The sequence below is a fragment of the Narcine bancroftii genome, chromosome 3 (genome assembly GCF_036971445.1).
Source record: "Narcine bancroftii isolate sNarBan1 chromosome 3, sNarBan1.hap1, whole genome shotgun sequence".
NCBI classification, from domain to species: Eukaryota; Metazoa; Chordata; class Chondrichthyes; order Torpediniformes; family Narcinidae; genus Narcine; species Narcine bancroftii.
The window spans coordinates 366,494,554-366,782,911 of NC_091471.1; the positions used below are offsets into that span (position 1 = coordinate 366,494,554).

At 41.7% G+C, this 288,358-nt stretch overlaps 5 protein-coding genes and 2 long non-coding RNA genes across 24 annotated transcripts; 3 read left to right on the forward strand and 4 right to left on the reverse strand.

Moving 5' to 3' along the window:
- The first annotated feature begins 3,402 nt into the window (after positions 1–3,402).
- LOC138759573 (monocarboxylate transporter 4-like) lies at positions 3,403–47,243 on the forward strand. 7 transcript variants are annotated; one of them, XM_069930215.1, is made up of 8 exons: positions 3,403–3,493; positions 17,648–17,873; positions 21,370–21,450; positions 24,723–24,786; positions 34,154–34,391; positions 39,119–39,262; positions 40,070–40,843; positions 42,359–47,243. In XM_069930215.1, exons 5-8 carry the CDS (start codon positions 34,169–34,171, stop codon positions 42,625–42,627), a joined length of 1,410 nt encoding a protein of 469 aa, XP_069786316.1. In that variant the 5' UTR covers positions 3,403–3,493; positions 17,648–17,873; positions 21,370–21,450; positions 24,723–24,786; positions 34,154–34,168; the 3' UTR covers positions 42,628–47,243. The 7 variants fall into 7 exon arrangements, with proteins under 7 accessions (XP_069786316.1, XP_069786315.1, XP_069786313.1 ...); XM_069930214.1 differs by lacking the exon at positions 17,648–17,873; XM_069930212.1 differs by lacking the exons at positions 3,403–3,493; positions 17,648–17,873 and adding an exon at positions 6,884–6,975.
- Positions 47,244–54,378: 7,135 nt separating this feature from the next.
- On the reverse strand, positions 54,379–99,313 carry LOC138759578 (casein kinase I). 4 transcript variants are annotated; one of them, XM_069930232.1, is made up of 10 exons: positions 98,986–99,313; positions 81,964–82,074; positions 77,170–77,318; positions 75,738–75,966; positions 74,693–74,863; positions 73,170–73,318; positions 71,658–71,826; positions 70,602–70,741; positions 59,902–59,964; positions 54,379–56,143 (listed from the first exon to the last, which is right to left on the reverse strand). In XM_069930232.1, exons 1-9 carry the CDS (start codon positions 99,059–99,061, stop codon positions 59,932–59,934), a joined length of 1,227 nt encoding a protein of 408 aa, XP_069786333.1. In that variant the 5' UTR covers positions 99,062–99,313; the 3' UTR covers positions 54,379–56,143; positions 59,902–59,931. The 4 variants fall into 4 exon arrangements, with proteins under 4 accessions (XP_069786333.1, XP_069786332.1, XP_069786334.1 ...); XM_069930231.1 differs by lacking the exon at positions 59,902–59,964 and adding an exon at positions 62,514–62,559; XM_069930233.1 differs by lacking the exon at positions 59,902–59,964 and adding an exon at positions 96,473–96,531 and having other exon boundaries at positions 98,986–99,058.
- Positions 99,314–99,937: 624 nt separating this feature from the next.
- Positions 99,938–154,926, forward strand: c1qtnf1 (C1q and TNF related 1). 3 transcript variants are annotated; one of them, XM_069930234.1, is made up of 3 exons: positions 99,938–100,256; positions 145,886–146,252; positions 149,737–154,926. In XM_069930234.1, exons 1-3 carry the CDS (start codon positions 100,182–100,184, stop codon positions 150,285–150,287), a joined length of 993 nt encoding a protein of 330 aa, XP_069786335.1. In that variant the 5' UTR covers positions 99,938–100,181; the 3' UTR covers positions 150,288–154,926. The 3 variants fall into 3 exon arrangements, with proteins under 3 accessions (XP_069786335.1, XP_069786337.1, XP_069786336.1); XM_069930236.1 differs by lacking the exon at positions 99,938–100,256 and adding an exon at positions 138,525–138,610; XM_069930235.1 differs by lacking the exon at positions 99,938–100,256 and adding an exon at positions 141,319–141,394.
- LOC138756643 (uncharacterized) lies at positions 104,314–120,247 on the reverse strand. Its single transcript, XR_011353220.1, has 4 exons — positions 120,174–120,247; positions 119,759–119,831; positions 118,654–118,774; positions 104,314–104,883 (listed from the first exon to the last, which is right to left on the reverse strand). It is a non-coding gene; the product is annotated as an uncharacterized lncRNA (long non-coding RNA).
- Positions 154,927–162,124: 7,198 nt separating the features above from the next.
- LOC138756644 (fatty acid-binding protein 1, liver-like) lies at positions 162,125–169,915 on the reverse strand. The gene is made up of 4 exons (XM_069923035.1): positions 169,787–169,915; positions 166,931–167,103; positions 162,752–162,844; positions 162,125–162,249 (listed from the first exon to the last, which is right to left on the reverse strand). Exons 1-4 carry the CDS (start codon positions 169,851–169,853, stop codon positions 162,199–162,201), a joined length of 384 nt encoding a protein of 127 aa, XP_069779136.1. The 5' UTR covers positions 169,854–169,915; the 3' UTR covers positions 162,125–162,198.
- A 20,430-nt stretch (positions 169,916–190,345) lies between these two features.
- engase (endo-beta-N-acetylglucosaminidase) lies at positions 190,346–283,025 on the forward strand. Of its 6 annotated transcripts, none has more exons than XM_069930240.1 (15): positions 190,346–190,454; positions 194,459–194,535; positions 196,795–196,999; positions 199,797–199,945; positions 200,455–200,609; positions 211,210–211,358; positions 214,034–214,199; positions 218,617–218,720; positions 223,376–223,484; positions 224,832–225,019; positions 227,448–227,596; positions 234,209–234,296; positions 242,035–242,149; positions 280,494–280,648; positions 282,419–283,025. In XM_069930240.1, the coding sequence occupies exons 1-15, from the start codon at positions 190,381–190,383 to the stop codon at positions 282,441–282,443; spliced, it is 1,908 nt and encodes a 635-aa protein (XP_069786341.1). In that variant the 5' UTR covers positions 190,346–190,380; the 3' UTR covers positions 282,444–283,025. The 6 variants fall into 6 exon arrangements, with proteins under 6 accessions (XP_069786341.1, XP_069786342.1, XP_069786343.1 ...); XM_069930241.1 differs by having other exon boundaries at positions 282,423–283,025; XM_069930239.1 differs by lacking the exons at positions 280,494–280,648; positions 282,419–283,025 and adding exons at positions 193,417–193,634; positions 247,727–248,313 and having other exon boundaries at positions 190,374–190,454.
- Positions 233,902–278,974, reverse strand: LOC138759582 (uncharacterized). Of its 2 annotated transcripts, XR_011354962.1 has the most exons (4): positions 278,623–278,974; positions 275,661–275,714; positions 241,759–242,541; positions 233,902–234,537 (listed from the first exon to the last, which is right to left on the reverse strand). It is a non-coding gene; the product is annotated as an uncharacterized lncRNA (long non-coding RNA). The 2 variants fall into 2 exon arrangements; XR_011354961.1 differs by lacking the exons at positions 233,902–234,537; positions 241,759–242,541 and adding an exon at positions 268,934–269,195 and having other exon boundaries at positions 278,623–278,972.
- Positions 283,026–288,358: the final 5,333 nt, after the last annotated feature.

The following is a 288,358-nucleotide window of genomic DNA, read 5'->3' on the forward strand; positions in this document are numbered from 1 at the left end:
AATAAACTCCTTGATCTTGTTGATATCGAGAGCAAGATTGTTCTGGCACTACCCAACCAGATTCTCGATCTCCAAACTGTATTCTGACTTGTTATGTTCTTATGATAGATTTTTACAAAGTAGGGGAATTAACAGATGTGGGGTAAAGGAAAGTAGGTGGAGATGAGGCTATCATCAGATCACCCATGATCACATTGAATTACAGAGCAGGATCAACAGGTCGGATGGCCTACTCTTGGTCCTATTATGTTCTCATCATTTCCAGTATTTGGCCAACAATGGTGATGTCGTCAGTGAATGTATGCATTGAATTAGAGCCATACTTGGCTATGCACTCATGAATGTACAGAGTCTAAAGCAGGGGATTAAGCATGTAGCCTTGAGATGCCATTGTGTTGATGGTCAGCATGGAGAAGATGATGTTGCCGATCTGCACTGATTGGAGTCTACCAATGTTGAAGAGAAGGATCCAGTTGCAAATAGATGAACAGAGTCCCAGATAGTTAGTTTGGTCATAGGTTTTGCTCCTATGATGGTGTTCAATGCGGAGCTATAGTCAATGAACAGCACCTTGTTGATGGTGTTCTTATATGAACAGCACCTTGTTGATGGTGTTCTTATGGTCCTGGTGATCTAAATCAGAGCAGAGAGCCAGCGAGATGACATCCACAGTTAATCAGTTGTGACGATAGGTAAATTGAAGGGGAACCAGGTCCTTCCTGAGACAGAAGTTTATCTGTTCCATAAACAACTGCGCAAAGCACTTCCTTCATCTTGGCATGAGGCCGGTCACCTTGTTCTTCTTGGGCACTAATAGAATGGATCAGAGTTGGAGAGGTCACGGCCCTCAAACCTGCCCCATTATGTCCTCAAATTCCCATCTACACGTAGTAACAATTACAAAATATTATTGACATTATCACGAGGAAGGACCTGAAATAGTTTATTGAAATAATAGAATTTATAGAGGCAGCATATTAAAAATGAATTAAATTATATAAAAACCATATAAATTTCAGGTCCATGCTCTGTGACTTCACTGAGGATGTTGAGGGAATAGTTAGTGTAGTAATGATGAGAAGAGTATAGGTTGATTTGGTGGATTAATTTAAACATACTAATGCCTGGTTCCATTATTACCTTTGAATATAATGGACAACAAATTTTTTCAAAAGGTTTCCTTCCTGAAAAAAAATTGGGGATTATGATAGACAACTTCAAGATGAACTCAGATAATTTCAGATTTGCTGTATCACGTAGGAAGTTTGAGAAACATTAAATGAACTTTTATTGAATTTAGCCTGTTTAATCGCATAATGATGCTGACACGTTGCGTTAGTTCAACTGACCTAAAAATGTTTTGTTGCTGATTTTTGTTTGTACTCGGTCTCTCTTATCAGTGTCCAACATTGATGGATTCTATTTGCCCTGATACTGCTTTTCCATGGTTGCAATGTCCTGGTGAAAATTTTCACCACCATTGTCACTTACTCACCCAGTGTGGTGGTCCACCACCAGCCTACTGCAGGGGGCAACCTCTGTACCTGCAGGAGTGTAAGGGGACAGGACAACACCTGGCCGGCTGCCAATCAGTCGGCCTGAGTGGATCAAGCCCCACCCGGTCGGGTGTCAATCACCCTCCGGGATATAAGCTTGTGCCGGCTTCCCGAGGTCTCACTTAGAGTTGCTGCAGCCACAGCCAGCCTGGCTCTGTGGAAGTCTTTGTGGGTTAAAGCCTGTTGTACAGTCTTTACCTTGTGTGTGTCTGATTTTGGCTAACAGCGTGACATGTTGCACTTCATTGTTTTGACTGCTTGAAATAGATCTAAACTATGACTGAAAATCACAAAAACAGGTTATATACAAAAAACAGTATGTGATAGGAGATTTTTTTTAAGGTGATTTTCATGATCAGCTGCCCTAAATCCATAAAATACTCCCAAAAGTGTTCTGGAAGCAAAATCTTTGTTGTCCAGTGCTATCTATACAGTTATTGCACAGGAAAACAGCTTACTCCTATAAACAATGAGTGAAAAAAAGACAATTGTGCTTTTGATGGCATATTTGAGGAAGGAATGGTAGCCAAGCATAGGAAAAGCACCCCAATTAACAGTATTGTAATTCTATAACCATAATCGTGCAACTAAAGCTCAAGACCTTTAGTCTGAAGTTGCACATGAAGATTAATTCAAAGTGTTACTGTGCACCATTAGGCCTATTTCTGTCCCAGGCAGCACACAAAATGGGGTTTATTCTTAGGTTAGAAATAGTCTCTTGTTTGCTATGGGGTATAAATTAAAAACAGAGAACTAACATTAAGGTCTGGATTAAGGTTGTTACTATGCTTTAGACCCCCTTAGTTTAAAGACTGGGTTCCAGTTTTGAGGATTAGCTGTTAACATTTTCTGTGATCACTGTGGCTGGTTTACTCCTTCCTGATTTTTGCTGTTTTTAATTTGTATAATAGCAGAGAATGATTATTGTTCAGAACATCATATAGCCTTATCATTAACCTCCTTGTGATGCTCAGAAATTAATGGTTAGTTATTAAATATTGTGGTCAGAATTGTTGCTGCCTTTTCCTGATGTTCTAGATAGTTTCAAATCTCTGAGGTAATTCTCCCACCCAGTTGGTTCATCAATAAAAATGGAGAAACACTAATCCTCTACAAACTAAATGAACTGCAAAGAGGAATCGTGTAAGCCTTCGAAATAACATTAAACTGACAAAGCCAAGTGTTTACTTAGTAATGTGCCATGGAAATTACAGCAAGAGATTATAGGCAAAGGGGGCATTCAGTGCAAGGTTAGGGATGCAATGTTACAAGTGTACGAGACAGCAATGAGACCACACCTGGAATATTGTGTATAGTTCTGGTCACCACACTATAGGAAGGATGTGAGTAAGCTAGAGAGGTTGCAGAATAGTCCCAAAGTTATTGGCAGGACTGAGCGGCTCGAGTTACAAGGAGAGATGGAATAAAGTTTTTTTCCTGAAATGAGGGTGATCTAACTAAAAGGTGTATGAGGGGGCCTGAATTAGGTGGGTGGTCACAGCCTTGCTCCTGTGGGAGGCGAGTCTAAAATTTGAGGGCATAGATTTGATGCAAGAGAGGAAAGATTTAAAGAAAACCTGAGGAGTAGATTTTTTCCACAGAAGTTGGAGGGCATATGAAATGAGCTGCCAGAGGAAATGGAAGAGACAATAACAATTTTACAAGACATTTGGACAGGTTCATTGATAGGAAAGGTTTACAGGGAGATGGCCAAATGTTGGCAAATAGGACTTGCTCACAAAAGCACTTTGGTTGGCTTGGACAATTTGGGCCAAAAGCTCCATTTCCATGCTGTGTGACTCTATGACGACCTTACTGTGAATATTTTCTGCACCCTCTCTAGTTTAATGTCATCATTGCACCTAATTCCCCAAGAATGGCCGAACCAACGATTTGTACAAGTGTAACATGATGTCTCCACTCTTGTGTCGATGATGGTAAGCCCACCTTATGCCTTCTTCACCACTCCGTTGAATTGTGTTGCAATTTTCAGGGAACTTGTACCTCAAGGTCTCTGTATTCAACCACGTTCCTTTGGACCCTGACATTCATTATGTATGTCCTGCCCTGGCCCAACGACCTAAAAATGCCTCGCTTTTCACTTGTTCAAGTTAAATTCCATTTGCCATTCCCTTGTTCTAACCTGAGACAACCTTCTTCAGTATCAACTCTACCACTGGCTCTGTGTCTTCAACAAGTTTACTAATCATGCTCCAACATTATCTTATAGATCATTAATATAAACAGTATTTATAACAAAGAATAGGATAAGCATAGAAGTTGCTGAATTAATTTTTTAAATTTTAATTGCTTGATTTGCATTATTTTGGCTATGTATTTGTGATTATAGAGCACCCTAGAATCATAGAAGCAAACAGGTCAGAAACACTCATCCATATGATGCCTTTTTAAAATTGAGGACGTGCTGAGTTCAGAATCTAAACTAAGATAAGGGCATCATATATGCACAGTGGATCAGTCTTCCAAGCTGCATTGTGAGCAGTAAAGTGCAAATAAATCAAGAGAGTTTTTGGATTACTGGATTGGAAGAAGTAAGGTGTTTTTGCTTGAAAAGCAGAGAGGGTCTTGATGGAAATGGAAGCATGAACCAGAGAGTGGCAAATGGGATGATACCTTTGGACTTCTGAAAGGCAAGGAAAAGATGTGGCTTGTGGTGCTACAGCCTGGAAAAAGTTTTTAAAAAATTAAGATTGCATGCCTCGGTGACCTTGATGACCATTTGATGTATTATCCAGTGGGTCTATGTATAAAATCAAAAAGTTATTTTTGAAAAGTTATAACTGAGCAATAAATCTATAAATCTAAGTGTGGTCTAACCCACACTTTGCATAGCTGAATCATGAGGTCCCACATTTTGTACTCTATTGATTTTTAATAAAATATCGGGAGTAAAGATGCTGGGTATGAGGGGAAGGGTTAGTATTCCCAAAGTTAACCATAAAAACAGCTATTGAGAGTTTACTTTGGAGTCACTGTTTATATTTCTGCCATTCCTGTTGCTATGGTTGAGGCAAGTTAAGTTTTAAGTATTTCTCTTACCTCTTCAGTCCTTTTACTGTGTTAATGCATTATGTAAACATCTGTTATCGAGTTGTGGAAACATAAGTCATACAGCATAGAACAGGACCTTCGGTCCAGCTCATCCTTTCCAACCAAGTTGACATTCTGGGCTAGTTCTATTTGTCTGCATTTGGTTCATATCCTTCTCAACCCTTCCTATCCATGAATCTGTCCGAATGCCTTTTGAACATTGTAATTATGCTTTTGACAGCTCATTCCAGATGTGGATTGCCCACTGAGTAAAAAGGTGGCCTCGGATCCCTCTGAAGTATATTCCCATTCACCTTAAACCTATGCCTTTTCCTTCTAGAACAGTAGTTTTCAATTTTTTTTCTTTCCACTCGCATACCATGTTAGGTAACCCCTTACTAATCACAGAGCACCTATGATATAGGGATTACTTCTACTTTGGAAAAATAAAGACTCTATTTACTTTATCCACATCCTCATACTTTTGTCAACCTCCTTAAAATCACCCTTGGATCTAAAGTCTCAGCCGAGCTAACCTCCCCTGAAACTCAAGCCCTCTGATCCTGGAAACTCTATGGTGAATCACCTCTACATCACTTCCAATTTATTGATGTCCTTCTGCTAGATGGACGGCTTTGACACTTTGCATAGCTGAATCACGAGGTTCCAACTTCTGAACTCTATACCCTGCCCATGAAAGGCAAGTGGGCTAAATGTCTTCTTCACCATCTGGTCGTCTTAATTTCACACTTTCAAGGAACTCTGCACCCCCACCCCAAGGTCTCTGCTCTCCATTCACTGTGCAAGTTCTGCCCTGGTTTCCAAACGGCTACACCTGACACTTGTCAGCTATATTCCATTTGCCACTCCCTGATCTCGATCCTGGAATAAATGTCGATATTTTTCATTACTATTCGCGATGTCACCAAATTTTGTGTCACTTGCTATTGTGTTACATTGGCCATGAAAGACCCCAACAATGAAGACGCTGTTTACATCCGGTACCGCACGGATGGCAGTCTCTTCAATCTGAGGCGCCTGCAAGCTCACACCAAGACACAAGAGAAACTTGTCCGTGAACTACTCTTTGCAGATGATGCCGCTTTAGTTGCCCATTCAGAGCCAGCTCTTCAGCGCTTGACGTCCTGCTTTGCGGAAACTGCCAAAATGTTTGGCCTGGAAGTCAGCCTGAAGAAAACTGAGGTCCTCCATCAGCCAGCTCCCCACCATGACTACCAGCCCCCCCACATCTCCATCGGGCACACAAAACTCAAAACGGTCAACCAGTTTACCTATCTCGGCTGCACCATTTCATCAGATGCAAGGATCGACAATGAGATAGACAACAGACTCGCCAAGGCAAATAGCGCCTTTGGAAGACTACACAAAAGAGTCTGGAAAAACAACCAACTGAAAAACCTCACAAAGATAAGCGTATACAGAGCCGTTGTCATACCCACACTCCTGTTCATGGGTCCTCTACCGGCACCACCTACGGCTCCTAGAACGCTTCCACCAGCGTTGTCTCCGCTCCATCCTCAACATCCATTGGAGCGCTCACACCCCTAACGTCGAGGTACTCGAGATGGCAGAGGTCGACAGCATCGAGTCCACGCTGCTGAAGATCCAGCTGCGCTGGATGGGTCACGTCTCCAGAATGGAGGACCATCGCCTTCCCAAGATCGTATTATATGGCGAGCTCTCCACTGGCCACCGTGACAGAGGTGCACCAAAGAAAAGGTACAAGGACTGCCTAAAGAAATCTCTTGGTGCCTGCCACATTGACCACCGCCAGTGGGCTGATAACGCCTCAAACCGTGCATCTTGGCGCCTCACAGTTTGGCGGGCAGCAGCCTCCTTTGAAGAAGACCGCAGAGCCCACCTCACTGACAAAAGGCAAAGGAGGAAAAACCCAACACCCAACCCCAACCCACCAATTTTCCCTTGCAACCGCTGCAATCGTGTCTGCCTGTCCCGCATCGGACTGGTCAGCCACAAACGAGCCTGCAGCTGACGTGGACTTTTTACCCCCTCCATAAATCTTCGCCCGCGAAGCCAAGCCAAAGAAGACATTGGCTCCGATTGCTCAGTGGTTGGAGCCCTGGTCTTGTAAACCAGAGGTTGAGAGTTCATTCCTGTTGGGACCTCATTTCTGTGAGGGGCGCTTGACCGAGGGGCGACTCTCCGTCTTCCTGAAGGAAGACCGTATTCACAAGCATTGTAAATGTGGAACGACGTAAAGGACGGTGATTAGGACCCAGTGGAGCCGACTCCGACGACTGACGTACAATCATTAGTCTGAATAAGAGCAGCAGAGCATCGCAGGATCCTACCGAATGACGTTGTGATCCCAAGGCATCCCGACAAGGTAAAGACTTGCGAACATGAATAGGGGGATTGGATTATAGATGCTTTAAGAGGCATTATGTGGAGAATGTATTGCACGTCATCATTCTCTTTCAGAAGATGATTGTTTTTATGTGCACACGACCCTCAAGTTGGAGACCAAATTGGGTCATCTATTGAATGTGCATCCATTCCCAATTTAAGAGCATTCCTTCTTTTGTTTCGAACAGTATTAATCATTCCCAGAACATGAGGATACGTTGGCCCGATGTAGGGGTTCAGGCATCAATTTAAAGCTGGGGATGGATTCAGGAAATAAAAACTTGGCGACGGAGACTATTAGTGAACATATTGAGTAGAAAGTGTAGGGTTATGGTGACAAAGCGCGCAACGTGCGTATCTAGAACAAATGGCGATGTGCTGTCGAAGGCGAGTTGTTCATGAAAACCCTGCACTTCTGGTTCAACTCTGCATGTTTTGGGGGCCCAATGTCTACAGGTGATTGAGGAAGGAAACACGCATTTAATGAAGCGCCCAGCTCTTTAAATTTCATCGTATTCCACCTTGTGGCGTTCTCCTCCTTGAACCACAATCTTTTTCTCGACAAACTTTGTTACGTACTTTTTCTTCTCTCTCTCCCCTCCAGCGCATTGAAAATCTACTGGGCGAACTCTTCGAACGGCCTGATCTTCTCTTAAATGCAGTCTATTTCATAGTTCACTGCCTTGCAGTTCTTTCGAGGCATCTATTCGCCTACTGATAGTAAATGCGAATTGCATGCTAAATTGTATAGGCCACGGGCTACCCATATCCGATCAAGCATTTATTTTGCTCCATGAACACCGGTGCTAAATTAAAATCCCCGCCCTGTCTGGAAACTCCATCATCAACTCGTGCTTTTAATCGGCCTGGACGGATTAAGATTCCAGGCATGTGTGGCGGAGATGGAGCAGCACTTTTCCGATGAAGAATTCGGGTTCACTGCCTGCTTCATTCCGGAAAGGTGTGGGTGGGGAAGGTGGGTGTCTTGAATCTGAGCGCTGGAGTGAACCAGGGCCCGGGGCTAATCTACCGATCGCCGGTCAACAGTCACATCCTTATTTTGCGGCGACCCTGGCGTTCGTGGATCACGTCTCTCACGTCCCTCATGCAGTGGCTTTGTGACACCCACTTCCTCTTTCAGCGGCTCACTCTCTCCATCCCCCCCTCTCTCCATCCCCCCTCTCTCCATCCCCCCCCTCTCTCCATCCCCCCCTCTCTCCATCCCCCCCTCTCCCATCCCCCCCTCTCTCCATCCCCCCCTCTCTCCATCCCCCCCTCTCTCCATCCCCCCCTCTCTCCATCCCCCCTCTCTCCATCCCCCCCTCTCTCCATCCCCCCCTCTCTCCATCCCCCCCTCTCTCCATCCCCCCCTCTCTCCATCCCCCCCTCTCTCCATCCCCCCCCCTCTCTCCATCCCCCCTCTCTCCATCCCCCCTCTCTCCATCCCCCTCTCTCCATCCCCCCTCTCTCCATCCCCCCTCTCTCCATCCCCCCTCTCTCCATCCCCCCTCTCTCCATCCCCCCTCTCTCCATCCCCCCTCTCTCCATCCCCCCTCTCTCCATCCCCCCTCTCTCCATCCCCCCCTCTCTCCATCCCCCCCTCTCTCCATCCCCCCCTCTCTCCATCCCCCCCTCTCTCCATCCCCCCCTCTCTCCATCCCCCCCTCTCTCCATCCCCCCCCTCTCCATCCCCCCCCTCTCCATCCCCCCTCTCTCCATCCCCCCCTCTCTCCATCCCCCCCTCTCTCCATCCCCCCCTCTCTCCATCCCCCCCTCTCTCCATCCCCCCCTCTCTCCATCCCCCCCTCTCTCCATCCCCCCCTCTCTCCATCCCCCCCTCTCTCCATCCCCCCCTCTCTCCATCCCCCCCTCTCTCCATCCCCCCCTCTCTCCATCCCCCCCTCTCTCCATCCCCCCCTCTCTCCATCCCCCCCTCTCTCCATCCCCCCCTCTCTCCATCCCCCCCTCTCTCCATCCCCCCTCTCTCCATCCCCCCCTCTCTCCATCCCCCCCTCTCTCCATCCCCCCCTCTCTCCATCCCCCCCTCTCTCCATCCCCCCCTCTCTCCATCCCCCCCTCTCTCCATCCCCCCCTCTCTCCATCCCCCCCTCTCTCCATCCCCCCTCTCTCCATCCCCCCCTCTCTCCATCCCCCCCTCTCTCCATCCCCCCCTCTCTCCATCCCCCCCTCTCTCCATCCCCCCCTCTCTCCATCCCCCCTCTCTCCATCCCCCCCTCTCTCCATCCCCCCCTCTCTCCATCCCCCCCTCTCTCCATCCCCCCCTCTCCATCCCCCCCTCTCTCCATCCCCCCCCTCTCTCCATCCCCCCCTCTCTCCATCCCCCCCTCTCTCCATCCCCCCCTCTCTCCATCCCCCCCTCTCTCCATCCCCCCCTCTCTCCATCCCCCCCTCTCTCCATCCCCCCCTCTCTCCATCCCCCCCTCTCTCCATCCCCCCTCTCTCCATCCCCCCCTCTCTCCATCCCCCCCTCTCTCCATCCCCCCCTCTCTCCATCCCCCCCTCTCTCCATCCCCCCCTCTCTCCATCCCCCCCTCTCTCCATCCCCCCCTCTCTCCATCCCCCCCTCTCTCCATCCCCCCCTCTCTCCATCCCCCCCTCTCTCCATCCCCCCCTCTCTCCATCCCCCCCTCTCTCCATCCCCCCCTCTCTCCATCCCCCCCTCTCTCCATCCCCCCCTCTCTCCATCCCCCCCTCTCTCCATCCCCCCCTCTCTCCATCCCCCCCTCTCTCCATCCCCCCCTCTCTCCATCCCCCCCTCTCTCCATCCCCCCCTCTCTCCATCCCCCCCTCTCTCCATCCCCCCCTCTCTCCATCCCCCCCTCTCTCCATCCCCCCCTCTCTCCATCCCCCCCTCTCTCCATCCCCCCCTCTCTCCATCCCCCCCTCTCTCCATCCCCCCCTCTCTCCATCCCCCCCTCTCTCCATCCCCCCCTCTCTCCATCCCCCCCTCTCTCCATCCCCCCCTCTCTCCATCCCCCCCTCTCTCCATCCCCCCCTCTCTCCATCCCCCCCTCTCTCCATCCCCCCCTCTCTCCATCCCCCCCTCTCTCCATCCCCCCCTCTCTCCATCCCCCCCTCTCTCCATCCCCCCCTCTCTCCATCCCCCCCTCTCTCCATCCCCCCCTCTCTCCATCCCCCCCTCTCTCCATCCCCCCCTCTCTCCATCCCCCCCTCTCTCCATCCCCCCCTCTCTCCATCCCCCCCTCTCTCCATCCCCCCCTCTCTCCATCCCCCCCTCTCTCCATCCCCCCCTCTCTCCATCCCCCCCTCTCTCCATCCCCCCTCTCTCCATCCCCCCCTCTCTCCATCCCCCCCTCTCTCCATCCCCCCCTCTCTCCATCCCCCCCTCTCTCCATCCCCCCCTCTCTCCATCCCCCCCTCTCTCCATCCCCCCCTCTCTCCATCCCCCCCTCTCTCCATCCCCCCCTCTCTCCATCCCCCCCTCTCTCCATCCCCCCCCTCTCTCCATCCCCCCCTCTCTCCATCCCCCCCTCTCTCCATCCCCCCCTCTCTCCATCCCCCCCTCTCTCCATCCCCCCCTCTCTCCATCCCCCCCTCTCTCCATCCCCCCCTCTCTCCATCCCCCCCTCTCTCCATCCCCCCCTCTCTCCATCCCCCCCTCTCTCCATCCCCCCCTCTCTCCATCCCCCCCTCTCTCCATCCCCCCCTCTCTCCATCCCCCCCTCTCTCCATCCCCCCCTCTCTCCATCCCCCCCTCTCTCCATCCCCCCCTCTCTCCATCCCCCCCTCTCTCCATCCCCCCCTCTCTCCATCCCCCCCTCTCTCCATCCCCCCCTCTCTCCATCCCCCCCTCTCTCCATCCCCCCCTCTCTCCATCCCCCCCTCTCTCCATCCCCCCCTCTCTCCATCCCCCCCTCTCTCCATCCCCCCCTCTCTCCATCCCCCCCTCTCTCCATCCCCCCCTCTCTCCATCCCCCCCTCTCTCCATCCCCCCCTCTCTCCATCCCCCCCTCTCTCCATCCCCCCCTCTCTCCATCCCCCCTCTCTCTCTCCACCCCCCCTCTCTCTCTCCACCCCCCCTCTCTCTCTCCACCCCCCCTCTCTCTCTCCACCCCCCCCTCTCTCTCTCCACCCCCCCCTCTCTCTCTCCACCCCCCCCTCTCTCTCTCCACCCCCCTCTCTCTCTCTCCACCCCCCTCTCTCTCTCTCCACCCCCCTCTCTCTCTCTCCACCCCCCCTCTCTCTCTCTCCACCCCCCCTCTCTCTCTCTCCACCCCCCCTCTCTCTCTCTCCACCCCCCCTCTCTCTCCACCCCCCCTCTCTCTCTCTCCACCCCCCCTCTCTCTCTCTCCACCCCCCTCTCTCTCTCTCCACCCCCTCTCTCTCTCTCCACCCCCTCTCTCTCTCTCCACCCCCCCTCTCTCTCTCTCTCCACCCCCCCCTCTCTCTCTCTCTCCACCCCCCCTCTCTCTCTCCACCCCCCCTCTCTCTCTCCACCCCCCCCTCTCTCTCTCCACCCCCCCTCTCTCTCCACCCCCCCTCTCTCTCTCCACCCCCCCTCTCTCTCTCCACCCCCCCTCTCTCTCTCCACCCCCCCTCTCTCTCTCCACCCCCCCTCTCTCTCTCCACCCCCCCTCTCTCTCTCCACCCCCCCTCTCTCTCTCTCCACCCCCCCTCTCTCTCTCCACCCCCCCCTCTCTCTCTCTCCACCCCCCTCTCTCTCTCTCCACCCCCCTCTCTCTCTCTCCACCCCCCTCTCTCTCTCCACCCCCCTCTCTCTCTCTCCACCCCCCTCTCTCTCTCTCCACCCCCCCTCTCTCTCTCTCCACCCCCCCTCTCTCTCTCTCCACCCCCCCTCTCTCTCTCTCCACCCCCCCTCTCTCTCTCTCCACCCCCTCTCTCTCTCCACCCCCTCTCTCTCTCTCCACCCCCTCTCTCTCTCTCCACCCCCTCTCTCTCTCTCCACCCCCCTCTCTCTCTCTCCACCCCCCCTCTCTCTCTCTCCACCCCCCCTCTCTCTCTCTCCACCCCCCCTCTCTCTCTCTCCACCCCCCCCTCTCTCTCTCTCCACCCCCCTCTCTCTCTCTCCACCCCCCTCTCTCTCTCTCCACCCCCCCTCTCTCTCTCCACCCCCCCTCTCTCTCTCTCCACCCCCCCTCTCTCTCTCCACCCCCCCTCTCTCTCTCTCCACCCCCCCCTCTCTCTCTCTCCACCCCCCCTCTCTCTCTCTCCACCCCCCTCTCTCTCTCTCCACCCCCCCTCTCTCTCTCTCCACCCCCCCCCTCTCTCTCTCTCCACCCCCCCTCTCTCTCTCTCCACCCCCCCTCTCTCTCTCTCCACCCCCCCTCTCTCTCTCTCCACCCCCCCTCTCTCTCTCTCTCCACCCCCCCTCTCTCTCTCTCTCCACCCCCCCTCTCTCTCTCTCTCCACCCCCCCTCTCTCTCTCTCTCCACCCCCCCTCTCTCTCTCTCTCCACCCCCCCTCTCTCTCTCTCTCTCCACCCCCCCTCTCTCTCTCTCTCCACCCCCTCTGGCACCTGATCCCCAGGCTCCAGCACCAAGCTTCGGAAGGGATGCCGAAATAAATCCCGATGACTGTCCTGAACACACACACACCTCCACCTGGAGGAGCTCGACGGACCAGTCGGCATATGTGGAGGGGGGTGGGGAAGAGGCACATCAGGACGGAGGGGACCCTACCCGGCTCACGGGAGTTCGAGCAGCAACTTTTGGGCTTTTTTTTTGTTTGCTGCGGTTTCAGCACCGAAAAGGTTGCAATTGGGCTGTTGATCAGGCCTGAGAAACCAGGTTGGGGAGACTCAAGCAGTCGAGTAAAATGTATTTTCCAAAGATCTTCCAGTTTGTACCGATGTCGGGGTCAAATCGTGCCCCTCGCAACCTATTTCGGACATTATTTGTCTGGATTGGCTATTCGTGCTGAAGCGCTGAGCTAATATGCCAACAAAAACAGTTCGAGATTTAAAGTTCCACCAACACAACTTGATCAAATCTAAAGAAAGTAGATTTTTTTAACAATTCAGGCGAGATTCGCATCGTGAAATTTAATTGGTTGAAAGATTTTTTTTCGCAAGGTGAAACAGATAATCCGTGTGGTTTCGTTGTAAAAATTGTTTTCGTTGGGGATTGGCTTTATTGAATAGCATTCGTGAAGTATGTGAGTATATTTTGTCAGTTATAGGAGGGTTGTTTAGGTAACTTGCGTTCTTGACCTTTTGTCTTGTCCTTCTGTCTCTAAATCTATCTATGCAGTTAGACTTGACCTACTGGGAATTTTCTGGCGTGGCTCCAGTTCTTTCCATTTGGCAAAACAATACAGGCTGCAGGTTGCATTTGAAATAGCATTTCACGGATTACAGTTCCGTGCTAAGTAGCAATGTTGTTTATTAATTTAAAAAGAAATATAAACTATTCTGTAATTGGCCAGTGGTATTTTTAGAGATCATTGAGGTAGTTAAGGAATAAACTGTAGAGTTTTATTAATTCCCACCCCCAAATAAGACTGGGGTGTGGGTGTGGGGGGGGGGGGGGGGTGGGGAACCATTGATGGCTCTACTGTTGAGATAATCAAATGTATCAAGTTTCTTGGAGGGCAGGTGGCAGAGACTCTCACCTGGTCCCTTAATACCAGCTCCATAGCCAAGAAAGCCATGGCTGAGGAGGAAAGTCCATCTCCCAACCTCCACCCTCACGACATTCTACAGAGGATGGATTGAGAGCATCCCGTGCAACCCCATCACCGCCTGGTTTGCACCACCTCGGACCGCAAGACCTTGCAGAGGGTAGTGAAGTTGGCACAAAAGATCATTGGGGGCTCTCTTCCTACCATGAAGGACGTCTACAACACACGATGAAGATGAAAGGCAATAAACATTGTGAAGGGCTTCACACACCCCTCATGTAAACTTTTTTCCCTTCTGATATCTGGTAGGGAGGTACTGCAGCCCTCAGGCCCTTACATCCAGATTGGGCAATAGTTTTTTTTTCCCCAAGCCATCAGGCTCCTGAATTCCCAGAACCTAAGTGGATAGGTTTACTATATATGCCTTAATATTTTAATATTATAATGTGTTTAACCTCTAGTCTAACTTGTGTTTATGTAAATATGTTCTATGGTCCTGGAGAAATGCTATCTCATCTTTAACATAACAACAATTACAGCACGGAAACAGGCCATTAGGCCCTTCTAGTCCGCACCGAACCAAACACCCACCTCCCTGCACAATGCCCATCACCCTCCATCTTCTTCTCATCCATAGATCCGTCCAACCTTTTCTTAAATAATACAATTGACTCCGCCGCCACTATTTCTCCCCGAAGCTCATTCCACACGGCTACCACTCTCTGAGTCAAGAAGTTCCCCCTCATGTTACCTCTAAACCTCTGCCCCTTAATTCTTAACTCATGTCCTCTTGTTTTAATCTTTCCTCCTCTTTGCTGTGTAAGCATGGTATGAATGATCAATAAAGGTGACTTGATTTGATTGCTAGACATGAGTAATCTGATTTCAAGATTTTAATTGACTTAGTGTTAAATTAAAAAAAAACTTGCATAAACATTTCAATGTGACTAAATGTTGCTTAAATTCAGTGATTTTCAGATGGAAAATTATCCTTGAACGGGAAGATTTGTCATAAATGCATCACACTTATTTCATTCTTATCTTGGCAGCATTACAGATTGGGGCTGCATTAGGCAGGTGGATTTTGAAAACTTTGTTTGCATGTTGTGCAAATTATAGTTCAGTTTCTGTAGTTCCTCTTGATGCAATGATGTCACATGGGCACCAACGGTGATACAAGCTCATGAAGGCACTTTTAGTATTACACAATGTACTGATGTTAAAGAACAAGAAAATTATGTGCTAGCTTGAGTCAGATCTTTGAGCTTGGACGCTCAAAATGTGCTGTGCCTTGGTGCAAATTGAAACATGACGATCTTGGGATTTTTCTTTACTGTGAATCAAAATTGCATCAAAATAAATCTTTTTCTCCCACCCATGGGGTGAAAATAGTATTTTAAAAATGAAAATCTGTGAGTACTCATTAGGCCATGTTTCATCTAATAGGGAAAGGGAAGAGAAAAGAGAGGGGGGGGGGATAATAAAGGGAGAGGTGAGATTGCAGTAGGATTTTGATGGATGGAACAGGGTTGCACATCATATAGGCAATCCCCTGCTCGAGGTCATGGGTAAACAGTACTACTGTTGGAATGATATGCAAGTCCTAATATTAGGTAGTCAGTGGTGGTAGAAGAGTAAAATGAAGCGAGTTTTGTGGTCCAGTGCTTGTGGGTTGGTAGACACTGAAAATCACCTTTAGTGTGCAGGAGAATGATATAATCTGGTGGGGGGGATGACAAAATAGGGAAAATAAAAAGAATGGGATAAATTTAGGTTTGGCGTAACTGGGTGGTTGGTGCAAATGGTATGTTTCTTTGACCATGTCACAATGGCATAAACAAACAACTGATAATAGATCAAGGACGAAACATGAAATGTTTTAAATTTACAAATCACTGGACCATCAAAGCTATAACATGTGAGTTATTCTAAGGCAATAGCATGTTCATCTCATTAACCAAGGAAAATGAAAAGTTTTGCAAGTTGCTGCAATGACTAGAACAATACATAACATTCTAAGTATTATCATTTTACATTGCTCTCAAGTTTGTTAACTGAATCCATAAATCCTTCATTTGTAACCATGTCATTCCCAAATTTTATCTCCTCAACCTTCCTTTTGGGTTCCATCTAATTCCTCCATGCCAGCTATCAATTTGTGAATTGTTTCAAAATGAAGTAGGTAATAATAAATGTGAAGGTGTATTATGGATTACTACAGTGACAAGATTAACTTGTTTTCTCACTTTCCCAGTTCTGAAACATAAATTATTTTTTCTTTTGAGAGTTGCCATCTGCCCCTCCCTGAGTCACTTTATTATTCACTTGATTTTTCACAAATCAAAACCTGTGTGCAATTAGTGCTCGCTCTGTCATTCTTCCTTCCAATTCGAGAATTGTTATTTAATCTTTCCAAATTGATTTGACTGCCAAAGTTACGACAGTTCGATAGCAATACAGATTCGGTAGAATCTGTACTTCAAATTTTGATTTATTTCCGCACTTGTGATGTGCAGTACGCTACTCTTACCCGATGCTGGTGTTGAAAGTTTTTTTTAATTTTGTGTTTTTTGCATCCCATCATGAATGATGAGTACCCATGCAACTTAACAGTTGATGATTCTTGCCCAACTGTAGGCTACGATAACTGTTCTGAGGTAGGCTAGGCTATGATGTTCAGTGCAGTATTCTTTTTTGACTTACAATTTTTCAACTTACGATGGGTTTAACAGAATGCAAACCTATCATAAGTTGAGGAGCTACTGTATGTTCCTAAACTGAGAAGTGGAGAGTTAAATCTATGTACTATGGTACACAAAAGATGAGTTCTTTGAGTATTTCTTCCTCTCCATCTTTTCATTCAATCAATGCTACCTAGTCTGTTGAAAGTTACCAGCATTTTTGTTGACCTTCGTTTCATCAAAGTCGTACAACAGAGACCAGGTCTTTGACCCTGTGTGTGTTTGTGTGTGTATATTTAATAATCTACAATCCTATCAATTTCTTCCAAATTATATAGACAATTAATCTACCAAGCCAAATTTTTTGGGATGTGGGAGTTAACCCACATGGTCGTAAGGAGAATGTGTACTCCCTATAGATAGGACTAGAAGTCAGAATTGGATCCCTGTCTCTAGAACTGGGAGACAGTTACTCCACTAACTACTTATTCAGATTTCTGGAGAGGTTGGTTATAGCCTCATACCCAAGAGAGTCCGGTTGATATAAACTGTCGTGCTTGTATAAGAACATAATGATGCAATAACTAGCAGTGTGTTAGTTTGGGACCAAGCAGTGATAATGTCATAACAACTGGAACTTTTGCTTAAGCTGAAATTACGTAGAATTGCCACATTTAAAGTGTATTTGTTATAAGCTGTTTGTGCTTGTACTTTAAACTGAGTAGCAAACTTGAACATTTTCGCATTGGCCAATGGGATCAGAAATTCTGATGTAATTTTACAGTGGATCTTGCATAGTTTTTGTGAATGGAACAGTATCAATATTTGCAGTAATTATCATTAAAATGCATGACCCTTACAAGTTGAATATGTAGGTCAAAATTTAGTTGGGAGAAGAGTTTCAATTCCTTGGGGCACAATACCAGAGATGGAGGGAACCATTCCATTAGAACAAGTTTCAATTCTCCAGTTGAGATTAGAGCTTTAAGATAAATTGTAGTGAGAGACAGAGGGAACATTTGAGAAGCGTAGGGGAAAGTAAAAGCCAAGATGGTAGTGGAGAGCATTTTAAAGAGATATTTCACAATTCTCAAGGTATTTCTTAATAGAAGATGCAAGATTCTGGAAAAAGTTTACACATAGCTAACCAAGGAAATGTTGTGGTGGTTTCAAGTTGAAAGAAAAGGCACATAAATTGTGAAGATTTGTGGCAGGCCAGGAGATTGAGGACATTTCAGATACCAGAAAAAGATGACTAAATGATAAGAATAAAAGCTTTGGCAAGAACATTTTCCCCCTTACCTGAAGTTGCGTTAACTGAAATGATCCATTAACCAAACTTTTTTGTAGCACCGACATGACGTCACAAATTGAAAAAAAAAAGAGCTCTGGCACTCTTGGCGCCAGTTTGGAAACAACAGAGCTCAGAATCAGACAGGAAGACAGACGCTGAACAGCTTGATGTTAGTTTAGAGAAGCAGGCTGGAATCTCGTGCCATCATTGAGCGACTGGAGGAAGTCAGTGGGTCAGGCAGCGCACGGGGAGAAATTAAAATGCCGATTGTCCTAATTTCAGGTAACGCCCTCCCCTCTCTCTTTCCATTTCTTCTTTACCCTCCGCTCTACTTGGTTTACGAACTGTGTGCCGCTGCTTCCGGCCGCAAGCAGTCAAAAGATTCCTTTGTCCCAGCGGCATCAAGGAGAACAGCCTCCCAGACAGGACCGAGGACCCCTGGCTCCTGGGCAGGAGTGGGGACTGTAGTCAGGACCGGCCATGGTGGTGGAGAGATGTTGAAGACCAGCAATGGCTGATGCTACTGTTGTGTTTCTGGGTTTTTTCCAATTTTTGTTCCATTAACCAGGAGAAAAAAAACAATAACTGAAAACTGTCCAGACCCAAGCTTTTCAGATATGGGTAAATGTACTATATTTGAAAAGGGAGGTAATAGCTCAGTTAAGCTTGGGTTATTATTTCCTATTCTTCTTATATTTTGTACCCAGAGTAGTTGAAACTTAAGGACTTGTGGGAGGGAAGGACCTAAAGCAATAAATGCTACCAAAGAAAATATACCACGCAAACTAACATGACTAAAGATAAACCAGTCCCCTGAAATCTGCTTGCTAGGATCTCAAAAGAATGAATGCATTGGTTTTAATCTTGCATGTTTCTGTACATGAGGTGATACAACCACTACACTGGCTGCACTCCTAGGAGCCTACTGCTGGGGGCAACCACTTGGGAGGCTGGCCCCACCTGCTGGCTGTCAATCACTGGCCCTTATAAAGACTCAAGCTGGCCCCTTCAGGGACAGTCAGACACGATAAGCCAGCAAGATACTGAGAGTGGTGTGCACAAGTTTAAGCTAATTAAAGCCTGTTGAACAGTCTGTGGACTTTGCATCAGAATTACTTGCATAGCAGCACTCCCAACTTCCTCTATTCAAATAGGGGAAAAGTCAGCAAGCAGGAAACTATAACCTTGTTCACCTAACATTTTTCATTGGGAGGGAAAATTGCTGCAGTTCATTATTATGGAAATGATAGCAGCACATTGAGAAAATGGGAAATGCAGTGACAACAGAATTATTCCCCTCATTATAGAGAAGATTCAAGAATGTGAAATCGCACACCAACAGGTTCAAAGTCAGTTTCTTCCCTGCAACTATCAGGGAACATACATCACATCAGAATAGTGATCTCGTGCTGCCCTTGACATGTACTAACTGACCTTCACCTAAAACTACACATTGTAATGTGTTCTTGCTCTCCACATGTTGGAGTGGAATTGCTGGACTTCTGGCTTAAATGTATCCTTCTCATTGGACTTGGTATAATGTGACAATGAACCCTGAGGAGTTCTAATAAGACTATGGTGACAGACACTGAATTGGAGCTTATGAGGTAATTTGTTTCAAAGGTTGCCAGAAAGTTGAAAAGGATGAGTCAAGCAGAGCATCATGCAAGATCTTGAGAGAGAAAAGTTTTCATCCCAGCTAATGCAAGAGCCATGTGAAATACGAAAGTCTGCAGTTGCAGATATATTACTACTATTGCGAGAGCCATGAACAAAACTCTTGTGAAAGCTCAAAGGAAGGGACTGCTGGATTGAGAATTTGCAGATTGATCGCATTTGGCCGGGTATTTGAGGATGTGAAAATCGTGCGAGTACTTGGCATTGTCTTGCGCTTGAGATTTGCTGTGTCAGGGAAGTCGGCTGTTGCTTTAGGATTTGTTTAGTATCAGAGACTGGATGTTACGGGGGTGAAATCGTAGCAAAGATTAAATTGGAAGAATGAGAAGAAAAATAATTGGTATGAAAGTGACCTGTGCTCTTTCCCCCACTGAAAAAGATCAGATTTGTTGGTGATGATCAATTAATAATACTACAGTCTAAAACCTCACCCTCTTAATGCAGCTCATTATTAAACAAGTATTGAAAACTAGCTAGATGTTTGTTCAAGTAATTAGCGAAAAGAAGCTGATGCTCTCTGGTATGTTTGCTAACCTGGCAATCAGAAGAATACTTTGATGCACTAAATATGTGTTTTTAAGGGCATCAAATACCTGCCACAGTTATTGAAATTGCACCATGATTTGTTTCATCATATAAAATCTGTAATAACTTGGTGCATAATAAAATCATAAGGCCTTGCACCACAATTCTTGAGGGTTAAACTCAATGACCCCTGAAAATGGGACTGTGATGAGTAATTCACCAAGCCTACTGATATTTTTGTTTGCAGACAGTATGCCATCTTTACTAATCTGCTTTTACAATATAGTGGCATCCATTGGCTGAACACATCAGGAATGTGGTAAGCTTCTGTTAAAGCTATCCTACACTGAATGTTGGCTCCTTAAAGGATAGGCATGTTGTGGGCAGTCGTGCAGGAATTGAATTTGATCTGGCAAGCATTGAAGAATGTTAGGAAGTGGGGCGGGAGAAGCATTGCCAAAAAGTTTGGATGTTGTGGATGAAGAGATGGCAGGTAGGAGAGTGATTCTGTATTCTCCAATGAGTATGAGCATGCTCAGAAGATAGTATGAATAGGGAATAGGTTTATTTTGTGCTTTTCTTTTGTAACTTTGTTTTCCACTCCACAAGATAGATTGCTAAAATTCCTGCTCCGTCATGCTGATTTCCCACCAGTTTTCACTACATATCTCTTGCATATGGAGAAAGCACGTCGGCGCCTCTACTTCCTCAGGAGTTTGCGGAGGTTTGGTATGACTTTGGAAAACTTCTACAGATGTGTGGTGGAAAGTGTGCAGCTGCATCACTGCCAGTATGGGAAGACCAGTACCCCTGAGCATAAAGTCCAGCAAAAGGTAGTGGACACAGGCCAGGATATCACAGGCAAAACCCTGCCCTCTATTGAGAGCATCTACAGGGAAAGCTGCTGTTGAAGAGAATAAGCAATCATCAAAGATCCACACCACCCGGCACATACTGTTCTCTCTGCTACAAGACTCGCACCATCGGGTCAGGAACAGCTGCTACCCTTCCACCATCAGACTCCTCAACAACCAACTCAGTCGGACTCATTTAAAGACACTTACTTTTGTACTTTATTAAATTAGTTTTTTCTCCTCTCTGTTTTGCTCAGTTGTTTTTATTTCTTTATTTACATGTGTATGTTGAGTACAGTTTTTGCACTAGCAATAGGTGGTAATTTTGTCTCACCTGCAGTAAAAAAGAATCTCAGGGTTGTATGTGATGTCATGTATGTATTCTGACAATAAATCTGAAATCTACAAGAAGAGTCTTCTTTTTCTTTGGCATGGAAATAAATGCAGAGAGATAGGAAAAGCCTAGATGTTGCTGTCTAGGCCTGCTGAGTTCTTCCCAGAATGTTTAAGTACTGGGAAACAAGAAAGTATTGCACAGAATCAGTAGAGGAGGGAATGCAAATTGTATATGAATCTTGGCAAGAAATGGTTTTTAAAAAGCTGAAAGTTTGAACTGTGATTATACTTTCAGTTCAGTAGCTTCTCTGGCCAAAATTGTTCAGTGCAACTTTTTTTTTATTTTCAGGAAATACTTTGCACTGATGTTTTTTGTCTTTCTTTAGATCTGAACAAAGAAGCAGCTTCTTTCGGTTGCCTGATTATAAGTTTCCACTTGAGTTGCTGAATACCTGAACCACTTGGAGGTATGTAGTAGAGGCTTGGAAACACTCTACTTAACAGTATGGTGCCCTGAAATGGGGGAACTATGTATAAAAAGTGCTGTAATTTCTACATGGTCAAAGCAAAATATATAAAAATAACCTTGAATAAAATCAGGAATGTGGATTTTAATTACATGTTTGTTCGATTATAAATTTATAACTGGAGCCCAGGGGCAAATAAAGGAAAAAACAGTGTCTATTTGTCCCACATATTATGGAGTGCACTGTATCTGTGCTGGTTGCTTCCTTCACTTCCTGTGGGTGCAAGTTTCAAAGAGTGGTGAAAATGTGAATAAATAAAAAAATTTTTGAATTTCCTATTGGACTTTTTGCTGATCTAAATTTTAATAATGACCTGTAGTTCCACAGTTCCAAGAAAAACTGGCGTGATTTTAAATGTCACTATTACATTTCCTGGCAGCTGTTTCATGTTTCCATCTTTTGCAAAAGATAAAGAGACCCAGTTGCTCTTAATTTTCTGATATATTTTCAAATTCTGGTTATCACTGTCAATATCTTTATTCTGTTCAATATTCTCTTTGTGCAATGCTGACCAGGGATAAGTGTTGGCTAATCAAGGTTTAATATGGGTTTAGATAAACTTGCAGGTTTTCATTTTTATCCCTTGAGAAATTAACCCTAATACTAGATACCATTTGGTCTGATCTTCTAGATCAGCCTACCATATTAGACCTTATCAAAAACCTTTCTAAAGTCCATGTAGATTATGTTCACCACCCTGCTATTGTCAATCTTTCTGGTTTTTTTTTTAAATTTAAAAAAAAAACTAATTCATGAGGCACAATGCAATATCTATTATCCTGAATCAGTCCTCGCCTTTCCAAATGCAGGTGGATCATGTCTCTCAGAATCCCCTCCAGTAATGTATCTGCCACTGATGCAAGGCTCACTAGCCTGTAGATTTCTGGGCTTGGTCCTTCTGAAATAAAGGCACAACATTAGCCACCCTTCACTTTTCTGGTACCTTGTATGTGGCCAAGGAAGATGCAAAAACTCTCTGCCAAGGTCCCATCAATTGCTTCCCAGAATGTCCTAGGACGCACTTGATCTTGCCCTGGGAATTTATCCACCTTTGAGTCTCATCACCACCATCACAGACTTGCACCCACAGGAAGTGAAGGAAGCAACCAGCACAGATACAGTGCACTCCATAATATGTGGGACAAATAGACACTGTTTTTTCCTTTATTTGCCCCTGGGCTCCAGTTATAAATTTATAATCGAACAAACATGTAATTAAAATGCACATTCCTGATTTAAGACCTTGCCCTTCTCTTGTGACTTCACACATAAATAACAACATTGAGAAGACTTGTTCTCTCGTTAACCTTTTGCTTGGTTCCAAGATCTTATCTGCCAAGGATAGTTTGTGACCCTTTGGATTTTCTTCTTGGGTGTCCTCCAACATTCCTTGCTCTGCTTAAGGGATTCAATTGATCCTAGTTGCCTTTGCCTGACATGTACCTTGTTTTTCCTGATGAGATCCTCCATTTCCATTATCAGCCAGGATCTTGCCAATCTTGACCGTCACTCTAACAGGAGTATATTGGCCCTGACAGTTTCCTATTTCACTTTTAAAAGCCTCCCAACTTGCTAGTTGTCCCTTTTACTTGCTAACATCCTATCCCAATCAACCTTTCCAAGTTCCTGCGTCATGCCTTCAAAATTAGCCTTGCCCAATGTAGGATTTTCAACTTGTGGACCATTCCTATCTTTTTATGCAACTATTTAAAAACTAATAGAATTATGGTCCAAGAGTGCTTCCCTGTTGAGACAGCTATTTGCCCACCCTTATTTCCCAAGAACAGGTTGTGTTTTTCCATCTAGTATTGCTTGACAAGTTTTTCTTGGGTGCATTGTGTGCAGTTCTGGTCACTGCATTGCAGGAAGGATGTGGAGCAGTTGGAGAAGGTGCAGAGGAGCTTCACAAGGATGCATTTTAGAGTATTGGCTATAAGGAAAGATTGGACAAACTTGGATTGTTTTCTTTCAACTATTGGAGGTTGAAGGGTGACCTGAAAACTTTTGAGGTGTAGGGTAGATGGTCTGCCTTTTTGCCAGGGTGGAAATGTCAAATACAAAATGACATTTTTTTTTGTGTTAATTGCTTTAATTTACTATGTTGCAAATATCATGAACTATAGAATTATTCAAAGTCCTTTATTTATACTGGATCTTAATGACCTGGGATGGCTTGGTGTTAAGTTAACAATAGTTCATTTTTTAAAAAAAGTTTTGGCATCGCTAAAATAATGTTCTCCAGAACACAACTGCACGAATGAAGCATTTGCACAAGTTATTCTATTTGAACTCTCTTTTCCACGCAAACCCCACTCCAACTCCCGTCACTTATTAAAACCTTTTCCAGTGGAACTCCTGGTAATGAATGCTCCCATTTCACTCCCAGAGTTGGTGTTCAAGTTGTACTCTCACATTCTTTAGCATGATGACATATTTTAAGGCAGTGCAGAATTTGAAACTACACGGTTGAAGTGGTTAACACTTAATCTTCAACTGGTTATGCAGCTATTGCTCTGACAATGAGGGTGTCCTTAAAAGTCCTGACAAACCTCAATGGTTGGAATGCATTTGGCAAGTTTAAACACTTCAAACAAGTTAGTCACTGTTTTGTTAAGTGCTTGTAATTTCTTTTGAGTTGTTGTGCCTGTACTGACAATAACCACACCAGCCGTGTGAGTATAAGACAGCTTTCATGAACTAATATGTACAGTATGAGGTCTTGTCTCTCTGCAAGCCCAACCTGGACTGTAGCTCTGGACTGCTTTATAGACAAGGTCACCGGGATGACCCCTGGTGCCCTAGTGGTGTAATTACATCTCACCACAGTGCCTTAATCATCTTGCATTCCTTGAAGAAATCTCCCATTTGCTACTTTTTTACTTGTTAAGGCAGAGATCTTGTAAACCATGTGATAAGATTTTTGAGGATTACTACTGAATCTATTTTGCGTTAATCTGAAATGTCTTCATTTATCAAATTTAAAAAAAAGACAGGAAAGCTTTGACAATTCAAATATAACATTTACAGAATAAAACAAACTTGGAACTCTGCAATAAAACTAAAAGCCAATGAAGATCACTTTGTGACTGAAATGGGTTAACTTTCAATATGCTATTCTTATCAAAAGCTTATTCCTCCTTTTGGAGGGGTAAGATCTAATGTTCAGCAAGAAATCATTTACAAGTGTTGAGTAACCTTTTCTGAATTCTCAGTGTTCTCAGTTGAAAAAACATCTATCTAAGAAACTTGAAGTTTCAGCTGCTAAAACTACTAAAGGTATTTGTGTTTCATATTTGTTTCTCCTCCAATTACAAATAACTTGTGACAGCATTTCAAATCTTATTACACACATGGATTAGGGAAGCAATGTTTTCATATGTGGCTATAAGGATTAGTCAAAATGGCCAGAGCTTTAGTTACACTGATATAATTTAGCATCTTCTAAAATGTCTTTGCTCATGTGATTAAACAGCTTAATTTTTGTAGTGCGGTTGAAGACTTCCAAGATCTGTTGTTGAGATTAAACTATTGCTGCAAGCAGATTTGGTTGTTATTCTGAAGGTCACTTGTTCACTTTTTTTAAATGGTATGTAAATATTTTTTTAAGTGTTAGTGAAATATCAGTTGTCAACGATTTCTATTCAGTAAAACAAGGAAACTTAAATCGATGAAATCTATTCACTAATGTACCTGTTGATTTTAAAAATTTCTAGTGTACTTTGAGCAACACACTGCATTGAACATAGAGTAGATTAGCTGTTGATCCTGAAACCATAGTGGCTCATGAAGGCTCCTAGTATTAGAATAGTAGATGTGATTTTAAATTTAGACATGCAGCATGGTAACAGGCCATTTCAGCCCACAAATCCATGCCGGCCAATTGATTTATGTTTTCTTTTAATGTTGGAAACAAAGGGTCCCCCCAGGGCTGCGTTCTTAGTCCACTGCTGTTCACTCTACTGACCCACGACTGTGCAGCTAAACACGGCTCAAACCACATCATCAAGTTCGCTGATGACATGATCGTGGTGGGTTTTATTAGTAAGGATGAGGGGACAAGTGCAGTCACTAACGAACTGGTGCAGGGCCAACAACCTCTATCTGAACGTTAATAACACAAAAGAGATGGACTTCAGGAGGGCTTGGGGAGGGGGGGGGGGGGGAACCATGCTCCGCTGACCATTGACAGCTCAACCGTTGATGTCGTCAAGAGTATCAAATTCCTTGGAGTGCACTTGGTGGAGAATCTCACCTGGTCCCTTAACATCAGCTCCATAGCCAAGAAAGCCCAGCAGTGCCTCTACTTCCTGAAAAGTTAATCTCCCACCCTCCATCCTCACTACATTCGACAGAGGATGTATTGAGAGTATCTTGTGCAACTGAATCACTGCCTGGTTTGGAAGATGTACCACCTCAGACTGCAAGACCCTGCAGAGGATATTGAAGTCAGTGGAAAATATCATTCCTCCCATGAAAAACGTCTACAACACATGATGAAGGTGAAAGGCAATAAACATTGTGAAGGACTCCACACACCCCTCAAGTAAACTGTTCTCCCTTCTGATATCTGGTAGGAGGTACTGTAGCACTCGGGCCCTTGGGTCCAGATTGGGCAATAGTTTTTTATTCCCCAAGCCATCAGGCTCCTGAATTCCCAGAACCTAAGTGGATAGGGTACTGTGGTCTTTTACTGTATATGTCTTAATATCTTAATGTGTTTAACTTCTATTCTAACTTGAATTTATATAAATATGCTCTGTGGTCCTGAAGAAACGCTATCTTGTCTTTACCATGCGAGCATGGTATGAATGATAAATAAGGGTGACTTGACTTGAAACTGGAGCACCCGCAGGAAACCCATGCAGACACAGAGATTGTCTGATCTCGGAAGTTAAGCAGGCACAGGACTGGTCAGTACTTGGAGGGGAAACTGCTTGGGATCACCAGGTCCTGTAGGTTTCTGAGAGGGATGCAGGACAAAGTGGTGACTCTCTGTTGCCTTACACTGGACAAAAGTTAAAGAATTTCATATATGTTACATTCTAAATGTAGTATTACATGACAATAATGGAACTGTTACCTTTAATTATTGCCACCAACTTTTTCTCAATGTAATGCAGATTTGATTTAGAAAATGTCTATTTTTCTCTGTAGTCCTATCCCACAATAGTTCATTCTAATTCTTGCCTTTTTGTTGTAATATTTTTTGCTGGCAATGTCAAAATGATGGATTAATTGGCTTCTATAATTTATTAGGGTGAGTGTCTAGAAAAAAGTCAATAACCTAAATCTGTTTTGGGAGAATTGCCATTGAAGCGATGATATGAGTGTGATTGATTGTCCACTTTGTGCTTTCAGTCTTTTCCAATGCTCAAAGGAATGCATGCAAAAATGGGAATATATGTTTCTGGTCTTGGCCAGGTTGCCATTGATAGTCTCAAATCCTATATAGCAAGAGGGAGAAATACAGCCTTTCATGGCCCTTCCTTTGCCACCATTTCCCCCCAAATTTTCAGTTTTTGTTTTTTTCCCAGGCTTTTCCTTTACCATTTCTCATTGTACCTTTTCTGAATTTTGGGGAACTTTGGAGTTAAGGTATTAGTGGATGTGGGAACTGCCGGGGTACTTTATGTCTTAAATGTGTTGTCGTATATTAAGTGCGATAAGAGAAAACTAAGAGATGAAAATGTGGAAAAGAGATGTATGCAAGAAAGTTTTGGGAAGAATTAAATCAGATACTTTAAAAAAAAGTTACAAAAAATAACATAGCAAAAAAACAAGAGATATTTCTTTTAAGTAACATAAGAAGTAGAGAATTAGGCCTCAAATTGGATAAAGTGCAAAAAAAATTAATTATGATAGCAAAAAAAATGTATAATGTTTACTTGGAAAATGGAAGAGAGCAAGACTATACAGCAATGGTACATGGAAATGAATAAATGTATTCCATTGGAAAAAATAACATATAATTTAAAAAATAAAGTCACAATGTTTGAACAAATTTGGGAACCATACATGGAATATATGAGAGAGAGCTTGCCTACGACCTCCATCCCCTAGAATGAGAATGAAAATGACAAGAAGACAAAACGACTGGTTTCAGTGTGTAGTAAATAGATGACGTATTTTTCTTGTTTGTTTTCCTTTGTGTGAGATATTGTTTTATGGTATATGTTGAATATGGGTATTGGAAGGGAGTGGGTAGAAGGGAGGGAGGGAAGGGGGGGGGGAAAGGGGAGAAAAGACCACTGTGTAAATTTTATGAAATACATTTGTACATATTATGGATGATATGGTTCACAGTGTGAAAAATAAAAAAATATTTAAAAGAAACCATCTGAATTTCCCACTAATCAGAGTAGGAACATAACTGGAAGCGTTTCAGAAATGCAGATCAAAAGGGTGCACATTAGGGTGTGGAGAAGGAAACAATGAATGTTTCAGGTCAATTAATAGCTATCATCTTTAAACATTTCACTCTGCTTGTACTGGGACAAATTTCCATTTAGGATCTAAAGTTTCCTTTGCTACATCTGATAATGTATTAAATTATTAAATTCGACCTACTCTGCCTTCATTTTGTAAAAATGAAGCCACAATTAATTATTAAAAATGAACATGTGTGCAGTACATCAGTGTTTTTCTATGTATTATATTTTGGAAGTTTCAATTCACTTATTTGTAAGGTATACGTGAGGAAAAACACTTAACAACAAAGTGCAAGTTTCAGCCAGGATACTTTAGAAACTAACAATAGTGAATTACTCCACAAAACAAGAATTACAATGCTCAGATGTTGGGAAGTGCCTGATTTTGTAGGCAAGGATTTACTTTTGTGTTAATGATGATGGACAGGCCCAAAATATTGATCAATCTGGTGAATTGTAGTTTCACAGGCAAGATTTCTTGAGTTGTCACACTTGTTTTGAGTTTTGTATAGTGAGGCAGATTATTCTATTTGAATACCCCTGGAGAGCCTCGTTGAGCTCAATGGCAGTTACAATCATTAAACTAAATGCTGGGTAAATTTAAAACCTTTTAAAGCATGTCCAACAGCACTTCTTAAGTCGGGTCCGAGCTATTTGGAATTGAACAACAGTGCAGCAATTAGGTTGTGACTTAAATGAACCCTGATGTTGATCTTGTAATGCAATCCTATAGAACCATTTAATGAGCACGGTGGCAGAGAAAACTTTCAGTCTACTTGCAGAAGAACCCATCTCATTTTATATTTTGTGTCAAATAAACTTGAACATCATTGCAACCTTGTTCTTCCAAGGGTGTGCTTAAACTATAGAATTTGTATTCATTTGGCCTCTTGTGGGGGAAATGATGAAAACTTTGTTGGGATTATTCCCAAAACTTTGAGAAGTTCTGTTTTGACGATCAGAGCAATTTTGTCACGAGAATGATAGAAAATCCTGAGAATATCTTGAGCAACTTTATTTTCAGTTAACATTACTTCAAAATCGGTGGGTTTTTTTGTCAATCAACATGTTCACTTTAACATGTATACAGTGCTATCCTGAGTAAAACTAATAACTCCACATCCCACTCCCCAGCATTGGGATATCTTTGTTCAGTATGTCTCCATGTTCATGAATTATTTAGAACAAGTTTTATTAAGTCTATATTGATTCTGGTGATCAAGTGAATAACCTGCTTGAGTGCAGTGTCTCACACAATTGTGATCTTTCTTTTTTTTTTTTTAAATTTTTTATTTTTCACACCATAAATCACGTTAGCCATGATATACACTTTTTCTTTTTCACACATTTACAGTGACCTTTACTATTGTGATATTTCTTGAATTGAAGATAGCCAAACATGAATTTTAATATTATTTAGAATGTTGTTTGGAATAACTGTAAGACTTGACACACAAGAGTTTGCACATAATAACAAGTTTTCAGTAACTGAATAGAGGCTGGATGCCTCCCAATATAGATTTGACCTCTTTTGGGCATAGAATTCCATCTCTGACATTTCAAAGCAGTACATTACAGTACCAAGGTAATTGGATTGCAGTACAAATTCACTTTTTTTTGCCTGTGAGACATCGGTGGTTAGCTTCATAGAACAATATAGCCAACCTTTCCATATCGACAAGCTTGGGAGAGAGGCGGTCTTCTCCACAAAAATCAAAGATCTCATATCACAAAATTAATTTTGATGTTATTACATCTTATACCAACAGAATTGTGAGAGCATAGACAACACAGGGTTTCGATCAGAGGTTCTCCAGTTCTTTCCCTCCCCACCCCCCCACAGCTGCTCTGTGGTTACCGTATTAAGGGATTACTTAAGGTGGTATGGTAGTGGGGGCGGAGGATAAAAGGCTTGGATGAAGGGAGACAAATAAATCCTGCTGCTCAATCCAAATTCTTAGCTGTTGTCAATTTTCTTATCCAAAAGAATAAATAATCTATTTTTGATCAAGTTTTTTGACATTTTGGACAAATCAATAAACTACTGATTCATTTCAACATGTTTTTTTTTAGATTTTATTAAAAAAATGATCACTCTCATCTTTTTTTCCAAGAATTGTCACTCAACAATTACTTAATCTACCCACATCAATCTTTAGTTTTATCCTTTGAAAATTTAATTATCTGTTCATCTTTTTTTAAAAAAAAGCCTGAAAAATGGGATGTAGAAATTATGCAAGTTCATTTGACATTTGCTTTTCTTTTATCTGAAAGCAAATTAATGAGCTGTGACCCCTCTTGGTAAATAAAACAAGCTCTTTTAAAGTAGAATTTTCTTTAATTTGGGATGACATTATTTTTATTTGCTCAGAAGTGGGAGGTTGATTTCCAGAACCAAAATTGGGAAAATTGTCCTCAATTATTGATCCCAAACTTGGTTTTGTACGTGAAGGCAGACCCAGTAAGTGAGACTTTTCAAAGTCCTGTTGAACGAGATACAGGCACAAAAATAAGTGAAAAGGAGTTTCCTGCTTTATATTCTCAGCAAGTAATCTGGAGCTACCGACTGTATGCATTTCAATTTGAGAGGCATGTTTTCTCACTGGGGACAGATAGCTTTATGCTTTTCCACCACAAAGCAAGTGCAAGATTGTGAATTTGTTTTCAAGAATACTTGTTTGGTAAACTGGAAAGAAAGGATGTTGATGTGCATGGGTAACGATTAGTCCTGAAACATTGAATTAGAGTAGTTGCACACAGTTGGTAAAGCATTGAATGAGTTAGCAAAAATATACTCAACTTTGAAAAAGGGGAGTAGACTTGGACTAGGATATGCAATGTATTTCTAAGTAAGCATTTGCTATTTTAAAATGTTCGTTATAAATTGTTGTATGCCTATTTCAATGCAAGTATTATAATTGCCCATTCAGAGCCAGCTCTTCAGCGCTTGACGTCCTGCTTTGCGGAAACTGCCAAAATGTTTGGCCTGGAAGTCAGCCTGAAGAAAACTGAGGTCCTCCATCAGCCAGCACCCCACCATGACTACCAGCCCCCCCACATCTCCATCGGGCACACAAAACTCAAAACGGTCAACCAGTTTACCTATCTCGGCTGCACCATTTCATCGGATGCAAGGATCGACAATGAGATAGACAACAGACTCGCCAAGGCAAATAGCGCCTTTGGAAGACTACACAAAAGAGTCTGGAAAAACAACCAACTGAAAAACCTCACAAAGATAAGCGTATACAGAGCCGTTGTCATACCCACACTCCTGTTCGGCTCCGAATCATGGGTCCTCTACCGGCACCACCTACGGCTCCTAGAACGCTTCCACCAGCGTTGTCTCCGCTCCATCCTCAACATCCATTGGAGCGCTCACACCCCTAACGTCGAGGTACTCGAGATGGCAGAGGTCGACAGCATCGAGTCCACGCTGCTGAAGATCCAGCTGCGCTGGATGGGTCACGTCTCCAGAATGGAGGACCATCGCCTTCCCAAGATCGTATTATATGGCGAGCTCTCCACTGGCCACCGTGACAGAGGTGCACCAAAGAAAAGGTACAAGGACTGCCTAAAGAAATCTCTTGGTGCCTGCCACATTGACCACCGCCAGTGGGCTGATAACGCCTCAAACCGTGCATCTTGGCGCCTCACAGTTTGGCGGGCAGCAGCCTCCTTTGAAGAAGACCGCAGAGCCCACCTCACTGACAAAAGGCAAAGGAGGAAAAACCCAACACCCAACCCCAACCAACCAATTTTCCCTTGCAACCGCTGCAATCGTGTCTGCCTGTCCCGCATCGGACTGGTCAGCCACAAACGAGCCTGCAGCTGACGTGGACTTTTTACCCCCTCCATAAATCTTCGTCCGCGAAGCCAAGCCAAAGAAGATTATAATTGACCCTTGGAACAAGAATTACAGCTTACTTTTTAAATGGACAACTTAAGAGTATAAATGTGAACACATTTATAAGGCAAATTTCTGTTCTTTTTAAATATGTAGAGCATTGAAGTGATTTTTCTCTCATAACTGGTGGGATGTTAATTTGTAGAGCATAGAAACAGGCGCTTTGGCTCAACATGCCTGCTCTGGCCAAAAAGTCCCACTTGTACAAGTCCCACTTGACTGTGTTGGCTCACCCTTCTACCCCAATCTGATTCCTTTATTGTCATGTACTAATACACAAAATTTAATAATGCACAAAGTTTGTCAGCTTTTGACTTCCTTGAAGGTGTAGTCACACTAGGTACACAGTGAGCAAAAGAACCACACAGTCGAAAGTGAGTTGAACCAACTCTCGCACACATTTAAATCCCTCGGAACCCGATGATGCTTGCGACTCCAGGACCTTTATGACATCAGCCGCCAAACTGTGGGCTTGTCTTGTAACCTGGAGCTCTCAGATCTACCATGGACTTGCCCATGACTCCATGAGCCAGTTTGCCTGTTGCATGCGATTCATCACAAAGGGGCACATAGAGATGACACTAGCATTGCCCAGTCCCCCCAACAATGAGAAAGAGAAGCCAAAGAGAGTCCTTTCAGAGACACCAAGTATCCGTGGATTCGCTTCCAGTCTATCTTATCCATGTATTTGTCCAAATGTTTCTACAACATTGCAATAGTACCTGCCTCAATTACTTCTTCTGGCAGGTGTGTGTGTCTGTCCGTGTTTCACCCCCCCCCCCCCACCTCATCTCTCCTTCATGCCTTAAACTGATCTCCTCTGGTTCTTCATTTTCCCCCACTCAGTTCACCCAATCTATTCCTCATGATTTTTGGACACCTCTAAGTTTTCCCCTCAATCTCCTGCGTTCCATGGAATAAGACACTAGCTGCTAAGCCTCTCTCTACTCGCTTAGGCCAACATGTCCTGGCAACATTCTTGTAAATAGTTAGTGTACTGGTTAGCACAACGATATGAGAGCACTAGCGACCTGGATTTGAATCCGCTGTTGTCCATAAGTTTGTATGTTCTCCCCATGTCTGTGTGTGTTTTTTCCAGATGATCTGATTTTCTCAAACCTTTTGAAACGTACTGAAGTTGTAGATAAGTTGGGGTATTTGGGTGGCACAGGCTTGTGAACTGGAAGGACCTGTTACCTTGGTGTTTGTCTAAATTAAAAATTCTTCTCTATACCTTCTCCAGCTTGACAACGTCTTTCCTATAGCATGATGACTTAAAGTAAACCGAGTACTCCAAACTGGGCCTCACCAACATCTTGTACAGCATGTCCTCCCAAATTCTAAACTCTGAATGATGAAGCCAATATGCCAAAATCTTTTTTGTCCCCCCTATTTACCTGTCATGTCACTTTCAATGTACTAAATACATGTATTCCTAGACCCTTCTGCTCTACAACACAGCCCAGCCCTTGTCCATCAGATTTCTCTCTATAACTTGCTATCCACATGTTGGGGTCATTGGGCTGTAGTTTCCAGGCTTGTCCCTGCAGCTCTTCTTGAATTTGCCACCCTCCAGTCTGCTCGCACCTCACCTCCACTAATGACAGCACAGTGACTTTCAATATATCAGATCAGGCCCAGGAGATTTGTACAACTTTATGCACATCAGGACCTTTAGCACCTCCTCGATCATAATAATGACTATTCGCAAGATACTACCATTGATTTCCCCAAGTTCCCCTGTCCTCATGCCTTTCTCCACAGAAAAACCGATGAAAAGTGCTTGTTATGGATCTGCTGTGGCTCCATGCAAAATTGACGGTATTGATTCCTAAGAGGTCCCATTTGTTTCTCATGTTACTCTTTTTCCCTTTTCAAACTTCTAAAATCTCTTGGGATTATCCTTAATGTTATCTGCCAGAACTATCTCCCGTTCCCCTATCTTTTTGCCATTTCTCCAGGAGGTCCTCCAAATGTTACTTCTGAGCAAGAGACTTCAAGAATCAGAATGGAAATTCCATGCAATAATTGAAGAAGTCCTAGTTTGAGTTTGAATTGAGCAAATATATTTTTGTTTAAAAAAAAAGCCATTAATGCTGCATTTTCAATTTGGTTAACATTGCAGTAAATGTCATTATCTGCAACATTCATAACAGGAATTATGTTATTTCTGGCTGTAACTGTACACCTTGAATAAAGCCCTTTCATGATGTTGACATCTATTTTGGCATTGTGGACTTGTAATCCATTAACCAATAATCTCTGTATGAATTATAAATTTTATACAGCAACTTCTTTTACTTTACAGGTTTCAACCTAAACCATGGGCGTGGTAGTAGAAGATGATAAAAATGCAGAAGTGAAAGCCCCTGATGGAGGCTGGGGTTGGGCAATTCTCATTGGATGTTTCATCATCACTGGATTCTCTTATGCTTTTCCGAAAGCTGTTAGTGTTTTCTTCAAGGAATTAATCAAGGAATTCCATGTTGGGTACAGTGACACTGCTTGGATCTCTTCCATTGTGCTTGCTATGTTGTATGGAACAGGTAAGCATTGATGGGTGGAAAACAGATTTAATTTAATTTAATTATTGCTAACAATCTTGGTCTTTGTTTACAGCATTTGGAACTATTACTTTGTCCAGTTTTTTAGTGATGTGTGATACAAGTAAACTTTTTAGAAATCTATTTTACAATGCACAGGCGCTCCTCAACTTACGATGAGGCTGCATTTTGACAAACCATGGGAGCACCTGTAGTTAACCTTTTTTCCTTTCTTTTTTTTTAAATTTTTTATTTTTCACACCATAAATCACAATAGCCATGATATACACTTTTTCTTTTACCTTTTTTCCTTTCTGATGATACTGATGTCCTATATTGTGGGTTGGTCATTGACTAAGGGACCATCCTTCATGGTGAAGCTCCTGGTGTTTGTTGAAGGGCCTATACTGCAGATTAGGAGCAATTATTACCCAGCAGCTTTAACTGCTGACAGTTGTAACGATCCTTCTCCTCCTCCGGTGCCTTTTTATCTTTGCACAGGTCACTAATCTAAGCCAGAATTCTTCAAGCTTGTTACCTCAAATTATTAGAGAGGCCCCAAAAAGATTTAATTCCTCTATCACCTCCCTGCTTTTAGTAGTCTCTCAGTTGGTTTTGGATGCCATATCATCTTTATAAATCCAGTGTCTGTTTCATTGGTGAATCTAAGTGGTAAGTAGCCCAGGTTCTCTTTTTTTAAAAAAAAACACACTAAAATAATCCTTTTCAGGGATACTGAGCACTCTCTGGTCACAGTACATTCTAAGTTTCCTGAACAATTCCACTGGGGGCAGGAAGAGCATAAATGTGCACTCCTTGCAGGTTGCTCTGTGATTACTAACGTCGAAGTACTCGAGATGGCAGAGGTCGACAGCATCGAGTCCATGCTGCTGAAGATCCAGCTGCGCTGGGTAGGTCACGTCTCCAGAATGGAGGACCATCGCCTTCCCAAGATCGTGTTCTATGGCGAGCTCTCCACTGGCCACCTTGACAGAGGTGCACCAAAGAAGAGGTACAAGGACTGCCTAAAGAAATCTCTTGGTGCCTGCCCCATTGACCACCGCCTCAAACCGTGCATCTTGGCGCCTCACAGTTTGGCGGGCAGCAACCTCCTTTGAAGAAGACCGCAGAGTCCACCTCACTGACAAAAGGCAAAGGAGGAAAAACCCAACCCCAACCCACCAATTTTCCCCTGCAGCCGCTGCAACCGTGTCTGCCTGTCCCGCATCGGACTTGTCAGCCACAAACGAGCCTGCAGCTAACGTGGACTTTTACCCCCTCCATAAATCTTCGTCCGCGAAGCCAAGCCAAAGAAACCTACCCTTCCCATGCCCACACCCTGCCTCCAGAAAATCCATGGAGGGATTAGTGAATTCCATGGTCAGTGCTTGATGCATATTGACTTCTCTCTTGTATGGTGGTGCTAGCCAACTGAGAATCTTGCTTGGGTCTCCCTATAATGGGCCTATTGTATGTGCAAGTCCAACAGCAGGGTGACAAGAGTTCAGCTCTTTTTCATAGTTCTTGCCTTTGAATGGAAAATGCTGCAGTTTTAGCCCGAAACAGCCACTGTCTTTGCAACTAATGACAAATGAATGTATTACAAGAACATCAGAAATCGGAGCAGGAGTCAGCCACCCGGCTTGACGAGCCTGCTCCACCATTCAATGGAATCATTGCTGATTTGATGATGGACTCATTTCCATTGACCTGCCTTTTTCCTCTACTATGTAAAAATTAGTCCAACCTTGTCTTAAATATATTTACTGAAGTTGCCTCCACTGCATCAATGGGCAGCAAATTCTATAGCTTCACCACCCTCTGGGAAAAGTGATGCCTCCTCACTTCTGTCCTAAATCTTCTACCCTGAGGCCATGTCCCCTAGTCCTAGTTCCCCCCACCTATGAAAATAGCTTGCCTACCTCTATCTTACCTATACCTTTCATAATTTTGTTTCCATAAGATCCCCTCTCATTTTTCTAAATTCCAGCGAATACAATCCCACACGACTCAATCTGTCCTCTCATCTCTGAAATTAACCTGGTGAATCTCCTCTGCACTGCTTCCAAAGCCAGTACATCCTTCCTCAAGTAAGGAGACCAGATCTGCATGCAGTACTCCAGATGCGGCCTCCCCAGTACTTTCTACAGCTGCAGCCTCCCTGCTTCTATATTGAATCCCTCTAGCAATAAAGGGCAACATTCCATTTGCCATATTCATAGCCTGGCTGTAACTGCAAACCAATCTTTTGCTATTCATGCACAAGCACTCCCAAGTCCTTCTGCATGGCAGCATGGAGCAATTGCTTTCCACTTAAATAATAAGCTGATCTTCCATTTTTATAAACCAGTAATGTAAAGGTACAACCCTCACCTAAAGTAAATTAGTATCTAATTATTACACAACAAAGTTTTTTTTGTGTCCCTTTTTGGAAGACTATAATCACTAAGCCAGAGAATGCTTGATGTGGGTTTACATTGCAATTTGTATACAGCAGGTGAGAGATTGGGGATGTATTTAGAATACTAACAATTCTAAACATAGTCTATGTTTACAAGTTACTGTTTTTCAGTTGGAAGGGACACAAGTTATCAGATCAATTTTAGGATTTGGATTTGTAGCTCAATTCAGAAAGCCTTGCAGCTTGTGTAAAATATCAGACTTTCCTCTGTGTCTGTCACCTCAGTCTTCCTGTTTACTCACTGGTGACTTGCTGTTGATGTCCGATTTGACAATTTGATGGTATCAGTGAGGAAATGTATGTTCTAAGCTTATTCCTTCCTCTTCGCGTTACCTCTGCTTGCTTGCTTACACACACACACACACACACACACAAAATGAGGTAGTAACTTCTTATTTTCATCACTCTATGTTTCTTAAAAAAAACGGGTAGTAGGTTAGCACATTAACCATGAACTCCCAGGGTTGGTTACTGGTCACTTGAGTTTCTTTGGCTTGGCTTCGCGGACGAAGATTTATGGAGGGGTAATGTCCACGTCAGCTGCAGGCTCGTTTGCGGCTGACAAGTCCGATGCGGGACAGGCAGACACGATTGCAGCGGTTGCAAGGGAAAATTGGTGGGTTGGGGTTGGGTGTTGGGTTTTTCCTCCTTTGCCTTTTGTCAGTGAGGTGGGCTCTGCGGTCTTCTTCAAAGGAGGTTGCTGCCCGCCAAACTGTGAGGCGCCAAGATGCACGGTTTGAGGCGAGATCAGCCCACTGGCGGTGGTCAATGTGGCAGGCACCAAGAGATTTCTTTAGGCAGTCCTTGTACCTCTTCTTTGGTGCACCTCTGACACGGTGGCCAGTGGAGAGCTCGCCATATAACACGATCTTGGGAAGGCGATGGTCCTCCATTCTGGAGACGTGACCCACCCAGCGCAGCTGGATCTTCAGCAGCGTGGATTCGATGCTGTCGGCCTCTGCCATCTCAAGTACTTCTATGTTAGGGATGAAGTCGCTCCAATGAATGTTGAGGATGGAGCGGAGGCAATGCTGGTGGAAGCGTTCTAGGAGCCATAGGTGATGTCGGTAGAGGACCCATGATTCGGAGCCGGACAGGAGTGTGGGTATGACAACGGCTCTGTACACGCTGATCTTTGTGAGGTTTTTCAGTTGCTTGTTTTTCCAGACTCTTTTGTGTAGTTTTCCAAAGGCGCTATTTGCCTTGGAGAGTCTGTTGTCTATCTCGTTGTCGATCCTTGCATCCGATGAAATGGTGCAGCCGAGATAGGTAAACTGGTTGACCGTTTTGAGTTTTGTGTGCCCGATGGAGATGTTGGGGGGGCTGGTAGTCATGGTGGGGAGCTGGCTGATGGAGGACCTCAGTTTTCTTCAGGCTGACTTCCAGGCCATGAAAGACCTCAACAATGAAGACGCTGTTTACATCCGGTACCGCACGGATGGCAGTCTCTTCAATCTGAGGCGCCTGCAAGCTCACACCAAGACACAAGAGCAACTCGTCTGTGAACTACTCTTTGCAGACGATGCCGCTTTAGTTGCCCATTCAGAGCCAGCTCTCCAGCGCTTGACGTCCTGTTTTGCGGAAACTGCCAAAATGTTTGGCCTGGAAGTCAGCCTGAAGAAAACTGAGGTCCTCCATCAGCCAGCTCCCCACCATGACTACCAGCCCCCCCCCCACATCTCCATCGGGCACACAAAACTCAAAAGGGTTACTGGTCACTTGAGTTTGGAAGAGTGCTAAAACTATTCTTCTAGTTTGGGGATGGTGAATTTGATCAAGGCCTTTTCCTCCTGATGGTTGTTCAACAGCCACAAAGGTCAAGTTCAAATGCAAGCAGTCTGACCTCGTAGGGTTAATGATGGAAGTGTTAGATTTTCCTCATAATGAACAAGTCTGTGCCCAGATAGGGTGATGTTAGGGCTTGTTGTAAATATTATTAACACCATCCAAGTCCAAGGCAGTGTTTTTTTTTTCTGAAAAGTGTTAAGGAGCCAAGACATGTACCTGACAATATTTTGACCTGGTTATTGCCTTCCCTGTCAACATTTCATCCTACCTCCAGCACTCTTTCCCCCAACACGTGCTGTTGAGCACTAAGTGACTGTAGCCAAAATGTCATTCATAAACAAAGAGATGGCTTGTCGCTCAATAATCTCATTGATGTGTTTCATTATTAATTTCAAAAGCCGACACAAGGTGGACTTGTCTATTTTTAAAAAATGTTCAATTTGGCACAAGTTAACTGAAGCTTTTTTTTCTCCTCTGTGAGGACCTTTATCCAGTATTCTTGTAAATCGTTTTGGTTGCCGCCCTGTTATGATGGTAGGAGGCTTTTTTGCATCAGCGGGTATGATACTGGCATCATTGTGCACCAACATTATCCAAATCTACCTGACGGTTGGCGTCATCACTGGTAAGGAATTGCTAAAGATGTTGTAAATCTGATAGATGGTACGTGAGAAATAGCAGATTGACAGCATCTGCAGGAAGAGAAGCAATGTCAATGCTTCAGGTTGTGATATTTTGTTAGCTCGATGATGGCCTGAAATGTTGATCTGCATCCAGTCCACTGCAGTGGTAAATGTCTGTAATTACCTTCTATCTGCCCACGTTCCTTGCTACGTCACTGGGAGCTGAAATTTCTCATCCTTTGCATGAGCAGTTCACCTTCATTAGCAGAAAATCAAGGTCTGCGGAGGTTTTGTTTGTACTGAGTGCAGAGAATCTGTGACTGAACACAACCTCTGTGCCAAAATCGTAGTCTCGAAGCCAAATCTCAAACCCATAGTCTGCCCGGGTGGAAGATTTTAAAACCAGCCTACACGAGGGCCTGGTTCCTTGTTTTGAGCTGAGGGTGCAATTTTTATTTGTACAAGAGGTCATGCCACTATAGCCAGGCAAGCAACCAAATTCCAATTTCTTTTAGCTCCTCTTTGAACTCACAAGTATCCAAGTAAAGTTCATCAGAGGATGAAAACTTGGGCTTAAACTTCTGGTATTTAGCTGTTTAATATCGTTCAAAGTTCAGATTTATTGCCAGGAGTGCATACATGACATTGCATACAATTCTGAGATTCTTTTTCCAGCAGGTGAGGCAGAATTTATAATTATTATATGTATTTACATCTGTGCATGCTTTCTTAAACTGTTTACATTAAATTGTGAATGGACCCTCCTAAGAGCCCCCAATGGAATAAATCACTTGTGTTTTCTCTCCCAGGTCTGGGTCTGGCTCTGAACTTTCAGCCATCTCTCATTATGATAAACCGCTACTTTGACAAGCGACGCCCGTTAGCAAATGGCTTAACTGCGGCTGGGAGTCCTGTGTTCTTGTGCGGCCTCTCTCCATTAGGTCAGAAACTATCCAAGGTGTATGGATGGCGAGGGAGCTTCCTTATTCTTGGAGGTCTTCTGCTGAACTGTTGTGCATGTGCAGCACTGATGAGGCCCCTGAAAACAAGTGGAAAGCAGAAAAGTGTGGAAGGGAAGGATGCCAAGGTGTCAAAGAACAAAAAAAAGTTTCTGGATTTCTCGGTTTTTAAGGATCGAGGTTTTGTGATCTACACAATAGCTGCTTCCGTTATGGTCTTTGGACTCTTTGTTCCTCCTGTTTTCATCGTAAACTACGCAAAAGACTTGGGAGTACCAGACACAGATGCTGCTTTCTTGTTATCCATCTTGGGTTTTGTTGACATTTTCGCCCGACCTCTTTCTGGTATTGTTGCTGGGTTGAAGCCTGTCCGACCTCTATGTGTGTACCTCTTCAGCTTTGCTATGATTTTCAATGGGATTACGGATCTTGGTGGCTCTTTTGCTCGTGACTATGCTGGCCTGACGGTGTTCTGTATCTTTTTTGGAATGTCCTATGGAATGGTGGGAGCCTTGCAGTTTGAAGTCTTGATGGCAGTTGTTGGAACCCAGAAATTCTCCAGTGCCATTGGCCTTGTATTATTGATCGAGGCCATGGCTGTTCTCGTGGGCCCACCAGGAGCTGGTAAGTGTGTGTTTGTGTCCGCCATGGAACACAACAGCACAGAAACAGGCCCTTTAGCCCTTCTAGTCTGTGCCGAACATTTTTTCTGCCTTGTCCCACTAGTGTGCACCTGGACCATATCCCTCCATACCCCTTCCAACCATGTACATGCACAAATTTATGTTAAATGTTAAAATTGAGCTTGCATTCACCAATTCACCTAGCAGCTTGTTCCACACTCCCAACACTCTCCATGTGAAGAAGCTTCCCCTGATGTTCCCTTTTAAACTTTTCACCTTTCATTCGTAACCCATTTTAACTGTTTGAAGACAGATATCCAGATACTGTACCAGAAATGAATTTGGGACCCACAAAAAAAAAATCCTTGCTCTTGCAATTTCTTCTCCTTTCACCAGAGTTCAATGGGCTCTAAAGGCATCTTTCTAGTCTGTAGACCAGCTATTCTCAATTGTATCCTACAATTCCACCCCACCACCACCACTCAGGGTCCACAGAACATTTAAGTAAAAGCCACCTTTTCTCCTTGTGTAGCATGAATTTTTAAGATTTTTTTACATGGTCGGTAGGAGAGAAGTAGGGAAGAAACTAAAATTTGGCTATTTCACAGGGAAGGGGGCCCATAAACTTTTAGCAGAGCCCTCGGGGTTGTGGCGGGGGGTGGGGGGGAATGGGCGGTGGGTACAAGATTGAGAATGACTACTGTAGATGATACTTTTCTTTGTCACCGGCCAACTATGGAAAACTTTGTAGCAAGGAGAGATACTTTTTTAAAAAAAAAAATCAGAGCACAGCTTGGAGTTGTTGGCTCTGTGATTGTAAATACAGTAAAATCCCTGTTGTCTGGAATTCAAACAACTGGAAAAACAATTGTGGAAAATAAATGGGTTGAAAAAAAACCGTAAGTTTAAAATTGGCACCCCTTGTGGTTAGTTCTCCAATCACACAACACTTAATCTCAAGCAACTGGAAAATTCATTTATCCGGTATCAAACAATTCCCATAGGTGCTGGATATTGGAGGTTATATTGCATCTGGTTTAACTGAGAGCATGGAACAAAGAACAGTACAGCACTTTGCCTAACATGATGTCCAAATCAATGTAAAACTTTGCTTCTTCTTGCAGTTAGTAGATATCCATCCATCCCCATCAAGCTAATGAGACTGTCCAGAAGCCTCTTAAATTCTACCGTTAATTCCTTGCACCACAACTCCTGGTGACTCATTTCAGGCACTCTTCATATTTGTCCTGCACATCTCCTTTAAATGTCCTCCCCCTCACCTTAAACTCCTGTCCTCCAGTATGTGATGCTTGTATCCTGGGGAAAGGATCCTGACTATCAGTACCTCTTGTGATTTATAAAATCCTATTAGGTTAACCCCCCCCACCGGCCCAAAGCCTCCTATGCTCCAGAAAAAACAACGCAAGCAAAATACCCTTTTGGCTTGCAGTGTTGCTGTTGGCTTGCATGAATGCTTGTTTCTGAATGATGAATATATTTAATTTTTCTGTTACAGGGAAGCTGTTGGACTATACTAAAGTTTACAAGTATGTTTTTTATTTGGCTGGCTCTGAAGTGGTTCTCTCTGCTCTGATACTGGGTATTGGAAACTTTTTCTTCATAAGTAGAAGAGCTAAATCACATGATATTGAGCAAAAGGAAAATGTGGATGCGAAGAATCAAGAGGAACGTGAGCCAGGAGTGGATTCTGTGGAAGTGGAGCAGTTCTTAAAAACAAAGACGGAAAACAATGAGATTTTACCAACACCTGAAACCAGTGTATGAAACGCCTCAAAGAGGAAGATAGAATATTTACGGAAGTCAAGAGAAAAGAATCTGTATATTTATTTAGAAATGTGAGGTACCGTCATGTATTGGTGAAAGTAGTTTATTGTGCAGAATATTTTTTGTGATCTTTTTAATTTGATGCCTTGCATTTGTCATTCAGTGTGTCTTTCAGAAAACTTTAAAACGCAACAGTATTTGTCATCCCAGGAGATGGTTTAACATTCAGGAATGTGCGAGATGGGAATATCAAATCAACAGAATTGTGATTCCATAAAAATGGGAGAAGAGTTTAGATGTGCAACCCACTCTCAGCCAACAACATTAGTGACAATAATACGCCTTTATTTATTAACCATAAATGAAAGTTTACAAAATTAATGTGGCAGAGACACTTGTAGACCAGGAAGGGTTAAATAATTTAAGGAAGCACAAGTGAACCAGATGGAAACGTGTCTCTAAGTAGATTTCTAGCCCATTCTTCTAGTGTTTTACTTGGTAATTCAGGAGGTAACCAAACTGCTAGTATGTTGTGTTTCTTACAAGACAAGGAATATAAAACTGAAACAATTTTTAAAGGTCCTAGTTGTTAGTCGTGGCCAATTGGCATTGAAAAATAATCCTGCTATGATTTGTGGATTAAATATTCACACTGTACTGGAACAGGAGACTGATATTATTTTATTAACTTCCAATTATTCTTCCACTATATTAAAATAACCTTTCTGTTTTTTACTAAATTAGGAGTGTCTGACTAAATATTTGCTTTGTGAAACCTGTGAAAAATAATTCTTTCCATTGAGGCATTCAGCATTGGGTAATCGACAGGGGGAACACAAAACAAAGTTGTAAGTTTGAAACTGTAGATGGCGATTAGACCAATGCATCATACAGTCTCAAAGGTCTTAAATATATAAACTAAGTAAAGTAATCCATTCAAAAACTAGTTTATGGCATAACCACATATACGGAGAAGATGACAACTTTTTAAAAAGTATCAACCTGGGTTGTGGACTCAGGTCAGTATTAATTGAGGCACCCTGAGAAACATCATCAATACATAACTTTGCCTTCAAACATTTCGGATTCCTATATAAAGTAATAAAATTGTCCAAGCTTATCCCAGCAAAGACAGAGCAACAGGCCTTTCACTGGCTATAGAAAAGACAGTTAATTTGGGGTAAATCAGAATTATTTCTGGATAAATTTCCGTGCAAGGATAAAGGAATCTGCAGTTCTAATTCTTGAATCTAGGATCCCACTGTTATTACTTCAATCATCATGGCTCTCTCTTGAGGTCAAGGATGATGGTCTTTGTTCCTATGGGTTCTCAAGTGGCTTAGGAGTCCAATTTTGGAAAGTGGCCCACAGAGCAAAGATGCCTGTGCTTGTATTTGTTTAACATATACTTGAAGCTGCACTTCAAGAAGCGCACGATACTTCACAAATCAACCAACTAGTTCCGATAGCATGAAAACCATGACAAGTGGAGTTAATAGGTTTCATCCACCTTCACAGCTGTTGAGGTCGAAGTAACTTCGTCCACCTGTTCCACTGTTGAGGTCTTGTTTGGATTGCTCTTGGTCAGGGACCTCCCCCTCGACCTTACCGCCATGGGTGGCCCAACCAGAAGCAGAGGTCCAGGCGGCATTGCTCTTGGGATCTCAGGACCACACAAGCTTCTCCACCACAAAAAGGTGACAATCACAGAGAAGTACAACAATGGGCATGTGGAAAAAAGACTTTTGATACAGTTCCTGATAATCTTGTCCAATCTAACCATTCTGGGCTGCTTAAAATAAAACCAGTAAGTAATAAAAATGAAGAATCGTGTAATTCCCTGATGAAATTAAAGTTTTTAAGAATGCTCTGAAAGTAGGTATTTCAAAAAGGACGTTTTGCACTTGTATTTCTACATGGGTACTTTTAAAATAGTCAAAATATTCTCAAAACGAGAACTAGGTAGTCTTGCATTGTTCTAACTCTCAGACAAGTGTTTAGATCTCCAGTTTTTTTTTAATTCATACAATTGGACTTTCCTGGTTGTTGATCCAGAGGGTCTACCAGATACAACACATTTAAAATAAACTTTTAGTCAATTAAAATGTATACTTTCTATTGACATTTAAGGAACAATTTACTGATTAATGGGGAACAGTTTTATTTTAACCTTGTTTTATGACTGGTTAAGAAGCTAATTTTTTTTCTAATTTGATCATTTCAAGTTCCATAGATCAGCTTTGAATGTGTTTAAAGGATAGAAGTAATAATATTAAACCAACTTTTTAATATCTTCTTCTTTGGCTGGCTTCGCGGACGAAGATTTATGGAGGGGTATGTCCACGTCTGCTGCAGGCTCGTTGGTGACTGACAAGTCCGATGCAGGACAGGCAGGCACGGTTGCAAGGGAAAATTGGTTGGTTGAGTTGGGTGTTGGGTTTTCCCTCCTTTGTCTTTTGTCAGTGAGGTGGGCTCTGCGGTCTTCTTCAAAGGAGGTTGCTGCCCGCCGAACTGTGAGGCGCCAAGATGCACGGTTTGAGGCGATATCAGCCCACTGGCGGTGGTCAATGTGGCAGGCACCAAGAGATTTCTTTAAGCAGTCCTTGTACCTCTTCTTTGGTGCACCTCTGTCTCGGTGGCCAGTGGAGAGCTCGCCATAGAACACGATCTTGGGAAAGCGATGGCCCTCCATTCTGGAGACGTGACCCACCCAGCGCAGTTGGGTCTTCAGCAGCATGGATTCGATGCTTGCGGACTCTGCCAACTCGAGTACTTCGATGTTGGTGATGACGTCATTCCAATGAATGTTGAGAATGGAGCGGAGACAGCGCTAACAATATGGTGTTTGAAAATATTGATGGAGTCTCTCTGTGGATCCATTCTATTTCCTTGGACTTTAGCAAAATGAACCTTCTCACTATCAGGGAAGCAAAAGCAACCACATGGGATTGAGATGGAGTCAAAATTAAGTCAGTTGGCCCACTCATTCCAAAAATAGCAATAAGGGCTCGGAGCGCCAAACTGGGTGTTCTTCCCATTTGGCTGCTGTGTTGGGGCATTTTGGTTTGTTTACTGCACTAATGCAATATATGAATATTTTGGAAGGCAGACAATTGGCCAACTTGCTGCTTCTTAAGTACTGTACCACAGGCCAAATTCCATGTATGACATCTCCCCTGGGACTTGTTTGGAGGAGTGAAACTAGTATGGTTATTTTTATACATGTAAAGGCCAGCAAAACAAAGCCGTCGAGAAGACTATCAGCAGTTTTTAAAAAAAATCCTGCTGTTCTCTCAGGAATTGTAGTTCTGACTGAAGACTGTGTAACCTTCTCATCTCAGAGGTTTTTGTGTTTGAGTTTAGAAGGTGGATGGGTCTCAGGGTTTTCTGCTTTGAACAGTTGCACGAAACTTGGAAAATCATTTTCCTCGAAGGAAAATGAAGCCCACTAGGGTCAGAGAAACTTCATCTCAAAACGATGTGCAGGGCTTTGTTTTTAAATAGACACTCATCATTTAAATTAATGTGGCAATTAGCAATATTTGGATAAGACATAATTCCTGTCTGGTTAATTAGCTGGAGACTACAGTAAAACCTCTATAGCCAAGAGTAAAAGGAATTAAGCAATGAATTCCCATTGTCTGACCAGCAGTGAGTGTGTCAACCTTGGATCAGGAAAAGTCTGTGCATCGTCGCTTGCAGTCAAATAGATTGATTCATGCAGAATAGATCCACAGCGTTGTACTCAAGAAAACATTGCTTGCCTTTCATGTAAATGGGGAAGGGGGGGGGGGGGGATTGTGGATTATGTTAGAATGGGGAGGGAACAATACTCAGGCATTTAATGATAGATTTCTTCTATTTGGTCATTATTCGTGCTGTGAATTTTGCCCCACAAATGGTGACTGAAGGCAACCTGTCGCTATGGGTTTCCAGTAACTTGGCTGTCACAGGCATAACATTCATTCTGCTAATCCATGGTTAAATGTGAACATGACCTGGTAATTTTAAGATCCCTCATGTAAAGTACCGTATATACTCATATCAAAGTCACTCATAAAACTTGACACCCTATTTTTGGCCAAAAATTTGGGATTTTTCATACATCTCGTGTAAAGGTCTGCCCTAGTCTCTCACCGCTGCCCTGCTGCCCACGGGCAATGAGCTCCTGACACCTCAGATGATGCAGATATTTACTATGGTCCCGACTTTCTCTGTACCGGCATCCATGTTGATGCCCTCGTCAGTTGCCACACCATTCTCTACCTCCGCAAAGCTGATGCCACAGCTGGATTTCCCCCCCACTATCATCACTCCCCCCCTTCCCAACCCTTTTGTGTTTTCACTTCAATCACTGTGTCTACAGACTTTCATGCTTTACTCATGGTTTTTGTTACTTGGTACGACGCGTGTATTGATGCGCAGACTATTATTACTTTAAATCATTGTGTTTTGCTCTTTATTTATTGAGAGATCATTTGTATTTCTGCTTTGATATTTTGGATTCTAGTGTGAATTTTAGCCCCTCAAAAGTAGTATCCATGTAATAATTGACTCTATAAATTTAACATTAAAATGGTGTAGAAGATTCAACTTCTACATGACAATATATGGTAGTTGCAGATATTACGATCCATTTATTTGTTTTCATTTACAGGATAATGGAAAACTTACAAATTTTGAAAAATTGTAGGATTCAGTGAGTTGAAGCCACACTGTGCAGGTTGATTAAGTTTTATGATGATGTGTCACCATTTGTGAATATTTGCTTAAGCATAGATGCTGGCTGCCTTTATAACTTTGAAATGTAAGGATGTAACTAACCAAACTGTTCAGATTTGATACAAAAATACACCAGGTTACAGACTTTTTTGTTCTTCTAACCAATGTAAAAATGTGTAATTTTCCAGCAAAGTTTATCACTTCCATGTTCCAACTGACAAATTCCAAGGAAGATTTGGATTTTAATTTTTTTTTAACCATAGAATTATTAGGAATATTTACATGGTTAAAACACAAGAATAACTTGAGCTGTTATTGTTTTGGACCAGTATCTCAATCTTTATTAGACAAAAAGTATTCACCATTAAAACTGTGATTTGATTATTTTGCTGTGATATTTTCATTTTACCAATAAATTGTAACCATGCAAGCTGAATTTGGCAATTATAGCAAAAATTATAAATTTAGAAAATGTTGATTTGGAGCAGATTACCTGAACAATGTGTTTTTTTTTGTTCTGGAATTTTTCAAACCAATGAAATGGTTGAAAATGATTACCTATTTCAAAATTTGAAGCTTGTGGAATGTGAGATCAAGGAGTGATGCTTTTATAAGTTTTTTCTGAATCAGAGTTGGGAAGCAGTACTAACATATTAATATTGCCTCATTGTCACCAGCCAGCATTGACTTGAATTCTGAGTCTTCCTGCTTCTGGTTCATTCCTATTCCTTAAGGAAGGGCTCAAGCCCGAAATGACGGCAATATAGCTTTGCTTTTTTGAACGCTGAAAAGACCGGCTGATTTCCTTCAGCATTTGTGTTTTTACTACCATCACAGCATTTGCAGACGTTCATGCCTCACTCTGTACTCAAAAACCTACCAAGATCAGCAATTTGTCCACATTTACAGCTTTATTCTATCTGAAGTTTTCATTATTATGTTTAAAGGTGGTCAAATCTTTGCTTTGAGCCAGGGACTCTGTCTAGTCACTTTTGTTGGATGGTTTCCATTAACGGGAAGACTAGGCCAGACTTCCTATTGAACTACAGAAGTGAAAGTTAGAATGTGGAGCTTTGATCGTTCATTTTCTAGTGGGGCAATATAGTACACACCTGCATCAAATGGTTAACTTTACTCTGGAGGCAGAAGAGGACGGATGTTGGGACTTGAAGCATTAAACAAACCCAGAGGAACTCTTGATCAAGCACCACCCGTGGAGGCATTGGGTGGTCCTGAAAGCAGTCTTAACCCAAACCATTGACTACCCCTTTGCCACTAGATGCTGCTTGATCTACTGAGTTCATCCAGCAGTTTTTTTTAAAAGAACTACAAGACTTGTGGCATTTAGCATATGCATTTTAAAAAAAAAAATCTGCTTTCAGTGGCATCACTAAGATTGGGGTCACCCTCCTTCTCCCCACTCTGCCTTGGGCCCAGTGTACTGACCGTAGAAGAAACAGGTGTGCATTCCTTGAATGTCTGGAGGGGGGGGGGGGGAGGGAATTAAGATGTTCAAAAAGTAAATTAGACATATTGATACATGCAAGTTGGGCTTACAAAAAAAATGTTTTTGTTGCTATAACTACAGGGATATTTTTATAAAAAATAATAAATTTCTGCTGAAACACTGTCATTTTGATGTCACCCCATCTGATGGCGTCTTCCAGTGCGGTCCGCACACCCCCCCCATGATGCCAGTGTTTACTTTGTATTCTTGTTAAAATTCACCCTGCTCTCATGTGGCTTTTTAAATTATCCCCCTTGCATCTACCAGTAACAAGGGTCAACCGCCCTGGTTGCATTTTCTAAAAGGTGAAGAGGAGCTAGGTGTTGGAAATTCACTGGAAACGTCATCTAATTAACAGCCATACACATGGCAGGTAGACAGACTCTGATCAGGTGTTTCAGGGACTGGTGAGCTAGTTCACAAATTTTCTTAAAAAGCCTTTTGCCAGTCTGTCTTGGCATTTACTCGTCCGCTTGACCCTTCCCCAGCTGCAGGAAAAGCAGGTTCTCATCCTTTGGCACAAGGAAATGGTGTGTGTGAAATGCAACTGTTGTACTGCTAAATCAATTTGATTGATCCCCCTTTGGATTGAAGCACAATTTTCTAGTGGGGGGGGGAATGTAGCTTGTCTGTGTGTGTCTACCAAGGTAACTCAATTCTCCCTGTCTCTGAACCTGTTACTAACCCTAATGTAGAAAATGCCCACTGAATAATACCACTCTTCCCTCTGACTAATCCACACATCAAAAATAAAGCCCAACTATCATAGCCTTAGATTCCAATTGAACACATACGGAATCCTTTGGATTTTGCAATTCCCAAGATTTAATCCTCAGTGAAGAAATGGATTCCTTGACTGTAAATACAAGTTTATTTGTGTCAGATCTTGCTGCTGGGGGAACCCCAGGCTTTGCAGGGCTCTGGTTAATGTGTTTTGTAGCTTCAGAACTTTCATCTCCTGGCAGATGCTCCGGAAAGCAGTGCACACTTGAGGTGAAAGTCACATTGAAAATGGCCATAGCCAGATGGTCTGTTGACACCTGTCACACCAATGGTATCCGCTGGTGCTTCTTGGACTTAAGTTTATGTTGACACACAGGATTACCACTGTTAGTTCTCAAACAAGTACTGGTCCTGACTGGGGGGGGGGGAGGGGAGTGGGAGGAAAGAAATGTTCATGGAGTTCTCTGACATTGACACTTAAGAGTTCTAAACTGTCCACCCTGAGCAAAGTGCATCTCAGTACTGATGCTCTCAGACTCTTGCACTTAAATGGTTAAATCATCTGAACAAGAGTCTGCTAGTATAAAGCAACATTTTACGTTGAACAAATGTAAAATGTAATTGCTCAATGCAATTCTCTGTTGAGAAGCCCCGTCTAAAATCATACTAAGAAATAATACAACCAAAGATCAATCTATTACCTCAAAGGGATAAATTAACATTGAATATAAAGTTGCTTAGAATGAAACAGGAAGATATATTTGCAGAGATGTTTCAAAATTTAACCAAGACGCAGCTTGTCATCAATTCTAAAATTCAACACAGGTTGTGATCAATATGGATAATGGTCTTTTTTTTAGTTACCCAAATGATTTGTGCATTACAAAATCATCTTGTTTCCCCATTACATTTTCAACTCATTATTCTTACGATTGTGTATTGGATACAAACATGCCTCTATAATGACTTGTGTTGAAATACAAGTCTTGAAAGGCCCATCAAACCTACTCCACCAATGAGATTATGGTTAATTTGCTGATGGCAGGAGGTGAAATTGAGATTCTTCCCCCCCCCCCCACCCACCCTCCCCATATCCCTTAATTCCATGACTATGTAAATATATTTACTGAGGTCATCTCTACTGCTTCAATGGCCAGTGAATTCCACAGACCAAGTCCAAGCAAATTTAATTCGCATTTGTTTGTGCTTGCACCCAGGCTAATGTTTCAGTACAGAATTGCTCAATAAAATATACTAGCCAACCATCCCCCAAAATTAATACTTCTTTACACTTACTTTAACCTTAAGATTTTGCTTTGATGTGGCTCAATTTCAAATAACCATTGCCATGTGTTAATATTCTGTTCAGTATGTCGTTTAGCATGGGTGTTGGGAGTAAACAAAAAAGACAGTACAAATAAATTCCATTACAAAACACTATTATCAGTGATAATCAAAAGATACTCATGAACTTCAGAAACCAAATGTTAGCCAAGAAGCCAATGTGGGCAAATTAACTGCTGTTTTAAAAAGAAAAGTAGACTTTCTACAAGTAGAAAGAACATTTGGGGACATCTTAAAAAGCAATGCATCTGAAATCTTCAAATTGGTTAGCAATATCATAGCTGTGCAACATGTGGACATATCGCCGTAATAACAGTTTCCTCAAACACATAATTCTTTCATTTGGCATGACTTGTGATACAAAGAACAATATTGGGCTGAGTTCAAAACAAAAACCCTTTCCCCAAATTTCTGAGCCTTACTCACTGGTAGATAATTCTGACAAGGTTTCACCACTTATGGTAATGCTGGACAACGATCTTCTCCACTGATCATAGATTAAATTCCCCATTTTGTTTCTGTTGCTGAGATATGTGGAGGTGAAGGTAATCGAAATGAAAAATAAATCTGACACATCTTAACTCGCAAGGGTTCTTTATGATCTGATGGAACCTCCAAGAATTTAGAAAAGTTTTAAAAGAAACCCTTTTCCAGAGCCATTAAACCAGGAACACCACACGATCAACTCCATCACTTTGCCAAGTTGGATATGAACTCACCAAAGGAGATTGACATCCCTGGGAAGAGAAGCTCCTACAGCTTTTTAACTCTTGCTATACAGCGACCTCCACTGGAAACCTGTGTGACTGCAGCTCTAGAGAAGAGAGGGGACCTTCGTTATCAATCAGATAAACTCTCATATCTAATTATGAGAGCACAATGCCATTATTCTGCACATGCAGGCCAGAATGGCCCTGCTGCTCACTCTTGCCATTCATAATCCAGCCTCACCTCAAACTATTTAATATTCATTTGATATTTTTTTTTAAAAAGCAACTGGAGAGATGAATGCTCCCATCTCCTGATCAAAGAAGTACTTTTGACATTTTTGGGGAAATTAGAATGCAAAGTCCATCCATAATAATCTTGTAAAAACAGAATTATAATTTCCATAGAATGTCTGGCCATTATTATAAAAAGTAGTCTCTGTGTAGGGAGCTTTTGATGGTCTTCACTGATTTCCAGTCAAATAGTGATTAACAACAGACATACAATTGCACCACAATTTAACACCTTTAAGTTAATTAATGTGTCAATATTAGCGTGCCCCTGGAGTTGCACATTTCAGGACTATTTTAACTTACGGTTTATATTCTGCACCCTTAATTATTGGTCACGAAGGAAAATAATACAGCAAAGATGGGAAAGGAGTGTAAAATTAACCATACAAGAAAAAAAATAACAGGAACAAATGTCTTAAATCATTTCATGTGATCCATTTCCAGAAGAATATAAATAATCACAGGAAGTGACAATTATGAACTAGATGTTTTAAAGTTGAATAAAAACTCAAGACAGGTTTTCATGAACATCAATAATCTCTGCAATATAATGAACAAATATTTAATTAATGGAAAATATTTTAATACACAAGAACTGCATGCAAAAGTATGTCAGTACAAGCTTTAAACCAGTATTTTAAATACTTAAAATGCTTTCATGAACTAGTACAAATGGGTCACGTCTCCAGAATGGAGGTCCATCGCCTTCCCAAGATCGTGTTCTATGGCGAGCTCTCCACTGGCCACCGTGACAGAGGTGCACCAAAGAAGAGGTACAAGGACTGCCTAAAGAAATCTCTTGGCACCTGCCCCATTGACCACCACCAGTGGGCTGATTTCGCCTCAAACCATGCATCTTGGCGCCTCACAGTTCGGCGGGCAGCAACCTCCTTTGAAGAAGACCGCAGAGCCCACCTCACTGACAAAAGACAAAGGAGGAAAAACCCAACACCCAACCCCAACCCACCAATTTTCCCCTGCAACCGCTGCAACCGTGTCTGCCTGTCCCGCATCGGACTTGTCAGCCACAAACGAGCCTACAGCTGACGTGGACATACCCTTCCAAAAATCTTTGTCCGCGAAGCCAAGCCAAAGAAGAACAAATGGGTGTAAATTACACAAGATACAAGTATTGCAATCAGATAGATTAGTAATTAAAATGCACTAGAATTACTTGTTAAAGAAAAAAATCTATTTAAATAACCAGAGAAAAGGAAATCCTGAAATAGACATTCTGGTAATGACAGTATACTGCAGGGCTTAGCTAATTTAGTTTGGTGACACCACAATGTATTTTGGCTAAGAGGAAAGTATCGCCAGTGTTAATTACATAGTTTTAAAAAAAAATATAAAGAAAAAGTGAAATCTAGTTTAAAATTATGATCCAGTGACAATCATTTGGTAGCTAACACACCTTATAAATTCTTCCATAATGTGTTTTCTCACGAGTAAAAAGTTACAGTACCCATGTAGGTGTTCTTTATATTGATGGAACTGGACACTGTACTGCTGGAGAAGATTGAACAAAATTGTTGTTTCAATTACCAGTGTATCCGTTTCATATAAAACCCCATTTACCACATGACATTTACAAAACTACTTTTAAAAAACATTTTTAAAAGTTCAAAATAGAAAAGTGTGGTTCATTGTCCATTCAAAAATTCTGACGGCAGAGGGGAAGAATCAGGCTCCTGTGCTTCCTTCCTGATGGTAGCAGAATGGTGAGGGTCCTTGAGGTTAGAGGCTGCTTTCTTGAATGGGATAAAGACTGATGGCGCTGGCTGAGTTCACAACTCTCTGTCGCCTCTTCATGTCCTGTGCATTGGCACCTCCACACCAGAGTGATGACATACCAAATCTCAAACTCTTCATGAAGTATAGCTGCTGGCGAGCTGCCTTCATGATTGCATCGACAGAGGCTCTAGGTCAGATTAACAGCGATGCTAACACCCAGGAATTTGAAGTTCTTAACCCATCCCACTGTTGACCCTTTGACGATGACTGATTTGTGTTCTCATGATATCCCCCTCCGGAAGTTCACAATCAGTTCTGTTAATGTTCAATGCAAGTTATTGTTGCAACACCATTCAAATCTATCTCACTCCTGCACGCCTCCTCGCTGCCATCTGTAATTCTGCCGACGACCATGGTGTCATTGACAAATTTGTAGGTTGCATTTGAATTGCGCTGGCCGCAATCACAGGTGTATAATGAGTAGAACGGTGGGGAAAGCACGCATTCTTGAGGTCCTCCCGTGTTGATTATCAGTGAGATAACGTTGTTTCCAATTTGCACCGATTGTGGACATCCTCTGAGGAAGTCAAAGATCCAGTTGCAGAGGGAGGGGTAGAGGCCCAAGTTTCGAAGCTCATTAAGTTGAAAGAAAAACCCAAAAGCTATAAACTAGAAAGATTCCCAAACTTAGAATTTTAGAACAAAACAGATAACCCAACATAAGAAGTTATTATGAATTTATTTACATTTTAAAGTACACAAATACAAAGAGGTTACCAAGATTATGTCACCATTACATGTTATACAGACATTCTATAGAGGGAAACCAGCCACCTGAGATTACAATGGTCCATCCACGCAAAGGAAAATTGGAAGAGCCCGTTGTTTTGGAGGCACCAACAGTTAGGAAGTAAACATTGATTCTCAAGTTTCTGCCCTGACAAATCTTAGTGAGAGCCACACCCACTTACAAAAAAAACATGGTATTCCTGAAATGGGGTGGGGGGGGGTGGGGAATATCTTAGTGCAGCAATGTCAGCTTAGCTGTGTCCCTGTTTAATGCGTCAATATGCATGCTTAAACTGTAAGGTTCTTGTAACATTTTGCAGACACCCTCCATGTCACCTCCCAAGAGGCTGAAGTGAACTGCTAGTGTGGCTGTTACCAACACAAAAAGAAAATGAACTATCCATTTGATGAAGTGCACACGCATCCATGAGTTAAATCCGTGCTTCCTCCATTCCTTCAGTATGCTATCTGGAAGTTACACCCATGGCAAAAATGTTATAAAATTCCATTTAGGCTGAAACCCAGTTAGCTTTCAAAAATAACTGAGTTGGATTCACTACTGTCACATGTAAACATGAAAAAAAATCAAGAGGTTTTAAAATCTGTGCACTGGAATGTAAAATTTCATCAGCCCCTTTATGTTAAGGGCAGAATTCACATTTTTACTGTACAAATTCTTTGCTTAAAATACCTGCCTACACCTAAGTGATAGATGGAGATGCTAAAAATCCTGTCAGCGAATCCCGACAACAAACTCCGCACCAACACTAATCAGAAATATAAAAAATAATTCACCAAAACACAGCTTTACCCTTTATTTTTGCTAAAACTTTATTCTTCCACATTTTCAAGGTCACATTTTTTTGGATAAGCCTTGGCACTGCCATTTCATTCTGCACTGTTTCTGCCAAATAAAGTCGTCAGCTTCTTCCACACGATCACTGTTACCAATGATCATTCAGCTTTTATGGCAAAATAAAATGTGGAAGTTAAAAGTGTGCAAACAAATCTAGATACCAAACCAAAAAACATTGTTACAGTGTACTACCAAAAACATTTTAAACTCAAGTTTAATACAAAAGACTGGAAAAAGCTTTAAATAAAATCAGCTGCATTTTAAATTCACAAAGACTCACTGCCAACCCTATGTATTACAGGATTTTTCAAGACAGTCAATTCCCATTTCAGCTTCTCAAACCTATGGGGCATTACAGACATAAAAGCAGGACAACATTCTACTTATCTACATAGATGCTGCTTTCAATTTTAGCAGGGTGATACAAAATATTTAAACCAAGTATAGGTCTACAGTTGTACAGTGGAGTAATAAAAGGCTACATAACGCCAATCACGGAAGGAGAAGGGATGGCGATATCTATTCTATTTGCGGTAAGTTCTGTAAACCGTCTTTAGAACCCCTGCTGCTGAAGCAGTGGGCACAATCTTTTAACTTGTAATTTATACTGCAGTCAGGCAAAAAGGTCTCCTTGTGAAGATGTTCCTGGAAAGAACTTTAGTTTTCTTCCTGCACTTGAATTGAAGGCATCAAGAGCTTCACTTTGTCAGTTGGCTTTGTAGAGGTTGAGTTTCACGGTTATACTGGGACATCAGCCATGCATTGTCCACCCTCCACAGTGAGTCACTTTCATCGAGGAACTGCGGAATGGATGCCGCTGGAAGTCACCCGGGCTGGGATCTATCCAAAGTAACAAACACCAAATTAATCCCTGACAAGCATTCAAGAACAAATAAATTTCCAACAGTGGCATCAACAGATAGCCAAATTTAAAAAACCCACACAATTTCAAGAAAGTTGGGACTGCATTGTTACAGCCACAACTGTGTGAGAATCCAACTCAGTTTAAGGTGATGGTTGTTCCATTTGCCATATGGCTTAAAGTCAAGGAACCTTAACCCAATCCTTTGTGGGGCAGCAAAAATATACTTCCAATAATTTGCAAATATACAGTCACGTGCAGCCTAACGTCCAACCAGGCAACATCCAACCGCACATATGTCCATGGTCCCGCAAGGTTATAACAGATTATCCACTGCCTATTTCTGTATTTATAGTGTGCATAATTTTGTTTCAAATTGAAATCAGTATGAATTAAAGATTTAATAGAAGCAAAGCAATTATCCCGTTACTTCCCATTCTCCAATCAGAGAATGGGACATAGTGGACATAACCAGATAATATGGTGTTCGCTCAAAGTCGAAATCGTATAACATCCCGTTTCACAGAACGTAACGTGGACGTTAAGCGACACACGACTGTATTAGTACAAAAATAGCTAACAAACCACAAAGATATTGGTTAAGAAAGGAATAATGTACACAAGATATGCCGTTAGCTGGATAGACGATAAGCCACTGGAACTGAAAACTCATGAGAACACGAGACAAAGTTGGCAATTTGGCCCGTCGAGTCTGTTCTGCCATTCAATAACACCCAGCTGATGTGGCCATGGACTCTAACCTGCCGTTTCCCCTTAACTCCGAATTCCCCAACTTTGTAAAAAGTGTGTTTTAAAAATATTCAGAGGTAGCTGAGAAAACACCAGATTCTCCACTCTCTGAGGTGGATACTCCTCACCTGTCTTAAAACCTCTCACCCCAGCCCTCGAGGCTGCACCCTCCACCCTGCCCTTGCACCTCCAGCCCCGGGGCCTCCAGGCCGCAGCCAATTATAGTTTGTACATCTGAGATCACCGTGTATCTGATGGAGCTCATTTGATGTTTCAAACAATCCAAATAATTTCCATCCTACTGATGTTTAAATAGGCGGTGACATTCAGACCTCACAAATTAAGCAAAATGTATCAGTTTTGTAAATTTACAGGAAGTGTACATTTGCTAAAGCTGAACTAACACATAGGCCCTTCTGAATGGTTTTAAATAAGAGCAGTCAACTCATCTAAGGTCAGGATCATTTACAAAGCATCTATACTTCCGTTTATGAACAATCCAGTAAACGAGGAAAAAAAACATTTTGAAAAGAAAATATTTCAATTTCGTGATGAAGAAAGGCCACTTTAAAGTATTTTATGTGGCAATATGTGCCATTGTTTAGGTCTGCATACAATATACATTTATGAGAGACCTGTTTGTCACAAGCATAGATTAAATCCCCTAAAGATAAAGGAGATGGAAGTAATTTCAAATCCAACCAATGCACTGTAATACCCCAGTTTGACTTTGAAATTACAAAAATGCTCAAGCTTTTTGAACTTGTATTGAAATTGTTTGAAGAATATTTTAACTATCAAGATCCAAAAAGAATGCAATAGGAACACAGAAAAACCCTTTGAGTATTAACATTTCTTAAATGTAAAAGCAGACTCTCCAAATGTATTAAGGATTCACACCTTTAAACAATTACAACTTTGTAACAATTTTAAGTTTAGCGATTGCAGCGTTCACACACATGCATCTAATATGTTCCATCATGAATTTATTATTAGAAGGCTTAAAGCATGATGAACATCAATGCAGATTTGCAGGAAAATGAAATGACATTTCCCCCTTTACCCCTAACGAGAAGGCCTTTCGGCCGTTGATGAAGACTAACAATTTCCTGTGAAGTAATCAGTTCCAGTGATCTCAAGACCATACAGACTGTGCCCTGACCACAACACAATCACCATTCTCAACATGATCATTTCTAGCGAGGGGAAAAATTAATTTGCTTCACTCCAAAGGGTTAAAGCAATAAGACTATTCATCATCATAAAATGAACCTTCATTTAATAGTTTAAATTTTCTTCAGTATTTAAACTTAAATGCAATATTTATCCAATTTATTTCAGCAACAATTACATAAAAATTTCAAATAGTCAAAATTTAGATGCGGTCAATTTCACCCTCCTTACAAAATTCTGATTGAGCCACATCAGTTGGTAGATTGCAACTTGACATGCAATTGAATCAGCTAATATTCACCTCACTACACTATTCATGCTGTGACAGTAGGATTTTTAGAAAAGGGAGCAGTGTTTCTCTGACAGCTGTTTCTATAGTATTGCTCAAGCAGATTAGAGAGAAAAATTGAAGATAAATTAAAAATTAGTACAACCAGGAAACTACAAAATATTGTCTTGATAATTGTTTGCATCACCGACTCAATACCAGCTACAACCATTTTTCTTTAATAAGGTAATCAGTTTAGTGGCTTTAAGCACAAGGCAATCTTGGATCTCCAAAGTACAGTATTGATTTTTTAATGATCCATTCACTTACTGAACCAGTGCAAATCAAATTACAGACATCTTAGCTTAAATAATATACCCCCCATACATCAAATCTGTTTTGAACACAAAAATATAGCGACACTGCAATCTTTCATGCAAAAAGTATAGTGTGGAACTATGTCGTGGGATGGATCAGGACTTCGTGCAACAAGACCTTACAAGCAGATCAAGCCAAAACTCTCAGAAGATCACTGCAGAAGTGCTCTACAGCAACTAAAGCTGGATAATGCAAACTCCAGAGCATTTGAGAAGCCAGGGTGCAGTCTTTGAAAGTTTTTTTTGGGGGTGGGGGGGGGGGGGGAGGAGAGAAAGGAGGGTAAGAGATTACAAGCAGGTTCAAAAACTGTAGTGGATGGGGGAAAAGCACCAAGCAATATAGTCAAAAAATCCACCTGATCTTCCATTTTTAGCATGGAGACGTTGAACTACTTTCAATGTCCATGCTTCGAGGCTTTTCATAAATAGACCTGTAATGCAAAAATGAAGCAGAGTCGTGCCCTACTCCCTAACCCTCAGAGATTACTTCTAATGCTTTTTATTGATGCATGCAAATTATTAATCCAAATATCCACCCAACAAATATTTAATTCTCAATGTTTGTTCATATAGGAAAACACAGAGAAAAATTGAAGCTACTCTCCAACGTCCTTTTTGGACATCTGAATTCACCTCCAAATTGAACCAGACATTAATATCCACTAAATATTTTGCTGGATAGTACATGCTCATCTGTATCCCAAAACCAGTGGTGGTGGATCCCATGAAAAAAAATCAAATAGGCCATGTATGACCAGCTTTGTATTCTCAATATTCTATTTTCACATGGAATAGACAGATAACACATCTTTCAACAGCCATTTTCCCTCGAGCTAATTTTGAAGTCTTCTGAAACCAGAAGCACAATTCAATATTGAGTTTAGATATAAAAGGAGTGGAAGACTGCAAGAAAGTCTTTGTCTTCTTCCTTCATAGTCCAAATTGAAATTCGCAGTGATCCAGACCACACATATTCCTGCAAACCTCTACACAAAGAGGAAGTTAATAATTATATGAAAGAAAAAAATGAGAAGCATCTTGGACATAGAATGTAATTATTAGTGGATAGTTCGTGGCACTTTAAAGTAAAAAAATCTGATCCTTAGAAAATTGGCCTTCCATCCTCAATCTCTTCTACTTTAATGAGATGGGATTGAGATAAACTCACCCAATGCTGCTTTCAATGCGTGTGGACCAGCTACATGCCATGATGCTCGAAGGGTAGGCTATTCTGATGTGGGGGAAAAGACAACCAATTGTAATCTATACCCACATAAAACCATTGTGTACAATGAGTTGTAATGCTCAAGTAATCATGTGTTTGGCTAAATTGGCAGGTTGGAACATGTGCAGAGTTTGAAAATGGGAACCATGTAGAATTTATTGGAAAATATGTCCCATTCCACAGCAGCAAACAACTGATTTGTAAGAACCAGGATATCCAACACAAAATAGTGCAAAATGCCAACCTGTGAACAGACAATGAGAGCATTTTAATTGTGATCACAGACTGAAATTTCAAAATTGTTTTCCTTAAATGAAATGAAAGTTACCCCAAGAGCACTTGCACTGGACACCTTTGGTAAAATAGCATGGAAAACTTGATCAAGGTTTCTGTGCAATTCCTAGCTTTGCATGCAGTGTTCCTAAAATTCCGATTTCAACTGGCATGTTCAAACACAAGCCAAAACACCTTTTTACAAGTGCCCTTCCCAAGCTCCTTTCTCCCCCCCAACTTCTTAATCCAATGAAACAATATAAAAACCTGGCTTGAATATTTTAATCCACACAATTGATAAAACATGCACAATTCATAACTGATAGCATCTTCCACTACTTTGCAGTCTTTCCTCTTCAATATCCAGCACTTAGGAGCTGAAATTAAACACTGGATAAGATCAAAGCTTTGTAAAAGCCATCACCTTTGAAGTAATCTATCTTCAGATGTCTACATCCCCATCACCCTCCATTTCCACAACAATGTCTTCATGCCACCTAAACACGCATCCACAGGACTACGAAACATGACAGCAATTGCTTCATCAACCACCCAAAATTCACTGTTTTAGTGTGAAAAAAGCTCAATCTTTGCTGCCTGTAAATCCCACTCTCTTGCTCACCCCACTCTTCATTCCTGAGCTCATTGCCTACATTAATGCAAATTTAATGTTTTTAGTCTTGTACTTAAAAAACTTTTCCACTTCGTGTCTGCCCTCATGCCCACATCCGTGTCTTTTATGATGTGTCTACCAAACCACTCCTTTGGGTCTTTGATCACTCATACTGTATTAATTCTATTGGCTTAATCCTATTCCTGTGAAGCTCAAGATATTTTATATTACAAATAACAGCCATGACTCAAGACAATTCAAAACAATTTCAATAGCCGTTCCATCTGATTTGATAAAATCAAAAGCTTGGCAAACTGGAAGAGGAAAGAAATTACAATTAGAAAAGTTAAAATACATGCAATGTGGTTAGACACCATAGAAAGATTTAGAGAGGTAGAACAAAAGATGATCCTTTTCTGAAATGGATAAACATCTGTAAATAAGGTGAGCTTCAAGTGGAGCTCAAGAGCAAAGATATATGGAGGGAAATAAACTATATGATGTGGTGTTATTATTGAATCCTCTCACTGTCTGTTGACTGGTATATTCTTCCATGACTAATTTTTAAAGTTAGACTGCACACTAAAAATGCACATCCTCATCTTTAATCAGCAAGGATATTGTTTTTAACAGGAAATATTATTTTATTCATGGAATTAAGAATATTTTCCCACTATAGTATCAGCAAATAATAATGTTTAGTGTTTATGCATTAAATGATGAACACGTTTCAAGATACTGTAGAATTTCATGACATGGGAGGCAATTTGACTAAGCTTATGCTACCCAATACTTTCCAACTCTTGATCCTATTTGCTCCAGCACTTTAACCATTACAATAGAAATATTTAGCAGTCGAACTCTGATGCGCTAAAATTCAAACAGTTGGGCAGAGAAGACAATAAAAATAGCTTTCGATCAGCAAAATTAGGATAATTAGTAATTAGAAGCTGTTGAATTTTAATAGTGCCTTGGGAACAAATTCCCAACACATGCATGCCAAATAATAGCAAACTTCTCAAACCAATACAATAAGCCAGAATCTTGAGTTTGTCTGCCTGTAACTAGGTATAAAATATCCTGTTTTTATGCTTTGTAATTATATGACAAAAACATTCACAATCAGAAATCAAGTCAGCACTGCAGAATGTGCAAGCAGATTTCATTCTGACTGAAGCATAGATCACCAGTTGAGAAGCAGATCACCAGCCTACACACAGAGTACCGTAGGTTACAGCTACAAGCCAAACCAGCCCAGCTAATGCAAACCCAGAATTGTTGCAACACACTTTTCCATTTTCATGAAAATAATCCAGACACTTCACCTTCAAATTAGTGATCTGTATACAGGTGGGGTGAGCAATGAGAAAGGGTTTCCATGGTGCAAAATTTGCAACTATTTTCAAATGCAGTTGATGATGAGTAAAGTTTGTTCTTTGTGGAACGTGTTTAGTATATTTGAAACGCCATGGAGCTTGCAAAATCACAGTATTCTTCCACACTGTTTTGTGCCGCAGTTTCAGGGGTGTATTTTTAATACTAAGTGTAGCAATGCAAGACAAGGAAAAAGGTTGGACCAAGCTTTCATGTTATGCATGGATTATTTTTTTTTTAAGTTAAAAAGGCCACTTTTTGTGCCATTGGAGTATAATTTCACTTTTACAGTTACCAGAAATGTATCCTCATAACCTCCAACGCAATTCATCCAGAAACATCTGTAAGGGAAAACCAGATGATACACAATGTCTATTTACTTTCATACATGTCATACTTGAGATGTTTTGAGGTGAGTAGGAAAGATTGAGAAAGTAACTTCTGGCTCTCATGACACCTTGCTAATCAGGACACTCATCAATTTCTTCCACCGCACATAGCTACGTACAGAATTTACCAACGTCCACTCCGAATTTCTCACTCTAAATTTAGTCAGAACCTACACAATCTCATTTTTAATTATGTACACATTAAATAAATTGGAAAGGCTACATCGCTCACTTTAACAATACTAAAAGCTACCGACAGTCCTTTTTTGAAGAGAATGGGTAGCACAATACTATTACAGCACATTGACCTGGGGTTGAATCCGGCAAATGACTTGACTTGTTCTCTCAGTGTCTGTGTGGGTTTCCTCTCACCCTCCAAACCGTATGGGGTTGTAAATCAATAGGATAGCACGGGCTCATGGGCAGGAGGGCCTGTTACTGTGCTGTACATCTAATTTAGTATTGCTGCACTACGTAGAAAGGTTAACAAGCGCCACAATTAATTCATTTAATGCAATTAATCACTTCTCAAAAAGTTTGACACAAAATTAACTTCCAATTTACACAGCCCTGAAATAACTTCTCGGCTTGAAATGTGAGAGGATGGCTTTTGCAGAACTGCAAAATTTCACAATGGAGAGCCATCTGGTTGGAATTCAGATTTTCCTCGTGATTTTATTTACTTTTAATCACTTCCTACTTTGGTTTAAAAAAAAAAACAGGAGTTTGACCATAACAGGAATACAGATTAAAAAGGAATAGAAAACATTCTAACATTTTTTTTTATAAAAACCTTACTTTTTAAAAAAAATAGTGTAGTATACAAAATTAGGTCTTGTTAAGTAGTAAAACATGATTTACTACTGTACAAATGATCTGAAGCCATTACAAACAGTACTTTTTAAAAAATCAAGTCTTTTGTCTCAATACTTGCTTTTAAAAAAAAAATATGGCAACTTAAAACAACGACTCACTCAAGTACACTGCACCACACTGATAAATAGTCTTGAATTCATGGGAATTCTTCAAACATTCTTTTTAAAGTATCGGTAACATACAGCAATTTATAAATGAAAGCAAATACTATTCCCAAAGCCTCATTTACAACTTGTTGTTCAAATGATATTAATTAGTGACGTGCTTCATTCCTTTTTTTAACCACAAGACAGAGAAACACTGTCCCTCTCACTGATCTTGTCTGAGTGTGTAAAATTATGCTCACAGATGTTCTTGAATGTGGGAGTTTGTGGTTTCAAGTTCATGCTTCCATGCAAATGTGACAGTTTATACTTAGGGAAATGTTTTCTAATTACTTTTATTCTCTGAGGGCTCTGAAAACAAGAGAACTGTCTTCAGTCTGAGAGTTATGAGAATGTGCAGGGTGCTACCAAATGGTATTGAATGCAGGCACCGAGAAAACTAATATTTTTCGTCACATTTGTAAACTGCTGAATTGAGTCAATGATATGGACCAGGTACACAAACAAAAGAAAAGGGCAGTACTGCTAGAGCTGCTATAATGCAGCGCTGCCGGGTCTGGGCCCAAGATGGCAGCACCTGTGATCAGCAGCTGTAATGAGGGGTTGAGCCGAGGATTGGCACAGAGCACCAGAAAACAGAGATCCCTCCCCCATTTCAGAAGTAAAGGAGACAACCCATGGGATAATGACCACGGTGGCAGACCAGTGAGGGACTCTTGAGGCCTCACACAGGCAGTGACTCAAGGCGAGGAACCCACGTAGGCTGCGGGCCTACTGCCGACTGGGGCCAGTAGACTTACACCAGGCTGCGGACTGCTGGAGACTGGATGAAGGGGTACCAGGTATTGGAACTGAGATGTGAGAGGGTGTCAAAGGCTTCCTGATTGGGGCAGAGATGTGCATCTGGAGCTCAGGTTGCTGAAGGCTGTGGTGGGAAGCCATGAAAAATTCGGTGACAGGGTGGGGGGAAACTCTTGTGCTTCTCTTTCTCTAGATGTTAAGGGGTGTTGGGCAATTTCTATTGATAGCAAATCTTTGTCTGCCTCTTGGTAGACTAAAGGAAATTTTGTGTATTATCACATTTTCTATTTTATTACATGACAATAAAATAACCTTGAAAGAAAGGTCTTCCAATAACTATTCTAACATTTTTTTTTAAAAAACCTTACTTTTTAAAAAAAAATAGTGTAGTATACAAAATTAGGTCTTGTTCAATAAGTTTCACAAAGGTCCTTGAATACAGAGGTTGCAGAGAAAGGAAGATTAATGCAAAATGCTTCTTCCTTATGATCCTGCATTTTACACATTAACTTGTATAAAATTATTCAGATGACATCATGGTGCCAACAAACGATGGTGCAGTAGACTTACACCAGGCTGCGGACTGCTGGAGACTGGATGAAGGGGTACCAGGTATTGGACAGGTTAATTAACAGTGGCTGATTTCACTGTATTTTGCTGCATTTATAATTTCCCCCCCTCCCATGTGTTTTTGTGCACTTTGAAAAAATGTGGGTAAAATCATCTTTTTACATGCAATTCAACAAAATCGACATCTGGAGAAGAATAAAGACAGAAAAGCTAAATAAAGGGTTAGTGTGTATTTATTGATGGTCAGAGATATCATCTAACAGAATGTTCCCCAATTCAGAATTACAGATTAAAATACTGCCCCATATAAAGTTAAACGGCAGGTATGTATTGCTTTGGTACCACTTCAGTTCTAAAAAACAAAAGCTTTATTAATGCCATGAAAAGATTGAAAATAGAAGTACGAATCTGAACATTTCACAAATAATCAAAATTTTCACATTCTTGGCCCAATCTAATTGAACCTTTTGTGAAGTTCTAATCCACATGGATTCAAAATATTTAACACTCGATGGGGGAGTCACGTGATGGAGTAGTGGCCGGACGGTGAACTCCAGCCCTCTCCAGAAAAGTCGGGAAAAACAAGAGAAAACACAAAGGCACAGAAATAAAAGTTACAGAAAAGTGAGTATAAAGGTGGAAAGAAGATGGCGACAAAAAAAGAAAAGTCGAAAGCAACGGTAAGAAGAGAGGAAGAGAAGACAAAGGAGGAAAAAGGTGAAGGCCTTACCTGTCCGAAGAGGCCCGCTGCGGAGAGAGAAACCCGCTCCCTCAGGTCGGTAAATAATGGACTACAAAAATGGCTCGCAGAGCCGAACAAAAGTGCGCAACCGCGCATGCGCGAAGTTTCGCGCATGCGCGATGCGAATGAAAAAAAACACACCGACGGGAGGGGGGACCAGCTGGGGAGTCGATCTCCACAGCCGGCAACGACAGCTGCAGAACACCTGCAGCAAGAAGAGACCACAGAAGACAATAGAAACAAGATAGAAGAGGAGGAAAGGGCAACAAAGAAACAACAGATGGTCAACCCAGAGGAAGAAGAAGAGGAAGAGTATGGTGAAATAGAAGAAGAAAAGAGAGGCAAGGTAAAGGATATACTTGCTCTTATTAGAGGATACATGGAATCATTTAAAGAATGGCAAACACAGGAATTTAAGGATTTAAGAAAAAGAATAAGCAACACAGAGGAGAAAATAATTAAAATGGAGATGACCTTAACAGAAATGGGAAAAAAAATGGACAAGATGGAAGAGCGGGCAGTAGCAGCAGAAATGGAGGTAGAAGACTTAAAAAAGAAATTGGAGAAATCTAATAAAAAAACTAAAGAGACACAAGAACTACTAGCTCAAAAAATAGATACAATGGAAAACCATAACAGAAGAAATAACATAAAGATAGTGGGCCTTAAGGAAGATGAAGAAGGCAAGAATATGAGGGAGTTTATAAAAGAGTGGATCCCTAAGACCCTAGGATGTCCAGAACTACAGCATGAAATGGAAATAGAAAGGGCACATAGAGTATTGGCCTCTAAACCACAACCACAACAAAAACCAAGATCTATTGTAGTAAAATTCCTAAGATATACTACAAGAGAAAAGGTACTGGAGAAGACAATGGAAAAAGTAAAAGAGGGCAACAAACCACTGGAGTATAAAGGGCAAAAAATCTTCATTTATCCAGATATAAGTTTTGAACTCCTAAAGAAGAGAAAAGAGTTCAATACAGCAAAGGCGATTTTATGGAAGAAAGGGTATAAATTTATACTAAAGCATCCAGCGGTATTGAAAATATTTATTCCAGGACAGCAAAACAGACTATTCTCGGATCCAGAAGAAGCACGAAAATTTGCAGAACAATTACAAAAATAGACTGAGGGAGGAAGACGGGTAATGAGAGTTAAAATGATCACGACTGATATGTATGTGGGTAAAGACAAAAATAGACTGAGGGATGAAGACGGGTAATGAGAGTAAAAATGATCACGATTGATATGTATGCAGGTAAAGAGGTATAAGAGTGAATAGAGACAATGAGCATACATGAATGTATCTGTACTTAGAGGAAAATATAGATAGTATAGACAAGAATTAATAAGGGAAGGTAATGGAATAGAGAGAATAAGGAGGGAATTAAAAGAGGGACCTTTGTGACATATGAAAAGTGAAATCTTTTCTGGGGGAGGCGGGGTGGGGGGAAATAGCGGTCACTGCACAATCAGTTGACGCTTGCGAGTGGATTCGCAAATCCAAATGGAGAGGGGAGATGTGGTTGTCCGACAAGGGATAAAGGACAACTCAGGAGGTGAAGGGGAGATTGGGGATAAATAAGATAGAAATAGGAGAATAAGGAAAATGTTAGATGTTGTAGGAATGTTGTCTTATGAAGAGTTGAAAATAAGAAAACAGAAATGGAAAAGGAGGAAAGGTAATGATGGAAAAACGGAAAGAGAAGATAAACAAAATATAAAAGGGCTACGCTGAACTATATGTCTTTAAATATTAATGGAATACATAACCAAATTAAAAGGAAGAAACTACCAAATTTAAATGAATAAATGTATTCCATTAGAAAAAAATAACATATTGGTTAAGAAATAATATTGAAATATTCGAACAAGTATAGGAGCCTTACATTAAATACAATAGCGAAAACCTACCGGGGACAAACATTACCTAAGTTGATGGAAGGAGAAGGAAAGAAAAGAATGGACTCAGTAGAATTTCTGGTGTAATTTTGTTGAATGACAACATTGTCTGACTGGATTAATGCAACCTAGATTGTATACCTAAAATGGATGAGAGGGGGGGGTGGTTTGGGAGGAAAGGGGGGGGGGGAGAAAAAGTCACTGTATATGTGTGAAAAGAAATAGTGTATATCATGGCTAATGTGATTTATGGTGTGAAAAATAAAAAAATTAAAAAAAAAAAAAAAAAAAAAATATTTAACACTCTATCATCGAGGCATCATCCCATTCAGGTGACACCCTCACAATTTCTGATATCAGAACATTCAAAATGAGACCAATTAAAAGCACCCTTTCTCTCCCTGCACTTGCACCTCTAATAATAGATGGACCACCAAAGAGGATCAGAGAACCAAAGTAGGTTTTTAAAAACTGGGACTGAAAATGTCAGGCGAGGTTCCTTTATTGTGATTGACTTGTTAAAATTGGTTTAAATCAGGGGTGGCCAACTTTTAAATTTAGACATACTGCATGGTAACAGGCCATTTCTGCCCACAAGTATGTACTGGGGCCAGCATGGACTTGTGGACTGAAATGGCCTGTTATTGTACTGGTTTAAATGCTAATCTTACTATAACAAAATTTGTACAGGGATAGTTGGCTAAACTTAACTGTGCTTTTCTGCTACTACTTTGGTCCATGAAGGAACGTAAGGGTTCAATCAGGCAGACGCAGCACGGTTTTAGAAAGGGAAGATCTTGTTTGACAAACTTGTTAGGATTCTTTGAGGATATAATGGGTGGGGTGGATAGAGGGGAACAGGTTGATGTTATCTATTTGGATTTCCAGAAAGCGTTTAATAGGGTGCCGCACAAGAGACTTCTCAGTCAGTTACAGGAAAGCGGAGTCCGGGGAAGTCTATTGGCCTGGATTGAAAATTGGTTGTCTGACAGGAGGCAGAGAGTCGGGATAAATGGGAGTTTTTCAGGTTGGCAGAGAGTGGTAAGTGGGGTGCCGCAGGGGTCGATGTTAGGCCCACGACTGTTCATCATTTACATTGATGACTTGGAGGAGGGGACAAAATGTGGTGTAGCCAAGTTTGCGGATGACACCAAATTGAGTGGAAGAGCAAATTGTAATGAGGATGCGGAGAGTCTGCAGAGGGGTATAGTTAAGCTGGATGAGTGGGCAAAGGTCTGGCAGATGGAATACAATGTTAGTAAGTGTGAGGTTATCCACTTTGGCAAGAAAAATAAAAGAGCTGAACATTATTTAAAGGGTGAAAAACTACAGCATGCTGTTGTGCAGAGGGACTTGGGAGGGCTTGTGCATGAATTGCAAAAAGTTAGGTTGCAGGTGCAGCAGGTTATTAAGAAGGCAAATGGAATGTTGGCCTTCATCGCTAGATGTTGCAACTGTATAAGGTACTGGTGAGACTGCACCTGGAGTACTGTGTCCAGTTCTGGTCTCCATATTTGAGGAAAGATATACTGGCTTTGGAGATGGTCCAGAGGAGGTTCACTAGGTTGATCCCTGGGATGAAGGGGTTGACTTATGATGAAAGATTAAATCGTCTAGGATTGTATTCGCTCGAGTTCAGAAGAATGAGAGGAGATCTTATAGAAACATATAGGATTATGAAGGGTATGGATAGGATAGATGTAGGAAGGTTTTTTTGAGCTGGCCGGGGAAACTAAAACAAGAGGACACAGTCTCAAGATTCGGGGAGTAGATTTAGGACAGAGATGAGGAAAAATAGTTTTTCGCAGAGAGTAGTGAATGTTTGGAATTCTCTAACCAGAAAAGTGGTTGAGGCTGCCTCATTAAACATATTTAAAATTCGGTTAGATCAATTTTTACATGATAGAGGAATTAGGGGATATGGGGAGAAGGCAGGTAGGTGGAGTTAGGTCATAAATTAGATCAGCCATGATCGTATTGAATGGCAGAGCAGGCTCGATGGGCCATTTTTGGCCTACTCCTGTTCCTACTTCCTATGTTAACAGCAACCAAACGTAACACTGAAATTACAGACAATCCAATAGTTAGGCAGTATGTCATATGGAAATTCACCACAACCAAAACAAACATGGAAGGAAAATTTGCTCTTACGAAATGTGTTAAAGAAACTATTTTTTCAACTCATTTTTTAAATGCATGCGCAGATGATGGCACTTTGCATGATTGAAAAAGTCATACGAAGCGTTTTCTGTGAACGCAACCTCCTGCCACCCTGTACTGTGGGTGTCATCTGTACATTCTAACAGTGATTCTCAACCTTTTTCCCCCACTCACATAGCACCTTAAGTAATCCCCTACTAACCAGAGCACCTATGGTATCCTATGTGGTTAGTAAGGGATTACTTAAAGTGAAGAAGACTGAAGAGCTCACCTCACTGACAAAAGACAAAGGAGGAAAAACCCAACACCCAACCCCAACCCACCAATTTCCCCCTGCAACCGCTGCAACCGTGTCTGCCTGTCCCGCATCGGACTTGTCAGCCACAAACGAGCCTGCAGCTGACGTGGACATTACCCCCTCCATAAATCTTTGTCCGCGAAGCCAAGCCAAAGATAACAAAGTGGTATGTGAGTGGGAAAAAAAATTGAGAACCACTGCTCTAACACAAGAATCCCACCATAATAAGCTGAAAGAAAAATCATCAAGGTCTCCATCAAATTTTCTTTAAATCACTGTAGCATTTATTGTCCATCTTGCTTGCCCAGCATAATTAAGTGATTTACTGGACCACTTTGAAAATAAAACCAAGACCAGCAAGTTTATTTCTTTAACAGACACAGGTTAGCATTTACTAAAATCTTAATACATCCTTGATCATATTATTAGCTCTCTTTTATTTCCAATTCTTTCTGCATTAATTTTGTCAAAGCATCTAGAGCCAACATTAAAAAAAATCTCTATAATGGAACAAAGAAATGAATCACGCATAACATACCTGTGATGTTGACATTCGCGATGTGTCCTGACGTCCAGTCAAGTCTGTTGAGGAAACATTAACAGCAGCCCCACGATGTAACCGCATGCTCACTTTCCGCTCGCGCTCCATGCCAGAGACAGGACGTGGAGATGTGTTAGCTGAATAAATTGAAAAACATGAATCAAGCTCTCCCTCACAATAGGCATGACAGGGGGAAAAAATCCTGTGTTCATTTTATCCAGCGAATGTATCAAGATTGGTAAATAGAAGTATTTACAGTTGAACATCTGTAATATTAAAGGAAGAGGTATTTTGATATTACTTTACCATATATACTCATGTAATAGTTGAGGTTTTAGACTAATTTTTTGGGTCAAATTTGGCAGGGGGGGAGAAGTTTGACTTTTACACAGGTCATACTTTTGACCATGGTATGTACCTGCTCCATTCAAGGCATCTGGAGTTTGGATGACTGGAACTGAGTAGTAAAATCGTGGTTCGGGCATCAGGAACTCTTAGAGGGCGGGTGGCCGAGGCAAGGAAACGTGGTCAGGGCGTCGGGATTTTCAGCAGGCGGCCTAGGCGATGGTCTGCAGTCGGGGCATCGGGAGATCAGATGGGTGGGCAGTCAAAGCCAAAAATATAGAGGGGGGAGGGTGGAATCTACTTTTACACAGGATTGATCGTTGCACAACTATATATGTATAATTAGAGACTGTTTGAAAAGGAAGTATTTGTATTCATATGAACACCCCATCACAAGCACTGAGATGTACAAGCACATACAGCTTACGAACTGGCTCTTCAGCTCACAATGTCTCATCAACACAATGCCCAAAGTAAACTAAAACTATGCTGCTTGATGAGACATATTCCATTATTCCCTGCATATTCATGCATCTGTCTGAAATGTTGTGTCCAAGGAAGGAAGGCTACTTCATTTTTGGAACAATGCAAATTAAAACGGAATTGCAAAATAAAATCTCAAGATTTCGACCTGCATAACAAAGCAGGAGTCAACTCAAACAGACCTTCTAAAATTGACTTCTGAACCAAATTCAATAAGTGATTTACCAGTGTGGGACGTGGGTGTAAGAGGTGTCTGTGGTGCCACTTCCTGATTTCCTCTCAGTCTTCCAGAAGCAGTTGAAGGTAATCCACGAGCTGCTGGATTTCGACTATGCCTCATTCTTTCCTCACGCTCTCTACGTTCCCGATCTTCATCTGCTGCTCTGTTGGCTCCCTGAAATGAGGGAAGAAACCAAATATAAAAAGAAACTCAGCTTTCAATTACAGATCTCAAGTAATCCAAGAAGTTTCTTGCTCAGCCTTATTCCTATCTTATCAAAATGAAGATAGAAAAGAGAATGACTAAACATCAAAAATTAAAAATGAACAGCTCAGTAGGCTAGGCAGCATCTGTGCAGGGATTATATCCATGTTGGCCAATGACCATTCCAAATGAGAGAAAGTTTTAAAAATTAAGTAACCTTTAAGAAGTTGCCATGAATGGCAATGAGAGATTTTGATTCAGTAGAAAATAAAGATGGGTTCGGACAAAGTCAAAACAGGAAAAGCAGTATTATCAATAGTTGTTTAAAAATCATCAGAAAGTTCAACTCGAATTGCAGGAACTCACAAAAAATTGTTGCTTAAACTTTCATCTAGGGCAAAAAAATTACATGATATGCAACAATCCTTCACCTAAAATCCAATGCCCTCTAATGTTCACCTAAAATCCAATGCCCTCTAATGCCCCCAGTTAGAAAGAATTGATTTTTTTTTCCTGAATGCTTTGGGGTGGACTATTAGTTCAAAATGCCTTTAGAAAAGAAAGTGAAATGGTGGAAGTAAAAGCACCGAAGTTTCTTAAAGTAGATAAACTCATTCTCATACAATTTTCAACAAGAATTCAATATAAATGTTTATAATGCTTATGAGAAGGAACATGAGATAGAGTTTCCAAAAGTTGTTGAACATGCAAGAAGATAAATCCAGGATTATGAAGTTACAAATGAACAGGGGAACTGAAATATCATCTCACTCTACCAAAACTCACTGTTATCTCAAACTAAAACAAGACAATTATATAATTCAAAAGAGTGAGGATAGAAAATTGTAATAGTTAAGAGTTTGGAACAGCACAAGCTGGTTAAATCACCTTCTAGGTTCCAATGACACCATTTTGACTTTTGTTAGAAATGAACTTTAGTGCCCAGAAAACACCTAGCAAAAAGGTTCAAGAACACTCTGCTCTTACGTTAGCAAGAAATTAAAAGAATTCATCGAATCCATAAGGAAATTACTTCTCGTAAGGTGGCACTCCCTCTGACAATTTGCCAAGTGCCACTGGAGAGCATCAGACATTCAAATTTTGGAATATGTTTCAATCCACAGACTTACATGGGCCTGAAATGCTATTACAGAACCACCCTGATCTGTATAATCCATTCTAAAAGACTCAACATCAAGAAGGATTATGATGTTTGCTAAACAGGTTATTAACTGGGAGTTAATGGCAAAGGACTGAACTTTTAGTGTTTATAGAAGTTTTAAAAAAAGTTGCTCAAAACAGATTAAACATACAAATTTGAGCATGTTCCAGTCAAAGACGTAATCATAGGAGAAGCCTTGTCGGTGGAAGAGGTTTCGAAACAACTGCCTCAAGTAAGAGTAGTCTGGTTTGTCATCAAAACGCAGGGAGCGGCAGAAGTTCAAGTATGTTGCAAACTCGGCTGTGGGGAAATGAGAAAAGGGAATGGTAAATTGGTTACATTTCCAAACTGTACATGCTACATACCATCATCTTACTGATGGAAGGGGTTCTGAATGAACTATGTTTAATGTTTCCTGACAAATGCCAGATAATCAGATAGATTTGATAGTAAGAAATACAAATTTGACCCTATCTAAAATGTGTTATTAAGTCCTTGCAACAATTCATGTTTAATTTAGTGGAAATCTTATTTAAATATTATCGATTTTAATTTACAAAATCTTCAAAATTCAAGAAATGACAGTATCCTTTCCTTACAACAAAGGTATGACAAGATATGGTAGGGGCATTAAGGGTAACTATCTAAAGTAAAAGGCAACATTTTTAAGAGCATTACATGATGCAGTAATTCCAATTTAAAACAGTAAAAATCTGCACGAGTTCCTCTTCCCATTGGACTCCGGTTGCTTGACGAGTATGGATTGCCTCCATAATCACAGATCTGTTCTGAATAATATTGTAATTACCTCTTCAAACAGTGCTGATCTATATTAGTTTTCTTAAACCCTTCCATCAGTGGTGGAGCAGACATTAAAAATAGAACAAGTAACACATGGCACAGAGTTTCTGACAGTTCCAGCATCTAAGTCAATTGACAATGCGGGATCTTACAAGAAATCTGTCAACATCAATGACAAACACACACACTAACTACGAGTGAGGCCACTTGGCTCAAGCCTGAGCTGCTATTCAATAAAAACATCTCTGATCCGATTCATTGTCTGACCACAGTAGCCGTGCATTATTTCTAAACGTGGTGTAGAATTTCTTTAAAGACTGCGCCCCATTGCCTTTGAGGAAGTGAATTCAAAATAATCAACTCTCAGAAAACAAATCAATTTAGTCTTAAATGGATGACCCATTGTTTTTGCATACACTGATCCCAAGTTCTAGATCCTCCTATGCAAAGGATCCTTTCCACAATCACAATGTCAAGACCCAAATAAGCACCCTTTCACTCTTCTAAAACTCCACAAGATGCAGTAGTTCAAGGGCAGTAAGAATGGAATGAAATACTTGTCTTGTAGGAGCCTGAATAATGGATGTACACAAACAGAATTTGGTGAAACATTACTTTGCAGGAGCTTGGCTGAACATGAATAGAAATTTAGCTCAGAGAGAAAATTGATTCAAATCATTAGTACCCTGGGGCCTCTTCCATAACCATCAAGACATAGCAGTAACTATGTAATTATGAATTAAGGCTTACTTGCCAGAACCGATGATGACAAATTAGAATTATCCAACATACCGTGTTGGTTTGTGTTATAGTTTTCTAAACACAACACTATTATGGAGATGCTTTTGGCCTTTACTTAATGTTTTCACTTACATGAGTAACCTTTGCAGAGAACTTCAATGGGCGTTGACATTTTCTTTTCACTAATACGTTCATACTTCTGCCTCTTTGTTGCTGCCTTTAGGCCTTGCCAAGGCAATGATCCCAAGTTAAAGTACATCAAAACATAGCCCAAAGATTCCAGATCATCACGTCGGCTTTGCTCTGGAAAATAAATGCCCACAGAGTTTGGAATACTACTGCACAGTGATCAAGCTAGCTTTTATGTCTGCACCAAAAAAATTAGCCAATTAAAAACTGATTTTTTTGGTAAAAGATCACAATGCAAAAGCAAAACCTGCAATTTGAAGTCCAGTTCATCCTAAAATTTAGTGAATATATCATTCATCAGAGAGAAAAGAGGATGTATGTCATTCATTAACATCTTTAAAAATGCTTAGAAGTGCAACAACAGTATTAAGCAACAAAAAAAGCATCATTATTTCACAAATTGTGCAAAATTCACTATTCAAATTCAGCTGATTGGAGAAAAATAATATACAAGAATTTTTAAGCTTGTAATCACTCAATCCTGCGCATGACATGCAAAGAATAATCAGAAATCCAAGCATTTCAAATGCACAACACAGACCACCTGTAAATTGTAAATTTTCCGTCTGGGCACTCTCTATCTGATGGCATTAACACCAACTTTGTTTTCTGCTTGCCTCTTTCCCATCCCTCTGTCTTCTTTACTCCAGCTCTCGACCAGCTTCCCTCTTCACTCATAGAGCCACCTGCCTCCCCTTGTTTGCTGGTGTCCCCTTCCTCCCTTATCCACCATCACCTCTTGCCTGTGGGACTGTGCTCCTCCCCCACCATTTTGTTTGGGTGCCTGCCCACATTTTATCCATACCTTGATGAAGGGCTCAAGACTGAAATGTTGGTTACGCATCTTTACTTTTGCTAAATATAAAGTACATTGTTTGACCTGCCAAGTTTCTCCAACATTGTTGTGATTTGAACAACGTCGAAGTGATTTTACTTCAACCCTGGTGTCTGTAGACTTAAGTTTTATTCTGCGCACTAGTTTACTTACCTATTCCCAAATGTGTATTTATTGACGCATATCGAGCTGTTCCTGTAAGATTCTTATTTTCACGGTAAGGTATATGTTGATGTGTTCGCGCATCCCGGTACTTTTTTGCTAGTCCAAAGTCAATAATGTAGACTAAGTTGCCTTTCTTCCCCAATCCCATTAGAAAGTTGTCAGGCTTCACATCACGATGGATAAAATTCTTTGAATGAATATATTCAATTCTGCTGATCTAAATAAAGAAGAAAATATTTGTAATAGAAAAGTCAGAGAGCCCTCTTGTGTACAATTGAATGATTAACCCTTGTAATCAACACTCCTTCCCCCCACCCCACCCCCCCCTTGCCCCCTAAAGCTAAGAAAGTGAGAGATTCATCCTTCAAGATCCTGCTTTTGCAATACAGGAAGACTCATTGAATGATAGAACTGGTAATTACTAAATTCCCCCACACCCTCCTACATCAACCAATCCAATAAAAGATAATGAAAGGACAAAAGGAATTGCATTAACTCTGGTTTCCAGTCATAAGTCAACACTCCAGTCATTCAGCTGTAGAGATAGCTATTGTTACAAAATACCGAATGCAATGTTATTATTAATATAAACAGGAACTGTTCAAAACTAAAATCATTCACCTGGAAACCCATGTTTTCAAGCCTCAACACACACCCTTCACCCAGTCCATCATTTACCACAGTTAATTTCCTCCTTTATTGCTTTACACTTTACCTAACAATGTTTCCCCAATCACCATCTTGTTAATTTGAAAATAATGCACCGATTATGTTGGTTCTAGAAGCAGACAACCACAGTGGAGTGGAAGGCAAAAGAGTAAAATAGAGCTGAGTGTATAAGCCTTCTGAGTTTTGAAACCAACTAATAAAAGGTCCTGCACTGCTAAATTTTGTAGTTTGGAGAGCATAGCTGAAAGACAACTTTCACATGACAATGGACCTCAAAATGTATGTCTTTAATGTACATGGGATACCCCAGAAATCCTGGCACTTCTGCATCAATGAACACCCAAATCAATTTGCATTGATGCAAAAAGTGGTAACACAACTACACCTGTGCAGTCAATCAAGAGCCAGATGGGGTTCTTGGAGAGGGGTTCTTCCATCCTTGCTCCTTTCCTGGTCGAGAAGCAACCTAGTTTCCACTGATCATTTTTCCACAGCTGAAACCAGGAACACAGATGGGAAACAGCAATCACAAACCCATCTTTTACCACTTGAAGCCCTAAAGCACTACATTGCTTTTTCACAAATCTTTTCAACTCAATACAGATCAACAGTTGCTGGGAAGAAAGGCATACATCAGGATTTTGAAAAATGGATGCAAACTGGGAAGGAGAAAAATATTGCTTTTGGCATTCTGTTGGCAAATCAACAAACTATCATCCACACAAATAATACAGACAAGAATACTTCCTACCATTTGATCAGCAAGGAGGAGTACGGTCTTAAGGCTGAATTTACGAGAACAGAAGTTAAAGAGATCCTCAAGACTTGGTCCAAGCAGTTCCATCACCATCACATTGTAATCTCCTTCCGCACCGCACCACTTGATGATGGGGATCCCAACTACACAAGAAAGAAATTGAGGATAAATGAATATGAAGATAGCACAAGTAACAATAAACGCGTTCTTGTTAAAGTTAAAATTGAGATTCAGTAGTCCAGCTTAGAAGTGGAGTTCCATGGTTAAATTTTATCATTTGTTTGGAAACAGAAATCTGGCTCAACATTACAAATATTTAAAAACAATATTTTCTCAATTATTCCAAATGAAAGATTTCCTTGATCTCCTGCTAATCAAGCGATCGAAAGTTAAGACAGGCAAAAGAAAGACCTTAACATTCAAACTACTAACTCTGCATTTTATTAAGTCAGTGAATATGAATAAAAGCTTAGTCACCAAGTACCCAACAGAACTACCTGCATTCTACAGCAATTATTAGTTATTAATTCATGAACACAACCTGTGAATTGAGCCAACAGACTCAGCTTAGAATCTAAGATGGGGAAACCCTAGCATTTATCTACTACTGTACTTTTCACCACCTCGACATACTCCAAAGAGTATCAAGGTCAGTAAAACATTTTCTTTCCAAAGGAGAGGCATTATAATAATGCAAGAATTGCAGTAACTAAATATACAAGATCCCAGAACAATGTGATAGGGCCCAGATATTTTTTAGTGAAAAATTCTGTCTGGAATACACTCATTGATTTTCAACAACTTGTGCTAAGTGGTATCAACTTCTGCTCTCTTGACCTTGTAAAATTGGATGTATTCAGACAGCTAACTTCTGGAAAGTGTAAAGGACTATGGTAAAAAAAAACTAGTAAATGCTTTGTCCACTGTACAAAAGGGTTAAGGTATTGAAAGAATACCAATCTGTTTACTTCCAGAGAAAACTACAGGACACTAATTTGCACCTACCTTAATTGTAATCTCCATCCTAAAATCATCTACTACCAAGACCTTCCCTAAACCTTAAGTTCCAAATTAATTAGTGGCTAAAATGTTTCTCCATTTTCAAGCTATTAGATAACCCATTATTAAGAGGGACCTGACAGCCCCCTGGGGCAGCAGCATATTTAAGTAGAAGCCTTGTTTTCTTTTCACCTCACATAACAAAAATCTTGGATTTTTAAAAAAAAAATCTAGTCAGTACCAAAACTTGACTGCTTGACAGGAAAAGGGGCCAGTAAACCTTTGAGTAGAGATCTGGGAGAGGGCATAGCTGAAAAAAGGCCGAGAATGGCTCCACTATATCAGGCCATAAGGAAAGAAAAGATTTTTCTTAAAAAAAACTTGCTTTTATTTCATTGAGAAAGAGCAGTGCCCAACAAAATCAGAAGGAGCTGATGATACAAATTTTGCAGATATAAACATTAATTGCTTTGAATTGTATTTGGTTATCTTATTTACAATCTGTTCAACCACAGCAAAGTATCTGGGAAGGTTCACTTAAGTAAAAACACGATTCCAGTAGAGGAAACATAAATCTTCCACTTCCAGCAGGAATGCCACACATCATCTTTTTCGCAATTGAAGGCAGATGGGCTGTCTTATTAAATAGCAAAAATTACAAGACACTAGTCTTCAGCACTCAAACTTGATTCTGAAATTCATCCACGATTGATAACCATTGAATAATACAAAAATATTAGGTTACCAAGCAACATAAATATAGGTGGGGCTTATGTCTCGTTAAATACAAAACAAATCAGAAATATGTACTTGGTACAAAATTTTCTGTAAGATAACTACAATCTAATACTGAGATTAGCCACGACAGATGCACATTTCCTCCCCATGAAGTTTCTTAAGACTTCATTTGAAAAGAACATAGTAATACTCTCTGTTTGTGAAGGAGAAGCAGAGGGAGCTCATGGGATGATGACCACGGCCACAGACCAGCAAGGGGCTCTGCAATTGAAGAACACACAGGCTGCGGGCTGTTGGCAACTCAAGGCGAGGAACCAGTGCAGGCTGCAGGTGACTGGGGTTCACACAAGGCTGTGGACAGCTGAAGAATGGCTCGAGATAGCTGGAGGGGTACCAGGTATTGGAACCGGGAACGTAAAAGGACGCTGAGGGCAATGAAGGCTTGCCAATCGGAAGTTCGGATCTGGTGCTCGGGCTGCTGATGGTTTGGACTGGACTCTGTGTGGCTTCAAAAGCTGTGGGACCACTTGAGGCTAATCTGAAGAGACTCTCCTTTGCTTCCCTTCCTGACTGGAAGAGGCGCTTCAGGCAGTTTCTGCCAATGGCCATTCTGTCTGCCTTATGAAGTAAAAGCAAATTCCGTGTAATATTGCACTGCTTTTATTACACAATAAATCAATCTTGAATCAACATGAATCAATAATTTATATTAGAGAAACCAAAAAAATTGATGACTTATTTCCTTCTCTGAAATAGGTGGCTTAAGTCAAGAGCAGGAGAATGCAACTACCAATGAGGATCCATAAGGTAGTGCTGTAGGGACCTCGGCCCTTGCACATGTCCGACAAATGTTTACACTTGGGTGAAACAGACATTGCAGAAAGGATGTACGCTTGAGTGGGGAGTAAAAAAAATGTATTGGCAGTTACAGCAAAATTAATATTCTTTAGGGCTTTGTCCTTGATGTACTGAACTCCTTTTGCAACTTTAAAGATGGTATTCTTCTGTTCCCCATTTATCTGATAAAGTTAGGACCACAAAGTCTTGAACAATCTGGTGCTAAAATCAAAATCCTGCATGCAGTTAACTGAGCCATTGCAACAAAGCAGTTCTGCTGCTAATGGCACACAGGTAACACTTTTGCTCTCATGTAACCAGGGTAGGAGGAAAGTGATCCTCGAAAATCAAGAACCACCAGCGCCTCCTACTAAAAAAAAAGAACTTTAGAGCCTAGCTTGATCTAATTGGACATCTTTGTACAAACTGCATCAATAGAGACTAGATGTTGTAGTCTTACTCAAGAACTCGTGACAAACAACAAACCATGTAGTTCACATTAAATTAAACCCTCCATATATTGGTCTCAAGTAGCATGTCTACTAACTTTCCAGGGAAAAGCATTCTCACTAATAAGAGTGCAGATTCTCAATCATTAAACAAATTTAGATGATTACTTCCATGCAAATTGGATATGCATTGAATGAGGCAAGTTGGGAGCAGGAAAAAGGAAACTGTAATAGAATTCCTTTTCACCTGGAAATAGTTTCCTACCAACTCTACTTTGTCCTGTTGTGCAATCATTTAGGAGGATAAGCAGATTTTAATGCAAGCGCATAACCAGATCATAGAAGTCTAAAACACAATGCTGGAGAAACTCAGCTGGTCAAACAGTGAACTTCATATAGGAAAAATAAAAATTTATATAACCAAAGTTTCAGGCCTGAGCCCTTCAGCAAGGTACGAGCAAAATGAGGCAGCTGAATAAAATGATGGGGTGGAGGGGCAAGAGCACAGGCAAGAGGTAATAGATGGATAAGGGAGAGAGGGCACAACAAAACAGTGGGAGGGGGAGATGGTTCTGTGAATGGAGAGGGAAGGGTGTGGAGAGCTGGAGGAAAGGAAACAATGCGACGAGGGAGAATGGTCGAGCAAAAACCAGGGAAGTCAATGTTAATGCCATCCAGTTGGAAAGTGACAAGAAGGAAACTGGTTGGATGAAGATGGAAATTCTCCAACTGGATGGCATTAACATTGACCTCTGGTTTCTGCTAGACCTCTGCCCATTCTTCTCTATCCTGTTGTCTACTTTCCTCCAGCTCTCAATCCCCTTCCATTCACAGAGCCAGCTCCCCTCCCTGTTTGCTTTTGTGCCCGCCCGCCCCTATCCACCGACGACCTCTCGCCCGCCCCTATCCACCGACGACCTCTCGCCCGCCCCTATCCACCGACGACCTCTCGCCCGCCCCTATCCACCGACGACCTCTCGCCCGCCCCTATCCACCGACGACCTCTCGCCCGCCCCATCCACCGACGACCTCTCGCCCGCCCCTATCCACCGACGACCTCACGCCCGCCCCTATCCACCGACGACCTCTCGCCCGCCCCTATCCACCGACGACCTCTCGCCCGCCCCTATCCACCGACGACCTCTCGCCCGCCCCTATCCACCGACGACCTCTCGCCCGCCCCTATCCACCGACGACCTCTCGCCCGCCCCTATCCACCGACGACCTCTCGCCCGCCCCTATCCACCGACGACCTCTCGCCCGCCCCTATCCACCGACGACCTCTCGCCCGCCCCTATCCACCGACGACCTCTCGCCCGCCCCTATCCACCGACGACCTCTCCCCGCCCCTATCCACCGACGACCTCTCGCCCGCCCCTATCCACCGACGACCTCTCGCCCGCCCCATCCACCGACGACCTCTCGCCCGCCCCTATCCACCGACGACCTCTCGCCCGCCCCTATCCACCGACGACCTCTCGCCCGCCCCTATCCACCGATGACCTCTTGCCTGTGTACCTGAGCTCCTCCCCTGCCACTCCACCACACCATTTTATTCAGGTCCCTGCTTATATTTTACTCCTATCTTAAGGGCTCACGCCAGAAATGCTGTTTATGTTGGTGATGACTTTATTTCCTAGAGCACGCTCTTTGACCTGCTGAATTTCTCCCACATTGTGTTACTTCAACCAGTGCCTGCAGACTTTTAGGTTTTACTTTATATGGATTAAAATAGATGGAAAGAACAAACTGAAGAAAAACACACCTCCTCCTTGCATCATCTTGTAGATCTTGCTCTCAATGTGCAACTGCGGGTGTTTGGTTTTCACACATTCCAGTTTGATGGCTACCTCCTCCCCTGCAGCAATATCAGTTCCTGTGAGAAACAAACAAATGCTTACTTCTATCATATTCAGCAAACATGCCTAAAGGAGGCAGTGGCTCCCAGAGATTTTCTGTATGGGGAGCTTAGCACTTTTGCAATGTACATAAACAGAGTTCACTAAACCAAAAGCCTTTTAAAAAAAATACAAAACCAAATTAGATGGGGGAAACTCAGGGCTTAGAAACTGAACGGGCCTTACTTTTTAGCTAAAATGTTCCAGAGTATTTTGGTTTCTTAAAGAAAATATAAATCCCTTCAATCATCCCGATGACATACGCTTGAATTGCAAAATTCAATATGTTCCAGAATGCACCATTTAGAAATGTAATAACATAAAGTGGCTTAAGTGTAACATAGGAAATTGTGGGTAGGTGTAACTGCACAGAACGCAAAATGACTAATGATGGGAATGCCATCCTTAGAAGACTTAAATTTAACAGGTTAAATCTTTTTATTCCAACGTAAACACAGCAAACAACATTTTAGATTAACAGAAGCCGTGTAATGCCACAGAACAGAAAGCAGTGTGGTTCTATTACATTCACCTGAATTGCGAAGAACAAATTTCATAAATGAGTATGTTTCCTAAATACAGTAGACTCTGGAGAAAGTATTTGGAGTATGCAACATCAAGAAATAATGACAGACAAAAGTTGCTTCCCATTTGCGCCCAACCAACCTGATCTAGTGAAGTAAATGCACAAGTTCATTCATGAATCAAAGGATAAAAACCTTCCATTCCATCCTGACCCTCACAGAGAATGATGCCTCATGTGACAAGCTGTTGTTCATTCAATACAATCATATCTTTGAGGCTGGTAGATAAACTGACCGCGCGGTGATTCAATGCCCATCTCTGCAACTGGGTTCTAGACTTCATGACTGAAAGACAGCAAATGCGGTTGGCAAGTCCCATTATGTTGAGCACTGGCTCTTCTCAGGATTGCGCTCTTGGCCCGTTACACTGTTACTCACAGTTGCACTGCCAGATTCAGCTCAAACAGAACCAGCAAGTTCAAAGATGATACAACAGTCGGTCTTATCAGCAACAATGATGTGTCAGCTTACAGAGGAGATTGGGAGGTTCTTAAAATGGCGTGAGAACAACAGCCAGTGTCTTAACGTGGACAAAACAATTTTTTAAAAATATACACAGAAATCCCCCGATACTTACATAATGAAGGCCCTCCAATAAGACGGCTTTGGTAAATGTGGCTATTTACACAGCAAACCCGGCATTCGGCGAACAAAAGGGGTGGGACGTAACTCAAAAGCATCTGCATCTAGTGTCAACTATCACATATCGTATTTGATGACGTGCTAGACCCATTTGTTTCCCCCCCAAAAAAAGGCTCAAAAATATTCCTCCAGTCTTGCATGCGAGATTGAAATGAGGTTGATAATAATGAGAGTAATGCTGCCAGTCCCTGCACTGGTCACTGTTGTGTTGAGAAAGTGTCAGGTCCATGAGAGATGAATCTGGACACAAGGGTTTGCTATCAAACGTTACTTTTATTAATACACAATTAATAAGAGTGCAGGAAAATCATAGCAGAATAATACACACACAATTTATGAAAGAGCTTGAAAAAAAGAGCAAAATTTAATAATACATATGTGCACAATGTATAAAAGAGCGTTGGAAAATCTACTGCAAGTAATGATCTATAGCAGTGGATTTCAAATTTTTTCTTTACAGACCACCTGAAGTCTCTCTCTTTGGCTTGGCTTCGCGGACGAAGATTTATGGAGGGGTAATGTCCACGTCAGCTGCAGGCTCGTTTGTGGCTGACAAGTCCGATGCGGGACAGGCAGACACGGTTGCAGCGGTTGCAGGGGAAAATTGGTTGGTTGGGTTTTTCCTCCTTTGTCTTTTGTCAGTGAGATGGGCTCTGCGGTCTTCTTCAAAGGTGGTTGATGCCCGCCAAACTGTGAGGTGCCAAGATGCACGGTTTGAGGCGATATCAGCCCACTGGCGGTGGTCAATGGGGCAGGCACCAAGAGATTTCTTTAGGCAGTCCTTGTACCTCTTCTTTGGTGCACCTCTGTCTCGGTGGCCTGCGGAGAGCTCGCCATATAACACGATCTTGGGAAGGCGATGGTCCTCCATTCTGGAGATGTGACCTACCCAGCGCAGTTTGACCTTCAGCAGCGTGGATTCGATGCTGTCGGCCTCTGCCATCTCGAGTACTTCGATGTCGGAGATGAAGTCGCTCCAATGAATGTTGAGGATGGAGCGGGAGACAACGCTGGTGGAAGGGTTCTAGGAGCCGTAGGTGATGCCGGTAGAGGATCCATGATTCAGAGCCAAACAGGAGTGGGTATGACAACGGCTCTGTATACGCTAATCTTTGTGATGTTTTTCAGTTGGTTGTTTTTCCAGACTCTTTTGTGTAGTCTTCCAAAGGCGCTATTTGCCTTGGCGAGCCTGTTGTCTATCTCGTTGTTGATCCTTGCATCCGATGAAAGTGCAGCCGAGATAGGTAAACTGGTTGACTGTTTTGAGTTTTGTGCCCTGTACAAAAACAAAGGCGAGAAATCAGACTGCTCAAACTTCAGGGGAATCACGCTGCTCTCCATTGCAAGCAAAATCTTCGCTAGGATTCTCCTAAATAGAATAATACCTAGTGTCGCCGAGAATATTCTCCCAGAATCACAGTGCGGCTTTCGCACAAACAGAGGAACTACTGACATGGTCTTTGCCCTCAGACAGCTCCAAGAAAAGTGCAGAGAACAAAACAAAGGACTCTACATCACCTTTGTTGACCTCACCAAAGCCTTCGACACCGTGAGCAGGAAAGGGCTTTGGCAAATACTAGAGCGCCTCGGATGCCCCCCAAAGTTCCTCAACATGGTTATCCAACTGCACGAAAACCAACAAGGTCGGGTCAGATACAGCAATGAGCTCTCTGAACCCTTCTCCATTAACAATGGCATGAAGCAAGGCTGCGTTCTCGCACCAACCTTCTTTTCAATCTTCTTCAGCATGATGCTGAAACAAGCCATGAAAGACCTCAACAATGAAGACGCTGCTTACATCCGGTACCGCACGGATGGCAGTCTCTTCAATCTGAGGCGCCTGCAAGCTCACACCAAGACACAAGAGCAACTTGTCCGTGAACTACTCTTTGCAGACGATGCCGCTTTAGTTGCCCATTCAGAGCCAGCTCTTCAGCGCTTGATGTCCTGTTTTGCGGAAACTGCCAAAATGTTTGGCCTGGAAGTCAGCCTAAAGAAAACTGAGGTCCTCCATCAGCCAGCTCCCCACCATGACTACCAGCCCCCCCACATCTCCATCGGGCACCACCTGAAGTAATCCCTTACTAATCACCACTACCTAACGGGGGTTGGTGGCGGACTGCCCCATAGACTAGCTTGCGAACAATCTGGTAGACCTAGTGTCAAATCTTGGTGCTTTGAGTTTGCCCTCACAATCTGGCAGACTTGCTGTCAAAACGAGAGATATGGTGAGGTTGCTTTTTGCGGCAAGTTACTTCACACATTAGGGTTAGGTGTGGGATTTGGGTTAGGGCTAGTGGGCCACCAGGAGCACGCGGGCCAGCGGTATTATTAAAAGATTTTTCCTGTTGTCCTACTTGTTGGTGTTTTTCTTCCAAGTTTTAAATACTTACCCATAAATACACTAAGAAAATTACAGTTCACTTCCACATCCTGAGCCAAATTGGTCCCAGAATGCCAGAAATGCAGTCAGTCTGGGAATTTTACTTGGTCCCTCTGATGGGACTGAAATGATTCCACCCCCCCCCCCCCACCTCCACCTCAATTCCATCTTAGTGCTTTTTACACAGCAGGCATTCTGGGAAAAAGGGAGAAAATGTCCTGAAATGAAAGGGCAGTGCAAAAAACATATTAATTATTATGGCCTTCAGGGAGTCTACTCTCCATTACACATCAATAGCTCCGTCATGGAGAGTACAAAGTTCCTCGATGTTCTCATAAAGGACGACGTATTCTAAACTCACTATGCCTCCTCAAAAGACAGGAAGGCACAGCAGTGCCTACATTTCCTCAGGAGTTGAGGAAAGGCTTTTGGCCTCCATTCCACAACATTTGGCAATAGCATAATTGATAGAATCCTATCTGGCTGTATTCTTGAGTGGTACAGTAGCTGCAAAGCATCAGACCAGAGGTCAATACAGACGATTATCAAAACAGAAGATCACTGGGAGCTCCTTTTCCTCAATTAGATAGTTTACCAGGGCTCCAAAAAATTATTGAGGACCCTTTTGATCCAGAACACAGTATGATCAGGGTGGTGGTGCAAGAGCATCAAAATCAGGACTGCCTGGCTAGGAACTAGCTTTTTAGCTGCAGGTTGTGAGACTGATGAACAGTATGGAGGGCAGCACAACGCTATTACAGCACCAGCGACCTGGCCATGAATCTGGTGCTATTTACAAGGAGTTTGGAATTTCTCCCGTGTCTGTGTAGGTTTCCTCTGGGTGCTCCAGTTTCCTCCCACCTTTCAAAATGTACAGGGTTACAGGTTAATTGGGTATATTTTGGGGTCATGGGCTGGAAGGGCTTATTACCATGTTGTACATCCAAATTCATCCTGTAACTGAGTAAATAATTCTAAAATATTTATATTTATTTAAAATTATGTATGTGATTTATATGCTATGTATTGTGCTTGTGGGTGCACCTTGGTCCTGAAAAAACACTATTTTGTCTGGTTGTATATGTACAGATAATAAATTTGTACTTGAAAAGATTGAGACCACATAAATGCAGTTACCTTAACAGTGAATGCCATAATGAGCAATGATAGCTTTCTTATAACAGTCTTAGTATGAGATTTAGATAGCATGTAATATAAATGAACGTCTTTAAACATGAAGTGAACAAGAGCAAATGAAAAGCAGCTGCAATGATGAATTTACAGACTTGCTTCAATAAAGAAATTGGTTACTTCCACTTGAATTGATACCTTCACATTGAGACCCCACCTGGAGTATTGTGTGCAGTTTTGGTCACCTTATCTAAGGAAGGATGTTCTTGCAATGGAGGGAGTGCAGAGGCGATTCACCAGGCTGAGACCTGGAATGGCAGGAATGACTTAGGAGGAAAGATTGTGCAAATTGGGATTGTACTCGCTGGAGTTTAGAAGATTGAGAGGGGATCTCATAGAGACCTATAAAATTCTGTCAGGACTGGACAGAATGGATGCGGAAGGGATGTTTCCAATGGTGGGGGAGTCCAGAGCTCGGGGCCATGGCTCAAGGATAATAGGCAAACCATTTAGAACTGAGATGAGGAGGAATTTCTTGACCCAGAGGGTGGTGAATCTGTGGAATTCATTGCCACAGAGAGCAGTAGAGGCAGGTTCACTGAATATATTTAAGAGGGAATTAGATATATTTCTTTAGTATAAGGGAATTAGGGGTTACGGAGAGAAGGCGGAGACGGGGTACTGAACTTTAAGATCAGCCATGATTTCATTGAATGGCGGAGCAGGCTCGAAGGGCCAAATGACCTACTCCTGCTCCTATCTTCTATGTTTCACTTAAAAATGAGATTAAAAAAAAGTCAACTAGCATCTATAATTCTTGTAGAAATACAGAAGCGTGAAAGGGGAACCCTTACATGGATTGTGCAAGGGTTCCTGAGAACTGTTCGTGAACAGCATTTTCCATAAACTGGAAACAAAATTTACAGTGAGGTTGTAATGTGAAATCTTCAGCCTCAAGAGTTGATGATCGGGGTTGTTTTGCCAGGAGTAGACTAGGAGAAGGTCGGACGGTGTTGGTGATAGAGGTTGTTACCAGCAAGTGAACAGTGACAAATATTTGTGCAAACCTGGCGGAGTGACCGGGAGTCGAGGACCTGCTTAGCAGTGAAAAAAATTCATCAATGTTTCCATATGATATGTTGCAGAACTACACTTGAGAGCAAAGTAGGGGAGAATTCGCACATCTTTCATAACCCAGGAACCCCCTGTATAAATGCAAATCATGATTTAAAAACAAAATACATTTTCAAGGTGACACCGAAAATCACCTGCAATTTGCAAAAGTATGCTGCAGCATAAATCCAAAAAACGTCAAAATATAAGCCTCAAAAGGAATTCAAATGTAAAGTCAGCAAACTACTGATTGGAGCACAGGTGCTTCCCCACTCAGAGGGAGGGTAAAACCCCCATGATCTAATCTCAAGAATTGTATATCAAAGAGCCAAAGGTATTCAATTAAAATTTCCCAGAAAATTGCAGAAGGGTTGGGGCGGGGTGGGGGGGGGAGTGGAGAAAGAGATCATAAACTCAATAATTCCTGTTTAGCTATCCCAGATACATTAAGAACTGTTGGCTAGTAATAATTTATATAGCTTGAACTTTGCCTGCAATCTACACATTGATCCATGTCATTTTTGCTTTGCATTTGGACATCATTTATATTAAAAATTTATCTAGTTCTGCAAATTATTATCTAACAATATTTTTTATCCACCTTTTCCAAAAATGTACCAGAAAACATTTAAAGATTGCACTAATTTAACCAATTTAATCTATAATTTACAATGTGATTTATCAAACCCAATCCAATGTTTCTATTGCGCTCCTTCAAATGTTCAGGATTTCCTTAATTATACAAGATTAATAAAATCAATACAACCTCAAATTATTGTAATCTGAAAATGAATAAATAAAATACTGAGGTAAATACATTCTAAATCCCATGTCTCTTGAGAAACAGCCACACATCCACAGACTCTGAGGTCAGAGTTTCCAATCAGTCTATTATCCAAAGTCGAAGGCTTTGGTGAGGTCAACAAAGGTGATGTAGAGTCCTTTGTTTTGTTCTCTGCACTTTTCTTGGAGCTGTCTGAGGGCAAAGACCATGTCAGTAGTTCCTCTGTTTGCGCGAAAGCCGCACTGTGATTCTGGGAGAATATTCTCGGCGACACTAGGTATTATTCTATTTAGTAGAATCCTAGCGAAGATTTTGCCTGCAATGGAGAGCAATGGAATGCAAAGGTACAAGGACTGCCTAAAGAAATCTCTTGGTGCCTGCCACATTGACCACCGCCAGTGGGCTGATAACGCCTCAAACCGTGCATCTTGGCGCCTCACAGTTTGGCGGGCAGCAACCTCCTTTGAAGAAGACCGCAGAGCCCACCTCACTGACAAAAGGCAAAGGAGGAAAAACCCAACACCCAACCAACCAATTTTCCCCTGCAACCGCTGCAACCGTGTCTGCCTGTCCCGCATCGGACTTGTCAGCCACAAACGAGCCTGCAGCTGACGTGGACTTTTTACCCCCTCCATAAATCTTCATCCGCGAAGCCAAGCCAAAGATTATCCAAAGTACATTTAATTTTATACTGGCCATAACCGGTTGCAGAAGATGAGGCAGACAATAAGGGCTCAGCAAAACTTAAACTTGGTTCTAAATGTTCATTTCCCCTTGGAATTAACGAAAACAGGGATTATTCTTCCAGACTAGACTGCTCAAACATGAATGGACTGGAGAAGTCACACAGGAAAATATGACTCGCTTAATTTCTTATTGCAGGTGACACTTAAAAAATTATTGTGAAATGTTCATGTGCTTTTTTAAAGCAGTTACTTTAAAAAAAAAACAATTATTAGTACATAAAAATGGACACGAAAGCTGCAGATTTCAACAATTTAACATGGTCAGATCAAAAATGAGTGACGTTATGATGAAAATTGAGAAGCCCTGTATGAGGAGTCAACAAGGGGAAGAAAGGTCTATTTGGCTGCTTAACTAAAGAATGCAGAATAAAGACTTTGGGCATAAATAAGAGCAGAATGATGCTGAATGCACACGACTGAGCTGGATTGCGGTTAGAGCACCAGATAGAATTTTAGGCAAAATGGAAAAAGCAATTGTATATATGCAGCAAAAATGCGCAATGCCTGCACCAGATATCGGGAGTACACTTGGGGTGACTTTGAGAAACTACAGGTATATATTTTTTCCATTGTAACCAACACAAGTCACTGTCAAACTCACTGAAGTTAATGATAAAAGGGATAGTTAATGAGTAATGAGAAATTTCTTGCTCTGATCAATGCAGGAATGAGAAGGTAAAATGCTGAAGAATTAAAGAGAAAGCTAGAAATATTAATTCAGAATTCTTACTGAAAGGAAATTAGATATTTAGAAAATGCATGGGGAACAAAAATACAAGCAAATGTCATAGGGAAAAATTATCCATTCCTGTGCCAAGATATTTCATGGCTTTGGTTGACATCAATTTGCTTGGAAAATAAGTGGTTATTTTGGATACATTCATGATAATGAAACAACCACCTCACAAATGACATCCCTCTAGTGGTGCAATTTTGTCCTCTGCCTTGGATTCAAAATGAACATGAAAGTGCCACACATCTTTATGTGAAGTGATATTCTCTAAATAATCACCTTTCCTTATAGCTCCAAATCCACTTTCAAGGTGTTTGGGACTCAGAGGACAAAATAAACTTCTCATACTTTAAATTAAAAAATCAACTACGCCGTAGCATATAAATCAAACAGTACACGCGTGATTTTAGAATTATTCTAATTATAAATATTTCAAATGTTTATTCTTTAAACTATATCATTGATTTTTTTAAAAACTCAAACCTTAAAGAAAGCTTAAGTAGAGCCATTTTATTCAAAGGCTGCTGTATTGACCCATCATCTTGCAAAGGCCAGAGCTGCTGTGACAGTAGCTCCTCTGCTGGTGCAGGCCTGGGGAGAGGATCCACAATGCTCCCCTGCAGGGTCCTACCACCTTAGTCCTACTGCTGGTGGGTCCAGACAGGGCTTAAATGGCTAGTTAAAGGAACCATCAATGTTTTATTTAAAATCCACAGGGTCTGGGCCCAAAATGGCGGCATCTGTGTTTGGCAGTGGCCACGAAGGGTTGCAGACTCTGGGAGATCAGTGAACTGGTGCAGGGCATCAGTAATGGGGAGAACACTTCCATTGAGAAGAAGCAGAGAATACAACCCTAAGGATGGTAACCTTCATGGCGGACCACTGGGGGGCTCTGCGGCCGAAGGACAGTCACACAGGCTGCGGCCTGCTGGCGATGAGTTCAAAGGTCACAAGAACCAGGTATCAGAACTGGGATTTGAGAGGATGCCAAGGGCAAGAAGGTTTCCCAAAGGGCCCTGAAGGCTTCCTCATCACGTTGGGGGTTTGTATTGGAGCTGGGGCTGCTGATGTCTGAACTGAACTGGAGTCTTGTGTGTCTGCAGAGGTTGTGGGAGCACTGGAGGTGAATCCATGGACTCCCGGTCACTCGGGAGTGGGGGGAAAAAAACCTCTTGCTTCTCCTTCTGACTGTAAGGGGCACTGGGCAATGCTAATGGCAAATCTTTGTCTGCAGGCTAAAGGCAATTTTGAGTAATATTACATTTCTGTTTCATTAGAGAACAATAGTATCAGACCTGCTTGTGCCATGACACTTTTCTTCTTTGGCTTGGCTTCGCGGACGAAGATTTATGGAGGGGGTAAAAAGTCCACGTCAGCTGCAGGCTCGTTTGTGGCTGACCAGTCCGATGCGGGACAGGCAGACACGATTGCAGCGGTTGCAAGGGAAAATTGGTTGGTTGGGGTTGGGTGTTGGGTTTTTCCTCCTTTGCCTTTTGTCAGTGAGGTGGGCTCTGCGGTCTTCTTCAAAGGAGGCTGCTGCCCGCCAAACTGTGAGGCGCCAAGATGCACGGTTTGAGGCGTTATCAGCCCACTGGCGGTGGTCAATGTGGCAGGCACCAAGAGATTTCTTTAGGCAGTCCTTGTACCTTTTCTTTGGTGCACCTCTGTCACGGTGGCCAGTGGAGAGCTCGCCATATAATACGATCTTGGGAAGGCGATGGTCCTCCATTCTGGAGACGTGACCCATCCAGCGCAGCTGGATCTTCAGCAGCGTGGACTCTTTAAAGCTTGAAAAAGCTACATTGAAATAGTCTAATGAGTAAAATTCTCCAAAACATCTTAACCTTTCTCATAAATACAGACCTGCTTATTGTTCCTCAATTTTTCATGCTTACAGAAAAACAATTGACAATTTATTTCCCTCTTTCATAAGTGTATTTAAATTATCCGCCAAACGCTTCTGAAATGTTATTCTAAACATTACATTGAACCAACGTATCTCTGGGACTCCAGGGCAATTAAAAAAAAACATTATCGTACACATAGCAAAGATGGAAGCTGTGAGCCCAGTGGAAAGATGAAGATCCATTATGTGGCATTGATTTTGTAAATTATAATTTTAAAAGAAACATTATGGAATAGAGGCCCGTTAACCTCTAAAAGCAGATGGACAGGTCAGATTACATCCACAATTGGAAGAGATGTAGTAGCACAATGTCCATGATTACTTAAAATAAATTACATGTGGGGCAAGTTGAAACACAAGATGGAATAGGAATCACATCAGTATACTTGTATATCCTTTTGCAAGAGAACAAGGATCAAAACTGAACTACCTTTGCAATAGGCTAAATGTTTGAGGGTTGAACTGAACTGCCAAGTTCCACACTGAAGTTATTTGGTTCCCCAAAAGAATCATGAAAATGCGATTAAAAATACCAGTACCGTTTGTTTGAAATACACCACAGATCAATTGTCTTTTATAGAGACCAAAAGAAATAAAAATCACATTTCTTTTTAATACCCTCATCTACCTCACACCGCGTTCAAGTCATAGGGAAAACGCACACCTTGCAGAGCAACTAACTGAAGATGGGAAGTTCCAGATAAGATAGCTCATCTGCCATCTTATCTGGAACTATACAAGTTAGTCCAGGTTACTAACTATAACCAGTTTACAAGACCAGTTAGAGCACTGGTCTTGTAAACCATGAGTTGCGAGTTTGTTCCTCACTGGGGCTTTATTTTTGTGAGGGGAGCTGGACCTTATGGTAGACAAAGTTAAAGAATTTCATGTATGCTACATTCCAAATGTGCCAATAACAGAACCTTTACTGTATCCTATACTTACTGCATTCAATCAAGAAAGACTTTTGACACCGTGGGTGTCATTTACTACATCGGGCAGACTGAGAGATGCTTTCACTTTGTTTGCTGCAAGAACCTCCCAGTGGGCAACCATTTTAATTCTACACACCAATGCCACACTGACATGTCTATCCACGGCCTCGTGCACTGCCAAATCAAGGCCACCTGCAAATTGGAGGAACACCTGATATTCCATCTCGGCAGACTCCAATCAGGCTGGGTTTTCACATATGTTTCTCCAATTTCCGCTCACCGCCTCGCAATCCCCCCCCCCCCCTGCTGTCTCCTTTCCTCTATCTCCCCACTTCTCTCCCTTACTTCCTCCCATCACAGAGCTACCCTCTTATCCCTCTGCCCTATCACTACTCAGCTTCTTTCTCTCTGCCCTCCCACCTAAATCCACCCATTACCCGTCAGCATGTGCTTTTCCCACTTCCCTATCCCGATCTTCTTATTCAGATATTTTTCCACTTTCCCAAATTTCTGATGAAGATAGTTGGTTACCCTTTACTTCTCTTGGATGCTGCATGGCCTATTGAGTATCTCTAGCACTCTTGTGTACAGTGCTCTCGACCCCAGATTTTCTTGTTTAACACTATATTAGGTGGGAACAGCCTGGATTCCCTTCCCCTCTCACGTTCTAATCAAGATGCCCATTTATTAATTAAATTATTTATTGTCATGTGCACCGAGATGCACTGAAAAGTTCATCAATCAAGTTTAAAAACTAGACTGCGCATTTCAAAATTAGGTTCTCCAAACAGGTTTCATCAATTGCAGACTTAAAACCAAACGACTTTTATTTTGTGCATCTCACAATTGATCTTAAAGCTTTCTAGTACAGTATTTAATGTTTTGAGAAAACTCACTTAGCCTTCTGACATTTCACACCATGCAACGTATTTCATGTCAGTTAAATCAGTGGTGCCCAAAGCAGCAATTTGAAGTTCATCATCAGAGAGAATTAATAACACTTTCATTTCCTGTTCTCATAAACTGTGTATTGGGCAAGAACACAAAAACCTTGCACCATAATTTCCTCTGTGAACAAAACACTAAAATGTTAAAACTAACATGTTTGCTTCTAGACTTTTATATCCTTCAGTTCTATCAAATGTGTACTATTGGAACATTTTAGTCAGCTACATCTTACCAACAACATATTCTTAAAGCAAACAATTAAAACACCAGTGAAAATATTAAAATAACTAAGCTGGATCATAATCAATCATTTAAAAAAGGATTGAATTGACTGTCTGGATCCACTGCAGTATAAACCATGATTTCACACAAGATCACAAAAGATTAGGGTCCAAAATGTTAACTCATTTTCTCTTTGCACAGGGTGCTACCTGACCTGAGTATTTCCAGCAACCTCTGCTTTTATTTCAGATTTCCAGCATGCGCCACATTAAAATTGCTTTGAGTATTTGACATAGCGATTCCTGACAGGATAATTTTAATTGGGAACTCAGGGGTCAGGAATCAGTTGAGTGCTGGTTAAAGTTCAGATGCAAATTCATTAGCAGAAAGTTGCATAAATACAGTAATTCTGATCCCTTTAAAGTCTTTAATATGTAACAATTTATTTCTGGGGAGCATTTTAGTTGTTGCACAAACTTCTCAGATATTTGAGGCAGCTGGCTAATGCATTAGGCAACTAATGCAAAATACACCCAAAAATGGTGATAAACCAATGACATGCCCATTGTTACCACCCCAAGTCAATTATACCAAAGCATTTATATGAAATTGTTCAACTATAGCCAGTATTGGTTGTTTTGCCTGCCTTCAGAAGGTCAAAATCACTGAATTTTATTCCTAATGTTGCATCCTAACTTGGGTCTGTATTAAATGGCTCCAGCATATGTCAAATATCACTCACAACTCTCCCATCAGGAAACTGAAGGTGTCCAATCAAAACACATCAAAAAACAACCAACATCATCTTCTAAAAAAGAACCAAATATAAACATTTCAAAGAACATCTTCACAGGACACAAACAATTTCACTAACAGAAAATACAAATGCACTAGCCTTTTCTCTCACTGGAAATAATTGGTTTATTTTGTGCACAAATTCTATTTCTGACTAGGCTATTATAAATCATATACAAGGTCCAATTTTCTCATTTGACTTTTTAAAAGCAGGTATGAGAATATAGATTGGCAAATGACAAGGTCATAAAGGGCTTTAAAGACAGCAGCATGAATTTTAAATGTGAACGAATTGAAATCCAATAACCTCAGAATTACAATGACAGAAAAATCACTCATGACAGGGAGTATGAATCATACTGGTGTAACAATTGACGGGAAACTATTCCCTAGCTTTGTACTATTGGTGTGTCATCAAAGGATTACTGTATTCCAAACAAAGTCAAGTTCAAGAATAATTATGAGATAGTAAACCTCTCCAAAAGAGGAAACCAGAATCAAGCTTAAGCTCTCCTGATTTCCAGCTCAAACTACATTTCAGAACATTTTCCCACACCCTAGACTGAACTGAATGAAATAACATAAAACACAAATCAACTAATACATGAACCAAAAGTGGACATACCTATGGCACATCACATTTCTTACAAAATCAATTATACTTAAAAATCACACAAGACAGTTTTTAAACCATCATTTCCTACTAGCTTCTGAACCCCGTAGGTGTTCACCAACCTCCATTAAGTACGAGAATGTTGACAGGATTTCAGGGTCTGAGTTACAGGGAAAGGTTGTGCAGACTGGGGCTTTTTTCTCTGAGAGGGGACTTGATAGAGGTGTTTAAGATTTTAAAAGGGACAGACAGAGTAAATGTGGATAGGCTTTTTCAATTAAGAAAGGGGGAGATTCAAACTAGAGGACGTGGTTTAAGATTGAAGGGGGAAAATTATAAGGGGAACATGAGGGGAAATTTCTTTACGCAGAGGGTGGTGGGGATGTGGAATGAGCTTCCGGCAGACGTGGTCGAGGTGGGATCATTGGTTACATTTAAGGAAAGACTGGATCATTACATGGATAGGAGGGGACTAGAGGGGTATGGACCGGGTGCTGGTCAGTGGGACTAGGAGGGTGGGGATTTGCTACGGCATGGACTAGTAGGGCCGAACTGGCCTGTTCTGTGCTGTAAGTGGTTATATGGTTATATAAGTATGATGCCACAACCAAAAACGATGAAAGCTTGCACGCTTTGCTTTTATTGTTTTTTATGCTTCAGCTGCCTATTCTTTTTTGGAAATTTAAAAAATCCAAAAAAAGTATAATTTCTGTAAAAAGTTGGAAATAAAATCCATCAATAGCCATCTGATAAAAATTGCCAGTCATATTCAGATGGTATTAGAATGTACAATAGCATCAGCTAGACCAAGTTCAGAATGTCAATAAAACTTTCGGCTTACTTCTGCTTTTGAGGCCAATCTACCAAATGCAACATCGTTTTTGAAAAGAATGAAGAAAACTGAAAATAAAACAGAATAAATTACAACGGCAATTGTGTTGTCAAGCAATTAAGGGGGACCATCTTTTAAAAAGACTTTCTGGACAAATTCTGCAAATCTTTGTTCATCATCTAAAGCCATTTTAAGTGCTCTATAAAACAAATTTCACAATACAGACCCAGGACAAAGAAACAAAGGAATCAAGGCCTTGAGGGGGAGGGGAAAATTGCAGGGAAAGCACAAGTCGCAATAAAAGGAACCAAACAGGTTTTAAAAATTGATTCCAAAAACTACACTATGTTGGTTATGATTAATATCACCAAATAATTTTTAAATTGGCTTGAAATATTAGGGATGGTTTTGCTCTGCCATTTGAAGAGGTGGGAAAATATTTCTCTATCGCAAGATTAAAATTGCAATCTCTTTACCCAGCCTGCCACAAGAAAGAGGAAAAGTTCCCAAATTTAGCTTTGCGAAGAAAATGGGCAAGCACCAGTGGCTAAACTCAGTACTCAGTAGAGTTGTAATTAGAGCCCAAATTATTTGTTTAAGGGGTAAAGGTACACCAAATATCCCTATACCAAACTGTAATAAAAATTATATCACTGAATTATATACATTTATTATTTAACAATGGCTTCTGTGATAAAATCTAGTCTGTCACACTGTCATCTCATGTGGGACTTACTTCCTGAAACATAGCAAAGGTTAACATTTCTCATTGCTTCGAAACAAGAACTTGTCAAAATTTAGAAACTTCCAATGAATATTTTAAATGATGTAAAGAATCAAATATGGTAATAAATATGAAACTTTAATTAATTCTATGAGTCCTCTCCAACAGAAGCAAATTTCAGAAGATAGCAAGACAAATAGGATGCATTAAAAAAAATCACAGACAAAATGAACACGTGGTCATGGCATGGCAGCCTTGAGAATAGTGGACAGCTATTACACCCAAGGTTGTTCTTCACTCTTTAGGAAACAGTCCATTTTGTACATTAACACTATATCAGCGCAACTCGAGTCAGAATCGCCCAAGGGAATGTGAGAGAGGATACTTTTATCAACAAGTTTGTGAATTTTATTTAAGATACGAATTAGATTTCTCTCTCTACTTGCAAAGCGTGACATAATAAATTCTGCCCAGGTTTTATTTTAGATTCCCTACTGATGAGATCCCCGACAAACTACAATGGAAATCCATCAATGAGTGCCGGAGACAATCAGCTGATCAGATCAACACAAGGCCTTGGTCTTTCACACTGTACCAAGTTACTATTTTAAGCAATATTAAAACACCATAAACTGGTATTATATTCCATCTGTCATTACATTTAACTTTCACTGTGCTCTATTCTGCAACACAGTAGACACACTCCTATTCAAACAGGCATAAGCCATGACATCTTACAACAAAAGTTTTATGGACTTGTACACTCAGAGATGGTTAACAACTCTCAGCGAATAACCGGATTTTCCCCATGCCTTCCTTTGACAGGTGCTGGAAAGCTAAGATTCTGAAAAAGAAACCACTAGTTGGCAACACTATTTTTTATGATGATGGGGTTCTAGTACAGAGTTACCGTTTAAATATTCAGCTTCAAATGGGAGTTCACTGAGCAGGGGGCCAGGAAACTATTTTTTATGATGATGGGGTTCTAGTACACAGAGTTTTCTGGCCCCCTGCTCAGTGAACTCCCATTTGAAGCTAAATATTTAAACGACTGACCACTCCTTCCCATTTTTTAGATCAATAACATGATTTGACCTGAACCGAAATGCAACTGTAGGCAAGTGGCTCCACCAGGAAACACATTTGATTATTTAATCAGTTCCCACAATCCATTTCTTCCACACAAACAACAATTACTTTGAAACACTCATTTAGGAAAAGGCTACTTTAGTGGAAGGTTGGAAAAGATCAGTCCAACCCCGTCCTCTGGCATGGGCACAGCCCCTATCCCCATGAGGGGTTGCTCCAGAGACCAGAAGTCTTTTTAAAGGAAAAGCAGTAAAGCAGCTGAGTTCCCTGAAGTGAGGTGTTGCTCCAACGAGACGTGACAGCTCCATCCTGAGACGGATGGGTGACTGAGACAAGTTCCCCCCAGGTGATGCCCGGGATTGAATCTCTCTCTCCCCCCCCCCCCCCCCAACCCCCCCTCCGGGTGCAGATTTACGGAGATCGTGCGGGTTTGTCGGAGCTGCTGCCACGTCCACGTCCACTCCCCGTCCACTCCCCGTCCACTCCACGTCCTCTCCTCGTCCACTCCACGTCCACTCCCCGTCCACTCCACGTCCTCTCCCCGTCCACTCCACGTCCACTCCCCGTCCACTCCCCATCCACTCCACGTCCTCTCCCCGTCCTCTCCTCGTCCACTCCACATCCACTCCACGTCCACTCCCCATCCACTCCGGGCCAGGGACCCTGGGCGAACTATTGTCGCCCTCGCCTCTCTCCGCCCCGTCCTTACCCAGGTAAATGTCTCCGAAGGAGCCGCTGCCGATTTTCCTGCCGAGCCGGTACCTGTTCCCCACTCTCAGTTCCATGGCTGCACTGGATTGTTCACCCGCCGTCTCAGAGGACGACTTTCACCATCCCTTTTCTCGCTCCCCTTCCAGCACAGCCCGTCAATATCTGCACCAGGCGACACGGGGGGCACCGCGGATCATGCTCCGCCGGGTCGGACTCTCATCCCGGCCGCCTGCGCGCAGGATGGCGTCGGATTCTAAGGCCTCCCTCTCCTCCCAGGCTCTACTTCGCCATTGCTGGACGGAGGAGGCAGCCGAATGACGTCACATCCGCCGCCTGACGCCTGCGGGCGGGGAGGAGCGAACCCGGGGGGGGGGGGGCGGGGCGTCACGTGGGCAGAGTGGCTCTTCTTGGGCCGTGGGAAGTGCAGGCGGCCTCAGCAGGTCGTGGTGGTGGCCACTCCCCACCTCCAGCCCACCCCCTCCACCCACCTCCATCCCCACCCCCACCTCCCCACCTCCACCCCCACCCCCACCTCCCCCCCTCCACCCCCACCTCCCCCCTCCACCCCCTTCCACCCCCACCCCCTTCCACCCCCACCCCCTTCCACCCCCACCTCCCCCCTCCACCCCTACCCCCCCTTCCACCCCCAACCCCCCTTCCACCTCCACCCCTCTCCACCCCCACCCCCACCCCCTTCCACCTCCACCCCTCTCCACCCCCACCCCCACCCCCCTCCACCCCCACCCCCTTCCACCCCCTCCACCTCCCCCCCACCCCCCCCTCCACCTCCTCCCTCCACCTCCCCCTCCACCCCCCCCTCCACCCCCCCTCCCCCTCCACCCCCCCCTCCACCCCCCCCTCCACACCCCCTCCCCCTCCACCCTCCACCTCCCCCTCCCCCTCCACTCCCCCTCCCCTTTCCCCCTTTATGTCAGGAATCTTGGCAGAGCACTTCATGCATCTTGTCCCAATGGTGGGAAGAACTATTTATCCAGTTTTAACATTGTCTTCCCCCCCCCCCCAAGAAAATTTGATTCTGCACCCCACTATCAGTAAAGAAAGAACTCATCAACTAATCTAGTTATATAAATCTATTGAAAAGATTGCTCTGTGAACCACAGATTTTCAGGTTTCTGATTTATGGTCAGACATCACATACAACCCTGAGGTTCTTTAACCTGTGGGCAAGGCAGAATGCCAAAAAAAACGACTGAACTGATGAAGAAATGTAAACGGACCGTGCACGACAGAGAGAAAGAAATCATTAAAGTAAGAATCCTTAAATAAATCCCAGATTGAGTTTGTTGGTGGAGGGGGACCAGCTGTCCCCGAACCTGCTGGTGCGAATCTTTCCTGATGGCGGCAGCGGGTACTGCGTGGTGAGGATCCTTGATGATCACTGCTGCTCTCCAATGGCAGCGTTCCCCGTAGATGTTCTCGGTGGTGGGGTGGGTTTTGCCTGTGATGTCCAGGGCTGTCTGTGTCCACTACATTTTGCAGGGCTTTAGGCTCAGGGGTGTTGGTATCACCATACTGTAACCAGCCAGTCAGCACGCTTTCCACAATGCATCCAACGACTTTATCAGAAAATATACTCAGGGCCCCTGCATGGAAGATGTGTTCCTACTGAGATTATCTGGGCGTATCCTAATCATAAGCCATGGATGAATCAAGATATCCATAAACTGTTGAAGACCAGATCTGTGGCATTGAGGTCAGGAGGTTCGGAAATATACAGAAGGACCAAATATAAACAGAAGTCCATTGCCAATACAATTCCAGACCAAGCTGGAATCTCAGACAGGCACTCAACAGCTGTGACATGGCTTTCACGTCATTACATGCCATAAGGTGAAATAAGGCACTTCATTAACTGTGATACATCACTATGAGCTCATTGCTTTCTTTACTCACTTTGAAAGGGAAAAGTGTGGCATGGTTAGCACAGCACCAGTGAACCGGGTTCGATCCTGGTGCTCTTTATATATTCTCCCCATACCTATGTGAGTTTCCCCTGGGTGCTGCAGTTTTCTCCCACCATTGAAAACGTACAGAGGTTAATTGGGTTATTTAGGTGGCACGGGCTCAAGGGCCCGAGGAGCCTGTTAACATGCTGTATATCTAAATTAAAAATGTTAAAAATGAAGAATGCTCGCGAATCAAGTTTAGCTCCAACACTATCTAGAAATTCACTAATACCACCACTGTTGTTAGCTGAATAACTGGAAATGAAAACCGAGAATCTGGTTGGGTGGTGCTTACCACCATGACAATCTTGCTGTTAATGTCACCAAGATCACAGAGCTGATTGTTGAATTTAGCAAGGACAGTCCAAGGCACCATGCACCTCTCTGCATTGATGGGATGGAGGTGGAGATGGCTGGAACCTTTAAGTTCCTGGCAGTCCATATATCAGAAGACCTCTTCTGGAGTCAGCAAGGCAACTGTGAAGGTGGCACACCAATGCCTCTATTTTCTGAGGAGTCTGAAGCGATTTGGCATGTCATCAAATGCTTTATCAAACTTCTCCAGGTACACTGTGAAAAATATATTAATTGCTTGCATCACAGCCTTTTTTGGGAATTTGAATGCCCAGGAATACAGAAGGCTCCAGAAGGTAATAAATGTAGCCATTTCCATCACAGGCTCCGACCTTGATGTATGCATCTCGTGAAGGAAGCCAACGTCATAAAGGACCCCCAACATCCTTGACACTACCTCTTCTCTCTATCAACTTTAGGCAGAAGGTACAGATGCCTGAAGACCAATATCTCTATGTTCCAGAACAGATTCTTTCCAACAACTATCAAGGTCTCAAATCTCCCCTCATTTCCCAGTCCCTTTGGTCAGGGGCTGCTCCACCACCACAAAAAAATTGCCCTATAGCAGAGTTTTTTTTGCACAAAGATAACTGTAAATATTCATCATCCATTGCATTTTTATTGACTTTTTAAAAACTCAATTAAGCATACTGTTGTGGAGGGGGGGGGAATTGAAGACAGGATTCTGTTGACACCGTGGTTAAGTGAAAAAACTCAGAAATGCTGGAGAAACTCAGCAGGTCAAACAGTGCATTTATATAGCAACAGTTAAAGAGGCATCCCCTTGACGCAGGGGTCAAGCTCGAAATATTGGTGATGTATCTTTACCTTTGCTACATAAAGGCACTGTTTGACCTGCTGAGTTTCTCCAGCATTTATATATTTTTTAAGTATATTGTTGTAGTTGTTTTATTGGTTAATTTATTTGACAAAGTACTCGATCGGCTAGTAAGAATTTTGGTGCATATGTACATTTTACAATTTATATGACAATAAACACATCGTTAATAATTTATTAGGTTTAGTCAATGAGTTTTTTTATTCATTGGTCGACAGTGTGTGAGATCTTATGGTGGGCACAAGAAACTTTGCTTCGGGAAAATATAAAATGTTAAAACTGTATAAATTTGGACAAAATGAATCTTGTCTTTCAGGGAAATGTTTACATTTACTGTGTCAAGGAAAATGGTTTTTTTTCTTATTTAGGTTTTATCGGGGAATGAAGCACATTTAATATCTAAATATGCAATTCATGTTAATCATGCTTGATCAGTTGTCTTCTTGGTGTTAGTCCAAATCCATTAATTGTTAAAATAGTGCATTTGGCCGAAGAGCCTGTACTGTGGTGTCATGTTCTATGTTTTATGAACAGTTAATCATTGAGCTTTTATAGATATTAAATAACACTGAATTAACTGCTTCAGTTAACTCAATCTGCAAATCAGCTGTTCTGTAATTTCTCTACCTCTGAAGTGTTATTAATATTATGTCCATACCCCCTATTTGTTCGTTTGGATTCAAATAGCGCTCTGATCAGAATTTTTTAGCCATTTGTCAAGTCCTGTTGCATTTATTTTGTGTTTTGTGATTTTATTTATGAATTTATTCAATATAATTTTTAATAAAAATAGATAATGTTAGAATATTCTTAAATTCAAAAGAATTGTACAAATAATAGGTAATATAACTAAGTATTGTTGGGTTATCTTAATCTATTATTCCCATGATTTGAAATCTTTTACAAATGATGAAATGCGCAGAGGAATCTTACAATTTGAAGTGCAGAGATTTTAATTTTGTTTATAATTGAGAAACCTCGAGAATTAGGTTTTCATAACGCTACAATTTAAGCTTATGCCTTTTGAATAAAAGACTTACATATAAAAAGTTGGAAGATAGAAGGGGAAAAAAAACCACCCAAATTACTAAAAGCAGAACTATGGCAATGAGGAAGTGTACACGAGTGAGATAGCTCAGCTAGTTGAGTGGTGCTATAACAACAACTTTGGACTCAACGTCAGCAAAACTAAGGAACTGACTTCAGGAAGGCGATGCCAGGAGGACACAAACCCGTCCTCATCGAGGGGTCAACAGTGGAAAGGGTGTTCCACATCTCTGAAGCTCTTATCCTGGGACCTTCATGTTGCAATCATGAAGAAGGCTTGCCTCTTAAGAGTTTGAGGAGATTTGTCATGTCATCAAAGGCCTTTTCAAATTTCTACAGGTGTACTGTGGAGAGCATTCTGACTGGTTGCATCACTGTCTGGTATGGAGACAGGAAGAGGCTACAGAGAGTTGTAAACTTGGCCATCTCCATTTTGGGAATTAGTCCACTCCATTAAGGAGATATACAAGGGGTGGTGCCTTAAGATAGCAGTCTCTATCATCAATGACCCTCACCACCCAGGCCATGCCCCCTTCACCCTGCTACCAACAGGAAGGAAGTACAGCAGCCTGATGATGGACACCCAAGATTACAAAAACAGCTTCTTCCCCTCTGCCATCAGATTTTTGAATGAACAATAAACACCAGAGACTACTGTGGGACTACTTTTTCTCTTCTTTTGCATTAATTTGTTTCTTTTTAAATTATTGAATATTCATTTTTCTGTTTTTGCACATTGTATTACATTAGCCTTGGCGATAACACCCTCATCACCTCTAACAGCCACATCCTCACTGCTGGAGCATGATGTGAGACAGGTGCTCAGTGTGGTGAATCTAAGGAAAGCTGCTGGCCCTATGTGGTCAAAACTGTGCCAAGAAAATGTTACTAATACAGTTAATACCAGATATCGAATGGTTCAATATAATTTTCTCCACAAAAGTTAAATGGACTTAATTAATAACACACAAAAGAAATAGGACTTTTTTTTACATGCAGTATGGTCTTGGAAAGGTTTTGGATTGATTTGAGTGTTTTACAAGGACAAATTACGAAGATAAAGATACCAAAGAATCCAAGAATATTTTAACTTAGGAATATATATGAAAAGGATGTAAAGTTGAAATTGGATAAATGTCAAGAGAAATTTTTAAGTATAGCAATGTTGACTGTGAGGAATGCATAGCAATAACATGAGAAACTGAAAATGTAGTATTATTTAGTAGATGGCATAGTGAAATGCAAAATTGTATTTCTTTGGCTTGGCTTCACGGACGAAGATTTATGGAGGGGTATGTCCACGTCTGCTGCAGGCTCGTTGGTGACTGACAAGTCCGATGCGGGACAGGCAGGCATGGTTGCAGGGAAAATTGGTGGGTTGGGGTTGGGTGTTGGGTTCTTCCTCCTTTGTCTTTTGTCAGTGAGGTGGGCTCTGCGGTCTTCTTCCAAGGAGGTTGCTGCCCGCCGAACTGTGAGGCGCCAAGATGCACGGTTGGAGGCGAGAACAGCCCACTGGCGGTGGTCAATGGGGCAGGCACCAAGAGATTTCTTTAAGCAGACCTTTGGTGCATCTCTGTCTTGGTGGCCAGTGGAGAGCTCGCCATAGAACACGATCTTGGGAAGGTGATGGTCCTCCATTCTGGAGACGTGACCCACCCAGCGCAGTTGGGTCTTCAGCAGCGTTGTATACCTTTAGAAAAAAAGGAATCGAGTTGAAAATTTTTATAATATTTGGAAACCATATATGAATTTTAGGAATAAATTTACATCCACCTCTTCCACCGTACTCACCCCTCTCAGTTAGAGATTATAACAACAGTCAATGTAAATGCGAACAATATCTGTAATTTATATGTAGCAATAGGTGCTTTTTTCCTTTTCATTTTCTTATTTTTTTCTTTCATTTGGGAGGGAGGGAGGTTGAGGAGAAAAATTTAAAAGTCCTTTTTATTGTATCATTATCCATGACTAAATGATTGATGTTATATTATTGAATTTCTTTTTTGTATTGATACAAACATAAATAAAATGTTCAATAAAAAGCTACCGGCCCTTATGCCATGACAGGAAGGGTGCTGAATGTCTTCACAACAATCTTCAACCTGTCCCTGTCTAAATCCATCATCCCACCTTGCCTGAAGTCTGCCAGAGTTATCCCACTGCTGAAGAAGAATGGCTATCATGCGGTATCACTTACACCAGTCATCATGAAGTGCTTGAGAGGCTGGTCTTGCCAGCCTCCTGCCCACTTTTGATCCATATCAGTTTGCCTTTAGGGCAAATAGATCTACAATGGATGCCATCGTTACTGCTCTTCACACTGCACTGACCCACCTCAGGGGAGCTATGTGAGGATGCTTTTTATAGACTTCAGCTCTGCCTTTAATACTATCATCCCAGACAAACTGGTTAAAAAACTTGCTGGATTAGGATTTTCTCAATCTATTTGTCTCTGGATTAAGGAGTTTCTAATGAACCACTCTCAGACTGTTAAAATTGGCACTCACCTCTCCTCTACCCTTATATTCAGTACCAGCTCCCCACAAGGGTGTGTATTAAGCCCCATCCTCCATTCCCTCTATACCATGACTGTGGCTCCACATATTTTACCAACACCGTCATTGTGTGCAGGTGGCACAACTGTGGTTGGACTTGTTTCAAGAGGAGATGAGGCAGCCTACAGGGATGAAGTCCAAAGACTGACAGTGTGGTGTTCAAAGAACAATCTCATCTTGAACTTAAAAACAAAAGAACTTATTATAGACTTCAGGAGGAACAGTACAGTTCCAATCCCATTATTCATCAACAGGGACTGTGTGAAAACGGTCATTGCTTTCATGTTTCTGCGTATTCATTTTGCTGGACTTCCAAAACCATCACAGTAGTTAAAAAGGTGCAACAACAACTCCATGCCCTAAGGATTCTCAGTAAAATCAGAAAATACCGGTGTCTTTTGATCACTGCTCCAATGTGAGTGTGCTGGCCTAGTGCATTCCTACGTGGTTTGCCAGCTGCTCGGCAACAGACAAGAGGGACCTTCAGAGGGTCATCAGTACGGCCCAGAAGAGTATCAGTTGCTCACTGCCCTCTTTGGAGGATTTATTCAGATCTCGCTGCCTCAAAATCCTGAAGGACCCTGGTCTTCATCTGTTTGACCTGCTGTCCTCCGATAGACGTTTCAGGTCCATTAAATCACGGATAAACAGACAGTTTTTACCCCAGAGCCACACACGAACTGAATACCACCAAACATTGGATATTGTACTGCTTTATTGTGTTGTTTTTATATCTTATTTGTTTGATGTATGTGAGCACCATCAGGATGTGGACTCAACTTTGTTGTACTTGTGCGATGACAATAAAAGGTTAACTTGCTGTTGTTCTTAAAATAGTTTATTGATTTTAATAAAGAACTTATACTAACCAAAAAGGGTACAATTCAATAAGATGATATGTACGTACACAAACTAAATAAGATTCCATTTAACACATACATAAATTGTAAATCATATCCATAATTCATATTCTAAATAGCATATACCTTTTTTTAAGAAAAAAATCCCTCTAATAATGCAGAAAAAAGAAAAAAAAACAGTAAAGGAGAAAAACTCAAACCCCTTACCTCTGTGTTGCCAGATACTATAAATGACTGGAATTAAAAGAAAAACAAAGGTAAAATGTGGAAAAGATACACGTTAGACAATTTAATTACATTGGAGTAAAATTATAAAGTAAGATAGTGAATTTTAAATGACCCCCATAACTTCTGGAATCTTATATCTGAATTATTAACTGAATAACAAATCTTTTCCATGTTCAAACAGGACATGCTGTCCCGCAACCACTGATCATGAGTAGGTGGGGCAGCATCCTTCCATTTAAGTAAAATCACATGCCTCACCAAAAGAGGGGCAAAAGAGATAACGCAACTCTGAACCAGAGGTAAAGAAGAATCATTCCCTCCCAATGTACAGAACAGGGCCACCAAAGGGTTCGGTGTTAAAACTATATTGAAAATCTTTGATAGAGTATGGAAAACCTCTCTCCAGTATTTTTCTTGACTAGGGTCCAGAACATATGAATTAATGAGGCTTCTCCACACTTACACCTGCAATAGCAGGGAGTCATATTTCTTTTTAAAAATGTAATTTATAACATCTGTAATTCTGCCGCAAAACAACAAATTTTGTGACACATGTTCATGACAATAAATTCTGATTCTGATCATTATATTGATATTAAAATATTTTTGTTGAAAGATCTTTAACCAGAAATCCTTTTTACCTCTTCCTAGGTGTTGCTTGACTTCTGAATATTTCCAGCATTTTCTGTTTTATCATAAATGGTGGCAGACTTGGATGTATCCAATACCTTAATTTACTCCCTTCAAGTGTACAAATAGTCCCTTGGTTGAAAATGTCTGATTTATGAACCGACAAGTTGGCTGGAAGGATAATGATGTCTACTTCCAGTTCGAGCAGAGCTTATTTTCCATTAGCTTGCTGTCCCATCAATTGTCAACTGGCTGGTGATGCGCATCCGGTGTCCGGTTACGCTGCACGTGGTCTGGGCAAAGCAGTGGGTGGGCAAGGAGCAGCCTAGAGGAGGGGAGGGAGGGCGGGGTTGAGAAGTAGAAGCAGTATGTGCCATCGCAACATTTCTGGTACTGTCACAATTCAGCGTGGCGCCACTGCTCTGGCCTGCAAAATGGCAGCCTGGCCTTCAAGTGTGATTGTGCCACCAAGGAGGGAGAGAGAGGCGAAGGAAGCAGGCATGGATCAGAAGGAGCAAAGATGCAGGAGGGCCGTGGGTTTGGGCCGCTGCCATCGCCCAGCATCGCAAGAGAGTAGCGTACCGTGTATCTCAAGTATGGGAACAGATCCGGAATTCAAATAGAAAATGCCTGTACTACAGCCATCTCTCCATCATCCTCTCCTGTGAATGTTAACTTTTAATCACGATCTTATGACGATATGTAGTTACTTTTTTTATTGTTTTATTATTATAGTTACTGTATTATTACCTGTATTGCTATTATGTACTGCATTATGACTGAGATGTTTTAGTGTTTTGGGAAGTGTTTTATATGCATATAAAGGTAAAATATATACTATATACTTAGATAAACATTTGACTAACTGGCGCTAAATAAGGACTATATGTATCTGTTCCGACGTTCATACAAATTCGAATCAAAGACAGACCAAGGTAACGGAACTCATTTTTAACCCGGGGACGTCTGTAAAACTTGCCCCTCCATTTTTCTTCCCAGACCAGAATGACTCATCTGATGCTCTCAAAACATTTCCTTTTTACCCTTGTCTGTAGAGCTAGTTTCACTCTTTGAATTTTCTACCTGAAAAGGCGAGGAAAAATAAATGACAATGAGGAAATCATAGATATTTACAGCATGTTAATTGTCCATGGCAATTAGCAAATTGCTCTTCAGCCTAATTTCGTTTTCTTGTAGATTCTAATGCTTCAGTGCAAGCCCAAAGTACTATTTAAAGGGAAGCATTCTCTACTCAACCACACTTTCAGATGGTGATTTCCATGCCCCCTTAACTCCTGTCCAATTCTCTTTTCAATTGTAATTTTTTTTTAAAATTTTTTATTTTTCACACCATAAATCACATTAGCCATGATATACACTATTTCTTTTTCACACATATACAGTGACTTTTTTTTCAATTGTAATTGATGAATTTTTAGTCATTCTCATGAGTTCAATGTACATGCGCATTTAAATTCTTACTTGCTGCAGCCAAAAAGATACTTTTGATTAAAAAACACTACAATAGAATACATTAAGCTGTAATGTACCCTGATACAGAATGAGATAAATACATAAGACAGATAGATAATAATATTCAGTTGCGGTTAGTGCAAAATAAAAATGCTTGGTAAATGAATTGATACTATAGTACAGAGATGTCCTCTTTTACTCCAGGAGTGGTTTGTGGTTATGGAAAATCCCAGCCTCATCCAAGTGTTCTGTTGAAAGGCAATTTACTGGAAATATTAATTCTATTTCACTCCCCACAAATACCATCTGAGAAGCTGAGATAAGGTTGGTGACCTGACATGAAGAATCCTGTCCAGTCATGACTGCGTGCATCAGCTTAGGGGGCTGGTAGGCTCTGAAAAGAATTGTAGGCCCTTGAGTTTCGACTGGATTTTGCCTCTTCATAAATAAATATCCTCATGTTTAAGAGCCGGTGATTAAGTTTTAAAAGTAGAATATACAGAATGGAAAAATGCAAGAGGAGGCCCAGAACTGCTGTTTATTGGCCAGGGATAAACACCAACATTGACGGAATGGTTTCAATCTGTGAGACCTGATAATAACTGATGTCCCAGCAGAACCATGGCAGAAAGTTTGGACTGATCTGTTCCACATGAATGGAAAGAATTACTTGCTGATTATTGACTCTCTATCAAACTATCCAGAGATTGTGCCTGCTTCCTAATTTGCCTGCTGCTTGTGTGATAAATAATATGAAACTGATCTTTGCAAGACATGGAATTTCTTTCCTTAAATTGTCTACAGTGACAATAGACCATGCTACAGCTGTAGGAAATTCCAGAACTTTGCAGAAGAGTATTATTTTCAACATGTGACTTCAAGTCCTCTGCATCCACAGTCAAACAGTAAAGCAGAGAAAGAAGTTCACATAGTTAAACAGTTGCTCAAGAAAGTACTAGACAGTGGCTCTGATCCGTATCTCGCTCTGCTGAGTTACAGAGGTTCACCACTTGAACATGGCATGGCACCTGCTGAGCATCTGATGGGATGTAGACTACACACCACACTTCCCTACTCTGCAGACCCAAACAAGAATAGAAAAGTCAAAGATGTCAAATGGAAATAAAAGTGTCTGCAAAGGAGACAAAAAGCAAACTATATGATGGATGATTAATTACACAAAGACTGAAGTTGCTGAAACTGAAGGTTTTTATTAGCAAGAGATGAACAGCATCCCTGTGTTGGTCAATGGCACTGACATGGACTTGAACTGGGGGCAGCAGGCATGTGGCATTTCAGCCTTTATGGGGAAAAAAGGGGAGGAGTCACGAGCCAGCCAGTGAGAGCAGGGTCAACCAGGATAGGTCATTATTTACATATGAAAAATATATACAAGAGTGATTTCACCACACTATGACAATAAGCTAGGGCCACTGGCACAACATGCCACTGTGAGACTCCAACACTGATCTGGAGGAAGTGAATCCAACAGAGAATGATCAAATACTGAGGAGGAATCGAAAGAGCCTGCTGAAAAATATAAGAGACACTGCAGGAACAGACATATGCAGAAGATTCCGGCTGCAGAGCAACAGAGGAAACACCACCATTGCTAGACAGTAGCGGACTAGCAAAGCCGACACAAACACCTGTTGTGTTAAGCAGATCCACACGTATTCTGCCAGTCTGAATCTCTAAGTGAAAAAGAACTGCACACTTAAAAAGTTTGTGCTGCTGATGTTCTGTTTACGTTTGTGTTGAACTTTAAATTGAAATGAAATTTGTATTAGTGTGTCATGTTGTTAGATTAAACATCTCAAGGAAAAGGGATGTACTGATAGAGTAGTACTGCTACTCCTGACCACTAGAGGGAGTTGAGCAATGAGCTGTTGCAGCTTGGGTAAATTCAAGGCTAATGCTTCTACGAGATCTTGTCTGTCTGTGTGTGTTCTAGTTAATAAATATAGTTGTTTTAAAAGAACCCAAGTTTCTTCATTACAATAAAAGAAATATTACAATCAGGACGGGGGTTTGAATCCTGCGCTCTTTGTAAGGCATTTGTACATTCTCCTCATGTCTGCATGGGTTTCTTCCAAGTGCTTTGGTTTCCTCCCGCTGTTCAAAATGTACTGGGGGTTGTAGGTCAGTTCGGTGTAATTGGGTGGCAAGGACTCATCCATCGAAAGGGCCTGTTACCATGCTGTATGTCTAAATTTAATTTAATTTAAATAAAATAAACATTTAAAAGACAATGGTCAAAATTGGCTTGGTTGTGTCAGTAGCCTCAGTCAGCGTAATCACCTGATACTCTTCCAGTCCAATGTCTAGCCCTGAAAATTAAATCAAACTACTCATGCTGAAAATTTAAAATTCAAATAGAAAATGCAGGAACTACTGTACTCATTAGGTCGGGCCGTGAGTGACAAACAGAAAACATTGTCTCAGGAAATATTATCTTTGTTTCTCTCCCCACAAATGCAGCCTGATCTGCTGAGTACAATATATATCCAATCTCAGTCTGTTCTTCTCTGTGCTTTGCTCTTTGTTTATGTTATTTGTTTTATTAGTTCTTTAGACATTGTTATATTTTATCTTATGGTTCCTTTATAACTTTTTGGCCCATTTCTTCAGATCTTCAATTCCTTTGTTTCCTTTTGCCAAGGGAAATAGCATTTTCATTTAATATAGGAGCGTAGCGACCCAGTACCGGGGAGGCAACCCAATACACAAAATGGTGATCTCACAAAGCCCGCACGGGCTAATGGCCTTTCTTCCCAGCGAACAGCCTGCGTGGCGGGAAACAGCGAACATTGGCACGAACACCGTCCAATCAGTGGCTGGCACGCTGGTGACATCATTCCCCCCTACAACAGCAGAAAAACCAGGCCAAATGGGAGGAAGCTGGGCCTATATAAACAAGGTCAGGGAAAGCCATAAAGGCAGACTCGACTATAGTCACATCAAGTGTGTATCGTTCTTCCACTCTCTGCTGTAGCACTCACTACAGGAGCTTGTTTTATATCTCTCTCTACATCGTCTTATTGATCATTTAAAAATATTGGAGTGTTTCTGTTAAGTATAGTTTCCTTTTACTTTTTAATAGTAAGTCTTAAAGGTCTTAAACGCTCTAAGAGGTGTTTTATGCCTAATGACACTTGACTCTTTTCTGTAAATTTGACATATTTTCTCTGGGTAGATAGCCTTTTGCTATCTACCTGTGCTTTTCTGTGGTAGTGTTTATTGTCTGATGACCTGATTATGGATTGGATGTAATGTTCTTTCTGGATATTCGGCTGTTGCCATAGCAGCAACCAGAGGCGGTGCTGTGCATTGCGTGTTGGGTTTGAATGCAATAGAGCAGCTGCTAAGTATTTCTGTCAGAAAGGGTTGAACAAACCCCGCAGAAGCTGTTTTCATATCCGGTATGATCATAATCCCATTAAGCACATCCAATGGATGATGTATAATTCGTCCAGGAATGCTAATCTTGGCGTGAATGTCAGTTGCATAAACATGACACTTTTGACCTAAACTGACCATTCTACTTAATACCTGTAATCTATCTTTCAATACTTGGCCTCTTTTTTATATTTTCCCAAAATGATGGGTTAATATTTGCAGGATTCATAAATCACACAGTTAATGCTCAGTGCAGTTTGTCGGAAGCCAGAGCTGTGTTTAAGGCTGTGCCTCCTATCACTGATTACATATAAATGTGGTGGAGTGACTGCTATTTCAAGGCATCCTGAATCCTCTTCAAGGGAATGGCCATTTTTTTTAGTGTTGGGTAATGGAGGCACTTGGTTTCATCCATCAATATGTAATTGAAATTGTCACAAAAGTGCCTTTCTGGCTCATGAGGTATAAAAAGGAGAGTCTCTGCTTGGTTGATGGAAGAGATTAAAATAACCATATAACAATTACAGTACGGAAACAGGCCATCTTGGCCCCTCTAGTCCATACTGATCTAAGTGATCTCTAGTCCCATCTATTTGCACTCTGCCCATAACCCTCCCATCCAACTTTTCCTTAAATGACAAAATTGACTTTGCTGCGACCACCTCTTCCAGAAGTTCATTCCACTCAGCCACCACTCTCTGTGTGAAGAAGTTCCCTCTCATGTTACTTCTAAACTTGTGCCCCCTAACTCTTAACTCGTGACCTCTTGTTTGAATCTTACCTACCCTCAAGGGAAAGAACCTATTCACATCTACTCTGTCTATCCCCTTCATAATTTTAAATACCTCTATCAAATCCTCCCCTCAACCTTCTACGCTCCAATGAATAAAGATCTAATCTACTCAATCTTTCTTCATAATCTAGATTCTGAAATCCAGGCAACATTTTAATAAATCTTCTCTGCAACTTCTCTGCCTTATTGATATCCTTCCTATAATTTGGTGACCAGAACTCTACACAGTATTCTAAGTTAGGCCTCACCAAAGCCTTGAAGGGTCTCAACATCATTTCCCAATGAAGATTTTTCATCCTGAATATTTTTGGGTGTGTTTTATGGATTTTGGGCTGCTGATCACCTTAAAAATTTCTTATCACATCCGATTTTGTGATTTCCTGTTATATTTTAAGTCTATAAGGATGTTGTTTTAGTCAGACCAAGCAGGCCTGGGCCTGCACTCAGTGGAGGTGCTATGCAAATATTGTCTTAGGCCTGGGCATTATTAGTCAGGATAGATGCAAACTGGCTATAAAAGTAGCTCATATATACAGATGTTGTGCATTACATTGATATAGATTGAATGCATGTGGATGCACATGTTCTTCAGGCAATAGCATAGTGAGTATACTTAACAATAGCATTTATTGTCTTCAGGAAGATTTAATACAGCAGAAATGTCTTGTCAATGTTGCAACAGCTGCAATACTTTCTGTTACATTTGTGGAGCGCATACGGTTAAGGCTCAAAGACGCAGCATGACTGCACTTATTAAGAAAGTCTATGAACTCTACTTCGCTTGTAAAATTGGTGACCAAGACAAACCATGAAATCCTGTTGGATGCCATTTTAATTCTCAAGCCAACTCTGATTCTAACCTGTCTGTCTGCGGCTTCCTTCACTGGCAAGGTGAGGCCCAATGTAAACTAGAGGATCATTTAGGCACTTTACAACCTTCTGAAATGAACTTTGGGTTTTACAACTTAAGTAAACTGCTCTCCATTGTTTCTTATGGCTCTGGACAGTGACATTTTTGTTTCCTGAACACTTCTAGGTGTTTTATGGATTTTGGGCCGCTGATCATGAAAATCACCTTAAATTTTTCCTATCACAACCCATTTTTTTGATATAACCTATTTTTCTGATTTTCTCTCATATTTTTAACATGCTTCAAGTATACAAAACCATGAAGGGCCACATATCATTGAAAATTCATTTTCTGTATTCGCACTTCATCCCTGCTGATCTTGGTGCAGTCAGTGACGAACATGGTGTTAGGTTTCACCAGGACATTGCGAACATGGGAAAGTGGTATCAGGGCAACTGGAATCCATCAATGCTGGCTGACTGTTGTTGGACAAGGAGAAGGAGATGAGAGGCATCAGATGCTGAGTGCAAACGAAAATTAGCAGCAAAACATTTTTAGGTCAATTGAACTAACAAAATGTTTCAGCGTCATTATGCGATTAACGTGCTAAATTTAATAAAACTTAATTTAAAGTTTCTCCATCTTCCTTCGGGATAAAGCAAATCTGAATTATCTTTGTATTCATCTTGAAGTTATCTATCATAATCTATTTTTTTTCAGGAAGCAAATCTTTTGAAGAAATTTGTTGTCCAGTATTATCAAGCCTATTTCCTTTTCTCACCTTGTTTCTGAAAAATGCCTCCCTAATAGTCAGCACTCACATATGTTATCATGTGATCTCCCCAGCTCTGTTTTGGAAACTATACCCTCTCCACTCTTCCCCATTGCTGAGGAAGGGTCCATGGACCGAAAAGTTAACCCGTTTCTCTTTCCTCAGATGCTGGCAGATAACAGGTTAAGTTTTTCCAGAATGTTCTCACTTTGTTTCTAACAGAAAGACGTGATGTCACAATTATTCAGCTCAGACTGTTGTCGGTACAGGCCATGAGGAAAAAAAAAGACTCCCCATTTTACTGACCTGAATGTAGACATACAGCACAGTAACAGGCCCTTTCGGCCCATGAGCTTGTGCCGCCCCATCAAATGACCTGCAATCCTTGGTACTTTTTGGAGGGTGGGAGGAAACTGGAGCCTGCAGACGTAGGGAGCACGTACAAACTCCATATAGACAGCGTGGGATTTGAACCCTAATCCTGATTGCTGATGCAATAGCATCATTGAGCTAACTGCTACACTAACTGGCCACCCAGAGATGTGATCTATGCTAGATCATGCATTTTATTTCTTCTCTCTTGTTGAGGTAGGAGCTAGAAACCCATAGCCTTCGTGTGTATAGCCAGGAATCATTAGGCTTGTAGTATTTATATTGGGGGAGTGAATGAAGGCTGAACAGTTGTTTATCAAGGCCAGTTGAAGAAAATATAAACTTCTGAGTAAAAAGTCTGAGAACATCACTGGAGAAATAGACAAAGTGATCTTTCATCAGATCTCTTGCACACATGCTGGCCACATCAACAATCGCTGTTGATGAAAGACCATTGATTTGAAACACTCATTTTGTTTTTCTCTCCACAAATACTGCCGTATCTATTGTTGTAACAAAATTTCTAGTTTTTGCCACACAGTAAAATCTGTTATCCAGAATTAGAGCAACTGGCAAAAAAAATTGCAGATAATAAATAGGTAAAAATGCACCCCTAAGCGGTCAATCCACACAACACGCAATCTCAGGCAACTGGCAAAGTCATTTATCCGGCATCTACCAATCCCCATTGGTGCCGGAAACAAGAGGTTTTACTGTATTTCACTTTTGATCACTTAGCCCTCTTCCTCCAGGAAAGGTCAACTTTCTGGGTAGCAGGCTGTGTCCAGACCAAACTAGCCCAGTGTTCTATTAGCGTCTTGCAGTTGTAATGAGACAACTTTCATTTGTTTGCTTGAACTGAGACCTAGCTAACAGAGAACAAACAGGATACTGGAATCCAACCAGAGAGTTTTACCATTAATAGACTGGACTAGAACTTGAACCCTGACAAAGAGAGGGTGGGGATGGGAGTTTGGTGTATGCTTTTAGGTTGATACTAGCTGGTGCATGTATGGAGGTCATATTGACCTCCTGCTCCACTGTCTTTGAATAAATCTCTATTAAATGCAGATCCTCTATCTATCCCAAGAGTTCTCATCAGTGATTGTCACTGGAGTTTATATCCCTCCTGATGCTCATTACAACAGGCACTTGTGGAGCTGCACGATGTGGTCAGTAAACAAGCAAGGGCCCACCTCAGCACACTACAAATCATGGTTGGTGACTTTAATAAGGCTTGTCTCAAAAAAACTGCCCAATTACCAGCAGCATGTAATCTGCTATTACCAGAGGCCCCAGCACCCTTGATCACTGTTACAAGATAAGGAAAGCCCTACTGTTCTTCCTTGAGACTTTATTGTGGTAAGTTGGATCACATGGAAGTGATCCAAACTTGGATTTAAACATGAAAGTCTGAAACTTTGGCTACCCTTTTACTTCCTTTTGATGCTGCGGGACCTGCTGAGTATCTGCAGCACATTTGTGTACTGCTACTGCCATACTTGGTTCACTTTTGGAACCCTTTAGCGATCTGCGTTAGTTAGCACCTAGAATCATGCCATGTTGAGAAGGAACTCAGGCTCATTTGTCCTGAGAGTGGCAGTCACTGGCCACTTGCAGAATAACTAAGTTTTTGTAATGGATTGCTGGATTGGGAACTTTGTACAATAGGTTCTTTACCACATTTCTTCTTTCTGTCCTGATCCATGAAGACATGGCATGATCTCTCTTCCCTGATCGACTGACCTCACACCCAGAAGAGTGAAAGCCAGCCCTTATCCTCCCAATCTTCCAATTCTCAAGACCCCACTAACAATCTGTCGGATTCAAATGATCCCAAATCCCCCTGATATTATGAGGCACAGACTCTCCCAACCAATCCTCCCCAATGGATACAAGATCCCAACCCCACTATCCTTGACTATTTGCTTGATCCCAATCTCTGTCCCCAAACCATAATCCTTCCAGATCTGCTCTAACAGTTTCCAAGCACAGATCCTGATTATTGCAGATATCCTGCCCATCTGACCACAGACACCTCTTAGTCCACTACTCTCCCCTTCTCCATCCTAACCCTAACTCTCATCATTAATTTGCTGTCCCACCTTGTTCATAGATTCTGATTAGGTCCATAATCACTGAGCCACAACCACATTCACTAAACCCAGCCCCGTTTCCAATACAAAAAAAATTAAATTTAAAATTTAGTCATATAGCAAGATAACAGGCTGTAATGCGCGTCGAAAGAACCAAAGACTTGTTGATCCAAACCAAGACTTGTATTAACTAAAAGACTGGAGCATATCACAAGTAGGTCGACCAGTCCAGAATGACCTGGTCTGGCTAGGAGCAATCCTTTCAGACCTGCCAGTAGGTGGTGCTACACTCTCAGCCAATCACAGTCATCCTACACGACCATCTGTACCTATGTACATATACACATTGGTGATAGAATCTGGACTATCACACAAGCCATTTCAGCCCTCAGGTCTGTGCTGCACAAATTACACTCAATTAACCTTCACCCTCAATACATTTTGAACAGTAGGAGGAAACTGGAGACCCCAGGGAAAACTCACATAGATATGGGGAGAACGTACAAACTCCTTACAGATTTGAACCCCAATCCCAATTGCAGGCACTGTAAACGTGTTGCACTGACTGGAACCTTGCTGCCCCTATGAAATGGGAAAAAAAAACAGGTGGACACATTGTTTCTGCATGCTCCTGCCCCACTGAACTAGTATCACTTTATCTCTACTCCATTTTCTTCCCTGGTCCAGTCCCTCCATACCTCCATCTGTGTCACCTCACATCTTCACATTGCCTGCCATCAAAAAGGAAAAAAAAAATAGTGTCCAGACAGAAAGTGGATCGAATGAAGATGGAAACTCTCTAACAGGATGGCATTAACAACAACTTCTCTGATTTCTACAGGACCATTCCCTGTTCTATTTCTCTTCCCTATCCCTATGCCACCTTTCCTCCAGCTCTCCACCCCCTTCGCTCTCCATTCACAGAGCCATACCCCCTCCCCCATTTTCTGTTCCTTCCCTCCCTCCATTATCCACCTATTACCCCCTGCCTGCAGGCCTGTGCTCCTTGCCAATGGTGTAGCTCTAGGGGAGAGATAGCATATTCTTCAAAAGTGGCACCTTTTACCACCCCCCCAGTCCGAAGCCACCAGTACCCCCCCTCCCCCCCGCTGGTCTGACCCCACCCTGCCTTCCCTGGTCCAATGTCGCTGCCACCCCACCAGTCCAATGCCACCACCACCCCCTCCCCGGTCTGATGGTACCAAAAAATCAATGTGGTGCACCATTCAACCACTGACTCACCATCCGGTATGAGTCATGGCGGCTTTTTTATATGCTCGATTCCCCCTACTTTAGAACCCTGGTATGCCCTTCTCACCCTGCTCTCCCTTCACCAACCCCCCCCCCCCCCCCACCACCATTGCACCTGCCTACATTTTGCTCAGACCTTGCTGAAGGGATGAGGCTCGAAACATTGTTAATATATCTTTACCTTTGCTGTATAAAGTGCACTATTTGACCTGCTGAGTTTCTCCAGCTTTGTGTTTTTACTTCAATCACGGCATCTTCAGACTTTCATGTTTTTCCCCTTGTCGAATTGTTTCCTTCCACCCCTGAAAAAGTGCAAAACTCTGAAATTGGAAATGTGGGTGGCTCTTGATCAAAATGGCCATTGTGTTCCACAATCTGTTGGATCAGTTTGGGTGTGTTACAATATAATACAGAAAAACCTGTTCAGCAGCGATGCATAATTAAAGATCTCACACACACACACACACCCACCCACCCACACACACACACACACACACACACACACACACACACACCCACCCACCTACCCACACACACACACACACACACCCACCCACCCACCTACCCACACACACACACACACACACACCCACCCACCCACCTACCCACACACACACACACACACACCCACCCACCCACCTACCCACACACACACACACACACACCCACCCACCCACCTACCCACACACACACACACACACACACACACACACCCACCTACCCACACACACACGCACACACACACACACACACACCCACCCACACACCCACCCACCCACACACACACACACACACACACACACACACACACACCCACCCACCCACCTACCCACACACACACACACACACACACACCCACCTACCCACACACACACACACACACACACACACACACACACCCGCGCACCCACAAACACACGCACTCACACGCGCGCACATGCACACACACACACACACACACACACACAAACACACACCCGCGCACCCACAAACACACGCACTCACACGCGCGTGCACACACACACACACACCCGCGCACCCACAAACACACGCACTCACACGCACGCACATGCACACACACACACACACACACACACACACACACACACACACACACACACACACACACACACACACACACAACTCTGAAGAGTTGGCCATTCTCTACATTAGATGTTTTCTTTGTTGGAAGCGCCAACTTGTGAGAGTCAAATTCCAATTCCTGCAAGATCAAGAGGTGCTGGTGCAATTGCTGCTTTTCTTCTTTCTTTTCATCACTTGCTCACCTTGCAAGGTTAAATTCTAATCTTCAAAGCTCATTGAGAAATTGGAGTACTCTTCTATAGCAGTTCAATCAACCTATAATGCATGAGACATTTATTTCAAACAATATCATTTTGTGTCTCTATTATTCAGATCAAGCACCGGAATAATTATTCTTTAACTCCCTCTGAACATCAAGTAGCTCTGTTCTGACATGCCAAAGCTACAAGGTTGGCCAAGACACAAGCAGGCTCACTCCCCCAGAGGGAGGGATGAAGGAATAATTACAGGGTGCATCATGCTACATGGTTCATGTTCTCATTCTGGCAATGACCTCCAGCACAGAGTTATACAACGAATAAAGACAGATTGAGCTAATGAACAGTGAATTAACTCATAAAGACAGATTGAGCTAATGAACAGTGAATTAACTCATACCTAAGTAAAGATCTGGTCCCACTGCCATCGCCTATCGTCGCAATCGCTCCATGGCAGAAACAATACACTAGCTCTCCACTCAGCTCTGGATCACATCAAAATCAGCAATTTATACATACAGCTGCTCGTCATTGACTCAGCTTGACCTTCAATACCATTATTCCCTCACTGCTGGTCACCAAGCTTTAAACCTTGGGCCTCTGCAACCACCCCCTTTCCCTCTCCTGCAACTGGATCCTTGACTTTCTTATCGGAAGATTACAGTCAGTATAAATTGGAAACAATGTTTTCTCCTCACTGATCATCAACACAGGCGCACCTTAAGGATGCATGCTTAGTTCTCTGCTCTACTCATACACTCACCAGGCACAATTCCAATGCCATCTAGAATTTTGCCAATGACGCCATAGTTGTCGGCAGAATCACAAACGGCAATGAGGAAGCGTACAGGAGGGAGATTGATCAGCTCGTTGAATGGTGTAGCGACAACAACCTTGTGCTTAACAACAGCAAAACCAAGGAGATGATTGTGGACATCAGGAGGAAGTCAGAGGAACCCGGCTCAATCTTCATCAAGGGCTCAGTAGAGGAGAGGGTCAAGAAATTCAAATTCCTGGTGTCAACATCTCTGTTCTGGAGCCTCCACGTTGATGTAATCACAAAGAAGGCTCGCCAGCTATATTTTGTGAGGTGTCTGAGGAGATTCAGTAGGTCACCAAAGACTCTCATAAACTTCTAAAGGTGTACTGTGGAGAGCATTCTGGCTGGATGCACCATTGCCTGGCGTGGAGGTGCCAACTCTCAGGTCAAGTATAAACTCCAGAGGGTTGTTAACTCAACCTGTGACATCACAGGCACCAGACTTCACTCCATCGGGGACATCTACATGAGGTGGTGTCTTAAAGAAGCAGTTTCTATCCTCAAGGATCCCCACCACCCAGGCCATGCCCTCTTCACTCTGCTACCATTGGGGAACAGGTCCAGGAGCCTAAAGACGAGCACTCAGCGGCACAAGGACAGCTTCTTCCCTGCTACCATCAGATTCCTGAATAATCAATGAACACTGCCTTACTTTTCGTCCACTATTATTTTTATTTTTTATAATAAGATGGTTATAATATGAATGTTTGTAGTAGGACGCTGCCGCAAAACTCCGAATTTCATGACTTGTTCATGACAGTAAATCCTGATTCTGATTCTGAATAAACCACGGAACAGTGAAGTGAGCAATGAGTGCATTATTAATGGTTTTAAGTTGGAGCTTGGTAGAGGTCTTTTGCACATCCTCTCATTGTGTTTTAATGTATTATGTAAAGTGTTGGCGATTCTGTTATTTGTGCCTTCTCCACCATTCAAAACATTTTGAGTTGATCTTTCACTCTTCATGATTACTGGTTGGGCGGCCCATGGCTCTCATGTTCCTGACCTCTCTTGGCCAGCTACAAGTCACGTTCAGGCCAAATCACTTTTACGAGGTTGATTTCTATTGCTCCCCATTCTCTATTGTCCTCAGTCATTCCCCTACGTGCCTCACCTGTCTCATCTGCTTCTCATTGGTCTCTGCCTCTCCTTGCATCTTCATTCTTTACCCTGCATGGGGTCCATGGTGCTGCAGCAACTAAGTTATTCCTGACCTGTAACTCACAACAATACGATAGCTTATTTACCGGATCCACCTGAGGTAGCTCCTCCTTTATAACATTATGGTCGTCCTTATTTAAAATGAAGACTATGACGTTCATCTGAAACTTCCTTTGGCATCATTATTGTCACGACCCTAAGATTCCTTAACTACAAGATCTCCTACTAATGTTCCTCATTACGTAAGACCAAATTTAAAGTAGCCTTTTCCCAAGAAGTTTTTACAATGCCTGACACACCCATGTCATTTTCATTTATGATACTCTTGCCAGTGGGGTTCTTCCAATTCATATGTTGATTAAAATCTCCCATGATAATTGCAGTTCCATTCAAAATATACCTTTGATATTTCTCTATTTATACTCAGGGTATATTTGACAATCATGTCATTATTGTTTTATCCAGGGTAGAGGATTTTCCCAGGAAAAAAAATGAGGAAATTTATCAATTCAAGTACATCCTTCTTGTTTTATGCATAATTTTTCCCACTTGTCATGAGTGAGAGAAGTAAAACCAATGCTTCTTACCCATTATTCATTTTATGACATCTTAGCTCTAAATAGTGTCCTAATCCTCAAACAATTTCCCAATATCAACAGCTAAAAAAAGTTAGATTGATGCGGTGAGGAATTTGGTTGAGAGATTCATTTTTTTGGTTAATGGACAAATTGGGGCCTATTTGTGATCACCTTGATAATAGTTTACATCTCTGTGTGGTTGCTTTTCAACATTTTTTGGGGATGTTGGCATCTGACAAGCCATCCCTAGTTGCCTTGAGAAGGTGGTTGGTGGCCTGCTTTCTTGAACTGCTGCAGTCCTTTTAGGAAGGACAACATTGTTGGAGAGGGAGTTTGAAGATTGAGATTTAGTAATTCAAGATCAGTGATATATTTCCATGCAAGGATGGTCTGTAATTTAAAGGGGGATCTACAGGTAACGAGCTTCAATTATCCTTGTTCTTAGAGATAGAAACTGTTTTATTCCACTCCTCTTACAACACTAACCATAAACTACGTTGGCACCAGAAAAGGGTCTGTTATTTCTGTAACTGTGAATATTATATATCTAATATTTATTATCTCTTTCCGTATGGTAATTTAATATGTACTATTGAAGTTTTTTTTTTAAACAAAGTATCTTCTTGTCTGCAGCAAGTAAGAGTTTTGAGGCAGATAAATTCTTTATCATTATGAGGGGGGGGAGGAAGAGCTGTCAGCGTAAATGTGGTAGTTGCTACTTGCTGCAGCCAACGTGCATTTATGGGGGAGCGATTTATTGTTTCGGGGGAGATGATGGGGGGTGGGGGAGCTTGTTTGTCCTTTGCAATGAATTGATTTAAATTTAATACAAAGCAGGACCAACCAGCTCACTCAAATGGACTTGCTCATATTTTGATATTTTAGTAATGAAAAGATAATCTAGAATTTGTAAAATGTGTTTCAATTTCAGTTTCATTTCAATCTGAGGGTCTTAATTTCATCATAGATGCTTAAAATAAACCCTTCAGAAGATTTGAGTTACATTACTATGCAAAGTGGAAGATTGCCCAAGAAACTTTCATCTGTGGAAGAATATCGCCACCTAGTGTACTATTGCATGTAGTGCATCAAGTCTGTCTGCCAACTGAAAAACATTGTCAAAGGAAGGGTTTGTTTGTAGCGGCATCTCCACAGCTCCTGCAATGACCCACACAACCAGACGGGATCAGACTATGTAGGCTGCTGGGCTGCACTTTTACTCCCAGTCCGGACCTGGCTGAGAACTGCGCTGGAGGGCGCTGATGTCACCTGGGCATCACGTGGTCCCCCAACGCGGGTTTCTGAGCCTCGAGCTGGAAGGAAGGGAAACCCCCCCCGACGGCGCCATTTTGGCCAGCTGCCCCGCCGCTTGGCTTACAAGCAGGGCCGGTTCACCTGCCTTGTGGTGAGCCGCCACACTGCCCCCCCCGCCCACCCCCAGCCAATGTCTTTTTTTGCCGGGCGGCCTCACTTCTTGGGCTGGGAAACGACCACGGGCTCGGTGGGATCGAGGTGCGCTGGCTTCAGCCTGTCCATGGTAAACAGCTCATGCCTACCGCACGAGTCCAGCGTGAACGTCGAGCTGGAACGCTGCATAACCCTGTACGGCCCCTCATACGGCCGCTGCAGAGGTGCTGCAGTCGGGCCCTGCCGAACGAAAACAAACTCCGCGGAAAGCAGTTCGCTGGGAAAGTGAGACGGGGTGGGTACCATGCCTGGGCGGCGGTGAGGGTTTGAAGGAGTCCAAGTCTGCCCTGAGGTGAGGAAGTAGTTCGTGCGGCGACCGCTGGGGATTGTGAGGTGCATTGACGAACTCACCAGTTAGTGCCAGCGGTGCACCGTAGACCACCTCAGCTGATGACGCCTGAAGATCCTCCTTGGCAGTGGAGCCGCCCAGGTAGTTCGTCCATCCAGTTGGGACCAGTGAGGCGGGCCATGAGTGCCGACTTAAGGTGGCGGTGCAGACGTTCGACCAGTCCATTGGCCTGCGGGTGGTAGGCCCTGGTGCGGTGTAGCTGAATCCCCAACCTCTTGGCGAGTTGTGCTCAGAGTGCAGATGTGAACTGGGTGCTCTGATCGCTGGTGAGGTGAGCCGGGACGCTGAATCGAGTGACCCAACCACGCAACAGCGCTCTGGAGCAGGACTCGGTGGAGGTGTCTGGCATTGGGATTGCCTTTGGCCAGCAAGTGGTGCGGTAAACAGGTAACAGTTGCCCCAGGAAACAGGTAAGGGCATGATGATGTCCACGTGAATGTGGCTGAACAGTTCCCAGACGTGCTCGAATTCCTGTACGGGCACCCTGGTGTGCCTGTGCACCTTGGACGTCTGGCAATGGGTGCATGTTTTGGCCCAGCCTGCGATCTGCTTCCGCAGCCCATGCCATACGAACCATTCTCCCACCATCCGGACTGTGGACCTAATGGACAGATGTGAAAGGTTGTGGATGTGACGGAAGACCTGCCTGCACCACTGCTGGGGAACCTCTGGCAGTGGAGTGCCCAAGGAGATATCGCACAGGACGGTGCCTTCGCTGCTCGGAGTCGGGAGGTCTCAGAACCGCAGGCTGGTGGTGGCGGTCTTGAAGGCCCTCGTCTCCTCATCGGCTTCCTGGTCCTGGGCGAGCTGGTCAAAGTCGAGGCCGGGCATCAGTGTGCAGATGGCCGGACACAAGAGTGCAACGGCAACCACATTGTACTTCCCCGCCTTGTGCCAAATGTCGGTGGTAAAATCTGAAACGAAGGAGAGGTGACTCTGCTGGCGGGCCAACCAGGGATCTTTTGCCATCGCCAGTGCCTGGGAGAAGGGTTTGTGGTCGGTGAAAATGATAAAAGTCCTCCCCTCCAAAAAATAGTGGAAATGCTGCACTCCCAGGTACATGCCCAGTAACTCGTGGTTGAAGGCACTATACTTGCGTTCCGGTGGTCAGAGCAGGTGGCTGAAGAATACCAGCGACTTCCAATGTCCATTTACCTGCTGCTTCAGGATGGCACCGATGACAGTGGCATAGAGTGCCATATGCAGGTCAGTGTGTGGGTTGGCGAGCATGGCGGCCTTCGCGAGGGTGTCTTTGGTGGCCTCGAATGCGGTGCAGGCTTCTGGGTTCCAAGCAAGCGTCTTGTGCTTGGCTGCTATGAGGGCGAACAGCGGCTGCATGATGCGCACAGCTCCCGGGATGAAGCAGTTGTATAAGTTGACCATACTCGCGAACTCCTGCAGCCCCTTGTAGCTGTCTGGGCATGGAAACTCCCTATTAGCGGCGACCTTCGCTCTTTCGGCTGTGATGGTATGGCTCAGGAACTGCATGGACTCTTTCCCGAACTGGCACTTGGCCGGGTTGATGGTAAGGCTGAAGTCGGCAGGCCAGAGGAAAAGGGGATGTAGGTGGGCCTTGTGTTGCACCCTGTTCTTGCTGGCGATGAGGATGTCGTCCAAATAAATAAAGACGAAATCCAAGTCCCTGCCCGCAGAGTCAATGAGGCGCTGGAAGGTCTGAGCGGCATTCTTGAGTCTGAACGGCATGTGCAGGAATTTGAACAAGCCAAAGGGGGTGATGATGGCCATCTTGGGTATGTCCTCAGGGTGCACCAGGATCTAGTGATATCCGCGCACCAGGTCAACCTTGGAGAAGACCCTTGCACCACGCAGGAAGTCCTGGATGCCAGGAACAGTTGCCTTGTTGAGCCGTCGATAGTCTCTGCAGGGACGTCAGCCGCCGGAGGCTTTCGGGACCTGGTGGAGCAGCGAGGCCCACGGGCTGTCGGACCTCTGAATAATCCCCAGCTCCATCAGGTGCAAAAACTCCTCCTTCGCTACCTGGAGCTTGTCAGGCGGGAGCTGGTTTTCCTTGATGTGAACCGGCGGGCCCTGGGTGAGGATGTGGTGGAACACCCTGTGGTGTGGCGAGGTAGCGGAGAACTGTGGCTTGAGGAGTGTTGGGAACTCATCCAGGAACTCGTCTCTGGGCGTGCTAATCGTAGCCATCTGCGGTTGCTCCAAGCGGGAGGCATCGAGGCGAATGGCTTGGAAGGTACGGACATCCACCAGGCGCCTACCTCGAATGTTCACCAGAAGCCCGTGTGTGAGGAGTAAGTCTGCACCCAGGATGCCAGTCGGGAGAGACAAGACGGTGAACCTCCATGCGAAATTCCATTGGCCGATCTGGAAATGGACTGTCTTGTCTCCATACGTCCAGATTGGCGTTGCATTGGCCGCATAGAGGGGAAGTCCATGAGGTCAGTTCCTGGATTTGATGGCTGTGGCCGGGATGATGCTGATCTGGGCTCCAGTGTCAACGAGGAACTGCTGGCCGCTGACTGAGTCCTGCAAGTAGAGAAAGCTGCTGCAGCCATTAACAACGGCCAGTCTGGTCGTTTCCCTGGAACAAGCAGGGCTGACGACACTTCCAAGCCTTGGCTCCCCAGTGCTGGTAGTAGAAGCAGAGGCTTGAAATGGATGCTGTGGCCTTGGTTATGCTCTTGGGAGCCCCTGCAGGGACCGGGTGCTCTACTGCAGTGCTAGGGGTGGGCTTGGCGTGGTTGTGCCTGTGCCTCATGACCTGCTGGATCCACTGAACTCTGAGAATCGTGCGAGCCATGGCTCTTGGGCCTTCTGGGGGGCCTTCCTCAGGTCAGTGAAACTCTCCTGGACCAGCAGCGGCTGGATGTCCCTGGGCATATATTCGAGGAAGATACGGTCAAAAAGTGGGCAGTTGGTGAGCTCACCCATGAGCTCGAGCATCTCGTCCATCAGTTCCATCGGGGACCTGTCCCCCAGGGCGTCGAGGTGCAGCACCCGAGAGGCACGGTGGTGTCTGGATAGTCTGAGGGACCCAGTAAGCACTCGCTTGATGGTCTCGTACTTGTCCTCAGTGGGTGGGTGCTGAACAAGGTGCAGCACACGTCTGGCGGTGGCCTGGTTCAGGGCAGCAACCACATGGTGGAATTTGGTCGTGTTGGACGAAATCTGGTGGAGGTGAAACTGGGCCTCCCTGTGGCCGAACCAGGTCTCCGGCTCCTGAACCCAGAATTCAGGCAGTTTTACGGCTATAGCGCTGATCCCAGGCTCGCTCATGATGGGTTCAAAGACGTTTGAACCAGTCGGGGTCACCAATTGGCCCGCAAGATCATTTCAAAAATGTATTAGAGGCGGCCCGCTGGCCACCACGACAGTATAGCGCATGCACAGTAATACAACAAATCCCAGAATGCATTGGTGTCAGCCCGCTAATCGCCCCCACCTCCTCTGTTTACATTGCAGGGTCTCACCGTGGACTCTGGTTTTGGGGCCTGGCCGGTGTCAGGGGAAGCCAAGGCCGCTTCCCAGCTCCCGGAACCGGAGGCCTCGGGCCTGACCTCGCCAGGACCGTTGCCCACTCCCCCTCCCTGCCGCAGGCTGTCCCGCAACTCACGGTGACAGGGCCGCTGATCCCCCGAGATGCCGCCCTGCAGCGAGAGCCGATGCCTCCGCACTGTCGTTGTCCAACCCGATCGCCCGCAAACCCCGCCCTCCCGCACACAGGCCTGAGTAAGTATTATGAACTTTAATCTCAGGATAAAACGATCTTCCAATAGTTTCATGTCACAGTGATCAATATATTCCTGGTTAAAAATGGTCCTGCACCGGGATACAAGCTCATTAGGCATAAAACTTGAAAAGTGTGTAAATCAAAGGATATCTGTACCAATAGAAAAAGGGCATGGCAAATAACCCTGCTAGAGTTCATGCCCACAATCAGTCACCCATTGGATTGTTTCAGGAATCATGTTATTCTCCCACATTCTCAATAGCCCTCAGATTTTACTATTCGACAGCACACTAGCAACATTTGACAAATCCTCTATAGAGAAATATTATTTATTGAATATTTTATTTCTCATTTGTTAATGCTTCTAGAAAGAGTTTATCCAAAACTATTATTAAACATTTATCTTAATAAGAAAAAGTTTAACATTACATATGTTGAAAGAAGAGAAAACATGCAGATGTTGTTGAAAATTTTCATTAAATATTTAGTTTGGCCCTCGACTTAGTCCAAGTTTTTAATTTTGGCCCTCCGTGAATTTGTTTGACACCCCTGCTTTAAGGTGTTCAACAGTAGTGAGCCACATCAGTGAGACCGTCATTACAACTAGAGCTCAATGGTGGTGGTAGGGGTGGTGCACAAGAAACAAGTGCAGATGGGGAAAAGGTACAGAGGATAAACACAGGTTATATGCCTGCTTGGGCAACACCAGCTCATTTCCCTGATGAGGATCAAGGAAAATTGCATTTTGAACTTTATTAGATTATGGTAAGTATCAATTTCTTCAATCGCGTTAACAGTTCAAGTCGTCCCATATAACCTGAGTGAAACACAATAGGCTGTAGGCGCTGTGATTGTAGTAAACATACTGAAATGCTGGAGGAACTCGGCTGGTCTTTTCAGCGTCTAAAGGAGACAAAGATATATCGCCGATGTTTCAGGCCTTCAAGGAAAAATCGGAAAAGGCAGAAGCAGGATATATATATGAAAGTCTCAGAATTCAAACAAAGGGGGAGAAATCCAGGCCAACAAAAAGTGTTAAATGGATATTCACCTAGTCCCTTATCATATTCAGTTTCCGTTTGTGGACTTCAGGAGGAAGTCAGGGGAATGTGAATCAGTTCTCATCAAGGGTTCAGTAGTGGAGATGGTCAATACCTTCAAATTCCTGGGTGTCAACATCTCCAGAGATCTAACCTAGAGCCTCTATGTCGATGCAATCATGAAGAAGGCTCACCAGCGGATATACTTTGTCATGTGTCTGAGGACATCTACATGAGGTGGTGTCTTAAAAAAGCAGCCTCTATCCTCAAAGTCCCTCACCACCCAGGCCAAGCCCTCTTCACTCTGCTACTGTCGGGAAAAAGGTATAGGAACCTAAAGACGAGTACTCAGTAGCAATAAGGACAGCTTCTTCCCCTCTGCCATCAGATTCCTGAATTATCAATGAACTAAAGACACTGCCTTTCTTTTCATGCATTATTATTTTTATTTTTATAATAATGCTGTAAGATGGTTATAATATGAATGTTTGCACTAGGACGCTGCTGCAAAACACCGAATTTCATGACTTGTTCATGACAATAAATCCTGATTCTGATTCTTGAGATTTGGTACGTCACTGAAGACTCTTGAAAACCTCTACAGATGTACCGTGGAGAGCATTCTGGCTGATTGCGTCACTGCCTGGTATGGAGGTGCCAACGATCAGGACAAGAATAAACTCCAGAGGGTTGTTAACCCGGCCTGCAACATCACAGGCACCAGATTTCACTCCATCGAGGGCATCTACATGAGGCGGTGTCTTAAGAAACCAGCCTCTATCCTCAAGGATCCCCACCACCCAGGCCATGGCCTCTTCACTGCTACTATCGGGAAAATGGAACAGGAGCCTGAAGACGAGCACTCAGCGGCACAAGGACAGCTTCTTCCCCTCCGCCGTCAGATTCCTGAATAATCAACGTACCAAAGACACTGCCTGTTCTTTTTGTGCATTATAATTTAAAATTTATTGTTGTAAGGTGGTTTATTTAATGTTTTCACTGTGATGTTGCCGCAAAACAATGAATTTCGTGACTTGTTCATGGCAATAAATTCAGATTCTGATTCTGATTGAGGTTGTGTGATGGGGGAATTGATCGCTAGGGGTTCCAATTTTAAACTTTCCTATATTTTACCTGTTTATTTTTGTGATATTTTTTACCCCCCAGTTGCTTGAGGCTGCTTACATTCTGGAGAATGGGGATTTTCCTGTATTATCCATCTCCATTCCCCCCCCCCACCCCCACAATATTTCTTTTTCTTTTAATATGAGAGTTGCAATAACAATTTGCATTTACATTAAACTTTTAACAAGGAACTTTACCGGCTGCTTAAAAATAACATTTCACAAAGATTATAGAAGGAAACATTTGTGCAAATATCCAAAAATCTGATTGGGAGGAAAATGAGTTTCAGTGAGGAATTCTAGAGCTGAAAATGTGACAAGGATTACATTTGGAAATGTTCATGAAGCCAGAGTTGGAGAAGGACAAATATCGGAAGGCTTGGTTTGATATGTAACATCAGCCTTCCAATCTCTGAAGAGTAGGCATATTTTAGGTAAGAATTATTTAACAAGGTGGTGCATCACATGCTTCCGTTCTCACACCAATATCTGTCCACATGCATCCTGGCATGGTATTTAAAAGTAGTGTATCCCTTGGTTTTATTCCAAGAATGGAAGATGTACAATTGTCCTGGACTTCCCCAAGTCCAGGAAGTAGCACATAAAAGATCACACCAGCACACTTTCAACAGCAGGGATATTGGCAATGAAAAGATGTGTTCTGCAATGATGGGAGGTGGGGTGAGATACTTCTCTCAGGTGAAAGAGGGCACAGTGGACAGAGATAAATGCATATAGCCTTCTGTAGCAAGAAGGAGGCATCCAACATATGCAAAGTGCACTTTTAGTAGAAGGTTGCCAAAGAAGATCCATGATCAAGTCCTTATAAAGCACCCTTGCGGGTGTGAACACAAAAGCGATACAGTAAAATCCCAACTATCCAAATTCAAGCAACTGGCAAAAAAATGGTTAGTTAATATTTTGGTTTGGGACCTGAAACATTATCTGACTATTTTGTATCTATGGATGATACCTTCCAGTTTCTTATTGTTTTTACAAGACTCCAGCATCTGCAGTTTTTGTGCTTCCATCCTATTTACCTCCACTTGATCTGTCACATCCCACAGTAGAAGCCCAAAAATTCAGATGTCAGAAATCTGGACCACCTGAGAGTCTGGACTTTTTGAAAACACTCTGTGGTGCGCTGTTAAACAGAATCAGACACACACAAGGTAAAGACTGAACAACAGGCTTTAATCCACAAAGACTTCCACAGAGCCAGGCTGGCTGTGGCTGCAGCAGCTCTGAGTGAGGCCTCGGGAGGCCAGCACAGGCTTATATCCCGGAGGGTGATTGACACCCGACCGGGTGGGGCTTGATCCATTCAGGCCAACTGATTGGCAGCGGCCAGGTGTTGTCCTGTCCCCTTACACTCCTGCAGGTACAGAGGTTGTCCCCTGCAGTAGGCCGGTGGTGTATCACCACACACGCAAACTTTTAAAATTGAGTGGGCTTTTGTGTGTGTGTATAAGCACCACTGATGCAGAGAGGCAACAAGCGACCATGCTTTGTCGACTTTATTTTTCTTTCAAACTGCTCATTTTGATAAATGAACGATGCTGTATTTTCTAATGAATAAACTATTAAAATTTACCTATTTGTCTCTTCTTTATTCCTCCTTAAGTGTGAATTTTAAAAGTACTGCCCGAGAATCCAAAAAATCTGAAACCTCTGCCATCAGATTCCTGAATTATCAATGAACTAAAGACACTGCCTTTATTTTCATGCATTATTATTTTTATTTTTATAATAATGCTGTAAGATGGTTATAATATGAATGTTTGCACTAGGACGCTGCTGCAAAACACCGAATTTCATGACTTGTTCATGACAATAAATCCTGATTCTGATTCTTGAGATTTGGACGTCACTGAAGACTCTTGAAAACCTCTACAGATGTACTGTGGAGAGCATTCTGGCTGATTGCGTTACTGCCTGGTATGGAGGTGCCAACGATCAGGACAAGAATAAACTCCAGAGGGTTTATTCGGAAAATCTGAAACATGGACCAATCTAATCCCTGAGCAGTCTCGATGTTCTGACTTCTACTGTACAGATAAGCAAACAGTGCAGATGCTGGAAGAGAGCCTGTAAATTTTGAACAAAGTCCTAAGGAGGCCATAGCCAAAAAAAGAAGGGTTGAGAATGGCTGTGTTGGAATTTGGTGGGATTCTTTCGATAAGCTCAGGAACAACTGCTGTTGATTCAGCGTGGACTATAGTCTCTGGATCATAATGATGGAGGGAAAATTCAAACCATGTGGTAAAGGAAAAAAGAGACACAAGAGACCACAGTTGCAGAAAAGGGATAAAGAAAAAAAAACACTGGGATCTACATTTCATCTACAGTAGAAGTCTGAAAATCCAGACTGCTAGGGGATTAGATCGGTCCATGTTTCAGATTTTCCGGATTCTCGGGCAGTACTTTTAAAATTACATTTAAGGAGGAATAAAGAAGAGACGAACAGGTAAATTTTGATAGTTTATTCATTAGCAAATAAAGCATGCTTCGTTCATCAAAATGAGCAGGTTTAAAGAAAAATAAAGTCAACACAACAAAATATAAACAATGTTTTATTCACTACAAAAAAGAGGATGTAATGCTTGAAATTGTTAGAACAATTGCTCACACCATGTTCTAGTTTCTTAATTATTTTGTTTGTTGCTCAATTTCACCGTGTTCTTCTTTCTCTTTGCACCATAAAGTCTATCTACTTTAGGATCCATTATTATGGGTTTGCAAATATGTATTAAAATTAATATATATAATGTAATAATATAATAAGTATAAATTTAAAAAGTTTGAGAGTTTTTGAAAAGTCTAGCATCTGGATTTTTTGGACTTTCTACTGTACCTGGGTTCTACCAGTAAAAACACACTGAAATGCTAGAGGAACTCAGCCGGTCTTTTCAGCATCTATAGGAGACAAAGATATATTGCCGACGTTTTGGACCTTGAAGAAGAGCTCAGGCCCAAAACGTCGGCAATATATCTTTGCTCCTATAGACACTGAAAAGATCGGCTGAGTTCCTCTAGCATTTCGATGTATTTTTACTACAATCACAGTTTCTGCAGACTTTCATGTTTCATTGTGTTCTACAGGTGGTGTACATGTTGATATTCAAGAAACACACCTTTAAAAGTTTTCTAAATAAATTACACGGGTTCTGCTAATTTCCCAGTGAGCCAAACTGGTCTGGGACGCTTTATGGCTGACCCTTGGATCCCATCACATTGACAGTTATTTCCTTGTTGAAAGCCATGGACCAAATCAATACTGACTGCATGGAGTCCCTCTAGTGGTTAAAAAAGTGCAATTCAGCAGCATTCCATTAGAATGAAGCAGTATGTAATAGACAAGTAGTTTTCAAATTTTTTCTTACCATTTTAAGTAATCCCTATGCCATAGGTGCTCTGTGAACAGTAAGGGTTTGTTAATTGATTTGTACCTAATTGACTCGTTATGTGTACGGTTTCATAACTCCAAAGGAAATGGGCCTGTGACAATTTTTCTCAAGCAAAATATTTCAGTCGCAATTGGGTTTAGAGCTGTGGTGATGTGTAATTACATTAGATCACCAGGGGTCATCCCGGTGACCTTGTATATAAAGCTGTCTTATACTCGCACTGCTGATGTGGTTATTGTCAGTACAATTTAATAAACTAATATCATAGCTACTAGGATGGAAGCTGCTTCTGCTCCAACGCGCATTCCCAACCACCTGGAGACTCCTCCTGAGGAATGGAATCCAGGGACGACCAGCACACATGTGCATCTGAGGACAGAGACGGCGAGGGATGGCTGTACTGGAATCGTGGTGGAATGCGGGGAAGACCACAGGTACAATAGGGCAGATAAGAAATGGCCAAGAGCCCTGCCTGTCCTTGGGTTCACCGATACAACGCCGCCGACCCTAAACCCCGATCCGATCAGAAAGGGGCCACTACAAGCGCAGGTGGAAGGACCTCCACAAGTTGTGCTCCCAATTGCCATGTATGTGCAGAATTCCTGACCACTCCAGAGCCAGAGAAAGCAGATACCGCTACCATCACGCCCCCAGCAACAGTTTCCCCAGTACCACGCAGAGAAAGCAGATACCGCTACCATCACGCCCCCAACAGCAGTTTCCCCAGTACCACACAGACCTTTCGCTACTGCTGCGATCCCCCTAAGCCTGCTGCAAACATCCCAAAGCCAGAGACTCAGCCAACAGCCCCAAGCACTCAGGTTACTCCTCCAGCAGACACAAGCTCCACAGAGGCTCTACCAGCAGCTCCCAGTACCCCAGGGTCCACCCTTGCTACACCTAGACCCAGAGACCACGTGGAGACCGGGAACGACCCCCAGGGTTCCTCCACATTACCTAAGGGACCAGAGACTTCGGCTTAGCCATGTGCTGTGACCAGACAGGCTGGAGCTCAACCCCATAAATCCTGGAGCCAGCACACACTTCAGCTGCTGGCAGAGATGCTTTTTGAATTACCTGGAGGGTGCTGAGGCAGCGGATAAAGAGCTATTAATGCTGCTGTTAGCGCAACTGGGAGACCACCCTTACCCCTTATACAGGATGCCAGGTCCTACCAAGAGGCAATGAGCACTTTACAGAGGCATTACAGTGAGGGGGATAGCGAACTCCACTCCCGGTACAGACTCATGACCAGGTCACAACAAATAGGGAAGTCTACCAGAGATTTTATACTCTCTCTGAAAGACCTGGCGAGAAGCTGTAACTTTAAAGCAGTATCAGCTCAGGAGTATGTGGAGGACCTTATTAGGGACAGAATTGTTGTGGGCATATGGACCACTGAGAAGAGACATCGATTGCTGGAGAATAGCAAAATGCCACTATCTGGAAAATGGTCCTCTTGACCTTAAAAGCAAAAGATCTGCCTGATACTAGATGGCAAGAAGTGTTGCCAGAAGCCCTATACTCTATACATTCTTTGTTGTGTACTGCCACTAACATGACCCCATGTGAACGTATCTTTTCTTTCACAAGGAAAGCCCCGACGGGCACAGTGCTGCCTAATTGGATGATGACACCGGGACCTGTTCTCCTCCGGAAGCACTGCAGACCCCACAAAGCGGACCCGCTGGTGAATCAAGTGGAGTTGAGGCACGCGAACCCTCAGTACACCTTCGTCACATTTCCAGATGGAAGACAAGACTCGGTGGCCACCAGAGATCTTGCACCGGCCAGATGTGTGAACAACGTGGAAGAAACACAGATGTCTATGTATCTACAAGGAGCACAGCAGCAGTCTCTAGAACAGTTGTCAATCGAGTCACCCGAGAGATCTATACCACCCACCCAGAAATCAGGACCCTGGGTACGCCCGCCCCACAAAATATCACCACCCTAGACTTGATGGCAGGACCTAATTCCATACAAGAGGGTCTCCAGCCCACACGGCCACATGACCAACCAGTACTTCCCACTCCCACACCTCTACCAAGAAAGGCCAAAAGGCAGACCGCACTCCCCACCCCTATACCACTACCGAGAAGGTCCAGAAGGCAACGGAAGCCACAAAAAATTTTGGACTTATGAACTTACACACAAGGGAAAAAGGACAGGGGTTGGGGGGAATAACAATTTTTTAAGGGGGGTGTGAATGTGGTGATATGTAATTACACCACTAGGTCACCAGGGGTCACCCGGTGACCTTGTATATAAAGCTCTCTTATACTTGCACTGCTGGTGTGGTTATTGTCAATACAAGAGCAGTGATTCTCAACCTTATTTCCCACTCACATACCACCTTAAGCAATCCCTTACTAATCACAGAGCACCTATGACATAGGGGTTACTTAAGGTGGTATGTGATTGAAAAGAAAAAGGTTGAAAACCTCTGTAATAGAGTCATTTTTTAAATACACCATTAAGTTATTTAAAAGCTCCTTTTACTGAAATTAGGCTGAAGTCCCATTTAGGAAGACTTAGGCAATACATGCTTATCCCAAATTATGTTTTCCTTTCTATTTAATAATTGAGTTTTATATTCTGGTTAAAGGATGATGACTCCTTTCAGTCAGTATGTGGAGCTTATACCCAACTCCTCAGAAAGGAACAGCGCGCGCATGAATGGATTTAGGTGAGTGGGGGTTGCAAAGGTCCAGACCCACCCTCTTGACATCCCCTCCCTGATCCAGCGGCATGGTGAGGTCCAGGATGGCTGGGGGGAAGTTCTGGTGCAGTGAATGGCCAGATCAAGCTTCGATGCCAGGGATGCCCTTTCCATGCTTCACGGCACATGTTTGCTAGACGGCCGATGACTCTGCAAGAGGATTTGTCCGCCCTTTGACAGATCTTGCTTTTCATCCTGCAGGGTGTCTATTCACCCTCCACGCCAAGTGAGCCTGATGGGGAGGCCTGTTTAGTTTCTGACCACCTGACCATGCGACAAGTAGTTCTGGGTTACATGGTACCAATAGCACTCAGACGAGTGACCTGACGAGTTTTATATAATACAGTTCAGATCCGACGATCCAAAATTGGATTCTCCAAAATCCTCATTTATCCAATATATTTTTGGAGTCAAATTGACTGGGGTCGTCGGGATCCTGGCGGCGGCAGCAGCGAACCTTGGGCTCCTGGCAGCAGCGGGGACTTCAAGCTCCCGGGCAGGAGCAGGACCCTTGGGCTCCTGGCACGAGCAGAGCCTTGGTGGGGAGGTGTCGGTTGTCGGCCGTGGCCAGCATTTTTTTTGGTGAGAATTAAAACATTATTTTAATGCTTAAAAAGACTTCCCTTCTTGTTTGTTGTTGTTTCAACACTGTTACAAGTGATTTGCTGTTGCTACTCGGCTGTTTTTAAAAAAATGACCAGTTCTCCGAAAAAATTGTTTATCTGAAATGGGCCCGGTCCCGACCATTTCAGATAATCAGAATTGTACATAAACCAACATAGTGAAAGGACGTCTCTTGTAATGTTCAAAGCTGTCACTGAATTTAAAAAAACACTGAAATAAATAAAAACATTAACTGAATTTCTACATTCTGTTGGGCTGAACATGCTAACTCAAATAAATTTGGCTTGCTTTATTATTGTTTCCTCTGGCTCTCTCTGGCGATCACTCAACACACAATCTCAGGCAATTTCTGTGTCTCAAAATCAAAATAAAAACTACGCAGGATGCAGGATGTTGATTGCAAATTATATTCTAAAGCAGGCCTGGCAGACGGTTTGCATTGCCTTTTAACAGGAAGTTTAAAAGAAATTAGACATTCAACATGGCCCTTTTAGCCCACGAGCCCATGTCACCCAAATACCCCAATTAACCTACAACCCCTGTATGTTTTGAAGAGTGGGAGGAAACCGGATCACCCGGAGAAAACCGACGCAAACTCGGGCAGACTGTATAAACTCATTACAGGTAGTGCCAGATTCTAACCTGGTTTGCTGGCACAGTAACAGTGTTTCTTTGTAATTACCAGCAATACCTTTATTTTTATTGAATGTCACTTTTTCAGCCATAGAATACAGGATAAAATAATTCTACTAGAAATCAGTATGAAATTTGCATAATGATTAATTTAAATAACATGTAGCTATCAAAATTGCAGCTTTAATACAGACTGAATAGTCATGTTAAGTTGGCATGGACCAAATACACTGAATAACCTTCAGCTCCGTGTTACGCTCCTGTCTGTGGCTTGCATCTTCAAAGATTTACATTGTGCTCTGCATCTCTGGTATTGGCTACATATAAAATCCACTTAAAAACAGGAACTGCTCAGTTATTTCACTTACTTTTGAACTCCAAAGAAGGGTGTGGATGAAAAATATTTTAAGAATAGTTTTTCATACATACTTTGTATTTCTAGTACATTTCACAAGGTAATTCTTAATAAGAGAGTAGGGTAATAGCATCTGCTCTCTACCAACATTAAAAATAATTTTGAAAATAGTTTTGTCTTACACAGAGGTCCATTGGGTGTGCTGGGCTCTTTTCAAACACTGTGTCAGACACTGAGCTATGATTTTGTTGTACCCAGTAAAAATTCCAGTCCTCCTTCACAGACCACAGACCTTCTTTATTGTAGTTGGAAATCAACTCAGCCAAGTTAAATAGGTCGATGCTCATTCCAAACCATTTCACATTGCCATTGCTTCTCAAATTCTAAATGGTTCGTTCTGATTTTAATAGCACGATATCATCTCTTAATTTTAAGGGCTCCTTTGGAATCTTTCACCCCTGTTTTTCTATGGTCTATTTGCCACCTTCTTCAATCCAAAGTTTCTTTCAAACTTCTGTTTATTTTTTACTTGTCCTCACTCTTCCTCCAAATTACTTTCACTTCACGTATACTGCAGGTTTCTTAGTGCCTGTCACTCCCATCTTGTTCCATGTATTGATCTTCTGTTTTTCGGACAGTTTCCTCTTTCTTGTTGGCCGTTTGGAGAATGTGAGCAGATGGTATGCATTGAAGGAAATCTAAAAGTTACATAAGTCTAGCTTCAGCCTCAGTGATCTGGAATCTGACTCAGAATTCAGAAAACGGAGCCAGCAAGGAGTCTGGGGACAAAGGATGAGAAGTAATTTCAAAATATTCTGAACAAGTTCTCATCTTGAAGGCAGAAACAGGTATTATTTTTTGCTTTGAATATTCATATTGAGGTAAGTAATGATCTGTAAGCATCACAAGGTATGACGCTCAATAGATATTATAGAACTCTGCAGGATAGAATCCAGAAAAGTTTCTTTTGTATTAGTTTACTTGATCCAAGGGCGTGGGCAGTCAATCCAGTTGCAATTTCTAACGATAGACTAACAGTTGACTGATCAGAGGTTAACTCTATAAAACTCAGTTCTCAATATTTTTTATATTAAGACAATTAAACACTGGATGATAGTTCAAAATATTTAAATAGTGTATCACTTTCTTTGTACTGGCTTGTATGATTGGAAGAAAAGTGGTAATTCCTGCAAAATGCAAACAAGGGGAAAATTGGAGATTCTGGGATGTGCCTGATGCTTATTTTTATGAATGGCAGCCTGGAGAACATTATTTATAATGAATATAATTATATATATTATAGCAAAGTATACTGTATATTCTTGTGTAAAAGTTGAATTTTGTAGACCATTTCTTAATGTTAAATTTATGGGGTTGACTATAACATGAATATTACTTCTGAGGGGCTGAAATTCACACTAGAATCCAAAATTAGGCCAAAGATGAAATGATCTCTAAATGATTAAAGAACAAAACACAGTGACTTAAAGTAAATGTACAGAGTCTGGGCATCAAAATGCATGACTCACCACGGGGGAGGTCAGTACCGTGGTAAGCATCTCCGTGACGCTGAAGGCGACAGTTGAGTTCTGATTGGTGGGTGGCCAGGGCCGAGGTGAGAGCCCATGTTCGGGGTGTCAGGAGCTCTGGTCTGCAGGCGGCACAGGCTGAGGTGAGAGATGAGGTTCGATTTTTACATGAGACATATGGAAAATTTCATATTTTTTTGGCCAAAAGTAGGGGTTCAACTTAAACGAGATTGACTTTTACACAAGTATATATGGTCACTCTTTTCATATTCTTTATTAACAAATGAACTGTGAATACTTCACAAGACCAAATGGATGTAATAACCCTTAATGTACTGAGTTTTATACTTCTTTTATTTTTGAATACATGGACTACTCAAAAATTTCCAAGATGTTCCTAAATAGAAATATTGGCAGAACTATAGCAGGATAAATGACTGATTTGGAGATTATTAAATTTTTGGTGTACTACATGGATATGGAGACGTTGACTTTTTTGACCACAATGACCAATAGGTATGTGTGTTCTAATAGAGTATGATTTATGAAATCTGAAAGCTATGCCTCTTAGGATTTTGCTGGTCAGTCTGGTTTTAGTGCAGTCTTTTGTAATTGCACAGTACTTCTCTGAATACTACTTTGGCTGATATGAGTAAGACCTATAGCGGGGAAAGAAAATTAAGTCTGAACATTCCTTCACTATTAAGAATGTAATTCTTCTCAATATCGGCCTACTGAGGTTAAAAAAAAACAAGCATTATACATCTATAGAGAAATCTCAGAGAAGCAATGGAAAGGGGAGAACAAAGCATGAAAGTCCAGGGTTGAAGTAAAAACACGACGCTGGAGAAACTCAGCTGGTCAGACTGTGTCCTTTATGTAGCCCAATGTTTTGGGCTTGAACCCTTCATCAAGATATGAAGAAACAGAAGAATGTTGTAAGAGCTCCTAATCATGAGTTCTGCATTGAAGCCACTCATTAATTGAATATTCAGTAATGAATATTCTCTTTATACATTTGCTATTTCTTTGAACTATAAGAAGAGACTGGGACTTAAGGCTGGGACTTTTCTCCCTGGAGCAGAGGGGGCCAAAGGGGATTTTTTAGAGATGTAAAATCAAAGGAGCATAAATAAGGTAAACGGTCTCTTTTCAAGGGTATGGCGTAGATTTAAGGTGACATTTAAAAGACATCTGAGGGACATCTTTGCACACAAGGAAGTATATGGAATGATCTCCAGAAGAAATGATGGAGGTGGGGCTAGATATATAGATAGAAAAGGTCTGGAGTGAGATGGGACTAACTTGGGTAGACAACTTGGTCGGCTTGGACAAGATGGGCTGAAGGGTGGATTTCAGAGCAGTAAAATTCTGTGACTCTATGGATTAAGGATATTATTTCTAATGGCAGTGTTAAATGGAACTGAAAACTTTTTGGGGAGCAAAATGGGCCAAGACGATATCATACAAACGTCTCACCAAGATATGGACCTAGCTGTTATATATATTTGGTGAGTTTTTATTTGCAAGCAAGGGTGGCTAGCCAAGTGGCTAGCACTTGTTTTAATGTACCCAACTCACTCATTCAGGGAGTGAATGTAGAATTTGGCATAAAAGGAAATGAAGCAGCTGACTATAAACAAGAATGTGCTTTAAAATTTATCCTGTGTGAACCTTCCCTTCTTATGCACATCACATCTTGCTCTGGAACTCTGTGGTTGATGGACAGATTCACCATCTTAAGACATTTATATGAGTGTGCATGTAAACTCTAAGAGTCAGCCCCAATGGGGTCCCTATATCAAGGATTAAGATGTAAGATGGTCTCCTAGAATAACATTCACTGTAGCAATGACAGCAGCTGTTTGTTGCAAGCAGTTAATCTTGCACAGTATGGGTGGTTCTATTTCCAGGAAACAATTAGAAAGATAACTAACTGTCTCTCCCCAGAGGATTCATGTTATTTTAGCAAAAGGAAGCTCCTCTCTAATTCATAAACAAATTATCAGTGGATGACTTTCTAAAAACACGAGAAAGGCATTTGGCCATTTTGCACATGGCCTGCGGCGTCTCCAGTACTCTGTTGAAAGCATGCTTGGAAAGGTAATGCAATTTCAGCAAACTTTGACAGATTTCAGTGGCAAATTATTTTAATAACTTGGGGTTGAAGTCCATAGAAATTAGGTTAATTAGAAAATATATGTTCTGTTGGAAAGAGGAAGCTTTTCAAAGCTCTGGCCTCAGGAAGCCTGAAACCTATTGGTGAGACTATTAATTTTCTCTCTTTTGCTCCCTTTGCAGTAGAACTTTGACATCAAGGTGGAATTGTCAGCTGGTTAATAAAATGAAAATTGTTGCTGTTGTAAGCAGTATTGATAGCTCAAAGAGGCCTTACATCATTTTGACTTTGCATAGATATAAATGGAAATTCTCTTTACATGCTCTACAGTTGAGCAACGGGGCTGTGGGAATTTTCTCATGCTTCAGATGTATATGGCATATTCTTTTTGTTTAACATGGTGCCAGGATATACAGTAGCTATTGATATTCCAGAATGCAAACTACATTAGAAGTATTCTGACAATATGATTATTACATAGACTTTTGGCCCTTCGTTGGGGTGTTGTATCCTAAATTTTTGACAGCAATGAAAAGACTAGAGTTACCTAGGGTGCTGGATATCACTTGAAGAGAACAAATTGCTTTTTTTTTAACAGTACCTTGGCTCTGTCCACCACAATAGTGTAGATCTCCCAGTGGCCACCCAATTCAATTCCCCATCCCATTCCCTTGCTGACATGTCTGTCCATTGTCTCATGCACTGCCAGACTGAGACCACCTGCAAATTGAAGGAACACCTCATTTTCCGTCTGGGCATGCTCCAAACTGATGGCATCAACATCAACTTCTCTGGTTTCCATTAAACCATCCCCCCACCATTTCTTCCCCTTCCCCAGCTATCTCTCTCTCTCTCTCTCTCTCTCTCTCCCTCCCTACCCTTACTTCTCCCTCTGTCTCCTTTCACAGAGCTAAAATCATTTCTCACCTCTCCTCTTATCATATCCAATTAACACCTTTTGTTGATCTGGACTCCTTCCCTGGCCAGCCTTCTGCCTTTATCCTGTCACATTCCTGTTCTTTGCTTATTCCTTGAAGAAGGACCTAGGCCCGAAAAGTTGGTAATATATCTATTACCTCCTATGGATGCTGTGAGATTGGTTGAGTTCCTCCAGGATTTCTGTCTGTTTTTACGACAATCACAACATCTGCAGACTTTCATGTTTCACACCTTTTTACTCATACATTGAAGAAGGGGTCAGGCCCCAAATGTCAGTTAAACTGCATATCTTTACCTCCTATAGACAGTGCAAGACCTGCTGTGTTCCTCCAGCATTTTGTGTTTTTCATAGAATCAGTGACCTGCCCAACTCAAACAGAAGTCCCAATCAGATTCAACAAATATTTATGAAACACACTTTATCAGGGCTTTTTGGGTTCACTGCTAGAAAAACTGATTGAAGAGCAAACTGTGCATATTCCTGTCAAAATAAAAATGGCAGGAATGTTAGTGATTACCATTTAAGTTCAAGTTTATTGATACATGTACCATGATACAGAGACTGAGGTTATTTTGTAAGCAGGCCAGTTACATATCTCATGCACAGTACAAAAGTGTTGAGTAACAGAGAGAGAGAGAGAGAGAGAGAGAGAGAGAGAGAGAGAGAGAGAGAGAGAGATCAGTTGGTCTGGAGCAAAGGCAACATTATTTTGCTATTTTGAGGTTCTTTCAGGAGTTTTATAATAGGAGGAAAGAAGCTGTCCTCGAATCTGATGGCGTGTAACTCATGAATCTTCTTCCTGACGTGGGGTGGTTGAAGAGAGTTTGGCCAAGGTAGGAGCGAGTCTTTTCATATGCTGACTGCTTTTCCAAGGCAGCGAGAGTTATAGATGGAGTCGATTAAGAGGAGGGTGTGTGTGTGTGATGACCTGAGCCACTTTCACAGCCCTTTCCATTTTTTTGTGGTCTTGGGTGGAGCAGTTCAAGTTCCATGTAGTGATGCATCCTAATAGGATGTTTTCAATGGCTCACCTGTAGAAGTTGTTAAGGGATGAAGGTGACATTCCAAATTTTCTGAGGAAGTAGGGATTCTGAAATGGATGGATTCTGAGAATTTGGAGATACTTGCAGGGGTAAGGCAAGAGAATGAGGTTAAGAGGAAAGATGCATCAGCCATGATTTGAATGGCGGAGCAGACTCGATGGGCCGAATGGCTTAATTCTTATGGTTTACACCTGGGATCTTAAAGCTGTCTGCTATCTCCATCTCAGCACTGTTGATGTGAGGACTGGGCTCAAAAATCAGCTCCTTGAACTTGCTGTCATTGAATGAGAGGTTGTTGAGAATGATGCTGTCACCAATCTTCATCAATTGCACCCTATGGGATAGAAAGTCATGGATTCAATTGTAGCCAGGGCTGGTGAGGACTAAAGTCATATAGTTTGTGGATAGGTTTGTTTGGCTTAAAATGAAGCAATAGTTAATAAATAGTAGACTGACATAGATACTATATCCATCAACTTAATCAGTTGTTCTTTTGGTGGGAGGCCTGTGGCTGGTTAATGATATATTTGTTTTCAGAAGTACAAAGATGTCCACACTCTACAGGATCAAAAGAAGGTCAGGAAATCTTAGGAAGAAAATGCAGTGGAGAATGAGAGAAACTTCTGCATTGTCTGTGTCTATCTGGTGCAAATGATGAAGTATTTTACCTTCAGCATCTTCATTCTTTCATCAGTATCTGAGAGATGTTGAGGCAATTACAGTATATACATGTGTAATATTTGATACCTAAAAGTTAGCCCCTCTATTTTTGGCCCAAAAATCTAGTATTTTCCATATGTTGCATGTAAAAGACAACCCCTGTATTTTTGGCTCTGGCCACCCGAGTTCCTGACACCTCGATCATGGATTCTTGACTAGGCTGCCTGCCCACTGGAGTTCTGACCACTGACTCTCACCTGGCCCTGGCTGCCCGTCTACCTATCTGAGCTACCGACGCCCTAAACGACGCACTTCTTTGACCTACACTTGCCTCTCTGGAAAACAATGAGCAGGGGCCATGGTTGAATGGCCAATTAGAAAACTCATGTATACTTTTGAATGTTTCCATTGAGCCATCGCTAACATGCCCTGTAAATGCATTCGATGAAACATCATTGGAGATTTGCTGCCTCTCTCTGAAATGTGATGTGTTTGAGTAATGAACTGTGGCTTTGGGTTCCACTGCTGTTAAAACTGGCCAAAGCAAAATTAGCAATACTTGAAACATCTGGCATAAAATCAAATATTATCTATCACGATAAATTCTGTTCATATCTTTTACAATATTCTATAGCAATTCTATTTTAAAATGCACAGTCAGAAAACTTAAGGACTGTTTTTCTGATGAATTTCCACAAAAATAATGAACAAGTTTACCCGTGATTTATTTATAAATCTGTTACTTGATTTCCTCCTACACCATCCATTTTTCCTTATGTTACAGTAAAGATAATGAAAATGTGCACAGTTGGAGACTGCCACCCACCACATGACATTTTGTTGTTGCTCACGGACCATATGGTTCTGGAGGATGATTGTTTTTGGCTCTGGTGGGATCAGTCATTTATATTGACTTGGAAAAATGGAGGCTTTGCTACTATTTTCTGTGTGTCTTTTTCAGTCAGCCAGAAGTCCTCAATTTTGTAAAATTGTTGCTGTAACCCATTTCAGGGAGAATATTTTTCTGCTTATCTTGACAAGCCCTTCCATACATAAAGATTGAATTTTAAAAAATAATTTATTTTATAACTGCTGCCCTCTCTCCCACTTTACTGCACACTCAACCCCATTTGAAAGCTTGGCATCTGATCCATTGAATTCAATGAATTATCAATTTCACTCTTTCACCAGCTTTAACATTGCACCGGTTTTCCCCAGGCTCAAATTTCCACCCCAATTCCAAAGAAAATGACTTTCCTACCACCCATTGTGCACCAGGGGTAACTCACAGTAAATTACCCAAATGTTGGAGGCTAGTGGAAGATTCAGGGTGAAACTGGTGGGCATTTGACTAAGAATTTATTAGTAATACACTTTTAAGAAGTCAGATTCTGATAGAACATACACAGGAAATGACATGGGCCTTAGGAGTGTTCATTGACAGAAGTTTTGGGACTCTATGCCCAACTGTTGCAAAAAATCAAGGACAATTGGAAACATGAAATGAATATCAATTTTGCCACCAACACCCCATTATGATGGAAAATTTAAAAAAGTCCAAACCTTTCTCAGGGTATGAGTTTTAGTCTCAAAATGCATGGTGCCTTCAACAATGGCATCCTTCCCTTGACCTGAAATGTTACATCTGAAGTTCAAAGAACTAGATTGGTTCCTCCTTCTCATCTACATCATTTTAAGATATGAAATGAGTGACCAGATACATCCCAACATCCAAGTTCACCTATCCCACCGTTTGTTACCTATTGATTGTAATATTTGTCTTTCTTCACTGCTCTCTTTGTACAATCACAATTATTTTTTTAAAATAATAGGTGGAGATCCCGTTCAACATGAATCTCCCTTTTATTTTCTTCTTCATAATTGAAGTCTGTGGATTCCCAGTGCATACTGATGGATTCATAAATAGACACCCATACTCTCATCTGCCTGAACATGAACAAAGACGAGAAGACCCCTACACCGATATGGGGTCAAATCCATACAGACAAAAGCAGAACATGCCTCGAATGGAACCAAGTCAGCCTTTGGGCAAGGCTGCAGAAAGCAGTACTGGCCACTGTGTCCAGTGTTGCGATCGTGTTGATCGCCCCAGGGGCCGTGAGCACCGTTACCGTTACTACAATGACAATCCACCAGAATTTCAAGCAATTCCTCAGATCAACCTCAGCATTCTCAAAGGTAAGATTTAAAACAGGCTCAGTCAAAAGAGGCTTTTGGCCTTGGAGGTCGAAGGTGTGATTTAGTGTGAAGCAATGTTGTAGCAACACTGGAACTCCCGGGAGATCTTCTAGCCTTATGAAAAGATACAAAGAAAAATCAACTCCCAAGAAATAAAAGAAAATTAGGGAATGAAAAATCAGGAGTTGAGGGAAAGAAATAAACATCAGACAGCTGTGGAACTAAAGAAAAGGAGTTTCGCCAAATATTGCTGTATCCTGGCTAAAATGAACCTTGGGAAGCAATTGAAATAAACCAGAAATCACTGAACATTAGCAAAAGTTTATCTAGATCTGAACAGGAAAAAGACCTGTTCATATCTTCTTCTGTAACTTCATTATAACTTGATTAACTATTACTTGAAATGTTAAGGTCCCAATATTCTTGGAGGGGTGAATCTGAGCTTCTCTCTTTTTGATAGAAGAAAACTTAATAACTTGGCCTAATTTAACTGAAATTCTGAGATACACAGACTGACAGTGAGCAAGGTTGGCAGAAGGACTGACTGGTGAGAGTATATGCAAATAACATGGGGAGAGTCCCCATCAGTTATCGGGATTCCAGATTTGGGGCTGCGATCAGTAGTGGTGACAGGGTGGTGTAGATAAAACTTCAGTTTCAGGGCTTCTGTCAGTTTGAAGATCTTGCAACAATCAGTACCGATGCAGTCTTGTAATTGTAGCGTATTGGCTTCTAAGGTATGACAGTTACTTTACCTTATCATGGTAATGTCTGGGGAGAGAGTGGACCTATCTGTGGGAGATGGGGAGTGGGGGCTTCTTTTCAGGAAACCCCTGGTTTCATTGCAAGGCCAGAAATGCTGCCCATCATTTCTCCTTTTCAGTTCTAACTGTACAAGGGAACCAGACGTCAACTTGAAACATTAGAAATCAGGTCCTTGTGACAATGAAATTGATCAGATTATCGAAAGCTGGGCTTCATCCAGCTTGACTGGTTGAAAGGGCAGGTCAATATGGTTTTTCAAGAAAACTGACAGAAACTGATTTGTTTTCTTAAGTACATTGGAAACTCCCTGATGGTGGAGTCAGTTAAAATTGTGCTGTGCTTTTCAGGTTGGTAGGTTTAAACCAGAATATGTTACGGCACATGACTTATGCGGGTATTACAGATGAATTCCTTGTTGTACTCTGAATGAGATGGTAATAGTGTTCCTTTGCAAAAAAATAAAATATTAAGGCATTGTATCTCAATATAGCTACAAATATTAAATTGAAAATTAACTGGCCACGTGAGTGCCTTTGATTTAATTGACTGCCGTCCAAAAGCATTGATACTCAGCAGATAAAGCAACAACTCTGGAGAGAGAGAGCTCAAGATCAGTTTGATGACCTTTCATTAAAAGCCTTTCCTCAGGTTTTCAACATCTAGAAGTTTTTGCTGTTCAAAGTTATACACTAGCTACAAAGTGATTTGAAAAGTGAGAAATGAATTCAAAACTCACTTTCCTACTAAACATGTTTTTGTGCTGTTTTTCCCATGACATCACTCACTCAGCCTCAATGCCAATAAAAATACAGGCTGAAAGCTGGTACCCAAATTTAGAAACATGACTGCTTGCTGGACTATCAAAGTATTTGGACTGTCTCTCCAGAGAGAGACACAATTGTCAACTCTTGATCAAATCCAGAAAGCAAAATGGTAACAAACTCATAAGCCTGAGAATGTTCTTGTAATCTTTTATTTAAATCGATAGGGCACTAATAACAATGAAGCGTGGGCAAACCTTCTGTTCTTGGGGTCATAGTAATGTTCAAGCCAAACGATTGACTTCTTTGGTTTCCATTGGGCTTCTCTCCTGTTCTTCCTTTCCCCCTCCCTCTGTCTCCTTTCCTCCATCTTTCCAATTCCTTTCCTCTCCATTCAGAGAATTATCCCCTCCCCCATCAACAGCTTTTCTCTCTATTGCCCTCCCTCCTATATCCAACTATGACCTCTTGCCTGTGCTTCTACCCCTGCCTCTTCCCCCTCCATTTTATTTTTGTTCTCCTTGATGAAGGGCTCAGGCACGAAATATTGGTTATGTACCATTATCTTTGTTACATTAAGAACACGAGCTAGCTGAGTTCTCCAGCAATTTTGTGTGAGTGTAGCATTCGCGCTACGTGAACGTGGAGAAGAATGACACACAGTCCAAAGCCTTGGACAATGAAACTGGTTTATCATTCTGGCCATCGCGCTTATATAGGGCCCAGGTGCTGATGTCAGGGCTCTGTGTCATCAGAGCTCCAGTCTGGGATTGGCCGGCGTTCCCGCCAGAGTTCCCCATCTTCCCACCGTGTGGAGGTCACCTGGGACAACAGCTGGTGTCACCCCCAGGTCCATATGGTCACCGTGTTTGTCAACCATTTTGTGAGCTGGTCCACGTCTCAGCATGAGCAGGATTTTTAAAACCAAAAATAGACAAAGGAAGACTCTTTGTCTTTTCCCAAACTTAATTTCATATCCATACATTCCCATCAATGTACATTGTTACATTTGTTCTCTCAATACCACAATGTCACGTTGTCATTACTCCACCCTCTGTTGGTTGAGGGGCTTCTCCTCAGTCTGAGCCCCTCAATCCTGGTAATGGGAGGACTCTAGACTCTGGTCCTTCTCCACAGCACCCTTGTGTTGGCTGAGCCAATCCTCAGTGCATCCCTCAGTACTTCTACCACACTGTAAAGGCGTACCTGATCAAGTCATCCAGGCCCTTCAAGTGCCTCAGTGCTGATTTTAAGGGACCTCTCCTGTGTTCTCTGTCTTCATCCACAGACCCTAAATTCTGCAGGAAGGGGTGAATGCAGTGAACTGAGGTTCACTGGTGGTGTGTTGTTACACTGATGGCTGGCTCCACCCCCATTTACTCATACATAATCCTGGTTTCCCGCCTGAGCCCCTCTGAAGACTACTGTAAGACCCTACCCTCAGTTATAAAAGCATATGTTTTTCCTCCAGTCATGAGAGATTTTATTCACACTACAGGGGCAAAGGGACGTAAGGGGAGAGACACATGGAGAAGGGCAATGGATGAGACATAGAGAGTCTTAAAATATGACAGGAAATCACAAAAATAAGTTATATATAAAAAACGGTATGTGGTAGCAGCCCAAATTCCATAAAATACCCAAAAGTGTTCAGGAGACAAAACTCTGTGGTCTGTCTCAGGGTTGAAAAAAAGAGGTAGATTATTGACTGATACAAAGTTTTGCTTTAAAAGCACAGGGGTATTTTTTAAAGGTAAGTTATCATTCTTTCTATTAAAAAACCATCTAAGGTTTGTGGGAAAAGTGACACTGGTTAGATAAGGCAAAAGGAGGGACTGGATTGAAACAATATTTTTGATTCAAACAGCAGTTAGACTTACAAACATGAATTCTGTTGGCTAGATATCATCGAGGTACAACAAGTAACCAGTTAATAATGTTACTTCTTTCTCTTTTAGGTGAGAAGGGTGAAAAAGGGCCACGAGGTTTTTATGGCAAGCAAGGAAGTATTGGGCTTCCTGGCTCCATGGGGCCGGCAGGTTTGAAAGGTTCAAAGGGAAATGCAGGGCAGTTTGGAGATCCCTGCAAATTGTACTATGCCGCTTTCTCAGTGGGCCGAAAGAAGGAACTACATAGTAATAATTACTATCAAGTATTGGTGTTTGATACTGTGTATGTCAATCTGTATGATCAATTTAACATGTTCACAGGGAAGTTTTACTGTATTATCCCAGGCATTTACCACTTCAGCCTTAATGTGCACACCTGGAATCAGAAAGAAACCTACATGCACATCATGAAAAATGACGAGGAGGTTGTTATCCTTTATGCCCAACCCAGTGACCGCAGCATAATGCAAAGTCAAAGTATTATGATGGATGTAAAGCAGAATGACGAAGTCTGGATTCGCTTGTTCAAAGGAGAGCGAGAGAATGCCATTTTCAGTGATGGGTTTGATACCTATATCACTTTTAATGGTTTCTTGATAAAACCAAGCAGTGAGAACTAACGAAAGAACTGAGGATGATATCAGGAAGCCCATTAAAAATAAACTACTGGTTCAAAAGTTATTTTTTAATCTTTTTTCATGATTTGCAGTGCTTAAATTCTTCGAGGGTACTTTGTAAATACTTTTTAATCTCATGTTTTGGTAGTATTCAGCTGCCCTTTCCAAAGCACAGACATTATCACGTTTTATTTTCTCTGCTGTATTTTCCCTTGGTATTACAAGAAATGTCTGGTTTGGCTGTCCCATGTGGAGGTGATTGTGAAGTTTCATGCCTTCAATTTATCATAAGGAACAAACTCTCTCTTTCCTTTATCTGATATTAGATATTTTAAGATTAATTTGTGTTTTCTCCTCGACATTCACTCAATCAATCTGCATTTATAGCATGAGTTTCTACAATTATTACTGTGTTGTCAAGGTGTGAAACATGTCTAGAGATTTCAAAGTTATAGTTCAGAAATGTATTGCATAAAATTTTTTAAAATGGCTTTTGAAATGAGAGATCCAAAATTATAGACAAGTCTCTGTGGTTATTTGGAAGGAAAAAAAAACTTAGCTCCCTGGAAATGGTTAGCAGACAAGCAACATCGCATTCTACTGAGGCTACAAAATTCAGTTCTGCTGAAGTAAATGGAACTTCACTTTGTGGGGAGAGTAGAACACCAAGTTAGCATAACCGATTGGGATCTGTCTAAGACACATTCAGTTTATCTATAACTAAGAGTCACAACAAAGAGCAGATGTTGGAATTTGTAGCAAAATACAATCTTCTGGAGGAACTCAGTTGATCAAACAGCATCAGTAGGAGAAAAAGATTGGTGAACATTTTGGATCAGAACCCTTCATCAGGGCTGATGCTACTTGACTGACACTACTCAATCAGTGGAATTCCTCCTGCTGGCTGCCTTTTGCTCCAGATTCCAGCAGATGCAATCATTGAGCAGCCTCTTCAAAGCATCTACCTTTTAAAGTTCCCATCTCTTTTGGACTTCTGTTAGTCCATCTCTCTTTGCTCCCCCTTTGGGGTTTCTCTGCTTTCAATCACATTCTGACCAACACTCGCCACGACAGCTGTACATTCTTCCTCAGCACTTGTCTTTGCCACCACATTGTCTGTTTCCATGGTTCCCAGTTCAGCCCCAGCCAGGACCTCCAGAATGTACATGCACCTCTTCTCCCAATGGTTCTCCATCAATAACCTACACTCAACCAACTATGCCCAGACTTGATGAAGGGTTCCGATCTAAAATGCCAAATTTAAATTTAGACGTACAGCACAGTTCTAGGCCACAAGCCCAATAACCCAATTAACTTACAACCCTCATTTGTTTTGAAGGGTGGGAGGAAACCAGAGCACCTGGAGGAAACACATGCAGACACATAGAGAGTGTACAAACTTCTTACAGACAGCACGGGATTCGAACCCCCAGGTCGCGGGGCATATACTAACGGCAATGCTAACTGTGGGGTCCAATGTTGACCATTCCTTTTGCGTGATCCATCAAGTCCTTCCAGCAGATTGCTTTTTGTTTATCTATAATAAATTGCTTTCTTTAGATACAAAAGATTGCAAATGCTGGAATCTTTACCTAAATTCAAACTGCTGGAGCAACTCAATGCATCAGTCGGCATCCACGGAAGGAAATGGATAGTCAATATTTTGGGTCAAAACCTTGTTCCCTGCTTCAGGAGTCCTGAGGCAGAGTTTTCATGCCTGCTTCTTGACCCGCTGAGTTCCTCCAGCAATTTGTTTATTTTTCTTCTCTGTCAGCTTCTCTTTAGAGTACATTCAGCATTTGTTGCAATTTCACAAACTTTTACAAATTTAATGTTGTGACCATGTAACTTACAGATCCCCAAGTAAGAACAGCAAAACCCTGAAACATATGGTCAACGTTTTAAAGATGATTTTAGACGACAAAAATGGGAACAAAGTGGTGAAATTTAAAGGAAACATGGCCCACTGATTGAGTGAGAGAGCAGGGAGCTTAGTTCCTTGGCGGAGTTCACAAAAAGTGATGTGAATTAAAATATAATTGCTGTAAAAACTCCGCAGATCATCCACAAGGTGATCATTCCGATCTGCAGAGTATTTCCAGCCTGTTCTGTTTTTATTTCAGATTTCTAGCATCTACAATTTTAAAAATGTTCAACAAACCAAAAGTTCCTTATTACATCTCAGCGTATTTAAATAAAAAATTTAAATTTAGATATACAACGTGTTCCACGTGTTCATGCTGCCCAAATATCCCTAATTAATCCACAACCATTTGTACGTTTTGAATGGCGGGAGGAAACTGGAGGAAATGCATGGAGACGCGGGGAGAACATACAAACTCCTTACAGACAGTGTCAGATTTTAACCCAAGTTGTTACATCTGTAATTGCCAACCCTGCCGCCTATTTCTTATTATGGTTTGTCGTCCACTTTACAGAATTCATTTTGGTGGTTATTTTGTGCAATTTTGTTTTACAGCTAAATCAACCCAAAGGGGTCTTCTCCTACTTTCTCATTTCCTTGGGCAGACTGCCATCTCCTGCTTTCTCCATGCTACTCAATTCCTTTTGGGTATTGTGATGCACCAAAGACATCTGCTCCCATCATCCACCAACATCCATAACAGCTGGCTACTTAAATCATTTCTGCAGCTCCTGATTTCTTACATTGCTTACTTCTTGTTAATGAGGCTGATTGTAGTTTTGGAATTAAAAACAGAACTTGATTGCAAACACTCAACAGGTCAGGTGGCATCTGCGGAAAGGGACATGGAGTTAACATTTCGTGTTGAAGATCCTTTGTCTGAACGGGGAAAGGGGAAAAAAGAGCAGAGAAACAAGTCCCACTGCCCTTACTCGATTAGAGAAATTCCTTTGTTCCATTCATCTCTTCACTCTACACTCTGTGACTTAATTTCTCATTTTCCTTGTTTTGACAACAGGCCTTCACCCAAAACTTTAGTAGACAAAGAATTGTTGGAAGAACTCAGCAGGTCAGACAGCATCCATGGGTAGAAATTGTTAGTCAATGTTTTGGGTCTGAACCCTTTATAAAGATTAAGATATAATAAGTGTATATGGATGAGAAGAAGATGGAGGGTTATGGGCATTGTGCAGGGAGGTGGGACTAGAAAGGGGTGTTTGGTTCGGTGCGGACTAGAAGGGCCTGTTTCCGTGCTGTAATTGTTATGTTATGTTATATATAAAGGGGTAAAAGAAGCTGAGGGAGGGAAGGGCCCTAGAAGTGATATAGGATAGAATGAGGGAGATGGGGAAAATATGAGAGAGAGAGAGTGGGGGGGGGACAGAGAGAGACAGAGAGAACCATGTAGGAATGGTTGAGGGAATTAGAATGGCTGGTTACAGGAAGCTCTCGACCCATAAGGTGTTCGACCCATCTGCGTTTGGTCTCACCAATGTAGATGAAGCCTCACCAGGTCCACCAAATGCAGTAGATTAGGTTGGATGATGCTCATGTGAAGAAGGGCTGTTTTGGGGCCCTGGATAGAGGTGAAGGGAGGAGGTGTTGGGACAAGTTTTGGGAGGAGGTGTTGGGACAAGTTTTGCACTTGTCTAAAAGTGTGGATGGGGGTGGGAGGAGTAGATGATGGTGTCTTGGAGAGAATTATCCCCGCAAAAAGGGGTTGTGGCAGAAAGGGGAAGATATTGCTGGTAGTGGGATCGCATAGGAGTTGGCGGAAGTGTCAGAGGGTAATTTGATGGGGATGAAGCCTGGTGGGGTGGAAAATGAGGACCAGAGAATCTCTGTCCTTGTTCTGCCAGAGAGGATCTGGGTTAAGGGCAGACTATTGAGGAGACACAAACGCAGGCTTTATCCACCACAGTAAAGGAGAATCCATGTTTATTAAAGAAAGAGAACAATTTGAACCCAAAACTTTAACTCTGTTTTTCTCACTCCACAGATGCTGACTGACTTACTGAGTGTTTTCAGCATTTTCAATATTTAAAAAAAAGTTTGCAGTTTTAGAAATCGCGTGAGCAACTGAAGATTGGGCAGGGGGTCTTGCTGCTCCTTTTGACTTCTGGTCAAACTTATTGACGAGAGGAACTTTTATTACAGCAATTATACAGAAGCAGTATTTGGATGAGCTAAAGTTATTGATCATAATTTGTGAAATAATAGACAATTATATTTATAGAAATATAGTATCCCATTGAATCCTAATTCTCAGTTCCTGTACAGAACCCATTCTCAAATGGAGGCCATAAGGCTCTCCTGGGGACCACAGCCCATTTAAAGGTGGTGGGGTGGGTGGGGGTGGGGGGGGGAGACAGACTGAAATCCTAAATAAGGGGGGAAATCAAAGTGTAGAGAGAAGTTTGGAAGAAACCAACTAAACTTGACTGCTTTACAGGGAAGGGGCTGATAAACCTTGAGCAGAGTCCTCAGGAGTTCATAGCCAAAAGAAAAGGTTGGAAATGGCTGCTTTACGGCCTGCGTGGACATGAATTAGATCGCCAGGTAGAACAGAGTCTAATGATGAATGGTTTCAATTGATTTGAAATAACCTTGATACCCACTTCAAAACATGCAGTTTATAGAAAACAAAAATAATGCAATTGTATTTGTATATTGCTTTGTTCATGATATATTTTCAGTAAAATATAAACTGTAACCATGCTCTGCATTCGGGATCTTGTTGCCATCTTTAATGTAGACATTTAAATAAAAATAAACATCAAAGCTAATGCAGAGTATTTAAAAGAAGGAAATTACATCGGACAACAATTTTATTCAAAAGGTTTGCTTCTTGAAAAATAATTGAGGATTATGATAGACAACTTCAAGCTGAACACAAAGATAATTTCAGATTTGTTGTATCACGTAGGAAGTTGGAGAAACATTAAATTAACTTTTATTGAATTTAACATGTTTAATCACATAATGATGCTACACATTCTGTTAGTTCAATAGATGCTGATTTTTGTTTGTACTCAGCATCTGATGCCTCTCATGTCAGTGTCCAACAATAGTCGGCCAGCCTTGATGGATTCCAGTTCCCCTGATATTGCCTTTCCATGTTCACAATGTCCCGGTGAAACCTTTCACCATGTTCGTCGCTGACTGCACCAAAATCCGCAGGGAAGAAATCCAGGTGCGAATGCGGAAAATGAATTTTCAACGACTTTGTGGTTTTGTTCACTTGAAGCAGACTTAAAATATGACAGGAAATCACAAAAATAGGTTATATATTAAAAAGAACAGTACATGATAGTAAAAGTTTATTTATGTGATCAGCAGCCTGAAATCCACAACAATGTTCTGGAAGCAAAATCTTCATTGTTCAGAGTTATCAGTGTCTTAAAGGATTTTTTATTTGTGAAAATGAAGATCATTTATGCCCTTATTGGAAACTGATCATTTTCTGTTGCAGGAATCTTCGACAAGCGCTTGCACCCCTATTCATTTTTACCACAGGAAGAGTGCTAGCCTCTGCTCAGCTTCTACAATATCACTTAATTCCACTATCTGCTGCATCATTAGACCACGGCTCCCAATCAGTTCCAGAAGGATCTTAGTCAATTTTCGATGATCTCCTCAATATCACAACAACCCAGTTAACTATTACTTGAATCCATCATTGTATTGACTTCTCCAATTTTCCAGTCTCCCCAGAATAATAAGTTTCTGCTGACATTCCATGTTTTCATTAGCACTGAATTGTTTCATTTATTTATTCAACATCATTATATAATGCTCTTGCGAGTTTTGCCCTGTAAACACATTACATCAGCATTATATGCAAATCTCTCATGGCATCATTCTATTCTCATGGGCTTTATAGATTCTGAAGATCTTGGTTCTATGAATAAAATAATTTGGTTACAAGCAGAACAAATAATTTCGCTTGCAGGATAAGTCAAGGAGATCAGGTTCATGTTTGCGGAGGGATCACATGCAATCACATTTTGATACCACGAATTGTACATGGCAATATTATTTTCAATATCATTAGCTGAAAGCAACGAGAAAGGCAGCTCCTTCCTGACATGTTAGAAGCCTTGACAATTTATTCAGTATCAAGTTGATCAGAATTTGTAGCAGAAAATATTTCATGTTTATTTTAAAAGTCTTCTTGGGGAAAATTTGGTTGGGGAACATTGGAAGCCTATTATGGGAAAAGTTAAAATGAATTCCTATGTCATAATATGGTTTATATTACCAACACATCATATTCTACATTGAAGTCTTCTTGTTCCACAACTTAATTAATACTGGGCTTAGAATATTCATTTGTACTTTTAATGGTTGGAGCTATTTGTCAAAAGCTCATATTATACCACAACTCACAAGGGAGTTTGAGATTATTTTGGCATTTAAATTGGGCCATTACTTATAATCAAAATAGATCATGATTTAACTTGATGTCTTGTCAGTTGAATATGATTTTAATCTTATTTCAAAAAATTGTTATTTAAAATGTGACTTTCTACAGTTAAAAAAAAGCCATACATTGCATTCAGGGAATTCAACATCCAATAAGGATTCTTTAATTTCAAGTATTAATCAAAAAACATCAATAATATTCTATATCTAGATCACATTTAGCTTTCTAATTTATGCCTACTATTTGTGTTTTATGTATATTTTAAGCTTTTTCAGTTAACGTGAATTGGAGCGCAGAGAGGATTCTTCGTTCATGCTCTATGTTGTGCCATTATAAAGGAGGCCAAATGCATTCATGGGCTAGACAACCTTAAGAGATTCAAATTAAAAAGAACACAGTTCACTCACTGAGATCCTAATCTAATAGCTGCAGGAGAATCTTTTTTTTTAATGTAAAGTGCACTGTTTGACCTGCTGAGTTTCTCCAGCATTGTGTTTTTAGCTGAAGGAGGTTTCTTTCAATAGTCATAACCTGCAATTCTCCCATCTAAATGGCCTCAGCTGATACTCTGAAGAGCCATCACAGCTGAGTTCATATTTGCAATGTAGGAGAAAGGAACATTTCATTATAAATGGTTCACGTGGCATCCAACATTGTTGAAGGTGCTTTCTCGACTCACTGCTGCTCTTATTTCATGGAGCAGCTTTTAAACAGCAGGGGAACGTTTCCTACCTGATTAGAACAGTCTCTTCTAATCATCAAGGAGATTTTTAAAAAAAGAGAAGAAATTTAATGAAGTTTTGTTTCAGTTTATATAATTTTCTTTCTAAGTAGAATGATTTGAGTTGATATGACTCAAAACTTGAATATCCACCTGTGTATCAAATAATCCATGCTGCAACCGTGTCTGCCTGTCCCACTTCGGACTTGTCAGCCACAAATGAGCCTGCAGCTGACGTGGACTTTTTACCCCCTCCATAAATCTTCGTCCGCGAAGCCAAGCCAAAGAGAAAGAATTTATGACAGAAAGCATGAAATACAGGATATAAAGAGGCCAATCATTAATGTATAGTCACTTTAAAGGTAACAAAGTAAAGGTTCCATTATTTTACAAAATACTACATTTAGAATGTAACATACATGAAATTCTATAACTTATGTCTACTGTAAGGCAGACAGAATCACCACTTTGTCCAGCACCCTTCACAGAAAACTACAGCACCTGGGGTTCCTACCTAGGCAGACTCCCTTCCCAGTACTGACCAGGCCTGCACCTGCTTAGCTTCCGAGATCAGACAATACCAGGCATATTCAGGCTATTCTTCTTCTTCTTTCTTTGGCTTGGCTTCGCGGATGAAGATTTATGGAGGGGTAATGTCCACGTCAGCTGCAGGCTCGTTTGTGGCTGACAAGTCCAATGCGGGACAGGCAGACACGGTTGTAGCGGTTGCAAGGGAAAATTGGTGGGTTGGGGTTGGTGTTGGGTTTTTCCTCCTTTGTCTTTTGTCAGTGAGGTGGGCTCTGCGGTCTTCTTTCAAGGAGGTTGCTGCCCGCCGAACTGTGAGACGCCAAGATGCACGGTTTGAGGCGATATCAGCCCACTGGCGGTGGTCAATGTGGCAGGCACCAAGAGATTTCTTTAAGCAGTCCTTGTACCTCTTCTTTGGTGCACTTCTGTCTCGGTGGCCAGTGGAGAGCTCGCCATAGAACACGATCTTGGGAAGGCGATAGTCCTCCATTCTGGAGACGTGACCTACCCAGCACAGTTTGATCTTCAGCAGCGTGGATTCGATGCTGTCGGCCTCTGCCATCTCGAGTACTTCGATGTTGGTGATGAAGTCGCTCCAATGAATGTTGAGGACGGAGTGGAGACACGCTGGTGGAAGCGTTCTAGGAGCCGTAGGTGATGCCGGTAGAGGACCCATGATTCGGAGTCGAACAGGAGTGTGGGTATGACAACGGCTCTGTATACGCTAATCTTTGTGAGGATTTTCAGTGGTTATTAGCTCTTCAGTGCTTGACGTCCTGCTTTGCGGAAACTGCCAAAATGTTTGGCCTGGAAGTCAGCCTGAAGAAAACTGAGGTCCTCCATCAGCCAGCTCCCCACCACATCTCCATCGGGCACACAAAACTCAAAACGGTCAACCAGTTTACCTATCTCGGCTGCACCATTTCATCAGATGCAAGGATCGACAATGAGATAGACAACAGACTCGCCAAGGCAAATAGCGCCTTTGGAAGACTACACAAAAGAGTCTGGAAAAAGAACCAACTGAAAAACCTCACAAAGATAAGCGTATACAGAGCCGTTGTCATACCCACACTCCTGTTCGGTTCCGAATCATGGGTCCTCTACCGGCATCACCTACGGCTCCTAGAACGCTTCCACCAGCGTTGTCTCCGCTCCATCCTCAACATCCATTGGAGCGCTTTCATCCCTAACGTCGAAGTACTCGAGATGGCAGAGGTCGACAGCATCGAGTCCACGCTGCTGAAGATCCAGCTGCGCTGGGTGGGTCACGCCTCCAGAATGGAGGACATCGCCTTCCCAAGATCGTGTTATATGGCGAGCTCTCCACTGGCCACCGTGACAGAGGTGCACCAAAGAAAAGGTACAAGGACTGCCTAAAGAAATCTCTTGGTGCCTGCCCCACTGACCACCGCCAGTGGGCTGATATTGCCTCAAACCGTGCATCTTGGCGCCTCACAGTTTGGCGGGCAGCAACCTCCTTTGAAGAAGACCGCAGAGCCCACCTCACTGACAAAAGGCAAAGGAGGAAAAACCCAACACCCAACCCCAACCAACCAATTTTCCCCTGCAGCCGCTGCAACCGTTTCTGCCTGTCCCGCATCGGACTTGTCAGCCACAAACGAGCCTGCAGCTGACGTGGACTTTTACCCCCTCAATAAGTCTTCGTCCGCGAAGCCAAGCCAAAGAAGGTACTGCATTAATTTCTAATTAGAACATATGGCTCATGCATGTAACTGGAAATATAGGAACAAAAATTGATTTTTGAATAATGTAAAAAATTAAACACTGCAGAAATTGAATTAATTAGCTCTGGGTTTCAGTAATATTCACTGTATTTTAATTTAAATGCCTGTTGAATTATGGAAATTAGATGTCCATTTTCAAAAATCTATTAAAGCCATTGTCGCTTCTCAAACACAGCATTTGACTATTTGATGTTCAAAAATGGATATTTTGATTATATTCTGAACATGGCTAAACAGTATCTTATTTCATTATAATAGATTGTTCCCTTTTTATTTTAATCAAGATGTTAATCTATTCACAGCATCCATTACTCTTTTTATCTTTTAAATTATTGATATCTTTTACTTTAACATTTGAGTTTTTCTGAATGCATTTAACTATTCAAGGTTCCAGGTCTTGAATAGCTAAATACACACGGAAACGAGATTCCATTGATTTGCTATGCACACAAGATACACAAACACCTTGTTCCTCGTTTGCTTTCTAAAGGCTGCTAGTCCAGACAAGTATTAAGGCAAGGAGAAGCAAAAGAGAGTCCCTTCAGAGAGCTGTTGCTCTTATTGTTTAACCAAGCTTGTTAAACAGAGCCCTTCAGATCAATCTTACTTGTTTAAATGCACACAGTAGTATCCAAGGGGAGAGTTAATATTTCAGAAAAATGTCCCATATCTCTAAGACCGGTGAGGAAGAAATGATTATTTATAGAAGTGATAGAACTGCTACTGCCAATAGTTGGCTAAGACAAAAATCAAAATGTTAAAGGTTATAGTTTTATTTAAATAAATTAAATTTTCTAAACCATGAAGATTGTGATTTAAGGATAATTCAGGAAGCATTAGACAATTATTTCTGACTTTGAAATGGAAATGCTGGAAATTCTCTGCAGTTTAGACAGAGTCTGAGAAAAGTGAAATAATGAGTTAACATTCCGGGCCAATAAATTTCATGATGTAATTTATGAAAGGTATCTTTGTGCTTCTTTCCACAAGTGTTACCTGATTTGTTCAATATCCTCTGCATTTTTCTGTTTTATTTCAGATTTCAAGCATATGTTTTTTTCCAGGAATATAATGTTCCTTACTTGATTCCAGATAAAAATCTTATTGAAATATTTTTAGTGGCTTCATTCCTTTCCCAGTTGTTTGTCAGGCAAATTCTGTAGAAGTTCTGGACTTTTGAGATTACTTTTGAAAGGAGGACATTTGTAATTTTTGTGCAATTGGAGGTATAAGTCGTTTGGTGTGAAGTCAAGTGAATGATTGCAGAACTCAAATAAACTTGCCTGAAATGTTCCGGCAAACGGAGCTGCACATTTCCCTTTTCCTGGGATTAAATGCAATCACACACCAGCAGTGGAGAATTGTGGCATCACATAACACCAAGGTCATCAAGCCAGCTAAGGAGCCAATCAGACTGAAGGATTCTGACAGACAGCAAAGCAGGAAGAAAAAATGGTTCGTTTTTTAACTACTATCTTTAAACATTTTACAGAAAGTGGAATAAGAATTGAGAGACCCATGCGGATGACGTTGGAAGCCAAAATACCTTTTGCAAACTCTTAAAAATAAAAGGAATTAATGGACAACTCTTTCTGAGGGAACAATGATCAATATAAGTAAAGTTGAGACCCACAGGATCTGTGGATCCTGCAATCTTGAACAAATGATGAGAAGCCGGAGGGACTTTGCAGTTCAAGGAGCTTCCAAGGAGAGAAATGGTCAGTGGATGTCTCAGGTCAGGACTCTTTTTTCAGTGAAGTTGGTTTCTCAGGGGCAGAAAAGCTGCACGGAAAAGATCTGACCACACCATTAAAGACTCAGTTCATAAGTCATGCCATTTCTAAAGTTTTTAATTATAGAGAGGATAATTTAGAAAAAGGTTCCTTACTTGATTCAATTGGGTGATCATTGATTATATATTGGCTGCCTTGTTGAGATTTGCACAGTGAGTTGCACAGAGGCGCAAGAAACCACTGCCCATGGCTTCGTACTTTCAGGCCTAGTGCCTCCAGAACCTGATGCAGAATTCTCCCCATTATGCCAGAGAGGCCCCAGACCCTCACCACTGTTCCCCTCACAAGCATTCCAGACCACTACCCTGAGATGTTGTTATACATTTTTAAATTGAGACATGCAGCACGGTAACAGGTAAGTGGAGCCAAGTCCTTGGCCAGATCAGTCGTGATCTTATAGAATGATGGTGCAGACTCAATAGGTCGAAAGGCCTCCCCTGAACCATTTCTTATGTTCTTTTTTCATCACATCTACTGCACTCTTCCTTTTCTCTCCATCTTTCTTCTCTGCCTCACTCTTTCTTTCATTTCTTGTCCAGCTCTACTTTTATTTCCCCTCCACAACCAGAGATAAAAGCTGATAATTACGAGTTCATTTACATCCAGATGCAGGTTTAAATTGCTATAGTCAGGATGCAAGTTATTAATGCAGCTAAGTCAACATCTTCCTAATTTCCACAAATGACAACATGAAATGACCTTGTTCCAAAACATTTGTATTTTATTTGAAATATCTCAGATCAGACAACCATGTTTAGTTCAAGGCAAGCTTCTTTATATTCTTTTACTGATTCTCTTGTACATGATATCTCCAACTGTGAATGTCTGAAAGAACAACAAAGAGTACTGTTTTTTTCAAAATGGAAAATCTTTTGGATAACTAATACAAAAATATATCATTTCTTACACGGAAGGGTAACTACATGCTATAAACAGGTAGTTTCTTTATGAAGATATTATTCAAGACACAATTTCAATTTACTGTCTGATGTAGTCCTTTGGAAACAGAACTTTGGCATTCATTATAAGCCAGAGACCAGGAGATTATCGTGGCTTTTCTATTGAAAGCAACATCATTAATGTAAATAAAATGGTTGAAAATATTTTTGTCCTCCTTCCCTCAGAAAAAGGAACATTCTGACGTAACTTCTAAGACACGTATTCAAAGTCTGGTTTATGTATGTATGAATAAAAATAATACAGAAACAAGCGCATCTACACAGGAAAATACAACAACCTACATAGCTGTCGAAATTTCTACTCATCTACAGTATCGCAGGAACAAAAACCATGCAAGTTATTGTGAGAAGGTTAAAGAAGCACTTACATCAATGAGTTTGTCTTTGATCAGTTCAGTCACCAGTGTCACTGAATTTAATTGGAGAATGATCTTGTTTGGTCCGTCCCAATTTGCTACAGACTAAAGCAGAATATTATTATAATTAAATTATCGCAAATAGATATCCATATGATATTTCAGTTTATAGATACATCACTTTAGGCTTTCTTAATATTCGGGCAGCCGAGAAGCAGCTATGATTTCGGGGAACACAAGAGATAGCAGATGCAGGGATCTAAAGCAAAGACCAAACCGCTGGAGGAACTCAGCAGGTTGAGTAGGACCAGTGAGGGAAAAAGGACCTTATGATGTTCTGGGTCTGAGAGCAGAGGAGGAAGATGGGTGGGATAAAGAGATGATGAGGGGTGAGAAAAAGGGCATGATAGGTGGACTGAAGAGGGGAGCGAAATAGGATAGATAGCTAGAGAAAGGGAGGGGAGGATGAGAGTGGAGCCAACATTGTAGGATCACAGATTTCCTCTCCCCGGTACATTGATAGGATTGGATAGCTCTTTACAATAATTATTAGACATTTTAATTGAATTCAGCTACCATGGTCAGATGTCCCCTGGATATCTAGATTATGAATCTAATGATCATGCTTCTCTGCCATCCCCTTACCAAGCACAACATGCTTTCCAGAATTCTTGACCTGAAATTCAGCCAGCAATATTTGGGAGATTCTGTTTTACATGATACAATGCAGCAGCGGGACAAAGCAGAACTTCCTTACTTACGGTTATAAATGATGACATTCATGGTTTGGGATCTTTCTAGACCCAACTCATTCAAGCTTTTGACACACTTCTGGAGGTTATGGAATTTGAGCAAAATTTGGCATTTTTGACATGGCGAGAACGGGCAGAAGGAGCACCAGGCTGGTGGGTTTCTAATGGTTCAGGGGTGCCGCTTACTGCACACACATTGCAATGAGGGAACTGCGATTAAATCTTGTGATGATCCACATCCACAAAGGGATTTGCCCAAAGAACATGTAGTTTGTTTGCAAGTCTATGAATGTTGTCTGCCCTCAGAACTCAGATAACATGTCTTGGAATGGTTCTCTGTACCCTCTGTCTTTGAGTTTTCATGCAATATCTAATGGTGTCATTTAGAGATATTGATCAGAAATCAGTCAAAATACCCATGCTGATGATGCAATATTATTGAGACCATGTGACCCAAATTTGTTTTTATTGACTTTGATGAAATTGACTTTTGAAGTGTAGTATAATGTGAATCTGTATAATGTTGTGCATTTAGAATAAAGATAACCTTGTGAACCATCTGTTCTTGGTACTCGTCCAAGCACCACTTATAAGAGCAGAATGAGTTCTCAGTGGGAGCCATGTTGTCATCTATTTGGTGTAGTTCAAAGTTCAAAATTTTTGTCAAAGTACACGCATGGCATCACATACAACCCGGAGATCCTTTTTCTTGCGGGCCAGGCAGAATTTCTACTTATCGGTAGTACAAAAATCTACTTAAGGAAAGGCACATGCACAAAAGAGAGAAATATAAACAAATTGACTGTGTGAAAATTAAGAATCTTTAAATGAGCCTCTGATTTAAGTTTTTAGGAGCCACTATCTAAGAGGATCTGACCTGGACTCAACATACAATGACATCATGATGAAAGCTCATCAGCACCCCAACTTCCTCAGGAGTTTGTGGAGGTTTGGTATGACATCAGAAACCCTGGCAAATTTCTACAACTGTGTGGTGGTAAGTGTGCTGACCCGCTGCATCACAGTCTGGTATGGGAACACCAATATCCATGAGCGTAAAGTAAAGCCCTCCAAAAGGTAGTGGACACCGCCCAGTACATCACTGGCAAAATTCTCCCCACCAATGAGAATAACGTGGAATGCTGCCATCAGAGAGCAGCAGCAATCATCAAGGATCCACACCACCCAGCACACGCTGCTGCCATCAAGAAAGGGATATAGGTGCCGCAAGATTCGGATCACCAGGTTCAGGAACAGCTGCTGACCCTCCACCATCAGACTCCTTAACAACAAAACTCAATCAGGGACTCATTTAAGGACTCTTATTTGTGCACTTTATTGATTATTTTTCTCCCTATCTATCAGTTTGTTTACATTTCTTTATTTGTTTACAAGCATGTGTTGAATCAGGCTTTGTTTTGCATTGCTAATAGGTGGTAATTCTGTCTCACCCGCAGGAAAAAGAATCTCAGGATTGTATGTGATATCATGTATGTACTCTGACAATTAATCTGAAATCTAACTGAATTTTCTGCTTAGCTCCTTGGTTTTGGTGACATTGAGTGTGAAGTTGTTGATAGTACACCGTTCAGCCAAGTTTTTAGTCTCGCCCCTTTTTATATAGCCCACCATGGAGGTGTCAACATCACATTCGTAACTGGTGTTTGTTGTTGTACTGAGCCAAATAGTCATAGGCGTAAAGCAAGTAGACAGAGGGCTAAGAACGTGACCCTGTGGTGCTCTGGTACAGATGGAGATTGTGAAAGGAGATGTCCTTACCTATCCTCACTGATTGAGGAAATCCAATGCACTGGGCGGAATTGAGGGCCAGGTCATGGAGTTTGCTGATTAGATTTGAGGGGATGATGGTTTTGAATGGCAAACTGTAGTCGATAAAGAGCATCCCGGTTTGAGTTTTTGATGTCCAGGTGTTCTAGGGGTTTGTGTAGAGCCAGTGAGACGGCATCCGTGTAGGCTTTTTGCTGCGGTAGGCAAATTGGAACAAACTCCTGTTGATGCTCAGACAAGTGCTGATGTGCTTCAACACCAGCCTCTCAAAGCACTTCCTCACTGTGGATGTGAGTGGTGTTTAGGCAAGTTACCACACTCTGCTTGGGCACAGGTGCTTTTGATGACTTTTCGAAACAGGTGAATACCAAGTCCTGCTGGACTGAAATGTTGAAGATCTCCATGAGTACATTGGCAAGTTGGTCAACACATTTTCAGTACTTGGCTGGGTACTCTGTCCGGACTTCACGCTTTACTTGTACCCTCAGATACTGACAGTAGACGATCATCAAGGGGCGTGGAGGTCCACAGTCATTTTTACTTGTTCAGATTAAATTGGGTGTAGAAGGCACTGAAGGGAATGAAGCTTTGCTGTCTCCTACTGTACCAGAGTTGGTTTGGCGGCAGGTTATTTAGGGTATTCTTCATTGTTTCCATTCTCATCAGGAATCTCCACTTCACTCAGGGGATCGCTTTTGATTCCCTAACTCTCTGTTGAGACTGACTTGGGGCTCCCAACAGTTTATTGAGGCTGATTTGATTGAAAATTTATGAAATATCTAAACCATTTAGCAGATCATGGGGTGTGTAATTTCATTATCACCATTATATTCTCTTGGGATTCTTCAAACTTATTTTGATAGTTCAAATAATTGCTGTTTTTTGGAACTAGTCAGGTGTCTGGCTGAACTGTAGAAGGTTGAATGAAAGACATATCTCTGGCTTACAAACTCCAATTATTTCTGCGGAAGCCCTTCAATACTATAGTTGACCACACAAAACTTGTTCATCTCTTGCAGTTTATAGACCTCAGTCTTTCTGATCTACTGATAAGATTGATTGGAGTGAACAGCTTTGGGGGCCTGGAATTCTTAGTTCTGCCACAATGGAGATATTATTAGGCTGTTGACCTAAAATTAAATCTGCAGTATTGATGTACTGCAAGTAAAACCCCTCAGGTGACTGAAAATCCAAACAACAGTGCTTGAGATGGAAGAGACCAGGCTTCCTCATTAGTCTTCTCTCATCTCCCTCATCTTCACAGCATAATTTTGTGTGTTTATTCATAATTTTCTTGTGTTTTATGATGAGATGGGGAGCAAATGAAAAATAGGGAAAATAAATAATATAAAGAGGGACTGTCTTGAGGCTGTATCACAGCATAAATTGGTAGATGCAAATCAACTGATGTTTCATGCAGAATACTTGATTAGTATTTATCCTAAGGCTGTAAGACATGGTTAAAAGATGCATAGAGAGACCATGAAAACATCAGGGGACGATTTGCTGGTATAATGTGAAATTGCTTTTTATGAATAATTTTACCATTTTTAACACATTCTGCACATAAGAGTTCTTTGCACTGTGCAACGGTAATAACTTTAAACAATTACTTTTAACCTCGGTTGAACAGTGATACTGCTAAGCGTACCTTGATCTTATACCCCATGAGTGTTTCAAAGTCAGCTTCCTGTCCGATGGTAAATTCATTGTAAATCACATGGTTGCCATTTGTAAAGGTGCATTTGAAGTGATTTCCATCCTGAACTACCTCAGTGATGCTTTTACTGTTCTTGAATTTTTGGATCAGTTCATCTGAGGTTTCTGAGGAAAACAAACAAAGGAGAATTTGAATCCAAACTTTGTCATTTTTAACTGAATCATCAGATTCAGTGATACTTAGTCAAGGCAAAAATGAGCCTTGCTCAAAGCCAAGATGATGTGCCTCACTGATACTGATCACTTTTTACTATGGAGAAAGACATGGAGGCTGCAGAATTCAGGGAAGTAAATAATGACATGTTGAAGAGAATTCACACTACAGGAGGAAGCGCTGGAGGTGGTACAATGCGGAAAGTGTATCCCAGGATGTGACGGGCCCTGGCAGAGGTATTTCATCACCTGTTAGTCATGGGGGTAAGATGCTGGGAGACTGGAACATGGCTAATTTTGTGTCTTTATTTTTAAAAAATCAAGTCAAGGAAACTACAGGTGACTTAACGTTGGTAATAGGTAAGTTACAGAAGGGGATAGTGAAAGATAGGATCTACCTGTATTTGAAAAGGTAAGGACTGATTAGGGATGGCTTTGTATGTGTGTGTGTGAAATCTTGTCTCATGAATTTGATTTGTTTTGAGGAGGTGATCAAGAAGATTGATGAGGGCAGGGCTCTAGTCGTTGTCTACTTGCGGGTCTGCGGTTGTTTGTCATCTATATTAATAACTTGAGTGACAATATAGTTAGCATAATTGATAAGTTTGCTGATAATATTAAAATTGGTGGCATAGTGCACAGGTTGTTTAAGATTAACACAGTATCAAGATAAACTGGTAAAGGGCACCAATGAATGGCAGATAGAATGTAATTTGGTTAAATATGAGGTGTTTCACTTTGGTTGGATAAACCAAGGAAGGACTTGTTCAGTGAATTAGCAGAGCTTTGGAAATTTTATAGAAAAAAGGAGTTTGGGGGCATGGACATCCAGATCCACGAAGGGCAGGGTTGTGAGGAAGGCATGCTTGCCTTCATCAGTCAGGCATTGAGTACATGAGCAGAGACATCTAGGTACAATTGTATAAGACATTGGTGAGACAGCTCTTGGCCTCTTATGCACAGTTTTAGTCACCAATCTCTAGGAAAGATATCATTAAGCTGAAAATGGAGCAGAAAAGATTCATGTTATTGTCACCAGTAGGCTTAATTTGAAGGAGAGATAGAATATTCTGGGATTTTTCTCCCTGGAGCGTAGGAGGTAAAGAGGTTTATAAAATCTCGAGTCATCACCTTTTTCCCAGGGTAGGGGAATATGAAACTAGAGAGGATAGCTTTAAGATGAGAGGAGAAAGACTTAAAAGGGTCCTGAGGGGCACCTTCTTCTTATAGAGCAGTAGTTTCCAAACTGCTCCCCTAAACTTACATGCCGCCTTAAGTAAACCCTTAATACCATCAGTGCTCTGTGATTAGTAAGGGATGCTTAAGGTGGCATGTGAGTTGAAAGAAAAAATTATGTGCATTAATTCATAACTCCAAAGGAAATGGGCCAATGACAATTTTTCTCAAGCAAAATATTTCAGTAACAATTGGGTTCTCAACCTTCCCTTCCCACTCACAAATCACCCTGAGCCATCTCTTACCAATCACAGAGCACTTATGGCACAGGGATTACTTAAGGTGGAATGTGAGTTTAGGGGGGCAGTGAATAGAGAGTGTTGAGAGCATGGAACAACCTACCGGAAGAAGTGGTAGAAGTGGGAACAATTGTGACATTCAGTAGTCATTTAGACAGGGTCATGGGTAGAGAAGGTTTAGAGGGATATGAGCCCAACCCAGGGAAATGGGGCTTGCTTGGTCAATATGGACAAGATGGGCCAAAGGGCCTTTTCATTAGATGTGGTGATATATTGCTGCTCTAAATAAACAAAGTGAAATACTTTAAAGCATTGAACTCGTGATTCCAATATAACAGGTCTATGACCTCCTACAGATCTACAATCCTCGAAAATAATTTTTCTCCAGCTTTGACCTCTTGCTCCAATCATTCCATCAATGACAACAGGACCTTTCATTTCTAAGGCTTATCATCTGGTATTCTCTTTCTAAACCTTATTTAAGACTCACCTTAAATCATAGCTCTTTGACCACTTGATCTAATATCACTTTGCAGAGTTCTTCCTCATTTAAAAAAAACTTATCCTTTAAAATTAGAACATAGAAGATTGCAGGGACAGTACAAACCCTTCTGCCCACAATGTTGTGTTCTACTTAACACAGAAAAAGAAATGAAAAGAAAAAGAGGAAACTCTCTTTCCCCATAACCCTTTATTTTTCTTTCATCTGTTATCTTCATGGGAGAAGAAGTGAATGTATAAGACAAAATTTGTCTTCAGTTGTTTCATCAGTATTTTTAAAGGCAACTTTGTGTTCAATTTAAAACAAGGTTGAACTAAACAGTATTCATGCAGTTGACTTATCAGAACAGCTTTAAAATAGATTTTTACACAATTCAGATTGGTCATAATCTCAAATTACAAGCTTTGATATTTACGAAGAAAAAAATTATTCTCAGTAATATAGCATGGATATATTATTATTTTGGTTGAAGTATCTGAAATATCTTATATGCTCCATCATGACCAGGTTATGTTATGAATTATAAACAACGACATCCAACTGATAATCCCCCTTTCATGATTTTGGTATCAATTAGAAGCTCAAATCACTTTTGGTTAAGAAACACAGATTTGCTTTATGAAATCTTGTTGGCTCAGTAGTTGTGGATTCAACTTACCAATGGCTTTCATGAATACCTCATAGTTTTCTTTGCTCTCAAGCTCATATTTTCCAGAGAAGGCCATTTTGGAAGATCTGTTTGCAGTGAATATAAGATAGAATTGATTTCTATTTTGCAATACAGTCCTACCCTTATCTAAAAGTTGGGAAACTTTATAGTTGTAAGTGATAAGTTTAATATTTAACCCCAACATTATGCAATTGTTATTTTTCAACTTTGACTCTCTCTGTACTATGCACTCCAACTGCTAGAACCACAAAACACTATATCTTAGAAACAGGCCCTTTGGGCCATCTACGTGGTGCAGAACTGTTGAATGAATTGGAATTTATTTTAAAGCTCTGCCAGAATTTCCATGTGTTTATCTCAACAAGTTAAAGATGGTCGGTTCTTTCATGAGATCACCATCCTTCCTCTTTGTGGTCACAGCTTAGGCCAAGGAATCAATGTGTCCAACAGCATTCAAAGCCTTCCAATTATTCCATGACATTGTACATTGCCCTAATTTAAAAGTGGCACATTGTTTCTTTTCCTAAAAATAGGATTTTTTTATTCACTGAATCAGAACAAAGGAATAGATTTGGCCCACTGTCTATTCGTTGAGTAAAAGAGATTATTAAGCTACTTCAACATTACAATAATGATTGGAAGGCATTGGAAAGGAGAAGAAATCCAAATGGTTAAAAAATGAAATTTGAATTTCTTTTGAAATCCATTGGGGTTGTGGCTGGGCTTAATTGGCACTTTTTAAAAATACAGTTAAGATTTACTACCCTGGTTCGAAAGAAGGTCAATTTGCATTATGAGGAGTGGTTGAGTAGACTAAGCTGATATGCTCTTGAATTTATAAGGAGCCCTCATTGAAATGAACAAAATTCTTACAAGGCTTGAGCAACATACAAAATGCTGAAGGATTTCAACGAGTCAGGTAGCATCCAAGGAAGGCAAAAGACAGTCAAAGTATTGGGCTGTAACCCTTCACCAGTAGCAAGAAAAGGGCAGAAGGCCAAATAAAATTGTGGCAAGGGTGGAGTTTGGGGTGGGGTGGGGGGAGAGGGGACAGAGCATGGGCTGGAAGGTGATAGTTGAATAGGCTCTCATGGAAGAGAAGACAAAAACTCTTCAGGGTTGAGGAGTGGAGCAACAAACCAGAGGGAAACAAAAAAATCTGAGGCAGAAAAACGAGCAAAATGCTGGAAGAACTCAGCGAGTCAGACAGCATCCATGGAGTAAAATCACAGAGGACACACAATTATGGAGAATATACAGAATGGAGATGTATTTCCGAGGACAGTCAAATTTGTGAAGGAGATTTCCCAACCCTTTTTGTTTGCTGGAGGTCAAAAGAGGCCATATGTGGTGGTTGATGGTTCTGTTCAATGTAGCACATCCCCACATCATTATCTTTATCACCTAAAAGTACAATGGCAGCAGATTCTTCTGAACCATAAATCATCTTGGCATTCTGCTTTTTCATCATTGATCAGATCAGATCAGATACTATTTATTGACATGCAATAAACCAGAAATGCTATAGTTCACAAAATTGCCTTAAGTCTGCCATAAGGAAGACAAAGATTTGCCATTAGCATTGCCTGATGACCCTTATAGTCAGAGAAAGGGAAGCAAAAGAAAGTCCTTTAGAGTCACCGAATGTCCGTGGATTTGCCTCCAGCATTCCCGCAGCCTCTGCAGCCGCATAAGACTTCAGTTCCATTCAAACCATCAGTAACTCGAGGCCAGATCTGAATCTCTGACATAATGAGGAAGCCTTTAGTGCCCAGGGCTCTTCGGGAGCCCTTCTTGTCCTCAGCACCCTGTCGTATCCTGGTTCCGATACCTGATTCTTATGAGCCAGTCTCCGGCAGCCTGGGTGTGTTCCTCATCCACAAGTTGCCAATAGCTCTCTCCCTTTGTGGTGATATGACCACCAGCCTGCTGCAGGGGGAGATCTCTGTACCTGAAGGTAGACCACTAAGGGGCTGACTCCACCTGGCCAGCTGTCAATCAGCCGTCCCGAATATAGACCTGAGCTGGCCTCTGCTGAGCCAGTCACACAGGGAGCAGCCAAGGCATGAACTGGTGTTCAGACTTCTACTGGAATAAAGCCTGTTGTACAGTCTTTCGAGTTTTGCGCTTGTGTGTTCTTCAGCCGCAGAGCCCCTTGCTGGTCTGCCACCGTGGATCGTCTCCTCTGCTTCTCCTTCTCAGCAGTAGAGTTCTCCCCATTGCTGGTACATTGCCCCAGTCTGCTGCTTCCCTAGAGTCTGCAACCCCTCGTGGCTGCTGCCAAACACAGGCACCGCCATCTTGGGCCCAGATTCTGTGGTCACAAGATTTTAAATAAAATACTGTCAGCTCCTTTAACAGGCTGTTTAAAGCCTGTACAGAGCTGTCAGTAGTAGGATAGGGGATTAGGACCTTACAGTGTAATGCTTTGTCTCTGCTCTCCGGGTCTGCACCAGAGGAGGCTCTGCCATTACCACTGCTTCTGCAGCAGTGGCATTTAAATAAAATTGTTTGGTCAAAATCGCTGGAAATGCTTGGCCACTGCATCAGATCCAGCTCAGCAATTCACCTCCATCTTCTCAAGGCCTAATAGGATTCAATAGCTTGGTAGCAAAACCCACCTGCTATAAATGGCAGATAAGGTTGAGCACGGGGCTCTTGCTTACATACTACTACTAAAAGATTTTAAATTCTGTTGCATTCAAATTACTTAAAAGCCTGCTGGTAGTAAACCACTGTGTCTCACAATACAACGTCTTGTGGTTTTTTTTCCCACAGCAACCTTCTTTGAAGTTTCTAAAATGATTAGTCTTTTTAATCTTTTGGGCTGCTACTTTAATCAGAGGACTGTCTTGCAGGGAGACCTCTAACCTTCTCCTCCGTACTGCAAACACATTACATAGCATGCAAAATAATTTAATTCCATGAATAAATTACAAGATATTGTAGATTCTGCACAGCTCAATTATTTGTTTTGCATCAGACAGATGTGTCAGCTCCTCTCTCTCCTTTTCCTTCCATAAAAGCTCAGGCATGCACTCCAGCAACTTACAAGCAAACAAAAAAAAAACACACACAAGGATCTTTGCCAAAATAAATTTGAGTTCATAGCCGTGATATCACATTGAGAAAATTGAATTGGCCAGGAAATTGCAGTTGCGGTGGTGGGGACATTGGGTAGAAGCCGATTCAGTACGTCTGGTTATGCATGATTGCTACTATTTTTGCCTCTTCGTCAGCACTCACGTTAGGCCCTTTCTAATATTGAGGATGGAGTTTTTCGTGGAGCACCTCTCTCGATTAGCTGCTTAGTTACCCACTGCCACTCATGATTGTAGAATGCAGCAACTAACTCTACATTAATCCCACTCCATTCACACTAATTCTTCATTAATCCCACTCCATTCACACTAACTCTTCATTAATCCCACTCCATTCACACTAACTCTTCATTAATCCCATTCCATTCACACTAACTCTACATTAATCCCACTCTATTCACACTAACTCCACATTAATCCCACTCCATTCACACTAACTACATTAATCCCATTCCATTCACACTAACTACATTAATACCATTCCATTCACACTAACTACATTAATCCCATTCCATTCACACTAACTCTTCATTAATACCATTCCATTCACACTAACTCTTCATTAATCCCACTCCATTCACACTAACTCTTCATTAATCCCACTCCATTCGCACTAACTCTTCATTAATCCCACTCTATTCACACTAACTACATTAATCCCATTCCATTCACACTAACTCTTCATTAATCCCACTCCATTCACACTAACTCTACATTAATCCCATTCCATTCACACTAACTCTACATTAATCCCACTCCATTCACACTAACTCTTCATTAATCCCACTCCATTCACACTAACTCTTCATTAATCCCACTCCATTCACACTAACTCTTCATTAATCCCACTCTATTCACACTAACTACATTAATCCCATTCCATTCACACTAACTCTTCATTAATACCATTCCATTCACACTAACTCTTCATTAATCCCACTCCATTCACACTAACTCTTCATTAATCCCACTCCATTCACACTAACTCTTCATTAATCCCACTCCATTCACACTAACACTACATTAATCCCACTCCATTCACACTAACTCTTCATTAATCCCATTCCATTCACACAAACTACATTAATCCCATTCCATTCACACTAACTCTTCATTAATCCCACTCCATTCACACTAACTCTTCATTAATCCCATTCCATTCACACTAACTCTTCATTAATCCCACTCCATTCACACTAACTCTACATTAATCCCATTCCATTCACACTAACTCTTCATTAATCCCATTCCATTCACACTAACTACATTAATCCCATTCCATTCACACTAACTCTTCATTAATCCCACTCCATTCACACTATCTACATTAATCCCACTCCATTCACACTAACTCTTCATTAATCCCACTCCATTCACACTAACTCTTCATTAATCCCACTCCATTCACACTCTCTTCATTAATCCCACTCTATTCACACTAACTACATTAATCCCATTCCATTCACACTAACACTTCATTAATCCCACTCCATTCACACAAACTCTACATTAATCCCACTCCATTCACACTAACTCTTCATTAATCCCACTCCATTCACACTAACTCTTCATTAATCCCACTCCATTCACACTAACTCTTCATTAATACCACTCCATTCACACTAACTCTTCATTAATCCCACTCCATTCACACTAACTCTACATTAATCCCATTCCATTCACACTAACTCTACATTAATCCCACTCCATTCACACTAACTCTTCATTAATCCCACTCCATTCACACTAACTCTTCATTAATCCCACTCCATTCACACTAACTCTTCATTAATCCCACTCCATTCACACTAACTCTACATTAATCCCACTCCATTCACACTAACTCTACATTAATCCCACTCCATTCACACTAACTCTACATTAATCCCACTCCATTCACACTAACTCTTCATTAATCCCACTCCATTCACACTAACTCTACATTAATCCCACTCCATTCACACTAACTCTTCATTAATCCCACTCCATTCACACTAACTCTTCATTAATCCCACTCCATTCACACTAACTCTTCATTAATACCACTCTATTCACACTAACTACATTAATCCCACTCCATTCACATTAACTTTTCATTAATCCCACTCCATTCACACTAACTCTTCATTAATCCCACTCCATTCACACTAACTCTTCATTAATCACACTCCATTCACACTAACTCTTCATTAATCCCACTCCATTCACACTAACTCTACATTAATCGCACTCCATACACACTAACTCTACATTAATCCCACTCCATTCACACTAACTCTTCATTAATCCCACTCCATTCACACTAACTCTACATTAATCCCACTCCATTCACACTAACTCTTCATTAATCCCACTCCATTCACACTAACTCTTCATTAATCCCACTCTATTCACACTAACTACATTAATCCCACTCCATTCACACTAACTCTTCATTAATCCCACTCCATTCACACTAAATCTACATTAATCCCACTCCATTCACACTAACTCTTCATTAATCCCACTCCATTCACACTAACTCTTCATTAATCCCACTCAATTCACACTAACTCTTCATTAATCCCACACTATTCACACTAACTACATTAATCCCATTCCATTCACACTAACTCTTCATTAATACCATTCCATTCACACTAACTCTTCATTAATCCCACTCAATTCACACTAACTCTTCATTAATCCCACTCCATTCACACTAACTCTTCATTAATCCCACTCAATTCACACTAACTCTTCATTAATCCCACACTATTCACACTAACTACATTAATCCCATTCCATTCACACTAACTCTTCATTAATCCCACTCCATTCACACTAACTCTTCATTAATCCCACTCTATTCAGACTAACTCTACATTAATCCCACTCTATTCACACTAACTCTACATTAATCCCATTCCATTCACACTAACTCTACATTAATCCCACTCCATTCACACTAACTCTTCATTAATCCCACTCCATTCACACTAACTCTACATTAATCCCATTCCATTCACACTAACTCTACATTAATCCCACTCCATTCACACTAACTCTTCATTAATCCCATTCCATTCACACTAACTCTACATTAATCCCACTCTATTCACACTAACACTACATTAATCCCATTCCATTCACACTAACTCTACATTAATCCCACTCCATTCACACTAACTCTTCATTAATCCCACTCCATTCACACTAACTCTACATTAATCCCATTCCATTCACACTAACTCTACATTAATCCCACTCCATTCACACTAACTCTTCATTAATCCCACTCCATTCACACTAACTCTTCATTAATCCCACTCCATTCACACTAGCTCTTCATTAATCCCACTCCATTCACACTAACTCTACATTAATCCCACTCCATTCACACTAACTCTACATTAATCCCACTCCATTCACACTAACTCTACATTAATACCACTCCATTCACACTAACTCTTCATTAATCCCACTCCATTCACACTAACTCTACATTAATCCCACTCCATTCACACTAACTCTACATTAATCCCACTCCATTCACACTAACTCTTCATTAATCCCACTCCATTCACACTAACTCTACATTAATCCCACTCCATTCACACTAACTCTACATTAATCCCACCCCATTCACACTAACTCTACATTAATCCCACTCCATTCACACTAACTCTTCATTAATCCCACTCCATTCACACTAACTCTACATTAATCCCACTCCATTCACACTAACTCTACATTAATCCCACTCCATTCACACTAACTCTACATTAATCCCACTCCATTCACACTAACTCTTCATTAATCCCACTCCATTCACACTAACTCTACATTAATCCCACTCCATTCACACTAACTCTACATTAATCCCACTCTATTCACACTAACTCTTCATTAATACCATTCCATTCACACTAACTCTTCATTAATCCCACTCTATTCACACTAACTCTTCATTAATCCCACTCCATTCACACTAACTCTTCATTAATCCCACTCTATTCACACTAACTACATTAATCCCATTCCATTCACACTAACTCTTCATTAATACCATTCCATTCACACTAACTCTTCATTAATCCCACTCCATTCACACCAACTCTACATTAATCCCATTCCATTCACACCAACTCTACATTAATCCCACTCCATACACACTAACTCTTCATTAATCCCACTCCATTCACACTAACTCTTCATTAATCCCACTCCATTCACACTAACTCTTCATTAATCCCACTCCATTCACACTAACTCTTCATTAATCCCACTCCATTCACACTAACTCTACATTAATCCCACTCCATTCACACTAACTCTACATTAATCCCACTCCATTCACACTAACTCTACATTAATCCCACTCCATTCACACTAACTCTACATTAATCCCACTCCATTCACACTAACTCTACATTAATCCCACTCCATTCACACTAACTCTACATTAATCCCACTCTATTCACACTAACTCTTCATTAATACCATTCCATTCACACTAACTATTCATTAATCCCACTCTATTCACACTAACTACATTAATCCCATTCCATTCACACTAACTCTTCATTAATACCATTCCATTCACACTAACTCTTCATTAATCCCACTCCATTCACACTAACTCTTCATTAATCCCACTCCATTCACACTAACTCTTCATTAATCCCACTCTATTCACACTAACTACATTAATCCCATTCCATTCACACTAACTCTTCATTAATACCATTCCATTCACACTAACTCTTCATTAATCCCACTCCATTCACACTAACTCTTCATTAATCCCACTCCATTCACACTAACTCTACATTAATCCCACTCCATTCACACTAACTCTTCATTAATCCCACTCCATTCACACTAACTCTTCATTAATCCCACTCCATTCACACTAACTCTTCATTAATCCCACTCCATTCACACTAACTCTACATTAATCCCACTCCATTCACACTAACTCTACATTAATCCCACTCCATTCACACTAACTCTTCATTAATCCCATTCCATTCACACTAACTCTACATTAATCCCACTCCATTCACACTAACTCTTCATTAATCCCACTCCATTTACACTAACTCTACATTAATCCCACTCCATTCACACTAACTCTACATTAATCCCACTCCATTCACATTAACTCTTCATTAATCCCACTCCATTCACACTAACTCTACATTAATCCCACTCCATTCACACTAACTCTACATTAATCCCACTCTATTCACACTAACTCTTCATTAATCCCACTCCATTCACACTAACTCTTCATTAATCCCATTCCATTCACACTAACTCTACATTAATCCCACTCCATTCACACTAACTCTTCATTAATCCCATTCCATTCACACTAACTCTACATTAATCCCACTCCATTCACACTAACTCTACATTAATCCCTCTCCATTCACTCTAACTCTTCATTAATACCATTCCATTCACACTAACTCTACATTAATCCCTCTCCATTCACTCTAACTCTTCATTAATACCATTCCATTCACACTAACTCTACATTAATCCCACTCCATTCACACTAACTCTTCATTAATCCCACTCCATTCTAACTAACTCTTCATTAATCCCACTCTATTCACACTAACTCTTCATTAATCCCACTCCATTCACACTAACTCTTCATTAATCCCACTCCATTCACACTAACTCTACATTAATCCCACTCCATTCACACTAACTCTACATTAATCCCACTCCATTCACATTAACTCTTCATTAATCCCATTCCATTCACACTAACTCTACATTAATCCCACTCCATTCACACGAACTCTACATTAAATCCCACTCCATTTACACTAACTCTACATTAATCCCACTCCATTCACACTAACTCTACATTAATCCCATTTCATTCTCCCATGTTGTCTTCAACCCTTCTAGATTCTACCTTTCACCTAAACATTAGGGGCACTTCAGATTGGGCCAGTAATTTACCAGTTTGCATATCTTTTGGGACATGGGAATAAAGCAGAGCACGCAGAAAAAAAACCCATATAATCACATGGAGGATCTTCACATGAACTGTAAAGTGTCATTCAGCACGGACAGGTCCTTCAGCTCAAATGGTCCATGCCGACCATTCCAGTATTCTAGGTGGGCTCCTTTTGTATGCATTTGATCCATATCCTTTTAACTTGTGGGGCAGTCCTACCTTTCTTTACTTTGAAATTAAATATTAGAGTCACTGGTCCCTCATTCACTTGCCCTACCTTGTTCCCTAAGAGGAGATCCAGTGAGGCTTCCTCATGAATAGGGTCCTGAATATAGTGACGTAGAAAGATTTCTTGGTCACACTTAATAAATTCAACCCTGACCATGTCCTTTGAGACAGTCAACATTAGAGAATGTTTAAGATTTCCTAGTATTACAACTACCCTATTATTCTTCAACATCTCTCTGATCTCCCTACACATCTGCTCCTCCAATTCCTGTTGGCTATTCAGGGGGGCTATAATTCAATGCCACCAATGCGGTCATTCCCTTCTTGTTCTGAGTTTCACTCACAATGCCTCACTGAATGATCTCCTAAGAATTATTACAGTTATTATCTCTTCCCTCATTATTAAAGGCAATCCCTCTTGGACCTCTATTAGACCTGTAGCATCTGTATCCTGGAACATCGAGCTACTTGTCTGGTCCTTCTCCCAGCTATGTTTCTATTGTGGCTATAATATTGTAGTCTACCGAGTCAATCCATGCCACAACTCATCTGCCTCACCCGTTAAGTCTCTTGCATTGAAATAGATGCACTGGTCTTTCCTCTCTTTGGTCCTGTCTATCCTGTTGTGTGAGAAGGGAAAAGTTCAGTGGGTTCAAAGAGCAACAAGTCTGGACACAGGCTGAACACAGGAAGATCTTTATTAAAATACATGGAAGGGGATTGCATAAGGGATAACACACACTAGTGCTCTTAATGACAAAACACAGTATAATCAGTCACATCAGACTTTATTGATACTAGAACTGCTTACACTTGTACAAACACAGTAAAGTCAGTCACATCAGACTTAACATTACTGATACTAGCAACTGTGTACAGGCTTACAAACACAGTACAACCCAGTCACATCGGGCTTAACACTACTGATACTATCACCAGTGTACAGACATAACAACCAAGGAACACAATATGCTACCCACTGCTCCTTGTTTAATGTGGAGACAGCTCCAATGCTATATGACTGCCCCGATTCCTCCTGTGTAGTGCACACCTTATCCATGACTCCTCTAGCATTGTTCACAGTTTGTGGACAGGTTCATCTAAGGACCAAAGATCAAAAACGAGAGAGCTACTCCATGTGGTGCACTTTATAGTGCAGTAAACTGAAGGGTTTAGCCCAGGCAATCACTAGGTGATCAAAGGGGCCAATGGTCAGGTGTTCACTAATGGGTGGGTGGAGTACATCCTTGATTGGCAGGTGATGTAACTTCCAACTAGGTTCCAGACGAAGAGGTCTCTTGACCCTCTACAATGCAGACGACACCTATCTATTAAATTTGTTCTCTACTACTGCATTTGCCTCCCAACTTCTTATTTACCTTGTGTCTGCTCTGGGCTTCACCCCCACCTCTGTCACTGGAGGTCAGTATCAAACTCGGGTTACTGGAGTAAAGAGGCAGCAACCTTCTATGGAAATTTCCAAGAAATACTGTAGATTTATGAAACCACCATTTCCAAGGCAGGGAAGGGTAGACATTTAAAGTTATTTGGAATGGAGGAATTTCAAGAGAACTAGCTAATCTTTTGTTAGTTGATGGAGAAGTGCAAGATTGGATTCTGATAAAATTCTCCGTTCATTTTCCAAACAGTGCCATGAGTTTTTTAATATCTGTCTGAAGACCAAGATGAAACTCACGTTCAATGATTTGGTTGAAGAATGCACCTCCAGTAGGGAACAGTCTGTTGCTAAATTATAGGACTTTCAGTCAAGTAGTGGGACTTGAGCCCATAAACTTAAACAATACAATTAAATAAACCAAGGTGGCAATTTGATCAAATAATGCTTTATATCCTTGAGCTCAATTGTTAATTTTCGTGTGAATTTTAAATGTGTTGCAAAAAGGCATCAAAGGAATTTAGAGCTGCAGGTAACGTAACATCATTGAATTAAATTTTAAGTTATGCTAAGTTGAACTCAAGAGATCTGTCATTGGTCTTTGCACCCAAATATTTCCCAGGTTTAATCTGCCTGATTTTTAGCTTTGCCCTTGATTCCAGCCCCTCGGCCATCTCTGATACTTCCATACTCCTTTCCATCATTTGGGAAATCAGCTTATGACTTCCTTCTGAATGATATCACTGTTTTCTCCTACAGCTGGCTGCAGCAGCCTGGAGGAAAATGACAAACGTACAACCACAGACATTTGGCAAATGATGATCTTATCTAATCACAGCTGCAGAACGTTCCAAGATGTATTGGGCTCCATTTCACATTATTGTTGGTTCATGGTTGGCTCTTGCTGTTAAAGGCTGTAAAAGCTTCCTTTGCCAACTGTGCTCTTCTTCCAACATTTAAGTTGTCCATGATTTCTGAGTCGGTTGCATAAGGTTCTAATTCTTGTTGCTGGTTTCAATTTGTGCTATGGTGTGCTGGGTGACGTGGATCCCTAATGATAGCTGCTGCTCTCCAATGGCAGCGTTCCCTGTAGACGTTTCTTGATGGTGGGGAGGGTTTTGTCTGTGACTTCCTGCAGTTGTATCCACCACCTTTTGCAGGATTTTGCACTCAGGGGTCTTGGTGCCCCCATACCGAAGTGCAATGCAGCCAATCAGCAGACTTTCCCCCCATCCATCTTTAGAAATTTGCCAGGGTTTCTGGTGTCATACCGAACGTCTGCAAACTCCTGAGGAAGTAGAGGCGCTGATGTGCTTTCTTCATGAAAGAAAGACTGACCCTGAAAGGAAACGAGTGACTACAATGACCAGATATGATCTAACAGGAAAAGCCTATCCTGTTGAGCCTATGAGCCAAGGTACAGGATTAGAAAAAACTAAAACCGAACCAAGAAGAGTATCAAAGAGGCCACAAAATCAACACAGACAAAGATCCCAGCCAATTACTAAAATCAGAGCCAGGAGGATACATTCCTCCTGAGCAGGTCTTGCCTCATCTTCTGCTTCATTGGCTGACTCTTGCAACTAAAAGTTTGGAAACATTTTGTCCTAAACATTCACAAAAAAAAGAATCAAAAACACTTAGGATCTATCAAAAATGAAAGTGATAAATCTTTTTAAAACATTATGTTTGGCACAAGCTCAGAGAGATTTCTCCTGCCTAAGAGCCGGCAAACTTGTTGGTCTGGGCTTATCTTAAAGGCTCCAAGAGATGTGCCTCCTGCTGGTATCATACAGAGGAAGATGTGGCTGCAAGATTCAGTCAATACCCGTGCTGAAAATTGGAATTTCTGTGAAAAAAATGTGGTAAAACTGATAAAGCAGTTAGCATCTGGGTTCATAAAGTCACCAAAGAAAAGTATTGTCTTTTATGTTATAACGTGTGTGATATCCAGAGAAAGAGCTCAGTGGCACACTTGCCCTTTTCAATCTGCCATTTAGTCCTGGACTCAGAAAATGTCTGATACTGGGAATTGTTCCTCTTTGAGTAGCTGAATCAAGTGTACTTGTTGATTCCATGTAGAACCATTGGTCACATCCAGGACAATTACTATATATATGCGTGTAATAGTCAAATTTTATGGACCATTCTTTAGGTTAAAATTACATCTATACTTCTATTGAGTGTGGTGTGTACTTGTGTTGTTCAGGGAGTTGGGAATTTTGATGAGTGGACGGCCGGTCAGTCTGGGGTCAGGGTGTCAGGAGCTCCAGTGGGCAGGTGACCTGGGTCAAAAATGGGGTGGGGGGCTGTGACTTTTATATGCGATATATGGAAAATACCAAATTTTGGGGTCAAAAATATGGGGTCATCTTTCACATGGTATTGACTGTTACACGTGGATATACCGTTTGCCTATATTGTAGTGTTGATAATACAATGCATTGAGGATTGGACTCTGTGATCACAAGATATAGGCCAATCAGCCCATCGAGTCTGCTCTGCCATTTTATCATGAGCTGATCCATACTCCCACTCAGTCTCAGAATTGGTCCATTGGTTTCATGCAATAATCAGATGTGTTTGGCAACAACAATTTTTGTGAGTTGGCTAGTATTCTAATTTTTACAGAAATAGAAACATTATGAAACATTAATTCTATTTTTCTCTCTCCACAGATCAACCTCCTGATAATTACCATACTTTTCCGTTATTATTTTATATTTTCATTAGTAAATAGCATTCCTTTGATTTGAAAACTTTATTTATCATTTGTATCTATACAAGGTATAAATTCAATAATATAGTAACTTAATAAACTATACAAAATCATGCAATAAATTTTTAATTTTCTCCGCAAGCCCCCTCCCCAAAAGAAAAAAAGTGAAGAAAAAAAAGAAAATATAATATTTTTTATATAATAATCATTTACTTTTTTTTATAATTACTGAGAGGAGTGGGCAATACATATACCTACATACATACACATATGGTTCCCAAATTTTATAAAAGTTTCCAATTTGATTCTTTAAACTATGAGTAATTTTTTTCTAAAGGTGTACATTTCAATCTGCCATCTGTCTATTTTTACCAAATTCTCCATTTTCCACGATACTGCTGTCATTACAGTTATATTAGCAATTAGCATTCCTGTAAATATGGGCAAATCTGGATACTTCCAATGAAAGTACAGTGTCTTTCTGTAACTTCCGGCAACTCGTAATTGATTGCTTTAGCTATGTTTATTTATTCCCCCAAGGGACTGCTCAGTGCAATATAGTATGAGCTCCAATGCTTGAGCTTCAAACTCCCAGTCTGCACTGAACCAGGTTTGGGAGCACAGAAGCAGAGCTTGGAAATGAACAAGAAGTAAATTCCCATTTCATGTAGATTAATGGATCTTTAACAGATTTTTGAAGCTCCATATGTTTAGGGAGTATCTGAACTTAGATAATTTTTGGAAAGGCTAAATTAGAATCATTCCCTTCCATGGCTTTATTTGTTTTTTCTCTAGAAGAGGAAAAATCTCTGTCCTGAACCCAGAAGAGAATTCGAGCTTTTGCTTCGTTGATAGTGAGACGAGCAATTTTGATGAAGTGAGAAGATAACGTTTCACCCACTCATATTCAATGGTTACACGATATTACGTCTTATTTAAGTTTGGAAAAAAATTAGATCTAATATTAAAGATGCAAAGTCTGAATTTGATAAGATGTGGGGTTTATTCGTGGATTGTTTTCATAGTCTGAGTATTGAAGTGGTGTGAATGCCCTGGGGATTCCCTGCCTGGTGTCTGGGGCCTGTTATTCAGTTCATATTTACAATATATACAGATCACCTTGTTTCCAGGGAGGGGGTAGATTAGGGGGAGAATTTTTTCCCTTTTTTATCCTTTTTATTATTAAGACAAATAAGTAAACAGGGGAAGGGGTGTTTAACTACATATCATGGATCATATCACAGAACAACATGATCATATCAGAGAACTATAAAGTATCTTATGTACAGGCATGCAGGGATAAATTTTTAGGTGCAGTAGTTCACTAAAAATGGTGACCGGAGCCACCCCACGAGGTGCCCAGAGCCATACCATGAGGTGCCCGGAGCTGCTCAATGAAGTGGCTGTCCTGAGTAAACTTGTACCTCTCACTTTGGCGTAGTCAGCAGGATTGGTCTCGAGATGTTTCGCTGAAAGAAAGAGGTGAGCCCTGAGCAGTTCTTGATTCCGGGATGGACTTCCAAAGATGATGGGTTCGCCATGTTGGCCAATACCCTGTCTTTGTTGGGACCACCCATTAGTTGCGATGAGAAGTTAGATCCATCAAGTGCGCCTCTGGGAGAGCGGGTTGCTACTCTCCTTCGAGAAAGTAAATTTCCTAGTAAAAAGGGGACGCCGACGGATGGTTTTTGGCTGCTGGCCACAGCCTTACGCTGCTCCGTTCAGCGTGAAGCAGAATCAGTTCAGCGAGAAGTAGAATCACAGCACAAGAGAGAGCAACTAGAGGAGGAGCTAGAAGCCCTGCGACAACGCTGTTCCATGATGAGCAGGATTGTTTGCACCAGTCAGGACTGAGCCAAAATGGGAGGATAACCATGTCCAAATGATCTGCCGTAATATTAAACTCTGGCAGCAGCTTTGTGCAGATAAGGAAAAGCAAGGGGTAGAACCCGATCCACATCGTATTCATGCCATGATAAGGAATGGCGACGATCCTGATGTAATTGATGATTGGGACGGGAACATCTGGAATGATGACCATGGTAATAATGCAGATACTCCTCAGCATGTGCCTAACATAGTACCCTCTCCACCTGCTGTTCACGCCCGCCCTGTAAGGCAGCAGATTTTCCAAACAGAAGGAGAGGGAGAGGGGCGGAATGTAACTGACAAGATTGAAGAGGTAGATGATCCCCTGATCTCACTAGAGGACCTAGGGGAAGGTACCCGAACCCCTGCTTATGCTCAATGGCCCACCCCCTCTACGGGAAGGCCTCGGCCTCGTCCCGTCCACTGGGCAAAGGACCCTATGGGCCAAAGTGGGAGCAGGGGTTCATAGCAGTCAATGTTACGTGACTTCTCTAAAAAAGAGCTGGCTGCCATTGGAGATAAATTTAGGCAAAAGGTGGGAGAAACTCTGGTAGCATGGATCCTGCGTGTTTGGGAACAAGAAGGGGTTAATGTATATTTAACCCCTGAGGAATTGTTGGGATTAGGAACATTGACTACTGATATCTGGGTCACTGCTGAGCTGTGGGGTAGAGGGAGAGAGGTGGATTACTGACTTACCACTCTAGGGGATGCACTGTTACGAGTATACCCATCACCAGTAGATTGGGATTTACATTTGCAGAACAATTGTGGCACCCCAGAGGAGGGTATAGCAGTAATTCGTCAACAGGCCCTGGCCTCTGCCTTGTATGCAGGGCATTTGAGACTGAGGGTACATGGGGGGAGCCCTGATGAAGAGATATTCATGGCCGGAATGCATACCAGATTGGTTCGTTCCGCCCAACCTACTATACGGGGGCTGGTTCTGTCCGTAACTAGTCCACTAATTGGGCACCCTGTGTCTGAGGCAGTGCACGCCTTATCTGGGTTTCAAGAATTAGAGTTGGGAGGTAAAATCCACTCATGTACAACCCAGGTTAAATCAGACAAGCAGGATGAAAGGAGAGGGCCTGCTGCTAATAACGGACCGACAAGAAAGGACCTTTTTCTAACCTTGTTAAAGTTAGGCGTACCTAAAAGTGATATTGATGGGAAACCTACTGCGGTCCTTTATGCCCTTTATAAGAGAAAGGCAGGGGAACATCATCCCCAGCTGCTGAGTCCTCCTGGCCCAGCTGTGCCTTCTGCTCCCACTGCTGCTTCTATCAAGCCGGCTTCTCCTGCTCCAGTTACCCGTGATAAGATATAAGGCTCTTATGGATAATAGTGGCATATGGGCCTGGAAGCCCCCGAACCCTACTAAAGCATGAGGGTGTGGGCAGGGCTCCCGTGTCTACTCCATTGAGATTGGCGGATACACGGGGACACACAGCCCTACATACCATTAACAATCCATTGGGGTGGAGGTAATGACCGCCAATATTTGGCCTTGGTCAACACCGGTGCAGAGCATTCGGTGATTCCTGGTAACCTCGACCTCTGGACTGGACCAACATTTCGAATAGAGGGGATGGGAGGAGCGATTACCCTGGCGAAGGAAATAAAGTCCGCGCCACAGTGGGTGATGGCCCTTCCCCTATATGGTTACGTGCCCTGGTGGCTGCCACTGACGAGTATATCCTGGGTATTAATATGTTGGCCGGTACGGCCCTTAATACTAGCCCACTATTACAAAAAGACTAGTGATGGGTCGGGCTAAGTGGGATCCTGTGATGGTGCCTCCCCCCCGAAACCAGTATGCATTCCACAATATCACCTCCCTGGAGGGCAGGAAGAGATTACTGCTACCATCGATGCTTTGCAAGAAGAAGGGGTAGTGCGGCCCACAATGTCGCCCTTTAATAGCCCAGTTTGGCCGGTCCAGAAGCCAGATGGCTCCTGGAGAATGACAGTTGATTATCGTTTCTTGAACAAACATCCCCCACCACTTGCTTCAGCAGTTCCGGACATTGTTACCCTTATTGAAAACATTGCTACTGGGAACTCAGGAACATGGTATGCTGCCATTGATCTCAATAATGCCTTCTTCAGTATTCTTATAGCTGAGGACTCACAGGATCAGTTCGCCTTTACCTGGAAGGGGCTTCAGTATACCTTTACCTGCCTCCCTCAGAGCTATGTACACTCTATTTGCCACAGCCTAATTAACTGTGATTTGGAGACAGTGCCAGTATCGCCTTCCCTCTCAATTCACCATTATATTGATGATGTGATGATCCAAGGGGCCACGGAAGAGATGGTGCAAGATGGCATGGAGAGTGTCCAAGATACCCTGATGCAAAGAGGGTGTCCATTAACCCCGCCAAGGTACAGGGCCCGTCCCAAACGATTATCTTCCTTGGAATTCAGTGGCATGCTGGAGAACAGGTGGTTCCCGATAAAGTTTGCAATAAGATCGCAGTCTTGGCCACCCCTACTAACAAAAAAGAGACCCAGCATTTCCTAAGGTTATTGGGATACTGGCGACACCCTATTCCACACTTGGCATTTCTTTTACGTCCTCTATATAAGGTTACCTGAAAGAAAACAGACTTTGTATGGGGTGACGATCAGGAAAGGGCATTCCAATCCACCAAGCAGGCTATTCTTCAAGCCTTGCCCATTGCTCCCCGCATCCCAGATACCCCCTACGAACTACAGGTCTCCGTTACTGATGATGTGGCCTCCTGGAGCCTCTGGCAGAAACAAGAGGGCCGCCAAGTCCCAGAACTACCCCATGAGGTGCCCGGAGCTGCCCCACAAGGTGCCTGGAACCACCTCATTGAGAGTCCGGAGCTGCTCCACGAGGTGCCTGGAACCACCTCATGAGGTGCCCGGAGCTGCCCCACAAGGTGCCTGGAACCACCCCATGAGGTGCCCGGAGCTGCCCCACGAGGTGCCTGGAACCACCTCATGAGGTGCCCGGAGCTGTCCCACGAGGTGCCTGGAACCACCTCATGAGGTGCTCGGAGCTGCCCCACGAGGAGCCTGGAACCACCTCATGAGGTGCTCGGAGCTGCCCCACGAGGAGCCTGGAACCACCCCATGAGGTGCTCGGAGCTGCCCCACGAGGAGCCTGGAACCACCTCATGAGGTGCTCGGAGCTGCCCCACGAGATGCCTGGAACCACCTCATGAGGTGCCCGGAGCTGCCCCACGAGATGCCTGGAACCACCCCATGAGGTGCCCAGAGCTGCCCCACGAGGTGCCTGGAACCACCCCATGAGGTGTCCGGAGCTGCCCCACGAGGTGCCTGGAACCACCTCATGAGGTGCCCAGAGCTGCCCCACGAGGTGCCTGGAACCACCCCATGAGGTGTCCGGAGCTGCCCCACGAGGTGCCTGGAACCACCTCATGAGGTGCTCGGAGCTGCCCCACGAGGAGCCTGGAACCACCTCATGAGGTGCCCGGAGCTGCCCCACGAGATGCCTGGAACCACCCCATGAGGTGCCCAGAGCTGCCCCACGAGGTGCCTGGAACCACCCCATGAGGTGTCCGGAGCTGCCCCACGAGGTGCCTGGAACCACCTCATGAGGTGCCCAGAGCTGCCCCACGAGGTGCCTGGAACCACCCCATGAGGTGTCCGGAGCTGCCCCACGAGGTGCCTGGAACCACCTCATGAGGTGCCCGGAGCTGCCCCACGAGGTGCCTGGAACCACCCCATGAGGTGTCCGGAGCTGCCCCACGAGGTGCCTGGAACCACCTCATGAGGTGCCCGGAGCTGCCCCACGAGGTGCCTGGAACCACCCCATGAGGTGTCCGGAGCTGCCCCACGAGGTGCCTGGAACCACCTCATGAGGTGCCCGGAGCTGCCCCACGAGATGCCTGGAACCACCCCATGAGGTGTCCGGAGCTGCCCCACGAGGTGCCTGGAACCACCTCATGAGGTGCCCAGAGCTGCCCCACGAGGTGCCTGGAACCACCCCATGAGGTGTCCGGAGCTGCCCCACGAGGTGCCTGGAACCACCTCATGAGGTGCTCGGAGCTGCCCCACGAGGAGCCTGGAACCACCCCATGAGGTGCCCGGAGCTGCCCCACGAGATGCCTGGAACCACCCCATGAGGTGCCCAGAGCTGCCCCACGAGGTGCCTGGAACCACCCCATGAGGTGCCCAGAGCTGCCCCACGAGGTGCCTGGAACCACCCCATGAGGTGTCCGGAGCTGCCCCACGAGGTGCCTGGAACCACCTCATGAGGTGCCCGGAGCTGCCCCACGAGGTGCCTGGAACCACCCCATGAGGTGCCCGGAGCTGCCCCACGAGATGCCTGGAACCACCTCATGAGGTGCCCGGAGCTGCCCCACGAGGTGCCTGGAACCACCCCATGAGGTGTCCGGAGCTGCCCCACGAGGTGCCTGGAACCACCCCATGAGGTGCCCGGAGCTGCCCCACGAGATGCCTGGAACCACCTCATGAGGTGCCCGGAGCTGCCCCACGAGGTGCCTGGAACCACCCCATGAGGTGCCCGGAGCTGCCCCACGAGGTGCCTGGAACCACCCCATGAGGTGCCCAGAGCTGCCCCACGAGGTGCCTGGAACCACCTCATGAGGTGCCCGGAGCTGCCCCACGAGATGCCTGGAACCACCCCATGAGGTGCCCAGAGCTGCCCCACGAGGTGCCTGGAACCACCCCATGAGGTGCCCGGAGCTGCCCCACGAGGTGCCTGGAACCACCCCATGAGGTGTCCGGAGCTGCCCCACGAGGTGCCTGGAACCACCTCATGAGGTGCCCGGAGCTGCCCCACGAGGTGCCTGGAACCACCCCATGAGGTGCCCGGAGCTGCCCCACGAGGTGCCTGGAACCACCTCATGAGGTGCCCGGAGCTGCCCCACGAGGTGCCTGGAACCACCCCATGAGGTGTCCGGAGCTGCCCCACGAGGTGCCTGGAACCACCTCATGTGGTGCCCGGAGCTGCCCCACGAGGTGCTCTGGTGATCTCCAGCAGTCCTGCACCTCTGCTTTTACAAGGGAATTTTTCATGTATTGTTTGTATAATGTTTGTATTCAATATTATTTTTGGACATAGTATGAGTTATGGTTTAATTATTATAATTATAGAATTTGATGACCTGAATGAAATAAGTTCTGTAATAATTATTTTTCTAATTTACAATTGAGATTTGGCTGTATATGAAATGATTTACGTTGTTATTATTCTTGACATCCCCTCAGCAACGCGTTTCGAGCTGGTTTCGTGCATCTTGTCCTCAAGGAGCTGCCGTCCCGAACCCGGAAGCGCTGCCGAGCGAGATGGAGGGACGGGGCGCTGCGGCGGGCAAGGGAGCGGCCGCTGGACAGAGCAGCCGGACACCGAGTGGCAGCGAGTAAGTGACAGAGGCCTCGGGAGTGAGCGGCGCCGGCGGAGGGGGGGGGGTAGAGGGTGGGTGGGGGAGAGGGTGGGGGGGAAGAGCTGGTGGGGGTGTAGAGGGTGGGGGGGGTAGAGGGTGGGGGGGAAGAGCTGGAGGGGGGTAGAGGGTGGGGGTGTAGAGGGTGGGGGGGGTAGAGGGTGGGGGGGGTAGAGGGTGGGGGTGTAGAGGGTGGGGGTGTAGAGGGTGGGGGGGGTAGAGGGTGGGGGGGGTAGAGGGTGGGGGGGAAGAGCTGGAGGGGGGTAGAGGGTGGGGGTGTAGAGGGTGGGGGGGGGTAGAGGGTGGGGGGGGTAGAGGGTGGGGGGGGTAGAGGGTGGGGGGGGTAGAGGGTGGGGGTGTAGAGGGTGGGGGGGGTAGAGGGTGGGGGGGGGTAGAGGGTGGGGGGGGTAGAGGGTGGGGGGGGTAGAGGGTGGGGGGGTAGTGGGGGAGGTAGAGGGTGGGGGGGAGAGGGTGGGTGGGGGTGTAGAGGGTGGGGGTGTAGAGGGTGGGGGGGGTAGAGGGTGGGGGGGTAGAGGGTGGGGGGGTAGAGGGTGGGGGGGTAGAGGGTGGGGGGGTAGAGGGTGGGGGAGGTAGAGGGTGGGGGGGAGAGGGTGGGGGGGAGAGGGTGGGGGGGGAGAGGGTGGGGGGGGAGAGAGGGTGGGGGGGAGAGAGGGTGGGGGGGAGAGAGGGTGGGGGGGGTAGAGAGTGGGGGGGGAAGAGCTGGAGGGGTGGTGGGCTGGGGGGAGGGTCCCCAGGGGAGGGGGAGGGGGGTCCCCGGGGGAGGTGAAGGGGTCCCCGGGGAAGGTGGAGGGGTCCCCGGGGAAGGTGGAGGGGTCCCCGGGGAAGGTGGAGGGGTCCCCGGGGAAGGTGGAGGGGTCCCCGGGGAAGGTGGAGGGGTCCCCGGGGAAGGTGGAGGGGTCCCCGGGGAAGGTGGAGGGGTCCCCGGGGAAGGTGGAGGGGTCCCCGGGGAAGGTGGAGGGGTCCCCGGGGAAGGTGGAGGGGTCCCCGGGGAAGGTGGAGGGGTCCCCGGGGAAGGTGGAGGGGTCCCCGGGGAAGGTGGAGGGGTCCCCGGGGAAGGTGGAGGGGTCCCCGGGGAAGGTGGAGGGGTCCCCGGGGAAGGTGGAGGGGTCCCCGGGGAAGGTGGAGGGGTCCCCGGGGAAGGTGGAGGGGTCCCCGGGGAAGGTGGAGGGGTCCCCGGGGAAGGTGGAGGGGTCCCCGGGGAAGGTGGAGGGGTCCCCGGGGAAGGTGGAGGGGTCCCCGGGGAAGGTGGAGGGGTCCCCGGGGAAGGTGGAGGGGTCCCCGGGGAAGGTGGAGGGGTCCCCGGGGAAGGTGGAGGGGTCCCCGGGGAAGGTGGAGGGGTCCCCGGGGAAGGTGGAGGGGTCCCCGGGGAAGGTGGAGGGGTCCCCGGGGAAGGTGGAGGGGTCCCCGGGGAAGGTGGAGGGGTCCCCGGGGAAGGTGGAGGGGTCCCCGGGGAAGGTGGAGGGGTCCCCGGGGAAGGTGGAGGGGTCCCCGGGGAAGGTGGAGGGGTCCCCGGGGAAGGTGGAGGGGTCCCCGGGGAAGGTGGAGGGGTCCCCGGGGAAGGTGGAGGGGTCCCCGGGGAAGGTGGAGGGGTCCCCGGGGAAGGTGGAGGGGTCCCCGGGGAAGGTGGAGGGGTCCCCGGGGAAGGTGGAGGGGTCCCCGGGGAAGGTGGAGGGGTCCCCGGGGAAGGTGGAGGGGTCCCCGGGGAAGGTGGAGGGGTCCCCGGGGAAGGTGGAGGGGTCCCCGGGGAAGGTGGAGGGGTCCCCGGGGAAGGTGGAGGGGTCCCCGGGGAAGGTGGAGGGGTCCCCGGGGAAGGTGGAGGGGTCCCCGGGGAAGGTGGAGGGGTCCCCGGGGAAGGTGGAGGGGTCCCCGGGGAAGGTGGAGGGGTCCCCGGGGAAGGTGGAGGGGTCCCCGGGGAAGGTGGAGGGGTCCCCGGGGAAGGTGGAGGGGTCCCCGGGGAAGGTGGAGGGGTCCCCGGGGAAGGTGGAGGGGTCCCCGGGGAAGGTGGAGGGGTCCCCGGGGAAGGTGGAGGGGTCCCCGGGGAAGGTGGAGGGGTCCCCGGGGAAGGTGGAGGGGTCCCCGGGGAAGGTGGAGGGGTCCCCGGGGAAGGTGGAGGGGTCCCCGGGGAAGGTGGAGGGGTCCCCGGGGAAGGTGGAGGGGTCCCCGGGGAAGGTGGAGGGGTCCCCGGGGAAGGTGGAGGGGTCCCCGGGGAAGGTGGAGGGGTCCCCGGGGAAGGTGGAGGGGTCCCCGGGGAAGGTGGAGGGGTCCCCGGGGAAGGTGGAGGGGTCCCCGGGGAAGGTGGAGGGGGCGCTCCTACCCGTTAACATGCCCCCTGTGCCCCACCAAGCCTTTTGTGGTCCTATGATCACGAAACCTGGGGAAAAGATGAGGGAGAGACTCGCGGGCTGCAGGAAGTGCACCTCCTCCTGGAGATTTCTGAAAATAACTTCTAATATCAAAAATATGTTTTGCATTATGTCATTCTGTTACAGGTGCCCAGTGAGCACTAACATGTGGTGGAGATGCTCTCTTTACCACTTCCAAATGGCCTGTTTCTGTTCCTTTTTCTTGTGATCTTGATCTGTGTTTGAATTAAAGTCGATGGTTCCTTTTGAAACTCCACATGGTGACTTTCATCAGTGGTTCTTCCCACTTGAATTACTCCCTTTGCGACAGGTGCTCTGTGATTAGTCAGGGATCGCTTAAGGTTGTATGTGAGTGGGAAGAAAAAGGTTTGAAAACCACTGTTTTAATCATACCTAATTAACTCGTTATACGCACGGTTTCATAAATCCAAAGGAAATAGGCCAATGACAATTTTTCTCAAGGAATATATTTCAGTAACATTTGGGTCAAGAACAGTGATTCTCAACCTTCCCTTCCCACTCGCATGCCAACTTAAGTAATCTCTTACTAATCACAGAGCACCAGTGGCATAGGGATTACTTAAGATGGTATGTGACAAAAGGCAAAGGAGGAAAAACCCAACCCCAACCAACCAATTTTCCCCTGCAACCGCTGCAACCGTGTCTGCCTGTCCCGCATCGGACTTGTCAGCCACAAACGAGCCTGCAGCTGACGTGGACATGTACCCCCTCCATAAATCTTCGTCCGCGAAGCCAAGCCAAAGAAAAGAAAGATGTGAGTTGAAAGAAACAGTTCAGAACCACTGATTTAAATCAACTTGAGTCTCGTTTAAAGTAACAGTCAATTGTACCAACTGTCTTAATAGTTGCTCCCAGTATATTACACCAATCTTGAGTCCCTTTGTAACTGAGTTGAACCTTGTTTTCGCTTGATATTGATCTGCTTAAACCTTTCAGTTGGGATAGTATCCTTAAGACCAGCAAATGTAGCAGAGTATTGAAATTGAATCTGAATCCTTGTCATCTTTAATTAATAAATCATTTAAGTTTTAATTTGGTATGAACTTTATTGTTGCCCTGATCCTGTGGTTATAGCATAGATGGCTGTTTTGCAGATTAAATTCAGAACAAGCAAAAATGAAAATAAAGTTAATTTAATATCACATCATTGACAAATTTAGACAGGGTGTCATTGGGAAAAAATATCTGATTTTTTTGGAATGAAAATATTTGATTTAAAAAAAAGTTATATCTATCTCAGCACATTTGAGTTTCTCCTCATCACTAAATAAACTCATTTTGTACTTGGACCCCGTGTCTCAGGGACCACCAACAAGCGCATATATTCCGTGTCCCTGTTTCTGAGGACTGGTTTTATACCCAACCATCAGCTGGATCATACTGGTGTTCGTACGGTAGCTCACCCATGGACCCAGACTGGAGTATATATATTTTATGAAAGGTTAAAAATGGCTGGAGTCTAAATGGATAATAAATTATTCTTATTGACATGCCATAACCAATTATCTACATTTTTTGCTATATTGTGGAAGATTTTATAGACGTGTAATTTGTCATAGACGTATGTCCGTCTTGCAGGGATGTTCTTCGTCGATCCTGTCAAATGGAGCATCAAGTTGATCATGTGATTCATTATGAAGCCCTTCAACTCCCCAGTGAGTATCTGTAACTTTCAAAGACTTGATAGTATACCTTATGAGACTAGAGGTCCAGTGATTCTGCATGAAACATATAACATTTGGATGTCATCTGGTTTGAGCTGGGAAAATGCTTGAGTATTGGTTGAAGCCAAGGAATCTTTATTCCTTTCCATTCTGTTGTATTAATTCTTTTACACTGCCAGCAATAAAGTTATTATCTGATGTACTGTTAGATGTTGAAGGTGTAGTCAATATATAGTTTGCATTGAAATATGAGGACATCCCTATGTTTCAGTTATATCAGTATTAATAAGTATCTTGTGCCAATTTTGTATCTTCCATGTCAACATATCTGGTTTGTTAAATGTTTCTACATATTTTCTTTAGATGTGCCTGGGATATGTTGAAATGAAAGATCTATAGTGGAAATTTATTTATTTCTCTTTATCTGTGCCTCTGCCTTTTGGTCATTTACAAATTGTCAACAATAGCTGGAAATTTCTGACACCAGTGATAGGCTCCAAGCAGGAATTGTCTGTAAAGGAGAAATAACTTGCCTGGAATTCTAAAGTTAAATAAGTGACCTTGTACAGAAGTTTAGTGATTTATTTTAGCAATAATAAAGATACTAAGCTCCATTATAAATGATTTAGAATAAATTAATTTATTTTTAGTATTTTAAAATATTCTGCAAGTAATTTCCAATTATAGCCTGTACTTGAGTGAAGAACCTAGTACGAACAACTTAGATGAAGAATTTAATTTTATGATTGATGTGTAGTGGAATGTACTTTGAAAATCTTCTAAAGTACTTGATTATTTTTTTCTGATTTAATACATAATCCACAATTTGCCCCTTTCTTTGGTGTTCTGAAGACATCTTGGTCCATTCTTCCATCATTCTCAGCGCAAGGTGTCTTGTCATCCTTTCATATTGTGAAGAGGCATGTAGTTGAGGAAGAGGTAGGACTCGAAGAAAGATCCATTAGGCTTCCATGAGTTATTTAAATAGGGAAGAGAAGTCACTTTTAACGGCTATTTGGCTACAAATGGATAAATGCAGTAGACCAAGTGAGGGAAGTCCTAAATTGGATAGCAAATGAGAGACTTTGGAGGAAGGTTGAATCTATGACGACAACAATAAAGTACGCAAAAGGTCCTTCAGCCAGGTAAGTCCACAGAGGCCATCAAACACACAGCTACAGTAATCTCGCATTAATTCTCACATTGGACTGCACTTGTTAGAATAGAGAAAGATGGGGGGGGGGGGGGTGTGGGGAGAATCTCATAGAGATATTTCGAATGCTGAAAAGCTGGATGGAGTGGCAAGGATGCTCCCATTGATAGGGGAGTCCCGGACAAGAGGATATAACTTCAGGATAAAAGAGGATCAATTTAAAGCAGAGATGCAAAAAAAAATTTTTAGTCAAAGGGTTGTGAGTCTGTGGAACATGTTGCCAGCAGCTGTGGAAACATGGGTTGGGTGTATTTAAGGCATGTATTTGATTAGTCAGGGCATTGAAGGTTATGGGGAGAAAGCTAGGGAGTGAGGCCATGATAGAATTGTGGGACAGACACGATGGGCTGATTGGCCTAATTCTGCTCCATATCATGTGATTCCACTTTTGTTCTCACATGTTTCCCCCCCAGATTTCACCACTCACTACACACTATCTACCTCCCATATGTCTTTGTGATGTGGAAGGTAATTTGGTGAAATTACCAAAGGAAACCCAGATGATTGTTGGAAGAACATGCAGGTTCCACACCAACAGCAGCCATGGCTTGACCCTGGGTCTATGCTGCTTCGCGTTGTGCCACCGTACTGTCCAAACTGTATGGCAAATGTTATTTGCTTCTCAACCCTGGCTACATGTAAGCCTTGCATCAGTTGGAGTGGTGTGGGGAGTAACTGAGGGCAGGATTCTCTGATCAGTGGAGGAGAAACTAGAATATTTAGCAGGAATCTAAGCAATGCTGTGATAGAAATCCAGTTATTGTGGGTTGCTGAGGTTTTGGGATTTGTTTAACTTTAGTATTTCAGCATTGAGAAGATGTGCATTTTCCCTAGGCTAAATCTGTTCAGCAATTTTAGTACTGAATCCAATTAAGAGAAGAACTGTAATGTTGCCTGCCTGTGCAATAGCTGAACTCCGGTCTTGATGTATTGCTGTGAACTTTAATAAATCATTCCGGTGTTTGTTAAGGTGTAGTAGTGCCATGTGTAAATAAGTGATAAGACCATTAATTGTTGTGGATCTTTGTTAAATGTAGGTCGTTGCTATGACCCTGACACCACAGCACCAGTCAGCTTCTACATTCCATCATTTGAAGAACTGAAATTATGGCAACCCTCTATTGAAGACCATCAATTCAATAGAGCTGTTATCCCCTTGGCTCCGCGACAGCCTCCTCTGCAATGTAATCGGCCAAGGACGCTGGTTTGTCATGACATGGAGGGTGGATACTTGAATGACAGGTATGTCTAAACATAGCATGTCCAATTAATGTCCTTGGAGTTGAGCAGGTCTCAATGAAAATAAAACAGTGTGTGTAACTCTCTTTCCAGTTTTTTAAATATTGAAACTGTGTGACCTTCTGTCCTTTCACACAATTTAGTTAGGAACAGATTGTTAGGGTATTGTTGATAACATCATCAATTATTTTGTATTGCTAATCTTTGGCTAATTATAGCATGCAAATCCTTCTAACTAATTACAATCATAAATGCTTGTGTTCAAATGTTATTTTTAATGTGTTCCCCTTGGTAGTTGATCCCATTTGTGGAATAAAGGTGTCACTGACAAGAGCAGCATTTATTGCCCATTCTTTAATTCCTTAGCACTAAATGGGTTTCTGGGGCATTTAAGACGGCAGTAGGAATTGTTCAGGCTGGTTAGGATGATATAGTTCCAATCCTAAAGGACGTTAGTCAGCCTGATGGATATATATAATGAATGGCCTAGTTATTTCAGCCACCCAACTAACCAGTAACCCCCCCCCCCAAGTGAATAAATAAATAAATAAATAGGCCGGAATTAATAAAAAAATAAATAAAAGTTTAAAATTGTAAATATTCTCTGAAGCAACCCTTTAATGAAGATGGGAGCAAACATTCAGCCAGCAGAGGGCCCCGGTCGTGCCCCACCCACAGCAGCTGTTTGAATAAAATTTTGATAAAGTTGTATTTGAATAAAATGGCGGCGCCCAGGATGAAGAGCCGACTGATACCGCTCACCATCGGGTATCCCTAACCCTACCTAGTAAGAGTCTTTATTATTATTATTAAGTATATTAGTGAGGCTTTATCGGTAAACATGGGGGTGAGGAGTTAATTTTGATGGCAGCATGGTCAGCTTAGTAGTTACTGCAATGCTGTTACAGCACCAGTGACAGGAGTTTGATTTTAAATTTTGTAAGTTATGGGAATTACTTGATTAAAATAAACTTTACATCAATAAGGTCTACAATACTGATATTTTCCAAATTACTTTACATTTTGCTGTTTATTTTTAACGTAAGTGCATTAGTTTGGCATCGTAAGAGTGTATCTCAGTCATCTGGAAAATTCACCTATCTATCATCCGTGATCCCCATAGGTGCTGGAATCTGGGGATTTTACTGTACGATCTTTCATTACGTTAAAATTTGAAACTTAAATTTGCTTTTATGGTTCGTGTGCTGAGGTACAATGAGAAAGTTTGTTTTATGAGCAATCCAGCTTGCTAACCCATACAGAGATACTTAATTAACTAAATATAAATTTCCATCCAATTTGGTGGGATTTTGAATTGATGTCTTGTTGGTTCAGGCCTGGGGATTGCTTGTCCAATTATGCACATATGCACTTTGCCACAGTTTGGAAAGAAATAAGTTTGATCTTTCTGGGCATGAACAAATAATCTCAATGCGATTTAAGATGTTCTTCAGGAAAAGCCAGAAAGATCACCTGTCTTGTAGACTCTGGCAGTGTAAAATTTGCCAGAAGCTGAGGCATAATTGAGTTAATGATCACAGTTCTGCCATCTAATTGGAAAAAAAATGGGCTGCGGCAGATTAGAAATTTCAGGTTTCAAATCTTTCTTGGTTTGAATGTTTTTGAAATTCTGATGGCACGCTTTTAAAATTTGGCCACAGCCCTGACAGCAGAAATTGGCGAAGCATCCCCTGAATTAGATAACTATTAATTTGATTACTCGATTTTGATATTTATATGCATGGAATAATGTTGGTGAGAAATATAGTTTTGTTGACCTTGAGGAGAGAATTAAAAGCTCACCCAAGTGATGGGAGTAATGAACATTAAGGCTGGGGTGCATGTGGTACAGGGTGGAGGTGATTTCCAGCAGGGCATCAGGTCTTAAAGGGCTGGAGCAAATTAAAATAGTTTGTCTTTTTTCTTTTAAAGAGAGGTGTTAGAATCTGCCACAGGAGGTCTTTCAACATGAGGACAGAGACAAAAGCAACTGCTTTCAATTTTTCTCTTTTGTTGCAATAATTTTTTTGTGTATACCTTTGAGAACTCCTTTTAAAATCTCATTACAGAAGGTTCAGATTTGCATTGGCAGATTTACCCATGTGTATAGTAAGGCCCTTGCTACATCGTTGTCCGTTCCAGGATACACAGAATCTCTCTGACCTCCTGTTACTTTTTCTTGCCTCGATTTTCTGCACACAGTGACCTCTGCACACACTGGATGTCACACAACATCTGCCCTCGTAATCAAAGTCCTTTTCATTTCTAGGCTTCACTCACCAAACCTTTTTTTATTTTGAATCCAAATACGGTTTGCATCACAGTTTAAATGTCATTTTTGAATCCGGTTTTCCAAAATGGAAGTAAGGTATATTTACATTTGGGATATAGTTTAAGTAGTCTCCATTTGGGTTCTTCAAAGAAGATTTAGTAATAAATTCGAAATAGAATTTTCTTTGAGAAACCATTATGTCACCCAACTCTTCTTTGGCTTGGCTTCGCGGACGAAGATTTATGGAGGGGGTAAATGTCCGCGTCCGCTAACGTTACACAATTTTGGTAACTTTTGGAATGGAGGTAAATACAATCTTGAAATTGCTATCCCATTTGGGCATCTGAGATTGACTTCGAAAAGGGATTCCAATTTAATTAATTGTAGCCACAGTATTATTTTGGATATGTTGCACCCCCATGTTATCAAACAGGATGTGTAAGAGAAGATACAGAATCACATAGAGTTTGATTCTTCTGGTTAAGCCTCCTGAAAAATTTGCTGCTAACAGATTGTGTTGTTTTTCAGGTATATACAAGGTGTGTGTGACAAGAATCCTTTTGTCTTTTACCATTGGTTGTATATAGACATCTTTGTATATTTCAGTCACCAACTGGTGACCATCCCACCAGCCTGCTGGACCAATGCTGCACATAAACACGGTGTGGCTGTTTTCGGTAAATATGACAACCTTAACCACAAAAATGTGGCTGCGTTTCATTCGGCAAAAAATGTGCAGGCAAAATGGAAGGCATTGAATCTTTAGCATCAACTCAAGGAGAACCAGAAGCTTGTAAATTAGGAAGTAGTCAATGAGCGTAGATTTTTAGAGCTTCACCTCTCAAGCAAGAATGCCACTGGTTGACCTAAAATCACTGAGTTCTGGCTGGAGGTTTTCAGAAAGGATTGCTTTTCTCCTTTGACTTTGAGCTTATTTTAATTGCTGCTTCCAAAGACGAGAAAGCAATCTCTGAAACACTTCTAAAGCTAACGCTGAATTGGATGCTTTCATTTCTCTCCAGCGTACAGCAGTTATCTTTATTTAGATCTCTTTGTGTGGTATTCAGTTTGATTCTTAGCATTTGCAGAAATAATAATGCTCCTCAGTTTAGCTTTGTGTTCAAATTGATGCACAGCAATAAATGATAATTATTTTAAAAGGTAAAAGATTTTGATTTGTTTACAGGAACATTCATCACAGAGTGGAAAGATGGAGCTGCAACCTGTGAAGTATTTTTGGTTAACGAGGAGTCATTCAGAGCATTGGCGGACAAGCTTGTGATGATTGCCCAGTTCTTTCAGTTTGATGGATGGTTGGTTAACATTGAAAATGTGTTAAGTGTGAGTAAAGAGATTTGGGATTATTGATCTTAATTTACCCAGTAAAGATTTTAATGAGGGAGAAAGAAAAGATTGGTGCAGGGGTTTCAGGATTGCCTTCCTTCTGAGGATTTTCTTTTGATAATGTGGTAAAATGCATGTATGATGTTCAGTCACGTAAGATTATGAAAATTGGGGGAAGCAGGCCTTACCGCCCACTCTGTCATTCAAAATTAAGGCTGATATTCTATCTTGGATCTATTTCTGAGCACTGTTCGCATATTCCTTGAATATTTGGAAATCTAAACAGACCCCTCCAGAATTTGCAAAAATTCACCATCTTCTGCATCACCAAATCCCTTCTGAATTTGAGCCTAAATTACCTAACTATTCTGAGGCAGAGTCCCTGTTTCCAGATCAATGGCTAAAGGAGACATCCACCCCATTGGGCTCTGTGAGAATTCTGTAAGTTTCAAAGAGATCGTCTCTCATTCTTCTAAACTCTATCGATATAATTTTCACAGAATGAATAGGAAACTGACCATCCCAGGGACCAGTCTGATGCATCATTGCTCCCCTCTTTCTTGTAGTTCGTACCTTTAAGAATGGGAGACCAACACTGTGCACAATGCCGTAGTGCTGTCTCACCAAAGAACTTGATAAGAAATGGGGGCAGTTGTAGGCCTCTTGGCCCATTGAGTCTGCTCCTTCATTTAATAACATCAAGGTTGATCTGGCTGTGGACTCTACTCCACCTACCAGAATGGCTGGAATAGGCTTGTACTCTGATGTGAATAAATTTCTCACCTTTAATTCCCCTAAAATCTGTCTATCTGTATTTTACCTCTATGCAGCGAGGTAGCCTCATTTCTGTCCTAAACCTAGTCCCTCTAATCTTGTCTATGTTCCCTAGTTCTAGACTCACCTACCAGAGGAAACAACTTTCCTGTCTCTATCTTGTTTATCTCAATCAATATCTGCTGTAAAACTTCTTTATTCCTAGAATGAAATCCGCTTACAATGTACAATTTTCCCTCTTGCCTGCTTGTTGCACCTACACATGGGTTTACAGTGACAAGAGCACTTAAATCCTTTGGAGTCACAGATTCACACAGCTCTGAAATGGGCCCTTTGGCCTATCGTGTTTTCACTGACCATCGGTCACTTCTTTACACTAATCTAATTTTGGTCTCTGTACGCTCCCATCAGCATTCCATTCCTTACTCCTGGAGAGCAGTCTACAGTGCTTGCTTGTCTGAGATGCGTTAGGAAACTGGTGGACCCAGAGAAAACCCATGTAGTTGGAGGGAGAGCAGGCATAGTCCACATTGGGAGTTGGCTCTGATCCCAGGTTGCTGGAGGTGTGAGGCAGGCAGCAGCTACACCAGCTGTGTCACTGTGACACCCTTTTTTTAAAAATAATGTTTTTTTCCTAGGGATTTATTTACTTAAAATTTAGACATACAATAAAGTAATGGTCCCTTTCGGACCATGAGCCCTTGGTCCCCAGTTAAAGTCCCGGTACGTTTTTGAACGATGGGAGGAAACGGGAACATATAAACTCCTTACAGACAGTGTGGGATTCAAATCCTGGTCACCGCTAACAGGGCCTCTCAGTGATGGTGAATAGGACATTAAACTAGATAGCAGAATTTGGAATAAATCTTGCATCTATGGAAAGCAGCATGAGGCAGGCTGACTTTGAGCTCATTGAAAGAGTTTACTCTAGAACTTCATCAGCAGATCATCTGAGGCAGAGCTTGAGTTTGGAAGTGTTCAGGACATTTGGAGATAGGTTGCCTTGATTCAGATTTCAGATATATTGTCAGAGTACATACATGACGTCATATACAACCCTGAGATTCCTTTTTCCTGTGGGTATGGTCACCCAAGCACCAAGGTTCAAAGGAACTGGTTTCAGTTCAGCCAGGTACAGGGGGAGAGATGCAGTTGGTAATGAGCGATCAAAAGCTTTGGTTTTACTCGTGTTTAACTAAAGGAAATTGATGTTCATTTAGTACCAGGTATCATCTGACGACCTGGGAATAGAGGCGATAAGGGTGCAGAGAGGTGTTATAGAGAGGTAGATCAGGTTGAGGGTCCTCGCAGTCCTCAGACGTAAAACTTGGCATGAAGAGAAGTTATTCTTTTTGGATGTGTTTGAGTGGAGAATGACAAAATTGTTTAGTTCAGTCCCATCTCATTGTGGAATAGTTGTGGTATGATGGTGTGGTGAACCATGTTAAAAGATGCAGGCTGGTAGAGGGAGGTAATTTTGGGTACATCTTAACATTGTGAGCACAAGAGAGCTACCATTACAATTTGTGTCTCTGTGGAAGATTTAAAGTTGAAATCCTTTTTCCCAGATAGAACATAGAGATAGAAGAAAAAAAAGTAAATTGCAAGCCAAGGGGTAATTTTTAAGAATGGTGTCTATAGCTTGGTCAGATGTTCCAAAGGGAGAAAAGATATTAAAGGAAGGAATTACAGAATGTGAAAACAAGGTGGCAGAGAATATTGGGGCATTGGGAGAAAGAGGCTTGAATGTGAGGAGGCTTGGGTTTAATGAACAGGGGGCAGTGAGGGGAAATGCAAGAAGAAAGAGACCATAATGGAAAGTAAATAAGGTAGTTCTAATGAACAGTATCCGAGACTCAAAGAGATGGATGCAATTTAGTTTTTGAGGAGTTGAAGTTCAGCAAATGTGGTTCTTGGAACAGAGCGATTCCTGCATTGAGGGAGATGGAGCTCATTTTTGGCTGCAGTTCTGTGCTGTGCCTTCCGGTGATAGAACAGAACTGCAGGAAGATTGAGAGCAAGCTGCCTGTCCAGTTTCATAGCCAAAGATTTATGTGGAGCAGTTATATGGTGGGGTTAAAATAAAACTTGACTCATAAATATTCTAGTTAACAATTTAACTACAAATTTCAAATTATTGTCAACAAATAATGTTTATATTCATCTTGAGTTGCTATTCATTTGGCATATATTATGTGCAGAAGGTGGTGATGTTTTGGTTCTTGTCTCATTCCCGCTCAGTGAATTTTTTCCAGGATATTTTGACTCTCTCCAATTTTTAGTATAGCGATTGCTCTTGCTTGTACATTGAAAGCCTTAGACTTTAAAAGGCAGTCAGTTTTATTGCGGGGATGTCTATGATACTATTAGTTTGAGGGAATTGGTACTTCCATTTATATCCAGTAGTTTAATTCTCAAAATATTGTGTACTTTGGAAAACTGACAGGAGGTATATTTTAAAAGAAATCAATCTGCTCACTGAATTACCAGTCCCGGCTGTTGTCGCAGCCTGCTGAATTCTGCTTCTCACTTTCAACATTGCTTTATCTTGCAAGTAATCTGCTGGATGAAGGGATGTCATGGAATTGTAGAAGTTGTATGGCACAGGAGGCCATTTGGCCCATTCTGTGTGTGCTGGTTGAAAAACAACGACCCACCCTAATCCCACTTTTCAGCACTAAATCCAAAAGTCTGTAGGCAATGGCTCTTCAAATGCACTTAAAACTACTTTTTAGGTATGATGAGAGTTTTTGGCTTCACCCCACGGGGTGGGGAAAAATTCTAATCTCTTTCATCCTTTTAAATACAGGGCAATGAAGATTTGGCTTCCTGAACACTTTGGGGTGTATTTTATGTTTTTTTTTTGGCAGCTGATCAGAAAATTCACTGCTTTTTACATTTAATCTATTTTTGTTATTTCCTGTCATATTTTAAGTGTACTAGTATATTGCCCACAAAGCAAGCTGTTTTGGTCAGTCCAAGCATGCCTGGGCCTGCACTCAGTGTAGGTGCTATGCAAATATTGATTTGGGCCTGGGCATGCTTAGTCAGGATAGATGCTATAAAGCAGCTCACATATACAGATGCTGTGCATTACATTGATTTCGATTGAACACATGTTGATGCACATGTTCTCCAGGCAATAGCGTAGTGAATGTACTTAACTATGGCATTTATTGTCTTCAGGAAGATTCATTACAGCAGAATCTGTAACAGCTGCGATACATTCTGTTACATTTGTGGCGAGTGCGCTTTAAGACTCAAAGACTCAGCATGACTGCACTTATTAAGAAAACCTATGAGCTCTACTTCAGTTGAAAACCAGTGACCAAAACAAACCCTGGGCTCCTCGCATTTATTGGGCAACATGTGCAGTCAACTCAAAAGCTTGGCTCAGCATCATTAAGCAATTAAACATGTTAAATTCAATAAAAGTTAATTTAATGTTTCTCCATCTTCCTACATGATACAGCAAATCTGAAGTTATCTTTTTGTTTAGTTTAAAGTAGTCTGTCATAATCCCCAATTTATTTTCAGGAAGCAAACCTTTTGAGGGGGGGGGGGGGGGGAGAAATTGCTGTCCAGTTTAATTATTGTAAATCTTTGCATTCTGCTTTTGCTAAGGGAAATGGGTCCTTTGTTCCTCTATCTAGATTCTGCATAACCTTATACACTAACGATAATAATGAGTTTATTTCCATGTGCAAGTACTGTACATCAAAATTCTTGCTTGCTGCACCCAAACCGTTATGTAAGATGGCACCCAACAGCAATTGTATATATTAAATTACCCAGTTCAGAAAGAGATTGAAAGTCTAGTCACATGGTGCCAAGTTAGCAACCTCTCTCTCTCAATGTCAGTGAGATGATGGAGATGACCACTGACGTCAGGAGAGAGGGCAGAGACCACACTCCTGCCCACATTAATGGCACTTGAGCCAAAAGAATAGATGGCTTCAAGTGGTTAGGAATAAATATGACCTGGGACAAGCATGTTGACATGTTGGTGAAGAGAGTGCAACAACACCTTCACTTTCTCAGAAGACCAAGGGAGTTTAGTATATCTTCCATCCCTCAACAACTTCTACAAGTGCATTATTGAAATAATCATTACACCATGGTATGGAAGCTGTTCTGCTCAAAATCAGCGGAATGTAGTGAATGCAGCTCAGAACATGATGAAAACTTCCTTCTCTTCCATGGACACCATCTACATCTTCCACCACTTGGACGGGCATTCAACCTTCTGAAGGACCCATCGTACCACAGACACACTCTTCTTCCTCCTCTCATGCAGGAGAACACTAAAAAGTATGAAAACAGACATCAATAGGCCTAAAGGTAGTTTCTTTGCTGCAGCCCAGACTCCTGAATGAGCCCCATAAGCAGTGCTCTCGTGCTGCACTGGTTTTGTGTTAATTGATCTTCCTTTTCAATGTAATATTTGTAAATTGTGCTCTATACATGGCTAGATGTAAGAGCTGTTTGCGGAAGATTCCTTCTCACTATACTATATATTTTGTGACATTTAATTTAAAACTTGGATAACAATTCTAAAGAATGGATGGATAAATATTCACACTTTCAGTTGGTGCAAGAAAAGATGTGGTGTTTCAATCATGCAGACAGATTTTTTTTGGTGGTCCCAGGGAAAGTAGTTTATGGTTATGGTCTTGAGCCTGATGCTGGACTTCGGGCTTCTGCACCTTCCTGAAGATAGCAGCAAGAAGAGGATGTAATTAAGGTAACGGGAAACCTTTATGTTGTTGACTGCCTTCTTGGATGGGAAGTAAGAGCTTGAGGTAGGGTTGACTATGTTTGCTACCTTCTGCATTCCTGGGCTCTTGAATTACCAAACCAAGCTGTAACCAGCCAGTATAGTTTCCTCAGCATGTCTGAGGAACTTTGGAGTATTTGAAAGCATGCCAAATCTTCTCTGACTTGTTAGAAAGTCGAGGTGTTGCTGTAGCTTCACCATGCCTCAATGTGCTGGCTGAAGGAGAGGTCCTGTGAAATGTGGACCCCCAGGAACTTGAATTTATTAACTCTCCACTGCCATCCCATTAGCAAAGACCAGTGCATGGTCCCTCGCCTCCCTTCCTAAAATTCACACAATAAGCCTCTTGTTGGTCTTGTTGATGGTGAAAGCAAGATTGTTCTAGCGCCACCAAACCAGATTCTTGATCTCCATCCTCTTCTGTGTCATTGCTTCCTGTTAGGTGGCCAACAGCCAGTCTCCCCTTAACCTCTCTTTCTAAAAATACAATCCCATTTTATCCTATCTTTCCTTGTGAATTCAGACTAAGTTGAAAACCTTACTCAGTAACCCTTTTTCCTCCCCTTAATAAATCCAAGATGACTGTCTATTATTAATCTGTACTTTTCTGGCTGAAAGTTTCTACTGTTGCGCAGTGAATTCCAATAATTTGCCAACAAGCTTACAATTAAAAGCAAAGAACTATAGATGCTTGAAATAAAAACTGGAAATGCTCAGCATGGTCTTTATCAGAATCTTGGTCTTCTATCTCCTTGAACTATTTGGAAATCTATTGTAGCAATTCTCAACATTTATTTGGCTATGGCCTCCTTAAGACTGCTCAAAGTTTATGGGGCCCCTTCCCTGTGAAGAATTCAAGTTTAGTTGGTTTGTTCTGTACTTCTCTCATCTTCTTTGGCTTGGCTTCGCGGACGAAGATTTATGGAGGGGGTAAAAAGTCCACGTCAGCTGCAGGCTCGTTTGTGGCTGACCAGTCCGATGCGGGACAGGCAGACACGATTGCAGCGGTTGCAAGGGAAAATTGGTTGGTTGGGGTTGGGTGTTGGGTTTTTCCTCCTTTGCCTTTTGTCAGTGAGGTGGGCTCTGCGGTCTTCTTCAAAGGAGGCTGCTGCCCGCCAAACTGTGAGGCGCCAAGATGCACGGTTTGAGGCGTTATCAGCCCACTGGCGGTGGTCAATGTGGCAGGCACCATACTGACTACATAAAAAACTTTTTATGATTTCTGTCCGTGCGACACCCCCCCCACCCTTAAATGTGCTGTATGCCCTCAACAGTATGATTGCCCCTTTGTGTTTGTTCTTCAGTACAAGCCAAACAACCTCCTTCTAGTTCATCACAATCTGCTGGAGGAACATAGCTGTTTGAGCAGGCATCAGAGAAGAAAAAGAAATGGTTGGGTCTAAATTCTTTATCAAGATTGGGGACATTGAGAAGAGAAGCTGGTGTAAGGAGGGTGGGGAAGGAGGAGTGGGACAGAGACCCATATGGGATTGGTGAAATTGGAGAGGTGAAGCATGATGGACAGAGGCAGTAGAATGGCAGAGGCTAGACAAAGGCTGCCCTTCTAATCTACCCACTCCGCTTGACTCCTTTGCTTTGCTTGCCTCCCTCTCCCTTTATCTGGATTTTGATTCCAAATCTGTAGACACATCAAAATTGGTGGTGAAGTGGACAGCGAGTAAGAATATCTAAGTTTGCAACAGGATCTAGATAAATTGGGAAGGTGGGCCAAGGAGTGGCAAATGGAATTTAACTCTGACAAGTGAGAGGTTGCATTTTGACATGTCAAACCGGGACAGGGGCATGCAGAGTGTTGTAGAATATGGAGAACTAGGGGGACGAGTGTATAGTTCAGGATCTCTAGGTTCAATGGCTGTCAAGCTCTTGAACCTCCCTTTAACTACCCTAAACAATAACTATTTACTCTGGGACCACCAAAAAGATGTCTGAAAGTGGTGCTGCAAGTGGATAGGATGGTGAAGGTGCCATTTGTGATCTTCATTGACAGGACTGCATGATACAGCTATTCAAGGCATTGGTGATATGCTTGGAGAATTGTGTGTAGTTCTGGTTATCCAGTTGTAGAAAGGGGTGGAGAAGAAATCCACCTGGAATTTGGATTGGATAGGTCTTTATTTGGAAAGGCTGAAGGTGATATTATAAAGGTTTATAAAACCATGATGGGCATAGATAAAGCGAATGCTCCGCCTTTTTTCCAGGGTAGCCATTTCTAGAACAAGAAGGTATAGGTTCATGGTGAGAGGAGAGAAATTTAAGGGGGACCTAAAGGGCAACTTTTTCACTTGGAGACTAGTCCATATCTAGAACAAGCTGTCAGAGGAAGCTATACAGTGGATACAATTATAACATTCAAAAAAATTAGGTGGGAAGGAAATGGGACCAGCCCAGAATGTCTGCTTGTCAGCAAGGATGATTGGGCAAAGGTCTTGTTCTGTACTTTGACTCTACGACTTTGATTTCCCCAAATTAATCATCTCCAAACAATCACGACTCCATAGGTTTAACAGCATTAGCAATTTCTGTGGCAATGAATTGCATTTCCCGAGTTCATCATTGCCTTTCCTTTCTTTACTGAGCAGTGACCGGCATTATTATAATGCTGTCCAATAAAATAAAAATGCTGATTAAATGGATATCAAATAGAGTCTCCAATCACGTTGACAGTCATAACAGCTATAAGTTGAATTTTTGTGCAGAGGATTACAGTAGGACCCACTTGCATTTTAATAACTAGAGTGTTGTTTTAATAACCGTGCAACAGTCAGCTCAGCATTTATTATTTTCTGGAGATGTCATTTATTTAAAAAAATCTCGATGTTCCATGGTTAATAGGAGACCCACTTGAAATGGCTTGGAATCTTTGAATGTGCTTTCTGTGTCCATAGAAATATTCATCTGGAGGGAGAACAGCCCCCCCCCCACCTCGCCCAAGTGGTCATTGTGAAAGCAAAAGGCTCTGGGCGGCTTGACTCTAGGAAGTAACTTGATTGCTCACACCTGCTCGATAACTCGGGACCATGCCTGCATGTTCTTGAGTTTCTTGGCTCCAGATTAAACTGCAGGGTTGTTTAAGGTTATGGCCCTATTAAAATGAATAAAAGCCTCTCTGGAACTCTATTGGAAAGAACATTGTATGTGCAATCAACTTGATCTGCAGTGCAATGAATCATTTATAATTTTATAACTGTTTTGACTAAAGTTTTGGGGAGTTATTGTGAAGGGAGACTGCTCCCCTAGGATTTTTCTTTCCTTTTTTAATGCACTGGTATTATTATAACAAATGTTTTGTATCTGCACACAGCAGGCAGCAGCAAGTTTAGGAGATCACTGCAGAGACAGAGAAGCTTAGCAAGGCTGCCACTGTTATGGGACAGTGGGATCACTGGTCATAGCATAACTACCAGTATTTTTAAACAAAAACTACTTGATCAATCGGTCTACTGAATCCCGTTGATTTTGAAGTCGCGTTGGGCTGTGTGCATAATACCCACTATTCAACGTAAAAGTAGGAACTGTCACGCAACTTCTCTGACAATATATTTCAACTTTGAACTAATAAAAACAAATGTTAAGTGCTGAAACCTCCTCTCACTTCTCTGCTTGTCTATTTGGAATGATCCAGGCCAACTGTACAGTCAGTAGACAAACTGTACAGTCGGTAGACAAACTGTACAGTCGGTAGACAAACTGTACAGCCGGTAGACAAACTGTACAGTCGGTAGACAAACTGTACAGCCGGTAGACAAACTGTACAGCCGGTAGACAAACTGTACAGCCGGTAGACAAACTGTACAGCCGGTAGACAAACTGTACAGCCGGTAGACAAACTGTACAGCCGGTAGACAAACTGTACAGCCGGTAGACAAACTGTACAGCCGGTAGACAAACTGTACAGCCGGTAGACAAACTGTACAGCCGGTAGACAAACTGTACAGCCGGTAGACAAACTGTACAGCCGGTAGACAAACTGTACAGCCGGTAGACAAACTGTACAGCCGGTAGACAAACTGTACAGCCGGTAGACAAACTGTACAGCCGGTAGACAAACTGTACAGCCGGTAGACAAACTGTACAGCCGGTAGACAAACTGTACAGCCGGTAGACAAACTACAGCCGGTAGACAAACTGTACAGCCGGTAGACAAACTGTACAGCCGGTAGACAAACTGTACAGCCGGTAGACAAACTGTACAGCCGGTAGACAAACTGTACAGCCGGTAGACAAACTGTACAGTCGGTAGACAAACTTCTTGAATCCTGATTTTAAAGTGATGGATCTTGTTACTAATGCATCTGTCAGAGGAAAGTTATTTTTTCTTTTAACAGTCTCAAAGCTTTCATGATTTAAACCCTTTCAGGAGTATCTATGCCAGTGGTTCTCAACCTTTTTCTCCCCCCCCCCCCCCCACTCACATACCACTTTTAGTAATCCCTTACAGAGCATCTCTGGCATAGGTTAACTAAGGTGCTCTGTGGTTAAATTTTAAATAAAAAAAAACATTTGGACATACAACACGGTAACAGGCCATTTCAGCTCATGAGTCTGGGCCGCCCAATTTACACCAATTAACAACCTACACCCTCAGTACATTTTGAATTGTGGGAAGAAACCAGAGCCCCCGGAGAAAACTATACAAACACGGGGAGAACAGACAAACTCCTTACAGATGGTGTGGGATTCGAACCCAAGACCTGATTGCTGGGGCACTGTAAAGGCATTGCACTAACCGCTATGCCAACCATGCCCCCCAAAAGTTAGTAAGGGACTATTTAAGGTGGTATGCAAGTTGGGGGGAAAAAAATTTGAGATCCCTGATCTGCATAAGTTCAGAATTGATTGGGAAGTTGGGAAAATTTATTCTTTGTTCAGGGAAATAAAATTTTGCAACAAGGGAAGTAGAGGGTCCTGCAAAGTTTACGGAGAAATTACAACCTCCAAAAATACTATTGTTTAGAAGCCAAGGATGTGCCACTTGCAGATGACCTTGTGTACCTAACGTTAATTTTTAAAGTGTTTATGTTTCAGTCCACTGCAGTTAAGAATGCGCCTAAATTTCTCAGTTATTTACGCACCAGAATGCAGCAAGAGATTCCATGGAGCTTGGTCATCTGGTACGATAGTGTGGTGGAGAGCGGGGATCTGAAATGGCAGAATGAGCTGAATAAGAACAATAAGTAAGTGATTATTAGAGAGACCAGCTACTTAATAGTCGCGTTTGTGCATCACCGATGTAAATTATGTTGATGAGAAACCACCTCTTGCAAGGATCAACTTTGATTTTTGCACATCAGTTCACTTAAATACTGATTGGATTATAATCTCCACTGGGGTTCAACTCAGCACAAAATATAGTGAGTGAGGAGTTGATTCAATTTGCGTTGTGTGGAGCTCATTTTTTGTACTCTCTGAACTTATGTGGGATAAACAAAATGTGAGTTAAAATAGAGGGCTTGTACATAGTTGGCAAGGTCTGAGGCATTTGTTCTGAGGACTCTTAGTATCTAATGCGTAAAGCATGAAAGACCTTGAACAATCCCACTAACATTCATTGATATGCAGCATGTGACCTCATGCACCTTCTCCCATTTTAACTCGTGAGTAATTATCCAATGAATTTAACAGACTATTCACATGGAATTACAGTTTGAAAACATCCATAAAGTTGAATTTGTCTATTATTGAAGGGGACCTCCTGGACAAGTTAAGATAATCTTTAAATATATTTCGTATCTAGATATGCCATTTCAACAATAGTTAGAATTCTTCCAACCCTGACCCTTTGTTTAGCAGGTGACATTCATTCAACCATCATTGCCCATGCACTGATTTCTCAACCTAGTAGCCACGCAGACCGATCGTTATGGAGGTACAGCACCTTATTTTCCATCTGGGCACTGTCCAACCACATGGCATTAACACTGCTTTCTACTAAACTTGCTTGCCTTTTCCTTCCCCTCCCCTTTTCCAGTCTTTCCAATTCTCCCTTCCCCTAGCCATCCATCCTCCCTTGCTGGTGACCCTTCCTTTCTCCATCTATCATCTCCTGCCTTTGCCTCCATACCTTTTTGTTCAGATGCCTTCTGGCATTCTCTCATACCTTGATGAAGGGCTCAAGCCTGAAACGTCGGTTCTGTATTTTTACCTTTGCTACATAAAGGACATTGTTTGACCTGCTGAGTTTCTCAGTATTTTGTCTTTTTTTTTGTACCTCATCCCCATGAGCTTCTGGTCTTTTCACTGGATCTGGCCCCAGATTTCCTTTGTGTAATCTGCTTTGCATCGGTGTGCTATGTAGTACACTTGACTTAAACTGTAAAAGGCTGATTTCTATCCTGAGCTTTTTAACAAAATGTTCTGTGACAATGTGTTCAAGAGCAATATTTTGTTTAGTGACTTGACCTAAGTAAAAGATGATTTTGTTTTTTGTGGAAATAATCAGTTCTTGGGGCACATACAATAATTGAGGTAGAGGGACTGTTACAACTTTATAAGCTGTGATATTCAGAATCTCTTAAAGACAGCAGAATTACAGTCACTGTTGTGAAATCTCCCACATTATTTAGCCTGCCTTTAACAAACAAACAACCTGTTAACAATTTAGAAAGCTGAGGTTTAGTGTATTATAGCAAATGTCAGAATGTTTAAAATGAACTTGAAGAATGATTTACAAAAGGAAGTAAAATAAAAATGGGGTTATCTCTAATTTTTTTTGTATATTTTATTTTTCATTTTCCATCAATAAAAAAAAAACCACATCGCACATTACTTTAATATGTACAAATATCCACCAACTAATTACAAACATGTGATGTTTCCCCCCCTCCCTCTCCGACACCCCAACCCGCCCATAAAGAAAAACCCCTGAAAGGAAAAATTTAAACCAACCACTGCTCCAGCCCTGTGTGATCGGACCAGCCACAATATCACAAAAACAGAACTAGATGCAATGTCGGTGCTTCAAATGGACGTCCAGAGAAGCATTGGAGCCACTCCAGCTATGCATCTCTGTAGTCCACCAACTGATAAGGAGAGGGGAGTCAGGCTTCCAGGTCATCACTCTACATTTTTTTTACTGCGGACAAAGCAACTAATATGAATTGAATTTGGAATTTAGATAGTTTATAGCTTATGTCCATAAGGTTCCCCAAAAGATGCAACCTCAGGTCCAGTGGGAAGGCTACTCCTGATATATTAGTTAAATCCTGCCAAAATGGGCCCACCTTTACACAGGACCAAGTTGCGTGAACAAACATTCCCACCTTTACCCCACACCTAAAGCACATCTCTGTCACCTCCAGTTTTGCCCTGTGGATTTTTTGCAGTGTGAAGTAGAGCTGGTGTAGGAAGTTGTATTGGACCAATCTGTACCTAGAATTAATCACTGCTGTCACACTGTTTCTACACCAGTCCGACCAGCATCCTTTACTAAGTGTGATGCCTAAGTCCAACTCCTGTCTCTCCCTTGATCTGTGTAGTCCCTGCTGGGGCCCTCACCTGGAGTACACAGTACATTCTCAAAGTAAATTTAGGTGCATTTCCCAGTTGAAGCATCCCCTCTGCCTCATTAGGTGTAGGTGGGGTCATTGTGGGACCCCCACCTATGCCTTGGGTACGATCTTAACTAGAGATAACAGTGAAAGGTGGGTTATCTCCATAATCTTGTGGATCGAGACAGAGTGGGTTGTTTCAAGTGGGATTGCATTTCACCAAATGATTGGAGTTCATAAAATACAGTGACAAACACAAGGAGCTAATTTGGCATTGAATCTTATTGCCATACATTTTAAACCAATTTTTTTTTAACCTTTTGATATTTTTTGGTGCTCCAGACATTCGATTTCTTTTTCAGAGTTTTCTTTGACTCGTGTGATGGTATTTTCCTGAACTATAATTGGAAGGAGAAGCATCTTGAGCAAATGGTGACTCTGGTTGAGGCACGCCATGCCGATATCTATGTTGGAGTTGATGTGTTTGGCCGAGGAGATGTTGTAGGAGGAATGTTTGAAACCTATCAGGTAATGCTTATTTTAGTGTTATATTCCAATACATTAGTGAAAATAAACTATGTTTCACTGTCCTTGAAAAGAATGATCCTACAAAGTGGAAAGAAATTGTGACAATGGTCATTGTTACATATTCTTTTTCAATATTTTTACTTAACATTGAAATTTCACATTCAAAAATACAGTTTACACATGATTATATGTTAAAAGTCAAAAAAATACATTACACTAAAATCATAGCATTTCATCCAAGGATCCCCACATTTTAATCAGATTATATTGTATTAATATTTTATTATTATAAAAAGGAAAATTTAAGCCCATTACCAAGAAGAAAGCTGTTATCTTTTAAGGTACTGATTTGATTCTGAAAGAGTTAGACATGAACATTTGTCTTTTTTCTAGTGGCTATCGGTTTAGCAATCTGATGACAATTTTATTGTAGCTAAATTAATTGAGCATTGATCTTCTGGACTGTGTTTTATTACAGGAATTATGCTTGGTCTATCTAATCAGAACTTTAATCAAGTGGGGGAATGTTTCAGTAAATCTGTTTCAGTAAATCTGTATGATGCAATTTTAATATTGACATACAAAATATAAACTTAATTAGATTAATTATGGAATCAATAATTTTCCTATCGTGGTTTCTTAGGGTTGGTGATTTTGTCCAAAGGAATAAAAATACTGGAGGACAATTTTGTTTTGGGATGGAACTATAGAAAACTACAGCACAGAAAACAGATGATGTGCTAGTTCTTTTGCTGCCCTCTGCTGTTGTGCCACTGTATCTGAACTGACTGCGATCCTTGCCTTTTTCAATCCTTAATTCACTCTGAGGTCCTTCTGTAGCCGCCTTTCATGGTAATAACCTATTGCTGAACATTGCTGAGATTTTTCATGTTTAGATGTTGAGGCGAAAGCTTGAAAATAGAAAATTGTCTGTACAGCTGCTATAGTGTACAAAATATGAGGTTGTGCGATGCCAAAATGTAAAATATGATCAAATGGATTTTTTTTTGGGGGGGAGGTCTGAACTTCTCCTTTGAAATATTCTGGAATTTATTTTTTTGGGGGGGGTTTCATCTAAACTATATTTAAAAAGAAATAAATTGGAGTCATAGATTGTGTGCACAGTCAATGCAGTCAGCTATAAATTATAGAAATCAAAAGAAATACAATGCTGAAAGTCTGAAATAAAAGCAAAAATTGTTGGAAACACTCGGGTAAAGCAGAATCTATGGAAAGGGAATCAAAGTTGAGCTCTTCACTGTATCTCAGGACACGTGACAAGCAATTCAATTTGATTCAACATTTCTTCCTTTGTCAGAACATGAAACATTATCTGTGTTTTTCTCTCTCTAGTGCCTGACCTGTTTCTGTCATTTTCCTATGAATATTACACAACTGAAAGTTTGTTTGCTGCATTGACTCGAACTTTGGTTTTGTTTTCTTACATAAAATTTTGCTGATTGTAGAGATCTGTTTTGGAAAGCATGATGGAGAAAACATTGCGTCAGTCATTCCCATATGGAACAACTATTTACCTTTAACTTGACAAAGCATCCCAAGTTGTACCAGAGGACCATTATTAAACAAAAAAAATTAATCTACTTGGTGACATGGGATGGAACACAAAAGTTTGTCCAAAGAAGAATTCTTACATACCTTAAATATACAAAAAATAAAAGCTTATGGTGGGAATTAATGAGTTTATTGTCATATACATTTACACTGTACATGTGCACTGAAATTTGTACTTGCTACAGCCATAGCAACTACAATAATATACATTAAATTAAAATGAGATGAGTTTTAAAAAAAGTAAACAGATAGTAAATGTTTACAGTTACCATAGTGCAAGAAAAAAACTGACATTACAATAATGCAGTCTTTTTTAGGGTGTTAATGTAATAAAGGAAGTTGGTCATTTGAAAGAAACTGTTCTTGAACCTAGAGATGGCGGACTTCAGTACGTTCTTCCTGAAGGTAGCAGCAAGAAGGGGTTGTTGGCTGCTTTCTTTAGGGAGGCCATAAATGAAGGAACAATTAAAGATTGAAGATCTCTGAATTGGAAGGGTATGTATAAAAAAGGGAAAAAAAAATGAGGTACAAGATTGAAATGGGAAGAGATAGACTTTGATAAATAGTTGAGAAAAGTGTCAAACTAGGAGACAATAAAAGTATTCAGTTTTAATATGAAAGATTCAATTAACTATTGTACTTGATAAATTTTTTTTGATAATGTCTTGTTGCAGCAAATTAGTAATTAAAATGATTTGTGCAGACTTAAAAGTTGCATAAATATTTAGCTGTTGTCAAATGCAACAATGAATGGAGATTCTGTTTGCCTTGACATGTAGTTCAAGTAAAATGGAAATGAGGATGTTGCCAATATTTGGACAGTCTCCTTTCATCCACTCATTTTAAACAAAAATAAAATAGATTAACATCCTGTGGGTGAGACATACCAGTCTGAAAGTGGCTGCATAATCACATATGTTTTCAAAACTTTTCCTTCCATATCACGTACGTATTAATGCCCAGAAAGACAGTGTTTAGGAATTGCCAATTGGATAAAACTTGCATTTGAGTTGCAACTTATAATTAATATTCATTTGATTTTGGGTCCACATTTGTGATGGATTGGCAAAGACCTGCACATCAAAGGTCAGTTGTAACCAATGCTGCTTTGGCCCCCCCATCACTATTCTGGGCTTACAAGCAAGGAACCTGCTTTTTCCATGACCGGTAGACTCATCCTCATTCACTCTCATCTATACAATGCCAAATACAACATGGCGGCCACCAATGCCAGGTCTCACGTTTTTGATGAGCTCCAGCACCTGAAAAATTAGCCCTGCTCCCCCTGGTCACCCGCACAGGGTGTTGCCTGCTTTTGAAGGCGAATGTCTCTCACCTGCTTCTGCTTTCTCTGTTGGCCTTGGGATGCCAGCCATGCACCCACTTAGGGCAGCTGTTGGAGAGTGTTGTGGTTTGGACAACACCCCAAAAAAGACTGCATGATGGGGCTTTTGAGAGGTGCAGCCAGGAGGGAGTCTTGTACATGTAGGTAAGGGAAGATGGGAGGGAGTGGAATATTGGAGGTCAGGAGGTTGGGGAGGGTGAAGAGGCATAGATGCCGCAAGACTCGTACTATCAGGTTCAGGAACACCTGCTCCCCCTCCACCATCAGACTCCTCGACAACAATCGGAGATTCATTTAAGGACTCTTACTTTGTACATTGTTTATTGGAACCATGGAACACTACAGCTCAGAAAACAGGCCATTCAACCCCTCAAGTCTGTACCAACCACCATCTCCCTAATTCCATAACCCTTCAGGCCTCTCCCCTCCATGTATCTATCCAATTTATTCCTAAAGCACACGATCAAGCCCACATTCACCACATCAGATGGCAGCTTATTCCACACTCCCACCACTCTGAGTGAAGAACTTTCCCCCTAATATTCCCCCTAAGCCTTTTCCCTTTTCAGCTTAAAACTATGACCTCTTGTATTTATCTCCCCAATCTAAGTTGAAAAAGCCTACTTAACTGTAGTCTGTTTATACCTCTCCAAACCTTGTAAATCTTTATCAAATCTCCCCTCATTCTTCTTCACTCCAAGAAATAAAGTCCAAACCTGTTTAATCTTTCCCTGTAACTCAACTCTTGAAGAACCAGCAACATCCAAGTAAATCTTCTCTGCACTCTTTCAATCTTATTGATATCCTTCCTGTAGTTATTGAATATTTATTTTCTATATTATACAGTTTGTTTTCACTTCCTTCTTGTTTACATTTCTCCCTTTTGTATACGTATCTTCTTGAGTACAGTTTTTTTGAGCACTGCTAAGTAGAAATTCTGCCTGTCCCGCAGGAAAAAAGAATCTCTGGGTTGTGTGATGTCATGTATGTAAATTGAGTTCGGAGGAACTACATATCAAAATGATGGAGGTGTGGGATAATGCCTAGCTGTGATATTAATAGATACGTGTAAAGGGGTGGGAAGGAGCTGCTTGTAAGGGCCCTGTAGGCCACCTAGCTAAATGCTAGGGACTATGGGGGGATGTGATCGATGAAGGGTGCCCCAATCCCAGGTCATTACAATTACCTGGATATAGTCATTATTGTGTTTCGCTCATGAAAAGTTCCATTTCCAATTGTGTAACACTGAAAAATATGTTATTAGGTGATTAAACTTTCTGGCTTTTTAAATCAAACATTATATGTATTTCTTATTTTATAACTTGTAAAAACCCTGTCTTAATTTTGTCTTTACTTTCAGGATATCTAGTATCAATGATAATTTCTTTATGAAAGTATTTTTTAGAACCTCCATCAAAAGCTTCAAGTCTCTTTTATTATTTGCAATATTTTCAGCTTTAGCGTGAAGTACTTTTAATGATATTTTGTCATGTATTCCAGTCCTTTGAGCTGATTCGGAAGTATAATTTCTCCGGAGCTATATTTGCTCCTGGCTGGGTGTATGAGACGTTCGAGAAGGAAAGCTTCCATCAAAACCAACTGAAGTGAGTTGATAAACACTTTTTTAGCATTGGAATCTATGAACTGATATCCTATAATTGTTGGTGATTAACCGTGGTCAGCGATCGGGGCTGCGTTGTCTGTAAGGAGCTTGTTCATTCTCCCCATGACTGCGTGGATTTCCTCTGGGTGCTCCAGTTTTCTCACAAGCAAGGACTAGTCTTGTACCATACTATAGCTTTATTAACAGAAGAAGCCACCTCTACTGACCAGTGGGCTAAGTTGCACCATCTGTTATACCAGTAGAGTGGAGCCAATCTACAGTCATAACCAATAGCAAGCAGTCAGCATAATACATTATATCACTACATCTCCCACCGTTCAAAGTGTACCAGAGGTTGTAGGTTAATTGGGTGTAATTGGGCAGCATGGGGTCATGGGCCGAAATGGCCTGTTACTGTGCTGTACGTCTAAATTTTAATTAAAAAAATAAAAATAAATGAATTAAATCTGCACCTGTGGTATTTACTTCCAACCAGAAGGTCAATTTTGGGATCATGTAGCTAGTGTTGCAGAGTTCTGTGTTGTGTATTGGCCTATGTGTTGCGTGGTTTTATGTTAAAAAATGACAGTTTGCCTTAGAGAGCCAAGGTGAAGGTGGACTGCTGAGAGAGTGGGAGACGGACTGAGCATGTACAGAAAATGATCTAAACATTTCTGGACTTGGATGATAAACCACCACTGGGTGGTGCTGTGGAGTGGAAGAAGGCCCAGAGCATGAGTCATGGTCCGGGGGACAGTTTAGAATGTTTGGATTTCACAAAGGATGAACATTCTGAAGGCAGCCAGAGGGATCCAGACCAAGCCAATGGTTCCTCTCTCTGCAAGCAACACGACAACTTCAAATTTTGTTCTCCCTCTCCCTCCCTCTCCCTCCCTCTCCCTCCCTCTCCCTCCCTCTCCCTCCCTCTCCCTCCCTCTCCCTCCCTCTCCCTCCCTCCCCCTCCCTCCCCCTCCCTCCCCCTCCCCCCCCCTCCCCCCCCCTCCCCCTCCTCCCCCCCCCTCCCCCCCCTCCCTCCCCCTCCCTCTCTCTCTCTCTCTCTCTCTCTCTCTCTCTCAAAGATCTTTTGGCTTCAGTTTACCAAACAAACTGAATTTTGTTTATGATCTTTGCTTCAGTTGAGATTGAAGTTTTGTGAGTCTTGTGTGTTTTGTGTCTAAGTTTTTCTGTGGGCTGTTAGGCTGGGGAATTTATTAGTTTTACACTTATATAAATTTGCATAGTAACCAGTGGGCGTTGTTATAAAAGGGGGGGGGGGATTTTGAATTAAAGTTTGAAGGTGAATTTTTTGTTAATAAAGTAATTGTTCATCTTTACCCCTGTGTGATATGCCTTCTTTGTGGTTGCTGGTTTGATCTTGTAACACTAGCATTATCCAGATTCGCTAGCTGGAGACTTTGGTAAGAGGCGCTTACAAGTTGGTGATTGCAGGTTTGTTGTTGTCTGAAGCAGACCATGCTAATTGTCCATTTGGAAAAAGCAAACATCATGGAATGAAGCCACTTGTTAGGGTTAGGCCTGTTGGAGAAATTAGATGTACTGGAGGCCTTCTTTCCATAAACCTCAGAGTTTCTCCATTCTTTAAGAAGTATCTTAAAACTTGCTTTTTTTTTTAAACTTTATTTAAGATTTTATAACATGAATAACATATAGGATTACATTAAAAAAAATTAAGAATAAAATTACAATACAGTATCATTAATCTAAATAAACTATACCCTCCCCAATAATTATTACACATTAATAACCCAACTCAAATTAGTCCAACCCCCCCTTTCCCCCCAAAAATAAAGAGTGAAGAATTAATAAAGTTAATAATATATGTAAGAAAAAAAACCCACTTACAAAAAAAACAAAAACATAACCGATTAAAATACTAACAAAAAGAAAAGTAATTAATACTAAGATATCAGACTTAAAAAACATATTTAAATCAAACTTAAATGCATATATTTAACAAACGGAGTTAAGATGAAACATATATTTAACTCAAACTTAATATAAAAAATTAGTAAAGTTAGTAACATTATCTATCAAAAATTCTTAAACAATAATCAATTCTTAAAAAAAATTGTAGCATGAAAAAAAGATGAAAAAAAACTTTCTCTATAGAGATAAACCTTCACCAAATATCAACTAACTTCACATCTATCATCATATTAGTCACATAAACCACCATCTTAAAACAAAATTCAAACCTCATTAAGCATTGTATAATTCAATTTTAGTACTCTTCCACCATTTTTCCCATTTACTCTTGAATAGTTATCCAATAAAAGCTCCAATACCACATTTAAATATCCCCAATCATTACATTAAAATTCAGATATCCAAATAATAAAAACACATCTACAACGAAATCTATATCTTTAACAAATGGAGCATAAACCACAAACAAAATTCAAGCCTCATTAAGAATTGTACAATTCAATTTATAACTTTCACCATTATTCCCTTCGTTCTATAACTAAAATAGCAAAATAATATACACCAGAATTACCACTTCTTTCACCTTAAAGTTAAAGAAAAAATAAAAAACTTATCCATCCCATTCACATTTAAATTTCAGATATTCCTTATCTACTGAATAAACTTTACAAAAAAAACCACATCAATTTTTAGTTTTTTAAACAATCAAATACTTTCTTATGCTTTTTTAAAATATTTAAACAAAAAAAAACCCTTCACTCTTTAATCTAATAATACAAAAAAAGGGAAAAAAAACGGGTAGGAGGTTAAAAATACCCCCTCCCGTCTAAACCGCGCAATGCGGTAACTCACAAAAAAAAATGGGTGTGAGATAACTCACATGTAGCAGATGACTTTCAGGAAATAGTGCCTATCCAGTTCTCTCCCCCAACTCTCACTTCATCCTCAACTAACATCATCATTATTTAATATCCCTTTTTTTAAAAAAAAAACAGAAAAAAAAAAAGACAGCTTCTTTTAATCAGCTCCAACTGCCGAGTCACCATTACAACCATTCCTTCTTGGAGCACGGCTCTTTTCTTCCATCTCTTGTCTCCTTAGAGATCGCGGCGGACTACGTCTCTGTTGAAACTGAGTAATTGGCAGCTCTTGAGCAAATGCTATAGCTTCCTTTGGAGAATCAAAGAACTTTGGTTGGTAACCATCTTGAAAAACCTTCAAAACAGCTGGATATCTAAAGGTTGCCTTGTAACCTTTCTTCCACAACAACTCTTTAGCAGGATTGAATTCCCATCGTTGGAACATAACTTCTTGACTCAAATCCGCATAGAAGAAAACTCGATTATTTTGAATCATCAAGGGTGATTTTCTCTGTTGTGCATTTCTAATAGCCACTCGTAAAATTATTTCTCTGTCGTAATAATTCAAGCAACGAACCAAAACAGGTCTTGGACTTTGACCTGAAATAGGTCTTCTACGCAAGGCTCTGTGAGCACGTTCCAGTATTATACCTTCCAGGAAATGTTCTTGACCCAGCACCTGCGGAATCCATTCAGTAAAAAATTTTCTTGGGTCTGGTCCCTCCATACCGTCCGGCAAACCAATAATCTTTATATTGTTCCGTCTGGATTGGTTTTCCAAATAATCAATCTTTTTCACCAAATTTTTATTTTGAGTTTGTAAGTCTTTGACCATTTTGGTCACATCAAAAACTTGATCCTGTATTTCGTCTATATCTTCTTCACACGAATTAAATTTATCTCTCACTTCAAGCTTAAAAGCTCCAAACTCAGCCATCTGTTGAGAATGTATTTTCACCAGAGTATTAAACCTAGTACCAAGTTCAGTCATAATCTTGGATAATCCCTGCATTGTATAAGATAATTTAGATTCAAGATTCACAAAAATCTTTTCAATTAGAAGAGATTTTGGCTCAACAGATTCCTGCTTCTTCTGCATAACCAAAGGATCTTCTGTTCCTTCCTTCATTCTGGTTGCCTTCCTTGTAGTATGACTGCGTGTGGAAACCCCAGCCACAGCCTCTCCAGCAGTGACTGGAGGACGCTGGCCAGGGTTTTCCCCAGTCCATAATGTATTAAGTTCTCCCAGTACATCAAGTTGTATAGGTTCTTCTATCTCAAGAGATGCAGTTTGCAGCGCCACCTCTACAGTTGACAAATGCCTTTGAGTAACTCTTTGTTCTAAAGGCTGTTTGGCGCCCTCTTTAGGGGGCTCTACCGATGTAACATAGAGCTCTACATCCGAACACTGTACCTCTCTCCTGGGATCCATTTTACGCTGAGTCCCGGTGTCTTTCCTGTAGGTAGGCTCCAAAACTTGAACTTTTAGAAAATGTAATTTTTTGATGATCTGTTGTCGTTTTTATTTGCTCTTTTCCACCAATTGTACCAGCATAAGTTAAATTAACAGCACTGAAATTATCTAAACTTTTAAAGAATTTTAACGGGCATTTCTAGACAAAACAATAAGATAGTCAGGAGAGAACTGGAAAGCACGTCTGGTCCTTACGCCATCTTGCCACGCCCCCCTCTTAAAACTTGCTTGATTGGTGTTGGATTTTTGATGGTTTAGGATTCATCTTGGGTATTGTATTACATTGATAGGCAATGTAAATGCACATTGTCAAGGATTAATTGAACTGATCATATTTTTTAATGGTATGCATTGGAATTCATTGCCTCTCTCCAGGTTCTGGGCTTTGTTGGCTGAGTATTTGCCCATTCACAGCATCTCCACTCTGCCCCTTGTCACATCTTTTTGTCAAGGCTTTGGGAAGAATTTGTACAGGGATGGAAAGGTAGGAATTGATTAGTTCTTTCATGGTATAAGTTGAACTCCATTCTGCTGTGGTGTGAACCCATAAGTGGGGTGGCCATGAAAGGGAATCTTTTCTTATTTGCTAAACTATAACTCTGTGGTGTTACTGCAGGTAAACCTATTGTGCCTTCAAAGCCATATTCTAATCTTTCACCAGATAACTTTTTAACAAGGATCCCCATCCTAAAGAACCTGAATATTTAAGGAGATAACTTGCTTGCACTGTTATTTTCATATCACTTTTAGACATTTGCAGAAATGCGGTGCTAGAAGTGTGGTATTTGTATGGTATTTAAAAGCAGCAAAAGTAAACAAAAAAACCATACATGAGCCTTCATGTCTTTGATGCTTAGTGCATTGAATTTGTCTAGTTCTTGCCTTATTTAGAACCAAAAGCAAGAGCATGTCAGAAAAATAATAATTGGTGTGCCAGCAGTTTCCCAGTAATGGAACTTGTCCCTTTGAATTAAAAATTTGTAGGTGCTTGTTCCACGATGGTTATTTGGGAGTGCAATAATCTAGTCTGATGACATTTAGGCTTACAGGCCCTTCCGGCCCCCAAAAACTTCAATTAACCTACAGTCCCCGTACACTTTGAAGGGTGGGAGGAAACCAGAGCTTCTTGAGGAAACCCATGCAGACACAGGGAAGACGTACATACCCAGTCACTGGTGCTGTAATAGCATTGTTTAGCATAGCATAAAACAAAACAGTCTCTGTTCTTTCAGTGAACTTTAAATGATCTTGAGGCACTCTTTCAAGAAAGAGCACAGGTAAGGTGGAGTAGGGGTGGTTCTTGGTGATCTGGCCACTTATATCCTTCAGCTATCCACTCTGATAGATTATCTGGTCATATATTCCCCTCGCCCATAATCAAGCCCAAGTTTGTTTTTGAGAAATACTTACGTGGGTTATACCCATGTTGTACCATTACTTCCAGGTCTTTATTATTGAAAAGTTAATCATTCATATTTGACTCATTCAGTGATGCACCCGTGTCTCAGAATTTGACATTTTTCCCAAGGCTGGGGCTTTTCTTACATAACGACTTTGTCCAAAGTTTCTACCAGCTATGAAGCATTTTAGGTATGACTTGAGATTCTGAAGTGGTCCATATAAATTCTGGTTTATTTTCTTTTGTAGTAAACATATTCCCTATGCTAAGTGGTGGGTGTAATTGATCTTTGGCTGCTATATCCTTTTTCAGCTAAAGGGACTGATATTTTAACATATTTATGTTTTGGAGTTCAGTCATATAAATTGAAATTAAATTTTGATATTGTTTAACGTTTCCCATCAACATGATTATCACTGTATCTGCCTGCAGGTGGAGACTGTTGGGAGTTGGCTTAATCTCAGTGCACAGGAAATTCAGCCGTTATTTGTAGATCAGCAGTCAGATCTGGCAAATGATTTTGTGAAAATCTATGGATGTTCAGAAGATGCCTGGAATGGAGGATGCAGTTTGGTAATTAAGGGGTTAATCCCTGGTACCAGGAGAGAAATATCTGTGAGGTTAGTCCATGTCCAAATATTTATAGATTACTTGACTCCTTCACATCTCTCTCCCCTTTCCAAGGACAGGTATATGTCTGAGAAATATCCTCACTGATGTGCATTATTCTGGTGCCATCTCATTGTTTTATTCTGGACAATTAATCAGTGATGGTTGAATCAGTAATTTCTCAGCATTTCAGAACGGTATTTTTTTCTAATCCAGTTAGTTAAATGCATTTATTTCAGTTTCATTTGTAAAATGCATTTAGGGCCCTTTACCATTTCTTGATAGCATTCAGCAAATTATTGAATTTATACTAGATCCATCAATGTTTATAACAGATTTACAGCTCTTTATTTAATAATAGATTTCCTCTGTATCCATGCATTTCCTTTGAAGGGGAAGGAATTTGTCATTTGGGCCAATCTTTTTGTCCTTCCTAAAATGGTCACTGCTTTTTTATTTGGCTCTAAAGGTTATCATAGCTGAAGGGTGAAAGGTTGAGCTTCCTTTGCTACACCAGTTGGTCTGGGCAGATGGAGCTCATTAACCACAGATGATAACGTCACTTCTTCTGGCTATCCATCCCATAGAATGACGATGGTTCCTTTCAGTCAGTTTGTGGGGTTTATACCCCACTCCTCAGAAAGGAACAACGTGTGTGTGAATGGATTTAGGTGAGTAGGGGTTGCTCAGCTCCAGACCCACCCTCTCGACATCCCCTCTTGGATCCAGCGGCATGGAGAGGTCCAAGACGGCTGGGGGAGGTTCTGTTGTCGTGAATGGCCAGACCAAGCTTCGATGCAAGGGGATGTCCTTTCCATGCTTTACGGCATGTGTTTGTTAGATGGTCCTTGAACCTACAAGAGGGTCAAATCTTGTTTATCATCCTGCAGGGTGTCTAGCCACCCTCCGTACCAGGCAAGCCTGGAGGGGGTGCCAGTTTAGTCGCCGACAATGTGACAGGTTGTACTGGGTTACATGCGAATTTAGTGACACATTTAGTAACTCATCCAGGAGAGGATTTCAAACCTCCGCTGCCTTGTGGCTATAACCACTCAGGAGGAGAAATTGGAGGGCAGCTATCTGCCATATCCAGTACTGGCACAGAAGCTGTTGACACCAGGATGTATCGACTTTTGTCAGTAGTGGAGAGGGTCAAGTACTTTCCTGATTGTCAACATCTTGGAGGATCTATCCTGGAGCCTCCATGTTGATGCAATCGCGAAGAAGGCTCACCAGTGGCTGTGCTTTGTAGGTGTCTGAGAAGATATGGTATGTCACCGAAGACGATGAAAACTTCTACAGGTTTACCATGGAGAGCATTCTGGCTGGCTGCATCACTGCCTGGTACGGAGACGCCAACTCTCAGGACAAGGAGAAATTCCAGAGGGTTGTTGACTCAGTCTGTGACATCACAGGCCCTACACTTCACTCTACCTGAGGTGGTGTCTTGAAAAAGCAGCCTCTACCCTCAAAAGACCCCACCACCCAGGGCATGCCCTCGTCACTCTGCTACATCAGGGAAAAGGTCCAGGAGCCTGAAGACGAGCACTCTCCAGCATAAGGACAGCTTCTTCCCCACTGCCATCAGATTCCTGAATAATTAATGAACCACAGATGTCGCCTTACTTTTTGTGCACTTTTATTTTATTTAAAAAAATATTTATTGTTATAAGATGGTTTATAATATGAATGTTTGCACTAAGATGTTGCTGGAAAGCATCGAATTTTGTGCCAGCTCTGGGATTTTTGTTACTTGATTCTGTTCAGTGAACTAGAGAAGATGGTTATATATCTTCAGAAGTTAAGACACTTGAATAAAGTGGCACGGTATTGTGGCAGGATTGGGAATTCTGTTGTTGTGTTCAGGGAAAAAAATATAGTCGCTAAATGAGCCTGTGTTGAAAGTTCAACAGTTTTAGTTAAGGCTGAAATTTTCCCATCAGTTAAGTGGGCCAGGATCCTTCACCAATTAAGATCATTTAAGGATTGAGCAACTTATGAATTTTATTGGGGTCTCTTTTAGTGGGGGGTTAACATCCATAATCCATTGCAAAACACATTTTAAAGTGTTAAAAGATGCAGTTTGGAATCCCAAATAATTCTCGGGTTCATTTGATTTAATCAGTTGAGAGGTTGATGCCAGAATTGGTCCATTGTGGAAGTCCAGAAAATACCCAACATCCCTATAGAATAGGCTGTATGCTGGCTGACCTGATTTGGGATGGGGGCATGGGGAACGGGCGGGAGAAGTGAGCTAGCAGTAGCTATGCTGTATAACATTCCACGAGACAGGCTAATTGTAATAGAGCACACAAGGTCAAAATTTTCTCTTTTAAGATATTATCTCTTATGAAATGGCTTCATATTGCTAACCACATTATCATGGAATTCTCCTTCTTAACTCACAGGTGTTAAATTCAGGCAAATTTGTTCCCACAGGTTATTTGGTTTGCAAGTCCAGAGCCCTCCCAAAGTTTTTGTTGTCTTTATTTACAAGGTAGAAGATGGCACGGGAGTCTACGTGAGATCAAAGCTAACGACGTGTCCACGGTCACAATTGGATTCTGACAAAGTTTCCTCTGTTAATGGTATGTGAGATGGGAATAAATACGTATGTATGGCACTAAATTGCTGATAACAATAGATTTGTTTCATAAAGAAATCTTTGATCTTTTACATGTGCGTAGTTAGAGCAAGAGCCATGTAGCACAGAAATGGGCTTCAGTCAATGGTCATCAATAAGTATTTATCTGCTCTATAACCTCTTTTGCCAGCACTTGGTCCATTGCCTATTGCGTCAAAGTTCAGATTTGTTGTCAGAGTACATACAGTACATGACATCACATACAACCCTGAAATTCTTTTTCCCTCGGGTTAGGCAAAATTTCTACTTATTGGTAACTGTACACTGTACTCAAGAAAAAGATACGGAAACAAAAGAGAGAAATGTAAACAAAAAATGAAAATAAACTCTGCGATACAGAAAAAAAATAAATATTCAGTAATAAATAATGTGCAAAGTAAAAGACCTTAAAGGAGTTTGAGTCTGTGTTGAGGAGTCTGATGGAGGGGAAGCCACTGTTACTGAACTAGTAGTTTGAGTCTTGAGGCACCTCTTTCTCTTTCCTGATGGTAGGAGTGAGAACAGAACATGTCCTGGGTGGTGTGGATCCTTGATGATTGCTGCTGCTCTCCGATGGCAGCGTTCTATGCAGATTTTCTCAATGGTGGGGAAAGTTTTGCCAGTGATGTACTGGGCTGTGTCTACTACATTTTGCTGGTCTTTCCACTCAGGGGTATTGGTGTCCCCAGACCAGACTGTGATGCAGCTGGTCAGCACACTCTCAACTACAAATCTATAGAAGTTTATCCATATTTTTGATATCATACCAAACGTCTGGAAGCTCCTGAGGCACTGACGTGTTTTGTCCACGATAGTGTGTTGGGTCCAGGAAAGATCTTCCGAGATGGTGACTTCCAAGAACTTAAATTTGCTCACCCTCTCCACTTCTGATAACTGAATGATCACTGGATTGTTCACCTTTGCTTTTTTCCCTTCTTAAAATCCATAATCAGCTCCTTGGTTTTGGTGTGAGGTTGTTGATTGTACAACATTCATCCAAGTTTTCAATCTCCCTCCTGTATGCTGATTCATTGCCCCTTGGGCAGGTTGGTTACAAGGGAATTCCAGACCACATTATGTCACTTCACCTCTCCACTAAATGAATGATTATGGAATAATCTGCAGCCAGTACTGCTCACATACTGAAAGCAGTACCATAATGGACTTCCAAGGGGACATCTTTTCAGCATCCGAATTTTCTTTCCCACTGAAGAGAGAGTACAGATGTTGCCAAATCTGTTTGTTACTACATAACCTCAATATTATTACTCAGTTTCTCGGCAGTTAACATCTGTTGTGCTCAAGCCATAATTTGGCAATGAATTTACATCAGAATACTGTGGGAATAGCGCGATAATAAGCTGTCTGGTGAACAGTGTTTCCTCTGCAGCATTGCTTCCAATACAAACTGTTTCACCTGCTTTTTGTCCCACACACTCGGCAGCTTTGGCAAATATCATTTAAGTACACAGTGGTGTGGGCAGGTGTAATTTTGATTCAAGTATAAAGATTTTGTTTAACGATTCTATGCAGAAGGTTTGATCCAATCACACAGTTTCTTGGCAATTCTGATTCCACTTCATCTTTTTTTGATGGCTTCAAGAGGTTGAGAGATGGCCCAAATTTCAATAAAAGACTGCAAATTATTTTTAAATAATAAAAAAGAGAATTGTCATTTCTGTTTGTTAAGACTGTGTATTAGATGTCAAGAAGGGTATTGGTTGTGAGTTTACAGGAATGAATGGCGAGTGTTCTTTATTACACTTTTGCCTGCAATCTGTGTTATTTCACCACAGTTTTGAAGAGGTAAGATAGTGTGATGTGTTCTGCAAGACAAACAATTTAATCATTTTGATGGAAGAATACAGCGGTGCAGTGCTAATTTTTTAGGTGCTGGAGCTCACTAAAAATGGCAACAAGGAGGTCTCGTGAAGCATGGCCTTGGTGGCCGCTATGTTGTATTTGGTGTTGTATAATTTAATAATATAGCAAAAGTATTGCTTGGTTGCACTCACTCAATTTTAACACTACAGAGTATTTGACTATAACTGCCACTAATCACGGTAACTGCAGATTCTGTGCTACTTAAAATGTATAAACTGGAAACATACAGCATCAGTCTTTGAGACGGACTGAATGGAATGCAAGCCACTGCACATAGTCTTCTAAATGTACTGGAGGGTGTTGCACTTTCCTGGATCCCCTCGGGGATGAAGACCACCGAACCCGAACACAACCCCTCAACTTTTCTGTCATGTATTGATAAGTTGGAGAATTGTCTCCACTTTTGTGACAATTGTCAAACTGGGCACATCCTACAAGGTGTCTTCATTAGTCTAGTGGGCTGGATGATTGGATTGACTGCTCTATTCAGCTTCATTTGCCCATCCACCTGATTATAGCTCTGCAGCTATAATAGTCATCTCTACCTTCCCATCATATATCAATGTGTTCAGAATGGTTTCTAAGTCTTCCTTTGACAGGTCTACCTTGCTGATTCCCACTTTGGGAGGGCTCTGGATGTATTGCCACACTTCATGAGATGAAGCAAATGAGCTGTTCCTTCGCACCATAGTACTTGTTTACTCTCCTGTGCTGCCACAGCCGTGTTTTGTAAGAACTTGAACCCTGTCGGTTCAACACTTTCACAAATCCTGGCCCTGGTTTCCTGATCCAAGCTCTTGAGAGTTTGGCCCCCGGCCCCAGTTTCCCCAGCTGTCCCAGGCCTGGTTTCCCCGTCTGTCCAGGTCTCGGCTCTTGAGTTTGGCATCTCACTTTCTCTCTTTCACTTTACTGTTTCTCTTTCTTTTTTTTCTTGTTTTCCTCTCGAGTTTCTTCCTTTTTCCTGCTGCCGAGCACATGCTTTTGTCACCTGATGTTGTTCTTTTTTTTCCACCTCCAACGTCCTTTTTAAGAAATCCTGTGGATTCCGTTGTCTGGAGGGTGGATTTTTAATTCTCGTCGCCGCTTTGTCCCTTTTGGAAGTATCACTGTTGGTTGCTCGAGACTCAGAGGAGCTGTAATTCATTTGAGAATGGCGCCAGACTGAAACTCCCTGGAGAATGTAACTCGGTGTATCTGATGATACGCGCACATGACTCGTGCATGTGAGTTCCCATAACATTCCTCATCCCCTACCCAACACCCGCTTCCATAAAATCCCTGCTGTATTTAATATCTGGCTTCTGTTCTAGTTTAAATTCCCTGCTTATTTGCCTATTTTTATAGAGGTGTCGGAACGGTGCGATGGAGAGCACCCCAGCTAGAATATAAAATTAAACCAGGGAGTGTGAAGGAGGTACTTGATTCATGGGATAATCAGGAGCAGGAAGGAGAGAGGAAAGAGAATGGTCAAACAAATTATTTTAAATGTTTTTGGCATGGAAGAATTTGCTGTTTGAGAGTTTACTCTTGTAAAGTAAATGTTCCATACCGGAAGATGATTTAGCTTGAGACAGATTACACCTACACCTGAATGGACATGTACTTACAGGTGACCCCTGTGCTTGCTGTAGCCATTCAGATCATGGAAATGTGCTCTCACAGAATTTGCAAATCACTACCCAAAAATATGAGATGCAGAATAAAATATGCCCGGTGGAATTTATATAAATAAATAAAGAAACACAATTTTTCTTATTTCAGCTTCCATTTCTTGATATATCGGTTGATGGCGCTCCTTCATTGTGATATGGGTAGTTGTCCATGAACAGAAATCCCTCACCAATTCCATCCCACGTCCCTGAGCTGCCAGTGACGTCGGGGCTTGCCTGTTCTTTTGCTGCTATGTTTAATGAGCTTTCGTACATAAGTACTGTTCAGTATTGGAATATATGGTTGTACAACTAAAAATGCTGGGCAGATGAATCTGCGGATTCGTGGCCAGGGTTACCGGTCCAGTGTGGACACTGCAACTGAAGAAGGCAACGAGAAGCCACTTCAGTATTTTTCCCTTGTATAATCATGAACTCAGCATCAACTACGGCCTCAGCTTGAAGGAGAACAGGCGAGGCCACATGGTCAGAGATCATGATGGATGGAGAGATGTGATTGCCCACACTGAATGGCAAGGCACCTGAATGAATGAATGAATGAATGAATGAATGAATGAATGAATGACTGTTCTACTGTTGCTTGCCTATAAATATTTTGAGGGGATTCTGAGAGGCAGGATCTATCTGCATTTGGGAATGCAAGGAAAGATTGTGTTATAGCATGATGTGGTGCATGGCAAATCATGTCTCGTAAATTTGAGGGTTATTTTGGAGGTGATCAAGAGGATGATGAGGACACACTTGTAGACATTGTATGATTTTTAACAAGGTTTTTGTCCCTTATGGTTGGTTGGTCCCAAAGGTTAGATCCCATGTGATCTGATGTACGGTAGCCAATTGGATGCAAGATTGGCTTGGTGGAAAATGTCAGAGGGTGGTAAGGGTGAGGTGTTTTTCAGATTGGAGGACTGTCATCAGCGGTGTGCTGCAGGGATTGGGGTGATTTGGATGATACTGTAGATGGCATGCGTAGCAAGTTTGTGGAAGAAACTAAAATTGGTAGTGTGAAGAAAGTTTGCTATGGTTATAGCAAGATCTAGGCCAACTGGGGAAAGGGGCAAAGGGATGGTAGATGGAATTCGACTCGTGTGCAAAGTGATGCACTTTGGGAAGTTAAACCAAGCAGGATTTACAAAATGAACATCGAGGCAATGGGCAGTGTGGTAGAACAGAGAGACCAAGGGAAACAGGAACATACAGTAGTTCTGAAGGTGATGACACGGGTGATAAAGGTGGTGAGACGTTGGGAACACTTGTCTTCATCGGATGGGACACTGTACAAGAATTGGCATGTCACATTACAGGTGTTGGTGAAACCTCTGGAATATTTTGTGCAGTTATGGTTGCCATACTGAAGCAAGGCTGTGATTAAGTCAGGAACACTAGTCCAGGACTGGAGGGCTTGAGTTACAAGAAGCGACTGGATAGGCTTGGGCTCTTTTCCCTGGAGTGAAGGAGTGGTAGGAGTTTATAAAATGATGAGGGGGATTGTCTCAATCCTTCTATTGTGTGGGTCAAACACAGGCACCATGTGGTTAGCTAGATCGGCATGGACTGGTTAAACTGTGCTGTGTAACTCTGAGACTTCTGTAGGAGCAGGGCAGTTGGTACCTGATTTATTTCCTGATAGCATTTTTACCTCAGTCTCAAAATTATGTTTGCCACTTTTATCATATTGAGTGGATTTGGCACAGACTGAAGATGAATAACTGTGATAAAGTTCTCTGCACGGAACAACCGCTCCTCATCACTTCCCCACAGTCGGATCTGATTATTTCATCCCAGACTTGTCTCTTGAATATCCATTTGGTGAACAGTTCTATTCGCAATTTCTGAATTTCTGTTTGTAAAAGATGAGCTATACTTGTGGACCATATATTTTGGGCATTGGATACCAGTTCATGTGTATCCAGTTTGACTCTATGGCAAGTGTTTGCATATTATTAAAGTTATTGGAATCCAGTCAATATTAGACTTTGAGTTGGAACCTGATTCTGAATTATTGATTTTATTTGAATCTGAGACAGAGAAATAGTTGGAAAAGTCTTTACATTTAAACAGGCCCTTCCAGCCCGTGAGCCAGTTCCACCTAAATACACCAAATAACCTGCGAACGGCGTATGTTTTTGGAGGTTGGGAAGAAGCTGAAGCCACAGAAAAAAGCCGTGCTGGCACAGGAGAGAATGTACAATCTCTTACAGACAGTGCCGGGTTCTAACCTCACTTGCTGCTGTAATAGTGTTGCGCTAGCCGCCACGCTAACCGTGCTACCCTGAATGACCTTCTCTTGATGATGTTGAAGTTGGGTGCAGGATGTTTGACGTTGCTGCACAACACGTTTGTGCTAAGCAACAGATGAAATTACAGATGTAAATATCCAATTGCTGGAGCTCTATTAAGACACTCAAGGACTCCTGCATCTTCTGTCTCCATTACACAACAGATGGTGACTTGTGTCCCACTGTGCCACTCCACTTAAATGCCTTTAGTAATCTGGTATTAGGTTAAACACTCCATTGTAGTCAAATCTGCTTCAGAATTGTAATAGAGTTGTACGTCAGGGAAACCAACTGAATCTGCACCAACCATAAAGCACCCGCTTGAACGAATCCAACTCCAATCCCATTTTATTCTTTGCATGCCTCCCACTTTCCCATCAATTCCACCACCCCCAGGATTCTACCACTCACCCACCAACGCAGGTTGCAATTTGCAATGGCATATCTTTGGGACGTAGGGGGAAAATGGAACGTCAAGAGGAAAGCCACACAATCTCTGAGGGAATGTGCAAACTCCACCTGGTCAGCACCCAAGGTCAGGCTTGTATCCGAGTCACAGGAGCTGTGAGACAGCAGCTCCGTGGACACTGTGCTCCCCAGATATATTCGGGAAGCTTGTGTACTACTGGGTGCTGTGCACCCCAGGTATAGTAGAGAAGCCTGAATGCTATTCGACACAGTGCTTTCTTTCCAGGTATATCAGAGAAGCTTGCTGAAGTGTTATTTTACGTGTTTCTTTGGCAGTATTGGAACCGCTACCAGAGGATAATGCTTTTGTTCAGAAGTTTATTCAGAATAGTGCTCCTTGGAACCTTGAAGGATGGACATGTTGGTGAGTGTATATATTGCAGCTGGTTTTTTTTGTGTGTGTGGTGGAGGTGTGGATGGAATAATGCAATAAACCTTGATAGTGAAAATAATTTGCAACATCTCCCTTCACACATCCAACACGTTGTACGCATGATCAGGACAAACATTAAAGTCAACTGACTGAAAAGTAGACTGCACTTTAAAAAAAAATCTTCATGGCTATTTTCTGGTGGAAAACGTTGCCAAAGGGTTGGAGTTGTTGCCTAAACAGGAAGGAAAAAGATAAAATTTTAGTCTTGTTGAATTTCTTTGATTGAAGTCGTGCAGTTAAAGCTATTAGTTTGTGCCTTTTGTATCAAAATCAATGGAACCTTGAAAAACTGGTGCTACAAATTAGCGGGAATGCAGTGTAATAAACATTGAATTTTATTTACTGTGTCCCTGTTAACATTAGTTTTCTTGTAATGATCAGAGGAGGAGGGCTCTTCCAATGTGCTCATTCACATTGGACAGTGTGTCAAAATGAGAAGTTATATTACCATCTCAAGGTGCATCCTAAAATTTGGGTTGTCAAGATCTATGTAGAGCTGCACGAGGAGGGAAAGACAAAGTTAACAGACATAGGGAACCTTGGTTTTCAAAGGATAGTAAGGGACATAATTGGTCTCCTAGAAGATCAGAGTGGTTGTCGATGTGTGGAACCTCACAAGATGGAGGAGACCATAAACAGTTTTTTGTGTCATTATTTACTTAGGAAATTGGCATAGTGCGAAACAAGCAGTAGTGTAATGGAACATATAGAGATTAAAGAGGATGAGATGCTTGCTGCCTTACAGCAAATAAAGGTAGATAAATCTCTTGGACCTTGAGGGAGACTAGTGTAGAAATTGGAAGGGTCCTGGCAGTATTTAAAATGTCCTTAGCCATGGGTGGATATGCTGGAGGGTGGCTTGTGTTGTACTGTTGTTTAAAAAAGGCTCCAAAGGTAAACCAGGAAATTACAGCCCCGTGTTCCTGGCGTAAGTAGTAGGTAAATTACAGGTATTTGGACAGCCAAGGGCTAATTAAGGATGGTCATCATGGCTTTGTGTGTGGTAGGTCAGGTTTAATGAATCTTGTAGTTTTTCGAGTAGGTAACCAAGAAAGTAGATGAAGGATGTTGTCTACATGGATTTTAGTAAGGCCTTTGACAAGGTCCCACATGGGAGGTTAGTTCAGAAGGTTCGGACACCTGGTATCCATGGAGACGTTGTAAATTGGATTTAAAATTGGCTGTATTGGAGAAGTTAGAGTGGTAGTGGATGATTGTTTCTCAGACTAGAGGCATGTGATTAGTGATGTGCCTCAGGAATCGGTGCTGGGACCATTGTTGTTTGTTGTCTATATCGATGATCTGGATGATAATCTGTGAAATTGGATCAACAAGTTTTCTGATGTCAGTGAGGAAGGCTTTCAAAGCTTGCAGAAGGATCTGGGCCAACTGGAAAAATGGGCCAGAAAATGGCAGATAGAATTTAATGCAGACAAGTGTGAGGTGTTGCAATTTAGAAGGACAAACCAAGGTAGGACATACATAGTAAATGGAGGGCACTGAGGAGAGCGGAAGAACAAAAGGATCTGGGAATACAGATACATATTTCCCTGAAAGTGGCATCATAGGTAGACAGGGTTGTAAAGAATGATTTTGGCATCTTGGCCTTCATAAGGTATTGAGTATAGGATTTGGGATGTTATGGTGAGGCTGTATAAGACGTTGGTGAGCCCATATTTGGAGTACTGAGTGCAGTTCTGGTGGCCTAACTACAGGAAGAATATCAATGCAGAGCAGAGAAGATTTATTAGGATGTTGCTAGGTCTTCGGGAGTTCAGTTACAGGGAAAGATTAAACAGGTTAGGTCTTTATTCCATGGAGCGTAGAAGAATGAGGAGAGATTTGAGAAGTTTACAAAATTATGAAGGGTATAGACAGAGTAAATGTGAGTAGGGTCTTTCCACTAAGATTAGGAGAGAGATATATATGAGAGGACATGGCTTTAGGGTGAAAGGGGAAAGGTTTAGGGGAACATTCGGGGGAACTTCTTCACTCAGAGAGTGGTAGGAGTGTGGAACGAGAACTTTCATTTGACGTGGTGAATGCTGGCTCACTCTTAAGTTTTAAGAATAAATTGGTTTGCTACATGGATGGGAGAAGTCTGGAAATGTTATGGAATGGGTGCAGGTCAGTGGGAGTAGTGGATGATGTTTTGACACAGACTAGAAGGGCTGAATGCCCTGTTTTCTGTGCTGTAGAGTTTTATGGTTCTATGGTATTGGAGGCAGACACATTTGCAATGTTTAAAAAGCATTTGGCAGGTGCTTGATAGGAGAGGCATGGGTTGGGGGGTGCGAATATCGGTCTAATGCAAGCAAATGGGATTAGTGCAGAAAGGCTTCAAGGACAAGTAGGCAGAAAAATCCTGTTTCTGGGCTCTAAGGTATCATATGCCATTACTTTTGCAAGCTTCTATTTGTTGGTCAATCTCAACTCCACTGAATTTTTATATGCAATTGTTGTTGGAAGCATAATTTATTCAAATTATGTTTAAAACACTTTTCTCTTGCGGATCATGTTTGTTTATAGATATATTTGCAATGATTTTATATAATATGCTCTTTTATTTTAATGACTGTGGTTATAAACCGATTTCCCCATCCATATCTGGGATTCCCTCTATTCTTGAGCCAACCTTCTTTAACTGTTGCAGGTAATTACAAAATGCTGTTTTAAAAGGAGTTTCGGGATTTGGACTCTGTGACAATGAAGGGATGGTAATATATATTCCAAGTCTGAACAGTGTGCAACTTGGAGAGAAATGTCCAGATGTTGTACTTCCATTTGTTTGAAGTGCAATGTATACATTTTAAATTTAGACATACAACATGGTAACAGGACCATTCAGCCCATGAGACTTTGCCACCCAATTTACCTGCAACCTCCAGTAGGTTTTTGCAATGGTGGGAGGAAACTGGAGCACCCAGAGGAAACCCATGCAGGCTCAGGGAGAACGTACAAACTCGCTACAGGCAGCGCAGGATTTGAACCCTGGTTCTGATGCCTGGTGCTGTAATTTTCTTCTTTGGCTTGGCTTTGCGGACGAAGATTTATGGAGGGGGCAAATGTCCACATCAGCTGCAGGCTCGTTTGTGGCTGACAAGTCCGATGCGGGACAGGCAGACACGGTTGCAGCGGTTGCAGGGGAAAATTGGTTGGTTGGGGTTGGGTGTTGGGTTTTTCCTCCTTTGCCTTTTGTCAGTGAGGTGGGCTCTGCGGTCTTCTTCAAAGGAGGTTGCTGCCCGCCAAACTGTGAGGCGCCAAGATGCACGGTTTGAGGCGATATCAGCCCACTGGCGGTGGAAAATGTGGCAGGCACCAAGAGATTTCTTTAGGCAGTCCTTGTACCTTTTCTTTGGTGCACCTCTGTCACGGTGGCCAGTGGAGAGCTCGCCATATAACACGATCTTGGGAAGGCGATGGTCCTCCATTCTGGAGACGTGACCCACCCAGCGCAGCTGGATCTTCAGCAGCGTGGACTACAATAACTGTGCTGCCCCTTCTTGGTGACAGAAGACATGAGTTTGGAAAGAGATGTTGCAGTGCACTTTGTGGCCACTGTGAGTTGGTGGTGGAATGAATGTTCAGGGTGGCGGACAGTTCTAATCAAGTACTGCAGCTTGCTTTGTCCTAGATCGTGAGAGCTATCCATGTGTTGTGGGTACTTCTCTCATCCACACAGATGGAGACCATTCCATTACTCTCCTATTTTGATACGGTAATGGTTAGTGGAGAAATGGTTTTGTGGGGAGAGGGCAGTGGTGGGATGTCACAAAGTCTTTCTGTTACTGATCCACATGATTGGCAGGGTTGTTGATGGTGGGAGATGATGCTCATGTTTTGTCCACAACATTTTCCTTATAAATGCTGACGTGAATTTAGAGTGTTAAATTGGACTATTGTGCCTTAGAATGGGCACTGATATGGATGTCATAACCTGATCATTTCCCATCCTTGAGCATCATTTCACCAGAAAACCTCATGCAGTTCTTATCCCTCATGATTAACACCAAAGAAAGTTGACTCTTTCTGTTACCAACCTTGACCTCCTCCTCCCATTAACTAAGAGTTGAGGCTTTTGAATCTAAATTCTGTGGTCAGTAGAGGTCACTGAAGTATTGGTTTTAAATACAGAGAATAAAAGCAAAGATTAAATTCTGTTCTGACTTTTCCATTTTTATGGAGCACTGACTCCTTAAGGGGAGGAACTGTTACTGTAGGGATTAGTGCAATGTGGTTACGGTGACAGTGGCTGAGGTTCGAATCCAGCACAGTCTAAGAAATTTGTACATTTCTCCGTGTCTGTGTGGGTTTCCACGTACGCTTCAAAAAAAGTACTGGGGTTGTAGGCCAATTGAGTGGCACGGCCTTGTGGGCCGGAGGGGCCTGTTTCTAAGCTGTATGCCTTTATAAAAAAAAAACCATGGAATGATTGTAGATTCTCCCTCTGAGTCAGAAGGTTATTGAGGGTTTGAGCATGAGCTCTAAGGTTACAGTCGAAACGATATTTGCTTCATGCTGACAGTGCAATGGAGAGCTGCCTATGACATCCTCCTGGGTGGTCAGCATCTGAAGTTCAGAGGTACAATGAGCTGGAGGTCTGAAGCCAGCACAGTGAATCTCCCACTCCAACCACAAATCCATTGATAGCACGTGTGTACTGAACTATGGGGCCCTCATCTTTGGCAAAAATAGAAGAAATAAGTGGAGTTCGACTGTTTATTTATGTTCATTTATTTTGGTTTGTTTTATAATTTTTATTAGTTCAGGGTATTTTTTATTAAATTCATCATTTTTAAACTTTTTAATTACCACCATCTCTCTTGACGCCTACTTGCTCAGCCTTGTCAGTTGCTGTTGTTGAACTGGAGAAAATAATTGCAGCTGCAAAGATTGCATGCAGTAACTGGGGTCCAGTGCAGCAGCAGGGTTGTGTGGAGGAATGCCACAATGTCATCAGAAACATTTTCCCCTTTTACACAGCGATCCCACTTAATTGACGTGTGAACAACCTGTCTTTAAAGCCAGCTCGAGTCGTTCACACTGAAGCCGGGTCAGTGTGACCTTTTAGTCAGGAGTTGATGCGAAACGTCGGCTCTGATACTACTACCTACCTTGACGGGTAAAACACGGGATGAAAATGGACACCCCCTCCATCCCACATATGTTGGGCTTACACAGGTAAATGAAGTGGTTAATTCCCGTCTTTTAACAGCTGTGTAAAAGGGGTAATTGATTGAAAGTCCCAAATGTCTTTTAGATGGCTGTTCAAATAAGATCCTGTAAATTCACCGGGTCTCCTGACCATTTATTCCTTGACTAACACCAAATGAACCCACCTGATAGCTTTAGTGAGATCTTATTGTTTGTGGATGTGTTAGTGTGCTCTCCCATAGCAGTAATGCTTTAAAATGATGTATTGGCAGGAAATAGCTTAGGGATGTGATGAGGCCATAAAAGATGCTCTATGAAGACAAGTGTATCCATTATTATGCCAGGAAATAAAAGTGTATCTGCTTTTGAGTTATTTAATTACTGTAACATTTAACCTGGATTTTAACCCTGTGTAGTCAGATATTACAAGAACAAGACTTGCACTAATAGATAATTCCATGAAGATTAATTTAAATAATCTAATCTGGGTTAACCCACCTAATATTGAAATATTTTCCCAAATTGCTTTTAGTCTTCTATCTGAGCGAGGAACTGCATTAGAACTTGCTTCCCCAAGGCTGGGTTTGCCTGAGGGTTTTCATCAATGGTTACGTAATGGAGCTGGTTAAACCCTGTAGCTAATTAAAGGCTTCAGTTATTTAATACAAGGATTTGCATAATGCATTGTCTTTTAGTGCTGGTGAAACCTTTGAGGTTTGTATTGCTGTAATTTTTAAAAATTCAGTCTAAAATTGCAATTCAAATCACTGAATCCAAGCTCATGGCACCATTTGTAAGAAATCTGGATTGCTACCATATATCAAAGTTCGGCAGATGTCCTGATGGCTTATATTCACGTGTGACTTAAATGCGCATCATTATTTTCCTCAACACATACCCAATAATTGCAATTCAACTGGACTTTATTCCCACCTTAATGATATTATTCTGGAGACGTGACCCATCCAGCGCAGCTGGATCTTCAGCAGCGTGGGCTCGATGCTGTCGACCTCTGCCATCTCGAGTACTTCGATGCTTGGGGTGTAAGCGCTCCAATGGATGTTGAGGATGGAGCGGAGACAACGCTGGTGGAAGCGTTCTAGGAGCCGTAGGTGGTGCCGGTAGAGGTCTCCAGAATGGAGGACCATCGCCTTCCCAAGATCGTGTTATATGGCGAGCTCTCCACTGGCCACCGTGACAGAGGTGCACCAAAGAAAAGGTACAAGGACTGCCTAAAGAAATCTCTTGGTGCCTGCCACATTGACCACCGCCAGTGGGCTGATAACGCCTCAAACCGTGCATCTTGGCGCCTCACAGTTTGGCGGGCAGCAACCTCCTTTGAAGAAGACCGCAGAGCCCACCTCACTGACAAAAGGCAAAGGAGGAAAAACCCAACACCCAACCCCAACCAACCAATTTTCCCTTGCAACCGCTGCAATCGTGTCTGCCTGTCCCGCATCGGACTTGTCAGCCACAAACGAGCCTGCAGCTGACGTGGACTTTTTACCCCCTCCATAAATCTTCGTCCGCGAAGCCAAGCCAAAGAAGAAATGATATTATTGATCCATACAACACTAACCCAAAGTGACTCTTTGGGCACCTTGTCAGTGCAGACCCCAGGATAAACGTGTCCCATAAATGGTGATTTGTACAAACGCCAGAGTGCTTCAGCTGCCCTAGATCTGATAAGCCGCATGAGTGCAAGTTATTTTATTTCTTTCTTTGCCATTTGTTTTCATCTATCTTTCTTTCTCCTCCCAACCCAGAGCTTGTCCTTCCTTGTGCCTCTGGCCAAGAATAACTGCCATTCTATGGGTGAAAAATAAAAGTATGTAGATGCTGTGATTGCAGTTAAAACAAAACTGCGGGAGAAGCTCAGCAGGTCTTGCAGTGTTCATAGGAGGTTAAGATATATCACCGAAGTTTTGGACTTGAGCCCTTCTTCTTTGGCGGCACATACAGCGTAGCGGTTATTGCAGCATTGTTACAGCACCGGTGACTGGGGTTCAAATACAGCACTGTCTGTAAGGAGTCTCCATGTGTGCATGGATTTCCTCTGGGTGCTCCTGTTTCCTCCGACTATTCAAAAACATACCAGTGTATAGGTCAATCGGGTGTAACTGGATATCACAGGCTCATGGGCCTCAAGGGCCTGTTATCATGCAGTATGTCTAAATTTAAATTCAAGGTAGTCCTTAAAGAAGGGCTCAGGCCTGAAATTTTGGTTATACATCTTTACCTCCCATTGGAAGCTGAGTTCCTCTAGCAGTTTTGTTCACTGTATGGGTAGCAGTCTTCGAATGTAGCACCTCAATGGTCGTGCTCTCTTTATGAACCTGAGGTGGTGTATTGTACAGATGCAGTGGATCCTCTTTATCAGTCAGTGTACATGAATAAACTGAGAACGTTGTATTGGCAATAACTGGCTAACTGCCCTTTTTTGATCATTGACCTATATTACAACATTAGAAACCGTTCGTCGGTGTAATTAGTAACTGGTTGTTCCATTACTCAGCTGCTGTCTCTTGGAGCTGACAGACTGCATTCTTCAAGATTTCTCTGTCAGCATTGCCCGTGAAGTGAAGGATGACAAGGACGTGCAGTTTAAATGCAGAATTGGAGAAATCAAGGTAACTTCACGACTTCTTTTTTGCCAGAATGTAAAAGAATTCAAACAGTTGAAAGCTCGTGAATGGGTGTTGTAAATATTGGTTCCAGTTATAGAACTTTAGCTGGTGCTTAACATACTTGTACTTGAGCCACGGACTTTACATATCCTGTAACCATGGGTATTTAATCTTTGTAGCTCCCGTCAATTAAAGGGCACCTGCATAAAAATGGGAGAACTGATTTTCAACCATCTGCAAACTTAAAAGATTTCAAATTATGGCCATGTCATTTGTCTGTTTTAAGTCCTCATTTGTTTCTCTTTGCACAATAAAGGATGGCATATACACCGAGATGTAATTTCATCCTGTCTGACTTGTGTAGTGCTTGAGGGAAGGAAGGCATTTTCGAAATTCTGAAAAAGAATGAAAATGTTAAACATTCTATAGATCAGATGTGACATGGATCATTTGATTACATCATCGTATGACAATCTGGCAATTTAACTGCATTTAAAAGGTTACTGCAGGAAATGATTCCCAGCCAACTAACTATTTCTAACTTGTTCTGCATTGTTTGCACCACTCTTGTAAATGTAACAAGTTTACAGTATGGGTTTGGGGATGTTCTTCTGGAAGTTAAAAAAAAAACCATTGCTTGTCGGAAAATATCATAGCTGTGCTCAGATGGGACAGATCAGAGTGTTCATCAACTGAGACTACGTGGGTGGAGGTAAGGAATGGGAAAGGTATGACCACGTTAAAGGGTTGCATTATGGACCGCCAGATAGTCAGCGAAAATTGGAGGAGCAAATCTGCAGAGAGATAGAAAACATTTGCTGGAAACATAAAGTTGCAATGGTAGGTGATTTTGACTTTCCACTGGGACTGCCATACTGAAAAAGCTGGCTGGATTAGAGTTTGTCAAATTTGTTCTAAATCAATATATGTCAAGGTAGCAACTTGAGAGAGTGGAATGTTGGATTTTCTAAGGGAACGGGACAGGACAGGTGACAGACACTTTGGGTCCAGTGATCATAATTCCATTTGTTTCGAGATAATTATGGATAAGGATAGGTCTGGTCCTCGGGTTGAGATTCTGAATTGGAGAAAGGCCAATTTTGAGGAAATATGAAAGGATCTAGAAAAGGTGGATTGAGGTGGGTTGTTTCCTGACAAGGATATGCTTGGTAGGTGGAAGGCCTTCTAAAGTGCAATTTTGAGAGTACAGAGTTTGTATGGATTAAAGACAAAGTAAACAGGAATAGAGAACCTTGGAATTTGAGGGATATTGGGATCTGGTTAAAAGAAGAAGAGAGAGGTGTATAGCAAATATAGGCAACAAGGAGCAAATGAGGTTCCTGAGGAGTATTTAAAAAAAACAAACAACTTAAAAAGGAAATCGGGAGGGTTAAAAGAACTAATGAAGTTGCTTTGGCAGACAAGGTGGAGGAAAATTCTAAGGGCTTCTACGGGTATATTAAGACCAAAAGGATAATTGGTCCTCTGGAAGATCAAAGTATGTATGGAGCTTGAGGAGATCTTAAATGAGTTTTTTGCATCAGTATTTATTTAGGAAAGTCACACGGTCTAGAGAAGTATGGGATACAAGCAGTGATGACATGGAACCTATGCAGATTAAAGAGGAGGAGGTGTTTGCTGTGTTAAAGCAAATAGGAGTGGCTAAATTCCCAGGGCCTGACAAGGTATTTCCTCAGACCTTGAAGGAGGCTAGTGAAGAAATTCTAGGGGCCCTCATATGGTAGGTCATGTTAACACATTTTTAAGTTTTTTGAGGAGGTTACTAGGAATGTTGAAGAGGGAGACTGAATGTTGTTTACATGGTCTTTAATATGGTCTTTGACAAAGGTCCTACATGGGAGGTTAGTCATTGTGAGGTTGTAATCTGGATTCAACATTGGTTTTATGGGAGAAGCCAGAGAGTGGTAGTGGATGATTGCCTGTCTGACTAGAGGCCTGTGATCAGTGGTATGCCTCAAGGATTGGTATTTGTCCATTATTGTTTGTCATCGAGGTCAATGATCTGGAGATAATGTGGTAAATTGGATCAGCAAGTGGACAGCCAGAAAGGCTTTTAAAGGGATCTGGGCCAGTTGGAAAAATGGGCTGCAAAATGGCAGATGGAATTTAATACAGACAAGTGTGAGCTGTTGAATTTTAGAAGGTCAAGCACAGTTAATGGTAGGGCACTGAGGAGTGGGGAAGAACAGAGGGCTCTGGGAATGCAGATACATAATTCAGTGAAAGGTTTGTAAAGAGAGTTTGGCACATGGGCCTACATAAATCAGTGTTAAGTATAGGAGTTTGGTTGTTATGGTAAAGTTGTAAAAGACATTAGTGAGGCCAGATTTGGAATATTGTGTGCAGGTTTGGTTCTCTATCTGCAGGAAAGATAAAATAAGATAGAAAGAGTGCAGAGAAGATTTACTGGGATGTTGCCAGGACTTGAGGAACTGAGTTACAGGTAAAGGTTAATCAGGCTAGGACTTTATTCCCTGGAGCATAGAATCATGAGGGGCAATTTGAAAGAGGTGTACAAAATTGAGGGATATAGATAAATGCAAGTAGGCTTTTTCCACTGAGCTTAGATGTGATATAAACCAGAGGACATAGGTAATGGGTGAAAGGGGAGATGTTTGGGGGGACATGAGGGGAACTTTTCCATACAGAGAGGGGTGTCAAACGAGCTGCCAGGTAACATGAATGTGGGCTCAACTTTAACATTTAAGAAAAATTTGGACGTGGTTGGGATGGATGTGGACAGGGTGAATGTCATTGGGTCGAGGCAGAATAATAGTTCAGCAAAGATTAGCCAGGCTGAAGGGCCTGTTTCTCTATTGGAATTGTTCTGTGGTTCTTCTGAGGCTAAGATGAGTTGCAAACAGCTTATGCAACCAGTCTAAAGTAGAGGGAAGGATGGCAATGCACAACATCCTTTCCAGGAACTCCAGATATTTAGTAGATGGTGGATATACAAATGGCCCAAAATATTTTGGAAATCTGAAATGAAAACCAAACAATGGAAATATTCAGCAGAATGAGAATATCAGCAACCATCAGGTTTTCTTCTTTCTCCTCAGACGCTGGTTGACTTGTTGAGTATTTTCAGCAATTTCAATTTTATTTTTTTACACAAACATGCCATAACAAACCTCCATTGATAAGGATCAATGCTATTGATATAAAATAGGTATAGACCATCAGATGGTTAGAAATGTACAAAATGGACGCACTTGAAAGATTCAGTGTATTTGTAAATTAGAAATAAAGTTCAAGCAGATTTTATCCAGACTTTCAGAGGACATTGTAAAAATACACAAAATGCCTGGTGTTACCTCTTTCTAATGTCACCCCGGCAGTCTTTCCTGTGAGTTGTAATTCCAACTGTTTGGACAGTTTTTGGTGTAAAGTCTTGTGTTAAAATGTGGATAGGTGTCAGACTATAGAGAGGGTGTTAATTTTGTGATGGCTGTCAGATCACCTGCATATTGATCTGGTGGTAACTCGGTGGCCTGAACAGAAAATTGTTGTGCGATCTTTCTTTGTTTATGCTGCAAAAGTACTGAAAGGACATTTCCCGTACTAGAAAAATCATTGTGCAGTCTGTCTTTTAATCAAATTTGATATGGCCTTTGACTGACTGGCTGATAAAACTTGGAGAATCTGGTTTCTTATAACTTGAAGACCAGTTGAATGACCTTTTCACCCAGTATATTCAGCAATTGGAGTTTCGTGATAAAGAGCCCATTACATAATGAAATGTGAAGCAGTATGTGATACTCTGTTGGCCATACTGTATTACAAGCAATACTTTTAGGGATCCTTGAGTGTTTATACAAAACATTAATATAGTGCAGCATGCAAGTTTCAGTGCTCTTTTTAAAAGTACAGAAGTTGGAGAAAAAATCCATAATTCCAAGTTGTGGAGAATATCCACCGGCATCAAAAATAAAATGGCAGTGGTTTGACTGGGGTACATATGGCTCTTCTTTCAGTTGACCAATGTATTTTACAGTACCTTGTATGGTACAGATAATTCCATGTCACAGCCATTTTGGCTACAGAAATTTGCTTGAACAGAATAAGCAAATCACTCCCAACCATTTGAGATGTGGAATAAGATTCGCTATCATGGAATTTGTGAAGGTGTATTCACTTTCAACTTGTGTTTCTTAATGCATGCACTGATGATGTGGCATTGTGTTATGGAAAATGCAATATTGTCAGTTTTTTTTTGGGAACGCAGGTCCCTGTAACATTGGTGGGGGGTGGGGGGGAGGGGTTCACCTGTATAGCTACACCTTGGAGCATTCTCTGACTCTCCCTGATCTGAAGGCAAAAATGTATGCATTTACAGAGTGTAAAACTTGAGACATGGCACAGAATTTATTAAAATAGATTCCACTATTCTTTGTGTCTTTTGGATCTCAAGTCAAGTTCAGGTTCAAATTTATTGTCAGAGTACATATCTGACATCAAATACAACCGTGAAATTCTTTTTACTTCATGAGATTCTGTAGAAATACATTTCTACTACTTTTCCTGCAGTTCCTTAACTTGTACCAAAAATCCCTTTTGCCACAGGATCCCATTCTGTCTCTTTGGTTTATCAAAGCCCCTCATGAATTTGAACACACGTTGTTTCATCTCCTGTTCACCTTCTGCCATTTTGGAGCCACAGTATAAGACATTATTGTCCATCTAGCCCTTTGAGCCTGCATCACCATTAATAAGATCATGGTCTGATCTGGCCTTGGACAGGTCCACATCCATCCATTCCCAGAATCCTTGGTTACCCAGTTGTTCAAAAATCTGGATAGATTGAATGATGCAACCTCTCCTTCTGAATGGGGCAAAGATTTCCACAGATTCGCTCCTCTCTGAGGGAAGCAGATCATTCTAATCCCTTTCTTAAATCTATTCCTCCAAATCTTAACCTCTAGTTCTAGTTGCACTTGCCATTATCTAATCCTTATCTAACCCTTTCATAATTTTGTATGTCCCCCCTCCCTTGCGTGAGTTTAGACCCACGCTGCTCAATCTCTCTTCATAAGCTAACATTTCCAGAATCAACCTGGTGAACCTCCTCTGCCCTGCCTCCAAAGCCAACATATCCTTTCTCAAGTAGGGAGACCAAATTTGCGCACACTACTGCAGGTGGAGCTTCATGAGAACCCTGTACAGTTGCGGCACAACCTCCATGCTCTTAAATTCAATCTCTCTAGCAATCGAGGGCATTATCCCATTTGCTTTCTTGGTTATCAGCTGTACCTGCAAACTAACCTTCTGTGATTCACTCCCAGGCCTCTGTTGCACAATGGATCATTGGTTCTCCATCATGACTTGCATGACCCTAACAAACATAGGGCTTTTTTGAAATCCATACCATACTTTCCAAATTGTGGAGCTTAGAATAAGACTCAGGCCACCAGAGGAGATCTTGTCCTGTGATTTATAAAAGTTTAGATTACAAACGGAGAACAAAAGTGAAGAACCCTTGAGGCTGATTCATACCTTTGGACTTATATTAAAACAAATATTCAGTAATCCATTGTAATAAATGATGTGATTTGTTTTAAGATTCTGGATGCTGCTCATTTGACTGTGGAACAGGATCCAGTTGAGAAACTTACTGTCTTCAACATTTTGTGGAGAAGGGTTCATGAAGCTGAAGACCAGTTGTCTCTGAGTGTCACACTACAGTGGGCCTATCCACCAAACACAGCAAATTACTTCAAGATATACTGTCGAGGAATTAACCACCATGAAGACAGGATGATTTATGTTGGCCGGACAAGTGCAAATCTTTACCGTGTGGTGGATCTACACGTTCAAAATGCTTCAGTGGGTAGGACCTGCCAAGTGGAGTTTTTAATCCAGCCAGTAACTCGGGCAAGTTTTCTGCTGGATCAATCAGCATGGGGAAAGCTCACTCTGAACTACAGGTCCCCACAGTGATCAATTGGTGTGCACCATTCACTGTTGCTGTTCGAAAAGATAGGTTCAATCTTCAGTTGCTTTGTGTTTGCTGGAGGGACATTTCAGCATTCTGTTGGTCGGTTTCTGGTTAAACACCTACGCCACGTTTATGCATTTTCCTTACAGGAATTGGAAAAGTAGGAAGTTTATCATTTGCAATGATGCTTGAATTAAAGATCTATATAGAATGGACGCCTTTCTGTGTGTTCCTGTTAACGAATTAAGCATGACATGATTTTAACAGTAAAACCCCTAGTATCTGGCAACCACGGGGATTGGCAGATGCTGGATAAGTGTATTTTCAAGTTGCTTGAGACTTAATCTTACAATACACCTGCATTAAGAATAAACAGTTTTAAATTATACTGTACTTACACTGAACAAACTTCACTTGCATGAATATATAAACCATAGAGCATTTTACTTTATTTTCAGTCACATTCTTTGAAAACATTCAACTCTCACAGCCTGAAAAATGAAAAATAACATTATAGATAATTAACCCCATCTTCCCCCAAGTTTACAGATAAAGCTTCTGACTGGGTGATCTTACTAAGCAGGGATAAGGAGACACTTTAAGAATCACCCCAATGGCGAGAGGCATCAAGCAGCTCTTCATCCCAGGCAATGCCATTGCTGCTCCACACAACTTTATTCAAATCTCTGCCCGACAAGGATCTCCACCGGATGAGTATTTGCTCCCATCTTCACCAAGTAACATCTCTGTGTTACTTCAGAGAACATTTTGCTGTTACAATTTAAAATGTTTGTTTTTTTGCTGGTTGTTTGAGGCTGCCAATTCTTTGAATTCCGGATACCAGGAGTTTTACTGTAGCTAGTGTTTCTTCTGTGGTATCACTTGTGGACACAATTTTCCAATTATCCAGTTCGTGAGAATGAATGCATCTCAGTCTATCATCGAGTTGACTGCAAATCCATTATTGTTCTTCCTTGGGTCTTTCAAATCACAATTACGTGGCTACTTTGATGGAAGAAAAACATCACATTTCTTGTAATTTTATTTGAGAGCATGAGTGTGAGGGTGTCCATAAATCCTGTCAGTATAAAACCTGTCTGCCTGAGATCTCTTCAGATTCTGGAACTGTAGATTAAGATCACAAGATATAGGAGCAGAAATAGGCCCAATGGCCCATCGAACCTGCTCTACTGTTCTAATCATGAGCTGATCCATCCTCCCACTCCCCAGCCTTCTCCCCGTAACCCTTGATGTCCTGATTCATCGAATACCTGTCAATCTCTGCCTTAAATACACCCAATGACCTCACTTCCGCAGCTGCCTGTGGCAACAAGTTCCCCAAGCTCATGACCCTCAGACTAAAGAATTGTTTCTGCATCTCTGTTTTAAATTGACACCTTTTTATCCTGAAGTTAAGCCCACTAGTCCTGGACTCCCCGACCATGGGAAACCTCTTTGCCACATCTACTCTGTCCAGGCCTTTCAGCATTCGAAGTGCCTCTGAGGTCCCCAGACATCCATGTGTACTCCAATGAGGATCATTCAAGAGCCGAAAAAGTTCCTCATACGCTAACCCTTTCATTCCTGGCATCATTCTAGTAAATCCTCTCTGAACCCTCTCCAATGCCAGCACATCTTTTCTCAAATAAGGTGCCCAAAACTGTACACGGTATCCCAAGTGAGGTCTCACTGGTGCTTTATCGAGTTTCAATGTTACATCTCTGCTCTTTTATGCTATTGCTCTAGAAATGAATGCAAACATTGCATTCGCTTTCTTCACCACCGGCTCTGTAGAGAGAACTGTGGAGTATAGTGGCTGGAAACAGCAACTTCCTCTACGTGTTGTCTCCCAGTTCCATCCATTCAAATATAAACAGCGGCAATACAAATGATAAATGTTCTTATGTGGCACAAATTTTTGCAAAATTGTAGATGTTGATATTATCACTGGAAATTCAGCTTTTAAATGTGTAATTTGCATAATTGCATCTCAGCACTTGGGGATTTCTATTTGGGAGTGTTTCTGGAATATTAGACTCTCTGGAACTACCCTCCTCAATTCTCCACTGTCTGAAAGAGTTGGTAAACAGCTTGCCTGCCTCCTTGCTATTTAAAGGGCATGTCCTGTGGGAATAGATATGGTTGACTACATGTGGCGTCTGGTTTCAAAATAAGTGAACCACCGCCAGGTGCCCTTTCTAGGCAATAATCCCCAAACAGAGTCCCTGCCTCTGCTTGGTTATTCACACCAAACTCTTCAGAGGAAATTACTAGGCAAATGGAGGGAAAGATTCACGAATCTCCCTTGCATCTCCTTGTTAAAAGTTTTTTGTTTAAATTGAATCTTGGGGATCTCTGACAACCCAAAGCAGAGGGATATTTGGGATGCTATTGAGAACCAAGTCCACGCACCACTGAATAAGTGGTGGAAGGAATGCACCACCTCACAAACTATGTACCTGCCTGACCTAGCTGTGGAAGAGTCTGTGGTTCATACATGGACCACTTTTGAGGTCACAGTACAGGAGTAGAAGTAGGTAGCCCTTGCTCCTGAGGGATTGCCCAAAAAAAAAGACTTGTTTCCTACTGTTTGCGTGGAAGGCTAGACTTGCACGTTACCCACTGGTTCCCACGGTAAAATGGTAGGATAAGGATGGAAGTGAGTACATGGGGGTGGTCCAGAGAGACATGTCTGTACAGCATGGTTTACAAGTTAAGTCCGAGGCATGGGTGGCAGAGCGGCTCAAAGTGCTTGAGAGAAAAAGTGTTAACCCTTAATTGGTTCTTTCATACCCCGAAGAACTCTAGACCCCTGGAAGACTTTAGCAGTTTTTTGAGGGAGAGCTGATCATATTTGGATAGAACTGTATTGCTTCCTGATCGAGATGGGAATTGCATTGTTCTAGAGCAGGGGTATCCATGCAGAAAAATATAAGGAGTCACAGGTGAAACAATATTAAGCCGGCAGTTTTCATCCATTTAGACTGCAAGAAAAATGGTGTTTATAGACCAGAAAACCCCCGTGCCATCAAAAATTCATTTTCTATCAAAATAACTATACAATGCTACTGAACAGTTTAAATGTTGACTTTACAGTAGTTTGATGATATGCTCACATATTACAGTAGGCATTTCTGTATCTGCTTCTCTTAAATTTAAAGGAATACAATAAAACTTTAAAACTCATTCAAAAAGCAGTGCAAAAAAAATGTTGGGTGCAAAATAAGAACAGGAGAAAAGGTCAAGAAAGGGACATGGCCGTCTCTAACATTCCTCCAACTCAGTGAATATAGTTCATGGCCTAAGTGTCCACCTTTATGATTATGATGGCATGTATAAATCTGTAGGTAGGCTATTAAAGTTAACGGATTCCTTGCAAATCAAACAATTATGCTTCCTCTTGACCTCTGTGAAAAAGTATTTATTTTCCCACCATGTCTGAAATTTTCAGCATTCCCTCGTTATTTTCCGTCTTTTCGGTTCCACTATGTTTAATCAACTGAGGGAATTTTTTTTAACCTGAGGTAAACATTTTCATTAGCCCCTTTTTCACTGGTATCCTGTCCCAGGAATTGATGGCCAATTTACTGGTTAAGGGTCCAGTGGGAAATTGAATCAATCAGCTCGCTGGCATCAAATCACATTGGGGATTGATGGCCTCGACCTCTACTCACATCCCCAGTGTCAGATAACGCCACGTGCCTCTTAACCCAGTGAAAAAAAGACAAGTTACATCCCGATTTAAGGTAAACTCTCCTATCCCTGGGGATGACTTGTAGTCAGTGTGAAAGCAGCCCAGTGGGAACAGCAAAACTGGATTCTTTATCCAGGATACTGAATGGCCAATTAACTGGAATGCCAGTGAAAAATGGGCTATTGATAAGTAACATTGCAATGGTAGGACTAGTTGTTCAAAATGACAGCGACATCTAGTGTTGAAACTAAGAAGTGCAATATTCTATTTTATTTTTAAAATGAACCCTTGACCACTTAAAAATGGGCAACAGGCTGCAGTTGGCTCCAGGACTGTCGTTTGGCCATCCCTGTTCTAGACGATGGGCAGATATGTTGGCCTTGATCTTCTGGAGAAATAATGATATTCTAAAGTTTGTTTCTTGATTATTTTTGAATACAAGTTATATTGCACAGAGATGAAAAGTCAATGTGGAGGAAGGGTTGGACTGAAACAAGTAATAATACAAATAATCCTTAGCTGCTGGAGTATTGGTGGATGTGGACAGATTGGTAACATCTTCAAGGTCTTGGAGGCTATGCTTCTATATATGAGATTGAAGGACCTGTGGTAAAAATATTACCTTTAAAATCCCTTAGTGATAGGCAGTTGTGTCCAGGGTGAGCTGCAGGCTACCTGAAGCTGGTGATATACCCCTGGATGCACTTAGCAGGAAAAGGGGCCTGTGCCAACCTAAAGGCTTGCTGGCCCGGTCTTGCACTTGGGATATGAAAGAATCTTCTTGAAACTGTTCAACAGATCTTTTATCTACCCGAGTATGGGTAAAATCGAGGCAAGTTAAATTGGGTTCACATGCCACCAAAGAAATCCTCGTCTTGGGAAAAGGGAGGGGCAAAGTGTGTTTGTCAATTGCTGCTTAGAAATGTGTGAAAACTATCTCGGACCAGCAGAAAGAAAACTAGGTACAATACAAGATGTTATTGCATGCCTGTTTCTGATTTGGCAAGAAATAATTGAATGATAACTCCAGCATTGTCTGCCAGTAGTCTAATGCATTGTTTACATGATGTCTAAGTACCTTTTTAAACATAATGATATCAATTGATAATAGAAATACCGGGCAAATAATTTTACCTCATATGCAACAGTGATAGTTTTGACATTGTTGTATATTTTTCCATCTTAGAGTAGAATTTGTATGATTTTTGTGAAGGGGATGTTATACCATCCAAGGTCTCATAATTAAAAAAAATATTTTTAAATAATTACATTTAAAATACAATTAATTATTCCTCTGTTTTACACTTTATTTTCCAATGCTGACGAATACAATGCTGTTCTATCCACTTGACATGAGCAATTTGCCTGTGAAGCAGCTCCCTCTCCTGGACTACACCCCATTGCAGCATTGATTTAACTTGGTTAGTTGGCTCAACTCATCTGCAGTTGTGATGAGATCAGAAAGGTAAGGGAGAGCAAACAATAAAGGAAAGTTATTTTAATTTTGGAGGGCTTTCAACTTTATTCTGGAGCAGTTTGCATTTTACTGTATTTTGAAACATTCCATAGCAGATCCATACAAAGTTCAAATGTTTCAGTAAAATGCTTTTCTTTTCTCCAAGTACCGGCAGGTTTCTAATTGGATATTTCAGAATCCTGACAAATAACACTGGACAACAATTTTTTCAAAATGTTTGCTTCCTGAAAATATTGGTGTTTATGATAGACAACTTCAAACTGAACACAAAGCTAATTTCAGATTTGCTGTATCAAGTAGGAAGTTGGAGAAACATTAACTTTTATTGAATTTAGCATGTTTAATCGTATAATGATGTTGACACATTGCATTAGTTCAACCTAAAAATGTTTTGCCACTGATTTTCGTTTGCACTCAGTATCTGTTTCCTTTCTGGTCAGTGTCCAACAATAGTTGGCTAACCTTGATGGATTCCAGTTGCCCAGATACCGCTTTCAATGTCCTGGTGATCAGCAGGGAAGAGGTCCAAGTGAGAATGGAGAAAATGAATTTTCAACAACACGTTGCGCTTCGTGGTTTTGTCTGCTTGAGTAGACTTAAGATATGACAGGAAATCATAAAATCAGGTTATATCTTAAAAAAATAAAAGGTACGTGATAGGAAAGTTTTAAGACTATTTTCACGATCAGTAGCCCAAAATCCATAAAATAGACACAAAAGTGTTCAGGAGGCAAAATCTTTGTTATCCAGTGTTATTGGAGAACAATCCGATTAATCATGAAAATTCCACCCGAGAATGTACAATTTGTTGAGTGAAATGTATCTTGTTTTAAATAAATGATGATGACTAATTGGATTAAGATCTAGCATCAGAGCAGAACCCAGGATGAAATGATGACCTGCTGATTGCATCAGAAGTGCAGCCAAGCAAATAACAAATGAAGTTCTTTATTCCTGTCCCAGAAATAAAGCACAGCTCTATATGGTTGGTACAGAACTGCGCAGCTCATGGAGTTTAATAATGACTTTAGTTAGAAGCAGACCATTTGGACCTGGTCCTACACCAGTCGTTGTGATGTTCATCTGCCCTCCTCTATTCATTTAACCAGTATTTCCATCTAAACATTACCATGCATAACATCTATCTTTTCTTCCAAGTCTATTTGTTTATAAATTATTAATTACAGCACAGGAACAGGTTCTTTGTCCCACCATGACCATGATGCCAATGTAGACTAATCCCATCTGTCTGCTCAGGGTTGTAATTCTCTATCCCATGTCCATTTATGCAACTGTATCATAAATGTTGCAATCGTTTCTGCTACCTGAGATCAGAATAGAACCAGCTTGCCTGCTGGTCTTTGTTGAGATTAGGAAAGAGGAAGTGCTAGGTCTTCATAAAAATATTAAGATTGATAAGTCCCTGGGGCCAGATGTGATATACCCCAGATTGCTGCAAAAAGAGATAGCTAGGTCATTGGCTCTGATCTTGGAATTCTCCTTAGCCACAGTGGAGGTGCTAAAGGATTGTCAAATGGCAAATGTGGTCCCCTTCTTTAAAAAGGGAGAATCCTGGGAATTATAGTCTTGCATTAATGGTGGGCAAACTATTGGAGAGGATTCTTAAGGATAGGATTTATGAGCATTTGGAGAAGTCCAGTCTCCTCAAGAATAGTCCGCATGGCTTTGTGAAGAGCAGGTTGTACCTCACGAGTCTGATCATTGATGAAGGTAAGGAGGTAGATGTGGTTTATATGGATTTTAGTAAGGCATTTGACAAGGTCCCCCATGAGAGACCTGTTCAGAAAGTCATGAGGTAGGGGACCGTGGCTGTGTGGATTAAAAGTTAGCTTGCATGTAGAAGGCAGAGAGAGAGAGAGTGGACAGAAAGTATTCTGCCTGGATGTGAGTTTCAAGTGGAGTTCTGGAGGGATCTGTTCTGAGACCCTGCTATTTGTAATTTTCTCCTTTTAAATTTTGTTTCAGTAATGCTCTGTCACTTAGCATCCTCCTTTGTCTACTTCCATCTCATCAGTACCTGGGATTTTGTCTTCCCTTATTCCCATTAAGATATTTAATAAGAATAATTGCACCACAGCAGACACAATATCACTGGCTCTGCACTCAGCTCTGGATCACCTAGACAACAGCAACTCCTACATCTGGCTGCACTTCATTGACTACAGCTCAGCCTTCAACACCATTATTCCCTCAGTGCTGGTCAACAAGCTCCCAACTCTGGGCCTCTGTATGCCCCTCTGCAACTCGGTACTTGATTTCTTATCGGAAGACCACAGTCAGTACGAATTAGAAACAACGTCTCCTCCTCACTGATGTGTGCTTAGCCCACTGCTCTACTCTCTACACTCACGACTGAGTGGCCAGGCACAATTCCTGGTTGTCAGCTGAATCACAGATGGCAATGAGGAAGTGTACAGGAGGGAGACTAGTTGAGAGGTGTCACAACAACAACCTTGCACTCAACATTAGAAAAACTTAGGAGATGACTGTGCTCTTGAGAAGGAAATCAAGCGAACACGACCCAGTGCTCATCGAGGGGTCAGCAGTAGAGAGGATCAAGAGCTTCAAATTCCTGGGTGTCAGCATCTCTGAGGATCTGTCCTGGAGCCTTCATGTCGATGCCATCACAAAGGTGGCTCTCCAGTGGCTACACTTTGTGAGGAGTTTGAGGGGATTTGTATCAAAAACTTCTACAGGTGTAGCGTGGAGAGCATTCTGGCTGGTGGCATCTCTGCCTGGTATGGAGGGGCCTACACTCGGGACAAGAAAAAAACCAGAGGGATGTTAACTCAGCTTATGACATCACAGGCACCAGCCTTCACTTTGTCTGAAAGTAGCCTCTATCCTCAAGGACCCCCACCACCCCAGCCATGCCCTGTTCAATCTACTCTGCCATCAAATTTCTGAATGAACAATGAACCATAGACACTTCTTTGTCTTTTTTGTTTTCTTGCATTATATTTATTTTGAAATGTGGTTTATAAAAGTGTTTGCCACAAAACAATGAATTTTGTGACTTGTTTACGATAATAAATTCTGATTCTGACTTCCTTGTTTTAATGGTGGACTGAATGGCATATTTTTAATGTTGATAACTCATGAGCCTACGGTGTCATCACTATGGCAACTGCATAGAACTCCAGCCATGTATTAACAGCTAACGCTATCAATTATATGGTTGCATTAGGGAAGGAATCTATAACAAATGATAAAAGGCTAAATATACACTAAATTGGAAAATATACGACAGGTAAAATAATCTAATGAAGGACAATGTGTAAATTAAGTTATAGAAAAGCAGTGGCTTCATTTTACCCATTGTCAGAAGAACTGCAGTTATTGAAAGATAAAATTGGAGAACTTGTTCAAATTAATTAAACTGTATAGCCGTGCAAAGTCTGTGTAGAATATGTCAGAGGAAATGGAAGGAATAATTCAAGAAAAAAATTCAAGTGGATTTCTGAGATATAACGAGGGGAAAATCTTAAAAATATTTGCAGGATATAACCTTTTTCTAAAGGATGGAGATAAATAAGGGACACTGGAATAGTCATACTTTTTTTTTGGAAAATGTTATTTTTGATTTTACAGCCTCGTGCTTTTTGAACAACGTAGGAGATCAATCTTCCATTTTTACAGAGCACTTTGAATTGAGTCTTCTCCCCCCTCTTCCTTCCCACCCCAAATTTGGATTAGTCATACTTGTCCACTTCAGCAGAATCCATATATGTGGAGGTGAAACATAATGGCCTTCATCCTCGACTTAAAAGGCAGCAGATCCACTTGGTTGCACAGCATTGCGGAGGATTGGGATCTCTCAGTGTAGACTCAAGCTGAATATCTGCACAGCTGACCACCACTCATGGGACAACCACTGTCTCTCATTGAACTCCTCTAGGGAGCCCACAGATCTGTGCAAATCATGTTTGGAATCCCACCCAGTGATAATCTAGCAAGTGCATTCATTTTAAAGGTGCGAAAGAAAAAGAGTAATGGGGAGGTTCAAGAGCCTGTTGGCTGTTTGAAAACAAATGCTCTTTAACCTGGAGATACTGGTTTTCAGGCATAAAAATCGATACTGGGGATCAGAGAAAAGTCTGTTTGAGAGGCTTGGGTTAGAACTTGTGAACAATGAAATGCATAACATTACTGGCAAACAGTGATGTAGAGCTGCAAGAGGAAGGATCTAACACAGTATTCCACTAAGGGAAAGTATAACCTGCTAAAGACAAAAACAAGCTAAATGTTTATGAGAATCCATTAATTAATAAAGACATAAGGGAAAAAAATTGAAGATGCCAGAAGGATTGGCCAAGTTCATAGACAGCAGAGAAACACCTGACAAAGGAGACTCTGGAGAGTTTAGAAAAGTACAAAACTTAGGAAGGCAAAGAAATTGTGAAAATAAATGATCAGGAAGACAAAACTGTAAAACATTTCACAGACAAATCACAATTGGAATCACCAAGAGGTGTGAACAATAAACCGAGGCAGTAAAATTTCCCTGGCTCCTCTGGTTGCCAAGAATTCAGATCAAATTGACCTGACATTAAATGAAATTGTAGATGATCTAATCGTGTTTATTAGCTATTTCTCTTCCTTTTTTAAAAATAGTCAAGGTCAAAGAGGATCAATCTAGGAGTGTATTAAAGGTTACGGAGAGAAGGCGGGGACGGGGTACTGAACTTTAAGATCAGCCATGATCTCGTTGAATGGTGGAACAGGCTCGAAGGGTCGAAAGACCCTATCTTCTATGTTTCTATGTATTCATACATTTAAAGAAATGCATGGATACAAACTGATATACAGAAGATGTTTTTAACAATTCATTATTGAAAAGTTATAATGGGAGGGAATTGTTAGCTAATACTATTGTATTTAAGATGGGAGAAGTAAAGTCAAAGAAAATAAATAAAGTAGGACAATAAATAGCCAATATGGATTGCAAAGGAGCAAGTCTTGCTTGACCAATCTTAATGAATTCTTTGAAGGGAAAACAGAGAGGTTCATGCAGTGGTTATAATTCATTTTGATTTCCAAAAGACATGAAATAACTTAATGAACAAGGTCAGGTCTGCAAAAGGAGAGAACAAATAACCATCTGTTTATTAGTCAGAAAGGACAGAGCTAGGGTAAAGAATTGTGACTTAGAATGACAAAAATCAGAATGAGGATTCCCACAGGAATCAGTGCTGGCACTCTCCACATATATTAATGATATAAGCTTAGAAAACAAAAATACTGTTTCTAAATTTACAGGTTCCATAAAATGATGGGGGAACGCAAGTTGTGAGCACTGAGGAAGACTACAATAACTTATAAGGAGACAAAATTTTGCAGGATGATTTTTAAAATTGCTGTTAGTTCACCAATCACGCAACGTGTAATCTCAAGTAACTGGGAAATACACTTATCCAGCATCTACCAATCCTGAGAGGCACCAGGGGTTTAATTATTAAATCAGAGGTCATATATTTCTTGGTAAGTAAGAGTCTAAACTGGGGAGAAAAACAAAGGTATCTTGGTGTATAGTCTAAGAATGCAGTGACTAACCTCCAGTTAATAGACCTTTCAAAAGGCAAGCTAAACCATATATTTTATTTCTTGAGTCACAGCATTGGAAAATAGAGAAGTTATGCTAAATTTGTATTAAATCTTGCTGATGCATTGTACAGTTTTGGTTTAATGAGCAGGATTGGCAGGTCCTGGAGGCAATAGAAAACAGAATTCCCATGCGGGGGCGGGGGGGGGGGTGGGGGGTGGGGTGAACATGCCGTGTAGCTTTCCTCATGAGAGGTGAGGGGTGATGGATGATTTAATAGAGATTGCTAAAGTTTCAAAGTGTTTTGCTGGGCTGAGAGAGATGACGTCTGGTGGCATGGCAGGGTCATTCGAAACATCTTCGCCATCAGATTGTTACCAAGGAATCAAATGGGAAATAAGGGAGAAGCATGTTTATCTGGAGGTGGTGAAAATATGGAACTATCTGGATAATAGAAATCCAATAAAGAGGGGCTTATTATCCCCTTCATGAGAAGGGAATAGAGAGATGTTCAGATAAGGGTTGGGTGATGGAGGATGGGAAGAGTGGAGTATGAACCTTATCTACTCTCCATTATCCCTTCAAGAATTCAAATGCAATCGAGTGATGGACTGAAGGACTATTCCTGTGCTATATATTTTCTGTGTTTCTAATTGAATTGGAAAACATGATTTCTCTGTAACGGTTAATAAATCCAAACTCTAGACAATATCATAAATATTCAAGAAAGGGCTGGCACTTCATCTGCCTTTTTAATGGATAAAAAAACCAGTGAATATGTATGAAACATATGTGAAAGGGATCTAATTATTAACTTTGACTGCTCTCTGCAGATTGTGTTGACAAGGCAATGGCAAATAATTTAGGGATTTGTGCTGGATGTTGTGATTCATTTTATTTTTCCAATACGTGTAGTTGCAGAGGATGGTTCACAGATGTATCCTATAGCCCATTCTGGGGCTGTTAGATCATTTGTAAACCAAAAGATTTATATTGAATAAATACTCATTTATTACCTTCAGACAAATGACCATTTTGCTTACACATGCACTAGGTGGGGTAACCTGCTTGTAAATGTTTCCAGGACCGTGCTCCAAGTAATGGATAACGTGGTAGTAATTTGGCTTTATGATTTTATGGTGACATGAAAAATGCTGGGGAGCTAATAAATGGATTCAACCATCCAGTTGACATGGATTCCAGCAGAGCCCTTATATGCTCCAAAAACTCAAAAACCATAGAAAACAACAGCACAGGAAAACAGGCCATTCAGCCCTTCTAGTCTGTGCTGAAACATTATTCCTCCAGTCCCACTTATCTGCACCCATTCCACAACCCTCCAGACCTCTCCCTTCATGTGCCTATCTGATTTATTCTTAAAACTTGAGAGTGATCCCACATTTACTTTGTCAAATCTTCTCCCAAGAGCTCTCTCTGAACCGGATGGACCTCTTAACCCTTTCATAGAATCACAGTCACAGAGTCAAGTGGCTAGGAGAAAGGCCCTTCTGCCCACTAGGTTATGCTAGCTACCATTGATATTTAGCAGAAGAAATTCCACAAATGTTGTGATTGTAGTTTACACACAAATGCTGGAGAAACTCAGTAAGTCACGCAGCGTTGATGTAGCAAATATAAAGATACATACCAATGTTTTGTGACTGAGCCCTTCATCAAGGTATGAGCTAAAAAACAGGCAAGCACCAAATTAAAGTGGTGGGGGGGGGGGGGGGAGAGGCAGGAGAGGAGGACCGAGTCATAGGCAAGGGGTGACATGGGGCAGGGGGGAAAGCACAAGAGAAAGAAGCAGAGAAGTGATAGGGAGTGGGGATAGCTCCTGAATGGAGAGGGGAGGGGGGGGGGGTGGAGAACTGGAGGAAAGAAGACAGAGGGATGGGAAGAGAGGAAAGAAAACAGAGGGATGGGAAGAGAGGAAAGAAGACAGAGGGATGGGAAGAGAGGAAAGAAGACAGAGGGATGGGAAGAGTGGAAAGAAAACCGAGGGATGGGAAGAGAGGGAGACTGGGGAGCAGCCTAACTGAAAGTGGAGAACTCCATGCTAATGCCATCCGGTGGAGAGTGCCGTGACAATATTAAATGTTGCTATCCAATTTATGGGTGGTTTGGGACCATGGACAGATATGTTGGTATGGAAGAGGGGTGTGGAATTGAAATGGTCGCTCACTTGGCGATGAGAGAAGCACCATCGATATTTATCACTGTTGGATCATAGTCATCCATACATTAGCTGCTTCAAATACTTCTTCAGTGTTACGAGAGCATCTTCCACCACCCCTTCAAATAGTGCATTCCAGGATTTCAACTATCCTCTGGGTGAAACCTTTCGTCCTCCGATCTCCTCTCAGCCTTCAATCTCCTACATCCTCTAGTTTTAGAGATAGCTGCTCTGGGTAATACTTTACTACTTCAGGCAGCCCCTGTGATTTGGGGGTGGGGTGAATGTGGGGAGTGTGATTTCTGCTGCTGGAATCTGGTCCCTTTTGCAATTTTCTGTCTTCTGTGCATGCATCAAGAAATACGAATTAAAGAAAAGAAACTGCATTCATTACTTTTTTCACAAAAGTTCTGTCAGGCTAAATTTTTATTGTAAATCCTAGATTTTTCATTAGCCATTTATGAATTTCATGAGGGTGAATTTACATTACCCAAAATGTCATAACGTGAGCGTGCCTGTATGGCCCTGAACAGTAAAACCCCTGGTATCCAGCACCAGATATTAGATAAATCATAAATCTCTCCCCCCCCCCCCCCCCCCCCACAGTTTGCAGATAAAGCCTCTGACCGGAGCGACTCATACAATGAAGGGATAAGGAGATGCTTTAAGAAAGTCACCCCAATGGCAAGCAGCATCAACCAGCTCTTCATCCTGGGCGACACCATTGCTGTTTCACACAACTTCATTTAAACAGTTGCTATGAACAAAGCATGATCAAGGATCTCCACTGGATGGGGTGGGAGGGGGGTGGGTCGTGCCACATGATGACATGGGGTTAGACTTTGAATCCCTTCTCTCTGGAAAAAATTCAAAAAAAGAGTTTAAAAAAAGGTTGGTGGTTGGAAAAAAAGGAAAGGTTGTCAGAAGACCTAGTAAACAGTATAAGATGTCTGTCACCAAAGAAAGACAAAACAGCTGTTACTTCACAAGAAATTGAACAAGAAAAGGAGACAGATAAAGAAGAGAGGTCGACCTTGAAGGTGTCCAGAAGGTAGGAGCCCGTGGAGATAAGCCTGGAGCTGGGGAGACCTTGGACACCGCTGTGCAAGGTCTCTCCTGACAATGGCTGCCTGCCACGGGAGAAGAGTGACTGCGCAGGCAATTTTAAAAAACCACAAGAAGCCTCCAGCTCCAGTGATCTGGTTGAAGACCAAGAAGAAGGAGTTATGGCTTAACAAAAATTCAGAAAAAATGAAAGACATATAACTACAGCTGAAATGCAGAAATATATGGACACTTTTCAACAATCTTTGGTGCAATTAACTACAGAAGTTAAAAAATGTAATGAGAGAATAGTTGAAAATAAGAACTTTACAAAGAAGGTGGAAAGAATTTTGCCGCAAGTGGATAAAAAATGTGAAGTTGTGGAAGAAAAGAAAGGAAATTAATTTGAAATTCAAAAATATTAAAGAACAGATGAAAAAATTCAAGCTGAAGCAGCTGGAACAAAAGATCAACTAACTAAAAAAATTGACATTTTAGAAAATTTTATTGGAAGAAATATAAAAATTGTTGGCTTAAAGAAGGTAACAAAGATGAAGACATGAAGAGGTTTGTGCAATGTTGGATTCCGCAGGCTTTGGGAGTAATTGAATTTCAAGGAGACATTGAGATTGAAAGAGCTCCTAGAGCGTTACGGCCGAAACCGCAACCAGATCAAAAGCCATGTCCGACACTCGTCAAATTACTTCGTTATGAAGTGAGAGAAGTGGAACTGGCAGTGAAGCAAGAAAGACAATCACGATTAATTTATAATGGAAATAAGATCTTCTTTTACCCTGATATGTTTAGATTTGTTGAAAAAAAGAAAAGAATTCAATGCTGTTTTAAAAAAAAAATGTGTTATGGAAGAAAGGTTACATTTTTGTCCTAAGGTATACCAGCAGTATTGCAAGTCTTTGTTCCAGATGGGAAAAATAGATTTTTTACAGAACCCAATGAGGCAAAGGTTTTTGCAGTTTCATTGTCTGAGAAAGAGAAGCCAGAGGGGATTGATGGTTGAAGTGAGAGATAATGCAGAAGGATTATAGCTGATAATATAGAGAAGGAAAGAGCAAATGTTTAAAAAAAATTTTTTTTGAGAGAAAGTTATAGGGAGGAAAATTTTAAACCTGAAGGATCTATAAATAAGTAAAAATTTGTAATGGCAAAGATTCTATAGATATAATGCATTAAGAGGCAGTGCAGTATTTTGAGAGAGTCCATTGGGAGTGTAGGCCTGACTTCTACAGAGTCATGAGTGCTGCTGTGGTGTCGACTGCAACTCGTATAAGATCAGGGTTTTAAAGACGTATTATTAATAACGTTCGTCTTTGGTGGTGAGGGGGTGTGTTCTCTATCTTTTTCTGTTTTTCTTTTATAAATATATTATGAAATATAATATTAGTGTTTTAAAAGTGAGAGTGGAAGGATGGATGGCTAATAGATTCAGTAAAGTATTTGATGGCTGAAAAATTGAATTTTATTAGTATTAATATTAATGGGATACAGCATCAAATAAAGGGGAAAAATTATTAGTATATATGAAAAAGGCCGAAATAGATATTGCCTTTATACAAAGAAAATCAAAAATTAAAAAGAGATTGGGTAGGAACTGAAACAGCATCATCATTTAATTCAAAGGCTAGAGGTACAGAAATATTGATAAATAAAAATTTACCAGTGAAAATATTAGATACAATTGTAGAGGTAGCAGGAAGATAAGTCATGGTAAAAAAAAAAGACATTGTTTAAGAAATTGAGTTGAAAACTTTTATAAAATTTTGAAACCATATATGGATTTTATGAATAAAATTCCATCCACCTTCTCCTCTTTACTCACCCCTCTCAATTAGAAGCTACAAAAATAATCAATGAATGTTATATATGCTAATATATATGTAGAAGTAGGTGTTCTTTTTCTTCTTTCTTTTGGGAGGGAGGGAGGGTGGGTACGGGAGAAAAAATAATTTTTTTTCTACTGTTTTGTATGACATAATTATTGAATTATTTTTTTGTATTGAAACAAATGATAAATAAAACTTTCAAAAAACAAAGGCTCTCGACTGGCTGAATATTTGCTCCCATCTTCACCAAAGGTTTGTGTTGACAATTTTAAACATACATATTTGTATCTATTATTCTTATTTAAAATTTATTTTCCTCTATATTTTTGCTGGTTGCTTGAGTCTTCTGATTGGTTGAATTCTGGATTTCAGGGGTTTTACTGTATTTCTCTATCAGGTCTTCCCTCAGTCTTCTTTGTCCCAAGGAAAACAAACCCACTCTCTTCTCATAATTGAAATTAACCATCCCAGACAACATCCTGGTGAATTGTTTCTGTACACTCTCCAGTACAATCATGTCCTTCCACAGTGCGATGACCAGAACTGCACACTGTACTCCAGATGTGATCTAACCAGCATGTTGTACCAACCTCTAATTTTCTATCAAGACAAAAGTAACCCACACCCCTGGTATTTTCCCACATGCCTCTCCCTTTCTTCTCCCTTCATTCACCTTTCCTATCTCCCTTCCCCCTCACCTGGTTTGAAAAAAAGTGAACAATTTTCAACTTTGATCATGTTTCTGTTTGCAATGATGTTTTATTCTGTTGATTAATGGGATAATTTAAGAAATTTCTATTCTGAAAAGAATCACGTACCGGTGAAAGCGTAAAGGAAATTTGTTTATCATTTACAACACAGGAGGGCATTCTGGCCATAAAAGAACGACCTAGCTTAATCCTACCTTGCAGTAGGCCTGTTGTCCTCCTGGCCATTTATTTTTCAAGTACACATTAACCATCAACTTTTAAAATGTGATAGTTTTTGCCTCGACCACTCAACCCATTCATTTGAGATCAATAGGATCTCTAGTTTTAGACCCCTTTGATTAGTTCTGATTTGCTGTCAGAGTATATACATTGTCATCACACATAGCCCTGAGATTTTTTTGTTCTTGTGGACCCAGGCAGAATTTCTTCTTATCGGTAGTGCAAAAACTAACTGTTCTCAAGAAAGGTATGTTTACCAAAGGGAGAAATGTAAATAAGAAGGAAGTGCAAATACGTATTCAGTAATAAATAAAGTGCAAATGTAAGAGTCCTTAAATGAGTCCCAGATTGAGTTTGTTGTTGAGGAGTCTGGTGGTGGAGGGGGAGCAGCTGTCCCTGAACCTGCTGGTGCGAGTCTTGTGGCACCGAGACCTCTTTCCTGATTAAAGAGATGTGCCTGGTGAATTTGGCCTAGAAATCCTGCCGAATATCTACAGATGAAAAGTGTTCTGACCTGCAACATCACAGTCTGATTTGGGGACGCCAATGCCCATGAGCGTAAAGCCCTGCAAAAGGCTATTGACTACCCAAGCTGTTGTCTAGTTCTAAAAATTTCAGATAAAAATTTTTGTAAATAAAATTTGTAACTGCAAAAACATGAATTCAAAAACAATAAGCAGGAAATGGAAAACCCATGTGGTTATATTTGTAAAAATAATTTAAAGTGTGCATTTCAGAAGGAGGTGATTAGAATGACAAGGGATTTCTAATCTGTCACTTTACATTATTGGATGATGACTTTATTTACTATAGTAAATCAAATATTATAATAAACTGTGCTTGGAACACTTAGAATTTAACTTGCCTGGATATCAAAAATATAAAAATTTAAATGTTTCCAATATATCGTTCACCTGACATTTTAAACTGAAACTATATTAGTTTTGCTAACTGCATCAGTGCGAAGCCTCCTTTCCTATTTTTGAAATATTCCTCAACTCATTGATCCCTCAGAATATGTGAACCATTTTTTTGTATGATCTTAATAAGTAAAGCAAGTTCCTCAACTACCAGATAAAGTGAAACTCTGAAGCATGTGGTAACCAAACAAGCAAAGAACACAAGAATTGGGAGTGGCACCATAATGCTGCTGCAAACACCAAATTTCATGACTTGTTCACAATAATAAATTCTGATTTTGGAATCTCCCATCATTCTTCTTAACTGTACAGAATATGGCACAGTATGGTCAAGCCAATCTGATGAAACTTTGATGCACGACCTTTTTTAGATGAGGAAACCAAAACAGTACATAATGCTGTTGGTGTGGCCTCACTGAGGCCAATGTAATTATAATGAAAGCTCAAGTGCAACTTGTTTTCCTAACAGCTTGGGGCACCAGGCTTCTGCATCAGGAGACCAGTTTTTCCTCATTTGTCGCCCTTTTTCTTCTTTGGCTTGGCTTCGCGGACGAAGATTTATGGAGGGGGTAAAAAGTCCACGTCAGCTGCAGGCTCGTTGGTGGCTGACAAGTCCGATGCGGGACAGGCAGACACGGTTGCAGCGGTTGCAAGGGAAAATTGGTGGGTTGGGGTTGGGTGTTGGGTTTTTCCTCCTTTGCCTTTTGTCAGTGAGGTGGGCTCTGCGGTCTTCTTCAAAGGAGGTTGCTGCCCGCCAAACTGTGAGGCGCCAAGATGCACGGTTTGATGCGTTATCAGCCCACTGGCGGTGGTCAATGGGGCAGGCACCAAGAGATTTCTTTAGGCAGTCCTTGTACCTTTTCTTTGGTGCACCTCTGTCACGGTGGCCAGTGGAGAGCTCGCCCTTTTAAAGATTTTAAAAATGCAGGTCCTCATAATTTTGCGTGTCACCTACTTTTACACAAAAAAACCCAAACTTGAAAATATGTAATTTAGTCCCTTCATTTGACTGATTAACATAAATTGTGAATAGTTGGGCCCAAGCTTTGATCGTCATCCACAACCTGCTCACCCAAGAAAGGCTCGTTTATTTCCACTCTTAGCTTTCTGATCTCAGATTTATTGTCAGAGAACATACATGACATCACATACAACACTGAGATTCTTTATCCTGCAAGCAAAGCAATATACCGCTTATTGGTAGTGGAAAAAAATCTATACTCAACGTACACATATAAAGAAATAAATAAATGCCTGTCTGTTAAACCATTCTCAATCCATCCCAGCACATCACATCACTTCCACGTGCGCTAATTGTTGACCAGCATCCTTTGAGATGGTTTTTGACTTACTTTCTGTAATCATTTGCCCCTTTTGTTTAAAATTGGTGAACTCCAAAGTTATGAGCTGCAGAGTGCATTACATTTCCTGGTTGTATCTTTTTTTTCTTTGGCTTGGCTTCGCGGACGAAGATTTATGGAGGGGGTAAAAAGTCCACGTCAGCTGCAGGCTCGTTTGTGGCTGACAAGTCCGATGCGGGACAGGCAGACAAGGTTGCAGCGGTTGCAGGGGAAAATTGGTTGGTTGGGTTTTTCCTCCTTTGTCTTTTGTCAGTGAGGTGGGCTCTGCGGTCTTCTTCAAAGGAGGTTGCTGCCCGCCGAACTGTGAGGCGCCAAGATGCACAGTTTGAGGCGATATCAGCCCACTGGCGGTGGTCAATGGGGCAGGCACCAAGAGATTTCTTTAGGCAGTCCTTGTACCTCTTCTTTGGTGCACCTCTGTCTTGGTGGCCAGTGGAGAGCTCGCCATATAACATGATCTTGGGAAGGTGTTGGTCCTCCATTCTGGAGACGTGACCTACCCAGCGCAGTTTGATCTACAGCAGCGTGGATTTGATGCTGTCGGCCTCTGCCATCTCGAGTACTTCGATGTTGGTGATGAAGTTGCTCCAATGAATGTTGAGGATGGAGCGGAGACAACGCTGGTGGAAGCGTTCTAGGAGCCGTAGCTGATGCCGGTAGAGGACCCATGATTCAGAGCCGAACAGGAGTGTGGGTATGACAACGGCTCTGTATACGCTTATCTTTGTGAGGTTTTTCAGGTGGTTGTTTTTCCAGACTCTTTTGTGTAGTCTTCCAAAGGCGCTATTTGCCTTGGCGAGTCTGTTGTCTATCTCATTGTCGATCCTTGCATCTGATGAAATGGTGCAGGTTGTATCTAATACAAGGATAAAATCTGTTCAATAAAAAGTGCTTTCATTCTACAGAGGACACTTTGAAGACTGCACTGATTTTGACTAAAATTTTGAAGCCAGAATCTGCCTTGAAAAGCATTATATCAATATTGAATTGTATTTCACTAATTAATTTAAATTGAGACATACAGCACGGCAATAGGCCCTTTTGGCCCATGACCCCATGCTGCCCAATTACACCCAATTGACCTACAACCCCTGTACATTTTTTGGAGGGTGGGAGGAAACCCAGCCCCTGGTGAAAACGCACACAGACACGGGGAGAACGTACAAACTCCTTGCAGACAGCGCAGGGTTGGAACCCCGGACCCGATCACTGGCTCCGTAACAGCGTTGCCACAAAGCAAATAAAACTTTTCACACACTATGTAAGCATCTCTATAGGCTATATATCTACCTCTAAAGGTGCTTAACACATTGGTAATGTGAACAAATGTAGAGTATTAATGAATGCACTAAATCTGATGCTCTCTCATTCCGCCCACTATTGGACTAATAGCTATCGGTTCTCATTACTTTCCAAATTCTTTATTTAAAACATTTGATTGTGATGTTGATTGAACTATTAAAATAAGATGAAGGTAACTCTGGAATCATATGGAGAATAGTTGCACAGCAACAGAGGCGATGTTTTTATTTGTTTGTATATATAGGTGGCCATAGTAACCATATGTATCATTAATCTCCCTCTCTCACTGAAATGCCATTTGAATTTCAATCTTTACATTTACCTCCCTCCAGGGAAATGTAAATTGGAGAGGTTTTTTTTTTCTGTCCTTAAGTGGTTAGAAACAATTCATTACTGCCTTTAAGTGCCTTGGAGCATGTTTGAGGAAATGCTAATTTTATATACAGGTATTTTATATCTTCTACCGCCCCTCACTGCAAATCTCATCGATAGACAGTTAAAAATTTGTACTGTAACAAAAATCGTACATTTTCCTGGAATGTATCCTTTATTGCTGGTTCAGCAGAAAAAGAATTATATTAAAGTTAAGCAATAATTTCAAATTCAGGAAGACATTTGAAAGTAAAAAGGGCTCTATCGGTCTCCTGTCAATTTTGAATGGGTGCAACGTGCAGTGGGTGGAGAGACGTTTGTTCTGTTTCTTTCAACGGCCATTTGGAGTAAGTGCTTTTGTGTTTCTGGTTGGGCTGGTTGCTCCGACCTTTACTGTTCGACTGATTGAGCACTCTGGGGGGAAAAAATACAAGCTCAACATTTTATATATTATCTGCAGGCTGGTCTGTTAATAGAGACATAATGAGGGTTCTTTTTAACTCTATTTTTTTTTGCTTATTTGTGATACAGCTCTTCACTGAAGGGCTGAGAAAAAGAAATTACACTTGTTGGTTAGCATTGAGGACTCTTGATGTCATCAGACACCGCCAGTGTGATAGCATCATTGTTTTCCTGTTTTCTCTTTAAAGGGGGAATTAATCAGAAGTTAAGCCCATGAGGAAAAGGCAACAATTTTTCTCTGGAACAACAAAAAAAAAGAATTTCCCTTATTCAATTCATGGTGGAAAATTTCGAGGAGTTAAATCGGACAGAGATTTAATATCTCCCACTATTGAATGTTTGTGAATTGTTCACTTTTAAGTAAATTCAAGGCAACGTTTTAAAATGTATGAAGAAATGATCGTCTCAGACTTATGGTTTTATATCCAGTGGATGGATCATTTCCCTAACTGCAATACTTAAAGCTCACTCTTCAAACCTGGCCCTTTGATTTTTACTTCCTGCAGATCTTGCTTCCTTTTGTGAGTGTGGACCATATATTTTAGGGTTCCTAAAAACTTGACACAATTCAAAGCATTCTCACTGATTTATTAATCCTTTCGTGAGGAACTTGCATTTTGAAATTGAATTTTACGAGATTTGCTTCATTTAACTTTTATTTATTTATAAATATATTTTTTTAAAGTCAGAATGTATTGAAACTGTTTAAACAGTTTAAAGTCCGTATTGTAAAATCCTGCCTTATATGTCTTTCCCTTAAGATAACACTGCCTCGCTGTTTAAAAATGTAGTAAAATTCAATCCTAATTATTTAAATCTCAATTGTAGAAGACATTTATAATTAAACCCTCCCTCATTTTACATCTTACAGGAAAGTAAAGATTTATTTTAAATTAGTTGATGGTGACAGCAAAAATTTCAAAGCATCTTATAGCAAGATTTAGTAAATTACATGCAGTAATGGCACTGATTTCTAAATTTAATATTTAGATAAACCAAATATATATTTTAATAGTCATAATTATGAAAGTAAAATAATTAAATCTGGAATTTATAAATAATGTCACAATGGAAATGTGTACCATGAAAGCCTTGTACTTTATCTCATTAAGTGCTTGAATTTTACCATGTGCAGTAAATAACACTGGATTGTATCAGAAACTGTAGTAACCCAATTAATTAATTCAGGGAATCTTAAAAATGCCAACCTTTTGGGGAAGTTTGAAGAAATTTGGTAATTTAGTTACCTTTTCGGGGAAATGTACACTTCATACGTTACATTATACTGCAATTATTTGATCGGACATGACACACATAGAAATAAATGGCTGTACCTTGGACAAAATGTTAGCATAAATGAAAGCATCAATAAGGTTTTGTAGTTATAGCAAGTGTGCAATTATTTTTTTGCACTCACATCCTGCTCTACTGGCAAAGTTAATTAAATGAAAAATATTATATTTAATAAAAACAAAATCAATTTTAGCTTTGGAAATGAAGATCGACAAGGTAAAGTTGCTCAATCAGCAAAGTTGCCCTTCTACTCTTAATCAATATCTGAAATATCCAGGATTTGCAATGTTGACGTTTTGGCAGTATTCAAAAAGCGATGCTAGTTTAAAGGTGTAAAACAATCATTCTCAGCTTTTATTCTGATGAATTGGCAAGACCGAGACACCAGCCAATTATGCTATTTGATTCTGATGAAGTAATTAAAGTGAGCAGTTGATTAAAATTTAGCATGACAAAATGAAACTATTCAGCACAACCAGGAAAGGACCTCTCTGTCAGTGCCAACTTTCCCATTTACTAAACTAGAATCTATCACTCGGGGACAAAGAAGGATCTCTGCTCATTCAGTAGCATAAAATATTCAGCATTCCGGCACACTCCGAATTACAGCCATTTATTCCCTTCATCCTGCTTTCTCTCTCTAAAATAAGCTTTAAAATAAAACACAAAAACTCCTAATGGTAAAGGAAGACTGCAGATCAACTCTGGGGCCATCAAGGCACGTTAGTCCGGGGAGGTGGAAGTGTGGTTTCCTTAATGACTGGATCTTAAAATTTAAAGCCTAGCATTGAGTGCGGGTGGCTGCACTCATGGTGTTGAGTAAGCTTACATTTCTACTTGAATTGTAATTGGAAATAAGAAATAAGCCCATTACAATTCTCGACTATGCATTCAATAATGCTGTTATCAGTGTTTCTCAGAAAATAACGCAGCTCAGCTCATGAGACACATTTTCTGTGCACTTCCAACATAGTTTTCAGGGTGAAGAGAGCTAATCAAATGTCAGATCTATATGGAAATGTCTCTTTAAGAATATTTATCTTTTATTAGAGTGCACGCTATTCAACATTTTCAGATAGGCCTTCATGGATTTTCTGTAAATAGCAGTATAGAATGTATGATGGCTTGGAGGTTTTCTTGGAGGTTTTCCTTTCACTGGCAATTTCAAAGTAATTGCTGATGTTCCTTTCCTGTCCGTATCTGAGGACGATGTTCAGTCTGTCTTCAGGAGAGTGAATCTGAGGAAAGTATCCAGTTGGGGCAGAGTATCCGACCAACTATTGAAAATCTGTGCTGACCGACTTGCCAATGTATTTAGGGATATCTTCAACATCTCACTCCGGAAGGGCGCGGTACCAATCCATTTCATATAAGCATCAACCATACTGGTGCCCAAGAAGAGTGTGGTAATCTGCCTAAATGACTTGACCAGTGGCTCTCACATCAACAGTATGAAAGGCTGGTACTGAAGTACATCAACTCCTGTCTGAGTGGCAAGGTGGATCCATTCCTATTTGCCTATTGTAGATGGCAGATGCCATCTCACTGGGTCTGCACAAAGCCCTGGAGCATCTGAACAGTAAAGATGCATTCATGCTGCAGATTACTGGATTGGAGATTGTGATTCATGATGGAATCACAAAGAAACTTATTTCTAAATTGTATCTTCTACTTCAGGAGGAATCTCCAAAACCAGATTTGAGTAAATCAAAAGAAAGATGGGAATCAGATTTGGGAACTGAAATTGATTTTTTTGCTGGTCTGACATTTGTTGGGACAGTTAAGGGATATAATTAATGTCTGCCATAGATTAGCTAATTATAAATTTATTCATCAATTATATTTAATGTCACATAAATTGAATCCAAATTTATGTTTTAGATGCGGCACAGAAATTGGTACATTTATACATGCTACCTGGTTAGGTACCAAGGTGACATCATTTTGGAAAGATGTGGGCAAGTTTTTGGAACAAATCATAAAGATACGTTTACCATTAACACCTGAGCTTTTTCTTTTGGGAAATGTGTATGATTTGGAACCCCAATTGAAACTGTTAAAATATCCATTAAATTTTTTAGAAGTCGCATTGGCCGTGGCCAGGAGATGTATAGCAATTACCTGGAAATCTGAATCCCGTCTTAAAATTGATTGTTGGAAGAGGGAGATGTATTTCCTTACAAAAGGTCTTATAATATTAGAAATCAGTATGATATATACTTAAAAATATGGAAACCATATTTAGATTTATAGGTTTGGATATCTAATATTTTCTCTTCTACACCCCATCACCACTTTTTGTTAAATCTTAATGGTTTAATTCTACTATTTTATTAATATCCTGTCTTTCTTTGTTTTGGTGGGGGGGGGGGGAAGTAGTTATCACAGTAGCTTTGCACATATCCTATCTATTTTTTTCTTTTATACTTTTTTCTCTCCTCACCGTTATGTACTGTACAACCATTTATTTTCTATTCTGTTTTGATAATTGTAAGTATCGTTGGGATATGGTTCTATATTATATTATACCGAAAACAAAACTATAAATGTTTTTTAAAAATAAAGATGCAGTCATCAGAATACTCTTTATCGACTACAGTTCGGCATTTGACATCATCATCTGCTCGTAACTGATCAGCAAACTCCAAGTCCTGGGATTCAACACCCCACTGTGTAATTGGATCACGGATTTCCTCACCTCCACACCACAATCAGTGAGGATTGGTAAAAACATTTCCTCCCCAATCTCCATCCTGTGTTCTTAGCCCCTGCTCTGTTCGCTATACACCTCTGTCTATGTGCTATAAATTTGCTTAAAATACCATGATGGTGGGTTGTATAAAATTGGGCAATGAGTCAACGTCCAGGAGGGAGAGTGAAAACTTGGGCTGGTACAGCAAAAACAACCATGCACTCAGGTCACCAAAACTAGGCCTGTTTCTGCGCTGTAATTGTTATACGGTTACATGGATCTGAAAGCAAAACAAATACGTAGAGTTGTGATCCAGATCTGACGTGATTAAACAGTGCAATGGGCCAAGAGGTGTATGGTTCTGAAGCCGCAGGATTTAGAGATGTTGCACCACTATCTGCGGTAAATCCATCTCACATTTATGGTTATAAATAATAAGCAATTCTGGCCCTCATGCCTTGATGAAGACATCAGGCCCAAGTATATCCCTTTACTCCCGATGATGTGGCGTGACCTGCTGAGTTTCTCCAGCACTTTTGTGTATTGCACTAGAATCATTGTGTCCACGGATTCTCTTGTTTAACTGGCCTCCACGTTTCCTTGAGAGAATTTATTAGCTCATTCAGGTGATAAAGTTTGTGCTTTTACATCATTCCTTCATTAATAGTCTCCTTTAAACCCACCAGGATTTATGTCAACTCTTCGTTACTTTTTTTGATTTAGCATTAGTTTTTGTCTGATTTCAATTCTCTGAGATGCCTTAAAACGCTTTTCTAGTTCAAAGACATTTCCAAATTCAATTTGTTCTCATTCGTTTGTGTGAAAGGACCATTAGTAGTCTTGGAATTGTTTTCATGAAAATCTCTCATGCTATGCTCTTTTGATATTGGTTCCTGTTTCTTGGACCAATCTGTTCTAGGTTCCCATTGTGTGTCCTGGTGGCAGATTATTAACTGAGGAACGCAAACAGGTCAATAGCTTCTCGAGCCAGTTCCACCATTCAATTAAATCATGGCTGGATCGATCTTTGGGCTCAGACATTTTCCTGACAGATCCACACATCTTTAATGGACAACCCAATATCCTGAGACTATGGCCCCTCATGCTAGGCTCCCTCCCCTGAGGACATGTTCTCTCATTATCCTGCCAGGTTGTCCTCAGACTGTTAGATATTTCAATAAGATCACCTCATTTTTTTCTGATCTTTTCCTCATATAAAATACCATAGAGTCAAATCTAACGCTGTGAATTACCCTCAGCTTTCTATCACAAAGACAATTTTCGATCCATTCTGCTTTCTCCCCTTGGATCCCATGTGATCCAACCTGACAGAGCAGGCAACTGTGTTGGTAATCTCCGTGCGTACAACATCCACAACTCTGCCCTGATCAACCTTCATGGTCAAATCTCCAAAAAAAACTCAAATCAGATTTTTGAGACATGACTTCCCACTTAAGAGAACTGCATTGATTTTTCCTAATCAGCCTCTGTCCATTTAAGCCTATGTACAACTCCTCCCTCAGAATTCTCTGGCCACAGATGTCAGGCTCACAGGTCTGTAGTTTCCCAGGCTTTTACCTGCAGCCCCTTCATGAGTAGAGGCCCAACTTGTGCCACCCTCCAGTCTTCTGGCACCTCACCTGCAGTTAATGACAACTCAGTAAATGTACAATTCCCTCTCTAGCTTTTCCCAGTCTGCTTGGATATATCTGATCAGGCCCAGGAGATTTGTCTATCTTCATACACTTCAGGACCTTCAGCACCTTGTCAACTGTAATACTGACTGTTCTCAAGGCACGATTATTGACGGCCTCATTCTTGGTTTTGAATGAAAAAAATCATAAAATAAATGCTTTGATAAAGCTTGCTTACTTGAATGAATAAGCAATAAAAAGCAAGATAATCATGAAATGCAGTGTGTTCAACAAATATTTTCATTGAACAGAAAAGTAGTAGAATTTTTTTGAAGCTTTTCTAGTGGCAGTATGTTAATGATACTCAGCAAGGCCAATCATTAATCAGGGAATACCGATTAATTAGCTCTCTGTTCTACAGGTAAAGGGTAATTATCACATTTTATTCAAGGCTGAGTAAAGCAATCAGTATTCAAAAGAACATTCAACTGTTAAAAGCAACAGCATATGTCTCTTCACAAATGTTTATGCTCAAAATATTGTTACGTATGACTCATCATCTTGTGAAGGAATATAAATTAATTAATTAGTGGAAGCAGCTGTAAATTGAGTAGGAATGTTTCCTTCCACTTCCCACACAGAAACCATTTTTATCTCATATTGAGTCAGGATCTCTTAAATGCTGTCTAACTGCAGGAAATCTTTACAACCATGTTGTGACATGAAAATGATTGCTATTACACCCCAATTTTTCAGGGTGAACATGAATATACAGCAGGTTTTGGATGAAGTACAAACCTCAGATGGATATATTATTCATCTTGCCTAATTTACACGAGCTTTGACTTTGGCCTAGCAAGTAAATAGCAAAAGATCAGTGAATCTAACTCAACAATTCTGAATCATTGCTTGCTTCAATGTTTAACTTTTTTTGCCACAATTATTCATTATACTTTCTTTAGCTTTTCATGTATCACTTTTGAGTGCAAGATACATATGGATTGAGCAAAAATATGGATGCAATAGGCTATAATCCATGTAAAATTACTGCAGATGATGCTGGAAAAGTGAACTAAATCTGAAAATCCCAGAAATGTCAGGCCGCATTTGTGGGAAGAATCATTAATCTACAAATAAATCAGACCGATCACATTCAATATTAATCTCTTAATCAGTATTCAAATGAACATTGTTCTGATGGAAGGGTATTAACTTTCTCTCTCCACAGATGCTGCCTGGTCTGAATATGTTCTGCATGTCATGTGTCATTTAGAATCGATTATAATTATTTCACTTGGGGTAATCAAGGCAAATTTAGAAATGGCTCATTGTCCAAGTTGTACGGACTCACCAACGCCAGATGGTTCATTGACGGGTGAATTTGGGGTTTCTGTGCATCAGGAAGGAGATTCCATACTTATTGGAGTTGGCAAAATCTTCTGATGAATATTAGACCCAGTTTGCAGGTTAAAAGCAAAAGAGAGCAAATTTGCTAGAAATCCGAAATGTGGCAATGCTGATGGTTCCATAAGGTATCAACGTGATGGTCCTTAAAATTAGTTATGAACAGCCATGAGAATGGAGGAATGCGGAAGTTGTTCCGCTGAGTTGTACAGTGTGAGGTTGCTGTTGCCCTGGGCTTCCTTGCATCTGTGTTCACCTGTCCTTCCTTTCCCCATCCTTCTGCCAGTTAGATCAACCTTGTGGCTCCACAATATTGGACCTATCTTGGATTGGTGGAATGGATTGGGAGTCGTTGGAGACATTTGAGGGGATCTCTTAATATACATAATAAATATATTCCACCAAGAAACCATGACATAGTTCGCATAGTGGTTAGAGCAACACTATTACAACGACCTGGATTTGAATCCAGCGCTGTCTGTAAGGAGTTTGTACGTTCTCCCCATGTCTGCGTAGGTTTCCTCCGGGTGCTCATGTTTCCTTCCACCCTTCAAAATGTACGGGAGTTGTAAGTTAATTGGGCAGCACAGACTAGTGGGCCAGAAGGGCCTGTTACCTTGCTGTATGTCTAAATTTAAATTTAGGAAAGAAAAGTACAATGGGGAAGACCCACTATTATTAGTTGATAAAATTATCAAAAGGGGAAAAAACAAAATATCACAGAGAGAAGATTGGGTTGAATATATAAATATATAATTGACAAAACTTTGAGGGGAAAATGGAGTGCAGAGTAGAGCCAGCCGTAAATAAATAATACACTAAAAATATTTTTAGTGCAAATTTCCACATGCAGTCTTTGATTTCATTATAAAATAAAGCATGACCTGCGATCACAGAGCTCAGAAGAAATAAATGTCCAGTTCGGATTCCCCCGATCCAAACCAAAAACATGACCATTTGTTGTGGTAAACTGCTGCCAAGAATTTTTATTTTCTTTGAAGGCCAAGCTTGGATCAAGAAAAAAGACTGCTGCGCACTCCATCACACCATATTTTCTCTTTCAGAAATAGAAAAACAAGGAAGAAATCAAGCTGGTCCACTAGAAGTGAAATGCGATTGGTTAACATGATGCTCGAAACCTCCCTGTCTGGGACTGCCCTCCTGCACCTGAAGAGCTGCTACAATTTACTATTGTTTCCGAGTTCTAGAAGTTACATTGTTTTTAACAGTAAAATCCCTGTTAACCGGAATTCAAGCAACCAGCATAAAAGATCTCAGAAAATAAATGAGTAAAAAATACGGAAGTTTAAATTTGGCGCGCCTCGCCATTAATTCTCCATTCAGGCAACACGCAGTCTCATGGAGAATTGGAGGGTAGCTCATGTTCTGTTGTTTAATAGAAGCTCCAAAAGTAAAAGAGGAAATTACAGGCCGGTGAGCCTGACGTCAGTGGTGGGTAGATTATTAGGAGGTGTTCTGAGAGATCGGATATACAGGTATTTGGACAACCAAGGGCTGACTTGGGATAGTCGGCATGGCTTTGTGTGTGGTAGGTTGTCTTTAATGAATCTTATAGAGTTTTTCGAGGAGGTTACCAAGAAAGTAGATGAAGAAAGGCTGTGGATGTTGTCAACATGGTGAGGCTGTATAAGACATTGGTGAGGCCAGATTTGGAGTATTGTGTGCAGTTCTGGTGGCCTAACTAAAGGAGGGATATCAGTAAGATTGAAGGAGTGCAGAAAAGATTTACTAGGATCTTTCTGGGTCTTTGGGAGTTGAGTTACAGGGAAAAATTAAAGTTTAGGACTTTATTCTGTGGAGTGTAGAAGAATGAAGGGAGATTTGATTGAGGTTTACAAAATTATGAGGGGTATAGACAATAAATGTGAGTAGGCTCTTTCCACTAAGATTAGGAGAGAGATATATATGAGAGGACATGGCTTTAGGGTGAAAGGGGAAAGGTTTAGCGGGAACATTAGGGGGAGCTTCTTCACTCAGAGAGTAGTGGGAGTGTGGAACAAGCTGCCATCTGACATGGTAAATGTGGGCTCACTCTTAAGTTTTAAGAATAAATTGGATAGATACATGGATAGGAGAGGACTGGAGGGTTATGGACTGAGTGCAGGTCAATGGGACTAGTGGAATAATATTTTGGCATGGACTTAGAAGGGTCTAATGTCCTGTTTTCTGTGCTGTAGTGTTCTAACCGGGAAATTCACTTTATCGGCATCTATCAATCCTCGTAGGTACCGGATACCTGGGATTTTACTGTATTTAGATTTGTGTTGTTTTCAAATAAGTATTTATCTCTTTAAGATAATGTAGTTATAATTTTTAAAATAGTTCTTGATCTTACTTGGTTATGTATCATCTCGTCCGGTTTGGCGATGAAGTCTTAACACAGCAGCAAAAATGTGCCTAAGAAAGATGCTGTCATTTACTGAAAACCATCTTTGGATTTAAACGTGCTCCAACTATGGGGCATGGTTTTCCAGTTTAGATGATGTCATAAATCAAAATAATGCAGCACAAGTGGATTATAAAGTAATTTGAACTCTAAGGTTGTGTTATACAATCTTGTAACAATGCACATGCTCACTTTGATTTGAAAGCTCAGATCAGAAGTGAATTCTACATATTATAAATCTTGCTGTGACTCCTTCGGGTTAGTGACAGATACAGTGATATTGCATGACAGAACTGGCAATATTGATGTAACTCTTTGTGATGTAAGCACTTATGCGGCAGGACAAAAGCATTTTATAGCAATTATGATGCTTGACCTGCCTTATTTCAACAGTGTGTTACCCCAGGTCCTGGTGCTACTGAAACATAATATATTGATATTGGGTCATAAACTGTTGAAACATTACTCTGTTATATTGTTGGTTCTGTGATGTGTGTATCCCGGCAACTGAAGTGGGAACACAATTAAAAAAAATTGTTGGTCTTCTTTGAAATATAGTGCTTGTAAAATATTCATGCTAAAACATCTCTGGTAATGCAAGTAAAGTGTTACTCAAAAAAAGGTAAAATTATTTTTTATTCATTTTTTAAAAAAGTACCCGAGCAGCAGACTCAAAGCTGAGATGCCTGTTACTGACCTGTGTCCCAGGAACTGACGTCTTCTTTTTCAATCATTTTATAAGAAATGCAAAACAAGGAGAGGAAAAGGCGACTAAGCTGGAAGTACAATATCACATTATGTATATTTATATATTAACATATAACTTCAACAATATAAATTCATCCCCCCTCCACTGCAATGAGTGCAAATGAAAAAAAAAGTATTGTATATTAAAAACCCCACCTAACCTACTCTAATAACAAAAAAAAAAACAGCTGAGCTGCTGACCTGAGGGTTACATATATTTTGTAGTTTTTGATTCCTGCTGTGAATCAAAAAGCAAAGGTAAGGCTACATCTCATCTGGAAGAGTAAATACATCTAATCACATTAGAAACATTTACATCATATGAAAATAGGGCATAAAAGGTTGCCGTGTACCTTCAAATTTCACCGATGAATCAAAGACATGACATCTGATTTTTTCCTAAATTTAAACAGGACATAATATGAGGTCTCAAGTCTTTCCATTTGTATAGGGTGGCTCTTCTAATGTGGAGAAAGCCACAACCCATTGAGCAGGTACGCAAAAACTCCCCAAGGAACTGATGCCTTTGCAGCATTCGCTGCCGTCATAGGAAACCCTATTAATGAAATGGGATTCTGTCGTCGGAGAGGTCATTTGGGGAAGGAAGGCACCTTCACCACGTGTGTACATTTGGGTGAAACTTCATAATTAACTCTGAGGTGGAAGGTTGTTTCATCGGCTTGTTGCCTGATAATAAGAAAGCATTACCTGCTCTGAACCTCTCTGATGCAAGATGTCAACGAACGTGGACTCTAAGAGAAGTTTACACCCGAAGGAGAGATCAGTTGAACAGCTGTGTGTCACCTTCTGCCACAAAAATGAGGAGGTCTTTGCACTTCTATGATCTTTGATATGAATTAGGCCATTGCATCTCAGCTTTGGCAGGCAAGCAAAACTACTTTGCCTACTGCCTCTCTCTCCAAATAGTGTGTGGCAAACTATTTTTTGTGGGTTCTACTGTTTTAGCTCCACCATTGCTGGTGTTGTAAGGTCACTGATAATATTAATTAGTTTATTCACAATTTCTTGTGTATTCATGCAAATGTTGCTGAAATGTGCCCCTATTACTGCAGGTTCTGCTATCTGATCACAAAAAAATTCTTGAAGAAGGCTCACCAGTGGCTATAATTTGTGAGGAGCTTGAGAGATTCAGTAGGTCACCAAAGACTCTTGAAACCTTCTACAGTTGTACTGTGGAGAGCATTCTGGCTGATTGCATCACTGAATGGTATGGAATTGCTAACACTCTTAACTCAATCTTATTAACATGCAACATCATGTGTACTAGTGTTGACTCCATTGAGGACATCTATAAGATGCAGTGTGTTAAAAAAGCAGCTGCCATCCTCAGGGGCCCCCACCACCCAGGCCTTGCCCTCTTCACTCTGCTACCATCGGGGAAAAGATACAGGAGCCTCAAGACGATCCCCCAGCGGCACAAGGGCAGCTTCTTCCCCTCTGCCATCCGATTCCTGAATGATCAGTGAAGCAGACACTGCCTTATTTGACCTTTTCTTGCACAATTTTTATTTCTTTTGTAAGATAATTCATATAAACGATTGCACTGTGATGCTGGCCACAAAGCCACCCATTTTGTGACACATTCATGACTCATTCTGACGCTGATTCTCTCTAAGAGTTGCCTCACTAACATCGATAATGCCCTCTAAATCTAAAATGGAAAATACCTGCATGAAGGGCTGATGTGTTACTGCTAAACTTCAAGAAAAAGCCTCACAGAAACTCTAATTTACTACAAAAAAAAAACCAAGAAGCACAGAGAGAGCCATCCATTTTCATCTGTGCATTGCAAAACTCCAAAGCCCGTGTAGTAATTCATAATAAATAAGTTAAAAGAATTGAAAGCCATAATCTAATCTTGGGAGGCCTATGAAGTGCTTGAACTGACTGAACCAGATGGTTAATGTTGTGATCAGAGGCTCTTTGATTGGATTATTACCCCTCTTCATTACTTTCCTTGCATCGATTTATCCCTGTGCTTTGCAGATTACGCCACACCTTCATTTGGAATTTTTATAAACAATTCTTGGGCTCTCAGAATTACTTATAGCTTTGAATGTGTGTCATGAATTAACAAACCAGATGAATTTGCAGTTATCCTACCGCGATTAAAGCTGCAAAGTTCCCTGTAGTCTGAACAGTGGGCCTCATTTAGCCTCTGGGGCACTGACGGGCTGTGTCCCTTTCTCTTTGGAAGCACGGAATTGGTCATGTTTCAAATCCCTCCTCCTGATTTGGAAAGACCGGGAACCAAGACTAGCTGGAGAGAGAGGGAAAAAAAGAAAAATAACTTGTGATGCAACTATCAATGACCACAAAGGGTGGAGGCTGTGAAAGTGATAGAATTTTATTGACTATAGACTGGAGCAGCAACCAACCTCATCAACTGATCATGGCAGGAAGAGTGGGGAACAGGCAGAAGGGTAAGGGGGTAGGATCGGTCTCGGGAGGCGCGTGTCCAGCCAGCAGCAGCCAGTCACAGTAAAAAAATGATTTACCACTCTTTGTTTCCGCTAGTCCAATATTTGTCTGCCGATATTTGTGGCTGAAGCCTAACCCTCCCTCAAGCTGCTCAATGTTTAGAAGAGAACAGAAAGTCCGATCTAGAATCTGATGTAACAGACCCATATCTAATCACGTGTACTATAAACCCAATCCTGACAAGAATGATTTATTTTGCTTCTCTTAAATCAATCACTTTAATTGTTTTTAAGGGATACAATAATAAACAAGTACTTATTTTTAAAGTGGGTGTGTCCATGCAAAAGGCTCTTGTGAGTTGGTTCTAACCTCAGTGATCTACCCTGTGCTCACTCTGGGGCTGTGGCACAAATGCCATTGACTTAGAAAACTGAGGACTCAAGGAAGAATGAAAATAAATGGGAACTAAACTATGGGAAATTGACATATTTTGGTAGGATTCTGTTCTGTGTATTTCATTTAATCTATGCAGATACCTTCCCTTTACTTTGAAAAGCCAGGTAGATACGAGGACACCCTGAACGATACACAAGGAATTTGAGACCGTACTGATCACCAATATATTTCCACCGCTATGTCTGGTCAAAGCCCTTGTGGTCCATGCAAGAGGAGAGGACTGGCTGTCTAAGTTTCACTTGGAATAAGAGGAACAAAAAGGTACTCTGTGATGACCTGAAAGAAAGAGGTTATCATCTGGAGAACCCTGAGGGGGGCAAGTTTCATCAACAAGACACTGAAGTGGCTGATGGAAGTAAATCAGTTGTGGATGTCTTGGAACAACAAATCTCTCTCTGAAAACTGACAAGAAACTTCCTGAGTGGTAACCCTTTACCTTTTGAGCACCAAAGCCTGGTGAACTTTATAAATGTTAAATTCTGTGCACAGTATAAGAATTGCCTGCAACCAGTGAACTTGGAGGAATGAGAAGTGAGATTGGACTGTGAACCAAAGAACTTTTCTGAACTTACGCACGCACATTACATACACGTGCACTTAGAATTAGAAGGGGGTTAAGTTAGATTAAGTAAGTCAATAGAGATAAGTTAAAGTTTGATTCTATTTTCATGTTTAAAGATAATTAAAAGCAACTTTTGTTTAAGTAACCATTTGTCTTGGTGAATATCTGTTGCTGCTGGGCTTTGGGGTCCTCTGGGCTCGTAACATTTTCTAATGCAGATCATTTTCTAGTTGAAAACATCTCTATAATGGAGTGATTACCACAGATAATGCTGAGTTAATAATTTGTGATGATGTGAAAAGGGATGGAAGGATAAGACTTCTAATACATGGTCATTGCTGTAACTTTCTAATGTGATGTGGGCACATGGTTCGGCAGATTCCCTTGAATATTTTAATTATGGCCATGCATTCAGGTTATTTTGTTGAATTGTGTAGAATAGCTGATTGACTTAGGTATCCATATTTATTTATAAATCAATAATTTGCAATAAACCCAATTCTTTTGGGGGGGAAAAACACATTTGGAATTCTGAACTCCTAATCCAGGCTAATGCCCCTGCATACAGCTCGTTGGGTGTCTGCTTTGCTCGCTGGAGAACTGTTTTTCACACCAAGAAGAACCAGAGTAAAGCAGTTAAGTTTGCACGTTGTCTGCCTAATAATTATCTCCAAACCAACAGGCAATCTGGTCATGTATTTCACTCCTGTTGCAGCTCCACTAATTGGCTGCTGCGATCCCCACATCACCGCAGCGAGGAAGCTCTTAAAGGATTACAGGGTGTATTTTAAACTTGACCATCAGATTTAGGTCTCCCTCTGGATATCCCAGAATTCACTGCTGTAGCATTGGTCTTTGCTGGTTGGAGACTTTTGTGAAGGCTGTGAAATGGGCCCTCGATCTTCTGATCAGAGGGTGAGAACATCAGCACTGAGCCAAAGGCTTCCATTAGATCTGGAGGACAAATTAACCAGACTGCATTTACCATTGACCTTCCAAAACTAATTGACTAATCACATGATGATAAAACAAGAATGCTACTTTATAGCAATTTCCCCTCAGGTTTAATATACTATGGACATGCAGGTCGATGGGTTATATTTTCACATGCTCTTGGACAGCATTATAGAAGCATTATAGAGATGTAGAGTTATATAGTATATAAGCAGGCCCTTCAGCCCATCATGTCTGTGCTGACCATGATGCCTATCTGTGCTCATCCCTGTGTTAATTCCATATTCCTTTATGACTTAAGTAAAAATGCTGGAGAAACTCAGCAGACCAAACAGTGTCCTCTGTATAGCAAAGGAAAAGCTATAACTGAGATTTCAGGCTTGAGCCCTTCACCAAGATATCCACATGACAGATTTACTGCATCCAGTGCCCCCTTTGTGACCTTCTCTACATCGGAGAGACTGGGCCCAGTCTGAGAGATCACTTCGCCGAGCACATTCGCTCTGTCCGCATCAGTGACAAGGACCTCCCAGTGGCCAACCATTTCAATTCTACGTCCCACTCCCATGCTCACATGTCTGTCCATGGCTTCATGTACTATCTCACCAAGACAAGCTGCAAATTGGAGGAACAACTCCTGATTTTCCATCTGGGCACTCTCCCACCAGATGGCATTAACATTGACCTCTCCGATTTCTGCTATCCTGATCACCCTTCACCCCTCCCTTCCCTTCCCCTGTCTTCTTTCCCTCAAATCTCCCCCCTTCCCTTTCTATTCATCGAGTCTCCCTTCCTCCCCCTGCTTGCTGCTGTGCCCTCCCTCCCTTCTCCACCTATTACCACCTGACTTTAGGACCGTGCTCCTTCCCCCATCTTACCTTTTTGTTCAGATGCCTGCTGACATTTGCCATATCTTGATGAAGGGCTCAAGCTCGAAACATCAGTTATGTATCTTTATCTTTGATATATAAAGGATATTGTTTGACCTGCTGAGTTTCTCCTCCTGAAGTCCACAATTAGTTCCTTAATTTTCTAATGTTAGTGCAAGGTTGTTGTTGCGACACCTGTAGTATTGGCAGGACATGACACGTAGTGTTAATGTAGGACCATGAAGGACAAGCTGTTTTAAGAGAGAGTCGCCTGTAGATTTGACACTAGGTCTGCCAGTTGTGAGGGAGCTGAAGCACACTACAGTAGATTTCCCACGTTCTTTTATACTTTGAGTGCCTATGTGCTTTATTCCCACCGTGATTTCACTGCCCTGCGAGTACATAATACATCACTCAGGACATCACCACTGGAGGTTGCCCCTGCCCCCCCATCCTTAGATTCATGATATCCACATGAACTGGGGAATTCATAGTTCAGTGTGAACAGCTCACCCGGTATTGCAACCCGGGTCGTTTACTCGGCTATTTAGTGGCTTGCCAGTGTGAAAGGGCATCAGGTGCTCCCGTTGTGGCTTCTCTACATCGCAGAGACTGGGAGATCATCTTCGTTCTGTCCGCATCAGTGACAGGGATCTCCCACTGGCTAACCATTTCAATTCTGTGCCTCACTCCTGCACTGACCTGTCTGTCCATGGCCCCATGTACTGTCAAATCCAGACAACCTGTAAATTGGATGAGCAACACATAATTATCTGTTTGGGCCCTCTCCTGCCTGATGGTATTAACATCGACTTCTCCTGTTGTTGCTGGCCTACTCCCAGTTCTCTTTCCCTTCCCTATCCCTCTGTCTCCTTTCCTCCAGCTCTCCACCACTTCCCTCTCCATTCACAGAGCCAACCCCCTCCCCATGTTTGCTGCTGTGCCCTCCCTCCCTTCTCCACCTATTACCTCCTGCCTGTGGGACTGTGCTCCTCCCCTGTCCCCCTATCCACCATTTTATTCAGGTGCCTGCCAACATTTTGTCCCTACCTTGATGAAGAACTGAAGCCCGAAATGTTGGTTATGCGTCTTCATCTTTGGTACATAAAGACCTGCTGAGTTTCTCCAGTGTTGTCTTTAGGTTTTTTATAGAACCTTGCTGACTGTAAACAGGCTGTTGGGGTTTACTCACATATTGACATTTTATTTTCAAATATTGTTTGAAGAGTTGTAGGACACTGTTCAAAGTTATCAACGTGGTGTTTTAACAATACAATCCTCTACTTTTTACTAAACCTCAATTGAGTTGATAAGATGGGATCCTTGATTCAATTGGTTATTGTAAAAAAGAACAGATATTAATGGAATCTTTTTTTGCAAAATGCTCTGTATTAATCAACTAATTACTGTGATTTAGAAAACAATGACTTCCCTAAATGAATCACAGGCATCAAAAAGTTCAATAATTCTAGTTTCGTCATTAGAATACCTTGATTAGAATTTGTACTTCTATTCCTGAAGACTTTGTGATCGAGCTTAAATGTCCTGAATAATTAATACCATTTATTCTACACTTCAAAGTATTAATTAAAGTTACTTATCTCTTTTTGATAATGTGAGGTTAGAATTGAATAATATTGTTCCAGTACTCTAAAGGCATTAACTTTTGTAATGAACCTTACCAGCCGAACTGAAAGCTTATGCCTTAAGTTGCCCTTAGTAGTTCATGCAGGGAATTACCAAAGGATTTAAATCACTTCTCTCATGGGCAGTGGCTGGCAGAGTTTCTTCGGAAAGGCTGTTGATATGCGACTGAACTGCATTCGGAGTTCACTCTGAGTATAACAATTTCAGAGTCCTTTGAAATAAAAAAAAGTTTATGTCAATATAATTACATTGAGTTAAACAATTAAATTATGGCAGTTTTGAAACATTTATTTGATGATCGGTTGATAAATATTTGGATCTAATGTTTAGTTTCAGGCCACTGAGGAGGGCAGGATAATCAATTGCCACACAACAACTGATGGCCAAAGGGATGGGATCCAAACATATAATAATAGATTAATGAATTTAAGATCACAAACTAACAGAAATATCTTCTTTGATGATCAAAACACAAAATACTGGAGGACAGAGATGAGAGTTGACATTTCCGGTTGAAACCCTGTTTCAGAACTGAAAAAGGATTAGATGGAGGGGGGGGGGGGAAGTTCAGTAGGTGATAGGTTTCCCGAGGAGGGGTGACGAGCAGATGGAAAGAGGGTTGGGGGAGGGAAGGAGAGAGGTGGAGTCAGGTGTTGAAGGAAGGAGACAGTTGGAACCATATGAGGGAGGGATGGTGGCCAGAGAGGGAGTAATGGGTGAGGGTGTGGGTGAAGAGCAGATGGGAAAGGTGGAGAAGGGGAAATAAACTGGATGACAAAGGGCTAGGGGAAGGTTACGAAAGAAGGGGAGTGTGAAACAACCAAGGAGGAGATAGGAAGGGGCTGATGGGGGGCAGATCTCACCGTGGCAGTGGACAGGAAGGACTGTGAAGGAATGGGAATTAAAATTCTGCAATCTCTTGTGTCCCTCCAGCAATTTATTTTTGCTTTAGATTCAAGCAAAAATTGCGTCTGTCTCCTTTGAAGATTAGACCTTTTTAAAACTTCTTCAACACAGTTTAGTTTTATATTTGAGCAGAGCTCTATTCTAAATGTCTCTCTGATAAGATGAGCATTTTCAAAAAGCTAATTATGGATTCTACTAATTTTTTCATGACGGATATTCAACCAACAAGTTTATCATTTCCTGGGTCCCTCTCTCTTGTGCAAGCCTTCAGTCCAAAGGATTGACTCTTGAAATGTGGTAATTTTGATCTCATCTTTTATTGTAATCTTGGGATGTAAACAATTTAGTTCTGGAGATTTGTTTCCCTTTCATTTGTGGTATATTTAAGTACCCATTGTTCAAAGTTCAAATTTATGGTCAGAATACATACATGACATCACATACAACCCTGAGATTCTAATTATCCTGTGGGCCAGACAGAATTTCTACTTTTCAGTCACTGTAAACTGTATTCAAGAAAGAACATACATGTATTTAACACCTGAAAAGTTAAAAAAATATGGTTTTAGTGAATCAGACTCTTGTTTTAGATGTGGTAATTCGGTTGGAACTTTTTTTCATGCTGTTTGGTTATGTGTACATATACAATCTTTTTGGAAAGCAATTCAATTGTTTTTGGAACATATGTATAAGATCAAAATACCTCTGGACCCGACAATATTTTTGTTGGGTGAGTTGAATCTTTTGAAAGATTTGGGATTAGACAAATTTCAGATTGCTTTTGTATATTTAGCTTTATCTGTAGCATAAAAATGTATAGCAAGTCCATGGAATAATGCTAATGTGATTGATATTAATAGATGGCATGATGAGATGAAAACTTGTTTGGTTATGGAAAAACTCACGTATGCTTTACATGATAATTATTCTTTTTTTCTTAATAAGTAGTCTTTATATTCAGAATATTTACATTTACATTTACCTTGATTAGATTTTAGTAAATATATTTCAGTTTTTTTTCTTTCTTTGGCTCTCCTAAAGAGAGTTTCCTTCTTTTTAATATTAAGTTTTTTTAAATCGTTCATAATATGTACTTTTTTTT

Bases quoted from the DNA above. Each gene is read 5' to 3' on its own strand.
- c1qtnf1 (XM_069930234.1), top strand. From the start codon at position 100,182: ATGCCAAAAAAAACGACTGAACTGATGAAGAAATGTAAACGGACCGTG. The intron at 100,257-145,885 runs GTAAGAATCCTT...TTAAAATAATAG, and splicing joins GAGAGAAAGAAATCATTAAA to GTGGAGATCCCGTTCAACAT. The intron at 146,253-149,736 runs GTAAGATTTAAA...TTTCTCTTTTAG, and splicing joins CAACCTCAGCATTCTCAAAG to GTGAGAAGGGTGAAAAAGGG.
- engase (XM_069930237.1), top strand. From the start codon at position 190,381: ATGGAGGGACGGGGCGCTGCGGCGGGCAAGGGAGCGGCCGCTGGACAG. The intron at 199,946-200,454 runs GTAAATATGACA...ATTTGTTTACAG, and splicing joins ACACGGTGTGGCTGTTTTCG to GAACATTCATCACAGAGTGG. The intron at 225,020-227,447 runs GTTAGTCCATGT...TTGTTCCCACAG, and splicing joins AGGAGAGAAATATCTGTGAG to GTTATTTGGTTTGCAAGTCC.
- LOC138759573 (XM_069930215.1), top strand. From the start codon at position 34,169: ATGGGCGTGGTAGTAGAAGATGATAAAAATGCAGAAGTGAAAGCCCCT. The intron at 34,392-39,118 runs GTAAGCATTGAT...CTCCTCTGTGAG, and splicing joins TGCTATGTTGTATGGAACAG to GACCTTTATCCAGTATTCTT. The intron at 40,844-42,358 runs GTAAGTGTGTGT...TTTCTGTTACAG, and splicing joins CGTGGGCCCACCAGGAGCTG to GGAAGCTGTTGGACTATACT.
- LOC138759578 (XM_069930230.1), bottom strand. From the start codon at position 99,061: ATGGAACTGAGAGTGGGGAACAGGTACCGGCTCGGCAGGAAAATCGGC. The intron at 75,967-77,169 runs GTAGGAAGTATT...TTCTTTATTTAG, and splicing joins TCCTCCTTGCTGATCAAATG to ATCAGCAGAATTGAATATAT. The intron at 74,864-75,737 runs GTAAGTAAACTA...TTTATTTTCCAG, and splicing joins AAATACACATTTGGGAATAG to AGCAAAGCCGACGTGATGAT.
- LOC138756644 (XM_069923035.1), bottom strand. From the start codon at position 169,853: ATGGCCTTCTCTGGAAAATATGAGCTTGAGAGCAAAGAAAACTATGAG. The intron at 167,104-169,786 runs GTAAGTTGAATC...TGTTTTCCTCAG, and splicing joins GGTATTCATGAAAGCCATTG to AAACCTCAGATGAACTGATC. The intron at 162,845-166,930 runs GTACGCTTAGCA...ATTCTGCTTTAG, and splicing joins TCATGGGGTATAAGATCAAG to TCTGTAGCAAATTGGGACGG.